This window comes from Polyodon spathula, chromosome 3, assembly GCF_017654505.1.
Source record: "Polyodon spathula isolate WHYD16114869_AA chromosome 3, ASM1765450v1, whole genome shotgun sequence".
Lineage (NCBI taxonomy): Eukaryota > Metazoa > Chordata > Actinopteri > Acipenseriformes > Polyodontidae > Polyodon > Polyodon spathula.
This window is the reverse complement of record NC_054536.1, coordinates 3,140,185-3,401,981: the sequence shown is the minus strand read 5'-3', so window position 1 is coordinate 3,401,981 and position 261,797 is coordinate 3,140,185. Positions and strand designations below refer to the sequence as shown.

At 37.9% G+C, this 261,797-nt stretch overlaps 3 protein-coding genes across 5 annotated transcripts; 1 reads left to right on the top strand and 2 right to left on the bottom strand.

Annotated features, from left to right (window-relative positions):
* Positions 1–4,548: 4,548 nt before the first annotated feature.
* LOC121310357 (nucleolar MIF4G domain-containing protein 1-like) lies at positions 4,549–16,895 on the bottom strand. Its single transcript, XM_041243576.1, has 11 exons — positions 15,663–16,895; positions 14,655–14,779; positions 12,639–12,834; positions 11,494–11,817; positions 11,118–11,228; positions 9,788–9,946; positions 9,191–9,312; positions 8,915–9,047; positions 7,724–7,855; positions 5,684–5,793; positions 4,549–4,989 (listed from the first exon to the last, which is right to left on the bottom strand). Exons 1-11 carry the CDS (start codon positions 16,713–16,715, stop codon positions 4,812–4,814), a joined length of 2,643 nt encoding a protein of 880 aa, XP_041099510.1. The 5' UTR covers positions 16,716–16,895; the 3' UTR covers positions 4,549–4,811.
* Positions 16,896–18,467: 1,572 nt separating this feature from the next.
* On the top strand, positions 18,468–157,682 carry LOC121310307 (limb region 1 protein homolog). Of its 3 annotated transcripts, none has more exons than XM_041243569.1 (17): positions 18,468–18,719; positions 25,641–25,713; positions 34,471–34,510; positions 35,858–35,997; positions 37,844–37,947; positions 50,305–50,431; positions 50,632–50,700; positions 51,295–51,359; positions 52,265–52,337; positions 60,435–60,515; positions 62,178–62,254; positions 62,542–62,619; positions 65,434–65,507; positions 65,711–65,801; positions 69,016–69,082; positions 107,910–107,987; positions 156,720–157,682. In XM_041243569.1, exons 1-17 carry the CDS (start codon positions 18,651–18,653, stop codon positions 156,728–156,730), a joined length of 1,317 nt encoding a protein of 438 aa, XP_041099503.1. In that variant the 5' UTR covers positions 18,468–18,650; the 3' UTR covers positions 156,731–157,682. The 3 variants fall into 3 exon arrangements, with proteins under 3 accessions (XP_041099503.1, XP_041099502.1, XP_041099507.1); XM_041243568.1 differs by lacking the exons at positions 107,910–107,987; positions 156,720–157,682 and adding exons at positions 79,032–79,193; positions 80,063–80,672; XM_041243573.1 differs by lacking the exons at positions 35,858–35,997; positions 107,910–107,987; positions 156,720–157,682 and adding exons at positions 79,032–79,193; positions 80,063–80,672 and having other exon boundaries at positions 18,711–18,719.
* On the bottom strand, positions 80,772–93,746 carry LOC121310341 (RING finger protein 32-like). The gene is made up of 8 exons (XM_041243575.1): positions 93,509–93,746; positions 92,664–92,937; positions 91,191–91,333; positions 90,863–90,895; positions 89,040–89,164; positions 88,842–88,950; positions 86,124–86,291; positions 80,772–85,793 (listed from the first exon to the last, which is right to left on the bottom strand). Exons 1-8 carry the CDS (start codon positions 93,572–93,574, stop codon positions 85,551–85,553), a joined length of 1,161 nt encoding a protein of 386 aa, XP_041099509.1. The 5' UTR covers positions 93,575–93,746; the 3' UTR covers positions 80,772–85,550.
* Positions 157,683–261,797: the final 104,115 nt, after the last annotated feature.

Below are 261,797 nucleotides of genomic sequence, written 5' to 3'. Positions count from 1 at the left end.
CTATATATATGAATATATTGTATATCTATATGTGTGTGTGGGTGTAGGGATATCTATATGGGTGGAGGGTGTGTATAGATTATATATTACTATATAATAACATATATATATCTATGTATAACCGTAGATTGTGTGTGTGTATATAGTATATGTGGTATCTACGTATACATATAGCTATACACAGATGATTATCATAGTCGATATACTATTAGTATTATCTATAAACATATATATCTAGAGATATATTACACACACATCAGCACAGCTTTACAATATCTAGTATGATACATTAATACATACGTATATGCATATATATTATGAATCGTATAAACACATATATATATTATATATATACACACACACCACACATATATATATATCCCACACACATATATATATATATATATATACACTTATTCTATATTTATTGTGGTATATATGTATATTTATATATAATATTGTATATATATATTATTATGGGGTGTGTACATAGTATATATTGGTGTGTATCTATTGTACACATATTCACACACCCACACACATTATATATATATATACATATACATACATACATACACACATATAATATATGTGTGTGTTATATGATCTATATATGGTGTGTGTGGATACCCCAACCAGATATATATATATATACAACACTAATATCCCCATATTATACCCATCTACACAACACCTACACCAACACCACATATATATATCACACACAAACACACATATATATATATACATAGATGTGTGTGCTATATATATCACACATTTTTTATAACAGTATATGTATATTATGGTACATATATAATTATTATGTCCTATAATATATCATACACCTTACACATATAGTATATATAGGTATTGTGGTGTGATATATATCTCTATATATACTATATATATCGTACATGAAGATATATAATACACACACATTGTATATATATGTGCCACCTCTCAATCTATATATATATAATATAATATATCACACACACACACAAATATGCATATATATATATATATATTATAATACACACACACACAATATATCATACAACAACACCACCCTGATTTATATAGACTGTGTGTGTTTATACTGTGTGTATATATGTGGTCAACACATATACTGCTATATGTGTGTATATGTGTGGGTCATGTATATTATATGTGTCATGTATCTGTTACTATGTGTGGTGTGTGTATATATATATGCTGTGGTGTATATATCTATATTACTGATTATATCGTGTGTGTAATATCCCACCTGGCCTATATATATACCCCACATGATATATATTAATAGATATATACACACAAACATAAATTATATATATATATTAGTGTCTATAATATCCCACACATAGATATATCATGTATGGATATGTATACTCGCAGACTGATATCGATATATACAAACTATCTATAGATATTATATAGATATATATATATATATATTATATATATATATACCACATTACACACATACACACACATGAGTAAGGTTCGTTACATCTTCTGAAGTTAACCACAGTTACATTCATTGCGAATGTACACAAATGTAATATTGTTCCCAGTGAGGCAGGTCACAGTTATTTTGGTGTGTATTAATGACCTGTGCCCTTTTAGCTGTCAAACTTCTGAACCCAACTGGCGTTCTCAGAAGAATTTGGTGACCGTCTGTATTCGACGACTAAAAAAAAAAAAAAAAAAAAGGTCCCTGCTTTGATATGTAACTCCAGATGAACGTTACCGATGGACTAGCAGATGTTGTGGTGACTTGTAAAGACACAGGGTGTTGCGTGCCATACAAGTGTTATATTGTCACCAGTCTCTCCATGCTTGACCCATCACATATAAAGAACTGGGCACATTCAATTCTTTGTATCTGGCGTTGGAGCAATATCTTATATCTGTATATTACTGTACTTCACCTTCTAACATCAAGTCAGCGTCTGTCCTGTGGTCCCAGGTACGCTATCTGGCATAAGCTACTTATACTTGCAATGTCTCCAGGACAATCTCAAAAGCAAAATGATTTATTCTGGATTTGTGATGCTAGTAAGAGTTTGCATGAATAGAAAAGTACACTGTGCCCCCCACCCCCACCCCCCCGACTTTAAAGAATAAATACAATGTTAAACAGCTGCCTACAATCAATCAGTGAGATTATGTGAGGAAAATGCCCCAGATATACTGGCAGAAGGTCACAGTCTTGACAAGGTCTTTCATTGAAACCTCAGGATTTTTCATTATCCTTAATTGACAGCCCTTCACCCTCATAAAGAGGCTCCTGGATGTGGGTAAGACAGATAGCGCTCTGCTCATTGTCTCTCAGGCGACACACCTACTGACATCTATCTTCAGAAATCACGTGTGTAACACGTCTGAACAAGGACGAGCCTGGGCTCCTAAGAGGGTTGGAAGCAGAAGTTGCTGCTCCAGTATTTCTATCACAAGCAGACCATCAGCTTGAGCCAGTCCTATCTCCGCCAGTTTATTTTTTTATGTGTTTGTCCATCCCGTGTAAAATATATTCTAGTTCACATGCTATTTAAGCAGTAATATCCAACACAGAGATAACTACTTTTAGCAGTAAGGGCCAAAGCCCTCTATGAATTCTAGCAATGATGCAGATGGTATTACTGTGACTATGAGCTATTCCACATTTAATTGAATTATTTTGTGGGAACAAGAAATCCCCTAAAAAGTTACTGTCCTTTTTGTATAAGGGTATTACTTCTAGATTGCAGATGTTCCAGCTATTTACATTTATACTGCTAAAGCTAAAACAAAAGGAGATGTGTTTGCATTATTGTTCTGAAAAGTAGGACTGATGGAGGTACGACAAACCCGAAGTCTCCTAGAAATAAACAGTGCCTGGCCAGTCTCTTGGGCAGAATACTTTTTCTTCCAAACAGATAAGAACAGGCACTACATCACAACAGTCAACTGTGGTGCGTAGAGTTAAAAACAAAATCAAATAAAGGAAACACCGCAACTCGCATGTCAAAAAAACAAAAAAGTTACTGGTTAAAACAACATGTACGCCGATGAAGGCAATGCTAAGCTGAAACGCTTCGGTTTTTAATCAATAAACTTTTTGCAGACAAGCTTTTTTCCTACCCAGAGGGCACCAGAAACAGCAGAATCTACCAACAATGGGATCTTCTGATAATGAAGCAAGGCACACATTAAAAAAAAACAAAAAAAAACCAAAACACACTTTTATTGCTCCCCAGTCAGCAAGGAGAGAAGCTCTTAATCCACAGGTCAAAGGAATCTGTTAACGGTTTGTTTCCCTGACTTTGTACACTGAAATTGGTGCTTTGCGAACACAAACCTTGGAATTTACTGAAGACAATCTCCAGAAAGCGCTGCCCCAGCTGGAATCCGTGTTAGTGCAGGATTAAGGACTAAATCCCAAGGTCTGCTGAATGCAACAATGTCTTAAGGTTGTCTCTGCCTGGCGTGTTGCAGGAGCCCTTGGTGAAACATGCTACAGTACTGCAGCTTCATCAGTGGATGATGCAGGTCCCTACCATGCTTTTCAGGGAAATGTAATTCAGAGGAAAGCAGAGACTCATCACAGAACCAACTCACACCTGCAACGACGGAGATCTCTTTCAACTGCTGAACAAAACAAGTTCTCTTGTTATTCCAATTTGAGAAAAAACGGTTTTACTCAATTGTTCCATTTTAACAAACTTAGTTTTTCAAAATTTACAATTACAACCACATTTTTGGTCTCAATTTCTGTTTTATTACATTTTGTACTAGACTGTTTTTAATTTAGTGAAATAACTTGTAAAGTTCCATCAGATTCAGACAAGCACTTCATTAGCCCAGCCACAAGCCTGAGCTCTTACACAAGGAGGTCCCTATATTCGTGTACGATGTGCTAGGAGGGCTAGTGTGTGTGTGGAATGGACACCTTCAGCAGATTACTGTTGGGGGGGGGGGTACACAATCCTAACCATATTTTAAAATCAATTAAAACAAACATTATAAAGAGGAAACAGGTGTGTGTGTGTGTGTGTGTGTGTGTGTGTGTGTGGTGTGTGTATTATATATATTATATATATATATATATTTATACACACACACACATACACACACAGAGTACATTCAAAATGTGTTAGTACACCTAAAGAGTTGTCATTTATCCTTTATACCTACCTGCATGAAAACCTCAGGGTGTGAGAATTCCTTGAAAAAGTCAGTCGTTAACCCCTAGTAGCTTTGTTGTCCATAAGTGGACATAGTTTCACAATCTGAGGAAACTCGAAAATTAATCCGTAGATTTGAGCAAAGATTTTTCAGGGACGTCTTAAAACTGGTAAACACTGCGACACGAGGAAAGGACGAGTGCGGCTAAATTTACTTAAACGTATACAAGATAATTTTCTAGTTGGTCAAATTTAATCTGTAGGATTAAACAGAAAAACTGTTAAAAGGGTCTTCTGAAAGTTAAGGTCATCAAACCTAAAGTATATGTGTTGTTTATAACAACAACAAATCCAAAAAACGCTTGCCGCGGAGTGTTCTAATACATGTGCACACTACTGTACGTGTTTGAACATTACAGCACTAACCACATTTAATGAATCAAAAAGAACATGAGACAAGGGAATAAAAACCAAAACAAATGTACTATACTGTATTTACATTAAAGTCACCACCTGCTGGCTGGGCCAGATGTACCATTTAAAATAGGCAGTGCCTTACTTTACCAATGAAAGGAAGATTGTTGCTTAGTATTTTCCTGAATGTTGTCCACACATTCTTGGTGTGTTTAAGACTCCTCCTCCTTACAGTTTCAGCTTTGCATCCTTCACTTGCATGCCCAGCTCTGCCACGCCAGCCTTCTCTTTCAGCAGGCTTGCTTGCTCAGCTGTTCCCAGGCTCAAAGCATTCTTCAGTAAAAAGTGAGTGATGAAAAGCTTCAATCCTTCCCGCAGCATTCCGAGCTTTGGAATTCCTGAAATCCTGCACAGAGTGGAAAACGTGCTTCTCAGTTCTTGGGGAAGTCAATAATAACACCCCCTTTGTAGTCTTAACCCCCCTCCTCCCCATACAAACTAAAATTAGTGATTACAACAATGATTAATCAAACCCATCCGTGGAACTGTGAAATGCAGTCTTTACAAGGAAGTAGAAGGAATCGTTGGAACTGTGAAATAGAGGGTTTACCAGGATGTAGAAGGAATGTCCTGCCAAGAATGCAGCTGTTACTTGCTTTTAAAATGAGAAGTAAAAACTACTACAGGCAGTGTTTCTATTACAATTTCTACAGGTATGGTAGGATCACTAGGACAGAAGATTCAGAAAACGATCAGCCACCATCCCTGCACTGCTCATGGCTGAGTGCGCCATTAAAGAAAGCGCCAGTTTCTCAGGGCACCCTTTTAAAAGACTGGTTTCTCTTTTGAAAACAGGCAGGAACTCATCAGCTACAACTACATTAGCTTTGACGGGTAAAAAATTTAAGATACCAGGATCCATATACAGTTTATAAACTTAATGCAATCACATTAGTCTGTTTGCTTTATAAATAACATACAAAAGTGTTTCATTTTAATTTAAAAGGGTTAAATCGACAGTGATTAAAGGGTTAACCAACTGCTACAGTAGAAAAGATAAAGTCACATGTTACACTTAGGTGTAAAAAGATGCAGATTACCTCCCAAAAATGTCTTTCAGCTCCTCTGGTTCCGTTTCACACAGAAGTTTACTCAGCAGTTGGCGCAGGAACCGGACTTTAGGCTTATCCAGTTCACTGAACTCGATAATCTGGTTTAAATAAAAAAAAAATAACAAAAACACATGCTAAAATAAGATGTATTTATTTATTTAAATAGAACAATGTTAAATTAGCCTTACTGAAATGCAATTCTAAATGAAGTCTTATTCTTTTTTGTTTCTAAAAATGTTCTCCGGAATTTTAACTATCCAATAGTTCCCTACACAGCTCCTATCCCACGACCAAGCCAGCTACCAATTTCACACCCAGAAACTCCAGAGCGGATGCCAGGTGTTGGAGGCTGGTGATGTTGTGAAAAGGTCTCGTTTCAGCTTTGTAATGGGGCAGTCATTATTATCAATCCCTCACTTTCTTTCATTGAACATGGTTCAACTGGGCACTTTGTTTTATGTGAAGTGACAGCTGGCATTTAAAAAGAGAAACTGTAATCCCAAACACACCATCTTTAAGTGCCTGGCTTTTTTAAAATGTTATCTGCAACTGAATCCATTCTGTCCTGCTAAGAGCAGTTTTGCTGTTTTAGACACTTAATAAAATGTGCACTGATCAGTTTCCAACTGTATCGTACAACTGGTAGCAGCATCTGTAAACAACACATATCAGAGGCCCATCAGTAAATAAAGCAGCGTTCTCCCAGGAATTCTGTACAGCTGGGTGGCACAGCATTATAGCCAGCCCATTAGTTAATACAGCTGCGTTCTCCCAGGAATTCTGTACAGCCGGGTGGCAGAGCATTACAGCCAGCCCATCAGTTAATACAGCTGCGTTCTCCCAGGAATTCTGTGCAGCTGGGTGGCAGAGCATTACAGCCAGCCCATCAGTTAATACAGCTGCGTTCTCCCAGGAATTCTGTATAGCTGGGTGGCAGAGCATTATAGCCAGGCGCTCTTAACAGAAAAATAAAATGGTCTTACCATAAACATATAAAGAATAGAGAGAATCTGAACAATAAGAAATGGAATAATTAATAACAATCCACCCTAATTCATACCCAGGCTACACTGCTCCATTCACTCCCTGATCCTTTGCAATCTTTTTTGTGTTTCTGGCAGAGCTTGCACATCACATCACCCAATGCCTTGCTGTAAAAAAGCCATTTCCATTTTTTCCCCTCGTCGCATCATACCCACTATCACGATGTTTCTTTTTTTTACGCACTGGCTCCTCTTTCGGTTCTTCCAATTCGTTTTCTACACGCTGCTCCTTGTTTACTATATCGTGTTGCTCTAGCTCACTTTCTACATTTTCTTTTTCATCCTCCGTTTCGGTTTGGTAACTCCCACATTCACCGACACTGTTTTTGCTTTGAAAATAAAATCGGTTATTTTTTAGCAGTCATTTTACTGTTCTGTTTTAAGCATTTTGAGAGGCTGGGAAACTCACTCCTTCTGCTCTTTGATTGGTTAAATGTAGTGTCAACAGCAGTCCTGCGGTTCCAAGATTTTCTTTTCACCCAGCAACGCGCACAAGTGATTTAGTCTGCTAGCAGAGCAATCAATCCTTATCGTAAAAGGATGGTTCTACTGTACAGTGTTGCATAGGAGACCTAAAACTGTACTTACAGGGCATTATTATTTTTTATTTAGCAGATACCTTTATCCAAGGACAGGGTGTGTGAACTATGCATCAGCTGCAGAGTCACTTACAACAACGTGTCACCAGAAAGACAGAGCATAAGGAGGTTAAGTGACTTGCACAGGGTCACACACAGTGAGTCCGTGAGTGAGCGGGGATTTGAACCGGGGACCTGGTTACAAGCCCCTTTCTTTAACCACTGGACCACACAGCCTCCTATAGTCATTCCCCCAACACCAATTAATAAGGTTGAGGTAAATTCTTAGCAGATCTATATTTATACAAAGACCGTGAAATCAAGTCTGCCGTCTGAACTCACTGCATGTATTTCAGTGTACATTTGAAAACGCCAGCCCATTCAGAAGCTGATAGGAGATGACAGACCTTTAAGACGGAGAGTGAAAGAGACTTCTTCTTGAGCAGATGCACTAGGAGATGAACAAGGTTGCTGAAGGAGGTGCTGGATAGGTTTGCCAGATCACGGAATTTGTCCCACATGCTGAACTGAAAAGTCATCTAATAATTAAAGAAACAATTGAAATGAGGAGAGTCAGCTTACGTGAGAAATAATATTTGTGTGTAAATTTTATATATATATATATATATATATATATATATATATATAGTATATCAGTATATATGTGGATTTCTTGGAAGAATTTATTAGGTCAAACTAAATAATCAGGACCCTTCGACAGTTTACCCATTTTCTAAAATAAATACACAAACACTGTTTGATTTTCAGAACTTTCTTATTCAAATGGCCCTATTTTGATTATTGATATCCACCAGTTTAGATCAACTACATGTCATTTAAGGACTGCAGCTAGCACACAGTACCACCTGGTGGCCAGATATTGTACTGTAAAGAATTTTCATATTTATATATATATATATTATATATATATATATATATATATATATATATATATATATATATAAAATATTTTCCATCTCTCTCCCTCCCTTTAAACCTTAATTAATAGTTATTAAGCCTTAACTGAATAAGATTGTTTAAATTAGCGACACACTACTAGAAACTAACACAGTGGAAATTAATAAGCTGAATTCTGCAGTTAGAGCCAGAACAAAATGAGGATTCAAATAGAATTAGGCGATATCAATGCATGTCGTTCGTTAACTCAATCAAGATAAAATGAAACAACTCCCTTTGGTAATTAATTTGTGTTTGATTAAGAAAGCGAATCAGCTCAAAATATGTTTAAAAAGGTACATCACATGATCAAAAATAAAACCTGAAAACTACAGGCCCTAAATATATAGTGGCAAAGTAACTGAAGGGAAGTATGTTAGCTTCAGGTTAGATCATTCATGTTATGTTCCTTCTTTGTAAAGTGTTTAACTATTGGTTCATTTACTTTGTTTGATGAGTGATTCTGTTTTCTTTTATATAATGCTGTACCTGTCTCATATTATTTTGTTAAATTTTTTGGCAAAATATACCATAAAAAAGAAAACTAGTTTTGCTTGACGGATTTCTTATGACTGAATATTCACTTGTATCTATATATTTGCATACATTACATGTGCCATTGCAGGGATATATAGGACTACCTGAAAACGCCTGTCATATTCACAAAACCTTTCTCCCAAGACAGCATAGAAGGGGTTAAAGCCCTTCTCTTGCAGACAGCAGTCCGTGAGCACATGCACAATCTCTCTTTCTTGCTGGTCCTTCAGACCAAGCCTGCAAAAATAAAGACAAAGAAAAAGGTTCAAATTCAGCCATGAAAAATGAACCAATAACCCAGTCCTTTCTCTCAGGAGGTGATAGAGCTCACAGGGAGGGGTTTGCTTTGGGAACTCCTGGTTTCTTCTTGCAAGGCATACCTGACCAGTTTCTCAAAGGCATCAAGGAAATCCTCGCTGGTCATCAGGACACAGAAAATGTTTCTTCTTATATCAGTATTCATTCTCTGTTTACGAGCAAGCTCCAAAATCTTAGCGCTTACCTTCAAAAGAAGAGGAAGATTTTTAGAAATCTACTGAGTACAGGCATCAAAACTTTGTTGTAATTCAGCATATTCAAACAGATTCAATCTGCAAAGGAACCACTGGATCCGCCATTTTACATGAGGAGACCTTTGAGGTCTTGAAAGCCTGTGATTAGTTATTGTTTAGTTAGTCCAATAAAAGGGATCACATCTCCTTCTCTTTGCCGATCATCTCTGGACTGATACAACTACCACTTAATCTATCAACCTTATTTAGCACTGTGTATGGTATCGCTGTGATAATGATTAATTCGACTTCCACTCGTGGAAACAAAAAACTAATTTCAGTCATCTTAATAATCTACGCAGTTTTGGCTTACACCAGGGTACACACAACTACGCTGTCGCCACACTCACTGAAAGACAGAGATTTCCCCTATACAGAGAAGCATGCTGCAGTAGAAGACAGATTCATTGTCAGTGAAACACTTACCTGGCCTGCAGGCTGCTTCTGTTGTGTGGTGCTGCCAATCATTGGCACTCCGCTCCATGAGGACCCGACGATCCACCAGCGCCCCACCTGGTCTGCAGCCAGCAGGTTCTCCAGAGAGACCCGCAGACAGACATCGCAGCCACTGGCACTGCTGTGGATCTGAAGAACAAGCACACCCTCAGCTCTTTTCACTTTACATTGAACCCTCGTGAAGTTTCAAGCCTACTCGATGGCAGCCACAAGAACCTGGATTAATTGTTAGGCAAAATGATTCAGATTGGATGTCAGAGATCCCACTGGGGAGTAAAAGGCTTGAACAAGAGCCCTCTTACGGAGTGCAAGCTGTTTTAATTGGATCTTCCTTCTCAAAACTTTAACAAAATCCTTCAAGGACATTATTCCGAGGACCCAAAACAAATGTGATCTATCTGGTGGGAACTGTTGTGGTGCAATGCCCCCTGCTGGTATTATTCTTTAAAATCTGTTCAACTCAACAAATGACTGGATGCTGATTTATCTTTACAGTGGATTGCAAAGTTGTGTTTTTAATGCTGTAAAACAATGCTAATGTAAAACAAACAAAGTTCCAATAGGAGATGGAGCTTTATTTAACCTAGCCTTTCTTTTACTAGTACAATAGCTACATTTAAGTTTCCTGTCTGGTGACTGTTCATATAAACCTACATTTTTCTCCCAAATTTAGAGTGTTTAATTATGTCACGTCACCACAGCAATTCCCCACAGCAGCTCAGGAGAACTGAAGGTTCAGTGGGTGTCCTCTGATCCCACAAGCGAGCCAGATTCCTCTTCTACACCCAGGAATTCGAGAGAGGATGTCCAGATTCCTCTTCTACACCCAGGAATTCGAGAGAGGATGTCCGCGAGCTACTGGCCTCTGGAGAACAAAGGCCAGCCCTGCAGGTGTCCACCTGAGCTTACTGGGTGCCTGGCCAGTAGGGTGCACTGTAGCACCATGAGGAGAAACAGTACTTGCCAGTTTTGCATCCCTAACCCACAGGAGTGCCAGAGCAAATGGAACGCTCCCCTTCGGAAACTCCAGTGAAGACCGCCGACTTTGCACAGCCAGGACATGAACCTGCGCTCCCCTGACTGTATGACTCACCCTGCACATTACACTGTTGTGCTTTTACCAAGGGGGGGGGGGGGAGAATACAGTACCCCCTCTATTGCACAGTGCATTCTGAAATAGGTTGTTGCTAATCTGCCAAATGATCAAACGTGCTGCCTATGGAGCACTCCGTTTCTAGGTGTAAATTAAAATGGGGGGGGGGGGGGGGGGGAGGGGGGGGGATTGACTGAGCGTGGTTACCAGTGTCCGCTGTAGTTTCCTCAGTCTATCCACTGGCTCCGGATCGTAGCCTGGGATTTTTCTCATGTCGTTGTTCTTGAGTGCAAGCATGGTCTCCAACATGAACCGCATCTGTAATGACTTCAAAGTTAGCACTGCAAGAATGATTTAATAAAAAGATACAACTACATGCTACCCATTAATATACTGTACAATTAATAATAATAAAAAAAGGTTTACTAACATCATACATACACTGTACATTTAAGTATACGCAAGACACAACTATATATTGTGTCTGACTAAAAGGTGTACATTTCAGTAGGATGGTATGTGTTTTTTTGAAATCTGCACGTAGGATCCAGCATGCAGACTTCATTCACAGGTGCGCTCGTACCCTTGTCTGATCCTGGAGTTTTGTTCCCATAGCGTTGGCCTTGCTTTGCACTTCACTGATCAGCTCCTTCAATGCCATTGCATCATCTTTTCTTAACAAAAATCCAATGTTTTTCAGTAAAAACAGGATCAGCTCGATGTCCTTCTCTGTAAAAGCCTTTGTGAGCTTCTTCAGAATATCAAAGATGAGCAGAGAGTGCACCACGTGGAAGTTGTACAGGTGTGCGATTATGGCAATGAGGTTGTCACACTCTTTACCTTCACTGCCAACCTGGTAATGTTCTTCAAACTTACGAACCACCTTTTCCAGAAAGTGGGCACCAACCTGTAAAATACAAGAGGCACAGTCAGAATGGAAAAAGAATACAAAAGAAACAGACATACCACACAGACAGAGGACGGTCTTTTCATTTGACCGGTCACATCCTTGCAGGTAAAAAACAAAACGCCCCATCAGTGGCTAGAGCACAGGAAATCCAAGACACTGACCTTAAGGCGATAGAGTCAAGCTGATCTCTACTTCGAAACAACTCAGATTGTGCTAGACTGAGATGATCTATTCTTTGTATTTCTCACATTCACAACAACTGCTAAAGTTTCTGTGAATGTGTTTAAGCCTCATCTTTAGAACAAACCAAGTGTATAAAATGTGCAAACCAGTCCTAGAGGAAAAGCACTGTATATTTCTGAAGAGGTAGCTAACATTGCTAAAACAGATTTAAGAAGTAAATAGAATTGTGACATGAATTATGTATTGAAGTCCCGTTGAAGGAATGCATCCGAAACAGGAGAGTTGCCTTTGGGAGTTTAGGTTTACTTTTTTAGCACACTTCCTGTTCACACTGAAAATGAGCATGCTAAACATTTGCCAGTAATTTTCTATAAAGCAGCTCCCAGAAGCCAATTCCACTAGCTTGCATTTGAGTTCCAATCACTGCTTTTCCTACTAAGGTTTACTGAAATTTAGTTATGTCTGTCACTGTGAAAGATACCTACGGATTGGATAACTTATTTCCATGTGATTTTGTTTTAAAATGTACAGTACGTGGTTTCATTCTTACTGAATCTGGGATCATGTGAACAGACTGACTAAACTGGAAATTGTTCAGACAGCAGTATCTTCTCCTGAAGACCAGATGTCATTACCTCCAGCCCCACTGTGTGATGGAGAATGCTGACCAACAGGACGTGCTCCAGCAGCAAGCGGTCTGGCATTAGGGCAGGAGTGACACAGCCCGCCAGCAGGATGTCTGTCACAGTGTCATTCATGTCCTTTCGACTGCGGCTCATATACAGCTCCTCCAACTGGCTGCTTATAGATGCCATGTTGTGCTCCGTTAGCCTGCAGACAGATGAACAAAATAAAATACTTTAAACAGCGTTTCCACTGCCTGGACCCTGATCTTGATCGTCCTTCTCTCTCACGCTCTCTCGGCAACTACAGCAGAATGGTTAGTAGAATAAAGCATTCTCAGTCCAGCTGAGTAAGTTCACACTGAATAAGAAGCAGCAGCTTACTGTACAGACCACATTCTGCTCTCCGCAAGCGCAGCTACTGTACTGTGCGTCACGCTTTACACAGAGATCTGTACAGAATTTCACGTTGAGGCAGTTATTTGTGCGAGTGTGGATTGAGGCAATGCTAAATATGGAAAACCTAAAACCAAGGTTTCTGTATATATTTATTGTCGATGCAACCATGCTGTAAAAGCAGACATGAAGGTTGGCAATAGCTTAAATGCTAATATCTAGAGGGAGCCAATAATTTCAGGATTTTTTTTGTTTTATCTCATTACATACATCACATTGAAATTAAAATGTGTGATGCTGTAAAAGACAGAACAGAGAAGCAGCTTGTGAAGCTGGTGTGTCTCCTGTGGTACAAGTGTGTAATGCTACAAACAAAAACTTCTCATGAAATCACTGTCTCATTCTGTAGACAGGCCATGCAGATTATTAGCAAAAACACGTGCAGAAGATGATGGTCACGTTTAGGGCTGTGCTCGAAGAGTTGAAGATTATGGCTATCCAGGAATTCAAAGGTAGGTGTAAACCTTCAAGGTTTATTTTTTTCTCTGTTAACAGAAACCGTTTGACAAGGTGCGTACTATAATTAAATCACACTGTAAATGTCACTCGCATGCAACAGTTGATCTTTTGATTTGTATAATACATATTACTTTAACAAAAGCTGATTTGTTACCAAATCATTATACATAGCAAATCCATATGGCGCTGCTGCCGTGTATGGAGCAGGGTACATTATGCCTTCTAAAAGAAGTGCTATTATTATTTGTTTATTCAGCAGACACCTTTTTCCAAGGCGATTTACAGAGACTAGGGTGTGTGAACAATGCATCAGCTGCAGAGTCACTACAACAAAGTCTTGGAGCACAAGGAGATTAAGTGTCTTGCTCAGGGTCACTCAGTGAGTGAACTGGGTTTTGAACTGGGGACCTCCTGGTTATAATGGTATGGTAGAATATCTTCATTGGCCATCTCGACAGCAAAGCATTGTATAGCATAAGCTGTAGAAAGAAATGTCTCAAAACCTCTCTGCTGTTTGGGATTTTTTTGTTAAATGCCCAGACCGAAAAAAAAGTTGAATGCAAACTGTGCAAGCGACTGTTGATGAATCAGAGGCACAACTAATCTCTGGGATCACTTGGCAAGCGTTAGTTCATATTAATATTAGTAGTGGTAGTAGTAAAACGTGACTGATAACCTGCTTTCAACGGTGACTTAAATAAAGCCTTGTTTTGCCCAAGTCCGTTGCAGTCATTTTCATTGGTTGAAATAAGCTGCTGCTGCAATGCAAGCTCACTGTATATAGAGCAAGCAGCATCAATTACATGTACATAAACAACGTGCATTTTTATATAAATGATAAAAACATGATCACTGTTCTATATCACATTTTTTTAAACTACATGTGAATGTTTTATTCCACTTATATTGTAAAATAGGATTTTCAATCAAATATAAACAAGTAGCTACAGTGATGTCACCAGTAAATTATGCAACTTAGTACCACCAAAGGTTCGAACCTTCCTTCGGTAATGTGTTCCGATCCTTCGAAGGTCAAAATGTACCCTTCGTTACAGCCCTAGTCACATTTCATCACAACCGGACGAGTAAACACAAGAAACCCGTGAGCATTACCTGTTTAGGAGTCCTTTCACATTCCTTTCCAGTCTCTCCAGCGCCTGTCTCCTCTTGGCATCGTCAGTCTCTGCAGACTCCCGCTGGTGAGGTGGGATGTATTTAGCGTTGCCTTCTTCCGAGCCCTTCACAGAACACACAAGAGCACAACTAATAAGTTACACTTCAGTTTGTGCAAGTGCTGCACAGTACACTGCCTACTGGGTATCAAAATGTGTGTTTCTACCACTAGGTGGAGCAACTAGTCAATCCTCTTTAGCTGTAACAACTTGAGGGTGCTTGGACTTCAGGCGCCTCCCACCCCACACACACTTACAGCATGGGATAAGATACAGTGTAATAAAATGTTAATGTGTCCAAGAAGGGGTGAATACTTTTGAGAGCCACTGTACATCTTTCGACTGCTACAGTACTGCACTAAAAAGAAACGAGATAGAATTGGAACAATCTTTTAAGCATGTTCATACTTTCATTCTGTTGCACAAGGTGCTGCTTGTTAGTGTTTCACTGTTTAACTCGTCTAAGAGCAACGTATTGTAAACGGGCAGGTGGATCATGGAGATGGTACCCTATGCCATACCCACTTTGTTTATGTACCGGGAACTCAAGAGTGCTTTACAAAAACAAAACAAACTAAAAAGAGCTCCGAACGGATTGCTATAAAAGGCTAAAAAAAAAAAATCAGATTTTAAAACTTACTCAAATATGATGAGCAACAAGATTCAATGAATATTGACCATGGGCCATATACACTGACCTGTAGCAGATGTCTAATTAATATGCGTACTGTATCTAAGGAAAAGTTTGCACCAGCAATATCAAATGTGAAACACCACAACAGACACACCTTTTTGGAGGATGAATGGATTCCTCTATTTGGGTTAGGGTGATTTTATTCCACAGCTGCAGAACAGTTTAAAAGTAGCATATTGACTTTCTAATGCCCCTGTATTCAGCGTGCACTTGCAATGCATTGACTCACTCCAGAATCTGCGCACACAGCCATACCTTTTCGTTTGCACTGCCTCCATGCTCCTCTACTGTATTCTCTGCCTCTCCTCCCTCAATAACTGTATCCTCCTCATTTCCATCACCCTGGTCCAGTTCTTCATCACACTCCTCCTCCTCCTCCTCAGTGGCCTCCATCTCTTCAAAATATTTCCCGCTGTCTTGTTCATCCTCGTCTGACGATCCCTCCTGTTGAGAATCTTCAGACAGGTCAGATTCACTCCCGCCGAGCTGTTCCAGCCTCTCCTTGGTCACGTCCATGTCTTCCTCTTCGCTCTCGTACAAGCCCGACGCGGAGGCTCCAGGTTCAAGAATGCCCAAAATATAATCCAGTCCATCGGCAGTGAAAGATTGGGGCAGGGTGGTTTTATTCTTACGTTTGTTCATGCCGAGGTATTTCTCTAGCCTTTTGATTTCTTTCTCTTCTTCGACATTGGCTTCCAGCAGCGCCCGTTTCCTCACTTGCTGCTGCTTGCTTGTTTTCTTGAACGCTGCTTGCTGTGCAGTGCTGCTGCTGCTGCTGCTGCTGCTAGGTATTTTCACCGAGCCCTGCCTCGAATCGCCGGCAGTACTGCTGCTTATTCTCTTTGATCCTTGTTGAGAATTTAGAGTTCGCTTGTTTCCCCCCTTTGCATGCTGTGCTTTTTCTTTGTTGTTGTGTTTTGGATCAGCAGTGTTTTCTTGCTGCTCAGAAGATTCGGCGGCTTGTTTTGCAGTCTTGTCCCTTCCTTTTTCACTCGCATTCGGTTTCGCTGGCTTTTCGTTATTTTGTAACATTGTGACAGTACCGACGGGGCTTACTTTTAAAAGCTTCCCCTCATAATAATCTTTCATTTTAGCCTTCTTGTTTTTTCTTTTTTCTTTCCTTAATTCCTTCCTACTTTTCCTCTTAACACCGAACAGCATGCTCCCATGGCAACCATCCTCACCTCCCGCGGCCTCCGTGGATTTGTCTTCCTTTTGTAAAAACTGCTCAACGGATAACTTACACTTTTGCAGTTTGCTGAAATCTCTTTTTATTACTTTGCGCTTGCCATGAGGCTTCTTCTTCATTTTAACCTCCAGACAAGTGCGATGTAAAACAAACTCAAATATAGTATTCCGACTGCAAGCACATCCAGACAGCCCTTCGCAGAGCGACTGTCACTGTAAACACAAAGCTTACTGTACTTTAACTGGGCATAAAACCATGCTTCTCATGGGAGCCGCCATCGTGGAAACATTTACCGGAACAGCTGCTCAGCATGCCTACTTCCGCCAGTTCTTCGTGCTGATAGGATCCCTCACACGACCCGTTCTTCCGCTATTTTATTGGTTCATTCTTTTATATATTTACAAGGTGTATGGTGTATTCATGGGTGGCGGGTCTACTACGAAGTTCATTTTCGGTTTTATGTTAAAACACGGTTCCCGGGAGTGGCTAAGTAGTGTGTATTGTCAGAGTTGACCCTTCAGTAAACGCACCTTTATCAGAAACCCTAGGTACATCCAGGTAAGCCATTACACCTGCCAGGCACACCACTCTATAGCAAAGCCGTGCGAGACAACAAGGTGTGCCAATGTGTACACGGTCGCTGCTGGGTTTGTAATTTTCAATTCACTCCCTGTAAATCTCTAATTTATTCAAAAATAAATCAAATACAACCCATACCAATAAGTAACTAGTGTTCATTAATATATATATATATATATATATATATATATATATATATATATATATATATATATATATATATATACACCCATCGCATTAAGTATGACATATGAACATAATAAAAATCTGTAGGCTTCATCATTTTAACGATGGATTTTTATTAATTATTATTTTCTTACGTAATCGATATTTTTTGCAAGACTGACGTGTGCTTTGTTCTATGCCACACGCACCATGTCTGAATAGCTGCTCATATCCTGGGCTAATGAGCGGAACGGTTTAGGACTATGTTTTTGCCGTCAGGTAGAGTCTGAAGTCTCACGATGATGACTTGTCTGGAAAGGCAGCGCTGTTGTGAGTAGATAAGGCGCTGTGAGGCTCTGGCTGCGTTCACGGTACTCGTTCGCCGGCTGCAGCCAGTCTGCGGCTGACGTCACGGTCTGTGCAGACGGAGCGCGGGCAGTTGTGGTGCGGTTCTGCAGAGAGCAGATTGAGCGTGAAATGGGGTGCTGTTAGAATTGCATATCAGCCAGTTCTGCTCATTGTATGCAGTAAGACAAAGATACATGGGTCAGTCATCTTTAGTAAAATACACATATACACGTGATATTGTGTTCAAAAATAGTCATATCTAGTCTAAAATCACAAGCATTAAACTTCACTGAAATTGACTGTTTCATAATTTTCTGCTGTACTAATTGTCCTTGTGCATATGTCTATGCTGGCAGACCAAACAAGGGTCGATGAAAACATCCACATACAATGTTTTATTATGAAACTGAGAATTTAAACATGTATGTAGCTTTTTGTTATTTGTAATAACAAGTTAATACAAAACACCTTTCAGTCGTTTGCAATGATCCGTAGAACTGTAATATCAATGGCATTTGTATAGGCAGTGTTTGTAGCGGTGTGTGTCATTCCTGAACACGAAACAATGACTCGACTGGAAGGCGATCAGTGTTATTCACACCCGCTGGCTAGGTGGCAGCAGCAGGCTGGGTGACACTCTTATGTAGCTGTCGATGCCCTTCTCTGTCACCCAGCGCTCCTCTGCTGTTTTGAAGCCGTGGCTGCTCCAGCGCTGACGCTTCGGGAAGATCTGGGTGACGTCTGATGTCATATCCTGCTGAGGTCAAGCAGACGGAGAACTTGAACGGTTTCCGCACAAAATCTGCGCAGAATGACGAATGGATGCTCGTCCTGAGCGCACCCTCTGTGTTTCTGTTGTTTATTTTGAGGGAGTGGGGCTGTTTTGCGAAAGAGAATTTTGTATTCGTGAAAGTTGCTATGCAGCCTAAGTAAGTAATTTATACTTCATTGCAATATGAAGAATGGAAGAAGACGATGTGACCATCACCGTCAGGGAGCAGAATTTCCACAGCCAAGTCCGAGAATACATTGTGAGTACAGTAATGAACAAGTCTGAGAATACATTGCGAGTGCACTAATGAACAAGTCCGAGAATACATTGCGAGTGCACTAATGAACAAGTCTGAGAATACACTGTGAGTACAGTAATGAACAAGTCCGAGAATACATTGCGAGTACAGTAATGAACAAGTCCGAGAATACATTGCGAGTGCACTAATGAACAAGTCCGAGAATACATTGCGAGTGCACTAATGAACAAGTCCGAGAATACACTGCGAGTGCAGTAATGAACAAGTCCGAGAATACACTGTGAGTACAGTAATGAACAAGTCCGAGAATACACTGTGAGTACAGTAATGAACAAGTCCGAGAATACACTGTGAGTACAGTAATGAACAAGTCCGAGAATACATTGCGAGTGCACTAATGAACAAGTCCGAGAATACATTGCGAGTGCAGTAATGAACAAGTCCGAGAATACATTGCGAGTGCACTAATGAACAAGTCCGAGAATACACTGCGAGTGCAGTAATGAACAAGTCCGAGAATACATTGCGAGTGCAGTAATGAACAAGTCGGAGAATACACTGCGAGTACAGTAATGAACAAGTCCGAGAATACACTGTGAGTACAGTAATGAACAAGTCCGAGAATACACTGTGAGTACAGTAATGAACAAGTCCGAGAATACATTGCGAGTGCAGTAATGAACAAGTCCGAGAATACATTGCGAGTGCAGTAATGAACAAGTCCGAGAATACATTGCGAGTGCAGTAATGAACAAGTCCGAGAATACATTGCGAGTGCACTAATGAACAAGTCCGAGAATACACTGTGAGTACAGTAATGAACAAGTCCGAGAATACACTGTGAGTACAGTAATGAACAAGTCCGAGAATACATTGCGAGTACAGTAATGAACAAGTCCGAGAATACACTGCGAGTACAGTAATGAACAAGTCAGAGAATACACTGTGAGTACAGTAATGAACAAGTCCGAGAATACACTGCGAGTGCAGTAATGAACAAGTCCGAGAATACACTGCGAGTACAGTAATGAACAAGTCCGAGAATACACTGTGAGTACAGTAATGAACAAGTCTGAGAATACACTGTGAGTACAGTAATGAACAAGTCCGAGAATACACTGTGAGTACAGTAATGAACAAGTCCGAGAATACACTGCGAGTACAGTAATGAACAAGTCCGAGAATACATTGCGAGTACAGTAATGAACAAGTCTGAGAATACACTGTGAGTACAGTAATGAACAAGTCCGAGAATACACTGTGAGTGCAGTAATGAACAAGTCCGAGAATACACTGTGAGTACAGTAATGAACAAGTCCGAGAATACATTGCGAGTGCAGTAATGAACAAGTCCGAGAATACACTGCGAGTACAGTAATGAACAAGTCCGAGAATACACTGCGAGTACAGTAATGAACAAGTCCGAGAATACACTGAGTACAGTAATGAACAAGTCAGAGAATACACTGCGAGTACAGTAACGAACAAGTCCGAGAATACATTGCGAGTGCAGTAATGAACAAGTCCGAGAATACACTGTGAGTACAGTAATGAACAAGTCTGAGAATACACTGTGAGTGCAGTAATGAACAAGTCAGAGAATACACTGTGAGTACAGTAATGAACAAGTCAGAGAATACACTGTGAGTACAGTAATGAACAAGTCCGAGAATACACTGAGTACAGTAATGAACAAGTCCGAGAATACATTGCGAGTACAGTAATGAACAAGTCCGAGAATACACTGCGAGTACAGTAATGAACAAGTCGGAGAATACACTGTGAGTACAGTAATAAACAAGTCGGAGAATACACTGTGAGTACAGTAACGAACAAGTCCGAGAATACATTGAGTACAGTAACGAACAAGTCCGAAAATACATTGCGAGTGCAGTAATGAACAAGTCTGAGAATACACTGTGAGTACAGTAATGAACAAGTCTGAGAATACACTGTGAGTACAGTAATGAACAAGTCCGAGAATACACTGTGAGTACAGTAATGAACAAGTCCGAGAATACATTGTGAGTGCAGTAACGAACAAGTCCTAGAATACATTGCGAGTGCAGTAACGAACAAATCAGAGAATACACTGTGAGTGCAGTAATGAACAAGTCCGAGAATACACTGTGAGTACAGTAATGAACAAGTCCGAGAATACATTACGAGTGCAGTAACGAACAAGTCAGAGAATACACTGTGAGTGCAGTAATGAACAAGTCAGAGAATACATTGCGAGTACAGTAATGAACAAGTCCGAGAATACATTGTCAGTACAGTATTTGTTATTAATACATTAAACTTTAGCGCGTTTCCATTTTCATTTTGTAGTAAAAATAAAGTGTAGTGACAAAATGTTCAGAATTCTACATATATAATAATAGTAAGCCGTATTCAGAGCCTAGAGATATGCTGTATTTTGAAAAGCAAAAAAAAAAAGAGATTAAAACAGAAAACAGAATCTTAAACGCTTGCGGCTTGTAAGTGTATTTGGAACTCGCTTTAGTATGAAATGTGCCAGAAGAACAGCATTGTGAGAGAAAGAGAAAGCAGTCGTGTCACACTGGCCACATCTTCATTGTCATTAACAGCGTGTCACTCGTCAGTAAGCAGGCACAGTCAGTTTTTGAATACACAGATATTTACAGTCGGGGTGGTGGTCATTTCCCCCCCAAGGTCTGTTTTTATTTAGCTATTTTATGTTTATGCCATGGTAACCACACGCATGCATTTCTATTTAAATCTATTAATGTTTTGTGATATAATTGACTGCATAGGTAATGATCTACTCTGTTCTTTTGTATTTAAACATGCATAACCTATAAGTACGTAATGTTTGTTTTCAAACACATATTCCCTTGACAAAGTTATGTTTAACACGCCAAAACGTTAGGATGCCGGTTCTTTTGAGAAAACACACACACACAATATATAGGAGGGTATGCCAGGCTTATGTCTTCGTCTGTGATTACTTCACCTACCAGCCTTGCTGCTGCCTTTCCATGGGGGGTACGTATATATATAATATATATAATATATATATATATATATATATATATATATATATATATATATATATATATATATATATGTGTGTGATATATGTATATGTGTGTGTATATATATATATAATCTACTGTATATAAAGTCATGGCTGTTCTCTTACAGCGGGTTAAAGTTGCGTTTGAATGGTAGGAGGTTACCCTGTATAAAATTAGGCTCTAATCATTCCTCGCCTCCCCTCAGGAACATTTATAAGACTCTTCTCTGGCAGCCTTTCAGCTTTTCTTTGCAGAGTTGATAGGGGGTACCATACTACAGTAAATTAGTTCAATGCAGATTGGAACTTTGTCAGACAGCCAACCCAGTGCAGAAAAGTACAGTGTGCCCCAGTTATACTACAGCTTGCAGTGCATTTCAGAAAAAAAAAAACAGTGTGTCTTATTAGGGATTTAAATTTATACAACACTGTTTAGATCAGTTGAATAGACCCAATAATCTCCTGAGCGTTAATGTAATTGCTTTGTACTTACAGCAAGTACAACAAACAAAATCTGCTTTGGTGACACAAAAAAGAGCAAGGAAAAACCATTTTCTGTTCTGGTACAGGGATGACAATAAGACTCCCATTGCATAGCAGTTTGATCCATTTCTGCTTTGATTTCGAGTTTAAGACACTGAGCTTTTTACAGTACCATACACTGGGGCTTATCAAACAGATCCCTGAAATTCCCTTGCAGTATGTAATCAGCTGGTCATGGGACATGCCATGTGATCCATTAGACCTGTATAAACTGTGTGAAAGTTGTGTGCACCTGTACACTGTGGCTAATCAAGCTCACTTTGATATTATATTTGTTTTGGCGCTTTTGTAGTTCCCCTTTATAGTTGGCAAATTTTTCCCATCAGGAAACTGCGTAGTACCAGGGATTATGAGTCAGTCTTCATAATAGGCTGGGTAGTGATCAATTCCTGTTTTTCATGTCAAATTCCTTTTCAAAATCAATTCCCAATTCTAATTCCAATTCCTCTGAAGGAATTGGAATTGATATTTGAGACATAATTATTATTGTTCAACTGCTTTCATTTGAAGCCCATTTAATTGACTAACAGTGACTTCAATGTAAGCAATTTGTTGCCACTTGAGAAGGTTGTTTTAACAGAATGGAGTTAATTCTGATCAATGATGTTGGGGGGTGGGGTGATGGGGGTGATTTAAGAAGAATAAAGTTTAGTGTTCTTTGGTGCAAGTGACACCAACTGGAATGTGCTAGGTTCCGTGCTGTTTCCATTTTATCACATAGTAAAGAACTAAGAAATTATAGAACAAGAAATGACCATTCAGCCCACCTATGCTGAATACAGAATCAGCTCTTTCAGTTTATCTTCAGTCTATGACATATCCTTCAATCCTGGAATGAACCATGTTGCTCTCCTCTGTACTGTCTCCAATGCCTCAATGTCTTTCTTATGATGTGGGGACCAGAACTTGACACAATGTTCTAGGTGTGGTTGTACCAGTGCGGTTCATAATTTTAATATAACGTCTCTAGATTTGAATTCAACTGTCATGGCTACATAATTTAACATTCTATCTGCCTTTATTTAATAGCTTCTCCACACTGTCTAGTTGGCTTAAGATTTTCTTCCACTACTACCCCCCGATTCCTTTTCATACACAGCCTCCTCTATTTCGTTTCTGTTCATGCTGTACTTGCCTGTAATGTTCTTTGCACACAGACTTTGCATTTATTTACATTAAATGTAGTGTGCCATGTGTCAGCCCAAGCTTGAATCTTGTCTAATTCTCTTATTAAAGTTGCTGATTGGGAGTTGGCTACCCATCCTAGTTTTGTCGTCTGCAATTTTGCATAGTTTACTGGTTATGTCTTGGTCCAAGTCATTTACCCACTTGTTAAGTTACTCCGGTTTGATGCCTGGCCTCTAATTTTAACTCTCTGCTTTTTATCTTGTAACCAGTTATGAATCCATGTTGCAACTTTATCATTTATTCCTACTGATTTAATCTTTAGATATAGTATTTCGTGCAATACTTTGTCAAATGCTTTTTGAAAATCTAATTAGATTATGTCATACGCACTATCCTTGTCCACTCTAGTAGTCAACTGAAATAAATCTAGTAAATTAGTTAAAAAAGATCTACCCTTCCTAAGGCCTTGTTGTTACGATATAAATATTCCTTCATTTTGGTCCTTATTATATGGTCATTCCACGCCCTTCCCTGAGAACAGGCTGTTCTATGAATGAAAGAACATTGTGAAGAAAATCTCACTCCCCATTTTAATTCACGCCTGAAATCATTTTAAATTGGATGATTACTGATCTTTGTGTTGTGTGGTTTCTATAGCAGTTGTTAACCAACTTGTAAAATGTTTAAGATCCTTTCCTTTTTGTGTATATACTTGTTATAAGAACTGAGATTTTTAGTTCGATTCCAGTAGGAGTAGACATGAAATTCTAGTGACACCAGAAATTGTGAACCCCTCAAGTTCCTTGGGGTTACCATGGTAATCAATTTTTTGTGTGTTCTATCAACAAATTGAGGTTTTGATAGTTTTAGTTTTGTCACTGTAAGAAAGAAATCTATGTTCCACACACAAGTTCATAACCAAGCTAGTGCCACTGGAAGCACACCATAATAAAAAGCCACAAGGGTATGAAACCTCGCAGTGTTCTAGTTATCCATCATGGGACAAGATGTTTGATGAGGAGAAATAGCTCTAAAATATTCTACACTGTTTAAAAAAAGAAAAAAAAAAAGTATATGATAGAAATAAGCAAAAGAAAAAACATATTTTGTCTTTGCAGAATTTGATGGAACCTACTACAAATAGTGTGTCCATTTTGGTAGAAAAACTTTACAAAATGCAGAGAAACCTGACAAGTTATACCCAAGCCCTTTAAAAATCAGGGGTTCAGCAGTTAAACTGAAAGAACGTCAAGAAGAATCAGAATCGCACAAATCAGCGGCAATAGTTGGCTGTTATTTTGTGTGTGTGATGCAACAAACTAAAGCACCTGTACATCAGGAGCTGGATTTAGCTTATAGAGAAGGAGTATTTGAATGACTCCCACATATTGCTTATTATAGTAGTGCTCATAGTGTGTTACTTAAATTTACTAGCAAATGTGTTCCAAACTGCACTGAAAGGAACATTTCCTTAAAGTATACATTTGTTGAGATGAGGTGGGGTCACATTTCGTGAACCTGTCAAGCTACAAGGCTGGATCCACCCCTGTAATCACTAATTGATTGATTGTGTTCACTGTTAAATAAAACGAAGGTCCTACAAGTAGATTTTTTAAAAAGGACAAGTAGATTTTTCTAACATTTTGTCCCTTGGACAAGAAGTGTTTTTTCAGAGATTGAACACCCCTGCAGCTGCTGAACAGCATATAAAATGTCTAAACGTCCACTCAACAAGCGGTCTCTTTAAAGAAAATTTGTGCTTATCAAAAAAGCTGAATGTTTACCAAAAAACAATGAAAAATTCAAAATCGCAGGGTAAGCCTTTTCAGACATCTGAAAAGAAAATGCGGCTGCTTACAAGACACCAGATTAGAGGTTTTACTCTAATTCAAGTTCCTTTGTTTTGTTGAGCAAATTGTTTTGAAATTCATGCATCCAATTTAATTGGACTTATAATTGAGCTAAACACAGAAATGTTACGTACTGCAGAGGCAACTGATAAAATGGCTAATTGCATCCTATTCAAGATGAGGACTATCAACTGACTGGTATTTCTCCTAAATTTCAGTAATGTAGTAAAAATCTTAATTGAGGTTTTTTAGTTCTTTTGTTATCCCCAAAATGTTTTACTAATTGTGTAATTTATTAAAGTATTGATCTGCCCTTTTTTATCAGCAGCTTTTAAAATGAACCCCCTCTTTTCTTTTCAGATTTGTTTCCTACTTTTTGCAGTCCTCTACTTCGTTTCATACTTCATTATCACCAGATACAAGAGGAGATCTGGTAAGTGTTGGCTGTATTTTTATAAAGAACACTTCAGAATATATATTACGCACACTGATATGGGCACTGAAAATCAGTTGCTGCTGTGTTCTTTTCCTGAAAATGTTAATCTGTGTGTCCTTTGAAGCATTGCGCATGTGAAAAGCAATGTAACTGGTTTACAAAACACCATGAAAAAGCTTATCTCGTATGCTGTCTCTTATATACGGGATCATAAAACTAATGACAAAACACATTGAAACATCAGTGTAATGTCTGTATTGGTGGTATTATCACCTGTACAAACAAAAGTATTTAGCTGTAGTTGATACTGATTGTGCAGTATGTGGTAATTGTTACAACATGCTTCAGTTAAGAGGCAGGATCGGTAGGATCACATAGATTTGTGTGTCACTTTTAATGCTTATTATATAAATAGTGTTACGTTGACAGTGTAGATTTCACAGTTGGAATAGATGTTGACGCTGTAGGCTGTGGTTGCCGGAGCAGTTCCAGCTTCATTAGTTGTACAGCTTATTTGAAGTGTGCTGAGGTCTCAGGGTTCAGATCTGGAGTGGCAGTGAGAAAAATATGAAGGGCCTTTCTTTAAAAAAATATTTCTGGCACTCATTTGCTTATGTCTGGATAGGCTATAAACAGGACAAGGCAAATTCTTTACATGTGTAACGCCCACCGTACACAAGGAAACGTTTTCAATGCTAGATGGATGTCTTCATGTTTCCAGATGAAACTTGTATCCACAGAGTTCACCTGGTGTCTACTTTGGGAAACGTTGAACGAGAACCGTATTGCTTTGTAGCCAATCAGGAGAGATTCTTTGAGCATGTGACTCTTTATTATGTGCCTATGCAAGATGATGCAATTTGGACAGCTGCTACAACTTGGTAATTTGAATGCTATTTATGCAGCAGACCATGTCTGTATCACAGCTGGATCACTCAATGTAATATTAATGCTTTCCTCCATTGTTAGACTCTGCATTAGGAATGATCTCGCTCTGTTTGAAGATGAATTTGAGATGCAGTCTTTCCTACTTATCTACAGGGCTGAAAAAAAAGAAGTCTGTTTTAATTGTTTCTAAAACCTAAAATTGCAGCCAGTGTTTATCACTTGAAATGCTGAATCTGTCCTGTGGTTCAGACTGAAAGAAATCCATGGCTGAAGCGTGAGTCCTGTTATAGCAGTCCTTGGTTCCAGGTCCCTGGACTGTTCAGGTACTATGCTGTAGTGGTCACCACCTAATTGAGATAGTACACACAGACAAGTATTCTGTTTCTTACTGTGAAGCCTTATTACTCTATAAACTTCACAAGTATACAGCACAACTGATATTGCTGTTTGTACTGTATTTGTGCGGAGACAAATTATTATTTGTTTATTTAGCAGACACCTTTATCCAAGGCGACTTACAGAGACTGGGGTGTGTGAACTATGCATCAGCTGCAGAGTCACTTACAACAACATCTCACCCGAAACACAGAGCACAAGGAGGTTAACTGACTTGCTGAGGGTCAGTGAGTGAATTGGGTTTGAACCGGGGACCTTCTGGTTACAAGCCCTTTTCTTTAACCACTGGACCACAGAGCCTCCAGAAAAATATCGGAATATTCAAATTCATATTTTTTGACATGTTTTCAGATACAGAGATCAGATGTTCATGTTCACTAGCAAGGACAAAAATACCTTGCAATTATTTACCACCTCACCAGAGTTGCGCGATTTGAAAAAACGAAAATGAAAAAAAGCTATGTGTGATTACACTATACAAAAATATGTGTGATATATATATTTACAACACACACATATATATATATGTATGTATATTATATATATCTATATACAATATACAAACATATATATATATCTAATATATATATATATATATATATATATATATATATATATATATATATATATATATATATATATAAATATAAAAAAAAACACAGGATCAACACAGCAGCTCTTGAGCCTCTATTTAAAAGTTTTAGACAGCAAAAAGTAAACAAACCACATGATCTCTATGGAAAGCCATGTTGGTCAAAAACGTTTTATGCTGCTTTAGAATCTCATGGAACAGAAAAAAGGCAAGCATGTAATTCTGAAATGCCTTGCTTAAACAGTGCCCAACTTGCTAGAAATGTTGTGTAGTGATTGTTAATATAGATTTCATATATGTTTTTGGTTGCAACTTTCTGTTATGTGGAATGTAATGAACGAGAACCAAAACGGTGAGTTTGTTACGCGATTTGCAACGCCATTTCCACATTTGTTTTATTTGAAGTGTTTAAAGTAAATTTTCAGTTTTTGTTTGCTTGTTCAGCTACACAAAAGGCACAAGTAAACCTCATGTTATTACTTTATGAAAACATGTCGATGGCCACTGTTTACTGTGAAGAAATGGTAAGGAATGAAAAAAAGTACAAAATAAATAAAATGCTGTGTCAACTTTATGTACTATTTATTTTGGGAATAAACAAAACAACGTTTAACTTGAGCTGCTATTTGGCATCCTTTGCTTTGTAGTTAATTCACTGGGTAAAGCAAGGTCTGCACAATGTATTCTTTACTCTTTACTCCTGGGATATTTTCCTACTGTAACATGTTACATATTGTAACATCTTGCTGGAAAATAAAGGCACACACACAGGGGCCACGCCCTATATGCTGTCTCTGCCTGTGTACAGAGCAATGTAATGGCATTTATTACTTTTTGAAAACGAACAAATATTAAAATTATGAGCAAATATCCCAACATGGAAATCCAGTGTCTCAGCGTTAGTAACAAAGTGGTTTTGAAAGTATAAAAGATTGCCTCAGTGGAATTAAGCAGCGTGATGAAACACTTCCTTGCGTTCTTTCTTTTGTCCCTTTGAGCAAGAAAATAAATAATGCATGACTGGGAGTAAAATTAGAAAATTCAGGGATGGAAATAAGACTCCCGCTGCATAGCAGTGTGAGCTATTCCAAATTTCACTGACTTTACTAAGACACACCTGACCTTGTTACAGTACCTCAACATGCAGATCCCTGCAATTCCCTAGCAATGTATGCTACTGTCATGGGACATGTCATGTGTCAGATTAAAATGTAGTTTTGTACAATATCACCAGTGCAAACTCTCTTGCTGTGTTGTCTGTGTGTTAGTCAATGGCTTCATATAGAAGAATGTTTTATTCTAGTTACATTTCAGTTTATTTTCTCATCTAATCACACCATATGCCAGTGTTTAGCAGACAGCCACAATGTGTTGTGTTTGTGATGAACGCAAGACTAGTCACCCTTCCCACCCCCTTTACTGCTCAGCAGGATCCTTTGATATAACAGATGCCAGTGTTATTTGAACTTATTTGTAAGCCTATATTACACAAATGTACCCAACTGTGGTGGAATATTATGCGTTCATTTAGTTTGTAACCTGATATGCAATATTTATTTCTTAACATTAAGCCTTTTTATCGTTCCTTATCACAAAAGACAGACAGGCCAACCGAGAGGGAGGGGAGGATGGGGAAATTTCCCTGCAGCCCAACGACCCAAAATGAGCCCTGGTGAAGGGACAAAACAATAATATGTATACGTGTACGCGGCAGCAGTGCAGCGCTGTCAAAATACTGTGGACTAGGGATGAACACTGGCATAAAAAAAAAAATACAGTAGTACCCTTAGTATCACATTATAGCGTACAGTACATCATGCTATAAAGTGAAGGCTTACAGAAAAATGGAGCAATACTACAATTCACAATGTATCACACACTTCCTTTCACACAATTATTAGATTTTTTGCATTTCGTATTTTACTGCACCAAAAAGGCAGAGCAATTTTATAAGAATTTTTTAATTTTAAAATTTTAAAGGAACCCTCAAGCTGCACAATGTGATACACCACTACAGTATGAGTTATACTATTAAGATGTATAGTTTGCTCAAAACAGTGTGGTGCTGCAGTTTGTTAGAAGAATTATATCATATCAAATAAAGACTTTATTCAGCTGATGGTAAACACAATTACAGAATGATTGGTTACATTGCTTACAATACAAATATATTTACTAATACAGGTTATTATTTCAGAGCAGAGACAAGTGGTTTATTTTTGGCACAGGATAAATAAAATAGGTATATAGCAATACCATTTAAATATATTTTTATACTAAAAAGTATGTTATTTGTTAAGTAAGCTTCCAGTGTTGTTACTAATGACAATTACACATCTAGAGTTTGTACCAAAAAAAAGAGATTTATTCACTTACCTAAAAAAATTCTGCAAATAACTATCTACTCTGAGAAAAAGTAAACTATCCTGCTGCAGATTTTAATTGAGATATTGCAACTTCTATGTTGACAGTTTCCTTCAAAACCATTTTCAAAGTACTATGTTCAAAAGATCTTCCTCAGACACTTTACTGAGATTGCAAGTATCATCGCTTGGTTTAGAAGCAGGTTTGCAGTAGAAAGATGAAAGGCAAACCAGCCGTGATGATGGGCTGGTGATTGACAGCGAGGCTGAAGTGGATGGAATGTACAAGTGGAAGGTGAGAAAGCTGAGCTGCCCTAAGCTTTGTTTTGTACAGGACATTGAATATTAAAAGGTGTTCATATGAAAATGATGTCGTTCATAGGAACACACAGATAGCATTAACTGTAATTCCGGTAAGTGCAGTGCAGCGTAAGGGGAACGGTATCAATACTGTAATGTATGTAACTGTGGTAAACTGCAATGCCACAGTCCCGACTGATAGGCCCCTATTTCAATGACCTGTCCATCAGCGTGCTTTCTCAGAGTTATACATGCTTGAAAATATTCTTAAATCACATTTTTTTAATCATGATTGTGTGTGGGTAGTGTACAGCAACGTATGTGTGTGTGCCTATTATGAGTAAAGACGGGAATAAAGTTCATTACAAAGTAACGGTTAGATAACTTTCACAGAACAGTTTTTTACTGAAATCTTTGTTTACAATTTGCGAGAAGCTACCTGTGCATTTTTTAATGTATGTTTTGTTGACCTCAGCTGGGGCAACGGAACTGGCAAAAAACATACAGATTAGTTTAACGGTTAGAACTGAGTTTGTATACATGTATAAAACTTTGACTTGTTTACAATAGTGTATGTCTTGCACAAGGAGTGGTTGTTTGTATAAAAAAACATTCATGAACGGTTAAATGAATCTGATACTACCATTGCAGCACTTTTCTGCTTTTAAAAATGTTAGGTTACGTAAAATATAATAATTAAACAAAGATCAACAAAGAAAACAGAAACAAACCACTGTCTACTGTCTGTGACTGCAAATTAAAATGTATACAAAGCAAAAGGAAGCTACAGCATTCTAAACACAAGTTCTGCAGGACGCATGTAGTTCTGAAAACATATAAATATTGCAATCTTTCGTGCTTTGAGTGTATAATTCCATCTATTGTCTTTATCACTGAAACTGCCATTACGTTTGATCATCAAGCGATCGCAAAATACAGAGGGGGGCACATGCCTGCCCTTCCCCAGGGCCCACAACGGCTCTGTTCATCTTTGTGGGCAGGGAAGAGAACACAATTTTTTTTTTTTTTAAATCCTCAGAAAACTGCACAGTTTAAAAAGACTTTTTACAGACAGTTTGGTGGCTATGAATCTGGTTCAGCAGCTCGAAAGGAAAAATTAGAATACATGCGCAAATAGTTTCAAGCAAAAACAAAAACAAATAAGGTGTGAGAAAAGATGTGTATTAAAATGACAATGTAAAAATGGGCTGTCTCTTAGGACATGTAAGCCTTTAAAAGTTTGTAAACCAATAGTGTCCTAATTCAGCTCCAAATTCTGAATGCATTAATACTTAGGTGTATGACAGAAACACACAAACACCTCAAAACTTTGATATAAATGTATTTTTTTGTATTTGTTTGTAAAAAAAGCATTATGTGCAGCATCAGATAATAAATAGTTGAAGAGTAAAAAGTAGAAGAGAAATACTAAATTTGAATCCAAACCCCTAACTGCCTCATTATTGAACTCCCCTGGTAGTAAAATATGCTGCTGCTGCCTTAAATGAAACATGTCAAATATCCATGAGTGCAGAAATAGTGACGAGTGATGATTAAGAAAATGCATCGAGGAATAATAAACCGATTTAAAACAGGCAAACTCTGGCCGGCAGTTTGTAACATAGGCTGAGCCACATTGTCTTCATATTATTCAGAGCTACAGTAGCACCCTCTAGTGCAAGCAAAACAATAGAGAACTTCATCCAGAGTGCTTCTATAAAGACACTGACCTAGCCTACACTACATTACAGTTTGAAGATTGAAATGTTTTTCAAGTGTTGGAAACATTTAGAATTTTTGGTAAGAAACTATATCTGTGCAATAACTGTAGAGAAAGCATTCCTTATTGGAAGCCTCACTGGCTTTCTTACCAAAAATACACACGTCATATGTGGGTTTGGTGTACCATGCACGCTAAATGTATTTACCTGTATAGTCCGTATATACACAAATGTGTACTCATTAATGGTGTTGTACAGTGCCGAGAAAAAGTTTGTGAACCCCTTAGGATTTTCACATATTTCACATAATTTCAAACGTAAAATGTTGTTAGATCTTAATCTAGGTCCTAATAATAGATAAAGATAACCTGATTAAACAAATTGCACAAAAGCGTGATACTTTTTCAACATTTATTTATCCACAAATGATTCAACATTCAATATCCGTGTGTGAAAAAGTACACGAACCTTTAGATTCAGTAACTGGTGGCACCCCTTTAAGCAGCAATGACTTCAACTAAGCATTTCCTGTAACTGTTGGTCAGTCTTTCGCATCGGTTTTGAGGAATTTTGGCCCATTCCTCCTTACAGAACTGCTTCAGCTCTGACGTTTGAGGGCTTCCTCCTTGCACGGACAGCTCAATTCAGGTCCTGCCACAACATTTCGATGGGGTTTATGTCCGGACTTTGACTAGGCCATTCTAAAACGCGGTATTTCTTCTTCTAAAGCCATTCTTTTGTAGATCTGCTTGTATGTTTAGGATCATTGTCTTGCTGCATGACCCACTTTCGGTTCAGCTTCAGCTTATGGACGAATGGCTTGACATTATCCTCTAGAATCTTCTGATCCAATGCAGAATTCATGGTTGTGTCAATGATGGCAAGCTGTCCAGGTTCTGAGGCAGCAAAGCAGCCCTAAACCATCACACTCCCACCACCATGCTTGACGGTTGGGATGAGGTTCTTCTGTTCGAACACAGTGTTTGGTTTTTGCCAAGCACAACTTTTCTCATTGAGGCCAAAAAGTTCTACCTTTGACTCGTCTGTCCAGAGAACATTGTTCCAGAAGTCTTGTGGATCATCTGTGTGCTCTTTGGCAAATTTCAGATGATCAGCAATGTTCTTTTTAGAGAGCATTGGTTTCCTCCTGGCTATCCTTCCATGAACACCATTCTTGTTCAGTCTTTTTCTGATAGATGAGTCATAAACACTCACATTAGCCAAGGCGAGAGTGACCTACAGATCCTTGGATGTTACTCTGGGGTTCTTTGTGACTTCCTTGACGATTTAGCAGTTTGTTCTTTGAGAGATTTTGGTAGGACAACTGTTCCAGGGTAGCGTGACTGTGGTCTTGAACTTTCTCCATTTGTAGACTATCTGTCTGACAGTGGATTGGTGTAGCCCCAAATCCTTAGAAATTGTTTTGTAACCCTTTCTAGACTGATGAGCCAAGATTTCTTTTGATCATTGCATGATATTTTTCCACACACCTGTATGGTTAAGCTCACAAAGTTTATGATCTTTATATAGTGGGGCCTCTCAAACTCACCCCTGAAGATCTACCTAATTATTTAAACACCTGATTCTAATTATCCCCTTAATTGAGCTGATAAAACCAGGGGTACACTTACTTTTTCACATACCCTGAATCTTAATTACTCATTGTTTGTCTAATTTATACATCATTATGTTTCAAAAGACATGGAATTGGTTAATATAAACCCTATTGGATATTTAAGAAAAGACTGGTTTTGGTTCAAGAAGGATATCATGGTAAAACTATGGAATTTCCATAATTATCATTGGGGTTCACAAACTTTTTCTCGGCACTGTATATCATGTTATACACCATCACAATCTTTAACAAATCCTATTAGAAGACCCCATCATACGATAATAGTTTATCTCAACAAATACATTTTGTCTGTGTTTCTACTGCTTCATGGACTTTATTCTGTATTGCTTTAAACTCCTGTGGTCTTAAGTTGATTAACTACAGTAAGTGGGCCAAGCTTCTCTGCTTGACCTCCAGTCACTGTGACTCTTTTTAGACTAGTGCTGCTCAAAGGCTTGGTGCTCCAGTGGATTTCAAGCAGTGTGTCACATTGGATTAGCTGAAAACACTTGGCCATGTCAACTCCAGTCATCATGTGGTACTGGTGTGGAAAGAGTATTCCAGGTTGCCTTCTCCTTCTGCGGATGCATGCATTGGCATAAAACATGCCGTGTAAATCTACGTGTTGACATTCATTGACACTGTGAATATCAGAAAGGGGACAGTTTATTGAACAGTCCTTTTTGCACCAGCAGGTGCAATAATGAATAAATCCCTTTTGGCAGTGTAAAACTACGAAGAAACATCTTGAACAAAAATGTACTGCTCATACTGCTAGTTTTATAACTTTACAGTTATTCTGAGATCAGGGTTGTTAAATGTTTACCAGTGTCTAAATCTGTCATTCCTAACAGCGAGGTCTTTGTTTCTGGTTTTCAGATGATCATGAAGATGAAGATGCCATTGTCAACCGAATATCGTAAGCTTACTTCTGTCCTTTTGCCTTTTTATTTAAAGCTGGTAGAAAGTGTATGGGAATGCTTAGGGTTACTTGCAAGCAAACACTGTTAATACAAAGGAGGACACATTTATTTTTAGTAATATATATATATATATATATAATTGCATGCTGTGTATAAATATACTTTTATATATACTTACTAATTGGTAGAGAGGCCAATAGATACCTTATCATCAACTACTGTAAGACTAACAGATATCAATTGTCAGAAGCTTTTTGTTCCAGCAGTGACAATGTGTTCCATTAACTAAAGTAGCACTGGTACTGGCATTTTCAATAAGCCATCACCTACATCACAACCTCTTACAAGGATCTAATGATAAATGGTAAAGGATTTAATGACAAACAGCTGTGAAAAAAGGCTTGAAGTTACACCGGAACCATCCTTTGATAGTGTGCTGTATCTTCTTCTGCATGAGCTCAAGTACCCAAAATGCCCAGCAGAGGGAGTCCTGTTATCACAGACTTTGTATTCTTTCACTGACAACTAATATCCAGCTGGTGGCAGTTAAACAGAATTAATGTACTTGGGAGATGTCAGCTTAGAATCCAAACTGTGTAGCAAATTGATTTATTTTTCTTATGTAATTTAAAGTCAAATATTAATAGTGTATGTGTCGGTTGTACTACAGTGATAAAACTGTATTTGATATTCATGCAGCCCTGTTTTAAAAGCCTGCCCAGACACATATTACACTGAGGATTTCTACAGGCAGCACAGGGCAGCTTAAAGCATACCTTTATGACTTCAGCACACTCAAATCAAAGTTGTGTTTAAAGTTTTTAATTGTTATTGATTTATTAACAGCAAGTACAATTTATTATTCTACAGCAGTGTGCAAATATATTAGAACACCCCATTGCTTCTGTTTTGAATTGCTGTGCATATGAAATCAAACCACTGGAACTGAGATTTCTGAGAAAAAGGCAAATTGCTGATCATTTAATTGATGACTTTAATAGGCCACACATGCAGTTCATTTAAATTGAGAAAAGGAACACATAACCACAAATGGTAAAAGGCATGATACTTTTTAGAAGTTGTTTAAAATGCCTAATTAAAGCACAAAGTGGTCTAACATTGTCACAAAAGGGCCTATTGTTTCTATATCATGATTACTGAGTAAAAATTGAAATTCTCCGTTCCTGAGGTTTTCATGCAAGGAGGTACAGTATATAATGGATATGAATGACAAATCTTGGTGTTGTGATACATGTGCACACTGCTGTACATCCTTTACACTACATTGAACTGGGTGACTAATAGACACTTCTGTTCTTTTATTATTGTTTATAATTTCACAGGCTTTACTTGTGCACCTTCACTCTGGCTGTTTCAGCTGGGGCAGTGCTGCTTCTGCCATTTTCAATCGTCAGCAATGAGATCCTGCTCTCCTTCCCTAAAAACTACTATATCCAGTGGCTTAATGGCTCACTGATCCATGGTTAGTACTGTACCTCCTTTTATTGCATTACTGTGTTAAATATACACATTGCATGTTTGCATTGTGTACCTACTGTTAACTGAATAACTCATTTCATTGATTTGCATGTGCAGGTATAAGAATTTCCATTAAACTTGTCATGGTGCTGCATAAATAATCTAATCAAATGCAGTTTTACTGACCTCAGTGTTTGAGAATGTCTCAGTGTTTGAGAATGTCTCAGTGTTTTACATGCTTGCCGTCCTATTTTTTTGTATTAAACTCTCAGTTCAATGTGGAATTTCAGTTTCATGTGGAGTTGTTCATATTTTGGTTTTGATCTGTGGAATGTCTGCATCTATAAAAGCTAAATGTATATTCAGATTCAATTCTCACTGCCGCTTACATACTGAACATGTAATTGGATGTACAGGCTCCTCCCTGTATCCCCAGACTCTGACACTAAACAATATTCTTACCAAGCGTCCTCACAGGGGTAGGCAGATCTCTCTATATACACAATTAACGTGCTGTACATTTACAACAACTTCAATCGAATGAGACACTGTCGTCTTCATGACTTAACATACAACTTTCTCTAAAATGCCCTGCCTGTATGTAAAGTGGCCCAGGTATTAGTATTGTGGTGTTTGTCTGCTGTCAGACTTGTATAAACTACGGCACTTGGAACCTAAGGAAATGTTACAACACACCTTGTTGTTAGTTCTGTAGGATTTTCAATGCCTTCCAAGCTGCTCCTCATACAGTAACGAGCCAGCTAGAGAACTGCTTGTTAGTGTTACCCAGCTTGTATATTTCAGGGCATGTTCTGCAGCCAAGTCTTTGACTGCTGTGATCTTTCCCACTAGGGTGTGACCTGAGGTCAGTAAACTAATTTAACATGAGGCCTGAGTTGCACAGTCCACCGAGGTATAAAAAATTTATAGTGGTGCTCTAAATCAAACCACAGTCCCACTGCAGCTCGTTGAACAATAACCTCTAGCGAGTTCATTTCGTAATTATGACTCCTGCTCTAGTTACATCTTCTGGGCATTCTGTAGATGTATCCTTCTCTTGAGCAGAAACATTTACTGATGTGCAAAGTTCGTAACATTGCTTGTCAAATCGAACGTGTCTGGACTGTAGTAACCCTCTGTAAAGTTTAATTTTGCAACACGGATTACCCCATGGGCTCTTTTAGTGACCGCCAGGAACTGTATGCAAACAAAAAAACAACATGATTGAGAAATTTCTTGGATTTTCCCTTTAGTCCTGACATAATACACAAATACATATTCTATGAAATTGAAAAGATTCTGTGGTAAGAGAAAAAGGTCCTATCAAGCTAGAACCCAAATGAAATCCGCCCGGGTATCCCTAGACTTGCTATGTTGTATAATTTCTTTTGGGAAATGGTTTGGGGGTCTAACTTTCAAGGGTGTATTAATATTAAAAATAGGAGTGTGCATGTAAGTAAATACATTGATTCCCAGCCTGGCGCTATTGCTTTGTATGGGCCTCCAGTTTGTGGCACATTCTCTGTGTTTTAAGTTGTTCTGAAGGGATATCTGGCAAAACTAGCTCTTGAGAAAACTAACCTGCTCATTCTTTTAAATATGTTCTGTAGTGTGTCTCAAAGTGGCATATAACGTCTCCAGGTCTTCATTATTATTGCTTGTCAATTAGTTTTCCTGGCATGCTTTATAATAGATTCATGAGCATGTGAAGAAGTTATCAGTGAATTAGTGTACCACGGCTGACATTTTGAAAATTCCAATACTGAATTGGATGAATAAATGCTGCTTTGCTTGTGAATTCAGTTTGAAGTGTTTGTGGATTGCTGACTAAGCTCTTGAACTTGTTTCAGGCCTGTGGAATCTGGTGTCCCTGTTCTCTAACCTCTGCCTGTTCATGCTCATGCCCTTTGCCTATTTCTTTCTGGAGTCGGAAGGGTTTGCTGGATCAAAAAAGGTACAGCAAGTTATTTTTATACCATTCTCATGACTACGTTTCTGTGAGCTTGTATTTCTATGTTAGCTCATGCATGTTACTTATATGGGGAGACAAATACGTGATAAAGTGTAGTTGGATGCCATAATGCTTCATGGTCTAAGAAAGCACAGTCTTGAAATGTTCTCACCAAGTATAGCTATAAATACGAAGGATAAGTCTGTTTTCGTCTGTATTTGTTTTTGATAAACTGTTACTGGACAAGTGTTCAAAACATATAATAGGCCTATGTTTGAATTACTTGCCTTTTCAACAAGCAAATGTCTGACTTATTTGCGAAGGGATAACTGAATGGAATTCGCATCTTAAAAATTTGACCAGTTCTTTAAAAAAAAACAAAAAAAAAAAAACATTGTTTTTATGGTTAAGCGTTTGTAACAGAAACAGGTGTCTTTTCCTTGTGCCATTTTATTGCCACACGTCTGTGTGCATAAACTTGTTAAAATAAAACATAAAGCTACTCATCAGCGACAGCCACATCCTGAACTATTATTTAAATTATCCAGATGCTGCAAAATGTTCAGCATCCATGGGATTGAAGAGTTCTAAAAAGAGAAAACTTCAAAAGGAAAGTCTAATAATAAAGCAGAATGGCAAAATATTCAAGGTAACTTCCTAGTTCAATTAATTAGCCCACGAGGCCAGCACTGGTGCTCAAAAGATCCATAAAGCTAAACAACATGACAGCACAATAGACGAGGAACAAAGATTTCTTTTTAATACACTTCTATCCTGTGTCACAGTTTGAAGTGGTCCTGGTTTACGTCCCTTTTGGCAAACTGACATAAAAATGACCCTGTACTGTATTTTATGACCAGGTGACTTTTTTTCCTGTTGCTAATTTGTAATGATATGTGTGAGTGTGTATGTGTGTGTGTGTGTGTGTGTGTGGGGGGGGTCCATATTAAAGGAATGGCCAAAATCAGTAGGGCGTAAAGAGCTTCTGTCACTTTTTTTTTTCATCCTGCTCTTTCATTTTGTTGCAACTGTTTTCTGCTACTGGTCATCCATAAATGTGCGGGAAGGAAGTGCTGCTTAATGTTAGTTACACGCTCAGGTATTTGTGGGTGCAGAGGAAATCGGGTAATGGCACAGAGACAAGGGAAACCTTTGCTGAAGCATTCAAGGAAATTAAAATGCCGTAAACACTGGATTTATTTGCTAATAATAAGACATTAGTCCTGTGCCAGTGACAGTGTTATGCTTCAGTCTTTCAGTGCCTAAGATAATTGCACTTGAGGCTTATCCATCCATACTGTGACTTACTACACATTATAAGAAATCTGATAAAAAGAAATAAATATGATGTGTTTTTGATTTCACGTTTTTAGTTGTTTCAAATGTAGAGACGGCACAGGGCTGTATTGCTGCTATTGTGTGGTATAGGACCTGACGGACTTGCATTAGTGCGATTATTGCTCAAGTCATTAATGTATTTTTATACTGAGAATAATCGGTATGATTTTTTTTTTTTCTTATCAAGACATGTGATGCTAAACTTAGTACAGAAATATAGTTTGACTTATTAGAAGTCACATCCCCATTGGCTCCTATTCCATGCAACTACACTTAAGACCACTGAGCTTGTAGATCTCGCACAGAAGGTCATCGGCCGAGCATTCTGAATGTTTAAACCGCAGCAGGTTCTGTAAAAACAGATTAAGTGCGTTAGCATCAGCTTTTCATCTGTTTTTAATTTAAATTCACTATGTTATGTTTTAGAAGTGTTAGGTGGCTGCCTCTAATCAAGTTGAGTGGACTTGGTCTTGCAGTTTTTGTATGACAGACCCAACACAGCAAAGAGTGCAAGACAATGAAATACACTCTCGATTAGAGGTCGCTACCAAATACTTAGAAACATGTTATAATGACGATGACTGTAGACATCTGGGACATAAGATTCTCTAGACAAACTCGAAGCAGGTTAAAGCCAGGTATGTGTAGCTGGGATCTAAATGAGCAACACAATGGCCTTCAGGCACCAAGGCCACTGATGTCAAGGCCAAAGTAGTATGCTGTGTAATTTTGCTTATGATTCATACAGAAAGCACATTTTTGGCCACAGAAAGAAACAACACAGTTTAACTTAATAACTATTTAATTATTCAGAAAATGCAGTTTTTGTTTTATTGTCAACCAGAAGCCTACAGCTGTGGCCGAAAATTTGCATTACCGACAATTTTAGGATTGAGACAATAAAAAAAAAAATTAAAATAAAAAAAAAAAACACACACACACGAAACAGCAATATGAACATAATTTAGATATCGTATTTAACATCCTGTAATCAAAGAAACCGCAAAATGATATTGCAAAAGTCTGACCGAAGCCATAATAGTAGTACAGTCTAGGTGGCTGTGTGGTCCAGTAGTTAAATTAACGGGCTTGTAACCAGCAGGTACCAGGCCCAAATATCAGCTACTGACTCATTGTGTGACCCTGAGCAGGTCACTGAACCTCGTTGTGCTCCCTCTTTGGGGTGAGACGTTGTTGTAAGTGACTCTGCAGCTTATGCGTAGTTCACACACCCTATTCTCGTATCTTGTAAAGCCCTTTGTGATGGTGGTCCACTATGAAAGGTGCTATATAAAAATAGAGATTATTATTATTACAGTATTCATGTTGGATTTAACAGTCACATTTTATAATTTTTGTGGAAAACAACAAATTGGAATATATTATTCAATATGTTACCGTAATATTTGAGTTTATGAAGCAAAATGAGTTCATTCTATAGGGTGATGCAAAACCTTTGGCCAGAGCTGTAGACTGGAGCCTGAAATGACATAGACCCTGTGCTGAAGCCAGGCATTGGCTTTTATAATTAATCCATGGGACCGCTTTTGTTCAATTTTAATAGCATTATTCTACTCAGTTCAACACAGACTAAACTCAGAAATCTTGTTCCCGCGTGTAAAATACAAAATGTCGAGGTGCTGTGTTGCACCTGTTATACATCTAATAAAAGTGTAGAATATGTTCTAGCTTTTTGCAGAATACTTATTTCAGTAAACATAAATGAATCATACATACTAGCTGTATCCAGATCACTGGAAATGGACTCCCAGATGCTCTCCCTCATCGCTGGGTCTTTATATTTTTGGTGTCCTTTGTTATACAGCTTCGGGTATTTTGATGCTGCAAGAATTCACTTTTCTTTTGCCATTGTTTCCTGAAGAAAGACACATAAGGGAGACTGCTTCTCTTTGGTTCTCTAGTTGGCGCATGACAAAATTGGGGAGGAAACAGCCTTGTGGCCTTTCTAATCACACTGCCTGCAGCCAGACTACTGTATCGTTTGATGAACAGATTTACTGGATTTTGGTAAAATGCTGTAAAATGTATTATACAGATAAGGCTTTTTTGAATGACATTTTACAGTTCAACATTATGGCAGTTGGTCTGGCTACACAAAGCCATTTCTTGTACAGCTCACATGAATTATCGCCTTGTGCTTAATAGGCTGAGATAAAATTCATTCTTTGCTCCTAATTTGCATGATTTTTAAACAGCTGCACGCTCTCTTTTAAGGTTTGCTCATACAGAATAGTTATCATTTTGTTTTCTGTATTCAAAAACAACTGGGTCTTTGCACATGGCCACATAATATCTGACAGTATCCTGCTTCACGTGACACATTGAGTATTTTATTGTACCCTGTAGACTAAAGCCAGGTGGAATGCAACCAGGTGGAATAGGGTTCTGCAGTCTAAGACACTCAGTACTTTACTACCCATTTCTTTGCTGTGAAGAGAAAGTAAATACTGTTTATAGATCAGGTTCTGTATATATGAAAAATGACAATATGTGAGATATGAACATTTTGTACTTTATACTGTACAACATTTCATTACTAAGGAATGATGCACTGTGCTTGTGGTTGAAACTGCTGCTGATCCTTGTTTGAAGGGATGTACTGTACTGTTATCATTTAGTTACTGGAGATGGAAAGGTCCACTCATCATTACTATTTATTTTTCACACACATTAAACAAATAAATAAAGTAAAGAAACCAAGTGTTGTCTGAAGGTGAAAGCGGCACAGTCTGTGTTGCAAGCTTGTAGAAATACCTGTGGATAGAAGAAGCACTTTGTGTGATGTAATCGGGCTTCTGCCCTTCGTTCTGGTACAGTACCTTTCAGCTTCCTATGAGGTGTTTTGTAATGTTTCATGGTACATTTAGCTGGGACCATCCTATAAGGCTGGTCTTCTTATTTTAATACTGTTGGTGTCTTTGAGGTCAGGACATGACCCTCCTCAAGTGCCAACTAAATACAGCCCATATGGTGCAGCAGAGAGTAGTAGTTTTAAACTCTTCCATTGATCAGCCCACGATGACAGACAGTATGCTTATAGCAGTCTAAATGTCTTACTGAGCAAACCTTATCTTAATGTTACTAAGATACCCTCTTTGTTGGAGAAACACAATAGGCTTGATATTTATTTAACATGTGCTGCACATGCAAACATTTTTTCCCAGGCTTTCTCAGGGGGTGCGGGGAACTAGTAATGTTTACATACCTTGCTAAAGGTCAGGATGTCTCGGTAATGATGTGTTTGAACTCTGATTGCCATAGAAACATATTAGTTTATTGTTAAGAATTTTTTTTTTCAGCTTGCTTGGATCCCCCTTTCTTTCATATCAAATGTACTGCAGTAGGTTTAAATTCATTGCATAGCTTTGAGAAGCACTATGAGCATGTACTGAATTGGATTTAATAAATAATTGATCAATTAGGTGTTCATGTTGGCTAACACACTAGCTGTGTTAAAATTAGAAAGTAAACTGCAGCCATGTTTGAGACACTGCTGGTATGGAAAAATACCCTGCTGTAGATTAATTCCCTGTGTGGCAGGTACTAGGATCCCTCCTGAAGTCAACAAGTTTCAGGTGGGATCCTAGTAGTTGTTGCACAGGTAATTCATCTGCAGTGTGGTGGCAGGTGAAAATACACAAGTTGTTTTGTGAGTATTTTAAAGTCTTGGTTAGTACCTCCTTTAAGAGGTTTGGCTTAAGTACCAGAAATATATTACCAATGGATTCTCCTTGGTTTGTGGAAGCTTCTTTTTAGGAATAGCTGGTTCTAATATATTTCTGGAGCTTTCAGATGTGAGGGATGTGGTGCTTTTGAATGGCACTGTAGTTCATTCTGAACACCTCGGCACAGAGCCTCAGTTGGTGTGATAGGCTATTTGCCCTTGTGGTATTAATCTTGATGGGGCTCCACATATGAGTACAAGCTACACTTGAGCCAAGATGCACAGAGCCAGATATGTTTGTGACTCCTGGAACCTGAATACTCAGGGTGCATTCACACTTGGTTGTGGTTCGGTTGGTTTTGGAAGCATATGCAAATGCTCCAAAAGAAACACTCTTTTTAAAAAAGAGTTTGTTTTAATCTTCTGAGGAGGTGATCTCAGTCTGTTTGGGCAAAAGGACTGTGTTTGGTTTGTTTGTTTCAGTGCAATGTGGAAGCACAGTCAGTTCAGAAACATGTTGGAGGGAACCAGCAAACAGAACAGAGTCCTTTTGAAGTGAACCAGCAAATAGACCTTTTGAAGCAAATTGAGTTATTTTCCATGTATGTAAAATATCTGAAGACAAAAGGAACTGAATTGTTTCCAAATGAACTCAGTTTGGTTAATTTAGAAACAAACCGTACAGTATGTGAAAATACCCTTATTCTTGGAGTCGCTTTGGGTTTCACAGGCTGCCAGTGCAATTATATTTTTTTCACGTCTGTAATTTATATTTTAGAAGACTTACTATGAAATGTTAGAATTAGCTGCCATGTACCTCTCTTAAAGAAGCTTATCAGAAACTGACAGTAATAGAAAACAGGTGTATTAACTATAGAACAAAAATACAAGAACCTTTTTTTATATTTATGCGACATAAATCTTTTCTTTTAAACATTTTAGCATCATACATACCAGGATATATTTTATGTGACGAGCTTTGAGCCTTTGAAAATATATATTTTTATTTATATATTGTTATTTATTTATTTAAAAAAACAAACAAAGCGTAACAGATTTTTTATTGTATTGTTTTTCAGCCAAAGTGCCACAAGCCTTAAATTATGTAAAGCAATATTTCGCATCTGCCATCTATGTACATTTACTCTGCTGTTTTATTATGAGTCGTAGCCTTCTGCTTTATGTCCATGACACTGCACTGCTTCAGCTGAAGGATGTACTAATAAGTTGGCCTGACATCTGGTGCGTCTTTAACTAAAGTAAATGCACACGCTGAACTGATAGCAGGGCCTCTCTTGGGACCTTCCCGCTCCTGTTCCAGCTCCTGCTCCTGGCTGTTAATGGAAGGAGGAGCAGTCGGGCGCTTGGCAGTCTGTGTGCTGACCTGCCTGCCGCTGATTTTAATGGTGGTAAAAGCTCCTCTCACAGCATCTGAACCAGAGGCAGAGATGCCCTGGAGAGGTGCAGGGAATAAGACACTCTGCCTTAATAACACAGGGCTCGGGGCGATTCTATCAGCAATTGTTGTATTATGACATTTATCAGAGATTTTCTTTCAGCTCACTTTTTTCTTCTCTGCTTTTTAACTCTTAAACCTTTCTGTGGCTGCAGCCTACAAAGCATTTTTTTTTTTTAGAATCTCTTTCCACTAAAGAAATACTGCACCCCAGGCCATCAACGAGTTTGGATACATCAGCAATTCATTTTGATAGTATTTATATTCTTAGAAAAAAAAAAAGATAATGTGATCATTGCAAACGGATTAGTATGTAGGCCTATGTAGAATGAATGAGACATTGCTACACTAGGTACTAGCAGTAATGTATAGCTCTCCAGAGTAATCTGTTCCTTAACAACATTTTGCTTGCTGGCTGACTCTGCTGTCTCATGTTTACACTTACCAGTTAGTTTTGCCTGTTAAACAGCCAGTTATACTGTACCACAGTGCCAGGTTGCCATTATTATCTACTTTTAAAGTAAACAGACTGACATTTCAGGGATTTCCTTTGAGGTTGCTTTCTAACTAAAGTCTGTGATCCCCTTTGGGATCTACATTCCAAATGGTGGTATAATTTCCCAAAGAATGAGCACTTGTGTTTGGCACAGACACTGACATTTCTTGGAAGCAGAGTGCTTGGTAACGAAAGATCTGGCTGGCATTCTGCTGAGCAGCATGCAGGAAATTAAAAAGCTCTGAATTGAGAAGCTCTTAAATATTTTATACTGCTATATTTAGAGCAGGTATAGACATTTTAGAGGAGGAAAAATAGAAATGTATTTGACATGCATATTGTTTTGTACTTTTGACTGTGTGAGTTATGAGCTTGAATGCACTGCTTTTTACAGCAGTAACGTACCTTGGGGTTAAAGGATGTATTTATATCCTACAGACCTCATTCATCTAACTGAACAATTTCCATCATCAGCATATCTGATGTGTTGTGGCTTTATAACAAAGATGGGTGATTTTAACACTTAAGCAATGTAAAAATGGAGGATTGCATTTCAGTGCACTTGTTAAGCGTTTCATTTTTCAGTTAGGCAGCCCTATGGCTATAACTGAGTGTGGTGTTTTATTTCCTAGGAAATGGTTGAAAATCAGTTTTGTGTTATTAGTATATATTTATTTATATATTTATTTAGTTTTGTAGATATCGTCCTAGACAGATCCAGTGTCTTGTTTACTCTGAAGCCTCAACCCTGTTTACAGTGATAAGGGTCCTCAATACTGTTCGAGAACCGAAGAGAACCTGAATGTATTGGGATTTATGAACGCCCTCTGTCTTCTTTGAAAGTGTGCCAAGACCTTTGTGTACCGGCTCGTCCAGATGATAGCATCTCCTACACCACAGTGCCCTGGATGGAAGGGCGATCTCCAGTGACAACCCTACTTTGTGCCACACCTGATTTTCCATTGAAGAGACCCATCAGAATACTGACCTGAAGATGCAACCTTGCTTCTAGCTTTCGAGAGCTGATGGGATCAGACTTCATTGTGGATTTTTTTGTTGTTGTTTTCAGGCATTCACCATCAGGCTGCTTTATCCTTCTCGTGAGTTGATTACATTCATGCGAGCCCAGTTTAGAACAGTATTGAAATTGAATTATCCATTATGAACACAAAAGATAATTACTAAAGTCAGTAGGTTTGATGAATAAAAACAAAAAGAAAACTGAAAAAAAAAAAAAAAATTTTGTTGATTGAAAAGCGTTGCACTTCTCTTTTATAATCCAGCACCCTTGTTCTGAGTGTCTGATACACGAAGGGTACAGTTGTGGCAGACTAAGTGATTGAATTCTGATGCACATTCTGGTGCGTTTGGCATATTCTGTTAGATAATGAAATGCTGCAGAGGCAGTCCAGCATTCTGTTGGGTTCGTAGTGAATTGTTCTCCAATGTCAATCCTGGAATCTTGCTTGGATACAATTACAGACTGGTTTGTAGCACATCTCGAGTGTTGACACCCACGGATAACAGTAGGATTTGATTACAGCAGCTTTGCAATTAAAGGGTTATAAAAGGGCCCTTAATATCACAGCTCAGCTTTTAAATTGTTGTTGTTATTATATTTGTACTAGATCTATATGCTCAGAGCACCACCATTGTTAGACACAGTTATAAGAAAGCGAAGAAAGCAAGCTGAGCCAGTAGGAGGAGCTGAAGAGACACAGATCAGACTGTCTGGATGTGCTCCAGTAGAAGCCATACTCTTAGTTAGGTAGTTAGGCAAAGCAGACCCTTCATCTGAGAAAACCTGTGTGTCTATTCTGTGATAATAAGCCTCTACATATAATGATATATGGCACTGATTTCCACTTGATAAGGTTTGCTTCCATTGGTCTGCTGAAGATGGTGCATTGGGTTACTACACGTTCCTTTCACTTTTCTGCTTGATGATTGCTCAAAAGAATTATCAGTTATCTTATGTGAAGCGGACAACAATGTTAAAGTTGCACAAAAACAGATTGCTATTAAATGTAATTTAAGGTCACCTGTAGTTTTTGTTGAAAGTCCCAAGGGTGGCCAAGCTGCAAAGACACTGAGGGAACATCCGTTTAACTGTAGCACATTGAATTCTGAATGTTCTTCATGGGTCACAATAGAATACACATAGCCGTTCAAACTGAGCTTGTGATCCTTATAGCTTTAATGCCTTATTGAGATGAATTGGGATTAATAATGAACCTGGAATGGCTTGAACTTCTCTGCAATGGAAGTCTTATTTGCATCCATGCACTCATTGGTTTGTCATGTAGCAAGATTAGCAGTTTGTCAGGCATCCACAGGATGGCTCTGTAGACTTGTTGTATGTTGATTGCAGTATGCTAGAATTTCCTCTATTAAAGGATGACTAACCCTTTGTAGTAAATTGAGACAGAATGATAAATCTGTATCTTTTCAGACAGTGTTTATACTTCGCTCCATTGCAACCTGTCTTTTACCACTCTAAATGAAATGTAATCTATGTTTTTATATATATATATATATATATATATATATATATATATATATATATATATATATATATATATATTTTTTATATATATATATATATATATATATATATATATATTTTTTTTTTTTTTTTTTTGGAAATACACTCACCGATTAAAGAAATAGGAGCGCGCTGAGAAAGGCATGTGCAGTAATGTTCTGTATTCACGGGGTGCTTAAGGGTCAAATAATGAAATAATCAAATGCCAAATACACTCACTGGCCAAAAAATAGGCACAAACGATAGCTCCTGGTGCATTGTTAGAGTGGAATCAGTTTCCGTGATTTCTGGGCCTCAGTAGCATCTCAGTACACGGTTGATCCGCCATGACCTGCTTGTGATGGGAGGTGTTCTTTCTGGTACAGTTGGGTTCCGGGAGCTCCAGAGAGAATGTCTTGATGGGCACTTTTGGTACCTTAAATTTGCTCTTACCTTTAATGATAATGATAATAATAATAATAATAATAATAATAATAATAATAATAATAATAATAATAATAATAATAAAAAGCTTATATTTCTTAAGCCCGGTGCTTCACATGACACCCCACATGATCACATACATTTGCATACATTGCAAACTGCAAACTTTACTTGCATTCAAATCATTTGCTGTGGTTTCTGTTGATTGTTTGATGTTTTTTGCCATGATCACCGACTCCACGCCTGGAGCCCTCTCTAATCTGCTATTGCTTACCACAATACCGCTACTTTTTTTTCTTTTTTGTGTGGTCATAGATGTCTTTTCGGGCTGTCAGAATACAGAATTGCACAGGATAAGTTCTGTTTGCTGGACCCAGCAAACACATTATTTGTAAAAATGTACTGGCTTGGCTTCTGTGCATGGCTCTCTGCATTTGTTCAATTTAGACAACTCTCCAAATCATTACACTCGTCATTGTCTGCATATCAGAACAGAACACGCACTGTCAACTAATCCCTATCCCCCCCAGTAGTACAACTCCCAGGGGAATGCACATACCTGTCCAGTGTTTGGGCAGCCACCTGAACACACCAGTCTTGCCTGCCTTAAAGCAGCCATAGTGCTTGTTCTGGTTGAATCTATGCAGGGGTATCTGTTGGCTTCCATAGGTTTGTATTAGAAAATCTGCTTTTGTAGTGTTCTAGTTTATCATGAAGAAAAATGTACTATTAAATGACTTCAGACAGTTAAACCCAGTCAGTTCCAACAGTGACTGCAAGCCAAATCAAGGTTAAATGTGCTCTTGTCCTTCCTAGCCTGCTGTGGAACTTCCCTTTGCCTGATTGTTTGTCTCTTTGCTGTCCACCCACCCGAAGTCTAATAGTTGTACAGTATTTCATGTTAGATTTCAAAGTGTCACGTTTTTCAGTTTGTCAGTTTATGGGAAAACTACAAAGTGGTATGCAGTTCAATATGTTAATGTAATGCTGAAAATCCTAGAAAGGGACAGCCTGGTTTCTCTTTGCCCTGACGACAGTGGAGTGTTCTGAACCGTTTCCCTACACAGCATTGGAGGTGTGGATATCTCTTCCAGAAATGGAATATCAAGGACTTGGCAAACTGTGAATGTGGTGAGGTGCAGGCACAACGCTGAGGATTGCCCAGTACACACAGAACAAGGGGACTCCCCTCTGCTACCCCGGGTGCCGTGGAATGGCATACAAAAAAAAAATTAGAACTGTAGTCTGTTGCTTTTCAAATGCCATACGGGAGAAGATGATTCGGCAGTTTTTTTGACTTTATGAAGCAAACTTTATTAATTTATAACTTTATAGTGTGATGCAAAATGTTTGGCCATAGCTGTACTGTAAGTATGTATTGCTACTGAATCTGTTACTGTAAAGTGATACAGAATAAAGTGTTTCTTCATACTGTTTTAGAATTGCAGCTGGAAAATGTAAGTAATATCCTGAAAACCTCTTTCTTTTTATTTGTACTGTGGTCTAAATTGTGAAATAATGTAATGGCTGTTTAATGGCATTTGTTTGTCAACTAAGCTTGTTAATTTTAGTAATAGTAACTGTGCCCTTCTCCTACAAAACATTTAACTGTATAAAAAAATAAAATACAAACTCCTGTCACAGATATATTTCTTGTAATTGCTTGCAGTTCATGCCCCATATTTGAAACAAGGAGCTTGGCAGTACAACACAGGGAGGGTCCAGTCTTAAAGCCAGTTGAGAGGGCTGGCAGCTCACTACAGACTTCCCCCAGCTTGTGGCACCCTGTTTATGTGTGGGAAGACATGCCCACCTCATGCAGGGCATACAAACCCTGCCAGCAAGGCACAGGCATGGCAGGCACAGCCACTGCAGTCCGGTGCTAAGGTCACAGATGCACTTACGAGTTGCACCCAGTCAGAGGGCTGAATTGAACTTTTAAGAGGAGGGAACACAAAGCCACTTTTACAGGAGCAGTGACTTGAAGCCTGGTTCCAGGAGACCGGGGGACCTAGTTTTGGCTATATCAAACCTCAAATCTTCCCTGGTGTGCCGTGCAGCGGTCTGAAACCAAGTTCCAAACCACAGTGGCTTTGTGTTGCCTCAGGTTTAAATGTACGAGGTGTCAGCAGAAGTTAATTTTGAACCTTGCATACGTAGGCTAAGCGTGGTGCTGCTGCCAACTTGAGGTATCAGAGTATTCAGGTTAGAAAACCAAAGACTGCATGTGTGAACTTCAAATAACTGAGACCAACATTTTATCCACGTAAAAACTAAATGGGGTCCTGCATCTTTTATGTTGCAAATACATTCCGAAGTAAGTTCCTCTCACAACATGTTTGTGGACATGTATAATATTAATCGTGTATTCAGAAGGTGCCAATGACAGATGCAATGTTTCTCTTTTTGTTTTTCAGGGCATTAAAGCTCGAGTCCTGGAAACATTTGTGATGCTTATACTGCTGGGGTTGCTTATTCTGGGAATAGTTTGGGTAGCGTCGGCTCTTATAGACAACGATGCAGCTAGTATGGAATCCTTGTATGGTAAGAGTTTATTTTAAATCTCCTTATGCAGATAGTCTCTGCGTATTCCCATCATCATAGAAACATGTACGTTTACAAGAAAACAAGTTATTTCATCAAGATCAAAATGTATTGTGAATAACGAAGCTGGAGTGTGGTCTGGCAAGGACCTTAAGTCTTGTTCTAAGGTGTTTTTGTGTGTGTGTGTTCTTCATTTCCAGATCTTTGGGAGTTCTACTTACCTTATTTGTATTCCTGTATTTCTTTAATGGGGGGTTTGCTGCTTCTTTGTAAGTATTCCTTTATAATTGTTTAGAATATGGTCCTTTTGGTTTGCTCTTATAGTGAAATGCATACTTTTAAATAGAGGAATTTTTCATAGTCAAAGCAAAGGTGGGTTCTGTGGCTTTGAGAAAAGCAGTGTGATGATATTTGTATACAGCAGTCTATCACAATGCATTCCGTTTACCTAGGCACAGTCCCCTGTTTTATCTTCTTCTGGCATTAGTGGATATTGTGTGCATTATATGTATGTATGTGTTTTGATGAAGAATCTTGCCAACATCCCCAGAAAACAATTTGAAATAATTCATTTAATTTACTTTCTATTGTAACAGAATGCCAGATTGATTATTAGAAGCTCGGTTCCATGAAACAGCGTATTCAGTGTTGTAATGTGTTTTGGTCTCATAGTCTATATATGTACAGTATGTATGAAGGTTTGCTTTGTTCTACGAACCTACATAAATCTTAATTTCAGCCTATAACTTGAATCTACCTTTTTAATAAGGTAGTGCCCTGTGATTTAATGGTTGCATGAAAGTTGGTTTTGAAAACCTAAATATTGCCTGTTCTTTTCTGTTCTCATCTTTTGATGTGTTCAGTATGCACACCTGTGGGCCTTTCCAGGATGTTTACAGTCATGGGACAGCTGCTGGTAAAGCCATCAGTAAGTAGCCAGACCATGCACAGCTCTGTTCTTGCTGGTTAATAATATTGCTTGTGCTCTGCATCAGAGCTTTCTTGTAACCTTTGCTATATATGGTTTGATATTCTTGAAATGGTTCTATGGTGCTGTTTGCTTCTTTATTTCTCCCACCCCCATTATTACCATCATTTTGACAGAACTCCAGTAGCCAAGCTTATGAAGCTGTAGTTGAATATGGCTGAAAAATATTAGATGACCAACAAGAATCTGTACTCCTTTATCTAACAGATTCATTGAGTTCTTCAGAAAATATGAGTGTCTACATCAGCAACGCTATTGTGACTTTGTAGACAAGAAACCAAAACAATGTGTGTGCCTTTTGAAAACAGTACATTCTAATATGGAAACAACATTGTACTGATATGGAAGCTGTGCAGTGATGACTACACACCCAACCCTTTAATCAGAGTATCACAGCATATTGCTAGAGAATATGGTACTGTAGGTGATGCTTTAGATAAGCTGCACCCAGTTCCTTTGCTTTTCCTCTTAAGGACTAGATTTAAATCCAGCTGAAAACCAGAATGACAGCGAGTGACCGTGTCCTGAAGGGCGTAACAGTTCTGCAGTCTGTTCAGACTGCATGAGCAAGCTGTTTCCTGCATATCAGAAACCATGACGCACTCATGCTAAATCAGCCATCAAGGCCTGGGGATCTGGAGCATGAGAGATATATCAGTGTCTAATTGGCACCGCGGCAGCATCTGCCCACCTGGCTGGGGTCAAGGGGGGTGATACTTCTGACCTTGGGTGTTGCATTCTCTTTTGTCAAGGGCTGCAACTCCTTGGCTGCACATAGCAGTTCATACAACCTGACAAGCACAGGGATGCAGCTACTGCCATTTCTGTCTCATTTCAACTTTCAGATTCTGGAAGACCTGGATGAGCAGATTTACTGCATCCATTTACAAGAGGAAGCACTTCAAAGGAGATTAAACGGTACGTCACCGCAAATATGCCAACACATTCCTGGAAAGCGAATAGCTCATTGGGTGTGAGGGAACACTGAGAAAGTCAATTAATTGACATTGATGAGTGACATCATTTTAATAAGGCATTAAAGACTCTTGACTGTTTTATTCCCCAACTTTGTAATATAAAGTTTTTAAAAACAAAATTGCTATTACTTGTAAGAAGAAAATTCAGTATTGTAGTAGTATACCTTTTTATACTATTTTACTGAACAACCAGATGTGTGCCACGTTGCATTATATACAAAGTGAACAATAGTAAACAATGTAATATAAATGACATTGTGACCAAGCCCTAGCCCTGGTTAGATTTCTCTTTTAAGATAAAGTGTTTATTTTTTTATTTTGCTGTATTCATTCTTTTGGTATTAATCCAACTTGCTCTCTTTAAAAAAAGCACTGCTGCTGTTCAATCTGCGTTTGAGTTACGTCTTCCCACGGTTACTTTACCCATTTTTATTTCATAAAACACGAAACAATATAAAATAATACAATTTCTCTTGGTTGATGCATCGATGTATCAGCTGTTTTGATGGTAAAAAAGGAGGCATCGTTCCAGTCTTAATAATATAGCTCTTTAATAATTTCACCTCCAATGCATTTCCAGTAACATACACACATGTGCTTCACAGTTTTACAGTACATGGTTCATTTTGAACCTTTCAGAATTTCAGACTTCAATTTGCAGGTACATTTATAAATGTTCTGTTCAAGAATACATTTCACATGGATTCAAACAGAAATGTTATAGAGCGATTTGGAGAGGTTTTACGTACCTGGGAATATTCCAAGTCATAAGCAAAATGAACTGAAAGTGAGATATAGTAAATGCGTCTTTACTACTCTACTTGTAGTATTAAAATAGGACACGTGTGAAATGCCTATTAGTAAAGTTTATTTGGAATAAAAAGTGTTCTAGGCTCCGCTTAACTCTATTATATTTGCCATATGGGAGGGGCGGGGGGGAGGGGGGGGGGGGGGGCTTCAACTCCCTAATTTACTATGGTATTACTGGGCAGCACAGTTGAGAGCTGCTATGTGCTGGTTGTCACTCAGTGAACCTCTGCCCTGGGTATCAGTTGAAATGCTTTCTGTTTCAGACACGCCTCTATATATGTACCTTTACTCAGCCAATGTTAGGAAACTGAAAAAACAAACCTCGAACCCCTCTGTCAGGACCACAGTCGGTGTTTGGCATGAGGTACAGAAATATCTGGGTGAAGAGTCACGAGTGTCATGTTTCTCTCAAATTTGGAGGAGTGATGATTTTACACCTGGAAAATCTGACTCAGGATTTAAACTTTGGGCCAATAGGGGGATTGAAAAAATTGCTGACTTGTTTAAGAATGATACTCTAATGTCCTTTGAAGAGCTAATAGATACATTTGAAATCCCACGCTATAGTAAGCAAACTTGTTAAATTTGCAGACGACACAAAAATAGGAGGCGTGGCAAACACTGTTGCAGCAGCAAAGGCCATTCAGAATGATCTAGACAAGATTCAGAACTGAGCAGACACATGGCAAATGACATTTAATAGAGAAAAGTGTAAGGTACTGCACGCAGGAAATAAAAATGTACATTATAAATATCATATGGGCGATACTGAAATTGGAGAAGGAATCTATGAAAAAGACCTAGGAGTTTTTGTTGACTCAGAAATGTCTTCATCTAGACAATGTGGGGAAGCTATAAAAAAAGGCTAACAAGATGCTCGGATACATTGTGAAAAGTGTTGAAGGGTACAGAAGAATGCATTGTGAAAAGGGAAGTAATGTTAAAACTGTACAATGCACTAGTAAGACCTCATCTTGAATATTGTGTTCAGTTCTGGTCACCTCGCTATAAAAAAGATATTGCTGCTCTAGAAAGAGTGCAAAGAAGAGCGACCAGAATTATTCCGGGCTTAAAAGGCATGTCATATGCAGACAGGCTAAAAGAATTGAATCTGTTCAGTCTTGAACAAAGAAGACTACACGGCGACCTAATTCAAGCATTCAAAATTCTAAAAGGTATTGACAATGTCGACCCAAGGGACTTTTTCGACCTGAAAAAAGAAACAAGGACCAGGGGTCACAAATGGAGATTAGATAAAGGGGCATTCAGAACAGAAAATAGGAGGCACTTTTTTACACAGAGAATCGTGAGGGTCTGGAATCAACTCCCCAGTAATGTTGTTGAAGCTGACACCCTGGTATCCTTCAAGAAGCTGCTTGATGAGATTCTGGGATCAATTAGCTACTAACAACCAAACGAGCAAGATGGGCCGAATGGCCTCCTCTCGTTTGTAAACTTTCTTATGTTCTTATTTCTTTAAATCGGAGGAGTCCTCAGAGTCCAGACGATTCGCCTGGAGTGAAGACTTATCTGTACATATTTCCATAATAGAGTGGAGTGAGATCTGTTCTAAAGCCCAATCCCAAGCGATTAATACTCAGTATAAATTGCTGCAATACAATTGGATCATGCAGACATATATTACCCCTTCAAAACTCTATCGATTTAATTCAGATATTCCTGATAGCTGTGTGAAATGCGGGCTGGAGAGGGGAACTTTAGTCTTTTGTTTGTGGGCTTGTCCTGAGGTGTTGGTGTGAGGTTATTGATTATTTATCTCAATAACCTCACATTGCCTTGCATTGGAGGGATACGAATAGACCAAGAGAGGGCCCATGGTTAATGGAACTGTCCTTATGTCTTGCAATGGAAAAAATAACATACATAATAAAGGGGAAATCAGGATGCTTTAAGGATATCTGGGAACCTTTCATACAATTTTTGAGTTGCAGAAATTATGCTGATCCTATGCGTGAGTAAAGACACATATTGTTAGCTGTTTATAGAGATCCTGATGTCTGCGTGTTATATTATCCATGTATCGCATTACATAAGTACTATCTAGAAGCCCGCTAATGACTTGACAGGACCTGTATGATCGCACATAAGAGTTGATTTGGAAAAGAAAGTATACCAAGGAGAGTACTGGGAATTGTTCTTCAGTCTAAACAGTATAAATAATTTACGAGTCACTCTATAAGAAGTTTTATTTTCCTTGTAACCCCAATTTTCTATTTATTTATTTATTTATTTATTTGGGGGGTGGGGTGGTTATAGGTGTGTGTGTGTGTGTGTGTGTGTGTGTATATATATATATATATATATATATATATATATATATATATATATATATATATATATATAATTTCTCTTTTATTGAGATGACACTATTGTTATTCTGATATTTAAGTACTATAATTTATAATCCTGTGTATCTCAATACTAATGTTATATATATTTTGTTCTGTTTGAATTGTTTAAAAGCAAAAATTTAATGAACACAAGTTTTAAAATAAATAAATAAAAATAGGACACATGTGCTCCCCCGGTGTTTTTCTGGCAGTGTTGCGGCTAGGTTTATTAATTGAGTGCCTAGAATACTCCTCTCTGTTTAGATTGTTTGTGGTTTTTACATACCTTTATCCAGCATTGACCATTTTGTAACTAGATTGCGGTAGACTAGGTTTTATAGCATTTATTTGTCATGTTTGATGTGCTGTCACCCAGTACCGGAAACAGTTCTGGCCTGTATGTATGTTCTGCTTTACAAACCCAGCTGCCGTTTGAAAGGGACTCAGTCCCATGCTACAATTTGAGAAACTGGCACATACGCAGTTTGTGTCGGGACATTCAGAAAAATCTGACATTTCCGATATAACTGCATTAACAAAACAAGCAACACAAAAAACTGCCACAATAACCTGGTGTTTATAGTACATGTTCACAGGCATGTCTGCAACACAGCTTTTGATCTGCTGGTTTGATAGGCTAGCAGCCTTTGTATGCACTTACGATGTTCTCTGTATGATGATCCGATAAACTTAGTGCTGCTCTGCAAATGATCACTTCCAGTTACTTAGAATGATGTGAAGCTCACTCTTTGTACTTGTGTGAAATACTTAATTCCAAACTGATTCATTTTTTTAAAGGCACGTATCCAGGTTGTTCAACATGCGCAGGCATTTGGAAAAATAGGACATTCAAATAATAACTGCATCAACACAATCAGAACGCTTAACAATAAATGACTTCTAGTGAGTATAAAGGGTATTTTTATTGCTAGTCATACAAGTCTATATTTTGACAGTATATAAGCTGCCATGGGAGGATGTTTACTATAATGGAAATAATGAATGCATATTGTATTCTCAAAAAGCCAATGAAAAAACATGCGCAGTAAGAAGTATTCTACATTAAAAAGGAAGTCATTTCCTCTTGACTTGCTAGCCCTGTCAGACTGTGCTCACCACATTCTGTAGATTGCCCAGCACTACCCAAACCGTGGCAGAGTCCAGCCTTTGCACTGTTCAGAATCACAATATGGGGAATACGGCAGGATGCACTGTTCGAGAGGAGGGAGGGAGGGAGAGAGAGAGAGAGAGAGAGAGAGAGAGAGAGAGAGAGAGAGAGACTAGTGTTTGATATCCCGGCATCTTCCTTGCATCTAAAAAAACATAGCATATGAAGTATTGGGACACTAGCCAAACACACTTTTTAATATCAAGTCAAGCGAGCAACCAAGTGTGCAGATGTAAGTAAATAAAGAGACGAGTTTGTATTTAAAACGCGGAGGTAAGCAAGATTTCCCAGTTGATAAGAAAAGGAGATTGCTTTACTATTTGTAGGCTACACTTATTCTCTATAGGAGTTCTGTTTGGTAGATTTGCGTTTAATACCAAACAACAGAAGATTGGCTTGCTGCAATGCTTTGAAGGCCTGATGCAGTAATTGTAATCTCTTCTTTATCTGGCCTTGTTTGATCTTTCTTTGCCACTGTGAGTTTTCTTTTCCCTGCATTTGAAAACATCACGATATGCTGTACAGTGTGCTCAGCGTGCTTTGGCCTCTATTGGCATCTCTGCTAGATTGTTATGTTGATGGGTGATGTTGTTGTCTGCTTCTCTATTAACTGGACTGACATGAGTAGTGATATAACACTGCTGGAATAGTGGAGTGTTGAGTGTTCAAAACACATACTGGCCTAGTCCCCGTTCGAATCATGTGGATGTCAATCTGATGCTGATGGAAACATACGGGACAGATTTCAAATCGCTTTCATCTCAATCCCAGTTGCACAATAGAAACCAGGCATATGGTACATTTGAACACGATGCAGCCTGAAGAGAATAGCCTCAGGGTCAATATTTTGGCAAATGAAAGTGATAGAAATGTTTTGTAGGCATACAATATATAAGTAACATGTCAGGCTTTTACATGTGTTTAACATTTCTGCAGTGCATACTGTAGCTAGAATAGAGTATGGTGAAGCTGCACTACCCCAGATCCATGCCTTTGTGTACAGTGCACACCTGCCTCTCATGCTAAAACAACAGCAACAACATTACTGGCTTAATATCCTCCAAGCTTCCAAGATCAGAACAGGCTTTAACTTTGATCAGTAGACACTTCTTTCAGCACATTGTCCCTCTGTGCAGCTGCCCCATTGCCAGAGTGTAAATCGAGATTACACTTCTGATCAAGTTCCCGCTACTCCAGGGACCATGCTTCATGCTGCTGGTGAAGGTGCACACTTGCATTGATTGAGACTACTCAGTAATACAGTGAGGCAAGGTTTTAATAAAACATGTGCACAATTCAGACCCAGGTCCTTTAGCGTATTTCTTTTGAGGGGTAATTGAAAGATTATGCAAGGTTACATGTATTATATAAAGACCATGCGTGAATCCATGGTTTATACTGTATAAAAAAGTAAAGTGGAATTTGACAGCCCTGTTCTAAATGTCTTTTTTCAGCTACCAGATTGCATTGTTTATTATGCAATCATTCTATTAATGATAGAAAAGCTTAGAACATGGTTCTGTCTGCTGTAGTAACTGGTTTATTACACATCAGTGTCAGATTATGTGCTTCAGAGCATTCACTCATCCATTTTTGCATTGCATACATGATGGACCGTGGCTAATGATATGTCAAACAACAGTGGATGTTTATTACTTTTATTATGTCCTGTTCATGGCTGTTCACACAGTTTTGCCTATACAGAACTGCAAAGGAGAAGTGAAAAAATCATGTATTTGTAACTAGGTCTTACATGCGCATAGTATTGAAGGCTTTTTTGGACTGCTGTTGTTTTTTTTATTTTAGCACATACTGATAATATTGAATCGCTCGACTCTGGTGAAAGTATAAGCAGTTATTGGTTGGCATAATAATTATTACGTGAGCTTTTGCAAAAACCACATCAATTAAAACCGATTAGGAAAAGTATTCTGGAATATTACATGATGTAACCCCTTAAAGGGTGGAATTTAAAAGGAGAAATTGATGTCATAGACATCCATTGAGATCGCATAACATGAAACCAACCAAAACCCCAACAAATTTTACAAATTACCTCACGTTTCTATGCCACTGTTCATTGTCCCCTATCTGAGTAAACTGCAATTGGGTTTTCTTTTTGACAGTTTTTTATTTTTTGTAATACTGTATCAAGAGCTGGGAATTATTGCTCGGAGAATGTCTGTGAATTTTCAATACCTCCTTCCGTCTGTGCATCTGTACTTTTTAATACGACCGAGAATGCATATCAGTAAATCAATTGATCATAGATATGACAAGTGCAATCCAGGTTCTTACATCAAGTCACTAAACAAACAATGACTGCATTTCACTTCCTAATAGGTGCTTTGATTTCTATTTTTTAATGAGACCGCGCAATAGGGCGATACAATAGCTGCAAAGTTTGGCAGACCAATGCTTGGGGGTAACAATATGACTTATTCCTTCAAACACAAACGGAACAAAACAATAGCATATCCTGTCCTACATTTTCACTGTTTTATGATATAGGTCTTACCAGTCCTAATTTGCGTTAGTGGTTGCAAAATTTAGCCAATATACTAATAAGACAAAGTGCTGGTAGTTACTTGACATTTTTTGTATTTCTTCCCCCTGAATCCAAGGAGACGGGGTGTGGTAGGATGAAAAAAGACTTTTGATCGAAGTTATTGGCTCTTCACCTCTGTAACAAAGAAGGCGTTATTTTTATTGCACGCTAGTAACAGCGCAACACTGAACTAATTGGTGTTGCTCTGCCAATCCCCCGGAGGGGATGCAAATAGATACTCTTCCACTTTACTTTGAGGACTCAAACCATACTTCAGGGCTGGAAGAAAAACAGAGTATAACACATACATTAACCTTAAATGAGCTGCTTTGTGGTTTTCCTGGAGAATCCCTTTCTATTTTTTCCTGACGAGTCGAAGCATGTAGTGTCTACCACAAGAGCTGTTCGCTAGACAGCTCTGACACGACTCGTTTTGTATCCATGTTTGAAATCATAGTATAATCCATTAAAGGGGGATTATCAATCTGTCGGGGCCCCTAGAACAGGATCTGAGTTTTTAATAGGTGTGTACAAAATCCCACAAGAAAGTACGGGTTTGTTTTGTACTTAAAAAAAAAAAAAAAAAAAAAAAAAAAAAAAGACAAGTGGAAACCCAGACCATGTCTTTTTTAAAAACAGGACTAAGAGGGATGGTGTTGAAAAGACTAAACCATACTATAATAAATGAAGTTATTTATGCAATTATATTCAAACAGAACCTTGTACGTGCAATACAGTAGTTCATCTAGTATATGTCTGTCTGTTTTTCTATCTGTAATCTAATTAAATGTGTCCACACAGTGTTTTGCTCACTGTATGAAAAGTTAGCACACTGTTTTGCTCACTGTATGAGAAGTTAGCACACTGTTTTGCTCTCTGTATGAGAAGTTAGCACACTGTTTTGCTCACTGTATGAGAAGTTAGCACACTGTTTTGCTCACTGTATGAGAAGTTAGCACACTGTTTTGCTCATTGTGTTAGGAGTTAGCACACTGTTTTGCTCACTGTATTAGAAGTTAGTTCATATTGGCATGTCTTTAAGGTAGACTGTGTTTATATCTACCCTCCTAATATCATTTACTTGCCAGGGTTTGTGTGTTTTTTGGGGTTTTTGGTATGTATAGTATGTTAACATTGTGTTGATGGATTTTTTTTTTTTAGGGGTGACCTCACATTTCCAATACAACCCAGTAGATCTGCAACAGGAGCTGGACAGCGTAAGAAGCATGAAAAATAAACTGGGTGAGCCGTTTCTTACTGTCCACGAAGCATAGCCACGATGGGTATTAAATAAACTGGGTGAGCCGATTCTTATTATCCACGAAGCATAGCCAAGATAGGTATTAAATAAACTGGGTGAGATGTTTCTTACTATCCACGAAGCATAGCCAAGATGGGTATTAAATAAACTGGGTGAGCCGATTCTTACTATCCATGAAGCATAGCCAAGATGGGTATTAAATAAACTGGGTGAGCTTACGAAGCATTCTTACTATCCATGAAGCATAGCCAAGATGGGTATTAAATAAACTGGGTGAGCCGATTCTTACTATCCACGAAGCATAGCCAAGATGGGTATTAAATAAACTGGGTGAGCCGATTCTTACTATCCACGAAGCGTAGTCAAGTTGGGTATTAAAGCAGCCATGTCTCTTTGAATATTATTGTTTATGAAGGGAGTTGTTTTCTTCGGTCAGAGGCGGAATTCATTTGTTCTTTTTTTTTTTTCTAGAATCCTTTTAGCTATATTTTTAATTAAGGAAACTGTACATCTGAGCCTTGGGTGGAAGTGGCGCATTGTGGTGGTCGGGGGGGTTGTTGGGCCCCGGGGCCCGAGCTCTTGTGGGGGGGGATTACCTACATAGCGTAGTGGCCGAGAGTTGTGGCACCTTTAAGAGACGTTTTAGACCCAAAACTTTGGCAGTGTTGATTGTTCTGATCCACGGGATCCATGGAGTTTTTTTTTTTGTGGCACTTAAGAGATTAGACAAAACTTTTCAGTGATGTTTATTAAGTACATGGTGCAAACAAAATAATTCCAGTAAATATTACCTAATATATATTGCTATAGTTGTGTTGGTGTCCGGATTCTCCAATATGATAAATGGACACATTATGGTAAAGTTGAATTTTTGTTTTATTTAGTAATTTATTGTACGATATTGTAGAAAAATATTTATCAGATGCTTCTTGCAGATACAGCAATGCTGTACTTCCAGGTCAACTTCCTAAAGTGACATGAAGGAATGAAGTCCCCATTGAAAACCCGTCGGTCATAAGAAAAGCAGGGATTGGTACTCACGTTGTACTTTCTTTTTACTGATATTGGTACCAGTGATGCTGCTCTCTTTGGTTTGGTTTTGTTAAAATGTATCAAATTCCAGGGACGAACTGGCCCTGGTCGACCCCATCTAGTGTTGCACTCTTGGAAGGCGGGTTTCCAAAATGCCCATTGTAATTCCACCTGGCCATTTGGCCATTGGTCAAGTATCATTTCATGCACCGTCACTGATGATGGTAGCTCTGATTCCTATTTACAGCATTATCGGGTTATGTATGTTATGCATGTTACTGTCACAATGATAATATATTTGTTTTGGGAGGCAGAAGGGACTTGAAGCTTTTGAATTACTGTACAGTCAAAGTGTCTTGTACATTCCAGTTTGAAGCTCTTCGATTCTACTACTTCAATCCTGAACTCTAGGTGTTTGAGGCTGACATCATTGCCCATTTGTACTGTGAAATATTCAATTACTTTGGACATTAGAACCTGGTCTGGTAAGATCACCGAATATTAGGTCTGACATCTGATACATAAATTCACAAAGTTCTCAATGTGTAAACCTCTTTGTTACTGCATACCTCCCGCGAGAAAGTCTGAAATATGTTCCTCTTCTCCTACAGAAAGGCGGAAGAAAGCTTCCGCATGGGAGAAGAATTTGGTGTATCCTGTTGTCATGTTAATACTCTTGGCTGGAACAGTAAGCAATTTATTGTTATTTTTTTCTTACTCTTTTTTGAATGGCAAGATATCCTATGTAAGTAGAGGTGTCCTATTGATAGGGTACACTTTGTAATTTAAGGCTGCGTGGCGGAAAAGGTCGCTATAGTCGGATGGTTTGGGGGGGGGGTTTCTTTATTTTTCTTTATTTTCATGCATTTGTAGTTTAATGTTCAAGGGTTAGTGACTTTGCTGGAACCATTAAGTCATTTTAGTTTAAATGTGTTCTGTTAATATGACCAACTCTTTTAAATTTTTCTATTACAGACCATTTCAGTCCTTCTGGTTGTGTTCAACATCCTCTATTTGTTAGTTGATGAAACTGCAATGCCAAGGGGATCAAAGGTAAATAACACAAAGGCACACAGCGTGTGCTGTTCTCTCTGTTAAACACAATGCTGACCAGTTCATTATGGTGTGACTCTGCTTGTTTTGAAACTTTGTTTAAATACCGGGTATGCTTAAATGCATTGAAGTTAAAAAGCCAGAAGTTGTATATTATCTGATTTAAGATTTTTCTTTTCTTATCAGATATTTCATCAGCGTCAGAAGGTTGTTTTTTGTTTTTTACCATTAAGAATCATTTCACAGTACCTTGCAGATCAAACACTAGACATGTTATTGATTTGCAAAATGTACACAAAGCGTAATGTGTTCAGTCAAATATATACTTGGCATTAGTTAGGAATCTGTAAGCGCAAAATGTGTTGTGTGTTTAAAATTGTACAGCGTGTTCCACATTCCGTATTTGTATTAAGAAGCTTTACATATTCATTTAATGGTTAATTTTTTTTATTGCATGCGTTGTAAAAACATCTCGCTGGAGTGTGATTCTACGATAATTCAGATGTTAATGAAAAAATAAATAAAACGGAAACGATTTTTTATTTGTATTAAGTGTATCTTATTCAGGGCCATTGCATTCAGATTTCACGGTGCCATAGATCTAGTCATTTTGGTTTGTTGCAAATCCAGATGGTAAGTGGAGCTCCTTTGAGTTCCTTCCTTACAGTAAACGCATCTGTTTCAGGCTGCATCTAGAACTCAGGGGTCCATGGGAACCTTTTGTAATTGAAACAGAATAGGTCTTATTTCTGTCTCTCTGCAGTGCCTGTACCGAACATTCCATTTTTTTAGTTTATTTAACTATATTTTTTTTGGCATGACCCATGTGAGAAAATCCCCTAAATTACACATGTCATAAGTGATGTCAGCTTCTTGACAGCGCTGTTTGCTAAATGGTTATATGTTTGAAGAGCTGGATGCATTCCATTGCTCTGATCTACTGTCATGTGTCTGAGGTGTCCTCTTTAAAGCTAATCAATAGAGCTCTCCGTTTGATAACCATCTTAACCCGACATGTTGCTGTGTTTTCTTAGTTGTTCATGCACTGCCTAGAGTTCGTGAAAGGTAATCGGATTGGAGGTGAACATTTTTGTGTTTTTGCTGTTTTGAGAAATAAAAAAAGAGAGACTGGTAATCCATATACCTGTGTGTGTGTGTGTGTGTGTGTGTGTTTGTGTGCGCGCACATTATATTATATTATATAAAGAAAAGAAAACTAATTATTTGTCATGTCTGTATTTGAATGTTATATTTTTTAAATTGATAAAAATACATACATTTACACAGTCTGCTTAGAGTACTGAGGTCCTTTGGTTTGTATTGTATGTCATTCAGTCTGTTGCTGTTGCCAGTGTAATAACACAATAGTCAATAACAAAAGCGTTTCACTGCTTGTAACTAAGAGCAGTGACTGATCATGCAAGTTCTATTGGAGGCTGTATTTTAGGAATGACTAACTCATTTGATACCATATATTGAATATATAACAAATGTCATCAAGATTACCGCTTGAATGGATGCGTAATGTAATTTTTGTATTTTATTTATTTATTTTTTAAATACATTTTTGCCCACTTTTTTGAGTGCAGAATATGTCCAACTCGCTCATTTAAAACCTTTCTAAAATGACCATCTTTATGTAATGTCTCCTGCAGGTAGATTTTGTACCTTTTAAAGAGTGTGATTAATTAGTTCCTGTTTGTGTCATCACCACACGATTTTGTTTAACGTCATTTATTGGAAAGTAAATCCCTTCATTGTTGTGTTCCTAGCAGAGTGCCTTTTCAAGATGGTTGTAAAGCTCACTGTAGACATTTCACTTGTGCATGCAACTCGATTACCCAACTTCCAGGGCAATTACTTCTGAATATGTTGAGCTTAATATGAGAAAATCAAGTTTGTTTGCCCTTTATTGCCAGACATCTTTGAGAGCTTAAAGTATATTCAGATTCTTTGTTGGCAAGAGGTGTCTGATCTTTTGTGCTGTCTCAAAAACAGCAACCTGCGTTTCATATCTGAGTAATAAGATGATAGTTGCAGGAAGACGTGAAAGAACATGTTCAAATTCAATAAATATACAGCTACAACAAAGAACTTAAAAAAAAAAAAAACACAAAATTAATTTTTAGCTTCATGCCGATGCATCAAAAGAAGCTGCTCCCCTTTTGGTTCTTGTGGGTTTGAGCACCATGGACACTTCTGAATGTGCAGGTTTGCGTGATAATCCCAGAAATAAAGAGCCAAGTTGTGTAATGTAAACGGCAGACAGTGCCAAGGAGTCTGTCTTAGGAAACGATCTTGGGTAACCATTTTAAGCATCCCTGTGAGAGGAGCTTATATGTTTTGTAAGCTGCTATTTTAACTGCTAATATTTCACAGCCATGTTAGATGCCGACTTGGTATTTTCAGTGTTCTGGAAACTAACTGTACCCTGGACTTTTGCCTCAGCACTGCTGCCATATAGGGGTTCTACAGTCCTATGACCTATTCTAGTTTTCTAGAATAAGGACAGGACACGTTCAGATATTGTGGTGCAGAGCTGTGTTCTCTGTAAAAATGTATACCAGTCATTTGACATTCTATATGATTTGTGACTTGAGACATACTGCACAGAGCACACATGTTGCTTTTATATTGTTTTATTTTGTCAAAACAGCTGTGTGAGTTACCATTATATTAACTGATCATTTCAACTGGACAGGGGCTGGGTTTGTGCTTTTGCTGAAAAAAAAAAAAAAAAAAAAGTAAAAAGAACCATGGCTTTGTTCCCTCTTTTACTGTTGTTGGTTTTCACGGATTCTCTCTTTTTTTCAGGAGCGGGGGATAGGAAGTGCTTCCTTGTCCACGTTTGGATTTGTGGGAGCAGCACTTGAAATCGTCCTGATTTTGTATCCTTTCTGTTGTGTTCTGTGCTCTTGCCTCTCTAGGGTCTGGTGACAGGACTGTGTTACTAATCAAGGGTGGGACAAGGCTGTGGATTACTGGCTCTAACACTTGTTTTGTTTTGAAGAAGATAAATAGAACTTTAAATAGATCTGTTGCATTAGTATGTTGCCCCAGTCTTGTTTTTATTTGTCCTTGATTTTCACAGCTATCTAATGGTGTCTTCTGTAGTGGGCTTCTATAGCCTGCGCGTCTTTGAGGAGCTCACGCCCAGGAAAGATGACACAACCATGACAACGGTAAGGTAGGCTCCAGGTGCTCATGTATTTGGGCCTTGTGCTTTGTTTTTTTTGCCCATCCAGACTAGCTGTCCTTCAGTAATTGCTCTGAATAACTCATTTGCGTGGGTCAATATTTGTTTGCGAGCTGCGTAAACACCAAGTGGAAGGTTTTCATGAAGCTGAATGAGTGGGAAAAGTTTGGTTTGCATGGTGCCCATTCATTTGTAAATAGCTTGGGATGGTGAGGCTTCTTAACTAGCCACAGCATTTCAGTGAAATGACTTCTACAAAGGAAAGAACCTGGTAATGAGCAACTTCAGAAGTACTAATTGCACAATCAGTGGAATCCGTTTAACTAGAACATAAGAACATAAGACTTGCTCGTTTAGTTGTTAGTAGCTTATTGATCCCAGAATTTCATTAAGGATCCCAGGGTGTCAGCCTCAACAACATTACAGGGGAGTTGGTTCCAGACCCTCACAATTCTCTGTGTAAAAAAGTGCCTCCTATTTTTTGTTCTGAATGCCCCTTTATCTAATCTCCATTTGTGACCCCTGGTCCTTGTTTCTTTTTTCAGGTCGAAAAAGTCCGTTGGGTCGACATTGTCAATACGTTTTAGAATTTTGAATGCTTGAATCAGATTGCTGCGTAGTCTTCTTTGTTCAAGACTGAATAGATTCAGTTCTTTAAGCCTGTCTGTATATTACATGCCTTTTAAACCAGGAATAATTCTGGTTGTTTTTCTTTGCACTCTTTCTAGAGCAGCAATATAGTTTTTGTAGTGAGGTAACCAGAACTGAACACAATATTATAGATGAGGTCTTACTAAAGGGAAGTAATGTTTAAACTGTACAATGCACTAGTAAGACCTCATCTTGAATATTGTGTTCAGTTCTGGTCACCTCGCTATAAAAAAGATATTGCTGCTCTAGAAAGAGTGCGAAGAAGAGCGACCAGAATTATTCTGGGCTTAAAAGGCATGTCATATGCAGACAGGCTAAAAGAATTGAATCTGTTCAGTCTTGAACAAAGAAGACTACGCGGCGACCTAATTCAAGCATTCAAAATTCTAAAAGGTATTGACAATGCCGACCCAGGGGACTTTTTTGACCTGAAAAAAAAAACAAGGACCAGGGGTCACAAATGGAGATTAGACAAAGGGGCATTCAGAACAGAAAATAGGAGGCACTTTTTTAAACAGAGAACTGTGAGGGTCTGGAATCAACTCCCCAGTAATGTTGTTGAAGCTGACACCCTGGTATCCTTCAAGAAGCTGCTTGATGAGATTCTGGGATCAATAAGCTACTAACAACCAACGAGCAAGATGGGGCGAATGGCTTACTCTCGTTTTGTAAACGTTCTTATGTTCTTATGTTCTTAATGCGTTGTAAAGTTTTAACTTTACTTCCCATGATTTAAATTCATCACTTTTCACAATACATCCGAGCATCTTGTTGGCCTTTTTTATAGCTTCCGCACATTGTCTAGATGAAGACATTTCTGAGTCAACATAATCTTCTTGGTCTTTTTCATAGATTCTGTCTTCAATTTCAGTATCTCCCATATGATATGTATAATGCACATTTTTATTGCCTGTGTGATACCTTACACTTTTCTCTCTTAAATGTCATTTACCATGTGTCTGCCCAGTTCTGAATGCTGTCTAGATCATTTTCAATGTTGCTGCAACGGTGTTTGCCACTCCTCATATTTTTGTGTTGTCTGCAAATTTAACAAGTTTGATTACCATACCAGAGTCTAAGTCATTAATGTAGACTAAACATATCAGAGGACCTAATGCTGATCTCTATGGAACTCCACTGGTTACCTTGCTCCATTTTGAGGTTTCTCCTCTAATCGGTACTTTCTGTTTTCTCCATGTTAATCACTCCCTAATCCATGGAAGAAATAGTTCTAAATGTATATATTAGTAATTAAGAAATCTCACAGTCGTCATCATCATATATTGTTACACAATGAAAACAAACCTGGTCTAAACGATGAATCCACCAGACTGCTTCCCCCTGGAATGATGTAGTAGTACTGAGCAAGATAAGAGTGTCTGTAACAGAAACTGCTGGATTATATTCTGTGCTACGCTTACATTGTCTCAGGCATTAGAAAGGTAATCATTTTGGGTATAAAGCAACTGACAGCTGATGTGAATGAGTGTTATTTGGTTTGATTTATTTACACTTGTTGTCAAATGTTAACCTTATTTTGCTCTTGGTTCATTGTATCATTTTGCCAAAGAGCGTAAAAAATATTTTTTATTAATATTACAGATATCTTTCGGTTTTGATTTATATCTTATATTGATCAAGAGACAGCTTCTTCTAGCCTGTTTTTTTTATTTCCTCTTGGAGAATCTGTATGAAATGGTATTTGCAGTTTTATTCAAATTTGGATTTAAGTGCAAATGAAAAAGCTAAAATGCTAAAATCGTTGTCTGCTTCAAGTGTAATTTGTAATCTCCATGTAGATAGGTACATTATGTAAATCATTCCAGAGGGATTGGTTGGAGATCTAGGCTCTCCTTCGGTGCCACAAACTGTTTCGGATTCAAATGACCTGGTGACAGTTTTTAATTTCTCAAGTCAAGGTGCTGTTTTGCATTATAAAGTCCCCCCCAAAAAGGTTCTGCCAAAATCATCTGCCATCAGGGGTTTAGTGTGAATCAAACTATATCAAACATTAGTGGATTGATTTCCATTTTGTAGATGATCTACTGAACAAAGCTTAGGCCACGAAAAATAAGTTTAATTTCTCATCAACTACCACATGTATCATTTTATTGCTTCATTGTTTTATTATTATTTATTAAGTTGTGGGTGTGTTGTATAACCAGCCGTGAGCTTGTATTTATTTCAGTATACTTTTGCATTGTGTGTGATTTCATGTCCTCCCAACACAAATGCAGGGCAATAGTAACCAGTCATAGGCACTAGTGCGTTATACAGCAGAATGTTGAAAACTCTAAAACAATGTTCAGTCTGAAACTTTAATAGAGTACCGGTGATATTGATATGCCATGCAAGTAAAGCTTAAGCCCTGCAGCGTTTCAAGTTCTGTACATTATAAGGTGTTTGGTCTGCTAATTGTGCTCTTAAAATTAACCTGAACAATCCTGACATATCCCCCCAATAGCAACTGTTCTATATTAACATGCATGGTCTGTACTTATAAGTGATATTGCAAATTGTAGCTAAAGTGGTTTTTCTTTTCTAAACAGATCATTGGCTGCTGTGTGTCTATCCTTGTGCTGAGTTCTGCATTGCCAGTTATGTCAAGAACCTTGGGTAAGTGCTTGCATAAGCCCATTAAAATAGCGTTGATTATTGGTGGAAAACTGTCTCCTGCCTGTAATTTACAATAAGAGTCATGACAATGAGACCTGCTTACTGCTGCTAGAGAACTGTAGTGCCTGCAGTGATCTGACTCACTTTGCAGACAGGAGGCAAGACTACCACAGAGTTTACATTGTAGACTTGTGCCACAGTGGAGTTAACTCCAGCGAAAGCAAGCACCCACGAACTCCCAGTCCCTAGTCTCTCTCTCTCTCTCTCTCTCTCTCTCTCTCTCTCTCTCTCTGTATATATATATATATACACACACACACACACACACACACAGTTGTAGTCAAAAGTTTACATACCCCAATAGAAATTTATAATTTTTACAAATTTCTCAAAAACAAATAAATTATAGGAAATATTTTTCAGCATTTTTTTTTTTTGCAAGATTCCACATATGATCATTCAAAAGTATTCATACCCTTTGATGCTATGATAGTATTGTCTACAGGGTACTAGAAATTTCAATTTGATAATGCAGAACTCAATTCTAGAAAAGTATTGAAAATACTGGATTGTAGGTGAACATTCTTAAAAGGGTTAGGTGTAAGGTGATTGCTGTCATTACCAATAAGTGAGTATGGGACAAAGTAAAGAGCTATTGAAGACCTTAGGCACAAAATTATTTATTGTCATAAAGCTGGAGAATGATACAAGAAGATTTCCAAGCATTTGAGTATCCAGCTATTGTTTCTATTATCAAGATGTACAAGACTCATGGTACTATTACAACGCTCCCTTGGTCTGGAAGAAAGAATGTTCTTTCACGAAGAACAAGTAGAAGAATTGTGAGGAAGGTTAATAACAGTCTGAGATTGACTGCCAAAGATATTCAAAGTGAACTGGCTGCAAGTGAGACTGGGGTTTCCATTTCAATAATAGGTTGAGTATTGCAAGGTGAAGATCTCAATGGTTACAGGCCAATGAAAAAGACACTCTGAAAAACATCACAAGAACAATCGCTTAAAGTTTGCAGAACAGTATTTGAATAATGGATATGAGTTCTGGTCAAAGTTTTTGTGGAACAAATATCAAGCCATTTCGTCATGCTGATATTCATTACGTTTGGAGAAAGTCTGGTGAGGTGTACAAAGAAAATAACACCATTTTACTATCAAGCATGGTGGTGGTAATATCCTTCTGAATGATTAAAAAATAATAAAACCAAGGTTCTGGAATGGCCAGTCAAAATCCTGGTCTATTTCAATTGTTTTACTAATGAATATACCTAATGTAAAATATCTACAGCAATGCTGGTATTTTTGTACAGACACAGATGCATATTTGAGTGCACAGTATGTGTTGGAAATTACTTTTTATACAATTTTATGGGAGGAGCGCATCGTATTAGTGTACTTTCTATAACAAAAGCAGACAAAATTGGTGGCAAAGGCACACCACTGTTTTACATCAACAAACTAAATTCTTCAATAGTTTACCATAGAGATTGAATGAGGGAAAAAAGAAAAAAGATGGAACAATTAAAATGAAGCTAACAGATGCACGGACACAGCTGTCAAAACAGGATTAATGGTGGATATTAGAGTACAGAGTGTCATGTGGTGCTCTACAAAATATCAACATGCATTGCTTTACAGGCTTTTCCAAGTGGCATTCAATGGATGAAAATAAATATATGCGTTAAACAGATTCATTGAGTCTGTGTGATGGGAAAGGTAAACTGGTCAAAGCTACTGTTATTCTCATTTGCACATGGAATGAAGCAGTGGTGCACAGATTTCATAATGGGAAATAATCCAGCCGACAAACCAGCAACAACAAAGCTTTAGTGTCTGCAAATGCATCAGTTTGAATTGTAGGAGACTTCATTACTGTACCCTGTGACACTGACATTGCAGTAGTAGTCTTTGTTGTTGTTAGATAACCTGGAGAGACTACAGTGAAGCTGATAACCACAGTGGATCAGGATTGCTCACAAGTACAATATGAGAGACTACAGTGAAACTGATAACCAGAGTGGATCAGGAGTGCTCACAGGTACAATATGAGAGACTACAGTGAAGCTGATAACCACAGTGGTTCAGCAATGTTCACATGTACAATATGAGAGACTACAGTGAAGCTGATAACCACAGTGGATCAGGAGTGCTCACAGGTACAATATGAGAGACTACAGTGAAGCTGATAAACACAGTGGACACAGAGAATTTTAGAGGTAGAAAAAGTTTCCGTACACAGGTGACCTATGTGGTAACAGGGTCCTGGGAGACAGTCAACATGGTTTTAGGAAAGGGAGATCTTGTCTAACTAACTTGCTTGATTTTTTTGAGGATGCAACATCAATAATGGACAATTGCAAAGCATATGACATGGTTTATTTAGATTTCCAGAAAGCTTTTGAAAAAGTCCCGCACAAAAGATTAATTCTCAAACTGAACGCAGTAGGGATTAAAGGAAACACATGTACATGGATTAGGGAGTGGTTAACATGTAGAAAACAGAAAGTACTGATTAGAGGAGAAACCTCAGAATGGAGTGAGTTAACTAGTGCAGTACCACAGGGATCAGTATTAGGTCCTCTGCTATTCCTAATCTACATTAATGATTTAGATTCTGGTATAGTAAGCAAACTTGTTAAATTTGCAGACGACACAAAAATAGGAGGAGTGGCAAACACTGTTGCAGCAGCAAAGGTCATTCAAAATGATCTAGACAAGATTCAGAACTGGGCAGACACATGGCAAATGACATTTAATTGAGAAAAAAGTAAGGTACTGCACACAGGAAATAAAAATGTACATTATAAATATCATATGGGAGATACTGAAATTGGAGAAGGAATCTATGAAAAAGACCTAGGAATTTTTGTTGACTCAGAAATGTCTTCATCTAGACAATATGGGGAAGCTATTAAAAAAGGCAGACAAGATGCTCGGATACATTGTGAAATGTGTTGAATTTAAATCAAGGGAAGTAATGTTAAAACTGTACAATGCATTAGTAAGACCTCATCTTGAATATTGTGTTCAGTTCTGGTCACCTCGCTATAAAAAAGATATTGCTGCTCTAGAAAGAGTGCAAAGAAGAGCAACCAGAATTATTCTGGGTTTAAAAGGCATGTCATATGCAGGCAGGCTAAAAGAATTTAATCTGTTCAGTCTTGAACAAAGAAGATTACACAGCGACCTAATTCAAGCATTCAAAATTCTAAAAGATATTGACAATGTCGACCCAGGGGACTTTTTTGACCTGATAAAAGAAACAAGGACCAGGGGTCACAAATGGAGATTAGACAAAGGGGCATTCAGAACAGAAAATAGGAGGCACTTTTTTACACAGAGAATCGTGAGGGTCTGGAATCAACTCCCCAGTAATGTTGTTGAAGCTGACTCCCTGGTATCCTTCAAGAAGCTGCTTGATGAGATTCTGGGATCAATAAGCTACTAACAACCAAACGAGCAAGATGGGCCGAATGGCCTCCTCTCATTTGTAAACTTTCTTATGTTCTTATGTTCTTAAGGGAAAAGATCATCTCCTCTTTCTTGCTTTCTGAGTGCAAGCTGCAGCTCTACACAGAGATATAACTTTTGCTTGTATGTTTAAAAGCAATGTGTTACTTGCAGTGATTTGTGGATTGTGGGATTGCTGGTGCAAAGCAAGGGGAATTCTAAAACAGTCTCCTATAGATGTTTCAGATTGCATGTGGCTTAATCCGATATACTTTCCATTTTCATACGTGTATTTCAGACCTTTCAGGTAATGTGACATTATTAGGTGATTGTGAGGACCCTCATGCATTTGTTACCTTTAAGTGCAGATGAGCTAAACCACATGGGGTGAGAGACTATGCTGTCCAGAGCAGGGAAAGATTAAGATAATGTTGCAATTCAAAAATAATCTGAGGGGAGCATCAAATCAGCCCACCGTGTGAAAGTTTAAAAATGTAAAAAATATTCTACATAGTGGTTTGGTATTGCAGGGATTGTATGATCATAACTTTATAGGACAGTAAGTTTGAGGTTATGCTTGTGGACGCCAGGCTTCGGGTTTGGCCAAATTCATGTCAATTGTAAAGTATGATGATTTTCCTTCTACTCCTGTAGGGTACATTAAACATCTCGTCCACGACCACATGTTTGGGCACATCTTTCATCAGAGTCTGACCTGCGTGTTCCAATCTATGTATTGCATTTAAAAAAAAACAAAAAAAACAGGGATTTCTTCAGGAACTTAAAATGCCTTTTTATTTAATATTCATCTCTTTTCTTTTTTCTTTTTCATCTTAAATCTATCAGTTAATCTACAATACAGATGCCAACACCTGGTGGATTTAGTTAAATCTTTTGAACAAAAAGTAGCATCAATTATCATATCAATGCCAACACCTGGTCAACTTCTATAAATCAACAGCAGTCATTGTGTTAATGCCAAGACCCTTTCAGACTGGTTTGGAATGCAGACAAACTCAGGGAGCCTTTCAAGTTGCATCATCACTGCAGCGGCAGAACAACAATGTACACAACACTCCACTTCCTTCTACAGTTATTTGTTGTTTTATACTGCCACAAAGCTTATTTTTTGCAAACATTTCTTTTGAATGAAATCCTGAACAGTATGGGGATGAATTACCTAACAAGCTGATGCAGTGTGTAGGTCCTGGCTTTGCTTTTTTATTGTATTTTATTATTGTTTTTGTTGGAATAGTGCACTCTAGGGGCTTGGCAGTCAGATGTTCAGCTTCTCATCTTTTTTTTCTGTAGTTTGAAGTTTGACACCCATCTGCATGTTGTTTGTAAATGCACACGATTTGGAGAGACCTGTGCCAGGCTGCAATCTATGGTTGATGGAGTCCCAATTCAAATGGGGCCGTTTCCAGGGCTGCTGCCAGCAGATATGAACAGTTTCAATTTGAGCTTGATGCCACTTGGTTTGGATTCAAAGCCCTTCTAATTCATTACAGTACCACAGGCTCATTACTGTAGATGTGGAGATGAGCATATTGTTTTGGTTAAAATGTTTGGCCATTTAAGTCACTACACAAAGTGGAAGGGATTTAAACCAGTATCTGATAGCACTTGACAGCATGTACTAAATGAATATAAGTAGTCCTCTTGTACAAGGGCTCTTATTACCAAACCCATCTCTTAATTGGTTCTAGTTGTCACCAAAAAACTAGGCTGTCTCTCAAGATAATGTAATAGTTTAAACGTTTAATTGTTAAACTATAACTTTTTCTTAAACATTTAATACAGTATATATTTAATTCGTTTAAACTAGAGTAAAAAACAAGTACATAAATATGTCTCACATATATCCATGAAATGTGATGTAAATGCTATTTTGCATGCTGTGTAGTGACAGGGAAGAGAACTCTGGTTGATTGCATCAGCATGAGTGAGAAGGAGAATCAGCTGCTAGCTAACATGGAGCGTTCCAAACGGAGCTACGTGTGGAGTCATTTAGAAAAAGTTAAACGTGTGTTAAATGTAAATTATGTAATGCAGAGATTACTTGTTCAGACATAACTGGAACAATGCTAAATCATTTGAAACTTAAGCACCGATGTGTTTCGACGGGAAATAAAGATGACAGTAAGCATACAATCCTGACAACATTTGTTTTTGAAAATTATGTAGATGAGAAATTAACTGAGCTTTTGTGCACTATGATAACTGAAGACATGCTGCCAATAGGTTTTGTTGAAGGTACAGGATTTCTCAAATGAATGGCTTTTGTGGAGCCGAAATCCTGTGTGCCTTTTGAGGCAAATTATAAGTGCGTGGTCCACAGTGCCCTCAGAACGTGGTTTTTCCGCTGCTGGACTTGCAGTCAGTTGCAGTGGACTCACCCGGATCATTTTTTTTAAACAACACAACTGAAAGCATGAAACTGAAGTAGATAATGCAGTTAAACTAACATTAACATTGAACTTCACTGTTTTTTTGTTTTTATTTATTTTCGTTTTTTAAATAAGGATTTCTGAATGAAGCTGAACTTTGTTGACAACTGTTTAGAATATTCCAGGGTTTGTATTCTGGAGCTTTCGTTAAACTAAAACAACTGAAGTTGCATGCCAATTAAAACTGTTGAAGGAAAACACAGCTACTGTAAACTGAGATTCAAATTGAACTGGTGTTTCCTTTTTTTCAACTTGAAATGAGAATATTTTGAATAGTCCTGGATTTGTGGTCTTCAGATTGCTTTTTGTTCTGGAGCTTTGATTGCACTGCAGTTGTTTACTGTTCTCAGTGTCTTCCGCACTGGATAAATGGTTCTTGGTAAGTACAATAACAACCAACATATTGATTGTGCACGGAATAGAGGTATATGCCAGTGTCACTTTATTATCGTTTAAACGTTAAACTACCTCAGTAAAAAGAGTATAATCTAATACCTAATTAAACAATATTTATATCTCTAATGTAGGCAGATACTAAACACATTTAAACGCAAAGGGATTAGATGGGGTTGTTGCTAATACAGAAAACCACTTTAAAATGACGTGTTTAATCACCTTTACTACCTGTAATATTTCTGTTTAATTAGAACAGCTTAGCTGGAAAGCGCTTCGTTCTTAGTAGTTAATTATTCTCATCCTACAGATGAGGTGAGGTTTATAATTGCATGTGTTGCATATACCTCAAGTATATAAGTGGAAGGCATTGCTGTAATAAGTAAAAGCATGTACAGCCATACAGTAGCACAACACTAAAAATTGATGCCAGACTAGACTCTAGAATAACCCGGCATAAATAAGTACAGCACAACAGGGTGTTGATAGCTCAGCAGACAGCGTATTATCCTCCAAGACAGATGGTTCTAAATTGAGGGTCTACTCAGTCTAGCAAAACCCCAGCATGAAGTTTGGAAGTTGCAGTATTAAAAGAGCTCTCCTTCTGATAAAATACAAAAGAGATATCCTCTTTTCATCCGTGGGTTTCAATGATCCTGTTGTTTTTTTTGGGTGTATGGAACCCTTGCTCTGGGATCTGTTTGGTATGAAAATGATATCACGCTCGAAGGACTGCCGCATGCCTCACATTATAAACCTAACAGGTCATTATCTACCAGTGAACACCCACTAGTGTGAACAAAAAGCCTCATTACTATTAAACAAGCAGTGCTAAATCAATCCATTTTGAAAATATTTTGGGCAACAAGCCCTCCAAATGGAATTGTATCCGAGAAAAGAAAACTGAATGAAACTTGAAGAGTGGTAAAACAAATTATATATATAATATATATATATATATATATATATATATATATATATATATATATATATATATATATATATATATATAAAATTGAAACAAAAGAACTGCTGTAAATACAGGGGGGTTATATACTATGTAAGAAATCTTAAATACTGCACTGTTACAGACCTAGAAAATACATGTTTGTGATTGCCTAGATTGCTTAAAGCCCCTGTCTGTTTTTACTTCAAACCCAAAACATCCCTCCACACCTGCGATTGACGTTTCAACTTCTGCCTTATAAAATATGCCTGTAAGGGAAATATCCTTGGGAAGATGATGGGCAAAATAAGTATGGAAGTGGGATTTACAAATCCTTCAATTAGTGCGACTGCAGTACACATCATCTCCAGTGCTGAGCTAGAAAATCGCCAGGTCATGGCTGTATGAGAGCATTGCTCCCTGGAGGTAACAATAGTCTTCCCAAGCGGCATTTCATTTTCTACAGTGCACAGTTAATATATGAATCGGTCAAGAAAATAAGTCAGGCAAGGTTGGATAGTAAATACGACTTTATATATTGTGTTTAATTATAGCCAATACAGTATATATACATAAATATTGACATATTTTGATTAAATGTAGCTGATGCAGCATAAGTAAATAAATAAATAACAGAAAATGTTTTTGAAGTTCATACTTTATAGTTAAGTTTTTCTCCGTCTCCGTCTGGTTTGCCGACTGCTGCATAATCCGTTTTTTGTGTGAAACTTTCCCAAACTATTGCAGTAATATGGTTTATAATAGGTTTAATGACCTCTGTGTCGGTCTCTAACTGGCAGATAATGACCTAAGGGGTGTTGAGAGCCCAACCATACCCTTAGGTCATTATCTGCCAGTTAGAGACCTCCTAGTCAGTCATTAAAGCTTAAATAATGCCCAACAGGGTATCTTTACACCAGAGCTGGGAAGCTACAGTAGACTATACCAGCCCGTCTACCATCAATATGTTTAGCTATAATGCATTTCATTTCTCCCTGGTGTGTCCAGTACAGAGATTGTTGATTGAAACCATGTTGAAACGATTTCACCAGCAAACCTCCCTGATCATTAAAAGCTTTAAAAAAGATTCTGGTTCCGAGTTCAGTCCGTGATAAGGGCTACTGCATTAACCCTTTCTGTCATAAATTATTTTTACAGAGCTGAAGAATAAACATGAGAGCAGGAAATGTTTGTATTTTTTTTACCAATGGTATATGTTAACACACGGCGCTAAGATTAGGTGGGACCTTGAGGTCCCGCCAGTATTGAAAGGGTTAATGGTGATGAGTTTCTGCGTATTACAAAGTCATAAAAAGGAGGCAGTGAGAGAATCCCATTGTGAGCAACAAGATTGTGCTTGCTTATTGTTTGAGTTTTAAATATGTAAATGGAAGTTGACCCAGTTGTATTTAAAGGAGGCTTGTGGTGTGTTAGGTGTGGTTAGTAAATGTTCCCAGTTTGCACAAGTGCTCTTCTATGATATCTGGTTTCTCTGTTTTATGAGACTGCACGATTAAGTGAATAGAAGTACAGGCATGCACAATGAAGACCCCAGCTGAAGTCTGGCTATGTTGTGGTATTATTCCAGTGACCTTTGTAAGTAATGAGTTATTAAACGGTAGTCAACACTTTTTTTTTTATCATGAATAAAGGTCAGGGTTAATTTGTTCTTCCCACACATTTGGAGAAGGTAGGCAACTCCCATGTGTTTTTTTTTCCCTTCATTTTTTGTACATTTGTCAAGTTGCTCTTTTCTTTTTGTTTAAAAGACCACAGCATTTTTTTGTCATTCTTTTCTTGTAAATTCATCAAAGGTAGTTGCTTTGCTTAGTGTTTTTGTTTTTTTTTATGTCTGTCCACACTGGTGAATGAAATGACAAGCCCAATGGGGGCATTTTATCTTCTTTTCTTTCTAAAGAGGATATAGGCAGAAGCTGTTCCTTAATTGGCACATTCAACATGCCTGGGGATAACCATGTCAGTTCGCTCATAATCTGGTAAATATTTAGATGTAGCTTGCCCTTCTGCGCCCCTGCAATCGGAGCTATAGTGGTGGACATTAAAATACTGTATGCCACACATTGTTATAAAATGCTTTAGTACAAGTTATGTAAGGAGATGCCTGTTTGTGTGACTTGTACATCTGCCTCACTTGTTAACGATACTGACTTCTCTAATCTTGTATTCACAGCTGTGTTACTGACATACTTGTTACTTCAGGCCTTTCTTTCCATCTCTTTGTCCAGGTATCCAAGTAGGATGGTACAGCTTGCTGACGACTCTGCGTGCTCTTACTGTGCATGCTTTCTGTAACGAGCACCCAGCCACACACACACACACACACACACACACACACACACACGTGACACCCGCTCACCTATCTATATGTGTAGGTGGATGTGTAGCATATAGTGGATGTGTGCAGTCAATATGCCTGGCTCCTGTATGGTATAAGATGCTTTTTCTTGCAAATTATTTGAATTAATTGTGTTTGTGAATTGTGGTTTAGACAATTGTTTTAATGTCCGTCCTACACCTGTGAGTTATGAGAGGAATTTCGAATAAGATTTATAGATTTATGGCCTAATGAGAGTCGATGCTTCATCAAGGTTACTGATGCAGCTGTAACAAACACCTTGAAACTGTCGTGCTACACCCTGTTTGATACATGTGCTGTCTCGGCTTATGTTTTCCAGGTATAACAAGGTTTGATCTCCTGGGTGACTTTGGGAGATTCAATTGGTTGGGAAATTTCTACATCGTCTTGTCTTACAACATTCTGTTTGCTGTTGTGACGACACTGTGTCTGGTCAGAAAGTTTACCTCAGCTGTGCGGGAAGAGCTTCTGAAGGCATTAGGTAAAGCTCTGTGGTACAGCTTGCTCTATTTAATTACATTAACACAAAGATTTGGCTGGAGTCACAGAATAGTAAAATCCAGCTCCAACCGATTTTGCCTTTTGCTCATATTAATATAAAGCTGCTGAAATGCTATGGTAAAGTTATGCCAGCTAGAAAAGTTCAAAACAGATATATATTTTCAGGGATCCCGATATTTAGTGAGCAAGCACTCTGAAAAGCACAAAACCCCCCATCCCCAATTTTACTGCTTTCATAGAAAAAGGAGATCATTTCGGGGTACCATTTGACTTGTGAGATGTCTTGCTCATTTAGATATTTAGCGTCTTTTTAGAAGGGAGACGATGATCTATTCAGAGATACCAGGGTATGTTACTATACATATGTAACAACTCTTTCGCAAAATCAGTATGAGAAGTATAACACTCACTTAAATAAACTGAACAGACAAAAGCGTAGCTTTAACCAGGGTGTATATTCACTGTCTTGAACTCATGATTCGATCCAAGCTTTTTAAAACACACTTGACTAACTCTGAAAACTATTGTGGGATAAATCAATGTGCTCTCTCGAATCTGCTCTCTCGATTGCTGTGAAATCACACCAGGCAGAAAGGTGTAGAATGTTAATTCCTGTCAGACCTGAACTACGTGAACTGACTCAATTGTGTTTGAGGTAATAGTCTTCTGTCGTAGATGTGGCAGAAAAAAAAAAACTTTTAAAGCTTGTTCTAACAAGTCCTGGTAGTCGGATGCAAGGAGACCTATAAATTTAATTTACTATAAAGACCAAAGCGCTTTAACCCTACAAGGGTTAAAGTCATGTTTAATTCCATGGTGTGTTTGTTTGTTTTCTCTTTCTTTACCCAGGTCTAGATAAATTACACCTATCAAATAACACAAGGGAACCGGAAAAACATTCTGCAAACGGGCATCAGAAATCACTGTGAAAATTCGACCAGTAAATAACCAACAAGGCCTGAATGTGAGAAGGGAAAGCTTCCACCTCATGACATTACATAGACTTTTTTATTCCCCCCCACAAGTACAGTTGTGTCTGGGAAACCTGAGCCTGTTCACAAGTATATTGCCAGTAGTGATGAGCGAATTCCTCCCTGATTCCAGAGGGCCATTAATCCTGTAGAAAGTGGCTCAATTGACAGATCCACACCCACTGCAAGATATGAGTCTGTGCAGTCTGCAGGATCTGCACGAGCCCTGGGGACGGGGGCAATGGATTGCAACCCCAGCAGATAACCTTCATCTCTTTTTACCTATTAGATCACAGGCTTTTTTAACAAACAAGATGGGTAATCCTTCAGATAATCCTCTTGTAATTTGTTCATCAACAGATATTGGAGGTTGCCAAAGACAATCATTAATCAATTTTCAGTGGCAGCTTGACATGCTTTTTTGTTTTTAGGTCAGTTGCATTTGTTTTACACTGAGATGAAAATACATTTGAAGAAAAAGTATCTTGGGGTGGGGGGGGGAATACAAATATATATATATATATATATATATATATATATATATATATATATATATATATATATTTTTTTTTTTTTTTAAAAGAAAATCTGTTTAACACAGGTGTTTTTTTCTTGTTTTTTTGTTTGTATGTTTAAAACACAGCTGTACATTTCAAGCTCTGCAGAACTGTCTATATAAGTTGACAATGAGGTTGATGCTATGCTAATGCCAGTTTATTCTATAATCACATGCTGCGGATTGTAACCCTTCACTTATAAAGGAGAGCACACAGGAGCTGGGTGGCTCATCAGATCCATATTCAGGTTTAAAGCCTTTAGTTGAGTTCACCTAAGCTTGGTAGTGAATGAAGTCCACTACCATCTGATGACTGCTGGATATCTGTGAAGTACATTTTTGTGGTTTCAGCCTAGCTTTTAGTGGACAGCTGTCCACATCACAAACCCACTTTTGTATTGGCTCTGGAAAATGAAAAGGCTGTCCAGAGAAGCCAGTGATTGGATGACCAGAGCACCCTGTCCTCTCCAGAGCTGTCTCTTGAGGAAAGAGGTTGCAGCTTCCATCACCTTTCATGGGCACTATATTGATTATGGAAAATAAAATGAGTCTAGTCAGAAAATAATTAAAATGGTAATAATAAAAAAAAGGAATTTGGGAGAATTTGTCTCTTTTTTAAAATTTTATTTCTAACAGAATAACTTTTCCTTAGTAAAAATGCAGCTACATAATGCACGTAGAAATTAGGATTTTTTTACATTCTTGGGGTTCTGCAGAAGTTAATGCAATTCAACTCGCAATTAACCGATTCAGACCAATTTGATTAAAATAAATAGCTAAAACAGACACTATAGACTGAAGATGGGGGCAGGCAGTGTGGAGAATGCTGGTAAAACAGATTTAACTGAAAGGTGAACATACCTCACTACACCATCTTTTTAACAAAGCACTACTAACACTGCAGCTAGATATTTTTAAGCCATGCTTGGCCAGTTGAATGTTTTGTTTTTTTTCTGCTCAGGCAAGTAGAGTACAGAAAGTCTTGATCACAGTTCACAGCAGAGCTCTTGCTGTAGGCAACATTGCAGGCAGCACCTACTCTGTGGGATCGGATGAGACCAGGATTTAATAGAACATTGATGTCTTTGCTCCTGCACTGGCCTAGCCTGGGGCTGTGTGGAGCTATTCTGGGCAGAGCCTTGATCCACACAACCTGAGTGCTGATTGTGGTTGCAGAGTACAGTATAGGGACACTGCAATGCTGGATAAGTCAGGCAACTTGATAATTCACATGTTAGGTAAATGAAAATAAAAGAAAAAAAAAAAAGTATAAGGTCATGAAAGGTTGGTACTTTTTAATATTTTAGATGTGTTATGTTACAAAACAGCACTACTTAATGGTATTTTCTTCTTAACTTACTCTATCTCAAAAGCATCTCTGTGACTGACTAAGAGCTGTAATCAGTATGTTGTAAGTTTTTACACCAGTTTGTAATGTGCAGAAATTTAAGTCAGCACTTTATAATGAAAAAAGGGATCTACAAAACACTGGATAAAAAAGTCCAAATACACACTTTAGAGGGGGTATTAGCATTGTTGTATTGAATAGTTTATATGCACACCCTATAGATGTGACTGATTGCCCTAATACAGTACACAAGAATTACATTTTGAACAAACACAATTGTACTGTTGTATATCTCATCGCTGGTACATTTCTAATGTACTAGTTCCTGCTTTGAGCAATATTAATATTACATTAGAACTAAGCAGTATTATTTTTTTGGATTAACAGTTACATATATAGTTGGTGAATTGCTTTTTTATTGATCAGATTTTGAGTTGTAAAGGATGGGTTTATATTCTGTTGGTGCACTTTAGCTTGTTGTGGCATGATATAGTACAGTAAAGATCTTCTGCGGCCAGTGGGTTCAACAACGCTAGTGTGTGACAACTTGCGTTTGAAAATCCTGATTGCTAGTCGGGGTGAAACCAGGGGTTTGGTGTTTCACACATTCGATAGTTTAACATTTATTATACGATTTCATGAAGATTATTCATATCCTCATCAGAAATAGTTTGAACGGATTACAGATTAAGCTAGGGACCTCAGATTAAGCAAGAGACCTCTGGGATAACTGTCCAGGCAACATCATTTCATGTTTAAATGTGTAAATAACAGTATGCTGTGCTAGTGTTTTTTTCCTACCTTGATTATCTGTATTTTGTTATCAGTGTCTACCTGTTTGGTTGATTACATGTTTTTTTCACAGTTATGGCAGTAGATTGCTGTTCTTTTTGAGTTTCAAATCAGACACCTCAATATGTCTTATGAAGAGGCCTTCGCTAACATCTTAGTTTGTTGTAAGGTTTTTCCGTTGTGTGTGTTTAATGACAGATTCACTGAACGCTTCTAGTTACTATTCAACAGCAATTTACAGTAGTTGATAAATACCCTCATATGAAAAAAAAGATGTCTTAAAACAGATTCAGCTGGCTTTGCCTAAAAAGGGTGGGTTGGGGGAGGGGGGGGTCATGCGTTTTGCATACTATCTCACACTTCTTATTTCAGTGTTCATTTAAAAGTGGCATTTCGGTAGTCATTGTTTGACACAATTCAATAGTTGGAATTCAGGTAATTTAGCTTTACAGCACGATAAGGACAGACGCCATGTTGTTTTCATTTGAATGACAATACAAGGGACAAGCCCCTGCTCTCATACAAAGCCGGCTTTCCTTACAGAAGCTAGTAGAAATTAGAGTAGACATGCAGTCCTGTACATGACCAAGCTTTATATACACTTCAGACTGTGTGCGTCGAATTGGAATGTGAATTGTACGGTAAAATGAACTCTCTATGACTAGTTTCTTACTCAAATACTTTAATTCTTACAAGGAACACATTTTCTGAGAAACAGCTTTACCATTCTAAAATTGGGGAGGGAGGGTAGTAAACCCCAAATAATGAAGTACTTTAGAGCACACATTTAAACATGTATCATTCACTGGTCCTTATTTCAGGGATTCACAATACGTATAGCGTATTGTTGTACACCTGTACATGATGTATGTATAATATTTACTATTCTGCGTTTGAATATGTTCACCATTTAGTTTTTAGCAGTAGAAGAATGATTTAATGTCATGCTCAGTACACTTTTTATATTTGTAAAAAACATTTCCAGCAGTGCAGAATATGGATGCAAATAACTTTGACTTCTAAAAATGCCAAACAAACAACCTCATGGTTCATTTATGTGGCTGAACAATACTGTGACAAAGTAGCACTGACCAAAACAGATACATTCCATTGCCTACGCTAGTTACATAGAAGTGAAACCACACTTTGCTGAAGGAGGAGCCCAGGATCTCAATTGACCAGACACAAGGTTTATGGAATGCAGAGTTTACACCTTTTTGCCACCCAAACGTATTATTTTTTTTTTAATTTTATAGTTACTAGAAGTTATTCATTTTTTTGTACATCATGACTCAGTGTTGTCTAAACCATAATACATTGAATTTGCCTTTGTTGAAAATAACCATAGTGAACATTAAGTTATTACTTGTTGTGTGTCACTCTTGCAAAATGAGCACTTTAGTTACAACACTGGCTTTTTTATTTTTTTACAGCTTGAATAACTAATGACCTTAAACCCAAGGGAACATAAATTCACAGCGTATTACTTTTTATGTTTTTTGTCATTTTAAAGTAGCATGCTTTCTATTTTTTTTCACTTGAGAGTAGGCAAATAAGTTGAACATAAAATGTAATCTGTTTTCTATTCACGCTTGCAATGGAGGCACAGGGAGTGTTTTGAGCTCATGAAAAGTTTTGGTTGCCTTACAGTATTTTACAGTTTAATACCTGAGATCGAGGGAACAGCCTGTTAGTTATGCAGCTGTTGATGTTTCTGCATGTCACTTGTAAATGTGAATGTGTTTTTTTTATACTCTTGTTTGTAGAACAGTTGTGTAAAAATGTTGCAAAAATTGTATGAATTTACATTGTGTACTTTTTCAGTTTACAATACATTTGATGAATGGTGAATGTTGTGTTCTTTTGATTATGCAGAGTATGTTAAAATTTACCTAGAACACGGATACTAGATCTGTCAGATAATCCATTCATGGGGCATGTGGGTTGTTTACGGCCATCTTCATGAGGGAAATAAACACTATATAGATCACAGAACATAGAATACTAAAATCACACTTTTTTATTTGCCTTAAATCTTATATTTGAGCTTTCTTTAATTAGCAATGTGTCGATTTAAGTGCCCCTTACTCCTCCCAACACACACAAACACAAATGTATAAGATTTACAGATCAGTAAACACTGAATGAGTGTTTGCAGTGTAGCTGCGTATTCCTGCAATCCTGTGCATGGAGACAGCTGTGGTAACCTCAAGGGGCTGGCATCTCACAAAGTCACAGTGACTGAAAGGAAAAGCTGTTACCAATTACAAGAATGTGTCTGTTAGAATAATCTGTTAAGTGCCAGTGATCATATCAGTTGAGAGGAATATGCTAACAAAGCGGTCACCCCTATAGCCACAACCGCCTCGAGGCCTACTTTACAAAACAGAGTGAAAGTTATTGTTAGACTGGCTGTGTACTCTATGTGCAACTGGAGACATTGTCTGGGATTCCTTAATAACTAACCAGTGATCAAACCAAAGGAGTTTTATTTGTATAATCAATTTGAAGGTGTATTATATGATCTCCCTTAAAAAAAAAAAAAAAAAAAAAAAAAAAAAGATGCCTCTAACAATGCTAATGTAACTGTTGGGCAATTATTGCACACCCAGCTACATATTGTGTGTTTGCTTTAGGAATACCTTGTTTATAAAGCAGTAGTTCCTACTTTCAGAGAATTCTTTTCTGGTACGAAGACCTGCATAAAGGGCAGATATGCCTCTCGTCTACACAGAAGTCTTCAAAGGCCTTTAGACAGTTGTGGTGGAAAATGTGTGAGCAAGATAAAAGCACAGTCTGTCGCAAAGAAAGGTGTGTATCATTATCACCAGATGTAGTTGGGTGTAAGATGCTGCTGATGTGACACAGTGGGGTAATACAAATCGGGCAATCGCTGGTCTCCCGCAAGACAGCCTGGAACAAAAAAGAACATGCCATAAAAGTATTGTATTGTGCATTTAAAAATACACATCCTTAAAGCTTTGCATACAATATTGTCCATAGTGTTTTAACCATTTCAAAATAAACTCCTTTTACATGAGAACAGGACACTTTTTTTTTTTTCATACATATTTATACAGCACCTCAGATTGGGACCTAGGAGTCCCATGAGGTTCCAGTGTGATTTCCGGCTGCATATGTTAACACACGGCGCTAAGATAAGACAGGACTGAAAGGGTAAAAGCAAATCTGTTCACCCTTTTGTATAAATAATACAATTCCAAATTAAAAACAGTAACACACCTTTAGCTGTATTTCCTCCCATGTTTCCTCAGAGAGTTCCGACCCACACTCTTTCTCAAACTGGAGCAGAACACCTTTACTTGATGCCACAGAGTTGTCTATTTCAGAGAGGAACTCATCAATGTTGGTATCACATGACTTTAAAAAGCTATCGTTCATTTCTTGGAGCTGAAATGGTAAAACATAAAATAGCATACCACCGTAAGAAACAGTATATTAGACAGCATAATGTTATTGGCTTCCATTGTGTCTTATTCCTTTATCTTTTCTGTAAAAAAAAACATTTTAACAAAGAAATGCTAAACAACATGAACACCTGTGTAAAGAACACAAAGTAGTGAATGATCTATAAGTGTTTACTGCAAGCTGTTTGATTTTAAATGTACTGTTGCTCTTTTAAATGTTTTCTTTTGTTTATGCAATTGCTTGTGGCCAGATAGTGTGCCCAGTTTGAAATACACCCCAACTAAAGAAACAACATTAGCCATGTTAACAAACAGGAACCACCTATTGAGGAAAGAGCCGACACATCAGACAAGCATTTACAATCAACTCAGTTTTATCTCTAGTTACACAACTGACAATAATTAAAAAACAAATTAAAAAAGCAATACGATCACCTACGGTAAAGTTGTCCAAACAAAAGTTTCCAGGTGAACTTTGTCCAGCACGGTGAGGGAAGGGGAGAGTTTTTCAAGAGATCCATCTTAATGTCAGCAAATTGCCTACTAATGTGTTGACTTATAGTAAGGCCCTAAAATGAAAAGGCTGGAATTCACAGCATATCAGTGCATCGACTGATAAGCTTGTACTTGTTTAATATCCTCCAAAACCTGCTCTTTGGTGCCACTGCAAGTTAGCAACAGAATGTTTGCCATCTCTGTGTGATAAAGGAAGTCTGCCAACTAAGCAAACCTCAAGACCATTATTTTGTTTGCCGAGATCTAAATTAAAATTGCTGGAGAAGTCTTGTGAGAAAAGCCACAGTCAGCCGCATCATTCTTACAAATGACTCCAACTGCCTCCTCAAAGAACTGTCAATACAGCAAACGCAGCTGAGGATATTGTGATGTGTCTGAATAGATTTAATTGCTGCAATAAATGACTGAACTGAAGTTATGTGACATGCGCAAGCAAAGTTTATAGATAAAGATCAAAGACGTGTTCCACTGGGCTGTAGGTGACACTTTGGTTATATGTTATTAGCATAACGCTTCAAATGACATTGTGGACCCCTTTGATCTGAATTAAGAAACCCAAATAGATTACTGGGAAAGACTACTGTATCACCACCAATCCAGTAAAACATAGTCCGGCACCATCCAAACCATTTAACCTTTTCCCAATAAAGGATTTAGTTCAGTTAAAGAAAGGTCAGCAATTCCTCTGCGGTCTCGCTGTGCTGGTAATAAAGGACCTGTGAACATCAAATAAGTTCAAATATGTTGTGCTGATGCAGCGGCAGAACTCTTTCTAAGAACTCAAAGCAAAGCCCTAGCCCAGTGTACAGCAGGGGACTCAACAGAGGTCCTGTCCACGCCATGGATATTAACTCCAAGGCCATGGGACAGTTTAGACAAAGAGCAAGAGTACTTACTGGCTAATTTCAATACAACCCCCCATAAAAAAAAAAAAAAGAAACCTAAGTGGATGAATAATGTATAAATATCTTCAAATCAAGTTCTGACTACTGACACTCATTCTTTAAATCTTTAGGTGGTTATGATTGTGAACATGGTAAGAAAAAATGTCAGCGAGGGACAGTTACTTAATTCATAGCTGGGAGACTAAAATACATGTTTCAATGACAGCTGTCAGTAAGTCAGTGATGTGAAGTACTCAAGGTTGAAAGTGGCTTCTGGCTGCCAGACAAATTGCTCCAAACCAGGGTAACTGAGGGAAGGATTATTTCTTACAGTGCTATTTGAAACTGAGGTGTATTTAACAGTAATGGATCATTTGGTCTAAAATTGATGACAGATATTTAAAAATCAGTAAGTTACTTAAAGGGAATTTCACAGTGAATTTGTGCTAATGGTTGCTTTAGACGTAACATTATTCTCACATTAACCAAGCTGTTGTAAAGAGTAGCCAGCTGCAGCCATGTAAACAGCTTCACAAGAATCCTGTATTCGGTAGCAATCTCATATTCCATTTCAGACAAGCGTTAGCCTCACTCACTATGCATTATAAATTGGTATCTCTTTAAAATGATTATAAAATCCTAATCTACATATTGTAACTGTACTGAATTCTGAGTCTGAATTGATAACATCTCACCATAAAGGGCATTCCATCACTAACAGCAATTTGTGATCTCTGCATGAGGTTACTATCATACATTCTGAAGTGTTTATCTGATATGTGCCTCTAATAAAATGAAACTCGTGATAAATGCATGCAATGTAATTTGAAAGCTGCTTTCTCTTTAAGGTAATGGCAATGTTTTCTCCCATTTTTCAGAGAGATCCCTTTAGTTTAGCAGTGAAGCAGTGAAAAGCCCCACAGTGAAAGACCAATCTATATCCAACTGACATCAAAATGAAACACTACTTTTATGTTCTCTCAATACAGTTTTTAAGAGCCAATACTTCCTCTAGTTTTAGTAAGTCTTGTATTTATTTAATGATTCTGATAGCATGAATATTTGTTTTGATAATCATCGTACAGGAGATTACATGCCACAGTATTGAATTTTATGCATAAAATGTGTCTTACTTTTTGTTCAAAGAAGTTTCTTCTTAATTTTGTATCTTTTGGTGGTACTGTTTTTCTCAAGTGTGAATACCATTTACGTACAATATATGCACGCCAGCATGCTTGAATTCTAAGAAAACAAAGAAAATAGGTCAATACAAATAGACAGGCATTTCTTTTAAGATTGGCATTGTCACCGAGTGTAATGTAATGCCCTACCTAGTTGCACACTTGGTTTTGTACAGCCGCGCCCCATCATGTATGACTCTCATCTCATACCGCTCTTTCCGACACATAGGGCATGTCTTCTTCCCTGAAAACCTCTCAAATGCCTGTAAACAAACCTGACACACACACATTTCAACCTCCCTAGTTATTTTTCATTATGTTTGATTTTTGTTTCTTTTCTGCTAATTATTTGCATTTGCTCATTCGTACATGTCTTGTCACAATGATGTCTCCAGCACAGGATTAGTCTTTGGTATAAGTACCGATTTTTAGAATATAAAAACGTTTTCAAGCGAGAGGTGCCATTCAGGTTATCAATGCTCGTCTGATTCCTAGTAGCTGGTTGAAATCAAAACTTTGTCAAGTTGGGTCTTGAATGATCCCAGGATTTTGTATTTTTTGTATTTGTTAAGTTCATCAACAAGCATTCATGTTCATGGCAATAACATATCCAGACACCCAACCTACAATTTTACTGTGTGCTTCAAAGCCAGTCACCATTACGTTTGTTTGTACTTGTAAACCCTTCTAAAAGTTCACCACAATATTTTTGCAGTTTTACCATGCTTTTCATATGGTTATATTATGCATTTACCATAGCCTTCCCCGGATTGCCATGTTTATTACTATGCTTTGTCGTACCTTGCTATTTGCAATAATGACCTATGCTTTACCATGCTTTCACTGTGGTTTATTAGACTTTGATATGCTTTTACTATGGGAAACTTTTATAAGGGAAATTATTTGCTATGCAAAAAAGTAGCATAGCAGAGCACCTTGGAATTGGAGAAGTCCATCCTATTCAGTTATCTTTACTTCAATCCTTTCCCATTTACTAAGGGTGCAGTTGGCAAGCAGGTAAGGTACAAGGTGTGAACCGCAATAACATGGCCCATACCAGCCGGCTTGCACCATTGTACTGAAAATGTGTTGGTAATGTTAAACCAGCTTGGGGGAGCTGACTTTGGTAATGTTAAACCAGCTTGCTGGAGGTGACTTTGGTAGTGTTAAACCAGCTTGGGGGAGCTGACTTTGGTAATGTTAAACCAGCTTGCTGGAGGTGACTTTGGTAATGTTAAACCAGCTTGCTGGAGGTGACTTTGGTAATGTTAAACCAGCTTGCTGGAGCTGACTTTGGTAATGTTAAACCAGCTTGCTGGAGATGACTTTGGTAATGTTAACCAGCTTGCTGGAGCATAAGTAGTTGCTAAGGTAACTTAGCTTAGAATGATAAGGCATATGCATAAATGTATGGTAAACAATTAACCACAGTACCCTTGTAAAATAAGAGTCGGTAGTGGTTGGTTGTACTTGAATGGCATAACAGCTTAATAACTAATTTCTATTGACAATTAGTAAGATAGTCATGCATGTTCTGAGCTTACTATAGTATACTATACTGTAGTATAGTATGAATACCAGGCATAGAGGCAACAGACATAGAGAAGCTTTTAATACCTCCAGGATCATCTGGACCATCGCTGTATCAGTCTGAGGCTGTCCCTCCAGGGGCCTATCTCTCTTAATACTAGTGGCACGTATTGTATCTAAACAATGACGTTCAATGTAAAATGTTATTTTTTTTGGGGGGGGGGGGGGGGGGGGGTATTTGGAACTAATAAATAGTAAACATTATTAAAATTTGAAACATGGTCTGGTCTCACCTTTATAGCATAACATGTTTACCTTAATTCATAAACCTTATACCATGTTCTAGACTAAGGAGTTGATTGATACAGTAACAAGTAAAATACACACAAGGATGTCATGATAAAATTAAATTGTAAAAAAATAATTAAAATCTAAAAACTTACTCTGTGAAAAACATGTGAACAGGACAGCAATACCTACAGAAAACACAGCATTTTTAATTTGCAGTAATATCTTACATACATGACTAACTATGACCTTGTTCTACCTGTGAATATGTATTTTGCAAGCTGATGCTATTGTGCAGCTAGTGTCGAAACTATAAAAACTGCATTGATTTCTGATCCTCCACATACTGCATCATCTCAAGACACCCTGCCGTGCACAATCTGTATCTAGAAACTAGACAAATTATTATTCTGAAATGAATTTCTGTCTGATAAGTGCAGGATCCAAACTGTGATGTGAAAACTACACAAAGGTCATGAATACCTGCTGTTGAAGCCCAAATTCTTCTTTGCAAATCACACAAGGCTGTGATGACTCTCCTTGCTGCACAGACCTCTCCTTTACTTTAACCCAGTCGTCTGCAGTGAGAGGCATCGCAGGAGCTTCAACCAGACCCATTTTCTGAGCTGAAACACATGCAGAAAAGAAGACGTTTTACTTTTTGTGGTGCTGCAGCAAAGTGGTTTGCAGTGCGCAAGTGTAGAGGTGATGCAGTGCTCAGTAATAACAGACACAAGACAGATCACGGTGAAAAGCAGCTCTTTTATTTGGCTGGGCTGCGTGCTCGCAACTCTTTAATAATAACTGGCTCTACACACCAATGTGTATCACTCAGTTAAACCATGGAGTTCAGTCCCGAAATAATAAGACACTAAACAAGACACAATGCGGTCACAAGTGCAGAGTGAGCTATCTCGGTGACAGTGGTGATGTACAGGTTTACACGTGCACAATGGTGAAGTGTAGCCCAGGTTTAATTGCTGGCTGTTTAGCTACAGCTCCCGCAGTTTAGCCTTCTATAATGACAAATATAGCAGTTAAATAGACAGGCAAAGCAACACACATAAAACTCACAGTTTTTTTTTTTTGTTCGTACGTCCTTTCCAGGTCTTTCCGTAACCATAACAAAGGAACAGATTGCTTTGCCACACCCCCTTCGGTAGTGAGTGCAATCACGTATCCTCCACTCCATGACTGACACATCACCTACTGCATTAAGGCAATAACTTCTGGTATTGTGACTCCGCCCCCTTTCTGGATGGCCGACTTCCGACTGACCCTGGAATGAACTGCCAAACCATCCAGTCCGGGGCTCAGTGTTCCTGTTATACCGTGCCCTCACAGCTCGGAAGGGAGATTGTTGACTAGGATTCATTCGCTCTCTGTCACAGGTGCACATACAGCTATGGCCAAAAGTTTTGCATCACCTTATAGAATTAACAATTTGTGCTTCTGAAATTGAATAAAATGATACGTTAACATATTGAATTACATAACGCTTTACAATTACATATCAAAACTGACAAATAAAAAAAAATGGACATTTTGAAATCTAATATGAAATACTGTACTACTACTGTGTTCTGGCTTCCGGTAGACCTGTGCAACATCATTGTAGTTTCTTTGATTATATTTAAATTATGTCTCAATCCTACAATTCTAGGTGATGCTAAACTTTTGGCCATAGCTGTACATTTCATCTATCACCTAATTTTTTCAAAACTACCCTTTATTCCCAATCCAATTAGTTGACCTTGGAAATACATGCTTGTAATTGTTATTTGGAATCATAAACTGTTCTCTTATTTCTTTCTTCCATATGACAGAAAAGTAAGTCATGCTGTAACATAATTATGAAGTTCTCTTGGCTCAGGAACTATCAAATAACACAAAGTGTGAAGGATGTTCAGCACTGAAATCCAATGCAGTCATTGTAGAGTGTGGAATGCTGCTTACCTAATGTCATTGCTGGAGGACTAGGATCAAGCACATACTCCTTCTCCTCTCTTCCACTGCACCTCTTCTTCAGGAGCAATCTGTTTTTTAAGCCAGTGTCCACCAATGGGTGTATTGCACTTTTATCAACAGATTTACAGTTGTGCATTCGGTTCCTGTGTCCTTTCTTTAGAGGAGCAGAAAGTGAGAGATTCTGGATTTGTAGACTCCTTGAGATGTGATCTTGCAATGCAACAGCAGTAAGAGCTAAACTATTACATTTGGAGTGTGCTCCCTAAGAGAAAAAAAGAAATGTACAGTACAAGTAGGGTTGCCACCTGTAGTGTTTATGTCCGGTTTTATAGAACACGGAATATCAGACACGCATTATCCGTTAACACTCGGTGCTAACGTCACTGAAGGGCCACCACTGGCTTTGAGACAGTGGTGCAAATTTGTGACAGACTGCTGTGCTTTAATTAGCAATTGCTTTTGCTAAAACAACAAAGCAGCTCGACAGATTGACATCACACGATGAGCAGCTCAATTTCAGCTTTCCATAGATTCACAATGTAATATATGTTGCTATTCAATTGTAAAGACAGATGTTGCTAGGAGCCAAACAGAGAAGGAGGTAGTGCCTGCATTGTGATAGGGATGCCAACTGTCCAGTTTTGGACGAGACATCCAGTTTTAAGGGAATCTGTACACTATTTGGGGTGGGGGAGGTGGTTTTGAAAGAATGTAAAGTACAAGTTATTGGTTGCCAGTTTTCATATACAAGTACTACATGGTCTATTCTCAGTACAGATAGTTTTAGCAAATAGAAGCATACTATGTTGAAGTATGCTATAGATAGACAGTACCTTTTGCATTGCAGGTTTTGAATTTGGCGCCATCCTGGATTCTGAATGATTAGGGTTAAGATCCATTCTGGCAATATCTAATAGCAAAAGTGGTTCTTGTCCTAAAAACAAAAGTGCACATTATACTCAATTTTACTTTATTACAATGCTTTTTTGTAAATGACATTTGTAGTTAAAGTGAGAGTAGCTAACAAAAACAAATATGTGCCAGGCACATCCATTCACTGTGTAAAATGTGAAGATGTAAAAGAATCTTATGTCTCAGCCATCATATATTTTCACTCTAAAACATGTTATCTGGTATATGTTTGTTATTCGTCTGTGGTGTGTGTGTGTGTGTATGTGTATATATATATATATATATATATATATATATATATATATATATATATATATATATATATATATATATATATATATATATATAAGCTTTTAGTTCTGTTGCCTCGGTAGCAGCAGGGTGCAGCACTGAAAGTATGTTGTGCTATAAATGTAATATTTGTATTTCTCCCAGACGTCCTCTCCCATGAGCAAAAAACAAATGGTCTGCGTTTTTGGAAAACACTTTCTGAAAAACTGGTATGTGCCCCTAGCATTAAAAATGTTTTGTGAAGTGTTAGTAGGCTAACTTTATTTTTAACTTTAGGTATTCCTGAAGACATCATCTGGATTATAAGCAGTGAGGCACATTTAGTAAGAAAACAAGAGAACACCTTTTAAATGCAGAATTATAAAACACATATTTTGTGGCAAATACTGGCATCTATGACATCACTGGATATAAAATGAAGAACTGTATCACGACAAAAGGGATAATTTTACCCAGATAGTTTAAAAGAGAACTACCGACTCGTGCGAAACTGCATGTTTAGGAGCTACTTTGGAAATAGTGTGGAAAACCTCAATATAAGTAATACAAATACTGTGGTAAACTAAACCATTTTAAAAACTTGGTCAAGCAAAGACAGTGAGCACAGCAAACGCATTGAACTGTACAAAAAAAAAACTGTGATCTACCTCTCGCATTTATAGGGCAGCTAATACGACAGGTGTTTAGGTGTGGTTGGAAAATGACAGGCAATATGATAAAGTAGTGTGATCAACTGTATATAGAAACCCCCATACAGTGTATTGTGCACCTGCATTGTACCAGCCTGATACCACATTGTATTGGTTTATAGAAACAACCCCCTCTTCTGGAATTAGTCCCACTGGCTTTTGTTATTTCCTCTTTGGTATCACACTGAAGACTGATGACTGGCTCCTGCTGATGTTAAGACCTCTTGGAAAACTGAATTCCTTGGTTCTTGTAAGATCTTGACACCAGTTGAAGAGTCCTACTTCCTTTTTGCTTGCAAATGAGAAGATAACTTGAGCTTTTGTAAACGTGGAGGTATTACTGTAACGCAAGCTTAATTATAACAATGATAAAAAAAAATGTAATCAGATGTAGTCATTTCAATTTAATGGAGAGTAAAATGTTTGCACAGTACTGAATTTAGAACACTTCTTAAATACAGTATTACTTATAGGCCTATGTCTTACAATAATTAGGAAAAACTATCTAGAAACATGTTGCCAGACCACATAATATCTGTTAGATAGCATGTGGTTTATTTTTTTGTTTCCCAAATACCACATGTTGGTAATTCTTTTATTCAGTATAAAACAAGCTGTGCGGTTAATTCAAGGACATTAAAGGCTTGAAGGATTTCACAGTTTGGTGCTGTACTCCCAAAAGTCTCCAAAGAGGCTGTACTTCAGCTTGCTTATCTTTCAAATAGTATTTTGTTTTTTTAAATGGGCCACAGATTACCTATAAAGTCAATTCATGGGCAATCTGTGTCCCATTTTTAAAATATTTCCACAGAGGTAAATATACTGATGCACAATGAAAATGCAACAGTCTAAGTTTTACATCAATAGCTCAATGGGCACATACATAATGGTATTTACATTTTAAATAGTGAGCAGATAGATGTGTTGATTGTTTGAGTAGTATTATTTTGGGATAACAAAATACTGATCTCAAGTCATGTGATTTCATAAAAAAAAAAAATGCTAGGTGCTCAGTGTTTGGTATTTGATTTGAGTTAAAATTGCCCAAACGAGTTAATTAAGAATCTATATAAAAAGCCATTCGAAAAGACATGATTTTAATTAACGTAAGAACAGCAAAAGATACGACCATGCCCCACTTGAGTTATGAAGATTGTCTGGTTGCTATTTGCATGATTGAAGGCAGTCTGTCTGTGAGAGAAGCTGCCTGAAGAATGTGATGTTCTGTTTCAACAATCAGCAGACTAGTCCAGAGAAACCAGGAAACCGGCTCTGTGAGGGACAGGCCACGTCCTGGAAGGCAGAGGGTCACCACACCGGCCCAGGGCCATGTGGTGTGTTGTTCAAGCCAACCGGTGGGGTGGTGGAAGTGTGATGATGTGGGGAGGAATCTCCTTTAACACAAGAACACCTTTGGCACAGATTGAGGGCAACCTTACTGCTCACCGACACATTGAAGTCCTTGAGGCAACATTCTTTTCATTTTGACAGTGCTTCACATTTCATACTGAAAACTTATCATGATTCTTTGATCTGTACTTTTGTTCACATTTTCTGTGATTTTGTTTGATACCTATGTTTAAAATATTTGATTCAATCCATTAGACCTGAGTGTTGCGTTTATTTTGTGCATCAGTATAAATTACTCTGTTACCTATCTATGTGCCTTTATTTTATTTTAATTATTAAAATAACACTCTAAAGTGTTGATTGTCAGGATATGGGGGAGATGCAGTATTCAAACATAGTAAGATTTTTAAACACAATTACAAATCACGTATGAGAAATTAACCAATCACAGTTACATCTTATCTTGTGTATAAATGTAATTCTGGGATATCTTCAACAGGGGGCAATTTATATACACAAAAAAGGTTGAGCTTTACAGCCCTGTAACAGTGTACTGTAGAAACGGACACATTAAACAAGTTTGCCACTTTTACATCTCTATAGTTTTGCACTTTGCATGACAGAACCGCTCAACGTCGATTTGCAGTGCGCTTTCCGAAACAAAATACTCACCAGAAGACATACAGTAAAAACACCATAAGAGACACGGTCAGCTGTACATCTTAACTTATCACAAACATAAACTGTGATGCTTCTCCTAATATAATAACATCCCATAACAAGCAGGTTTCTTTGTAACACAGTTTAACATTTTTCTTTCTTTTATGTTCAGAATATAAATGGACAATGTCACTAAATATGTCATTAAATATTGTGAAAGAAATAACACAATTTTTGTTCCTGGGTAGTAAGTGTTATTTCCTAATTGCTTATGCATCAAAAGTATAGAAAATGGCTATTATTCCCCACTAACTTTGCTTTTGTGACCAGGGCAGTGATATTTCAAAATATCACTATTTCCAATGGGAAAACGGGCAAATGTGTGTCTTTTCGTTCACATAAAGTCATAAAAAAACAACATATGAATCCAAATTAACATGTATTTGTACTAAAGTAATACAAAATGACTACAAAAGATTTATAAGTGAGTAGTTTTTCGAGATTTACGATTATACTGTGTTAATTTGGATTCATATGTTGTTTTTTCTGACTTTATGTGAACGAAAAGACACACATTTGCCCGTTTTCCCATTGGAAATAGTGATATTTTGAAATATCACTGGTCACAAAAGCAAAGTTTGTGGCGAATAATAGCCATTTTCTATACTTTTGAGTCATAAGCAATTAGGAAATAACACTTACTACCCAGGATCAAAAAAAAAAAAAAAAAAAAATTGTTACACGGTGTGATTAAGGAAATAGCTAGTGCATATAATATATGATGAAGATCATGCATTGTATGTCTCGTCTAATTTAACATAACAACAAGGGTCTGCCACGTACATGTATAGCAAACACGACTTTGTATTTGTAAAATGAGGTTGATATGATAAACCACCATCATTTTCAACTAGACACTTACTTACGTTATTTCTGTGTGTTCACTATAAACTCCCCAAACAAGTCATTCTAAGCTAAATCATGATACTATAGCATGAAACTGAAAACTGAAGCAGCAAAGTCAATAAAAGAGAACTAACCTTCAACACTGCATCTTCGACCAGGAAGTGTTTACGGTTGCTAGGCAACAAATGTGTTGCAGGCAAAACTGCAGGCGACTCCAGAACCAGAGAGAGAGAGAGAGAGAGAGAGAGAGAGAGAGAGAGGCTGCTTTGCATCAACCTGTGCATAATGTACTCTATTCTACCTGTTAGTTTTATTTATATTATATAGGCGGTTTATATATATATATATTATTTTTTTTTTCTGAGGCGGTTTGAACTATATATATATATATATATATATATATATATATATATATATATATATATATATATATATATATATATATTTTTTTTTTTTTAAATTGGAGTGATATTAGGGGATAGGCTACTAATAAAATACATTGCAATTCCTGTTCTTTTAGGACTGATAAAAAGAATGACAGTCCACATTTAGAACTGCATGGGTATTGACATAATTATGGGAATTTAATATAATATGAAAGCCTTTTTTCTTCTCTTTTCAGTTGTATAGCTTTTCACCTAACCATTATTCAACAAATCATACTTCCTTGAAAAAGAATTAACAGAAACCTCCTACTTTGCAGCTGTTGCTTTGTTTGCAAATGTAAAGATTTCTATTGTACAACTCGGCTGAGAGTCATTGTCCTCTGTACTATACCTCAAACATCCATCCATCCATCCATTATCATTAACCGCTTAACCCTATACCTCAAACATGAACATTTGAAATATAGCTGTATTGTAAAGGAATACTTCCTGTGCACTATGGGAACCCCATCACTCATTATAAAAAAATATAACACCAAGCTCAAAATTAAGCCAGCTGTTAATTTAGGCTACAAACAACTGAACTCTGAAACCACACTGAATACTGCCTGTGCTATATACTGTACTTGTCATCTATTGTGTGGTGGTCTCATTTGAAAGGAGAAACACCGTTTCATTAGTTTTGAATCTTTTTCTTTGTAGGGCTGCCAGATGTGGTAGCTATAGAATAAATACACTCTGAATGGATTCCTTAATACTACAGTATTAACATTAACATGTCTGTAATTGTAACACCATTTCATTGCTATCCAGTGACTGAACGATCAACAACATGCAAACACTTTGCTCTTTGCAGGAATTTTGGAACCATAATCTATTAAAACCGACGCACCACTGACCACATAATTATTCTAATTTTAGAACCATTCTTTCTTTTGAAATTGAATAATTGTGGATTTCATTTGTATGGCAATCCATTAATCACCCTTCATTTCAGTAAAAAAAAAAAAAAAAAAAAAAAAAAAAAAGAAGCAAAAAGGATTATAATGACTTCAATAAAACTTATATTATTGTTGGCAGGTAGGGTTGTTTTGATTAGCCTAGTACATGTTTGGGAGTTCAAATAATATATTGTAATAAAAATATTTAGTGTTTATTTTTAAAGAATATTTTGAAGCACTATTAGAACAGATATTTCAAACTTGTCAAGGATTTTTTTTAATGTATCCTAAGAGTAACAGGCAGTGTTGTGTGATGCACTGCCCTTTAGAGATTCTGCCCCTTCCTGTCAGTGAGATGAGATGATGTTAAAACACCAGGAATGCAGACGAGCCCGGCTCTTTTGCAATGTGGTTCAGACACTCTCTTGGAGTGTGCAGGGTTGCCGGTTCGCACCCAGCCTCCGCCCTGCTACCTGAGCTCACATGCAATATCCCTCAAATCCTGCTTAAATTGCATCAGTCTTACTTATAAGTGGTCTTAATGACTGGATTTGAATCATATATGTTATTTATTAGTTATAAAACTTCAATTTGGCCCTTTGTTTTTATTGAATTGAGACCTGCATAGATGATGCAGTGCCCAAAAGATTCATAGAATTATTTATTAGCTATGTTAATTTTATTAATTGCAATATGAGCTTCCTCTTTATTTTGACTGTATAAAAGCACTGTAACAGTGTGGAAATGACTGCAAGAGCGTGTGCAGGGTTCTAAGGTATTGAACTGTCTCTGAAGGACGGCACTGTGGAAGTAAACATTAAGGTAATTACATTTTAGTACTTTGGAATAAATGTGTGTGCAATTGCAAAGAGGCAGCATTATTGATTACATAATTGATGTGACAACATTTTCAGCGCAGTACAGTTGAAAAATGATAAGTGCTATAATGTATTTTTCACCCCAATTATTTTCAATGGCGATAACAAAAAAACAGCTGCAATTGGTTTTGAAAGAGCAGCTGTCTGTTTGATAGAACGTTATTGTTGTTTGAAAAAGGTCAAGGGAACTGGTGTGGAAGGGTGTGATAGGTGAATATATTTAAAAGGTAAAGAATCTGAAAAGGTTTGTTCTGGTTTCATTATGGAGTCATAAAAAAGCCAGAATGTCGGGACGCTTAGAGGGAGACATTCATTAAGGGTTACCAGGGATGTCACGTTACTTTTAATGCCCCGAATGTTTAAACTTTAAGATTTAACTCGTTTAAACATCTAAACTTTAACATACTGGGAAATGTTGTAACTAACCAACCAATCAATCAAAAAAGTCCCCAGGAAAAGCCCTACATTAGTGCTGTTACTTGTTCATGCTATACCATAACATGCATGTACACAGCATTTATATGTATAAAGAAAATACTTATTCTAAATATAACCTAGCACACATCATGATGTGTAAATACTACAGCAGCCCTCTGTATTTGACATGCATATCTCTGACAATTATTACACTTTAAAGAGAAATGCTAAACGTTTAAAAATCGGGAAACACTCGATTAACTCCCCTAGTATTTTATCCAAAGTGCAAAACTATTCAGTGAAAGGAAAATAAAAGCTAACAATTAAAGTTAAAGACTAAAAAGCATGCCACCTTGTTTGGCTATTCACTTAAACCTAATAATTCTACTTCAGGCATGCACACAGAAGCTCCAAACAACTGAATTGGAGATGGTGTATAAGGGTAGGCAGATCCCATCACAGTCAGTAATATTGTACTCTTCCATCCTCAGTCTGGTACGTTAGAAATATGTTAGTCAGAAGAAGCATGGCAATTCAATCTCTCTTAAGCTGAGGGAACACAAAGCCACTTTGTGGCTTGGGACTAGGTTTCAGGAGACTGCATAGCACTCCTGGAGAGTATTGGGGTTGGATACAGCAACGTTGCCTCAAACTAGGGCTTTACATACAGAGAGAGAAATGCTGTGATTCTGTGAATCTGAATGCTTGCAAAGCCATGGGATGCAGTGCGAGAAAAGGGCAAGACGGACACTTGATGGTGAAAATGAACCTCTAGATACTGGTTCATACTTTATATGAGCATTGCTGAGGGTGCTTACCAGCCTCTTTGGTCAGGGGACTGTCTGGCGCTCCTCTTCCAGTGATCACAAGACTGAAGCATTAACCAGCCTTGACAAGCAAAAGGGAAGTATTTACTTGCTACAGCTAACTGGAAAACAATTACACTTGCGTTCTTCTCAATATTTTGGTTGACAATAAAGCAAGGTCTTACACAACCAGGTTTCTTAATCTTTACGGTCTGTATGCAGCTTAGAAGGGTTCTGCTTGTGTCAGCTATACAATATTGAGAAGTAGGAGGGTACAATGAGAACGTTTTGTGGATAAAGGCACCTGCCAAATAAACTAATAATAATTATTTATCCAAAGACACTCAAGTTGCCATTTGCAGTAAGATATTTACCCTTTACAAACGGTGACTATTACCCAATATAGTTGTGTGTAGTTTTACAAAACTAACATTTGTTTTTATGTGCTCAAATACAATATGATAGTCTAGACTGTGCAATTAAGTTTAGTTTAACAGAAAACTGAGCAACATAAATCATTGACTTTGATCTTAATGATAGAAGATTGCAAGTTATGGGCACTTTTCCACCTCTTGACCTAAGGCAAAGTTAAACATTGAACAACTTGGGTAAATACAGGTAGGAAAGGAAAATGTTTGGACAAGTTTGTGGATAGTGCTAAATGTTTCAGTTTTGCAATAACAATATTATGATTAGGGTTTCATATTTTACATTTTAAATCAGTAAACACTGATAAAACAAAACAAAATAGTAATAAAAATGACTCCAGTGTTTGTTATAATACTACTATTTTGCATTCACTTACCCTTGTCCCTTGTTGATGGTGCAGTTTACCAAGGTACAGCACGATCTGTGATTCCTATGCAGCTGTTTTTTTAATTTTATTTAAGCAGTTCTAGGGATGTCTCTGTAATGGGCAGTGTTGTGTAACACATTGCCATTACGGATTCTGTCCTGTTATGTCAGTGAGATGAGGTTAAAAACTCTAAAACCACAGATGGAGTTGACCCTTCAGTTTTGCATAGTGGTTAAGACACTCGCTTGCGGTGCACAGGGTCTGTGATTCACTCACTTCTAATTTCATTCCCTTATATTACAATAATGAGGCTAATTTCCCAAAGCAATTCTAGGTAGCAGTCTGCTAAATCCAATTCACTTCTATTTAAACAAATAGAAAATAACATGTGCCTTTGAATCACACAGATTTGCTGAGAAGCTTTAACATGCTACCTTAACATATTGTGTTTTGAAACAGGTAAAAATAAGACAGCTTGCTAGCAGCCTGCTAAGTGCTAGCAGTGCTTTGTGAAACTGGCCCCCAGATTCTCTAATCATCATTAAGGTGTGCATCCTGAGCACACTTGGAGTTACAAGATGTTGGAAGATCGTTCATTTGCCAAAGCATCAAGCATAGTCTGCAAAGAATTAGGTAGGTTCAGCTTGGGTTGACAGTGTTTATCTCTTGGGGCCTTTGTACTGATATCAGGGTTACGTGGATGTTGGATTTGAATAACATGACATGCGCCGATCTCACTGCAGCACATGCTTCTTTTCATGTAAGATCATATAACTAACAGGAATGTAACAAGAGTAATTAAACATGTAACTCTCTGACATCCTGCACAGCACCTTTCTCTCTCTTTTAAAAGCAATATTTGAAATGTCACAGGTTCACATCCTGGAATCAGGTTACTGCAGGCACGGTCCGTGGGTTTCTGGGTTTAAGGCGTTATTACAAATGTAAGCATGCTTATTGTTCTTTTGAAATCACAATTAAAACTAAATGTAGAAGTGTAATCTGCGGCACACCTGCTCTCTAATGTTTCCCTATTATTTAACATGCACAGACTTACTGGCTTCCTAAAAAGCTTCAGTGCAATACATTTTAGTAGCTCTTAACACAAATATTGTTTTCCATCCAGAAGAAATGAAGAGCTGAAATGGTAGCGTTGCTGCAGAATTTGAATGTGGAGCCTCTTTCAGATACGTATTGCAATCAGTTCTGCTCATGAGTGATAGCTTACATACCTACATAGCTGACATGCATTATTATATGCTCAATTGCTTTCATAATTGCTTTCTGCTGATGCTGTCAGATGTTTAAAATGTTCTACACATATTTAGCTGTGATTAATAGTATATATATATATATATTTTTTTGTATTATGTACGTCATTGCTTTTCAAGCACATTAAACTGAATGCCCTCTTCGGTAATTCTGTTCTATTGGTGTTTGTGGTGACATGGAATGAGACAGGGAAATCACTCCCAGACTGTAAAATAAACTCTTTCAAAATGTATTTTAAGTATGAAAGCGATTCATTATAGCAAACTTAGAAGTGTGTTCCACTAATGTGACTGTCTGATATATTTTTTTTTCATGATAAATTATGCCTGCAATAAAAGTAAATTGTACATTAAAAAAAAAAAAAAAGTATTTAGCAATGGTCTGAATACTATAAAAATATTTTGGATTTAGAGGGAGTGCCAGTCTGAATGAAAGAATGTTTCTTTTTAATGCTATTTCTAGATGCCCCAGCTACAGAAACTGTGCCCTCCACTTCTGAACCCAAAGTTTCCTCCCCTGTCTGAGATACCGTGTCTCTGACGTCAAAGCCATTGCCCTGCTGTCTCGTGTTGTATTCTTCCACTGTGTTGAACGGGGTTCTTGTCTCTATTGAGGATATGCTAGGATTTATTTAAAGAAGCTTGTTGGCATTTTCATTTGAATTCCTTTTCATGCACACAGTATTTAACCCACCTCTAGATCAGTGGTTTGTGGCACTGTGTATTTACATATAAAAAGAGATCAGTGTTCTTTTGCATTATGTGGATTTCGAAACATTTTACAAGCTAGTGAATCTGGATGGCTTGGTACATTTTTCACAGTACAGAATAGATACATTGAGATGGACACATAAATAAATGTTTTTTTGAGGATTGGTGTTTCGGGTTTGACTGGGAAAGGCCTGATTTCTACACTCTGAATGGTGAGAAACAAGATTTCAGCAGAGAACAGTATCAAACAATGTCATTTTCAATCCCTTTGTTAATGTTGGAAGCTATTTTAAATCAAGGTTGTTTTTTTAACCAACACTCAGCATTGTTAAAGCTGTTCAGTAAAACATTGAAGGAATTGCTGACGCTCAGCGTTCTGGTCTAAGATATTAAATAGTATTCTAAATCAATGGAGGTCCTTCAGTTTCTTCTGCTAGTTACACGTGTTTCTTTTGTAACGTGTTTATTTTGTGTTATGTGTCTGATTTCACTAATTCCCCTTATCGAGTGAGTCATTCGCAGGAGAGAGGTTAATGGGATTAATTGGCTTATAATATTTGGAGCTCATGTAGTTACACTACTAAAGTGGTTAGAATAGGCTACAATAGGAAGAAATTAACTACTGTAGCTTTGTGTAATACAAGCCTTAGTGTAACAGACCCCATAGTTTAACAAGCACTGATTTACAACCAGTGTAGTTTCTGGGTTGGCCTACAGGGAAAACAATGAGTGTATATACAGCAAAACCTACAACAGATTTCCAGTTAAAGGCTTTGTTCTTTAAAAGGAGTTCATTTAAGCATTATTTTAACATATAAAAGTCAGACACATGGAATCATGTTTGTACACAAAACCCTAATTTAGATGTCCATCTTTTTGCTCAGGAATACAGTATATCGAATCTGAATTTACTCACATTGAAATTAACAACTAAAACCGGGTATGTTAGTCAGCATAGGTCAGTGGTCGAGGCATCAAAAGCCTGGTTTTATTAAAAAAAAAAACAAGAGTTGGAGTGACATTTGAAATACCATTGAATTGCACTGTGAATTCTTGTCTTTTTCCACATGAGGGAGCCTTGGTAGGTCTGCACTAGGAAATGGTTGGTAAGGCATCAGGAGCTAAATCTCAGATAACCGAATTTGAGACATTGTAACATCCACAGTAAGGGGTGCTGTGTAGGAATAATTTTTCTGTATGAATGCGTGGCAAATCTAAATGTCTGCCTACGTGACCTGCTACCTTGAAATCACTTACCACTGCTGCTCAGCACGTTCCAAGACATTGCACTTCTAGCTTTCAAGGGTAAAGAAATGAACAGACATGCTATGTCAATGTAGCTAATCAGTGAAATAATTGCTTGACACTATCAGATCTTCATCCAGCTTACCTGATTGATCATGTGATTTATTCCAGTACAGTCATTCTTATTAGATATGAACAGTTATGTCAGCGTTGTGGGGAAGTAACTGATGTAAAGATGTAAGATCAAAAGTAACGTGTGCATGACAGCTCCTTTATTCCAGTGAATACTGCATAGAAATCCTCAGCATTTATTCCTATGACAGGAATTCATGTAACATTTAGGATCTCTGCTGAAGGTACAACATGTATCCACCTGGTGGCACTGTGTGCTAATTTAAAATCTCAATAAAAAAACAGAGTTACAGCATTAACTTAATCTTTAAATAAACCCTAACTGTAACTTGAGCTATAACCCTGATCCTGTCCGTGTAAACCTACATTCTGATTGGACAGATCAACAGTACTAACCCTAACAGTTTACTAACTCTTACCACAACTTCACCCTGTTTTACCTGTCATGCAAATCCTAACTGTATCCCAGGAACTCTTCCATTCTGGATTGAAAGACCTAACCCCAACCTAAGTCCAGTGCCAATGCTGGGATTTACTGGGCCCTGGTGCAAGACTGTGAAGTAGATACCCCTAAAAAAAATGAAAAGCATGCAGCAGCTGCAGCACAACCTAAAGAAAACCTTCCAAAAATAAATACAGCAGCAGCAGAATCTGAATCGATCAAAAAATGTCCAATAAAACATATTCTATCATTATTTTAAGATGACATTTAAATAAACCAATTGTAACAAGATTAATCTGTTTAATTAACGTGATTTAGTCAAACTTGAAACATTTTAATAGCTTCAAATTAGTCACAAAGACGTATCACGGGCATGAATTGGGTTAATAAATCCATGTTGTCAATTACAACAGTTAGTATGAAAATGTTTCTATAAAAAAAAAAAACACGTCTGCTTTGCAAAACTTAGCCCATAGTACAAATGCACTCAATACAACTCTTAAGAGAAAATGAACACACTTAACAAATTTTTAGCTGCTGTATCACATCTGCCTGCAGAGCAATCACGTAACCTTAACAACACTGACCTATTGCCAGAGACAATCTGTTGGCTCTGATTTGAGGATTTGTGTTTTGATTGACAGCCCGCCAATACTCCCTTGCTACAGTTTATTTTTCTAATCCCAGTAGATCAGATGGTGCCTCTATATATTTTTACGTTTAGCCACTAAAGTGGGCTCAGAAAAAAAGACACTCGGGGCTGGGCCCGGGTGCAGTTGCGTCCCTTGCACCCCACCCCCCTGACGCCGGCCCTGCCTGTCTGACTCATACCCTGAAACAAACCCTGTAAAACTAAACCTAACCATCATACAAACCATGTCCAGTAACTGACCCATTCTACTAGAGGACCTGTCCCTGCCCTGTTTTAATTAATGAATACATACATTCTGCTGGGCTTGCTTAATAGCTTCTACATGTCTCAGAGAAATTTATGTCATCGTTTGAACTCTTTCTTCACTTGCACAAGAGTATCTGCTTTAATCAAATCTGAAGAAATATGTACCTACCCCCCCCCTCTTCTACAGATTTAATTAGTTCTTATATCCTAAGTGTTTCTTCCAAAATCTGTGTTAAAGCAAAACTTCAGTAGACTTGTCACCTGATGCTTGCTCAACAGTCAAAGAAGTGATGAACATTGAATATGTTGAGCAGTAAAGTTTATTCATGGTCACCCCGGCTGTCTTCATGTGTTCAGCCCTTGTATTTTTTTACAAATCTCTTCAAATAACTGGTGCCTTGGGGCTTTGTGGCATCGCTCTACACCCATTAACAAATTACTTTAAATTATTTGTAATGTTTTTTTCAGACAAATGATATTAATTATAATAGGACTGAAACATGTTGGCATGTCCATAAAGACTGTACAAGAATTATTCACAAGACTTTTTTTTTGGATACAATAATTGACTGTAAGTGTAATATTCATACTGGTGATGTAGACGGCTATTGCTGCAGTGAGTTTTTGCTAAATGTTGTAGATGAGTCGTATGTGGTAAAGGGGTTGTATTTATGCAGATACAGTTTGATTACAGATAGAGGGAGGGTATACAGTAGTAAATATTGATCAAAGATATACTTTTTTAAATTGTTATACTTGGGGGGATCATTTCATTCTTTGCTTGCTGGATTCACAGATGTGTCAATGAATAGATTGTTTTAGATGCCAGTTCCTGTCCTGTACTTTTTAGGGCACTACAGTGACTTACAGTGAAACAGCGTATTGAATTTAAAAGGTTCTCCTCGCTTCTAAAGCTATCCGTGGGTCTGGTCCTGCCTATTTGCGTGAATTACTTATCCCTTTCAAACCGATCTTTACCCTGAGATGTTATTAAGTGTCTTTTGGGAATTGTAAAACCTCCATCCCAGAACTATGGTGAGAGGGCATCTTGTTCTCAAGCTTCTTCACTTTGGAACTCACTTCCAGGTTCTATTCAGTCAATCTAAGCTTATTTTGATTAACGAGTTGTTTAGCTCTTTTTAGTTTGTTGTAGTTGTACAGTGTAGTTATAGTAGACCCTGATATTGATGTGATACTGCTAGCTGAAATGTCGTTGCGTCAGACAGTTTGTATCAAACAGAAAGTATGTCACAATAAAGTGAGCTCTGTACTGTTTCATTATAGCAGTGTAGTGTAGTGGAATAAATATCAGCACCCCTTACAGTATTCTCTATGTACAGCTTCCCAGGGTGTTTGTACAGGAACCATGTTATAGTTTTGCAATGGTTTGCAATGAAACCTAGGTAATACAATTGCCACTAGTCATTTGTTTAAATGAAGGGTAATTCTGTATAACAGAGTAATTGACTTTTATGAATAGATCATTTTGTTTATGTCTTTCAGGTTTGATTAGTAGCAGTCAATTTAATCACAAGGAGAATCTTGAGGGAAACCTAAAAAGAAGCATGTCACAAAAATCAGGTAAATTCTGTATGTAATAGTAAGTAAAAGTACATCAAAAAATGGTATCTCTTATATGGGCAGTTATCCAATTCACTACTTTTTTAGTGATCAATTGGATTTGTTTGACATATATAAAGTAAATATTGACTTTGACATTCTCATCTGTGTATGTGTAGAAAAGGTCAACCATGGGTTACAGAACCTACTAAATAAATCCTAATTACAGGTAGGAGATTATTCACAAGGGTGTCATTTGAAAAGAAGAGGACTGCAGAAATGTGTTGACATTTTTCATTTTATTTGGTCAATGCAAAGGTGCTCATTCCTTGCATGTGAGATAAAGCAGCTACTTTCCTGGGTTCGGAGAGAAACTACCTTTAAAAACACACAGGATCTTAACAAATTCCTTTCTTAGGCTGATGAAAGTAATTTCTTGTTTGCTGTGTCAAACAAGGCATGCTATTTGTCACATTGTGGTTTGTGTATCATTTTAAAAGCTTTCAACTTTGATCTGATTTAAAGGAAGGCTCAGTAGCCCAGATGGCAGAAGTAACAAACCAATGATGAACGTTGTCAGGCTTCTAAGTCAACAAATCCTCTTGACTCATAGGTACGAAGCCCTTGCACTTTTAAGAGGCTTGTGCGTTCTTGTGAGGAATCACAGACCTCTGCCTTCTTGCTTCAGACAAAGGTGCGGAACAATTTATTAGTTAAAGATTCAATTGAGTATACAATCAAACTGCTGCCTCTACATGGACTGACTGGCCCTTGCTTGTATATTTAAGTCAACAATTGCATTTACAAGACACTGCAAAGATGGGCTGAGCACTACATAAAAGCTGCTTTCTTCAAACTGTCATCAGAATGGATTTCAGTACGTGCTTTTATTTTCAACAGGGACAGCGTTTGTCTTTTTTTCTTTTATAAATACCATTTTAAAGAGCTTTTTATTTAACTTTCTTCACTGTGAACCGTTTTTACCTGATCTGTGGTATTTTGAAAAGAAACTTGCCTTGTCGTGCAAAGAGATGCTGACTTAAGAGTCTGTACAGCTACTTACATAGCTTAAAAAAGAACCCTTTAATGAACAACTTTACTTAGTTTGTGAAACAAAGACATCTAGAACAGGAAGCACAGCTCTGCCAAACATTTTGCATCACCTGCAATTTTAGGATTGAGACATTATTAAATATATAGTCGCAGACAAAAGTATTTGGGCAGTTAAAAAAAAGAGAAAACCACAAAGAAAGTGATTTCTATAATTTCTGATTGTTTATTGAAAGATATTAATTAAAGCAGAGATTCAACTTTATAATAAAACAACAAATTATTTTATAACATGCATGAAATGAAAAATAACATGCAAAAACTAATTTCATACTTTGACAAAAGTATTTGGGCAATCAACGTTTTGTAAGAAACTAATTGTTGACAATTATCATGATTGAAAACCAACACCTGATGATAATTATAGAATAAATACATAATGAGAACGTGCTGAAAAAACATGTGAAATTTGTGATTAAAAAAGCAACAGAAATGGTTAAAACTAAAGCGTAGAGCAATGATCTCATAATGACAGTGACACCACTAAACTGAAAAAGAGAAACTACCAGAAAGCAAAGACTCACTTTACTGAAAAGCACTTTGTGGGCTTGTGACAGGGTACGCCTCACCCGTGTGTTTGTGTTATTTTATATTTGTTTATTACTGGTATTATTAAGATTTATGTATTTTATATATGATGGTGAAAAGCCCTGATTATTGTTTAAATGTAGGACGAGCGGAAATACCGTCCGCCATTATGTGTTACTGTTTAGTATGATTAAGTACCTCTCGTGAGAATGCGTAACTGTCGGCTGGCAATTATTGAATTAGCTGACAGTCACGCATACTTAGTAAACTCATGCAGACTATGGCAGACGGGTTAATAACATAATTAATAGCCAGTTAATCCCTCTGCCACAGTATAAAAGACCTGAAAGACCTGCAGCTTTGGCTGCACGGAGGAGTGTGTACAGGCGGAACAAAACATGAGTTGTGAAAACTATTCCTACAGGATACAGACTTGTAGTTGAGTCCTCAGACCTTGAGTCCAAGTCCCAAGTATCGAGTCAGAGTCATCAGTATCTGAGTCACTATCATTCGAGCCCAGTGCTGAGTCCGTGTCCCGAGTCCCGAGTGTCGAGTCCGAGTCATCAGGGTCTGAGTCATCAGGGTCTGAGTCCCAGTCCGAGTCATCAGGGTCTGAGTCCGAGGCTCGAGTCCCAGTCCGAGTCATCAGGATCTAAGTCCTAGTCCGAGTCAGAACCATCAGGGCCTCAGTCCTAGTCTCGAGTCTGAGTCATCAGGGTCCGTCTCGAGTCCTAGTCACAGGGTCTGAGTCCCAGTCCGAGTCATCGGGGTCTGAGTCCGAGTCCGGAGTGTCGAGTCCGAGTCATCAGGGTCTGAGTTCCAAGTGTCGAGCCCGAGTCCATCCGAGTCATCAGTGTTTGAGTCTTGAGGGACGAGCCTGAGTCATCAGCGTCCGAGTGTCGAGTCTGAGTCAGAGTCATCAGGGTCTGAGTCCGAGGTCCGAGTCATCAGGGTCCGAGGTCGAGTGTTGAGAAGAAGTCCACAGCAAAGTTGCACAAGTAAAAAAACAGTACAGTACAAGACCCAATGCATATGATAAATATCCCCTCATACTATTTTCTTAATGGTGGAAAAAATATGATAAATTACATTAAAAACAACATAAGACTGGAAAATATGATACATTTTATTAAAATAACATGTAAAAGACTGAAAACAGCACAACGTACCAGATTTGAATGGGCACTTTCTTAACGGAAGTTGTTTAGTAATGCATGAGCAAGCGCAATGCAATGAGTACCACTTTTTAACGCGTACCTGAACGTAATACTATTATTAATAATACTTATTTTTTTGTGGCAACAAATGTTTGCTCTTTTGGCCTGTTAGATTACATGAATTAAAATCATGATCTTAGTGTTTAAAATATAATATATATATATATATATTATCTATACTATATATCATATAGACACATATATATATATATATATATATATATATATATATATATATATATATATATATATATAATATATATTATGCATATGATCAAAATCAAGTAAAAGTACCCTGACGATTTTGGCTTGTGTTGAAGGTCATACTCAACACAGTATTATTACTAGTATGTTTGGTGGAATATAAAAGAAACCTCAGTAACTTCTTCATTGGCAGATGCTACTGCTCTTGCTTCTGATGCCTTTTCTTCTGAGTCAGGAGTTCCTGGGATGTTTTAAAACTTTACCCAGCAGAGAAACATGATTACAAGTAATTTAATGCAACCAAGTAATACAGTACTGCATTCAAAAACAATGACCGGTTCTGTTCTACCCAGTAATCTTTGAGGCCAGCACCATGGCAACTGAGAGCGTGCACGTGACCAGAAATAATGTACTGTAGAACTGCTGTTGCAATTACCCATCAGGTGTGTACTCTGTGGCTGGGATTGATATCACAATGTCTACCGGAAGCCATAATAGTAGTACAGCAATTCATGTTAGATTTCAAAATTTCTTCTTTTTCAATCTGTGTCCATTTTTAGTTCAGTATATGGACAATATTGGAGAAGGAATCTATGAAAAAGACCTAGGAGTTTTTGTTGACTCAGAAATGTCTTCATCTAGACAATGTGGGGAAGCTATAAAAAAAGGCTAACAAGATGCTCGGATACATTGTGAAAAGTGTTGAATTTAAATCAAGGCAAGTAATGTTAAAACTGTACAATGCACTAGTAAGACCTCATCTTGAATATTGTGTTCAGTTCTGGTCACCTCGCTATAAAAAAGATATTGCTGCTCTAGAAAGAGTGCAAAGAAGAGCGACCAGAATTATTCCGGGCTTAAAAGGCATGTCATATGCAAACAGGCTAAAAGAATTGAATCTGTTCAGTCTTGAACAAAGAAGAATACGTGGCGACCTAATTCAAGCATTCAAAATTCTAAAAGGTATTGACAGTGTCGACCCAAGGGACTTTTTCAGCCTGAAAAAAGAAACAAGGACCAGGGGTCACAAATGGAGTTTAGAAAAAGGGGCATTCAGAACAGAAAATAGGAGACACTTTTTTACACAGAGAATTGTGAGGGTCTGGAATCAACTCCCCAGTAATGTTGTTGAAGCTGACACCCTGGGATCCTTCAAGAAGCTGCTTGATGAGATTTTGGGATCAATAAGCTACTAACAACCAAACGAGCAAGATGGGCCGAATGGCCTCCTCTCGTTTGTAAACTTTCTTATGTTCTTATGTTCTTATGACAACTACAAAGCGGTATGTAATTCAATATATTAACGTAACATTCCATTTGACTTTATGAAGCAAAATTAGTTAATTCTATAGGGTGATGCAAAACTTTTGGCCATAGCTGTATATTGTAATGACCCAGCAATTTGCATTGTCGCAGGTCTTATTGACTGTCCTGTTTGTTTTGCTGAGCCACACTATGGGGTGGGAGGAGTGTTGTTTACCAGTCTGCTCGGGCTCACCAATCCTGGACATGCATTTGCTCCCCCAGAATGCTGAGAGATTGGTGAAGGCAGATGGAGGGCACAGATTAATGTGATGAGATAAACAGGCGTTCATGAAAAAGTCAGAAACCAGCTGATAGGAAAGAGCATTATGGCAGCAGTCATAACGTGTTTCTTACGATGGAGAATGCAGGCTCCTAACCTTCCTGAACAACCCGGGAACAGAGGGAGAGTGCAGGCTCCTAACCTTCCTGAACAACCCAGGAACAGAGGGAGAGTGCAGGCTCCTAACCTTCCTGAACAACCCAGCAGAACAGAGGGAGAGTGCAGGCTCCTAACCTTCCTGAACAACCCGGGAACAGAGGGAGAGTGCAGGCTCCTAACCTTCCTGAACAACCCAGGAACAGAGGGAGAGTGCAGGCTCCTAACCTTCCTGAACAACCCAGGAACAGAGGGAGAGTGCAGGCTCCTAACCTTCCTGAACAACCCAGGAACAGAGGGAGAGTGCAGGCTCCTAACCTTCCTGAACAACCCAGGAACAGAGGGAGAGTGCAGGCTCCTAACCTTCCTGAACAACCCGGGAACAGAGGGAGAGTGCAGGCTCCTAACCTTCCTGAACAACCCAGGAACAGAGGGAGAGTGCAGGCTCCTAACCTTCCTGAACAACCCAGGAACAGAGGGAGAGTGCAGGCTCCTAACCTTCCTGAACAACCCAGGAACAGAGGGAGAGTGCAGACTCCTAACCTTCCTGAACAACCCGGGAACAGAGGGAGAGTGCAGACTCCTAACCTTCCTGAACAACCCAGGAACAGAGGGAGAGTGCAGGCTCCTAACCTTCCTGAACAACCCGGGAACAGAGGGAGAGTGCAGACTCCTACCTTCCTCAACAACCCAGGAACAGAGGGAGAGTGCAGGCTCCTAACCTCCCTGAACAACCCAGGAACAGAGGGAGAGCACTGAGGATGAAACTATAGCTCAATACCGGCGATTTCATTATGTACAGTTGTTTTGTATTCATCATCTAATAAACTTGGTTCATTAAGTTATCCTTTTCATTATGCATATTTGGTTTTATCTGTCGTATAATAATGATAATAATAGTAATATAAAGTGAAGACACTTGGTCAACATGGTCACTTCTGCCTCTCCAAATGACCTACCTGTTGTTCAATTGAGGTAGCCTATTTGGAGGGGAGGCACTATTTTCCAAATTAGTCTGTTAATCTGTGCTACTGGTAGCTCATTTTGAGGGGGAGTGTGGCAAAGTGGTAATTAGTGCACAGGTGCAGAGTAGGTGCACTGCTGTAATCCAATGATACAGACAGACAACAAAGTACGGGTGAAATGTTCTCTTTTATTTATAATCCAATGGTGTGATGACCAAGCAATAAATAATAGCTGTCCGGCAATACAAGCAAGGTGTGTTGCTCAGTAATAATAAGAGTGGCAGTCCCGCAAATAATAAACACAGTTAGACACACACACGATCACCGGTCCAGAGTGAGTGCTGCAGTGCTTGTAGTAAAGTACAATTTATTCTGTATGCAGTGATGTCCGGGTTTTGTACTGGCCCTAAGCAACAGCTCAGGATCGTGTTAGCCATCTAGTCCAGTGAAAAATGAACAAATAATAGTTTTAGACAGACAAAACAAACAAAACGCTCACGGTTCACTATAATAATACACAGGTCCTTCCGGTTTCAGCGTACCCATAATAAGGAACAGATTACCTCACTACGTCCACTTATATACCGTCAACCATGACCCCTTGGTTAATGAGTTCACCCGCTCCTCCAATCCGCAGATGCCATGTTTCCCTTCCGGGTCAATAATTTATGTACCGTAGTTCTGCCCCCTTATTTGATGGCCGACTTCTGCTGAAACCTGGGAATGAATAGTCAGGCCATCCAGTCCAGGGTACTCTGTTCCCTTTACGCAGCGCCCTCACAGGTTGGGAGGAAGATCTAACACCATAAATCATTCTGTCTCTGTCACAAGGAGGCACATATTTTCAGAACACCAGCGAAGCGCATTTACGCATTTATATGTGACAGCTTACCCCGTGCCTTATTAATTTTGGGCTATTTAACACATTTGGGATAGGGAAAAATTTGTGCCGCTACTTTACACTCCACCAATTTAGCGCAGCGTCGGTCATTCTTGATACACGCCCCTCTCTGTGGTAGTTACAGTAGTATTAGCTTGCAGTGTTATCAGCTCTTCCTTCTCATCAGAGGAGGGTGCTGTGCAGGTAATCTGTCAGCATAGCGGCTCGTTGAGAAACAATTGTTTATATTGGCTGTAAAAAAAGAAAATCCAGAAGAGGACTGACCAGTTCACAAAGAGTACTCAAATTCAATTTATTTAAACTTCTCTATAAAACTAGCATATTCATTTGTATTAAGTTTTGAGTTGTCAGCTTCCCTGCTTTCAACCTGTATAAAGTAATCCTTACAGGTTGGTCTGAAGATTTTGACAGATTTTCACAGGGGGGTGAACAGTAAAATGAGCAACTTGTCAAAGGGGTGTCTAGGCAAATGGTTTTATAATTGTGTTGCCTTTGTCCACTGTGAAGAATAAATCCAGACAGGACTGTGTCTAATTTTCACAGAATTACCTTCTCAGAAGTGATTTGCAAGCTATTTAGAGAGCAAGGAAAGATAAGACCTTTGTAGCTTTGGGGAGGAATATCTCTGTGGGAATTATGGTATTGCACTGCCTTCACAATAGTGTAATTCCTAAGACTTCAGGTACAGTATTAACGCATCTGATGCTTACAGATCTTCAATGCAAACCTTGACCACATACGAAGGTGGAAACACAGCTAACCCTGCAATAAGGTACTTACTGATTCTACATCTCCATGTTAGGGAGTTGTAATAAGCTTTTGATATAAATCTAGTACTCAAAATAAGAATGCAACATAACATGTGGCTCTTCCTGAATGTTAATCTTAATATGTTTAAAAATCACACCCAATAAACAGAAGATTATATGACTTGCCTGAGTATAATACTATCAAGCATTAGTTTCAAAATGAAGGTTAATTACCAGAAGGGACACAAGACTGTTGCTCCGTCCTCTCTAAATCCTAATTCCAGCCCCTAGTCTTTCTTTCTGGAATGTGCTGTGGTACATTTTGTAACCTTACTTCCAAACTAACAATAACCCATTCAAACAGCATGGTAAAGATATTCACATCTTTGCACAGGTTGAAAGTTAATGACATTATTGCAGCTCGGAAAGTTAAGACGAGTTCAGTATGCTCATGCATGCTAATTATATCTCCCAGTCATAAACAGTATTTACCTACGCAAAAAAAACCAACAACAACAATGCATCGGTTATCCACAACAACACAAGAAGGCCTGCATAGAGGTTAAAGGATACTCCTAAATGTGTCCTAATGAGTTTGTATGCATTCCTTGCATTGCTGCTCTGGCATCAAAGGCAAAGAAAAGCGTTTTCCTCTCTTGTTTCAGTAAAATCATGACACATTTTCATCAGGTTTTCAGGAATGAAAGCTGGGGTCCGCAGTGTTGTCAAAATAATAAAAAGAAAGCTGCGCAGATATGATGGCCGAAAGGTGTCAAGTGCGGAAGCAGTAGTGCATGAAAGCTTTTGATTTGCTGAAACAATGTCCACTAAGTTGTATTTCTTTTGTACAGTGTCACGACATATATATATATTATATATATATATCTATATATATATATATCTATATATATATATATATATATAATATATATTACAGCTTGGAAAGATAACAGCCTCTGATTGGTCAAACAGCATCACACTGAATAAATCACAACACACCACTGCATTCTGAATTCCATGACAAACTGCTATTTTATTTGTTATTAGTTACAAACCAACTGCAAAAAATGAGTAACATTCCACCTATTTCCTTTAATATATTTGGGGATGAAACTCCAGGTAACTGGTACACCAGCTTTTTGAGTGAAGACAGCAGTCCACCTGAAAAAAAATACAAATAAAATAAGTGCACCAGCAACTGTCAAGAGTCTACACATAACAGTAGACGAGGAACAGCTAAATGAAATAGAAGAAAACAAACATTGAAAAAGCACTAAATAAAACTAAAGCATGAGCTGTTAGTGTACTTAAAGACTGGTTTAAAGAAAAAATATGGGCATTCATTTTAAAGAAATGAGTAAAAAAATAAATCAACAACATTAGGGAATTTTATGCCACTGCAAGAAGTTCAACTGGGGACCAGTATTCAGTCTCCAGTTTTATAACGCTGAACTGGACTAAATAGATATTTTAACAGTAGAAGTTTTTCCATCTCTCCTGACAGCGAGTTTAAAACCAACAAGAATGTATTCCTGCCAGTTAGGAAAACAAGGCCAGACACGACCCCCTGAAGGCACTGTCCCCTGACACCGCAATCAGATTGGTGCGTAAAGTCAAACTTCTGCTTCTACTTAATCTGGCACAACTTGGACGCAAGGGTGTCCAACAACTAACAAAAACACCTGAGATCCGAAAGGATGAAAATGGACTTGAATATGTGTGCCTCACATATAACGAGGACACAAACTCACCTGAAGATACAGCTTCAGCATCCATGGCAGCTTTTCCCCTTACTTCCTCGAGACATTTGAAACTCCGCCCATCATCAGCATGTGTTCAGCCCTCTAGTAGTTTCTAGTGAGATGCCACATTCGATGCAGAAATCATTTGATGCTGATGCCTCGGGCCTCATCACCACCCCAGGCATGGTAAATATTATAGGAACCGCATGGCCCGTCATGGTTTATACCTTACATATTGATCAGGTTTTCATTGTTATCAAAGCTGAAGCAGGTGAAGCCAGCTGTTGCACTGTGATGCAGTATAAAGGTTCTTGCACTGTGATGCAGTATAAAGGCTCTTGCACTGTGGTGCAGTATAAAGGCTGTTGCACTGTGATGAAGTATAAAGGTTGTTGCACTGTGATGCAGTATACAGGCTCTTGCACTGTGATGCAGTATGAAGGCTCTTGCACTGTGATGCAGTATAAAGACTCTTGCAATGTGATGCAGTATAAAGGCTCCTGCACTGTGATGCAGTATAAAGGCTCTTGCAATGTGATGCAGTATAAAGGCTCTTGCACTGTGATGCAGTATGAAGGCTCTTGCACTGTGATGCAGTATAAAGACTCTTGCAATGTGATGCAGTATAAAGACTCTTGCAATGTGATGCAGTATAAAGACTCTTGCAATGTGATGCAGTATAAAGGCTCTTGCACTGTGATGCAGTATGAAGGCTCTTGCACTGTGATGCAGTATAAAGACTCTTGCAATGTGATGCAGTATAAAGGCTCTTGCACTGTGATGCAGTATAAAGGTTCTTGCACTGTGATGCAGTATAAAGGCTCTTGCACTGTGGTGCAGTATAAAGGCTGTTGCACTGTGATGAAGTATAAAGGCTCATGCACTGTGGTGCAGTATAAAGGCTGTTGCACTGTGATGCAGTATAAAGGCTCCTGCACTGTGATGCAGTATAAAGGCTCATGCACTGTGGTGCAGTATAAAGGTTGTTGCAATGTGATGCAGTATACAGGCTCTTGCACTGTGATGCAGTATACAGGCTCTTGCACTGTGGTGCAGTATAAAGACTCTTGCAATGTGATGCAGTATAAAGGCTCTTGCACTGTGATGCAGTATAAAGGCTCTTGCACTGTGATGCAGCATAAAGAACCAGGAGATAAGAAAATAAAGGTAATGAGCTTAATGTGTCTTCGAGGCCTTTTTTTCAGCACTTGAGTATAAGTTGATTTTAAATTATAAATGTCTAAACAAATGACAGATTTCAGTTCAGATCCCATGTCACAATGACAGTCCCTTTTATCCATGGAGTTTCTCTCAAGAAGTACCAAGAGAATCAACACTGGCTTAATCTTCCCTTGCCTTCAGAGCATTTCAGACAATAATGGTTTTTGACAGAGATTGAATGACGCTTGGTGTTAGACCTTCCCGACCTGTGAGGGCACTAGAAAGAAGGAACAGAGTAACCTTAAGCAAATGGCAAGACAATTCATTCCGTAGGGTAGGTGGAAGTCGGCCATTTAGGAAAAGGGCAGAGCTACGGCACCCAAGCTCACTGACCTGGACGGTAGACGGCGTGGCATCTGAGGATTGGAGGAGCAGATGCCCTTGTTAACCTAGGGGTCATGGGCGAGGGTATAGACAGGGGGGGGGTAGCTTCAGTGATCTCTTCCTTTGCATATGGTTAAGCCAAATAACCTAGAAGGAGCCCGTCTTGTGTGTACTGAAAACTGTGAGTGTTTTGCTTGTCTGTGTATTAACACTGTTTGTTTTGTTTGTCGTTTCTGACCAAGAATACTGAGCACGATCTGGAGCTGCAGCCGCAGGCTAGCTGAAAAACCCCACTCACTTTTCCACTACAGGAACTGTCTTTTTGCACCACTATCACTAAAATCACGCACACATGTCTGTGTTTTGTGTTTTGTGTGGGTGAAAGAACCGGACTTTGGGTTACGGGTCAAACCCGTGGGATTATAATCAGAAGTGATACACGTCGCTGTACCACTTCCAACACTATTATTGTTTGCAGGTTCGCTATAAGGCTCTGGACATTACAATCATTAATAAACACCCTTGCACCTGTAAATCATTTGTCTGTGTCATTAATCCGCTCTGCACTGCACTCACCTGCACGTATTCACCACTTTGCCACAGGGTTATATGAAGACAAGAAGTGACAGTCCTGGTTATCTGGTAACTGCTCATACAGGTATGATTATGGACAGACTGAATTCCTACTGTCTGTTCATGTCATCTCAGGGGGTTTATCCTCTATACATATTTGAATAATAGTAATAATACACCTTTAAAATTATTTCCTACCCTCTATTTATGTATTTGTCTGTACAATTATGACGTTAACAGGAGGCATATTTTTTTTCCAGCACGGCTTTCCATGTCTTGCAACATTTGCTGTGCCCCATATTGTTGGAATCTGTAGGTGGACACTAATCAATCATCAATGTGTTCTTGACTTGCCCTCAGCTCCTGATGGCTCAGTGTTGACACTGCATACCAGTGACTGCTTCACGCCACTCTTCAACCAGTTATTAGTTTGCTTTATCTGGTGCAGATTATTGGCTTTGTCATATCTGAGAGAGCTGTTCTGTTCTCCAGAACTGCAGCCAGCATTTGCAGACTCAGTCAAGTTGCCTGCGGTACTTGTCCTGCACAATAGCCTGGATACAGTCCACCTTAACGTGGTCCAAGTACCCAACAATCCTTTTCTTAAATGAATTAATTAATGCTTGCACACAGAAATCCAACTATTACCGCCCCAAGTTAAATGGTGTATTTCGCAGTAGCTCAGAATCAGCTTTATGCTGGCAGTCTCATGCAGACAAGCTTATAAAAATTAAACAATTAAACCAAATAAGTCCCTGCCACTTACTATTTTATTTACAGTAAATATTTTGCGGCTGTATCATATGACAAACACAGCAACAATGTATCCATTAATCGTCTGTGATTAGATCACAAACGTAACTTACAGGGAGATTGTGTGATTATGGTTATTAATGGCATAAGCAGACGTTAACAGCATAGCTGATCGAGGCTCGTCCCTTGTTAGCACAATGTATGATGTCCAACACCCAGGCCAGTTGTATTCATCTGCTAAAAAATCTGGTGAATTGTGATGCAAGATCTATTGGAGTCTGCCTATCCCAAACAATCTCATATGGATGCTAGCGTTGCTCGCCAGAGAAGTGTTTTTATAAATGCATATAATAAGGGCAAATAGAAACACATACTGCAAACACAATGATATTTGAAGACTTACATAAAAAAAGAATCTGTCCTTTTTTGTAAGATAAAAAACTAATCTAAACACACATTTAGAGAAATGAACCTTCTCTGTACATTTGCTACTTATTAGCATGATAAGAGCTATTCATTTGCTAGAAATGCTTGAAAGGTAGTGGATTTAAGAATAAAAAGCTGCCATTCAAACCAAAACAAAATAAAAGAAGTGTGAGATCCAAAGCAGAAACAAAATTGTTGACTCCTAGAACAAGCTGTTAAAACTCCCATTGTCAACCTGCTGCAAAGTAAATGAATGATGAGGGCGTAAAGACTAATCACAATTACACTTACTGATGCATCCCATTAAAACTGAGCAGGAACTGTATGTAGCTGAGTGCATTCTGTTTTTACAACCAAGAAATACATTGATATCAAGTTGCACCAAAGCCTATCTTTGGGATTTGGAAGGTTCCTTGTGGTCTCAGAGGCTCTGACAGAGCAAAAGAATGCGTGAGGGTGTTTTTACTAAACAGATTAGACTGTCTGTAAACCCGCCCCCCTTACATGAAGTGGGGGGGCAGGACAAAGGGGCAGCCTTGTTATTGTTTGTTGGATTTGTCTTTAGTCAAATGGACAAACAAGCTACACAGCAGCAGATCCTTAAATCCTTAATGAGTGAGTGGACCGAATTCAAGGAGGTCTGTGCAATGTGAACAAAACCAAGCCAATAATAATAATAATAATAATAATAATAATAATAATAATAATAATAATAATAATTCATTACTTTGATTCTTGCTTCCTCCAATTCCTCCCAAAAGTCTCCTTTTTCAGTTTCCTGACAGTGTTTTTGAGCTGCATAATCCTAGTAACAAATTTGCGACAGGAATTTCTATTCTCCACAGTGTTGTCACTTGTGATAAATAGGTCCTTGCTTGGTAAGTGGTGACACATCTTTGTGACAGTTTCTGTGTCTCGAAGGAGAAATGATTAATCTTGCTGTCAAGGCCCATAAACAAAAAAAACAGACAAACATACAAAATATTCATATTATGAAGCTGCTTTGTCACTCACTGGTCATCTCTATCGCAGATATGTCCTCCCGAGTCATGCACTTGAAAGGGATTAGCTGCATTTAGTCATGAATATAGAAATATAGCACCTTGGAGTAACTCCACTGTGATTTAGAAGCTTTCTTTCTGTCTCAGTCATTAAATTAAATAATTCCCATTATGCCAGCAAATTAGCAGATCAGTGCCGCCTTTATGCTAACTAGACAATGGAAACATAAAAACTAAAAATCCAGCCTTTGTGTTAGGATAATATATTACAAGAGGTCTTAGCATGTGGTAAACAGTCGTCCTTTTTTTCATCACTATCCCAGTTGTAATCCCAACTATTTAATCACACAGACAACAAAGATAAAATATACTAAGGATTTATTATATTGTCATATTATAAAATGGGAAAAATAGAGGGAGCAATCTCATTGGCTAATAAGTGTTCCAACCTCCGCAGATGACACCATCCCAGCACAGCTTGAGACTTTCAGAACCACTCTGACTGATTCACATGACAACCCATTCACTTTGGGAGAGATGGGGTAGAGTGGGGGTGCCATTTTATAAGCCCAGTAACTCACTCCCGTGTTTTCAAATATGATCCAAACTATACAAGACTAGACTGTTTAATGAGGCTGTTTGCCTCATGTCGAAACAAAATCCCAGTCTATTCAATGTGTGTTTTTAAGCAGTTTAAACTAGGCATTTCAAAGCGCTGTATTTCTTTTAAATGTTACTTTGACAGTAACAACATAATGGCCATATTAAAAGTCAAAGTTGGCCTAAAGAAATATTGTACAATACAATGTTCATCACATTAAGGACGGCAAACTAAACAAAAGAAAACCAACACATTGCAGAACAGCTACGCCTACATCTCACAGGGCTTTATTTACTTCTGCATGTTTTTGTACTGAGTCCCACAGACTATATTTAATTCTATGTGTTTTTGTACTGTACCGACATGTCTTATTGATAGGGTCCTGCGTTTTAAGCGACTTGTTTTTTTCAGTTGTAATTCAACTGCTATCCTCTAGATGTCCCTGCTGCCACTCCAGTAATAGTAATCGAATTCACAATTAAGAAATCAACACATTACGCTTTGACTAATTAGAAAAATAAAAGCTAATTATGATGAATGACAATTATAAATTGATATATTAAAAGCAAAATCGAGAGACTTAAACATGGAATGAGACATCGCAATCAAAAAGCATTTCATTTAGTGAACGCACGCAACAATATCCATCTGGTGTTCTATACACAGATGGGTATCATTTATTTTGCACAACTTGCAATTTATGTTTGGACCACACTCGAAAAGAAAAGCACAGAAAACGAAAGGCTGTGATTGACAGCTATGAGACGGCGTCCTCCAGTAAAAAATGAAAGGGGAACGAAAATTATGAACGTTGGCGAGGTGTTATTTCGATTTGACAGAGGCATTTGTTTGTGCTAATATCCCCCCTTGATAATCACAAACTATGTGCATTTCTGAACAAACATGTAATAAATGCAGGAGCAATTCCAACAACAGGTCAAGTGAAAAGGGAATATCTGCCCCAGATTGCTGAGCTGCACAAGATGAAAATTGCACAACGGATAAAGATGTCTGACAGTGCATCTGTCGTTACTGACAAGGCTACAAATGCATGACTAAATAAATGTCCGGAGCTGCTGCGGCTGCCTATTCAACGCACCAATGCGTGTCAATAGAATGACTAATTGAGATTATTAATCAATAAGTGGTTTTATTAAGCAGACTGCATGGCCACCTTGTGGTAGGAGGAATGAAGTGCAGCCTAAGAAAGCAGGTAAACGCAGGGCCCTGCTTATTGATACTACTGCTGTATGGTTTTTATCTATACATGTGTGAATAGGCAGCGAGTAAAGACTAGTTTTTGTTTTGCTGTTCACAGGCCTAGTCTTAATTGTAATTTAATAAAAACTACTGGTAGCTTCATGGAATTTTTCCAGCTTTTCAGTTCCTGTTGTGGTTAGTTTCACTAGAAGCAAGATAAATATGCCAGTATTTACATTTTATACATATTCCTTTAGGTTGAGTGTCGCAGTCCTACAGGTTGTGAGCAGTTTATGAACTCACTGCAGCTGTTTTTCTTTATTATTATTATTATTATTATTATTATTATTATTATTATTATTAGAAGTGCAGCTCCTTGGTTGTCACACTGGGGCCGACCCTCACAAGAATTACCACTGAGAAAGTAGTTTTCTTCATTTTAGAAATGCTTGGGCATTACAAGGGTAATACAAAATTCAATAAATACAGGGTTAATACAAAATTCAGTAAAATAATAATGTGTTTTTTAAGTAGGTTTAATTTGACAAAAACAGCGAGGGATCAGCACAGGGATCATATCGCAGTGATATTCTGTAATCTAAAATAAACAGCAAAAGGGAGCATTGCATTTTAATCAAGTAATCCACAGTGTATAAACTATTGATTTATTACTTTCAAGTAGCAGACTACCACTTTAAAAATTTATAAAATTCCTCCATTTGATTGACAACTGTAATAATATTCAGCAATCAGGACTTATAGGTTCTGTAATAGTCTATATAAACTGTTTGATCTGTTATAATGATTAAGAGCAGGACACAACTACACAAATTACCCATTCGGCAAGATGGGCAATTGTAAGATGTGTGTTTCCATGCTATTAAGAGTGCAATTATAATAATAAAAAGATATTACTTTGTCTTAAATCCTGACCATTATCCCTTTGTATAGGAATAAATGGGAAGGCAGTCTGCTGTGTTTCTTGGCAGAGTGTTATTTTGTCAGACTAAAGTAATGTTTACCGTTAAGCTTGTAAAGTGTAGGTGCTAAGATTCCCTGGTGAAAGGTTTTGCCCTTGATGTGCCCCAAACAAATACAACAAACAACAGAGATTAAAAGATGTTTAGAGGCGGTGCTAGAAGCTCCTGCACATTTTCACAGTCAAAGGGCAGCTGTTCTGAATGTGAATTTAACAAACTAAACAAAATGCAAAACAGCGCTTTGAAACATTGAACAGAGGACATGATGTTGGGATGGGTTAATAACACTAAATACAGCTGTAAACAGGGCAGGTACAAAATAAAACAAAGCTGTCTGGCATAACAACTAACATAAAGTCCTTTGTACTGTAAGTGCATGACTGTTAATAGAACCACAAAATGACAAAAGTCTTATAGAGTAAGTAGCGGGTTTCCGAAAAATATAGTGTTCCATGTCCCCACGTGTTGCTACAGTTTCAGTGATGTACCTGCGGAATGTTTCTTCTCATTGTTAACATCCTGACAGCAGTTTACACTTGTAACTTTAAAGTGTCTTTCAAAGTTCTTTTCAAAATGGCCGCTCTAGAGCAATGTGCCCACATTGTCAAACAGGCAACGAACTATGATGTGGTACAGAACTGAAAAGCTAAACAAACTGACAGCAGTTTAGAAAGGACTGTCAGTTTTACACTTGTAACTTTAAAGTGTCTTTCAAAGTTCTTTTCAAAATGGCCGCTCTAGAGCAATGTGCCCACATTGTCAAACAGGCAACGAACTATGATGTGGTACAGAACTGAAAAGCCGGGGCACTTGTTGTCGTTGTTTTTTTTTTTTCTTTTTTTAATCGCTCTTCCTGCAGTGATTTAGGATGTGGAACGCTATATTTAAACAGTTGTAACAGAGCGTGGGGATGTGGAACGCTATATTTAAACAGTTGTAACAGTGCGCTGGGATGTGGAACGCTATATTTAAACGGTTGTAGCAGCAAGTGGGGATGTGGAACGCTATATTTAAACAGTTGTAACAGCGCGTGGGGATGTGGAACGCTATATTTAAACAGTTGTAACAGAGCGTGGGGATGTGGAACGCTATATTTAAACAGTTGTAACAGAGCGTGGGGATGTGGAACGCTATATTTAAACAGTTGTAACAGAGCGCGGGGATGTGGAACGCTATATTTAAACAGTTGTAACAGAGCGTGGGGATGTGGAACGCTATATTTAAACAGTTGTAACAGAGCGTGGGGATGTGGAACGCTATATTTAAACAGTTGTAACAGTGCGCTGGGATGTGGAACGCTATATTTAAACGGTTGTAACAGCGCGTGGGGATGTGGAACGCTATATTTAAACAGTTGTAACAGAGCGTGGGGATGTGGAACGCTATATTTAAACAGTTGTAACAGAGCGTGGGGATGTGGAACGCTATATTTAAACAGTTGTAACAGAGCGTGGGGATGTGGAACGCTATATTTAAACAGTTGTAACAGTGCGCTGGGATGTGGAACGCTATATTTAAACAGTTGTAACAGAGCGTGGGGATGTGGAACGCTATATTTAAACAGTTGTAACAGAGCGTGGGGATGTGGAACGCTATATTTAAACAGTTGTAACAGCGCGTGGGGATGTGGAACGCTATATTTAAACAGTTGTAACAGAGCGTGGGGATGTGGAACGCTATATTTAAACAGTTGTAACAGAGCGTGGGGATGTGGAACGCTATATTTAAACAGTTGTAACAGAGCGTGGGGATGTGGAACGCTATATTTAAACAGTTGTAACAGCGCGTGGGGATGTGGAACGCTATATTTAAACAGTTGTAACAGAGCGTGGGGATGTGGAACGCTATATTTAAACAGTTGTAACAGAGCGTGGGGATGTGGAACGCTTTATTTAAACGGTTGTAACAGAGCGTGGGGATGTGGAACGCTATATTTAAACAGTTGTAACAGCGCGTGGGGATGTGGAACGCTATATTTAAACAGTTGTAACAGAGCGTGGGGATGTGGAACGCTATATTTAAACAGTTGTAACAGAGCGTGGGGATGTGGAACGCTATATTTAAACAGTTGTAACAGAGCGCGGGGATGTGGAACGCTATATTTAAACAGTTGTAACAGCGCGTGGGGATGTGGAACGCTATATTTAAACAGTTGTAACAGAGCGTGGGGATGTGGAACGCTATATTTAAACAGTTGTAACAGTGCGAGGGGATGTGGAACGCTATATTTAAACGGTTGTAACAGAGTGTGGGGATGTGGAACGCTATATTTAAACAGTTGTAACAGAGCGTGGGGATGTGGAACGCTATATTTAAACGGTTGTAACAGAGCGTGGGGATGTGGAATGCTACATTTAAACAGTTGTAACAGCGCGTGGGGATGTGGAACGCTATATTTAAACAGTTGTAACAGAGTGTGGGGATGTGGAACGCTATATTTAAACAGTTGTAACAGATGTTACAGTTGTAACGATGTGCATGTATACAGTAAGTTATGCATACTAATCAAAAACAGGAATAGCTAATTTATTGAAAGAGAACATGCTTCATAAAGATGAAATTAAAACTATGTAAGCATGTCTTGCTGTAAACACTTTAAATCGCATGTACTGGTAACATGTGGCTGAATTCCTTGTGTGCTCTTAGAAAAGTTTGTTTTTCTATAACAGACCAATGGTTTTCTCTGAAAATACTTCTCCTGGTAATGGTGACCTACTTTTGCACAAGTTATGATTGTCTGGGCTGTTGGAGGCTATTCAGTATGTTGGGAGCTACTTGCACAAATTTCATGAAAGTGTTCATAGACATTTGTTTCAACAAACGCGTGCAGTATTGTTTAATAAACAACAGTACTTTATCACTGTACTGGAACCCGATTGGCTGAACCTAAAGAGTAAGTGTGTGTGTTTGCAAAGATATATATGTTAGGATCCCAGGCCGAAATACGACCACATCGGTTTGGGGTTAATTGACATTTTTTGAACCCCCAAATCTTTTTGTGTTTGGTTTGGGGTTGTCTTGCAGCTGACCCCGTCATGATGCAGAAAATTCACTTTACCTGAAGCCAATCTGAGGAAGAAGATCCGGTACCAGAGGATCTGACCCTCCCTTCATGTCAAAGTGAGACTACTTTGAATTACCCCGAGATGTGTGCAACTAGGCTCTTTGTTTTCCTGTAACTCACTGAAGAATCCCATCTATTGTTTTTTATAATACATGGATACCCTTGTGATGCTAATCTTAAAGATGAGGTTCAGCAGTACAGTTCTGTTTTTTTAAGCGTAGTGTTTCAGTGCAGTACAGATGTCCTGTGGTGTTGTCCATTTCATCAGTTTCTCTGAGATAGAGTGTACAAGCTTTACATCATTTTTTTTTTTTTTTTTACATATTCTCATTTTGTTGATCATTAATGAACATTTCTGTACTGTGGGTGTTGTCGAGTGATTGAAAACGAGACATTTTGTGTTTGAATTGAAGGTGATGGTCTTGAGGAGTTGAATGGGTCAAAGTTCAAGTATATTTTCCTCTAGAGGAATTATCACTTCTTGACATCATCACTGTGGTATTATGCCTTTTTTTAATGGCTCAGGATGCAACTATAGCCTTCATCCATGTATTATATATAATACATTTTAAAGTGATGATATATGTTGTAGCGAAGGATAGTACAACTGTTACATATTGATTTATTACATAATAAAATATAGCATTGTTTTAAAAATTAATTATTGGCTAGGACTGGACAGGGAGTTCTGGGACAAAAAAGGTCAAGCCCTGCCACTTAATTGACCATTAAGTCGTTCACATATATGACCTGGTAACCAATCACTTTGATAAACAGTGAAGTTGACAGAAATCAAATAACCAAACACTGTACAAAAAAAATCCTTAACATGCTCTTAGAGCCTCAAAGCATAAGAAAAGTTTCCAGCTGTTAAAGATGTAAAATTGCAAACGGTACCAGAGTAACCTGAGCTTCTGCTGAATCATAAGACTTCTATCTATTGCTGAGATTTAGTCTGCATGACGTATTTTATCCATTTAATAGAGACGTTCAAACAAATTAATGTAGTTCTTGTAAATGAAATACAAATCATAAATTTGAATTGAAGACTGCTTTTACTTCATTTACTAAGTGCTACATTACCTCATGCTCTGGTCTTAACAATGGATTTTCAATAACTCTTTGTGTGGTTTAAATGACAAACTGCCCTACATATTATGAAGCGTGGCAGTGCTTATTAGCACTTGAGAAGTTATTGATCGACCGTCTTGATTAATCTTTCATAGGCCTCTGTAGTATTCAAGTCTTCAGAGGCTCTGCAATATTATTGCTCATTTGTACTTTCATTTTCAATTACCTGGAATTCTGCTGACTGCTATAGTAAAAGTGCTTGCAGTGAATGCAATAGAGAAAAAGATCACATTCCTTCTGAAAAGTCAATGCATTGAAGTGTTATACTAGCAGCATTTTTATAAACTTAGAATGTTTTTAGAGTGCTTCAAATACCTGAAACATTAAGAAAAAAAAAAAAAAAAAGCTTAGGTTTGTCTTCCCACTGATGCAACTAAAATCATGTGAAATATAACGCATGTGCAAGAACAACGCTAATTCTGACATGTGCATTTAACAGTAAACGACTATGCCATTCTGACAGGCAGATTACATGGTAACATCGCTTATTGAGGCTGGAAAGCTGTAAGAACAACAGTTATTTCCTATCAACGGTATTGTTAAATACCTGGAAAATGTCACAATTCACTTTCTTTATTTCAAAGGACATTAAGGGTCGTAGTAACTGGAGAATGACATTTACAGTCCAGCAGCTTTTACTGGCGCAGGATGCCTTCTGCTGGTCTGAATGTGTTGAATTAATTTCACTCATGCTGCTGTAACCTGCAATTCGAACAATGCTGATGTCATTTTAGCCTTTTTCTGTCATCGTAATGGACAATAATTGGGTAAAATCCATCATCTAAATTATACCTCGATATAGAACATCTTTCAGGCCGTGAAATAGTGCTTTGAGCAGGGTTCTCAAGCAGGAAAGTGACCAGGAGCTGCAGATCAGGGACATCCAGCAGGTTTTTATAGTTCCTCAAAAGAATGACTTCAACCACTGTGTTATTTTTAATACCTATCAATTGGTGTCTCATCTGTGCTTTATATTTAAGATGAAGGGACATTTTAAAAATGCTGTCTGTCTTTTAGAATTACCTTAAAAATACAAGTGGACAATTTACATTTTCATTAAATTGCAGATATACAGTGGTTATAGTATTGTTTAAATTGCAGGTATACAGTGGTTATAGTATTGTTTAAATTGCAGATATACAGTGGTTACAGTATTGTTTAAATTGCAGGTATACAGTGGTTATAGTATTGTTTAAATTGCAGGTATACAGTGGTTATAGTATTGTTTAAATTGCAGATATACAGTGGTTACAGTATTGTTTAAATTGCAGATATACAGTGGTTATAGTATTGTTTAAATTGCAGGTATACAGTGGTTACAGTATTGTTTAAATTGCAGATATACAGTGGTTATAGTATTGTTTAAATTGCAGGTATACAGTGGTTATAGTATTGTTTAAATTGCAGATATACAATGGTTATAGTATTGTTTAAATTGCAGATATACAGTGGTTACAGTATTGTTTAAATTGCAGGTATACAGTGGTTATAGTATTGTTTAAATTGCAGGTATACAGTGTTTATAGTATTGTTTAAATTGCAGGTATACAGTGGTTATAGTATTGTTTAAATTGCAGATATACAGTGGTTATAGTATTGTTTAAATTGCAGATATACAGTGGTTACAGCATTGTTTAAATTGCAGCTATACAGTGGTTATAGTATTGTTTTTTATTGCTTCAGTACTAAAAGCAGTGGTATTAAAACATGATTTTTTTTTATTACTTTGAAGCTTTCCAGGCATACATCTCCTTAGTATTAAATGGGAGTGCCTCTAGTTTCTTTAGCGTGCTCTGTGTACTTTTCTATCATTTATATCATGAATGATGTTTATATTACTTATGCCTCTTGAGGCGGGGGACATTTGCATGTTAATGAGAGATTATTGCCTGTTTTCCCAGTTGTACAGCCTGAGAGTCAACCTATATATTGTATAGAGTTGTCCTTGTTTCAGTAATACACATTTGTCAAGCCCAGGGTATGCACTGTAACCTATGCTGTTGTCTCTGGGAATGGGGGATTAAGTGGCCTTTCAAAAAAGATCAAGATTCAAACCTACACTTGGTAATGTATGTGTTTTGACCAGTGAGACTCTTTCCATAGCAGAGTTTCCTTCAATCAGAAACAGTTCTCAAAAACAAACATATTCTTATTTATTGAATAACTGCAGATGCAAGACTATTGCCATTTTATAATTTTGTTTCCTACTCTCTTGTCTAATTGACCAAACAGCTCATACATTTATTTTCTGTAAGTGCTCAGGATGAATAAAGAAAACTCTGGTCATACCTTTCAATATTATTGTCAAAAGCACTCCACAAACCTCCACTGTAGAATACAAAGACAGGGATGTAAGAAAGATAATTTATGAAATGTTTCAGACATTTATAAGGGTTATACTTCCAGTCATCTATGTGTTCAGCAGCAGATTATTAAAGATGATTCACAGGTATGTGAGAAGGAATTCAGAAGGTGTTTGTGTTTTGGATGGATAGCTTGTGGCTTGGCTGGTAAAGGCACTGTGATTTAATGAGCTGTATTGTCTGAGATGTAGCACAACAGGTGTTTAATAACTGATGTTGCTCTGTGTTTTTGTCACGGTGCAGAGATCTCGCCTGTGTGATGATGCACTCAGCGCTGTAATCACACACCTATATCTCAAACACCATGTATCCTTATGTGCAGTACGAGAAATTAGGTTCACCTTCAACTGAAAACTGTCTGATTAAGAAATGTATGCCAGAAAGATCCTGGCCTGTGTCTAAATTCTCCCATGGATCACAGCGTGAATACTGCCCTCATCTCACGAAACTAAAGCTGAAGTACTGTTTAAAAAAGCAAGATCAAAGATGCTTGAATCAAAGAAACTAACATATTGATCATACCAGTCCCTGGACTCCCAAGGCAGTTCTGACTTGAGAAGCAGCAGCTATCCAGATTAATACAGTCACTGATAGGCACAAGACGGCACTATTGTTTATATTGCTGGGAAACAAATTCTGTATATTATGTACTCCTAATATTATGTACAGTGTGACAGTCGTAACAGTAAGGCTTATTGAGAACATTATACAGTAAAATTGATACATTGTACTTATTTTAGACATGTGTTTTTCCAGGTAATAAAAAATTCTCTAAAACAAAATTACTTCTTACTTCTTACTTCTTATTAGCATAATATAGAGGTAACACGCTATGACAGGAGCTCTATTATTCCTGATTAAAACATGTTATTTTGACTAGGATTTGAAACAAACTTCTAAGTGGAGCTCTGCTAATATTTCAGATGTCACACATTGTAAGAACTGTGTGATTAATTAAACACTGCATTGCATTAAAAGGGGTGTTTACAACAACTTTGTAAGATTGTAGAAAGATATTACAGATGTGTTCTAATGTTACTTATCTAATTGTGGCCATCCGGGTATTCAACAGATGTGACTCTACTTGTCATCCTTGCTTTAAGAAAAAAAGAAAATTGGTTAAATGTAATTATTTGTTAAATGTTTCACTTACTATCCCCTTGTAACAAAATATGCCCATATGTTACCTCTCCTACTAATGCCACTGTTTATTTGTTGAACTCAGTGCACTTAATGTGTGTTATGAACTGACTCGTCTTCACTCAGCAATGCAACCAATGCATTGATTGAACTGCGTGGAGTCTGGCTTGCTGCTGAGATTTCAGTGGCTTTATCAGCAAATGTCTTGTGGTGTGTATATTTATTTATCTATTTATTTATTACATTTTCTGTATATAGCACTTTCCATACAAACATACCACAAAGCACTGTACAGTATATTACAAAAAGCATTTACATTTAAACAACACAATACCTTTGTATAAAGGTCCCCAGGCATGTCACACACACACACTGCTACATATTAAATACTATATTTAAAAAACAGTATATCTGTGTAACAGCCCCAGCTTCCCTGATGAAAGAAGGAACTGCATTTGATAATATAGGAGCTTGGTATGAAAAAGACCTCCCTCCTGTGTTCATTTTGTTGACCCAAGGATTAACCAGCAGCCCTGCATCCTGTGGTTTGGATGATACAGGGTTAGTAGCTCCTGCGAATGACTATGTGCTAATCCATTAGGGCTTTATAGGTTAACAGCAACAGCTTAAGATCTATTTGATAGTGCACAGAGAGCTAGTGTAAGGAGTTCTAATATGTTCTCTTTTCCTGGTTTTAGTTTGCATTCTAGTGGCAGTATTCTGAACACGCTGTAAGCGAGACACCACATTTTTTGTGATACCAGAGAGAAATGCATTACAGTAATCAATTCTAGATGAAAATGCGTGCATTAGTCTCTCTGCATCAGACTTCATATTGTATTTGTAATTGATATTTAGGCCTATAAAACATGTACAGTCTAAACAGATCGACCCGTTCTGAAATTATTCAGAGAAATCTGCTGTGAAATTCCTGAGCCTGTAGTTTTTACAGTCGTGGGGAAGCACTGTTGCAGCTCTGTGCCCTTTCCATGGTTGGTATTTAAAACTGTTTCACTGGCCCTACATTATTTGTTCTGAAGTTGTGCAATATGCATTTCTTAACACAAGATGCAACAGGATTACAGGGGATAAATAAGTGTATTTCTGTCTCAATAAAATGCTGATTGTTCAACAAATTGGAAGTACGACAATATTTAAGTCTACCTCTGCCACGTCAAGCAACATGACTATATTAAGACAGATATACTGTTGATAATGGGGGCAAAAATCTTTAGCACTTGCGCTGCCTAAAACCCATGCAACACGCAACACCGGACAATTTTCAGACAAAGTTTTCAAGCAACTTGTTTTAGGGGACATTTTCAAGCTCAAAGTCAAGATTGTTTCAAATTTGTGGCTTGAATTTTGTTTATAAATGTTCCCATCAACAAGTTCATAAGTTGCCAGGTATTTCCTGAGTTTAAATGACTGCTGTTTGTATTGGTCATTGTCTCCGGCCTCCAACACCTTGTACGACTGTTGTGTGATGCATGGCTTTCCACAGCAACAGCAGCAGCAGTGAAACATGGCCGCTGACTTTATTACCACTTCTTTTTGAAGCAGATGTTTTTTGTTCACATATGTGTGTGTGCATGTGTGTGTGTGTGTGTGGGTGTGTGTGGATTTAGAAGAGCATAGGTGGTAAATTTTGTTAATGCCAAGTTCTTTGTGGAACATGTACATAAAAAACAATTACTTTTAATTCCAATTAATATTAGGATAATTGGGGAATTTCCATGTGAATAAAGGAGGTTTTTTTTTTTTTTTTACAAACCTACATTTATGTTTGGGCCCGTGTGTGGTTTTTAATGGTTGGCAAGTGTTAAAAGAAAAATATGATGTGCCAATTGAAACAACAAGTAAGCATACTTAAAAAAGGAAGAAATAACCTGATAACCACATAACAGGACATGACATTTGTGGTAATGATACAACACTGTTTTTTTTGGAGGATGATTCAACTGTAAATGACACGTTATAGTTCCAATTAATTTGTAGAACTTATTTTTTTATTTTTTTATTTACTGGCACATTTAATTAAGTCGATGCCAAATATTAAGGTATATATTTGTGATTTACTAATATCTGTGTCTATTGTCAAGGCTTTTCACACACAGATATATATATATATATATATATATATATATATATATATATATATATATATATATATATATATATATATATATATATATATATATGTTATTATTTGAGTAATGTTATTTAGTGAGTAATATGCCTATTATACTCTTCCTCCCTTTAAGCCCAGTGATGGGCTTCAGCCAGTCTATTCGATCTGGTTCATGATACCAATGTAACAGGGTAGAGGCTGGCCATGAACTGGAGATCCCTACATACTCTAATTCATGGTTATAGAGCTTTTAACACAACAACCCCCAAGTCACAGCACAATGTAACAGGCTGGGTGCAGAGCCCAGATCTTGTGCAGAGCCCAGATCTTGTGCATAGCGGTTAAACAGCTCACTTGCTGCGTGCAGGGTCACCATTTTATTATTTTATAACATAAAAAAGACTGGATTAAACATTTCTAAAATATGTCCCTTGTTCTCAGCTTTTTCAATTAAAGAAGGAAAGAGCTTTTTTTTTTTTTTTTTTTTTTTTTTTTTTTAACCTTTGTAATTTTACTTCAAAGAACCAGTCACAGCTAAGCAAGAGATACATAAGAAATTCTTATTGTCAGTTCTAGTTGACAAGAAAACATTGACAAATGAAATTCTGTTGATAAAGTGCCACATGCACACCAGAACACTGACAGTTATTTTAAGCAGTTTTAAGATGGCGCCTGTTTGCCGTAAACATGTTTCAGCAGCTGATATAGTAATTGGAATCATTTTGAAAAGAAGTCGTCGTAGAAACACTTGAGTGTGGAGCAGCAGAGGTAAAAGACAAACCAAAGAACCTGTGAACTCAGTAGTTTGTATTTTACCTCCGCTAGAGATTTCCTGAAAATATTTGCTAATTTCTTATATTAGTCTTCTTTTTTATTGCGGTCTTTATATTCCGCACATCAAACATCCCATAAAGATTTTCTTTTGTGAAAAAAAATCGATCAATTGCAAAGTGTCCTTTTGCTGGTCTGTAGCCATACTTCCTATTTAGCAAAATTGAGAGTGAAATCAGGTGATTAGAAAATGCAATATCATTGGCTGATCACACACAGCACATGGAAACACAGTAAAACTCGAGTTGTCAATTAGTGACGGATGATCAATTTTGATTTTCAATTTGAGTTGCCAAGAAAAAATAGCTTAATAAATTGCTTGTGCATCTCTGGCATAAGGCAACTAAGTACAATAGATGGTATAGAAAGGGCATTTTCTGTACTGCAGCCAAGTGTTCTATCATTCCATTCATAAAATTAGATATCAAGATTACATTTAATTTTTTAATAAGAATATGCCTTGATTACACCATGGGATAGTAGTGTGAGAATTTGAAATTTGCCAATAATTCAAATAGTACAATTTTGAAAGTAATAGTAATTAAGAATCGAAATGATAAAACAAAAAAGCAATCAATATTCTTATAATGAATGACATGGCTAGCATTCACATGTGTATAGGCTGCGGGATTTGTTTTAGTATTGCTCAGTGTTTCCCACAAGGTGAGCTGATCTTAATATGTAGGAAATCCTAGTCAATAGCAGTCCTTTGCTGAAAGAATGGCCATCTCTTGCAAACATCCACCTGCTCTGATAGGCTTTTTGCAAAGCCAGTTCAGTCTACCTCGAGTTATCATTCATTTGCTTAATTGCAGGTGATGATACAGGAAAGTCCTTCACCTGCTCACAGGTGCTTTCTTCTTCAGCCAGGAGCAGCATGCTGGGACTTGATCTGCTCGTATAGTGGCACACGCAGGGCCTTTAGCATTAAATGGGTTTGACACACCTCAAGCTGCTCTCTGACACACAGCTGATGAAAGTACAATACAACATGAAAGATGGGTTGTTCTTTACCTGTGGCTGCTGTTTTATTTTATTTTTTTACAGCAGTGATGGTTTAAAATAACTTGCTTTCTTGATGTATTTTACAGAATGGGAGTAAAGACTAGGAATAAGCATAGGTTTTGTTATTCAAATGCATTTTTCTATGTTGTTTGTACAAATGATGAAACAACACAATTATAATAATGCAGAAATACCAACAATAGACATATTTGGGACACTGCAACTAAGTGAAGATGGATATTAGCTACATAAATATTTCAACTCTATTCCTCCTCCTACCCCACATAAAAAAAAAAAAAGAAAAAAAGCTTTTCATGTAGCCCAGGTTAATTAAAATGATAAAGAAATCCCAAAATGCATGAGCCATACAGCTCAGTTTATTTGATGATTATTCCTTCTGGAAAAAAATAGAACAGTCCTCTAGGGCAAGGTATCAGTTTCAATTCAGAAGCTTTTCTTTCCTGACCCTGAGACATTTAAGTTATATAACGCTACATTTAACAGCCCCAGCCGCTGTTTTTGCAAAGCAAAACATTTTTCCCTCCTGCAGCACATGCGTTAGCAACACTGTGCTCTAAGGTGGTGCGTATGACGACTGTTAAATTATGACCTGAAAGCCTTTTCTGAGATTCCTCTTAACACATGCCTATGCATGGGAAGCCTATTGCAGTGTGACCTCTTTGTGGACCTGCTTCTAAAATAAGGACTAGTTGGGCTCGAAGGCTTTCATTCACTTACTGGTACGTACTTCATGCCTTGATGCATGCGTTATTCCCACATTATTTTGAACTTGTATAATATTATTTACAGCATGTTTTTAATTCTTTGTGAGTAACTGTATTATGCTGGGGCATGTCATGTTTAGAACATGTTACTTTCCTGTGTGATCTTAACCTGTAGGCCTTAAAATATAAGCATTTACACAGGACCCTGAAGTAAGATTAAAGTTCATTTACAAACCAATCAATTGGTTATTCTCAAGACTTTAACAGCACTTTTAAAGTTCCATTAAAAACTACAGCATGAAAAAAGACATGTGGTACTTAACTGTTAAGGAAACATCTCATTCACCAACAGCTTTGTTACATCAAAGCCAGCTGAGGGAATTGCCAAATGGAAACTGGAAAGTCTTTTGGACTGCTTGTTGTAATCTCAGATGGTGTTGACAGCTTAACTAGAACCACATATTTACTTGTTTTTCAGTGTGCCGTGGGTACTAAGAGAAACAGTATTGCATTTCCGGTAGCTGTCTGAACTAACCCTGCTCTTGCACTGGATGACTAATATTGATAGACAGTTTATTAGCAGTATTGGATTAATACAAACTCACCACCCAAAGTAAATTCTGGATTGGTGTTTCTCACTAAAAGCCCTACTATTGTAGTAGCAAAAAAAAAATAAAAAGCCTGCATTTTCCTTAGTGAAGTACTTGTTGCACCATGTTGTACATAGCAGGAACAGGAATGAAACTATCATGCCTTTCAGTTTTGATAAGGCCACTCACCTTTTAGCAGTGTGGCATATCTTGTGGCCATTTGCCCTGCTGAATTGCAATAGCCCACATTATCTGCTTTTCTAGATACACGTTTAGTGCTATATTGTAGTTAACAATATAAAAAAATTCAGCCATAGAACAAACAAACAAAAAATGTGCACCTCCCATTTTGCCTGTCCACAATAATAGTAAACATGTAATGCTCTACAGATGCGTATACAATTATAAAATCATACTATCCTGTTCCCTTGAAATAAAATAAAAAAAGCTTTCTAAATGTACACATTGGCCACAGCTGACAGGGCTCAGGTAATTGTATTTTTTGTTTAATCTCCATTTATGTATGTTTAGGGCTTTTTGTATGTTATCTGTTCTGAAAATGAGCAGCTTTACTGTAATTTGTAATGGTTAACTTCAAAATAAATAATAACATTAATAACATTATACTGTTATACTAGCTATTGATTCATTTTGTCTGGTAAGAAAGTTATCTTAACGTCAGCATACTAAAAAAACGTCACGTACTAAAAAGAAACTGAAAATGATAATTTTGTACCTCTGCAAATCTTAAGATTGCCATTACAATAAGTCTTCTTTGTATAAATGACAGCATTCATAGCAGTTTCACCTGCCCTTGACTATGACATAGAACAATAGGGGAGATTGGGATTAATAAAATCAGCACTATTTAAACTGATACATTAAGGGTTGTGAAAATATAGCTATTGTTTAAATAATTAAAATTGAGCTCAGGATCTTTGTAGAGGGCAGTGGGTAATTTGAGATGCTTTGAGGATAGTTGAATTATTTCCAGTTTTCCATCCTATGTATAATAATAGTATATTTTCTTGTTGTACCTACAGTATGCTACGAAAGCAAATGTACACCTACAGTACTCAAACATTCTTATATGATCTTTTTACAATGGTGAAATCTATAACAAATTAGCCCAGCCTTCAAACATTCATCACAGGTACCAGAACTCTTGGGAGTCATTCGTCCATCGTGTGTTATGCTTGTCAAAATTATTATTTGTTTTAGAGAATAATTAATATCTTTCAAACAAAAACATCTTAAACATAAACAAATCATTTCAAATTTTAAAACCTGTTCCTACTGAAGTTAGCTTATCAGTGAGAAATACTCCAAATTCCTTTTTTGTTAATTCTAAATCTGGGGGCAGCATGAGTTCTATCTGACCTGCTGTAGCCCTCCCTGGGTTTTGACTGCTCCTGCAGAACATTACACATTAGACTCCTAGCTATTGCAGTTAACAGCACCCATCTCTCTGACGTGTTCAGATAGAACCTGTTCAGATTAGGAGTGAAAGGACCCCCATGTTACACAGATACACTTAATCCATGTCAGCTGCCGTGAATAATAATGCCCTTCCAACTGAAAACAGCTCGACAAACACCCAGCTTTGTCAGCAATTTAAAATAAAGAAATACCCTAAATGAGCATTCCAGATCTGTCAGACAAACATCACCATCACACCGTATGAAGGGTCTCATTTTAGCTCAGTAAACTCATGAATCATGTTTTTCTGTATTAATCTGGAGGAAAGGTTTTCAGACACTGATCTTGTGTTAAACTGGGATGACAGAGTAGAGCTGTAACACATTAAAGTGCTGACCGTGGCAGTAGAATATTCTCATTTGAAGCCTTGTCATTAGCGAGCAGTACTTGTTATTGGGTCCCGGGGGTTTGAATTGCCTCCAAAACCATTTGGATCCCTGTTCTGATAGCATTGCACTAGGCAGTGTGTTGAGTCTCTTATTTCTGACAGCCTCAAGCAGTTCAGCACAGTCCCTCGGTTGCAATCTAGTCTGAAGTCAATGACTTTATTCCAGCACCCAGGACAGAGCTCAAATGGGGACGGTACAATCCCTTTTTTTTTTTAATGGAAAGGTTTTTATTTAGCTTGCAAAATAAATTATTGCATAATGACATGTCTGCTTGTTTTACATAATAGGCCAAAGCTGTTGCTTATTCTGTAACTAGGCAGAGCATAAACTCAATGTGTACTGTGTTTTGTTTATAAAAAATTAAAATATCAGCTCTTCTTCTGTTATAAAGTGTGACTGTTTCCTCAAAGCTATTTTGCATGCAAATTAAATATTAAAATGTAAAATGGTAAACAAAAATTGGACTAAACCCCAGAGCAATAAAAACTACTTGCTCTCTAAATATCCTGGTATCCCTTGATGGATTTCGTCTCCTCTTTTAAAAATATGCTCATGATTATAATGAGCGATCCATCTCACAAGTTCAGTGGTACCCTAATATATATTTACACAGTCAGCATTCATACTCAAAAGCTATGTTCATTAGATGTAGGGCCTAATTTCAAGCAAACATGAGTAGCAAAATTTGAATAAAAACAAAAGGATAGTCAACACAAAAATGAAAAAGACCAATGTTAATTCTAATGTAAATGGATAGGTTTTTTTTTTTTTTTTTTTGGTATTGCTCAAAAATAAACATAAATTATACAGACACATTTAAACATCACAAACATCTTTAGAGGATGGTGATGAGGTTAAAAACAAGACAAAAACAAAACAAACAACAACAAAAAAACCCCGGTGTAGTCAGGCTCGGGTTTAGGTAATTACTATAATAACTTCACCAAGCTCAATGTACTTTGAAATTACTTCTACATGTAAATGATTGTTCTTTTGAATCAGAGCACCACTTCCATGTATAAACATGTTCACACCCGAAGGAGTCTTCAAGGAAATGTTCTCATGCCCCTGGATATGCTCTTTGTGATTGAAGTTAGGGAATAAAATCTGTCTTTCTTTTTTAGTTTTTATAGTAGCAAGGTAAACTGTCAGGCTATTCGTTGAGGGTGCTGGTCTGATGAAGGATGATTGAATATCGAAGTGCTGAATGCAGATCGTCACATTTATATGCCTGTAAAATGTTCAGCAGAAAAAAAATTGCACTTGCTGAAGTGAATCACTGTAATTATTGTGCTTTCATTATAAACGTGGTTGGGCTTATTCGATAAACGACGTACACAGACAGAAACTTGCAGAGCTTCAGTGCTGTTGTGAAAAATAACTGTTTAATGAATCAGACATGGAAAACTCCATCTGCATCATGGGCATAAAGGAAACGTGTACAAAAGTATTCATTTGCTGATTCCCATTGGAAAGATTGTTTGTGATGGACAAAAACCAAAGTAAAGTAAAATCATGAAGAAAACTGATTCATCTGTCTAGTTTTTCCATAGTTTACCATTCATATTAAGTAAAAGGACAATTTATTCAAACCAACTTGAGACACCAAAAACAGCGCCAGTCCGGTAAGTTTCACATGGATTGGAACACTGTAGAGTTTACTGGAGTCTAATTTCTTATATTTTCCTCATGAGAACGGTTAAAATGCCAAGTACAATACCACATGTAGACAATCCATGCACTGCTTTCTACAGCAAGGGTTCTCAACTTTCTTTACTGAAATTTAGCACATATCCATCCCTTCAGCTTTACTGTTAACAATATAAAGAAATATAAAAGACTTTCTCACTTTCTTACATTTGCATTAAAAAGCATCATTATGTATCTTGCATTCATGCTTTGTTTAATGCGTTTCTCTATTTATTGCAGTTCTGATCTTGACAGGCACAACTAACACAGATCACTCATTCTAATTTGGGTGTTGTTGTGACTTTTGACTGTCACTTAATAATTGCATCTTGCATTGCAGTTTTAATACCCAGTGATGATATATACTTCAGAAATGTGATAACCCTCTGAAAGGCACTAAAGCCCTTAAAAAGCTGGGATAGTTGGTCATGCTCTGATGCTGACTGTTAGTGATATAAAAACAACAATCCTGGCTGGTAGGGATTTAATCTGAGCTTATTCCAATTAAAAAGACGGCAAGCATTTTAAGTGGATGGAGGATGATGGGAACGTTAGGACAGCCCTGTCATCTGATCAGTGGGTGACCCCAACCTGTGCTGACAGCTAGGTTTTAAGGAAGAACGAACCTCACTGAGGAATGTTGGCTTTGCTAAAACATCCAGCTGTTTGCTTAAATAATACCCATATTGCACTGATACAGGAGTCTATATCATCCTTCTAAATAAAGCAAGTGGCATCCTTTCAAGCTTATGTTATTGAATTTAATGTCACAAAGAACAATTATATAGAACTGCTACTATATATATATATATCTATACACACACACACACACACACACACACACACACTCACACACACGCACCAGCATGCTGATTATGGAAGAGCGACACTACTGTCATGTTAGTTGTCAATGAAACTGAAATATTCCCATTACCTTGCAGTCCTTCAGATCTGAATACTCGCTCTTCCTATTACCTTGCAAACTTTCAAATATGAATGCTCGCTCTTCCTATTACCTTGCAGACCTTCAAATCCGAACGCTCGCTCTTCCTATTACCTTGCAGACCTTCAAATCCGAACGCTCGCTCTTCCTATTACCTTGCAGACCTTCAAATCCGAGTGCTCGCTCTTCCTATTACCTTGCAGACCTTCAAATCTGAGCGCTCGCTCTTCCTATTACCTTGCAGACCTTCAAATCCGAGTGCTCGCTCTTCCTATTACCTTGCAGACCTTCAAATCCGAGTGCTCGCTCTTCCTATTACCTTGCAGACCTTCAAATCCGTACGCTCGCTCTTCCTATTACCTTGCAGACCTTCAAATCCGAGTGCTCGCTCTTCCTATTACTTTGCAGACCTTCAGATCTGAGCACTCGCTCTTCCTATTCCTTTGCAGGCTTTCAAATCCAAGCACTACTAAAAATGTGATCAAGCAATTAGTGCTCAATAAAAATCATCAATAAAGAAAAACACGTGGAAAAAATATTACAACAATTAAGTGAGTTGTGAAAAAAAACATTAAAAAAATAACAAAAAAGAAAACGAAAATTATATATAGTGAAAAGAAAAAAGACTGAAGCAGTGATTTGTCAGCTGCTGACATTTACAGTTTCAAAACATTACTTGCAGTGAAAATATTTCAACACACATTACATTCCAGAGCCTAAAGGCAATTTTATACCGCAGGCTTATTTTTTCTTCAAATTTTGTCAAAACTATTGAAACTCATCTGGTTGATTAGGGTGCAGACTGAGTGCTTTAAAATAACCTTGTGACTATTAACATTAACATCATTAAAGATGAATTGAAAACAGCCCCGACAATTGCACACAAAATACAAAAATGTAAGCAAAGATAAATGCTCCCTCTTATGCATAAAGGAGTCCATTTGAATTATCTTAACAGCGGCAGGATCTTAAAATCTCGACTCTTTAATAATCCTAAACCGATTTACTATCTTTACTACATGAAATAAAAACACAGTGAGATGAGGCATGTGAAAAATCATGTGTAGAAATTTTAGGTTGGACCCCCATGTGTGTGAAGATGATAACACTGAATCTGATGTGAATGTCAGAGCAAAACAAAAACATATCTCAAATGCAAAACAGGTTCTCATGCACAGGATCATATTATTGGATTGCTGAAAAGAAAAAAAAAATCATTTGGATACAAATCAAAGTGTTTGATTTCTGTCTGCAACTGTTTTATAAGAGTCAAATAAAAGGAATTGTATCCTTTTGATAATATACATTTTACAGAATGCTTTTATTTAAACCATTGTAACATTTTGTGAAAGCTATATGGGAACATAAACTCCTTGTTTGAAAACAAACTTTATCAGCAGTTGCCTGTAATGCTGATACTCTTGATATATTATATGTTTTGTGCAGGTTGACTTGACAGGTAGCCAAGAAATACTTAACTAGTTTACCATCATCCATGTATCATCAAGCGATCTGGCTTCCACACAGCTTAAAAATAAAACTCTGGAAGACAGCAATGTGCTGTAATGCAAGCGACTTAAGAAACACTGAGATCGTTTTCCACGAATTTAAACCTCGGCACTTCAAACATTTTCTCATACATTTCCATGCACTGTAGCAACACCCAGAATTCAGCACGATCCTCTGAAGATGACAGAACACAAATCTATAAATCATTGACAAACTTCAGATCTCAGCTCTGAAAGTCCTTTTACAGAACCAAAGCAAACCAAAAAGGAAACATAGTTGCAGGAAGTGATGTCACCTGCATAAACCTTTTGATGAAACACATTACAAATCATCCCTATATGGATATTGACTTCAATTGTAGGAAGGCAGATCTTCATTCTGTTAACAGTACAGTCAGGCATGCTTCATAGCGCTCCTGTTCTGTCATCCTGCACTTATCATCACCACATTAAAATGTCCTGGCCAGAATATAATGGGATTTCCTTTGTCACGTTTTTTTAATTTTCATTTTGAGATATTTTAAAGAAGTTTGTGTGAGCTCTATGGAGTTTGAGAAGTTGCCCTGCTAAAACTGAAAAAGAAAAGAAAAAAAAAAACACATATGCATTATAATTATAAATAAATTTTATATATATACACACACACACACACACACACACACACACACACATACATATATATATATATATATATATATATATATATATATATATATATATATATATATATTATATGAAACTTAACATGGTACAGTTATACATGCAGTGACTGAATATCCCTTTGGTAATTATCACACTGCAGTTAATAATTTCCACCCTAAGTAATTTCCAGTACAGCATTCAAATGTTCAGTATGTCTACAGTTCATTTTGTTTTAAATATTCTTATTACAGTGTGCTATACAGTTGACTGTGTGTTAAAAAGTTTTCTTATTGACAAACACTGTAATCAGTGAAATACTGTGTACTCTATTTCAGGTTTCAAAGTGTAATGAATCTAGTAGAGGCTAATGAGTTAAAAATACTGACATCTTACCTCTCAACTACTCTTTGCTACAATGGTAAGACTTTTGTGTTTGAACCTTATGGTTTGTGGCTCATATCCAGTCCTTGCCTTCCTATTCAATTCAATGGACTGAGAAGCTATAACAGTATGACACATGCACATGTTGTATCAATGCTACAACACTATGTTTTCACACTCATTTTGCCAGGTTTTTGTATTACAAAGTATTACTTATTTCATGATTTTTACATTATACTCATAAGAGCTATCGGAGTTGCATTCTGAACACTGCTGCCTGATACCTAGAGGAGCAGGGCTGCTCATTTCATCTTCCACTGTAAATGGAAGACTTTAAATCTCACCAGATCCCCATCCTAGGAATTGATGTGTGGTTTCAATGATTTACAAGGCAACAGTACTGCAAGTAAGTGTTGCTGCCCCTTATGTTTGTAATGAGATCAGTTGGAATCGAATCACTTTCTTGGTATGGGTTCAATTGATTTACAATACTACTTAATTCAAGACAACTGAAAGCTTTTAGGTGTTAATTAAATATTTTCTTAAGAACAAGCTGTATTTAACAACATGCTGAACATTTCTGATAACATAATATCTTGGACACCCTCCGGCGTATATATTTGGTTAAAATATAATAGCACAACATCTATACTTTTGCTATATAATATTACAGTCAAAGATAAATGAAAACTGCATTGATGTATATACTACATTGATTTATATATACAACTTAAAGTGCATGCAAGTGTTGAAGAATTACCTTGACAGACGCTCGGACAGGAATCCGAACATTTAAACAGGAGGTACAAATGTCACAGCACAGCGAGAGGAAATATTGTGTTCCAAGTTTAGTTGCATTGTGATCTTTAAATGTTTAAAGAAGGAAAAGGCTATTCCTTCCTTTAGGGTCAGACACAGAGTTAAAAAAACAATCTGCTTACCAAGGATGCCCCAACTGCAATACAGAATCTCTTTTACATGGGGTCTCGCTTGTATATGTTCCCACAGCTGGATGCCACTAATGTGATTTACCTGCCCATACAGTAGGCCACCGTGTAAGTCAATGGCTGCAGTGGGTTTTGAACCAGCTGCCTCCACTTTGTGTTAGGATTATCTTGGTCTGCCGCTGTGTGGCACAGAGAATGTTTTCCTGACAGGTTTATCCCGTGGTGTCGTTTGCTGTCTGTAGATGTGTCTTCAGGTCTGCTAGACTGGAAATAGATCACCAGGGATAGACGGGAACAGTGATAGAAGATTGATAGACAACTCTCTGTCACAGCTGTTGCTGGACACTATGCAGGCAAAAGCAGATATTAAAGCCAGTAAATAGTTGACATGTAATATTGCTGTGGCTTTTCACCTGAGCTTCCCAAAGTTATTTTCCCATCATACAGAAGCCCTGCTCCAGTGCAGATTTCATTTTTTATCATGCAGAAGCCCTGCTCCAGTAAAGACATGCAAGTCGTGTTGTGCATTTTAAAGTTAAAAGGTTCATGAGGGATACATGCTTAGCTCATTTGCAGATGTTTGGTAGTAAATTGGTTCTGTATTTTACTAAAGTTTCAGTAGTGATATAAATTTTGTGTACAGTTTGTACACCTGCAAAGTTAGAGATTTGTATTCTCATTTATTTAAAGAACAGCAACCACAACATAGCTCACTCAACAAAGTGTTTTACAATATCATGCAAATGTGTAGCCAAAAGCCTGCATGCACTTACATGTACAGCAGACTAATTATTATCTATTTTAAAAGGCCTTTAATTGTGTTATTTGTATTTTGTATTCATTTTTATTCATTCCCGTCAATAGCAATTACAATGTAAATACATGTCAAGCTTGGATAATACACACACACACTACCTTAACTTTTATTTATATTGATTATATAATATAATAAAGACATTGGACTCAATTTTTCACTTACATAGACAATTTTACATTTCTGTGTCGGTAAGTTGATGGTGTCACCATACCTTCATGTTATTAATTTCCTATGGCATTTTTCACTCTTTCTTAAATTTGAAGTGACTTGTGATAATATCGGTTTACGTATCTAAAAAACCCATTCAAAATGTCCAGCCTAGACATGCCTATGTCATGCTTTGCCTGTGAGATGTTTTCCTAAATCTTGCATCATCTCCCAATCTTGTCCTGTTCCAGTGGATCAAAAGTCCTGAGTGTAGCACTGGTGATGTCATTCCCCATATTTCCCCGCTGAAAAAATTTAGAGAAAACATTATTGTTCCCTTTACTTGAAAAATTGAACTTCACAAATCTACAGGATTAAAACCATCTAAACCACACCCAAAACGGCCACAGAAAATAATAGCAGAAAACAATAATGACAATAATGTTTTTTAATATATCTGCCACATAACAGTGATAGGCTTGTTTCTACATGCGTTACATCCAGTCAAGGTGAAATTGAATCCGCTCAATCACATTGCAAAACATACGTTTTAATAACCAGATTAAAAGTTGTGTCAAACCTTTTTTTAATTATGGTATTCAAGTTTTGCCCCTTCAACAAACTACTAAAGATATCAACCCTTGGATTATATTCACATTGTGTACCACATCAAAGTATATGTGTTACCTTGTTCTTTCTTGTGTTTGTTAGAAGTGCATTTGGCTTCAGTACTATACATGTTGACTCTGCAAAGGTTAGTCTAATTACTGTACTGTTTGAGAGAGAGGCACGTTTGCAATCCCAACACTGCCCTAACAAAGCCTTTTAACTTAACTCAATGATAATTATTCTTCTTGCAATTAAGACCCACCAATTCTACCTGCTTGTCATTACAGATGATAAATACTTTGCAACACATACACCATAAGTCATTCAGGATAAGGCTAGTTTTAGTTAAATCATATCTGAACAAACTATACCCAAATCCTTCAAATAAATCTTGAGGTGACAGGGAACTGGCTGTTTGCCTGATCTCTCTTTATTGATTTAAATGCCAAGGTACACAGGTGTGCAGTCTGTCTGTTCACACTTCCAAGGCCCTGGTGTTTGACACAATCATAAAAGTATATTACCAAGCACTTGTATCACAGCACTGTGCTTCATTAATATATATATATATATATATATATATATATATATATATATATATATATATATATATATTTGATAAAATGTACAATCTATAGCTTCAATCCCTTTAAAAAAAAGAAACCTGTTTACTTACCTTACCATAATATTTTTGCAAATTCAAAACTGCAAAAATGTGATCAACCATAAAACAACAGGGGAAAGTTAGCCTCATTTTCTTTATAACTATTTGTAGACATCACATAACCGTATGCCTGGTGTCTGTCCACTTAACCTGGGGCTAGATTAAATAGAAAAGGAGGGTGGAAGTGTGAAAATTGTGCTGCTTTCCAGTTTGTCATTTCTCTTCTGCAGCGTTAAATCAAACAATCCTTAAAAAAGTTTTTCAAAAAGTTTATCTTTGCCCTTTAAAAGTGACGGGAATGATAATTGTAACTTTAGTTACAGAAGTATCCAGATTTAAAAAAGCAAGTCTAAGCCTAAGAGTTGCAAAATATAAACCTGCCCGGGACTGGACTTGAACCAGGAGGACTTGACTTTAAACTTCATACTTGGGTTGTCCTCTGCAATATCATGTTACTATAAAGTAATGGTCCCATTCACAAAGCCACTTCCCTATCAGTGAAATAAGATATCAGGCATGGTAACTAATGTGACATTGTGTTTACTTTCTTTGGGATGTCCTACTTGACATATTACACTTGACACTGTGATTTTGAATTACTGGAAAAGTGTATCCACTTAAGGTATTGTGCCCTGAATGGTTAATATTTATATTAATGATTCAGTACAAATGAACCCCATGTGTGTGTATATATATATATATATATCTATATATATATATATATATATATATATATATATATATATATATATATATATATATATATATATATATATATATATTTAAATTTGGTTGTGGAAAAAAAAAATATACTAATGTTCTTATTCATAGTTGTCACATCCTTGAATATGTTGTTACAAAACACTTTTGTCATTCAATTCATGGAACAGGAAAGCATTTTTTGTATTGTACATATTATGTACATAAACTTATTTTTTTGCTGTTTAGGGCTCATCCGTGCAGTGTAACTGTACTCCGATGTTACTTATTTACTTACTCTCCTGAGCTTTTCAGAGTATGCAGTTGGTTAACTTTTGGTGACTTTCATGCAATTTGATTGGCTTTTGTAATGCTGAAGTTTGCATATCCTGATTACCCATAATTCTATAATTATCAACCACCTTAAATTGTGTGTGTATATATATATATATATATATATATATATATATATATATATATATATATATATATATATATATATATATAGATATATATATGAGTCATAGTCGGGATTTGGTTGATGACCGACAAAAATAACCATTCCATGATTTGAGCATTGACAAATTATCATAGAACGAAATTAAAGTTTTTTTTTTTTTTGGTGTTTGAGAGAATTATTTTGCTCAAATTGCAAAATGGAAAATAACAAACAAGCAAACAGGCAAAGACTGTAACACAAGAAGAGAGCTTCTTCGTTCTTTGAGTAAAGTGATATAATCAAATTGCGAAATGGAAAATATCAACCAAGCAGAGAACAAGACACAAAAGAAGAGACAGCCATAATAGAGTTCCCCAACAGATTTTAAAGATGCTGCTCAATCTGCTGTTAGCAATTAACTGCAGGGTGTTAAAAATGGGCATCAAGTGAAATAAAAACGTTTTAATAAAATACGTTTTCATTGAATGAACATCAAATCAGTAAGTTATAGTTATGAGACACGTCATTGATTCATCATGTATGTATGCATTATGTATGCAGGAAGTTAACCTATGGGGCCTCATTTGCAAGGGGGGGGTTATGGTAAGCAATTTAGGATGACAATGACCCAAAACATTAAACTTCAAGCGAATTTGAAATAACATTCATGATGTTCTCGTCTTATTTAGAAAATACAGTTTTAGAGGAATAAGAGAACCCAATTAAAATGGATTGTTTTATTCATGTTATAAGACTATTTTATACACATTATTTAAACTGCAGGCACTGCAAATGTTACTCCATGTTTGTCTAATCACTGTTTTTTAAGCAAAAGAAAGAAAGAAAGAAAGAAAGAAAGAAAGAAAGAAAGAAAGAAAGAAAGAATGCTTATTGAGAGTTTAATATTCTCATAAATCACAGGAAGGGATGAACTTTTACTTTTTAGAAAACAAGCTTTGCCTTTCCGATCAGCGCCAGACAGCACCACGTCTGTGGAATAAAGATGGAGTCAAAAAAAAAAAAAAAACTTCTTAAATGTTTTTATTTTAGATGATGAAAACTTTGGTAAATTAACATTTTCAAAATGCCCCATACTGAGAGCTCCACTGGGCTACTCAGCCTCATTTTAAAACACTGTTTTGATTTTTTAGATAATAACAGAGGTACAATTAGTTCAATCAAATTAGATACATATAAAGAAAACATAATGAGAGCTCATTAAAAAAAAAAGACAATTTAGATTTAGCAACATACAAATCATTGTATTTGTCTCTGCAAGGCTTGCTGCTGTGGCATGTAGAATTGCACTGAATGCCCTTATAGAGACTTATAAACACTTCTTTGTTTGATAAAACTTGTTGCACTTGCAAGAAATGAAGCTGTACATAGCCCCAGAATCAACTCCTGCTGCTGTCAACTATTGCTTCTTGGGTACCTAGTCCAAAATTAGGAATGAACTATCGGATAATTGAAATTTATTCCGATTATATCGCTTTACTCAAAGACAGAAGAAGCTGTATCTTCTTTTGTGTTTCCATTCTTTGCCTGTTTGCTTGTTTGATATCTTTCATTTTGAAATTTGAGCAACATAATTTGCTCAAACACTGAAATAACCTTTCATTTCATTCTTTGATAACTTGTCAATGCTCAAATCACAAAATCTGTCATTGTCTGTCATTGACCGAATCCAGACTTTGAGTGTAACATATATATTGGTGCTAAATAGCATATAGTTTGGGGGAATACAGCTTTGTTCCTTATCCCATCTGCTCTTCAATGAGCATGCTGTTTAAATCCCCAGTCAGTACCCTTTTTTATTTGCAAGAGGCAGGTGAAGTTCTCCCCACCTTTGAGTCTTGGCCATGCTGGTCCTTACCTCTCTCAATGAGGCAGAGGAGGACCAAATCAATACAACCCACTCCAGCTCCTGTCAGTGAACAGATCATACAAAACCAGCTCCTGTCCAGTGAACAGATCGTACAAAACCAGCTCCTGTCAGTGAACAGATCGTACAAAACCAGCTCCTGTCAGTGAACAGATCGTACAAAACCAGCTCCTGTCAGTGAACAGATCGTACAAAACCAGCTCCTGTCAGTGAACAGATCGTACAAAACCAGCTCCTGTCAGTGAACAGATCGTACAAAACCAGCTCCTGTCAGTGAACAGATCGTACAAAACCAGCTCCTGTCAGTGAACAGATCGTACAAAACCAGCTCCTGTCAGTGAACAGATCGTACAAAACCAGCTCCTGTCAGTGAACAGATCGTACAAAACCAGCTCCTGTCAGTGAACAGATCGTACAAAACCAGCTCCTGTCAGTGAACAGATCGTACAAAACCAGCTCCTGTCAGTGAACAGATCATACAAAACCAGCTCCTGTCAGTGAACAGATCGTACAAAACCAGCTCCTGTCAGTGAACAGATCGTACAAAACCAGCTCCTGTCAGTGAACAGATCGTACAAAACCAGCTCCTGTCAGTGAACAGATCGTACAAAACCAGCTCCTGTCAGTGAACAGATCGTACAAAACCAGCTCCTGTCAGTGAACAGATCGTACAAAACCAGCTCCTGTCAGTGAACAGATCGTACAAAACCAGCTCCTGTCAGTGAACAGATCGTACAAAACCAGCTCCTGTCAGTGAACAGATCGTACAAAACCAGCTCCTGTCAGTGAACAGATCGTACAAAACCAGCTCCTGTCAGTGAACAGATCGTACAAAACCAGCTCCTGTCAGTGAACAGATCGTACAAAACCAGCTCCTGTCAGTGAACAGATCGTACAAAACCAGCTCCTGTCAGTGAACAGATCGTACAAAACCAGCTCCTGTCAGTGAACAGATCGTACAAAACCAGCTCCTGTCAGTGAACAGATCGTACAAAACCAGCTCCTGTCAGTGAACAGATCGTACAAAACCAGCTCCTGTCAGTGAACAGATCGTACAAAACCAGCTCCTGTCAGTGAACAGATCGTACAAAACCAGCTCCTGTCAGTGAACAGATCGTACAAAACCAGCTCCTGTCAGTGAACAGATCGTACAAAACCAGCTCCTGTCAGTGAACAGATCGTACAAAACCAGCTCCTGTCAGTGAACAGATCATACAAAACCAGCTCCTGTCAGTGAACAGATCGTAACAAAACCAGCTCCTGTCAGTGAACAGATCGTACAAAACCAGCTCCTGTCAGTGAACAGATCGTACAAAACCAGCTCCTGTCAGTGAACAGATCATACAAAACCAGCTCCTGTCAGTGAACAGATCATACAAAACCAGCTCCTGTCCAGTGAACAGATCATACAAAACCAGCTCCTGTCAGTGAACAGATCGTACAAAACCAGCTCCTGTCAGTGAACAGATCGTACAAAACCAGCTCCTGTCAGTGAACAGATCGTACAAAACCAGCTCCTGTCAGTAAACAGATCGTACAAAACCAGCTCCTGTCAGTGAAGAGATCGTACAAAACCAGCTCCTGTCAGTGAACAGATCGTACAAAACCAGCTCCTGTCAGTGAACAGATCGTACAAAACCAGCTCCTGTCCAGTGAACAGATCATACAAAACCAGCTCCTGTCAGTGAACAGATCGTACAAAACCAGCTCCTGTCAGTGAACAGGTCATACAAAACCAGCTCCTGTCAGTGAACCGGTCGACCAGAAAATCAGAATTACTCAATATGTCAATCAAACTTTAAAAGACTTCTTTCAAATGTGCGCCGGGTAGGACCGCATTCATAACATGTTTATCTGTTTCTAACAGAAGACCTGGCTAAGAGTTCCACACATGCAATCTTGTATAACATGTGCCTAGTATTCCATGTGGGTCATTTTAACTAATAGATGTTTCATGTTAAAAGAGAAATGATTGTACTCTGATACTGCTTAATAGTACAATATACTAAACAATCAAGAACAGAAAACATTGCTTTTATTAATTCTTGTCTTGATGTAAAGGGATGATGCATGCGTCTTTAATGTATGTTTAAGCTCTAATAATATTGCTGAGCTTGACATGATGTGAAATGCTATATTTAAAAGAAACAATTATAGGACAACAGGCTTGGTTTGAAACATAAATGTTAATACCACAGGTTGTCTTAACTTCAAAAAAGAGCCAAAAACATAACACTCATCTACATAGAAAGGGTGCCTTTTAAAATGTAATTATAACTCTGAGCTGAAAAGATGAGAGATTTACCATAGAAAACAGTGATTAATAAACAATAAATGAGCATCCTAGAGAGAGTAAAACAAGTCAGTGCTCATCCCTGATACTGAGGGTAGTGTACATATCAAAGCACACAGACAATTCAATCATCTACCACAAGTGAGGCTTCACCTTTAGCGCTTGTGCCCACTTTCCTGTTTTTCCACCTGTTTAATTGAAAGAATATGAGAGCATTCTGATGTGTGCCGCCTGTAAGTAATGCAAAGCACAGAGTCGGTGCTCAAAGCTTTCATCTTTCATCTGCTTTTGGGTGCCAGCCTTACACCGTCTAGTGTCTAGTTTTTTGTAAACTTTACAGACACACCTTTACTTAACTCTTTCAACACTGCAGACCACACCTGTAAATACATCTTGGAAAGATATCTCCACTCAAAACAACAGACCTATAAGATAATCTGATAGGCACTACCCAAAACACAATTAACAACAAGAATGAAATGTGAGTACTTCAAGGCAGCACTCTTTGCACATTGACACTGCATTTATGTGCGTAACAGCAGGGACATGCATCAGAGCACAGGACCCATGGAAATCAAAGTGCCTACAGGCTTGGTCTCTGGAGATACTATACATTTTTCATTAAAGTCCAAGTCCCTATCAATGCCTTTGTATGGCATATGGGCTCTTCTGGCGTTGATGCTATCTCTACATGGGTGGGGCATGGTTCTGATCAGATGTGATCTTCCTGTGCGATCCTGCTCCTTCAGTCTGTGCGAAGACCAAGCTCTCTGGTGTCACATGGAGGGTTACAGCACTGACAAGCATAATGTCTCAGAAGGTCTCAAAGGAGCTTTTTGGATTAAGAACTGGTTTACTTGCTGGCCAGTCCATAATCTCTGTAGTATCCTACACAAAATAATCCATGACAATCCAAGCATTAAGACAGCGGGCATTATCATGCATCAAAACAACACAGCCAACTGCACTAGTAGATGGTCTTAGTAGGTAAAAGAAAGTTCTCAATTTGTATGTCCTGCTTTCAGTTACTCTGTTACGCTTGCACTTCCTTGACAGCTGGGTTGTTAATGACATGAAAAAAGACAGTGAAGGGATGGTGATGTACTTTCTTCATGTGCAATGACCTTGGAAATACAAAACTATGTTAAAGGCATGCAAACATTGCTCAGAGACTTGTTATAGCATGTGTTTCTTTCACAACTGCACGTGAGACCTAGCAAATGAGGAGCTTGCAACACAAATAAGATGAATTGAATTAGTTAATGAACTATTATTCCTTTAATGGATAGATTCACAGGGAGTCACTAACCTCACAGGCTTCATATCATGTAATCAATTACCAAACAAAGGGTATTCCTCATTTGATCAATGATTCCAAAGATAATGATTGCTAATATAATGGTGCCCTATTTAAAATACCTCCAGTCAACCCTTGGTAAAAACAAAAGAATCTGAGATGGTGTGGTGGGAGCCATTTGTCCAAAACCTTTGGTATGTCATGTCTTTCAAAATAATAACATTGTAACAAAGCCTTAATTCGGGATGATTATAAATAATAAGGAGCTTTAAACTAAACATCTACACTGGTGTTCAAATATATTTTGTTCAGTGGCTACAATAAAAAATAATTGTTTGCAAAACATTCAAATATTATGTAAAACCAAAAAAAATTTCTGTTACATAATCATCAAAGATTTGCTTCAAATCATGCAAAAATACTAGTGTACATTTATATTTCAATCCATTTTCTCCTCAATTTGAAATGCCCAATTTGTGGGCCTGGCTCATGGCTGCAGTCGGGAGAGATGCAGATGAACGCATGCATCCTCTCAAACGTGTGCTGTCATTGGTCTGCTTCTTTTCACTCTGCAGTCATGCCATGCAGCCACGTCAGAGCTACAGCATCGGAGGACCACACAGCTCTGGGCTGCTTGCAGGCAAGCCCACAGGTGCCTGGCCAGTCTACAGGGGTCGCTGGTGTGTGGTGAGCCGAGGACACCCTGGCCGACCTAAGCCCTCCCCATCCTGGGTGCCGCCTGTTGGGAGCTCCCATCCATGGCCAGCAGTGGAATAGCCTGGACTTGAACTGGCGACCTCCAGGCTGTAAGGTGCATCCTGCACTCCACACAGATTGCCTTGACCGGATGTGCCACTCGGGAGCCCCACTGGTGCTATTTTTTAAGCTATGATGGTAGTTACTCGACATGGCTTTGCTATCCATTTATTTAATAGAAGCCTGTTTAAAAGTTTAAATAGAGCATAGTTTACTATAGCAGTGTCAACACTAAGATAGGTCCTTTGTGTTTCAATTACTGTCAATTGATACGACTGACAAACATGATCCTTTCTGGATTCCTGAACAGTATGTCAGTTAGAAAGCCTTCAAACGGGACAATTAAAAAGCGTATTAAACATGCTCCCTGTAGTAAGATTCATACTAGATTATGCTACAATAACAAGGACACTGTGGTATTTGTTTGAAAATGGAGGGATTATATGGTCTTTGTGCAATGAGGAATTTAGTTTTGGGGAGGGGTACAGTGGTGGTGATTTATTTTGTTTATTTTTCTTCAGCTCCTTTGATATGTCAACTTCTGTCACTAGGCATTAGGCCACATGTAATTCCTTAAATCAGCTTAAGATAATGTATGTCAAAAACAAAGCACTACAAGAAAACGTGTGTGTTGCTTAATATATGATTATAATGACAACTATACAATGCTGAAAACTATGTAATTATCTAATGACTGAATATACATTTTTTAACAGTGCATTGTCTAGACAGTAACCTGTTTACAAGCTTGTCCTGTCAAAATGATAAACAGCATGCCGCTCAGTATTACTTTTCATATAAATCATTCACGACTGTAGGCAAGCCTGGATATTGGGGCGCAGTGTTCAGTTTTGAGCGCAACATTGTGCAGCTTAGAATTCTAAATGCCATCCCATCAGTGTCGACAGCACAGGAGAGAAAAGAAACGGGGGGGGGGGTCCCCCATATCTGAGCATAAAGCAGCAAAGTAACTCAGAAATCTAAACATGTAGAACATCTCAAGCATTATTGAAGTAAAGACGTGTAACATGGCTACCAGTGGGGCCTAGTTAACTCAGTGCCCCTGAGATTCGAACCAGCAATCTCTTGATTGCATTCCCTGTACAGTAGTATTGTTTTTAGTAGATGAGTCACTGGGGACCCTAGTGATAGCTATTTAACTAAAGCAAGAGGTCAATGTTCTTTATCTATTAGTCAAGACGTCCATGTTATTTAATACTAGTTATCAGTTGTCCCTAATTTGCGGGAAGTAAGAGTTTATTTTATTTATTTTTTTATCTCAAAGGTAAGATATCACAGTGACCTCAGGGTCAGACTTCCCTTTATTCATGTGTGTTTGTTTTTCCTTCCTTATTTATTCACAGACTCACTGACAACCTTAGCCCTGACTTTTCCACAATGGCTATTGAAATTGATACTTAATGTTAAACTACAGTCGTTTAACTAAAGTAAATCATCTACAGGAAAACAATTCGAAAACATCTAGAGAATGTGCTAAACCTCATCCTCCACATTCCGAAAGAATGTCTAATTGCAAGCCAGGATTAGATTAAAGACTTAAACACAAAAGCTTGGCTTCTAAAAGACATAATAAGTAATACAATCAAACCAAAAATACATGCTATCCATATAGTTTATTCCACTTCATTATATTGCACTGTGACAGAGAGAGAAAGGATCCGAACTTTAAATCTCCCTCCCGATCAGAAAGGGCATTCTGTAAGGTTGGTGGTATGCTTCCTCCTAGATGGACCGCTTTGACGGTAAGCGGAAACCTGGAAGGTGACCATATTATGGGGAGCGTGTAGTTGCATGTACCTGAAAGGACTCTATTGCAAGCAGCTGTGTGGCGGCCCTGCAGTGGAGAAACAATGGCGACGGGCTGCTTGCAGAGAGGAGTTTCTGGGTACAAAGGGAAAGCCGCTACATCAGTACTGCCCCTTGCGCTGAATTGAGAGCCGGAGTGAATGAACATGTATTATTGTTTGTCTCGTATTTTTGTGTCTTTTCTAGAGGAGGAGTGAGAGTTGGGTACTGCAGCCACAGAGCCAGCATAAACCCCTGAGCACATCCCTCACAGCACAGCACAGCACCGAACATGCACCACGATCAGTGGACGAAGGGCGCACAGCTTCGTGCACAGAGGATTGTGGTTAAGAAGTTCTTTATTATTTTATCAGGACTGAAACTTGTCGTGTTTCTCCCCGATACCATAGTTGGTAGAGGGGTGGACTGTTTATTATTTTTGTGGTTTTTGTAAAATAAACACAGATATTTTTGGGAGAATCCTGTCTGGGCATTGGATTCATTACCGCACCACTCTCATCCTTGTTCACAAGCACACATATCTGATAATGGAATATTCTGGCAAAATGGCCTCTGCAGTGACATATACTGTATTGTTAAAACACACAGTGTGTTATTATAGATACTGTACATACCATAATGTGCCCAACAAACTGTAATAACAAAGTTCATTTATAGATGTATTAGATCAGTACTTATGACAAAGATCAGTTATTAAAACTGCTTACAGGACTATGTTGTTGTTATTATTATTGTTATTTTTGGCTTTTCTAAATTTTGTTTTTATTTCTGTTATTTTTCTTGTCACCAAATCAGTATAGGCAGCCTTACAAAATATACTGCAGCTATATTTACACTGTGGCCCATGCAAAAAAAAAAAAAAAAAAAAAAATTGCTGGCAATCAAGATGATCTCAAGGAAACGTTTGTCTCACATACTCAACCCCCAACTGACACAGATGCTCGAAAAACTTTTATCAGTCAACAAGAAAGTGCAACACGTCCAAGAAAACCACATTTGACTTGGCTGTGGTAAAATCTTATCTAACAGAGCTTGGAAAGCACACGAATCCAGAAGGAATACCCATGTCCGGCCTTGACACACACCTGACAAATATAGTTTTCTGTGTAATGAAAAAAAGACGGAACTGAGTATGAAACTGGCACTGGGTGTAGTGTGGGCTGAACTCTCTCAACCTGCTGTTGTGGAAGCCAACTCTCTCTGTGTGCATTGTTGTTTCCTTTTTGCAATATTGCCATGCAGGGGCAGGGGCTTCCTCAGAGCCTCTGGTCAGACTGTAGGGCTGGATTTTGCTGCCTGATAAAGAGCACATTGTCCTTGAGCTACGTGCCTTGGCTTTTCTTTATAGACTCGGTAGGTGGCATCTTTTTAAACTATTCTGAATTTAACACTTGCTGTCGTTTACGAAAAGAGATGGCAGGAAGTATGAACCCAGAAAGGTACGTTCATTCTGAGTTAGTATTGATAGATATATTGAACAACAACATATCTGATCATATTTTCAATATCCATGTAATATAAAAAATAACATATGTGCCCTGTCAGTGTATGATGTCACATAACCCCTCATAATGCACTGCAGCCCATATAATAAACTACATATACTAAACACCCATGTTGGGGAAAACCTCTTTCCAATTGAAAGTATGTAAAAATTAAATTACTGTACTGCACTGTTTTGCTTACTGTAGCTAAGAATACCACACTTCTAATGGAAACTCCTTCTTTCCCCTTGGATTGGCTCTCTTGTTACGAATATTAGTTTGTACTCATTACTCGGCACATTAGTTGGGCTTCACAACCAGACAATGAGCTATCTCTATCTTGTACCATACAGGAGAGAAGATTCAAAACCACTTTGCTGAGCTGTGCCATTTAGCTACTAATTCTTTGCTTTGTAATTTTGTACCTTAAATTAAGAGAAGCTGCCTGTATATTGTCTACCATGTTGAAATTTGTGCATTATGCATTTCAGGATTCAACTCAATAAAGCCTTTTATTCCACCCTAATGGATTTTATTTTTAAAATTAGAGTTATTCCCTATTTCACACAACAATGGTAAAAAACAAGTAAAGGTATTTCATTTTTTCTCATAAATTTGGTCTCTCTCGAGTTATGCCAACCAGCTGGGAATGTTGCAACATATCCTTCTGATTCAGGACTGCAGAGAGAACTTTTAGAAGATACTGAGAGTATCCTTTTGTAATTAATAAAGTTTCACCCAATTTGTAGATGCAAGTACACTAGTAATCAATCTAACTCTCTAATTTAATATGATAACATATGAAGATGAGGTATATCAACAGATTGTGCTCTAATTAATAACAAGGTTTGAACATATGAAGCCCATCCAATACTTTTTTTCTAGCTTAGGTCTTGTTGTGATATGAGGTAATGACTCTTCCATTGGTAATAGATTAAAAAGGAGCTGTTTTAGTGTTAGTCACGTCATTTATGACATATATATTTTGTATGTCATTGTTAATCATGTATGTTTGTATTAAGATAACGAATATTCTTTTGATAATCGTATTTGTCTGTTAATAATATGGTATCATTAATATTTCAGTAAATAGTTTAATTTAACCATTTAAATTGGAAAACAATTGAAGTAATTAAATGTGATTCAAAGTTACCAATGAAGAGTTGCATAAATAGGGTTTGTTGCAATTAATAATATTTACCACCTGATGAAAACTAAAAGTTGAAATGCTTCGTGGACGTGGATCAGAAATGTTTTTAAACTGAAAAAATAAAACCCCAAAATCCAAACCCCCAATTATGCAGAACACTGAATTCTGCATGGAGAATGCAAACAGACCTGTATATGTACTGGCCTTTAAGACACCATTCAGTGAGTGTACTGGCTGGCCCTATCTCAAGTGCTCAGTCAACACTGTTAAAAAAAAGCTGTTGTGTGTTTCAGTCTGAATCCTGCTTGTCCTTTCTGTTGTGAGCAGTGGATCCAGTCTGAATATTTCTTGTCCTGTCTGTTGTCTGAGCAGTGGAGCCAGTCTGAATCCTGCTTGTCCTGTCTGTTGTCTGAGCACTAGCTCCAGTCCTTCATCTGCTGAGGAAGGCTCTTCATCAGACTCCTCACCCAGTTTATTGTGTTGTCAAGGTGATAGGGGACCCTCCTAGCCCATCCTTAATGAATCTATGGAGACCATCATCTCAAACACAAAGGATTCCAGCTTCAGGTCCAGGGAATGCCTCTCTGTAGTTAAATCTCCTCAGTGCTGTTGTGTTTCCTGGATGGATTATCCTTGAGGCACCCTTAGCAGATGAAGAACTTCTTTTGGTGTCACGTAGAAGAGATGGAACTCATTGTTTGGCTCTCTGTCTCACGAAGCTTTTTTTTTTTGTTTCCTCTTTTTCTTAATGAGGTGCAGGTTTTGTCATTAGACTCCCACTGCAGGTTGAGTGTGAACACTAGCTGTGATTCACAATCCTTTCCTATTCCATGACCTGAATGACAAAAGTGAAACATTTATGAGTACAAAAATGATTCTATTTTTTTACAACCCAAAACAGCAAAACGCTAAAAACCTCAGATTAGCCAGCCCTCCACTGGTATCCTTCAAGCGTGAGGGTTATGTTAAAGCGTGGCAGGCAAAGGTGGGCATGCAGCTACCGACACCAACAATAAGACATGAAACCCACAAGCAGAAGAGAACTTGAAGCATACATGGAAGCTTACACTAAGCCATGGGCCAGCTTACACTAGCTTGTACTCATTACTATCTGAGGCAACACAAAAACAAAACCCTAAATACTTGGATATACATTTGTAAGCCTTTATTATGCACACAAATACATATTCTTGTTGTTACTGCATCTTGTAAAGCGCTTGGTGATGGTGGTCCACTATGAAAAGCGCTATGTAAAACAGAGTGACTGATTGATGTTTAGTAAAGCGTGAGTCCTAAGCAGTGAGAAGATGTGTGTAACACTGAATGGTGGAATGGTAGAGGAGACTTCATGTTTTACATGACTAGTGGTCTTTAAAGCTGAGTTAATAGAACATTCATCATGCTGAGTAGACAGACAGACCCTATTTCAGAAATAGTGACCAACGTAAAGGAAAGAGGAATGAGCAGGCTGTCTCTTTCCCACCAAGTCTTTATTTATTACATTGAAACTACCTTAGGAGTTTAGTGAAGTAATTGATGATGTGGCTGGAGCAAGGTCTTGGATTGGAATGGGTTAAAGGTCACAAGGGTGTGATTGCTGTACAGCGGGGTAAGGATCCTACGCACTTGTTGTCCAGGTCTTGGTTTCAATTATATTCTAAATTGAACCAATGAAACATTTGGACAGGTCATCAGCCAATTAATTATACCTATTAAACTCACATATAGCACACCATAATTATACTTAAAATGAATTAAATATCTTTGATAATGGTTGAGATTAACAAGCCTTCACTTTGGGTCGATTATACTACTTGTATATGTCTAATATGCAGTATACACATAATCTCTTCATTGTATCCAATGACAGGTTATTCTGCCCACCGTTCAGACTTAGGCATTGCCTATGACTGTAATTTTGAGGTCAGGTTTAGCATCTAAAGTAAACAAATAAAAAATGTGATTCAACATGTCTTCCTCAACAACAGCAGCAACAGCAACAACAAAATCAATAAAAGTTAAACTGGAAAAAGCATTGTGACTGCTTCAATGGATTGGCAAAGATCCAGTATCCTAAAATTTGTGAAAAAAAAAAAGTAATTTGTAAGAGAGTGCAGTGTGAAGACCAGGAATGCACAGTCGCACAGTGATGTGGCTGTACACACAGTGACGTGGCTGTACGCACAGTGATGTGGCTGTACACACAGTGACGTGGCTGTACGCACAGTGATGTGGCTGTATACAGTGTCGTGGCTGTATGCACAGTGATGTGGCTGTATGCACAGTGACGTGGCTGTACGCACAGTGACGTGGCTGTACGCACAGTGATGTGGCTGTATACAGTGTCGTGGCTGTACACACAGTGTCGTGGCTGTATGCACAGTGATGTGGCTGTACGCACAGTGACGTGGCTGTACGCACAGTGACGTGGCTGTACAGTGTCACAGTGTCGTGGCTGTATGCACAGTGATGTGGCTGTACGCACAGTGACGTGGCTGTACGCACAGTGATGTGGCTGTACACAGTGACGTGGCTGTACGCACAGTGACGTGGCTGTACACACAGTGATGTGGCTGTACACAGTGACGTGGCTGTACACACAGTGACATGGCTGTACACACAGTGATGTGGCTGTATACAGTGTCGTGGCTGTACACACAGTGATGTGGCTGTACACAGTGACGTGGCTGTACGCACAGTGACGTGGCTGTACACACAGTGTCGTGGCTATACGCACAGTGATGTGGCTGTACACAGTGACGTGGTTGTACGCACAGTGACGTGGCTGTACACACAGTGACGTGGCTGTACGCACAGTGACGTGGCTGTATGCAGTGACGTGGCTGTACGCACAGTGACGTGGCTGTACACACAGTGTCGTGGCTGTACACACAGTGATGTGGCTGTACATACAGTTTCGTCAGATAAATTGTCATTCTATGTGATTTGTAGACTAAACTTCTATAATAAGCTGAGGAAAATAGGCATTTCTGACTTAAATGAGATCTAGGCCAAATTTCTTATTTAAACAGATACTGTATAAGACATTCAGATGTTCCTAAGTCCCAGCCTTCTATAATGAAACTGTTGCTGTAGGCAGAGCCATGCAAATATCATACTGGTGTGTTTTCAAGGTAGTGGGTTTAAAGTGGTTGTAGCTAACATAATCATTTCATAAATCTTATCTGTCATACACTTTGGTTCGCTATATAGGTCTCAAATGCAGTTGGGATAGAAACATGTACTGCATTTTCATCTTAAAATAATATCAGTTACTTCATTTGCTTAAAGAATCCTGTTTGTAGAGCTTACGTCTGTTCACTTCCTTGGTCATTTCTGTGCTTTGACTGCAGTCAATTAAGGAAAGCGGTGGTGCTGGCAGGGAACTCACTTTAAGCTTAATGAAATCATGAAACAAGCATGTTTTAGGTGAAACTCAAATTATATGTAATGATGTCTCTTATAATTAGAGACATCCTCCACCCAACATATTACCTTTTTAATAATCACAAAAAGAAAGCACTGCAGCATGTGCTCTTTGCAAGGAATAGCATCTACTGAAATGTTAACAAATTCCTAACTCTGCTCGATTCCTTTAAAAGCCCAGCTACTTTACTTGCAGTTTTTCCTTTCTTTCTACGTAATCCGGAGGCAATACTGTCTATTTATGCATTAGTATTCAATCTAAGGTGGTTCAATTAAGAGAGCTGGGATAGCAGCAGGCTATACGGCATCAAAGAAAGGACACTCCCTCTAGCATTGCCATATATTTTATTGAGGCTGCAGTATTTTAATTTTCATTTTGTTCACTTTGCCAATGCCATCAATTTAATTTCCTCTTTGTGAAGTTTTGCCTTTTTGCAAATTACATTTATTAACTTCCAGAAACCTTTGCACCACTGTGTGCCCACTGACGTTGAGATTCAGCAGTTTCCCAAGTGACTGTGAGTCACTGCCTGTGCAGAGCTGCAGATCAATAGAATATATCAGATTGGCAGGAAGATGAGAGGCCCGCTGCAGTCCTGTCTCTCAACCCAGACAGAAACCATTCCTTAAAACTGTCTTGTGCACAAGCAATATGCAGTAAAGCACATTCAAGACAAACGCATAGGAAATGAAATACCCTTTTTTTTTTTTTTTTACTAAATACTACTCAATTTATTTAAATGCCTGTGACAGGTTGCTGAATGGGTAGAGGTGCAGAGGTGATGCAGTGCAGGAATAAACCAGACAGAAACTCTAATCTGGTTTGGAAAAGGGCTTTTATTTATTTTTAATCCAGGTCTGGTGACCAAACAATAAACCCCAGCAGTACACACTAATGTGTAATGCACGGAGGTAATAATAACGGGTTGCAGCCCAAATAATAAGCACACTGTATCTGCCCCACAATAATACCTAACCTGGTCACCAGTCCTGGGTGCGTGCAGTAGTGCTCGTGGTGGGTGATAACAGGTTATTTTGTGACTGTGGTGTAGTGCCGTTCTGGATTTGTGCTGGCCCAAGGCGACAGCTCTCGATACGTGTTAGCTGTCTGGTGGTTCACAAACTAGAAAATTACTAACAACATGAAAGCAAACAAAACACTCACAAATACAATTGCAGTTTTCACTGAGGTCTCTCACAGTTCTTCTAGTCTCTAATCAAAACCAAGCGAAGGAACAGATTGCAATTCTCTGTCCCCTTTTTATGCTGTCACGCATGACCCCTTGGTAAACAAGTGCAGCTGTCTGTACAATCTGCAGCTGCTACGTCGTTTCCCTTCCGGGTCAATACGTTCTTGCAACGGAGTCTCGCCTTCTTCCAGACTGACCGACTTCCCAACCCTGGGAAAGAACTGTCAGGCCAGCCCGTCCAAAGAACTGCTTAGCACCCTCACAGGTTGGGAGGGAGATTTACAATCAAGATTCATTGTATTTCTGGCACAATGCCACTCACATTTTAATGTATCCATGTAGCACAATGAAGGAACAGTTGCTCCAGTAAGTCCAGCTGATTATTAGATAGATACACCGAAAATATTACTTTCTGTATGTTGTGTTGCTGTAGCACCAGCATCCCCTGCGCCCAAGTTATAGTTTGTCAAAAAGAAATATCTCGTTGCTTCATATACTACAGCAAGTGGCTCATTTGAATGCAATTAACAATTACATTGTTTTTTTTGGGGGGGAAATACCTTTTCTTCCACTGGTCATATTTTGAAAAAAACTGTTTTAATAGATTACTCCAAAAGCTGCATAGATACCCAATTCCAAAGCGATTGATCCATAAAACAAAAACTTATATAATATGTGTGGATTCCAAATGGAGGGCTATTTAAAGTAAACATGCAGACAATCTGTATAAAATAACCCTTACTAAGTGGCAACCATTTTATTTCATATAGAATACAATGATAAATGCCATTACTAGTTATACATCTGTCATCTGTATGGTGTACAACATCTAGCATCTATCAGGGAAGATGCACAGGTGGTGTGTTAAATCATTTGGCGCAATAAATGTTAGCCTTGAGGTTGAATTCTCGGGGGGCGAGCTAGGGCTCTGCCTACCTTTCTTTCCTATCAATTAACACTTATTTCTTATTTAAAGCACTGTTTCCTCCTTCCTCGCTGTCTGGTGTTCTCAGTTTTCTTTGACTGTAAGCACACATACAACCCTTTACCTAGGGCTGAACTTTCTTCATCATCCCACTCCAACTCCAACTTCTTCATCATCCGACTCCAACTCCTACCTGTCTGGATTGCAGGCCGTTCTGCTCATCGGGATCCAGTTCCAGCAGCATGCCCTTCGATACCACGTCGATCTTCAGGTATACATTCCAACGACCCATCCTTGTTCCACGATTATCCTTCTATGTTCTTTGAAAACTGATCAGCTCCATCAAGGACAGTTCATGTAAATATAAAAAATCAATTCTCCAATATGTCCCTATTCCTCAATGCTCAAGTGCATTTCCTGCAAGAGCTCTTTTCTTCCGGCAGACCCTCTATTCGTTGATTCTTCCCAAACAATCAGAACAAAACACTGGTTCACTACTCAATACTCATCTAGCCTGTATCTGATATTGGGTCGAGTCATCATTTACTCTGATCACAGCCTTAACAACTAATGATTAAAGACACACACACATATACAGTATGCATGTCAGCGACATGATCATTGGACATATATATTTTGTAGACCAGAGGTAGACAACTCTGGTCCAGGAAAGGCCATTCCACGCCAGGTTCAATAGCTAGAATTAATTGATTGAGTGCTTTAAAACCCAGTCAGAGGTTTAATTGATTGGATTTAATAAGGAAGGACATGGTTGGAACAAAGACCTTAACTGGAAGGGTCAAGGCTGTCTCCCCCTGTTTTAGATTGCCTACAGGTATTATGAGGCTTACACAACTGATTGTGAGGTTTTACCTTTGTGCGTCTGAGTATATGCGCAGTTATTGTTGTTATGCTGCAATTCTTGGCCTCGCGGTTTACATGCTTATTATTAATATTTAATTATAGTGTTCAGTCTGTTGTGAAAGAAAAGCGCTAATATAAGGGTAAACAGTCAAAATAAATAATACATTTCCCCAAATACTCCTTAATCCTTAAATCCTCTTGAATCCAATTTACATATTCCAATATTTTTTTTATATACCATATAGATAGATAGATAGATAGATAGATAGATAGATAGATAGATAGATAGATAGATAGATAGATAGATAGATCAGAGAGTCAATTATCCGAACTAATTGGGACTGATACTAGTTTGCATAATTGATTTGTATGGATAATCAAACAGTTATTAATAACAATTACTGTACCTTTAATAATGTATAGAATAAAGTTAACATACACAAGTACTTAGTACACAAGTACAGTAGCTACTGATGACGGGCTACATGGCAAAGTACAAGATTTTCAAACAAGACACGTGTAACAATTTTTTTTTTTTTGTTCTAAAGTGTGGGGAATAATAGCCATTTTCTATACTTTTGAGGCATAAGCAATTAGGAAATAACATTTACTACCCAGGAACAAAAATTGTGTTACATAATGTGATCAATAGCTAGCAACCTATTATATCACATTAAGCATAGAAAATGACATACTTTACTAATCATTAAATTAATTAATGATATACTGTTGCTTAACTGCAACAATTTAAAGCACACAATGCTCCAGCTAAGGGTTTGGTGTACATTGAATTTGCCTCTGCAGAAAGGTGAGTAATAAACTGACTCCATTGTGACTTAGCAGTTAGTTGAAACAATTTAACAACAAACAGGATTGTAAATAAATATAAAACCATAAAGAGGGACCAACAAATAGGATCCAGAATCCAGAAAGAGGAGAACAGGGTATTTATGCTGGGTTGTTTTTGTAATAATAATAATAATAATAATAATAATAATAATAATAATAATAATAGCATCAGTAGTAAAACAAACTTAAATGAGATGGATAGAGCAATTGTATTCATTAATGCGATTAAAACCAAGATTAACTGATATATATATTTGTTTTATCTCAAGATAAATTGTGATCAATGTTTTTCCTCGCTTGATAGCTTGGGAATAATTGAGAACCTCTGCTCTCTCTCTCTCTCTCTCTCTCTCTCTCTCTCTCTCTCTCTCTCTCTCTCTCTCTCTCTCTCCTCTCTCCGCTCAGAGGAGTAGAGAGAGATAGAGAGAGAGTATCTCTCTAGAGATAGAGATATAACGTATATATGTGTGGGTGTATATATCATATATAAGTGTGTGTGTGTATTATATATATATATATATATATATATATATAAAAACTCAATCTTAGTGTCAGACATATAGATATATCGCGAGAGAGAGGAGATCTAGAGGATGCCGATATAGTGATCTCTTCTCGCACTCGCTCTTCAATTCTCAGGTGTCGCCACGGCTAACTCAAGGTGTGCACTCACATGTACATGCAGAGGCTGCCAGGTATAAACACCAAGGTCACACGCTAAGTAAACAAAGTAAGACTGTAAATTTGTGTTAAATAAACTATTCAATGCAAATCATGTCATAATTTATTTAAGCAAGTCTGTAATAAAAAATAAACGGCTGTTAAGGTTCAAATTGCAACTGAATTTAATGAATAATAATAATAATGTAAATTCGGTCAATATTAAAGAATCTTAAATATAATTTTATTTTTGATACTTCAGGAATGGTGAATTAAGCTGGGTAAATAATGAACTGCAACAAATAATGTATCTTTAAGAAAAAGGTGTTTCAATGAGGTATGCTTTCTTTTTTTTTCTTAGTCGCTGTCAGAGTAGAAATTTGTCTTGCTCGCTTGTTTGGTGCTCCCATTGGTGGAGGATGATTGTAAATCTTGACAGACAGACTTGTGCCTAAAAACCACGGATTGTGGGTATTGTCGAGTAATTGAAAATGAGGCATTTGAAAGTGGTCGTGGGGTGCACAGGAATCCTATATGGGTCAAAGGTCAAGTATGAATATAGGAATATGTCATTTTGACGTCATACTGTGGTATTATGCCCTTTTTAGGATGGCTGAGGATGCAAATACAGCCTTTGTCCATGCAGGTTTATGGGTTTTAGACACCTGTAATACTAAAGTTGTGCCTCTTTCGAGTTCAATAAAATATACTCAGGTATCCCATTGCTGACCCATTCATTGTTGGAGGGAAGGACAGTCTTTCATTATTAAGAGCATCATAGATTGTTATGTGTTCAGAAAGTCTTTTAAATGTCAAACAATAGTCATTTTAGTTGCATAAAAATATCATCAACTAATTAATTTGCTTTTTTTTTCAAGCAAAATGTACTAAATAGTTACAAGTCTGGACCTGCACAGCACTAGCTTCTGTCTGTAAAAAGTAATGCAATTGTCCAGTGCAGGACTATCCTGTTCAGAGTTTTATTACTTGAAATGTTCTCATTTGACATACAAGCTCCTCATTGTAAATTATATATATATATATATATATCTTCATAATATTAACCATATTGTTTGGTAGGTAACTCCTGACACATCAAAAGTTGTTTGTTTGTTGTTTTTGTATTTGTTTACAGATTTTGTAATTCAATATATTTTTTGTTGTTTTTGTATTTGTTTACAGATTTTGTAATTCAATATATTTCTATATATTTTTTAACAATAGAATCAGGAATCTCGAAATCTAATAGAAATACAACCCACTATATTGTCTGTGTTTAATTAATAAGTGACAAAGTTGCAGGACCAACAAGTCCCTTACAGTTCAAACGCAAATACAAATGTATAGATACTGTTGACAAGCAATATGCAAACTGTAGAACAAGTCTAAAATTAAAGTTAACCATGTATAATAATAATAATAATAATAATAATAATAAATAATAATAATAATAATAATAACAATGGGTACACTCATAAACTATTTTTTCATTTACTGTGCAGCAGTGCTTAAATATTGCTTTTGATAGATCCTAAATACTGCTGTAACTAGAATTTTCTTGGAATTTCTTCTTGTATTATGCAAAGCCAAGCAAAGCTGTTCTGTAATCCTCAATAATTCATTATGGACAACATACAGGTTGTGCTTTATGTCTGATTAAAGGAAAACACACTTTGTTTTCAATTAAACAAAACCAGCATTGTCCTAAACACAAGCTGTGCTGGCCTGACGTTTAACACAAGCTGTGCTAATGCTTACACGTCTGTTTGGGATATTCACACTTCTGTTTGGTACCCAGATTGGAACTTTAGGGAGATGAAACAAATTATAATATTCTTTCTGTGATCAGAAATAAACTTTTGATTTTGTGTAATCTTGTTGGAAGCCTTGTTTTGAGAAATACCCATCACACAGCTCAGAAACAACAAATGCATAGCTACTATAAATGACTTTCATTGAATTAGCAAGCCTTCAATTTAAGTTATGTATGTATTAATTTATGTATGTATTTATTTGGTTATTTACCTACAGTAGTGTGGAAATGTATTAGAACACCTCAAGATGTGTCATGTATATCCTTTATATACCCACCCGCATGAAAACCTCTGGGTGCGAGGATTTCCATTTTCACTCATTAATCTAGAAACAATAGGCACCCATGTGTGAAAATGCTTAAGCAACTTTAAAAAATCTCACTCATTCTACCATTTGTGGCTATCTGTTCCTTTTTTACATGAATTGCATGCATGGCTTATTAAATTCAATACAATGGGGTGTTCTGATAAATGTAACACTACTGTATATTTTATGTATTTATTTACATTCGTGTGGGTATAACCTCTATTATTGTAAACAATATATATGAAAAGTTTGCATTGCTTTGCATTTTTTTCGGTAGTACAAATTATTTCGAACTGCCATTAATCAGCTTTGCTTTTCACACTTAAAATCCAACAGCATGAAAATAGCATTGTAAGGCATTTTAGTAATTATGTTGTTTCTCAAGTAACAACTCACTTTAAATGTCAGAACCAAATGTATCATTTTATTAAATTTCTATTTATAGAGAAAGAAATACCACCACCTGAGAGCTTAACCTCTTATTACACTCAGCAAACATCATACAAGCACACTTTAAAGCTGCTGACAAAAACAGGAAAAACATTTCTAATAAAACATGAAATGATTGTTTGTGTTGATTGTGTGTGCAGTTTGTGCTCTTTGAAGTCCACTGACATTAAAGAAATGTTTTATGTGGCTGGTTGGTATACTCGTATCACGTTCCTATTTATATTCAGGCTTGGTTAAATACATAGTGAAGACTATCATTTTTTACAAGTGCAGGCACACTTTGCTTTAAATACAGTATCACAAGTTACAAAACTATTTTTTTACCATTTAATTTGAAATATCACTGTTTCATGTGCAGTATAATTTGCATTCTGAAATGCAGTGTATTATTAAATGTATAATCATAGATTTCGAAAATAAAACATCACATGTAAGAATTAGAAAGAATAATTTGGGTTATGTATTTATTGTAAGCTTTTGGCCCCTGGAGATATATAACATATAAGAAGCAGTATCCCAGTGATAGTAATATATGAAAAATCAATTGCTGCAACGCTTGATGAAGACACACTGTATGTCGAAACGAGCTGTGTTGTGTTTGTTTCATGTTTTGTTTTAATAAATAATAAAATGTTTTTAAACAAAATGCAAGAGGAAAATGACCAATATAATTATTAGTGGTCAAGTCTAAAAGAATAGAGATTTTTGAGTGTGCGACCAGCCTTGTCTCTACAAGTGTCATCAAACAAATTATACATGGCTTATATGACATTGCTGTCAGCCTTTTTCAATCCACTGCTGGATGAAGGCCTCCCCAAGATTCTTCCCAAAAGCCTGTCTGCCGCGTCCCTCATCCACGCTGCTCCTGTGGGTTTCCTAATTTCATCTTGCTGGAGGTCTTCTTCTTGGTTGATCTCTTGGGATCCAGTCTAGTATCTCCTTGGTCCAGCGAAGGTCTACTCTTCCTGCTACATATCCAGCCCTCACTGCCATTTCAGTTTTTAAAATCTTATAATAACTATATATACACATATATATATAAAGATCGGCACGGGTAGAAAATCTACAACTGGGTACCCATCGTGAAAAATGGGTACCTGTATCTTTTCCAGCTAATGAAAAAAATTCACATTCATGTTTTAAGTGCATGTAGTCCTTTCAGATCTGTAAACTTGAGTAACCTTTTCAGTACTGGAAACATTCAGTTCAGTTTTAAAACTAACATTTAATGGGACACGTGCGTCTGTTTTGTTGTAACAATAAAGTGCCATTCCTGAGCACTAAATTCTGTCTTGTGAATACATAACAGTGGCATCCAAGCAAAGCACTGGGTGGAATTTCTTTTCCAAGCAGGGGAAAACGGAATTTGCAAACTCTGCCAATAAAGTATTTCATTCAAAGGAGGAAGCACACTTACTTAATGTGCTCCACATTCTTTTATTTTAATTCTATTTATTTTTAAATAAAAGCTACTTATTTTATCTTTTTGTTAAGAAACTATGTCTGTGCCGTAACTGTAGATAAAGCCTTGATAAAGTCGTACTGGAAGCCACACAGTTATTGTTAATGGATCACAGAGTTATCATTGGCATAAAGGATGTTGTTGTGTTATTTTGTTTCCGATTGAGTTCCTGAGAAGAAGATCAGTCACCGCAGTACCGCAGTACTTGCCGCTCGCTGTGTGTGATTGTTTTTTGTAACACTGATATCCTGTCAGTAAAGAACAGGCTTGCTTTTGCATTGTCTTTATTACTCCGGTCAGGGACCCTTGCTTACAGCTGTATTGTCAGATTTTCTACATTTTCTTTAAATTCTCAAATTAATAAGTTGATACCTGGGTAATAAAAAGAGACCCTGGTAGGATTGGGTAATTTAAAAACAAGGACAGGTACCCGGGTTTATATATAGATCCATGCTGTCAGAGTGTGTGTGTATGCATCCGTTAGATTGTGTGTGTGTTTGTGTTGTTGTACGACTGTGAGGGACAGTGAGGGAGGCTGACAGTGAGGGCCTGAGCTGTGAAACAGTGCAAAGAACCCCAAAGTGTGTTGTGGAGTGAAGGAGAAAGAACGTGAGTGACTGGGAGAAAAGAAGAGAGTTAGGGAAAGAGAAAGGACAATTGGGAGAGAAAGGGGATAGAAGTTTTATCATTTTGGCATGAACTCGGCCCAAACTGGGATTCATTGTTACCAGACAGTTAATAAAAATTAAACTGGTTAGTTTGAAATCCCACTTGGTCTCCCTGAGCCTAGCTTAACAACAATGTGAAGATGTGAAGATCGTATATAGAGTATATCTAGTCGTATACACTTTAGCATATATATATATGCGGTACAACTTATATATTGTGGTGTAAAACTGCATACAACTGCAAATACAGCTTTGCTCCTTCCTCTAGTCAGCCCCCTTACTTTTTTATTTGCAAGGGGCAGGTGAAGCGCTCCTCTTTTGGATAACATAATTTGTAATATAACATAAATCTGCTAAGAATATAACTGCCAACTGCCTTAAAGAGCTGTTTCAAGGTGAAGATGTAGCAGGACCCTGTGAAAAGGACTGGTTTGGATTGTGGGCTAAGCAGGCTCACCAAAGGGATTCCCTGGCTTTTAAATTAGCTGTTACATTTGAAAGACTGGACGGCAGCTCTCACAGTCATCATGAATTGTGGTCGTAGCTCTAAAACCTTTCTTCCTAGATACACACAACACCCGTGTTTATGTTTGCCATGACTATTTGAGATAAATTTTCCCGTAGCCCTTGTTTGCTTATGCAAGGCTTAAGGCTGATGTAAAAATTGACACCTTAGTATGAGATAGTTTTCCAGACGGTAATGTCTTGAGGTTTCTTTTCAGATGGGTCATCTTTTTACAACTTCACTTGGTTGCTGCTCATTCAGAGCTACTCAATGACTGTTTAATAGTTTTCCAGATAAAAAAATAAAATGACTATAATCTAGTTCTGAACAACAAGTCGTCTTTAACTGAAAGCACGTTTAGGGAATGCACAATTGAACAGTGCCTTTTAGTGTTAATGTTGTGTGTGTGTTGGATGCTTGTAATATATTTTATTAGCCATTGTGGATCTGGATTCCTGTTTCTGGAAAAATGTAGAAATAAGGTTAGTCACCACTGGTTAGCCGAGTGTAGACCATGACGACGTGTTTTTCTTTCTGTTATTAAGTGGCTCAGTGTTATGAGAATAGAACCGCTCTTGAGGTCTTGTCTTTCTTCCTTGAGATAGTGCACAAACAGATCTGGCTCCCAGATGGGCCTCAGCAAACTCACCCTGTTGACCTTTTAACCTACTGCCCAACTGTCTTCAACACCGACAAAGAGACCAGGGATTTCTCTTGTATTAATTTGAAGCATCTCATGTGCCTCTGCATTGCAATTAGTGAGAGGTTTGTATGTGTCTGTGTGTGTATGTAAAGCCACCTTTAGAACTTCTTTCAGTTTATTCATTTTACTTGGTCCATCCAATTTCCTGTTTACTTAGAGTTTACACTCCTGTTTAAATAGACTTAATTCTTTGTAAAAAAAAAAAAAAAAGAAAAAAAAAAAAACCTCCACCAAATATTTTGAATTGACGTTTTTAAGGCCTCTGTTGTTTTTTAGGTTTTAGTTTTTTATATTTTATAACAGTATGAAAATATGTTGTGAATAATATGTTAAAATAGTTAATAAAAAAACAAACACACACAACTCCCTCCTTCTATCTTTGCTCTGTGACTTAGGGTTTTTTTTTGGGGGTGGTGGGGCTGTGTCCAGTATACATTTACCCCACTTGCAGCTAGTGTGGCCCATGCCATGCCATCATTTGAGGTGTGTTCAAGGTAATTTACTATCCTGATTGTGCCTGTCTCTCTATGCATTTAAGCTTTTTGACTCTCTGAATAGGGTTGCCAATTCCGAAATTTCCAAAACCGGACGAATCCAGCTGTGAAATATGAAATACTCAATAGCACTTTATGTAATACACTAAAAGAAACTTAATAAATTCAATGACAAATTATGCACTGTGGAATTTTTGCTGTTGTATAATTTTAATAAAGAATCGCCTGAAAGCTGTACTATATATATTTTAAAAGACACATTGTACATGCCACTGGGGGCTGTTCCAATTGTAAATGGTTACTTTGGTCTTTGCCCTTATTCCAATGTATGGTATTAGGTATAGCTAGGGCTCTTTGTATTCAGTGTTTATTTTTGAGGTGTGCACCTTAGAGGAGCATTTGTTTTTAGCAGGGATCTTCAGTGAAACACCATGAAACCTGTATATTGTGCAACATGCATACAATGTATACAAAGTTTGTTTAGGGTTACCTTGTTTATTTTCCTAGGTATTGAATTTGATACTGGAGTGAATGGCTCACCTGTTAAAAGTGCAGCTGTGTGGTGTGCAGGGTGAGTCATACAGGGCAGGTTTGCTTCCTGGCTGGGTGAAGTCACTGGTCTTCAATGGGGATTCCAAAAGGAAGCTCCCATGGGTTAGGGAGGCAGGAACTGTTTCTACTCCTCGCGCTACAGTCTTTTGTCCTTCTGAGGTCGGTAGCTCGCTGACCTCTGGTCTCAAGTTCCTGGGTGTAAAAGAGGAAACTGGCTCAGTCGTGGGATTTGAGGACACCCACGGACCCTTCAGATCTCCTGAGCAGTGTGGGAAACTGCAGCCATGAGGGGAAAAAAAATATTGCACATTCCAAATTGGACAGAAAATCAGGGGTAAAATAATTGGACACACTCAATTTAAAAAAAAAAAAAAATGACCACAGGTAATGAAAATGCATCTGCGATAATAAATAATAACAAAAAATTATAACAAATGTGTTTCAGATGAGATTGAGAGAAATTACATTACATTAACTTAGGAAGCAGCTAGCCTAAGTTTGTGGATTTTATTTCCAGCTTCTAAACTGAAAATGCATGAAGGCATTTCTCAGGCCACACTGCAGGAGGCAGTCTGTCAGACATGGAAAAGAAAGAGAAACACCAAAACATCACTATACTATTGAGTCTTTAATTTGGCATTGACACGCCTTCCGGTGGTTGGATTAGTTCATTATGGTAACCCACTCCCTAATTAAAAGGAGAAACAGTATTTAGCAATATATTACTTTCTTTATAAAACATACAAACTGCAGATACAGTATTATAGTACAGCAACCTCCAGATAACATCTGTGCCCTTCTCCAGCAGACATGCAGTGCAGATGGCACTTGCACAGCGGTTGTACTGTACAGTAATTGCTGAAGGACTTTACCTATAAGGGACTGTGGGTGCAGAGAAATAATGTGAAAGTGTATCAGCAGAAGGAAGGAATCTCATGCAGGCAGCACCTCAAGGAGATTGTTTAAAGGGTTTGCATTCCATGGTAGGCTACCTGCACACACAGATTCTGGTAGCTTTTCAGAAAGCATATCAGAATGTTATTATTGGGTTAGCTGTTCAAAAAGTAATTGAAACAGAAGGAAGCTTTGTTTTCATACAGTAAAACTATGATTTGAAACTGTACAGTACACCCAGTGATTGACAATGGTCTTCTTATGTGTTTACAGGTTTAGTGGTACGTCAACATATAAGTAGGGAGGGGTACTGTTAGAGTGCTTGATTATAGTGCATGAAACTGTCTTATTCATAAAGGTACAAGACAGATACAAGTTGTAGGATGGAAATACAGATTTCCAGTGTTAAGAAATTATTAGAACAAAATAAATGTGTCAAGTATGTTGAAGTTACAGTCAGACAGTGCCAGCGCTAGGATTTACTGGGCCCTGGTGCAAGACTATGAAGTAGACCCCCCTTCACCACCACCCCCACCCCCACCTCCCAAAAAGAAAAAGAAAAATGCTCCAGCACAACCAAAAAAAAATGTTTGAAAATAAAAATTTTAGCAAACTTTTGTCAAATTTTTGTCAAAAACGTGTTTATTTTATTTTCCAACAAAACCTATTCTAATGTTATTTTAAGATGACTGTGAACAAGACAGTAATCAATCAAGTAATAGTATATCCAAACATTTTAATAGATCAATTATGCGACAATATTAATCAATGATTAATAACTTGAGTTACTTATTATTTAAACATATTAATATATTCAAATTAGTCACAAAAATATATTAATCATATCAATTGGATTTCTAAATTAATGTTATCAAGTACAAAATTTAGAATGAAAAACATGTCCGCATAAAAACTTCGCCCACGTACAAATGCATTCAATACAACTCAAAAGCAAAAAAAAAAAACAACATTATATGAACACACAACAAATTGCTATCCAAAATGCATGCAATTTTTACCATCCATTGATTTCATCTGCCAGCAGAGCAATCACATGACCTCAGAAACAGTAACTTCTTGCCAGAGCGCTCGCTCTGCATCCCGTCTCCAGATAGACAATCTGTTGGCTCGGATTTGTGGATTTGTGTTTTGATTGACAGTCTGCCAATAGTATCTTGCTACAGTTTATTTTTCAAATCCCAGTAGATTAGATGGCGCCTCTCTCTCTCTATATATATAAAAGAAATTGAGTCAAGGCTGGGCCTCCCCAAAAGCTGGGCTCGGGTGCCTCCCCCTGACGCCGATCCTGCAATCAGATAATAATCAGATCAACATAGATAGTTTGCAAATTTCTTTTGTCTAAAGCAGAGGGAACACAAAACCACTTTTTCAGATGCTTGAAACCTAGTTCCAGGAGACCGGGAGACCTGGTTTGAGGAGCTTTGCTGTATCAAACCTCAAGTCCCCCTTGGTGTGTATGCGATTACTTGAAGCCTAACCTCCTGAAGCCAAGTTTCAAGCCATTAACCCTTTGCCATCCTATGTTGGACCAGGTCCGACATAACAATTTTCTCATTTCCGATCCTATGTCGGACCCTGTCTGACAATCATGAAAAGAACATCAAGTACAGTTCTCCAGTCGTTTTTTTTTCTCCGGAAAAAATCAGCGATAATCTTTCAATGGCCGAGTGAGACCAATAAGAAGCCGAGAGAATCGGAAAAAAAAGGGGGGCGGATCTGAGCAATACACATAGCCCCTGCACCACAGAGATAACAGGAACATAAACAAACAAGATAGCTGCTTCCGCATCCAGCGCTCAAAGAATATCACAAACATTTGCACAGCTTTTTGAGATGTTGTAGTAATAAAATAATGATCAGGACAGCTCGAACACGTACACAAGTTCTGTGGTCATGGAAACGTGGTAAAAGCGGCTCTTTGTGCCCTCAGCTGGTGACTTTAAGTTGTACCTTATTTGGTTCCTATTCCTGCTCCTCTCTAACCCCAGGAATACATTGAAGTGATGGGGATGCCGTCCTTTTAGCAGCTTTGAAAGCACTAAATAACAATACAAATACAACAAAGTGATGGCTCTGGGCATGTCAGGCAGTATTAGAATGTAATAACAGCACACGGTTATCTTAGCTCTTGTTACTTTTTGAAATTCCCTTTAAAGATGCAGAAGCTGGTTAGCAGATGCAAACCCCTTGATAAGGCAGGCACTGGTTCTGTAGGGTCATTGTCTTTTCTTGTGCATTTGCCACACCCCGCTGCAATTAGTTCTATTTTTACTTGTTATTTCACAACTCCTGGCTTCCTGGTTCCAAAGTTGAGCAGTTTGCATGTGCAAGACCTGTTTAAAGCCCCTCTTTGACCATTAACCAGCTATTTGGCAAGGCGCGCTGAAGAAAAGTGTTGCATTTGGGCCTCCTCTTGGCTCTGTTGTTTAATCGCTCTTGCCAGATTTACTCTAACACGTATAATGTTTCCTGTCACAAAAAAAATAAAAAAAATAAAGGCATCCAGTTTTTTGTGTGACTGCTGCTGATACAGTAGTGCATATACACGGCAATCTTCTATCATAATACTGCCTGTGGGCTGACGACCATGTTTAAAAGATTTGTACTGCATATAATGTAACAACATTGCCATGTCAGGTGTACTACAATAAAACCTACAATAATCATAGAATGTTAAAGTAGGAACAAAACATAGGTCTTTCTTTTTTTAACTATTTCTGTGATTACTCGTGGCTGATCTGGGGTTGCCTAGCAACGCTTTTATCGACATTAGCGTATCCAGGTCAAATGTAGCCTTTCGTGGTGTACTGGTATTTATACCGAGGTTTAGAAAACTCACACTGGGTAATTCCCAGTGATACACTACACTAGTGTGCAGATTTATTACAACACCCCATCGCTGGTGTTATTGTGGGTTGCTGTGCATATGAAATCAAACCACTGTAGCTGAAAATCTTGGAAAATTGACAAAATAGTCAAATTAGTGATTGTCTAATTTAATGGATGACTTTAATAGGCCACACATGCAATTCATTTAAAATAGTATGAGAAAATAAACACACAGTCACAAATGATGAAATGCCTGAGGCTTTTTAGAAGTTGTTTAAGATGCCTAATTAAAGCATAAAGTGGTCTAACCTTTTCACACATGAACGCTGATTGTGTCTATATCACTGATTCCTGACTGGAAATGGAAATCCTCACACCTGGCTTTCATGCAGGTAGGTTTATAATGGATGACACACCTTGAGGTGCTCTAATTAATGTGCGCATGACTGTATCTGTATCTTTGTACAGGACCCCATGACTTTATATAAGTAACAGTAATGTTGCTGATATTTGAACAGTTTGATGTATAGCACATGCCGTTAAAATGATTGTGAAGCATGGTATGCTATATTGCTCATTGTTTGAGATATTCCTGGTACAGCCATGCATGTTTCTGCTTTGCACATGCTGTTGGTGGTAGTATAATTATTATTTTTTTGTGTAAAGCACCCTCTATGTTTCTTCAATTCTTAATAATAGATCTAGTTTTTCTAATGATTGCTTACACTTTTCATACCTATCACATGCCACTTTATTCTCTCAAGGTATTTTGTCTTTGATTGACCAATACACTGCATTGGCATTATAATCACTGCACAGAATTACATAGGTACAGTTTGAGAAAGTGTAATTGCAGGAGTAATTCAAACAAGAAAACATACACTAAGTATTCTGGAATTCATTGATTCTAATAAATCACTGCAGTCAATGACAGTCACAACACCATTAATCAATTGCAATGTATTATCATTCTGAGAAATACTGTGCTTGTTGCTTGACAGGACTGTTAATCTGGTGGTAGGTTACTTAATTAGACTGTTAGTATGCAATTTGTGTTTCAGGGTTGAATAAACGATCATTGGAAGAGCTGACCTAATTAGTCATTGAACCCTTGAATGTTAATAGAGACGATGCTTTCTTGTTAATAGGTTAAGTTATTTCAGTTCTGAGACGTTAAATCTTTAACGTATAAAATCCTCAATAAGCTATTAAAGTGAGTTGCCTCATCTGTTAACAGGGCTAGGATGCAAGTTTAATGTGCTAAATACGTTCTACAATTGCAACTTTTAAAGCATGCTTTCAGTGTGCATAAGGAGGAAATCTTCAATACTTGCTTTGAGGTGTTGCAGTTCTGCCTTGGAGTTATGACTGAGAATTTTGAAGCCATGAATGGAAGGATACAAAGGATATCAGTTCTATAAACATATAAACTAAAATAGAGAAACAAATCCAAATTAATTTATAACTAATACAGAAAAATGCTTATTAGTAGGATACAATAACTGCATCTTGTTGTTTGTAAAATATGTGCTAACACTTTACATTAAGTGTCTCTAATTACTGTGCATTTACATAGTAGTTACTTGGTATGTATTGCACATAATTACAATGTTATTATGCATAGTTAAAGTGTACTTAATGTGTAAATCTTTTTGCACAATATAATCTTAAACCTATCCATAACCCTACCTCTAAACCTAACCCTTAACTTAACTCGAACCATTTTCTGATACAATTGTTTCCTTACATATATCTTCTAAAAGATTTACACATTAAGTACACTGTAACTGTGCATAATAATATTGTATACACATGTATTTACTAAGTTACTACTTTGTAAAAACACAGTAATTAGAGACACAGGAGCGGCTTCTTCAATAATTGATTGTGTACCTGTGATACTAATGTTGTTGCTGCATGCTCCTGGTTGGCTGCTTGTTACTAATACTGCTTTATATGTTCTTATTGAAGCAGCCACTTCAGGCCAAACTTGTGTGCAAGTGGCTGTGTATAAAGTTAGATAAAGAACAGCTCATAATGATCATTTTGAAAGGACCCTGAAACTGTCTTTGAACTGTTTCTTATGAAGGAGTCTATCAGGGGATAAAGATTTAGATTGAACAAATTCGGGATCGTTGATCACGCTTGCGTCCTTTAAAAGGTTTTAGAAGGGATAGTGGACAATTGGTTATTGTTTTTACACCACAATGCAATTTGCACCATATTTTGGGAAAGTAAAACAAAACAAGTAAGAAACAACCCAGAAGCTTCATTTATGGACTCAAAGGTGTGCATGATTTATTTGTAGTTATGTGACATGAACAGTTTAATTTGATCTCACCCAAACAATGGGTAGAATTCATTTTGGTGCAAAGACCTTAATAAAATTGGGTTTGGTGTGTCTTTATTTATTGTTAATTCACAGCATTTCCAAGAAATTCAGATTGCCAAACTTCAGAGTGGAATTTGTTATCTCTATACGGGATAATACAGGGGCTGTGAAAGTCATATAATAGTACTAAAAGCATACTGTGGAATGCAATTCAAAAATGTGAAGTACAATCCCAAGACCAATACAGATCAAATGTGTGAAGGAGATGGAAAATGTGAAGCGGGCAGATTTGGAGCGTGCACTGTCATACTTAGCATTCTGGTGGTTTCAGTGACTGTGTAGCTCATAAATAAGAGCCTTTTGCTAAATTCTAAAACACGAGAAAGACAGTCTGAGCTTCGCCAAAACTCACACATACGAGCCAGAACATTGAATAATGTTCTATGGAATGATGAGAGTAAAATGAAACTCAGTGACTGTGATGGTAAAATCTACCTTGTGTTCTTGGCAACCATGGGAGGGCTCGGTGCCTGTCGTCCTGCTGTCTGGACTGCATGAACTCGAGTGTAACAACGGGTTCATTAAAAAGGGACTTCTTTATGTAAGATGCTGTCAGGTGCAAAGAAGCAAATTGTTACCTTATAAGTCCATGTAAAAAAAAGGTAACATTTTACACAGTGTATCTAATTAATGTGTATTTACATAGTAGTTAAATCGTAAATACATGTGTACTTACACGTAATTACCATGCTATTATGAATCAGTTTTTTATTAAGTATGTTAAAAACTACAATGTGGTATGCAATTCAGTATGTTAACATAACATTATTCGGCAGGCTTCATTCATTCGACTTTATGCAACAAAATGTTTTAGTGCTACAGGGTGGTCCAAAACTTTGTCCATAGCTGTAGATGGGAAACTTAACATGGTACCATTATACATGCTGTGACTCAAGGGGATATATAAAAGATACAAATAGCATTTTGGTGTAAGCATATTCATTTTCTTCAGCCCTACACTCATTCTCGTAGCTTGCACTTTGGAACAGGGATAGATAAACTGCCCTTCTTTTGGTACCATATTAGCCCTATAAAATGTCAGATAAGGCCCCGCAGGTCTTCCTCAGGTGACAGGGGTTTTGGAGAGCCAGATTTTTTTTTAAACTGAGCTGAAGCATATTTCATATGGAGTGAATCAACGCAGGACTGCAGTGGGATCGAATGTGATCTGTGTGTGGTTTTGCCCTGGTTTTCCATCTGGTGACATCAGTGAGGTTATCTAAGCAATGCAGGTTAGAAGTACACACAAGTGCAGGTTACAAGTTACCATGGAGATGAGGAAGTATTTCTGTCAGTAAATATGACATTTATAAATATTTACCAAGTGCATAGTGCAGTTTGCATGATCGCACACACCCCACTTGTGGATTACAGATATCAAACGAGTTCAGTAAAAACAGTAAAGCTGTTAGTATAGTATCGAACTCTTAAGCTGATCCATCCAGGAACATCAAGCCCAGTTCCTAGCTATTCAAATTGAAATGTAAGTCCTGACTAGTTCAATGCTACATGTAAAGCTACTTGTTATCTGAAATATTCTTCTCCACTGTGCAGTGTTTCTCAGTGCTGCACAGTGAGGGATTATGAAATATTCTTCTCCACTGTGCAGTGTTTCTCAGTGCTGTACAGTGAAGGATTATGAAATATTTTCGTTCATGCAGGTCCAGGACGAGTTGTTCACTTCAAATGTTCTTGGTTTCTGGGTAATCAATCTAGCTTCAGTGTTGTTAGTACTGTGGACTGGTTACTAATACAGTACATGTTTGCATAGGGAGGTTGCCTGGTCACATTTGACACACGGCACGTAATGATCATCCACTCATGGAATTCCTTCTTTGTTTCACCAATATATTTGTCATTACATCATGGAACTTAAGCAAGCACAGTTATCAATGAGCTGTAAACCTTTGTAGGGTTCACTGCTGCCTGCTGCCTGCTGCCAGCTAGGATATAAAAGCACCCAGCACAGTGCAGTGCAGCGGTATGCATTAGAGAGATGAAGAATATTTGTGTGGTTAAGTGATTGTGTTGTTGCTCATGGTTCCATAATGTTCTGTCATTTTCTGCAGCTCCATTACTGTGCTATCCAAAGTGTAAGTAGAGAAGGCGTGGGGTTTTCTGAGACACCACACGCCTCCTGTGAGTTCAACCAGCGAGAAGTGGGTTGCCTCAGCACAGCCACACACCTGCAAGTGTGTTATTGTGCCCAAAACCCATCTTTTATTTGGTTTATTTCTGGTCATTCATAAAGGCTGAACGGGATGTTTGAAGAGCTGTAGTGGGATGCTGTTGTTAGAATGAGCTGCATACCTCACTGGCAGTTTCAATGGCCTGACATATGTAAAGGCTTACGCAATTATGGGCCATTGTTTGATTCTTTGGTCTGTCGTGACTTTCCTTTTTGTTATTAATCAGAACGCCTTCAGTTCATCTGATAGATTTATACCGTTTGGCTGGTATTGTTAAACATTCTGTTTTCTTGACTTTTTATTTATTTGTATTTTTATATACTTTTTATATACTTTTTATTTTTATTTTATTTATGTACCAATATTGTTCACTGTGAACTTGAATCATGTTGGAGTTATTTTTTTAGGGATCTGCTGTTTATAAAATGCATCACGTGTAAAAAAAACAATAGAAAAAAAAAAGTGCATTCTCCAAATTTTGGACAGTCAGAAAAGGCATTTAAATACATAAACATATTTTTAAAATTTGACAGGCCCCTTTTACCATGGAGATGAGTCGTTGTGTAATCTGCTTTATTCTGTTCCATGCCTCATTTACTCCTATAGATAGCCTTGTGTTTTATCTATAACATATTTTTTGGTATCAGGTTCTGACATTTGCCTTAACCAAGCAATTCAGTTCTATTCAAATTATTAAACAAACTGATTCCCCTCAGACGTGTTAAATCCAATGCCCATATCTGTCACTACACTGACTACATTATTCAACACTCACTAGCACAGGATGCCAAACAAGTACTCTGGGAAAGTTAATCTCACAAAAGCTCTGTCCAGAGTCCTGAAATTCAGTTCACCCTCAAATATTGCTGAATTCAATTGCTCTGTTTTTAACCCTAATTACTTTAGTGTTGTAGGAAATGAATAACAGTGCTTTAGAGATTATTCCAGTCCCTCTTTAAAAGTCCTGGGCACTGCTTTTTCAAATTTGAGTTTAACAAGAAAAAAAAAGCATAACCTGAGTGCTCTTTGATTATGCTTTTTTCTAAATGAGTTCAATTAAATAATATGAAACCACACTGGCTTAAGTGTTGCTGAAGAGTGTCATTATTACAATGCCTAATGTTTGCCTATGGGAAATTTTGATTTAAAATAAAATAGGGAAAGTGCTTTTTTTTTTTTTTTACATGAAGTAAAAGGGGGATAAAATCCTTAGAAATAAAACCAGAAATCTGTCTCTAATCATGTCTGACAAAAACATTAATACATGGTCGCTATAATAATAATAATAATAATAATAAAAACTAGAAGTTGCAAGCAACTTTATAGCTTCCTACAGCTTATTGTGAAATTTAAGCATATCAGTTTTTGTTCAATGGCCAAGTTTTGCTTCGATCAGATTAGTGGTTTTGAAGAAGACATTTGTGTGTTTATTAGGTTATACAACATGGCACCACACTACTGAACCAATCAGCTTCATTTCGAGCACCGTGCATCTTGTACAATCCCTAACCATACCACTGAACCAATCAGCTTCATTTCAAGCACCTTGCATCTTGGACAATCCCTAACCATGAATACCAAGTTTCAGAACTCTGTGATAAGATGGTTCAGACAATATGTTTGTCATAAAGTCCAATATGGCTGTCAAACCATGTGACTAATCGTTTTCATTCAGCTGTGGACATTAGTTCCCACTGGCGTCTACAACTAGGCTAAATTTTTCATGCAACGCTTTTCATTGTATGCAACTTTCAAGGTTTTTGTGGCGGAAAAGAAAAATAATAATAATAATTTTAACAACAACAATAGGCTTCCCAGCCATGGTCTTGGAAGCATAATAATAATAATAATAATAATAATAATAATAATAATGCAAGAAGGGATGCAGTGAAGTTAATTTACCCAAGTACAGTATGTAAAAGATCTTATAGAAATCTTTTTTTTTTTTTGTCTTTAAGCTCCCTGATGTTACTTTATTTCCGAATTCACCTCAAGTGCTGCAGCATTATACCTACCAGCTCCCTGGTTATTTTATACATTAACCTCAGAGCTGGTAAATTGACACATTTACCAGTTAATCTATAGATATACTGATTTAACCATGAACCGCAACATTTATATTGTGTAGATTAGTTCAGTATATCCAATTATGCCTGATTTATTTATTTATATATGTATGTATTTAATATTCTGTAAAGTTAAAGACCTATGCAATGTTTTTTTAATATCAGAATTGCAGCATGAATAAGGCTTTAATCAAGATCAGATTTCAGTTTTTCATTTAGGTGTTTCCAACTAATATACAATTGTATTCTGTTCAGTTCTTTCTGTTCTGAGTTTCAATACGTGATTTATGATTTCCAATTTCTTGTTTTTAAATGTGTTCTTAGCATTTTTATCAGGTTACTGATATCTTAAAATCTCTACAAGCTATTGATTGTAAGAAGCCTGCAGGTCCTGATGGTCTAGACCCATTTTTATTAAAAACAGCTGCTGTAGTCACTGCAGAATATATTACTTACTTCTGTAACCTTTCAATTTGAATCTTTCAGGGTGAAGCACTGCTATGTTTTATACAAGACTGTTCTATGTAAGCTACCTCCATATATAAATGAATACTTTACAGTCACTTAGATCACACTCATGTTTTGTATTTTACGGTTCCTAAAGGCTGCTAAAAGATCATTTGCTTATTTTGCTCCATGCTCTTGGAATGACTTACAGTCTAAACTTAAGTTGCAGTCCCAAATAACTGTAGTACAATTCCAGAGTAAGGTGCATGATTATCTAACTGAGAGTTGAGCTTGTTTTAAGTAGGTGATTACACCTGCCATGAATTGATTGTCACTAACTGGTTGTTTATTGTATTAAGTATGACTTGTCTGTGTTTTAAAAGTATTTATTTATGTATTGTAATATGTTGTATTGTACTGCTGCTACCTTTCTTGGCTAGGTCTCACTTGAAAAAGAGGTTTAATAATAATTTTGCTTCCTGGGTGCTTGTGCGATAGGGACATTTTCCTTTGCCTAACATACAAAATGAACTTAAATTGTAGCTTCACAAAAATTTACTTTGCAAAAGGGTTAGAATAAGGCTTTCAATAATAGGATCAAACAATATTAAAACACTGCTGACCAACGACTTGTAGCTATAGTTTAAATATGGTTATTTGAAAATGTTTACACTGTCATCTACAAACAATTTGTATGCCACTGTGCTGACACACCTTGAATCAATAAATGTTACAGGTGAGAGGCTGGATGCAAACCAGCGACCCAAGCACACTACAATAGAGTACCTTAACCACAGTGCAAAAGAGCCGGGCTCGTCTGCATTCATAGTGTTAGAGCTTTAAACCACATGTCACTGACAGGGGACAGAATCTGTAACATTAGTGAATCCCTGCCCACCCTGGTTAGAGGCACACAACACAATCATTTCAGAGTATCATGATACATTTTGGACACCAAGGAGCATCTATTTGGATTAAAAAAAAAGCTCTAAAAATATTCCAACAATGGTTACTGACATTTTGTATCCCCTTAACCTCTATTAGGATACATTACAGATGAATGATCACATGCATTAGGCTACATGACTTAAAGGAGACAAGTGTATCTCTGACCAGGGTAGAAAGACACTTAAATTATCACAAAGAGATGAAGCTAAAGGGTTTAAGGTTACAGTTACAGAGCAGCCTGGCAGCGGTGTGAAATATCCAGGTTATCTGAAGCATGCAGCTTGTCTTGTTTTCAAATCAACATGTAATCAATACATTTATTGAATACCTGCTGATAAATACTTTTTAAAGACAGTAACAAGTGTGAGTTATGACTATTCTGCCCCCCCTCATTTCAGATATAATATTATGCCTCCAAATCACCCTAGCCTATTGTTTTAGACAATATAAATGTATCCAATAAAAATAACAAACAATATCAGGCCTTTCATTTGTGGCTTGTGTGTAGATGGTTTTTTTTTTTGTTTGTTTTTGTTTATTGATTTTAGAATTGGAAATGGTGTTTTTTTCTTTCAGACAACAAATACACTAATGAAGATTCAGAGTAAATAGCTTTGAGAATGTAACCTAATATGTTTCCTTAGAGAAGGTATACAGGGTACAATTTTGGTTGGAAAGGTTGATTCGACATTGAGTTGTGGTAAATTGCCCTTCCTTTTTAATTACATTTGTTTCTAAAGATATTTAAAATACAAACTCACAACACTGTCTTACAATTAAAAATACTTAGATTGAGTCATTCCCAATTAATAACATACTTAAAACAAGATTAATTATGGATGTCCAACAAAGTAAAATCCAAATACAGCAAAGAACAAAATGTTCAGCAGGAATTCAATTATTAAATGCCTCCTGAAATGTCTTGATAGGCCATTGGTTTTAAAAAGTTGAAGTATTTTGGGAAAATCATTTTTTGCTTTTTAAATTTCCCAAAATAGAAAGACAGCAGAGAGCACTCAGATAAAAAGGCTTGCTTCATTTTATCCAGTTCACTTGTATTCTGTTTTTAAAGTTCTCACTGGTGACTGTAGCCCTCTTACCTCTGTAAACATTACACCTGCAATACATATTTATTGTGGAAAACATATAGAAATCTGAAGAGAAAGTCATGCATTTGTTCAACTGTTTTTTTTTAATTTTTATTTGTAATATTGTCATAGCTTTTTATAATCAGAAAACTTTAAAAGTAGTAGACAGTACTAATCTTGCACAAATAAATGAGGTACATTAGGTATCAGAAAAACAAAACAGTAATGGCAAGGTACTTAATTGCTGTAAACAGTGACGAATATAAAAATAAAAGGTTTAGTAACTTTCCTGTTAAACACTGCCCTGTACAATCACTCCCTATAGTGTTTGGGGCTACTTTGGGCTTTTTTGTTGTTGTCAATAATGTACTCTCATGCAAGTAATTGCTCTTTAATAAAGTACCTGTGGAATCTCTCTTCCAGTCACTTTAATGAAGCAGAACAGTGTGGTTATCCGGCTCAGACACCACTGCTCGGAGGCTCTAGGTAAAGACTTTTGAATGTTTAATGTGAATATGAACCCAAACCCACTGGGTCCTTATCATGAACAAACAAATAAGACAACGTGCTGGAATGTTTGATTCCTCAGTTTGTATTGCAGTATGTGCCTCAATATTAAATTCACATGTAACACTGCTCTTTATTAGTAATAGTTGATCTTGTTTTGAAATTACTCGTTATTTAATAAATCATGACTTGCATTTTTTATTTTATTATTTAGAAGACACAGCTATTATTTATTCACGTTTGCTTTGTGCACTTGTTGTTGTTTTGATTTGTATAATTCACACATTTGTTAAATTCAAGCAGTTGCACTGGCTATGACGACCACCCGTCCCTAACGAGCATATCTTTTAATTAACGATGTTCAACTTCCTCCTGCTCCCTAACAAGCATATCTGTTAATTAACAAGATTCACCTTCCTCCCTAATGAGCATAGCTGTTAATTAACAAGATTCACCTTTCTCCCTAACGAGCATATCTGTTAATTAATGAAAATCACTGTCCCCCCTCTCTAACGAGCATATCTGTTAATTAACGAGATTCACCTTCCTCCCTAACGAGCATATCTGTTAATTAACAAGATTCACCTTCCTCTCTAAAGAGCATATCTGTTAATTAACAAGATTCACCTTCCTCCCTAACGAGCATATCTGTTAATTAACGAGATTCACCATCCTCCCTAACGAGCATATCTGTTAATTAACAAGATTCACCTTCCTCCCTAACGAGCATATCTGTTAATTAACAAGATTCACCTTCCTCCCTAACAAGCATATATGTTAATTAACAAGATTCACCATCCTCCCTAACGAGCATATCCGTTAATTAACGAGATTCACCAGCCTCCATAATGAGCATATCTGTTAATTAACGAGATTCACTGTCCTCCCTAACAAGCATATCTGTCAATTAACGAGATTCACCTGTTGATCGATCTTAGGGCAGGTTTAAAAGTAAGACATGTAGGTGCAGCTAGCAGTGCTGCACAGATGCTGCTGCCGCCGCCGCCACCACCGCTGTCAGTCCTATTTAAATCCTCTGATCTTGCCAAAACAGCTTGAATCTGCAATCTGGACTATCTTCAACCTTGTTGCTTTGGCGTAATCTTATTTCTGCTAGAAAGATTGTATGATCCTGTTTAAACAAGACAAGGTGATTGGATTCAATGTTACCTGGTAGTGTGATTATCCTTCTAACAGCTTTACGGTGTGTTTGAGTATTAGACCGAGGGGGTTTTATATTGTGTATTCCTGTGTTGCCGTTTCATTTAGTTTTTGTAGAATTCTTTTATATTGTGTATTCCTGTGTTGATGTTTCATTTAGTTTTTGTAGAATTAATTTATATTGTGTATTCCTGTGTTGACGTTTCATTTAGTTTTTGTAGAATTCTTTTATATTGTGTATTCCTGTGTTGATGTTTCATTTAGTTTTTGTAGAATTCTTTTATATTGTGTATTCCTGTGTTGATGTTTCATTTAGTTTTTGTAGAATTCTTTTATATTGTGTATTCCTGTGTTGATTTTCATTTAGTTTTTGTAGAATTCCCTGTGTTGACGTTTCATTTAGTTTTTGTAGAATTCTTTTATATTGTGTATTCCTGTGTTGACGTTTCATTTAGTTTTTGTAGAATTCTTTTATATTGTGTATTCCTGTGTTGCCGTTTCATTTAGTTTTTGTAGAATTCTTTTATATTGTGTATTCCTGTGTTGATGTTTCATTTAGTTTTTGTAGAATTCTTTTATATTGTGTATTCCTGTGTCGACGTTTCATTTAGTTTTTGTAGAATTAATTTATATTGTGTATTCCTGTGTTGACGTTTCATTTAGTTTTTGTAGAATTCTTTTATATTGTGTATTCCTGTGTTGATGTTTCATTTAGTTTTTGTAGAATTCTTTTATATTGTATATTCCTGTGTCGACGTTTCATTTAGTTTTTGTAGAATTAATTTATATTGTGTATTCCTGTGTTGCCGTTTCATTTAGTTTTTGTAGAATTCTAGTATTAGTCCGGCCTTTTTTTTTTTTTTTAATACTTATTGAGCTGTGTACCTTGTATTGTTATTTTTGTTTTTAGTTTTATTTTTCATTTTAATATACAAAGCTTCTGTTTATTTTATACTATCAACTTACAGATTTATTGATAGTGCTCTGTTTATTTAATTTTGGTTTTAAACATTGTCATATTTATTGTATTTTCTTTTAATATGCAAAGCTTCCGTTTTTATACTATCTGATTGTATTAAGTAATTGTATGATAGTGCTTTGTATATTTAGAGTCGTTGTCAGCCTGTAATAAATTATTCCGATCGGCCCATTTAGTTGTCCTGTTTCCCTTGCATGGCTGTTGTTACTGAACCCATTCTAGTGCCAAAGAAAGGAACCTGTGGCAGGTGGGTAACCACCCCTGTATTTATTGAGTGGCGTTTCCACTCTGGCATAGGCAGACTATTGTATTATCTTTTTATCTTGTAAAACTTGCTACAATATGGTACCACTTCTAGTATAATAGGGTTAGGCAAGGGAATTCAGCAAACCCCTGCGGTGTCTTCTATTCAACAGTGTTTACAGGTTTTTTTTCTAAATGCATTGTCTTGTAAGTATTTAGCAGGAAACATGATGTTCTTTCCAGCTGCTTCATTGTAAAATCTGAAACACAGCCTACATTTCCTATTATCTGGAGAGCAATGCTGCAATTATCCAAAGATGTCAGCAGTGTGCCCCTAATGCAATTATCCCAACATGTCATCTCACTGCGGGGAAACCTGCAGCTATTTTCTGTAGTTCTGGTTAACAGTATTTATTCCAAGGCAACTTGCATTTTCCCTCCATGACTTCAACACGTTCAATAGGATATAAGTCTTGGAAAAGTAGGCAAACGTTTTGGCTAGTGTCTTCCTCAGTGTAATGATTGAATCTGTAGGTGGGGGGATTAATATATTAAAATATCGGCAAGGAAGAGGTGGCTTCTTCCTAGGATCGCTAAGCGTAAACAGCAGCCACCGTTGTGATTCCTGTTAATGGTGGGTGATGAGGAAACGGGAGAGCTTTTCTTGTTTGTTTTTTGTGTATGATTGTCAGTTTTCCTGGTAGAACAGAGAACAGAAAGGAGTGATCAGGTTGAGAAGAATGATGTCTGGAGGCAAAGTTATCACAATCACACCTATGCACAGGAAATCTGGAGGAAATAGATTTTCCTCTTTCTTCAAAGTATAGCTAATGATACACATACACATACACACACACAGAGTTTGTAGTGTGTTAGTCAAACTGATCAGAGAGTATTTTTCTCATATGATTCTGCTTTGAATTGCTGTAGTGCTGGAGATCTGGGAGCAGGTTAAGCCATGTACTGTATGGAATATCCCAGCCTTAATCTCTTGCTTGTCTTTGTTCTACATACCCCCACTATTGGTGTAATTAGAACAGGACTTCTACAGTGCATGTGAACCTGACACGGATTTCTGTTTGTAAAAAATGCAAAACACCAAATGACAGTGCTATCCAGATTGTCTATGTTTATCTGTTTAATAGACTCCTACTTGTCTATGCTTTTAAAACAAAAAATAACTGAAGTACTTAATGGTACCTACAGCTACTTTTCCAGAATTCTCTAAATTGCATTTGTAAAGTAAATGATAATTTTAGAGCTCATGTAAAAAGTATTTATTTCTGTTTCATTTACACTTACTGTTTGTATTGAAACGTTCCACATGTTCCACATCAGTCAGAGGCTTCATGCAGATTAAGCTGCTTGGTAGCTTCAGCCTCTTTGGTAAATACAACGTGTCTGGTCCTGTCAGTTTTCGGACAATGAAGGAAGCCTCACAGAAATGTGTAGTGAAAGGTATGGCAAGCTACCCAGTGGACAACAAGGCCCATAAGCAGCTCAGGGATTTTTCAATTTTTATTCTACCATAATTTTCCTGAGAAATCTAGAGTTGTCTGTTTATAAGGGTTTATTCATGAGGTATGCAGCATTCTACTGTGGAGTAACGTGTGACCATAGCTCTCCCAAACAAACAAGTCAGTAGGGTGCATGGAATTTTTTTTTTTTAATGTACATTAATTATGACAAAAGGAACACACAGCCGCAAATGGTAAAAGGCAAGATACGTTTTAGATGTTGTTTAAGATGTCTAATTAAAGCACAAAGTGGTCTAACATGTTCACATGTGTGTCTATTGTTTCTCTATCACCGATTACTGAGTGGAAATGTAAATTCTCACACCCTGAGGTTTTCATGCTGGTAATGTGATGTGGGTATATAAAGGATATATATGACAAATCTTGAGGTGTTCTAATACATTTGTACACTGCTGTACATATAACGACACATTGTACACGGAGAGGCACATTTAATGAACAAATATTTTTCATCTCCAGAACACAAAGGAAAGTAATTTTTCCAGTATAGTTATTTATCTTGACTAGCTTTCTTTATATCTTCCATCCCCTTTCTTTCCTCACTTCGCCGTCCTTTAGATTCTATAATATCCTGATTATGGAATCAGGGAAATATGCACTAAAGAGCTATTGATTTCTATACAGACCTTAAACTGTGATTAAGTTTGGCATTTCTATATATTATAAAAGATATAAAGATGTACAAATATTCCTACAAGTATTCAGTAATATGAAATGGAGACTTTATGTATACTGCATACGGTGTAGCTGAATAACCATACAAATAAAACGTTGTTGTTGTTGTTATTATTGTTATTGTATCCATAATATTGCTAGTATATATTGTTTATTCCTTCATCTTAATTACTTTGGTCCATTCTGTTTATTCAGATTTGTTGGTCTGAAATGTGTGAATAGAACGTCACTGTTGAGCCTTCCTGAGGTGTCGTGGGCTCCAGTAACGAAACACTGAAGACGAGAGGTGCCCCCCTGGTGATCCCAGCAAAGTGCTCCACCCAGTCCATTCTAGACAACTGCCATGCTGAGGTGCTAGGGAGGCCGCACGTTGGTTGATCCCTGGAGCCAGGGTGGCTGTAAATATGCTGATTCCTGGAGCCAGCATTACCCTTCAGCCATCAACACAGGGCCAATAGGAAATCCACGTTGTCTGGCAGGGGAAGGCTCATATAGTACAGTGAAGCTATGTGTTCCCACCACTACTATCTCATTTGATCTTGGAGAAAGCCAGGTTCAATATTAACATGAAGTAAATAACAGCTACTCTCATGTAATAGAAATCAGACTTTAAAAGTAATGCTGCCATCCAGCTATACATGTATATTTTAGTATAGTAGACACTGGGAAAGGCTGCAGTAGCCATTAGCTTCCTCAGTCCAGTAGCTGAATGCTATGTACAAAATTCAGGTTAATGATACTATCTTTGGTGAAATATTAAAGTGTCTGCTTTTAGTGAGTAAAGTCAGTTATCAAAGCCACCTCGAATGACACCTCTAATTTTCTATCATGGAATGTTCCTAGGCTTCTGTTCTGTATGTGCATGTGTGTGTGTTAACATATCCACAGATCTTTACAAGAATGTTCAATGTTTGCAAACGGATTGCCCCGCCCTTGCCACATACACTATTAACAAAGGCAAGACACTCACGCCTCAGGTAATTGCAAGTCCATGCAAAAGGAGACACGCATGTGTCCTGACAAAGTTCCCCTGGCATGCGCATTACAGGAGTAAACAAACCCTTCCTCGAGCCTTTTTCAGCAAAACTGTTTGTCTGATATGTGAACCTCTGCTTTTATTTGGGTGTTTAAACAAGAAAGGTAGAGTCAAATTGGTTGCTTTGTGGCTGTTATTCAGAGTTAAATATTTGTGGGCAGTTGTTCACAATAATCTCTGTAGATTGTTAGGCTTTCGTGGTGGTGGGGGGGGGGGGCATGGTGAGACCGATGGTGATCCTGGGTAATTTGCTGCTGTGTCAGTATTATGTCTGTTAGTGTTTCTGAATGTGTGCTCAATGGCTGCTGTTTCCTTTGTTAGAGTTGTTTCCAGGTAACATTTTCAGGTATCTTGTCCTTCAATTCCTCTTGTTTTTTTTTTTTACTATTCAGCGTGGCACCACTGGTATATTAAGTCTGTATTTAACTGCAGCTGTTCAAACAATGCGTGCAGCTGCAGTGCTGAAGAATGACTACCTAGCAGTTTTTGATGATCACTCTCATAGTCAGATTTACAGTGTGTAGAGTCCACATACACTAAACAATTAGTCAGTAGACAGCTATGGCCAAAGGTTTTGCATCACCTAGAATTTTAGGATCGGGATAACTAAATAAACATACTTTAAATCTTTTATTTAACATCACATAATCAAAGAAACTACAAAATGATATTGTCACTGGAACCCATAACAGTAGTACAGTATTTCATGTTAGTTTTCAAAATGTCAATTTTCTCATTAAGTATATGGAAAACTACAAAGCGGTATGTAATTCAATATATTAACATAACATTATTCAGCAGGTTTCTTTCGACTTTATGAAGGAAAATGTATTAATTATTTTGCCTGATGCAAAACTTTTGGCCATAGCTGTTTATATATAATTTTATAGTTTATATTACCAATAATAATATAATTCACAGTTTTGTCCACACAACAGTAAGAAAAGAAACACACAAAAGCAAAAATGGTTCTTTTCTACACAATATGGTACCATCAATTACCATGTTTCTTCATATGTCACTACACATCTGAAAAAATAGGGTCAGCACTAAACTAAACTAAACACTAAATATGGTAGCCAACACGTGATCTCTGTGCACATACTAAAATACTTGATATATTCTTGTATTGATTTGGTTATATATATATATATATATATATATATATATATATATATATATATATATATATATATATATATATATATTATTTCAGACTTTGTATTAGAGTACAGAGTAGTAACAAAACTGCAAGAGGGTTAGCACAATTAATATGATTTAATAAATGGGAATTAATTTCGTTCATTTATTTATTGTTATCCTGACAAAAATTGTTCCTCCATCAGCATTATTTACTATGAACTATGAATACTATAATACTTCTAAATCTATTTAGAAGTATCAATAAATGTATTGGTGAGTTTAATTAATGAGTTCATTTTAAAACAGAACATCTTCCCTTTGTGTTCTCCAGTGTATATCTCTTTGTTGCACAATTGTTTTATTTTGTATGGCTCTATTCAGCCCTATCCTATGCTGAGACGTTCAATGTTTTTATCTTGATTTATGCACTTTGTTCTAGACAGCTAGATTCAGAACAAAGAAAATGGACGTACAAGCACACAGACATGTTCTTAATATACTGCCAGTGTCTGGGGAGTGGAAAAATGAGCTTTTAGCTTGCAGTTAGGCACACAACATAGATTATAACTCATAAAGATAATAGTATGAAATAGTTACTCATAACACATAAGACAGCACGATGTCGGCGGGAGTAGTAAGAACATTTTGAAAAAAAAGACTTACAGAGTTTCTGGATTTGAGAAAACTGCTTTGTTTCTGTCATCAGTATCCTGTTGTTTAAGAAGTTTATGTTATCTACAACAGAATCTGTGTATTTTACATGTGTATAATTTCTCTAGATAACAATCCATGACTTGAATCACTTGTTGAGTTTACAATAGATAGTCTATTGCATGTTAACTGATTCCCACACTATAGGCCCATATGTTTTTTTTAATTCTCTTTAAATAGTCTTGATTCCTTGGATGACCATTTTTAAATTGAGGACTTGGCTGCTGTCCAAAGATATACCTACAGATCTCAAGACAAATTCTGTTGCTGTTTCTTTTCTCTCTTAGTTGGGGGAATGTTGGGCTGGGGCCACAAAGGTTTCCTCTCGCTAAGGGGGTTTTCCTTTCCCTCACGCTCGCAGGTCTTTTCACATGCTGGCAGCAGGAGCCGCTCTCTGCTCTCCTGTTTGTTGGCGTCCTGTCATTTAAAAGTACCAAAATCCAATATATGTAGCAACGGGGAATTACAGTACGAGTGCTGTCAGTTTGACAATGTATTATCTGCGTTTCTCAAAAGCTTGCAAATAATTAGACTAAATATTTGGATGTAATTCCTTAACAAATATGCAGTGGTGTGTATTAATGTAATATATCGTTGTGTACTTCCGTTAGTTCATTTAATACTGAAGGAGTTTTACCAAATGAAGGCTGGCCCGACCATTAATACAGGTGAAGCGTCACAATATTATGTTCTGATGGCACTAATGAGATTGTCTTTGTCTCAAGAAGCTCTCATGAAACAGCGATTCCACCATTTCACTGAGCATTTGTTCTCCTTTAGAAGCGGTTCTGCTGGGGAGGTAGACAGCATTTCCAGAGTTCATATCTATAGACTGAAGGGGTTCATGAAGAACCTTATCTCTTTAGATGCTGAAGAGTTTTTCCGATCTCCCTCCATATTCATATCTTCAGTGATCAAGCCAACAACCCCCCTGCTCAGTTTCCACGCTGTTGCTGTAGATCATCAAGACGTACATCTGGAATCATTATCCTCAAACATACTGCCACTGCATACTCACTTATTAATACTTACGTTGCCACTGTCGACTTTTGAAATGCTGTTGTTGTCTTTTGTTGATAAGAAAAATAATGATTTCACAGTTTAAAACATGCACAAAACAGCATGGCAAGTGAGAAACAACTGGATGAAAAATATTTCCACACCATTTAATGATGTAAGTGGACATGTATTTATACTAGGTTTCAATGTTAGAGAGAGGCACAAAGATAAGCATCAGTGGAGAAGAGGAGAGGATTACCTTTAAGCTGCCCCAGACAGAATCTGACCGCAAATTCTACAGACAAGCATATGTGCGCTTCTTTGTTCAAAAAGAGTTGCAATCTATAAAGCAACAATGCTATTTTTTTACATTTTTTTTAATAGAAAAACAGAAAATGCTGTCTTTACTTCTTTCTTGGTAATGGGGTTTTAAAAGTTTACTGAATCATATTACAAGTTTCCATCAGAATGTAGTAGAATCTCACAAAAATCAAAATCGCTGCAATACAATCAACTAAGCAGCTATACCCTAAAAGCACTTGGATGCTGTGTAGCACTGTAAGCCATTACTTTGTGTGCACGTATTTCATGCCAAACAGTTTTTGTTTGTTTTTTTTCATCTATTGAGTAACACAAATAATGGTCTGGATTTTAAGAATTCACTCTTTGTTGCTAATGGCAAATAAATAAATGCTATGACCAATGTTGACACCATTTTAAATAATGAAATTAAGTGGATCTATATATTAAAGAAAGCAAAGCTGCCATGTTTCCATGACCACTGGCATTTTAATAAAATAATGAGGAACTGTTTCTCTCGATTTACAGATCTGCTAACGTTTTATGAGTACGATCCCAAATAATTCTAGTCTCTATGGGCAAAATCAATCTCCTTACTGAATGCACTGCACAACAAATATTTAAAAACATATACTTTTATTACTTTATAAGCACTGAATGCATTTGTTTTCGTACATATAAAAAGCAGTCATTTGAAGTAAAACTACCTTTTCTTTAATTGGGCTGCAAAGTTTAGACCTTAAAGTAATTAGAGGCTCAAAAAGAACACGCTTGCCCTTGTTAGCATTCACTTCGAAAGAAAAGTCCTCCCCAATGCAACAGCTATGCTTTGACAGGAGATGAAGCCCTTTCAGGTTTTCCCATGTTGCCATTCCTTCATTGAATTAAGCTTAAAAAAAAAAAAAAATCAGTACCAATTATCTCTCGGTGTGAAGAGAAATTAGTTGGGACTACTTCAGCCTTTTCTTCACTTGATGCCTTGTTTCCACTGTTCCCCCTCAATGAGTGATTACTGTGTTTCAGGTATAAAGGGCGAATCTTCGGAAACATGTGAAGTGTCTAGAGGGGTTTTTGCTGGACCTGTGAAAAGGCCTCTTGAGGAAGCTTAGGGGACAATGGAATATGGGTACAGACGGCGGTTAATTTTGTCCACATGATTCATTTCACACGCACCCGGGCAACTGCTGAATGGAGGATTAACATTAGCTTTGGTTTTAGGAAAGCAAATAGATGAAACTCTTTATTTGGTGTACCATCTAAACTACAATGCAAAAATGCTGCAATGGAACAGAAACAGAAATATACTTTATTATTCAGGAAAACAGCAAACTAGTCAGTGTGTATATATATATATATATATATATATATATATATATATATATATATATATATATATATATATATATATATATAGAGAGAGAGAGAGAGAGAGAGAGAGAGAGAGAGAGAGAGAGAGAGAGAGAGAGATATCACTTTTTTTTCTGACAGGTCAGATCTATCAGATATAATACATATATATTAGTATTATTACTAATAATTAATAATATTAAGATAATAATTATTATAATACTAATATAGATAAGATGAAATCTAGTCTACTTTGTCAAAGAGACAGCTATACGCTATTCAAATGTGGCCCCGTATATATTCTTAAAATAATTATATAATAAGTATTATACTTAAGCTGGAATAATAATAATAATAAAATAAAACATTTATAAAAAGAAACATTGAAATGATGCACTGTTTCATTTCTTGCAGCCTCAATATACTGAAAGATACATTTAGGGACATTTTTCGACGATTTTATTAAGAATGAAACAGCATTTTTTTATTTTGTGATTTGTATTATTAAGGCCGTGTTTGATTACCTGTCTGTGTGACTAGTGTACGTGTAGACTAGACAGTATCTTATTATACCTATAACCTGAGCAGCAGATATCTGTAAAGGGGGGACTTGAGTGAGAATAATGAACAGGTGCATCCACTGACTTTTATGGGATGCTCTGTGCTGCTACCTGACCGGAAAGAATGAAGACGCTAATTCTGGGACTACAGCCAAAGATGTAAGCAATGCCACACGCATTGATCAGAGTTACCAGAAGCAGCTCATAACTCACAAAAAAAGTACTAAAGGTTATGTGAGGCGATCCGGGAAGACAGAAAACAGCACAGAAAGGTCTAATACATCATATAGGCATTGTTATGACTATAGAGACGTGATACTGCATCTATAGTCCTATACTATAGGCGCTTTTCAAGATGAAGATGTTTCCTCAGCTAATTGACCACTGGCCTGTTTGAAGCTTTTTACGGGCCACAGCAGAAGTCCATCCCAGAGACGCTTTTTATTTATTTGTTCTGGGTTGATCACAAATAAAGAAAAAAAAAAGTTTTTTTTCTGTAAAATTGTGTTGAGGTATTTTTTCAATGATCTAAATAATGATGAAAAAACCATTTGAAAACCAGATATATAACATTTTATTGTATTTAAAGAAATTAATAAGAGCTGTCAATAAATTATCTCCTGAAACAAATATACTAGTTATTACAGAGTGAAAGTGCAGCAGTATTTAGTGTATATTATTTAAATAGACCCCAGTATCACTTTAAGACTTACACTTCTGACTGGATCAGGGACCAGGTCTGAGCCTGTGATATCTGCTTTACCAAATCAAATTTCAACTGACTACCTGAGATTTATCTTACAACATTACTGATAGTGAAGGTACAGTCCCACTGTATCCGCACACCTGCATGGATTAATACTAGAGCAAGGCATTACTGATAGTGAAGGTACAGTCCCACTGTGTCTGCACACCTGCATGGATTAATACTAGAGCAAGGCATTACTGATAGTGAAGGTACAGTCCCACTGTATCTGCACACCTGCATGGATTAATACTAGAGCAAGGCATTACTGATAGTGAAGGTACAGTCCCACTGTGTCTGCACACCTGCATGGATTAATACTAGAGCAAGGCATTACTGATAGTGAAGGTACAGTCCCACTGTGTCTGCACACCTGCATGGATGTATACTAGAGCAAGGCATTACTGATAGTGAAGGTACAGTCCCACTGTATCTGCACACCTGCATGGATGTATGCTAGAGCAAGGCATTACTGATAGTGAAGGTACAGTCCCACTGTATCTGCACACCTGCATGGATGTATACTAGAGCAAGGCATTACTGATAGTGAAGGTACAGTCCCACTGTATCTGCACACCTGCATGGATGTATACTAGAGCAAGGCATTACTGATAGTGAAGGTACAGTACAGATACTAGAGCAAAGCTGGTGGAATGAGGCTGACAGTCTGGTGTGTAACATGATACATATTGCAGCTAAAACAGCAAACAAATTCGATATTTTATCAACAACAGGATTTGTACTACTTTTATTGTTTTTAGCAATTGCTAAAGCACCGTAAAGCTGAAGGAACACAAAGCCACTTTGTGGCTTGGAACTTGATTTCATGAGACAAGTTTCAGGCCAGTGCATGGCACACCAGGGGAGACTTGAAGTTTGACTCAGCAAAGTTGCCTGAAACTAGATGTCTCCTAGAACCAGGTTTCAAGCCATTGTTCCTGAAAAAAGGGTATTCTTGTGCCCTCAGCTTAAAATAATTATCAATAGGCTACATTTAAAACAAACACCAAAACCTTATTCAAATTAAAATGCATTCTCACCTTGCAAAACATATACTCACATCCGTACATCAAACACAAAGTTATGTTGCCTTTAACTCTTCAACCAAAATAAAATACAGCTGTCTTTAAAAAAAAAAAAATCAGTCAAAGCAAAAACACACATGATGAAACGTGCAAACACGATCTGCTCAGCTTGAAACATTGTGACCTTCATTAGAATGATTGTTCAGTCAAGAAGCTCATGTGACAGATTATTCATTAAAACAGACTAGACAACTTTACTACACTGGACATATTGCACACTGCTTTCTTTGGCCTTGCCTTTCAAGGTACCCTTACCCATAAATTAGCTTACAGATAAGTGAGATGCTGACCATAGGGACACATGGGCAGGGGGGCAGGGTAGGTGCCCCCCCCCCACAATTAGACAAAGCAAAAAAGCAGGTGGAGGCTGGGGAAGAAGATGTGAACTCCGGTACACAGCAGGGATATAATGGATTGAGGGAAGACAAACATTCTTTCCTTGCCGATCATTGGACGTATTGTTTATGGAAGGGCAAATAAAACACTAGATTTCGACTGACAATTTTATCTGGTATTAGAAGTGCCTAAACATGCTAAGGTTAAAGAGAGTCCCCTGCCTCCCCTGCATTTCTGTTTTTTTCCACAGTGGCATTTCAGCCTCCACATCTTTTTGAAACCAACCTCATCAATGAATAGGAATTAAACAGGCTGAACATTTAACACAAACCCCAAAACAGTTCATACATGCAATTGCTAAATTGAGTATGTATTTCAAACTTTAAACACTGTTTGTTAATTGACACTAATTTAAAAGTATTCATTTGTATTATGGTTTTAAAATGATGTAAAGTTAAACAATGCATAATGAATTATGATATGCAGCATGATATGCAACTACCTCCACACCTGTAGTGGGTCCTATAAGATGACCAAATGCAACATCGATAATGGATAATTGCAAAGCATATGACATGGTTTATTTAGATTTCCAGAAAGCTTTTGACAAATTCCCGCATAAAAGATTAATTCTCAAACTGAATGCAGTAGGGATTCAAGGAAACACATGTACATGGATTAGGGAGTGGTTAACATGTAGAAAACAGAAAGTACTGATTAGAGGAGAAACCTCAGAATGGAATGTGGTAACCAGTGGAGTACCACAGGGATCAGTATTAGGTCCTCTGCTATTCAACTCTACATTAATGATTTAGATTCTGGTATAGTAAGCAAACTTGTTAAATTTGCAAACGACACAAAAATAGGAGGAGTGGCAATCACTGTTGCAGCAGCAAAGGTCATTCAAAATGACCTGGACAAGATTCAGAACTGGGCAGACACATGGCAAATGACATTTAATAGAGAAAAGTGTAAGGTAAATAAATAAATAATAATTATCATATGGGAGATATTGAAATTAGAGAAGGAATCTATGAAAAAGACCTAGGAGTTTTTGTTGACTAATCAAGGGAAGTAAAGTTTATACTGTACAATGCATTAGTAAGACCTCATCTTGAATATTGTGTTCAGTTCTGGTCACCTCCCTACAAAAAGGATATTGCTGCTCTAGAAAGAGTGCAAAGAAGAGCGACCAGAATTATTCCAGGTTTAAAAGACATGTCATACGCAGACATGCTAAAAGAATTGAATCTATTCAGTCTTGAACAAAGAAGACTATGCGGCGACCTAATTCAAGCATTCAAAATTCTAAAAGGTATTTACAATGTCGACCCAAGGGACTTTTCGACCTGAAAAAAGAAACAAGAACCAGGGGTCACAAATGGAGATTAGACAAAGGGGCATTCAAAACAGAAAATAGGAGGCACTTTTTTACACAGAGAATTGTGAGGGCCTGGAATCAACTCCCTAGTAATGTGGTTGAAGCTGACACCCTGGGATCCTTAAAGAAGTTGCTTGATGAGATTCTGGGATCAATAAGCTACTAACAACCAAACGAGCAAGATGGGCCGAATGGCCTCCTCTCGTTTGTAAACTTTCTTATATTCTTATGTTCTTGAATGTATGGACACTCCACCTTCTCTGTGCTCCTTGTCTCTTTACTGAGCTGGAAAAGCTGATCTTTCAGAGTGATAAGGCATCCTAGTAGCTGCTCTGTATTATATAGGCTCATCACTGGACAGTAGGCAGTGATCCTTTACCTACAGTAGTGACATTCCCTCAACATTCAAATAGATATATGCTGATTGTTGGCAATATACAACAGTATAGTAATTTTGAAGAGGAATCAATCACACAGGACCCGTGTTAGCAATGGAATCAGAATGCAGCACTATGTGTGCTAATAAGTGAATGGGACTACTTGGATGAAATTAGTATTAGGAAATGTAAAGAGCTAGCTGAAATATTGTAGTGTCGGGTCTTGCAGTATTGCCGAGTGGGACTTATTGTGCTGCATTGAACTTGCGGGCAGACCGGGGCTATTACTTCACTTATAGTGTATTTCTGTGTGTTGCTGTACAGGTGTGTGTGTGTGTGTGTGCTGTCCTATTTTCCCTGTTGTTTGTGTGTATCACCCTGCATGAGTCTGTGAGTGGAAGCATGTTTCGTGTCTAGGCAGTGCTTGCATGCTGTATGAGAGAGGGGGCCGTGTTTGTTGCATTCTGATTTGTGTTTGGTCCGCCAGTCAGTTGCTTGCATGGGACCGAGGGTCTGAAAGATTGGTCAGTGTGTATGTAAATGAGCCCTTGTGTGTGTGAACCAATAGGACTCTGGGAGGCTCTGTTTAGAAGCTGCCTGCGAGTAGCTCAGGGTTGTGTTGTGGGTGTGTTGTCGGTGTTGCCTCACTGAGCTTTATCCTTCTGCTGTTCCAGTTCAATAAAAATACTGGCTTTTACTGCTTTGAACTACTACCTGTTTCTCTTAATTTATTCTCATTGTGGACCAGATACGCCTCCCCCGCTACAATGCAATGCAGGTTGCACAGCTGCACCAAAAGCACTGTTTAATTAATACATGTCGTTGTGTTTCAAAATGCAGCTGGATATTGTGCTTTAAGATTAAAAATGAGTTGATATAGTGGAGTTGTACCTGTATCTGGATTATCCCTTAACTTATTGTTTTGTTTTTTTGTGTCTCTTTTACATGGGTTTGTTCATTTACCTCGTGGAGTTCTTATTATACTATACCTGTGCTCAGGCAGAAGCTGTGGTTGCTATAGCAATAGCCCATCTGAGAAAACATCAACCTAAATCATGATTGAGGAAAATGGGACCTTGTACAAAATACTCTCTTTAACAGCTGCAGCTTTCGAATTGTCTTTTAAAGTCTCTTACCCAGCATTCCAGCCTTTGACTTGGGGAAGAAAAAAAAACAAACAGTAGCCAAGGGAATATGAAGTGAATGTGTAGATTATCCAAGAAAAAGTTGGAAGTTACACCACAACATGTTAACAAATACTGTGTAACATGTTTAGATGGCTAGAATACAACATATATATATATATATGTCTATGTCTGTTCTTTTTTGTGTTGTCATATAAATTAACCACATGCCTGTGGGGCTGGATAAGGGCACCTTACAAAATACTTGCTCTTGACTGAAAAGAGTTCATCCCATAAACAAGTGTCCTGAAAGCAAAACCCTGCTCTTCTCCTCTCAGCTGCTGGCACATACACTACTGAAGCCATTGCACATTCTTTTCCCCTTTGTTTTAAGTCTTTTTTGTTAAACATTAGCACAATAGTTTGGTCATTTTGTGTCTGGATCATATAGCTAATATTGCACACAGACTATTTTATAGGCATCCATTTCCCAATATATACCAACACTGATCACAATGCCAGAACGTAGAGATGCATGACACTAGGGCATAGATCACATTTCCACTCTTTATTATTTATTATTTAAAAGAACAAGGTTGTCCCCATCTCCTTGGTCATTAATCACACTGCACTGTTCACCACTGTTCTTCACAGACCACCGATATTCTGCACTCTGTATGTCATTGTACCACACACCACTGGTTAAGGCAGCTTTAATTCAAGACGATCTTGATGGCACTTAGTTCCTGACGAAGAAATGTGCAGACTGATGAATCTGTCAGAGAGGATATCCCACACTCTCTTTTTAATTGCGGACCCAGCCAAAGCAAGACGTTCAATGAACATTCTGGAAGCTCTAGAACTGCGTGGCTCTGAAGTGCTGATATGCAATTTGAAATGGCTTGTGATCCCAATGCATTCCATTTTACTAAAACAAATATTATATGAAATGCATGTATTATATCAACATATAATCTGTTTGCAATCAAATATAATAACAGACCCCAAACCTTCAATTTTTTTTTTAAAGAACTCTGCATTATTATTAAAGGGTATTAAGTTATCAATTCGGGTGCTCCTTCCTGTTTCAGAGTGCTTTCCTACAGTAACAATTCAGACAGAAGGTCCTAAAGCATGCATTACATGGTCTACCAAAGATGTGTTATTATACATAGACAATGGTATTAAGAAGATACCACCATGAAGAGCCTGTCCAAAAAGGGAACAAAGTTGGATGTAGGTCTCTTGCAAGAGCAATGGGGACATTAATGAGTTAATTTTGAGCAAGGCCTTTTCACTGCATTTGAAAAACTGTTAAAAACAATAGCCACAGAAATGTCAATATAGTCTCTCTTGTGTATACAGCGATTTAGCAGGACAGGCTCATTAACAGTATAACCCTTTGTACTTTCATCACGTGTCGAACTGGGGCATGGTTCCCTTTTAACATTCCTGCTTCAGGTAAGCAGCTTTGTTTAGTGTGGTTGCCTCTGTAGCATGTTTATAAAGTGCTAGCAGTATTAGCCCTAGACTGTTGTGTGTGTGTGTGTGTGTGTGTGTGTGTGTGTGTGTGTGTGTGTGTGTGTGTGTGTGTGTGTGTGTGTGTGTGTGTGTGTGTGTGTGTGTGTGTATATATATATATATATATATATATATATATATATATATATAGTCTGTCGTGTAATTTATATTTTTAAAGGGCTAAAAGTGAATGACTCAGAGTATAGTGAACATGCATTTTCTACAGCACTACTAATGATCTCCAGAGAAATAAATTACTGTATTTGTACTCTTTCTTTCTTTCTTTCTTTCATTCTTTCTTTCTTTCTTTCTTTCTTTCTTTCTTTCTTTCTTTCTTTTTTTCTTTCTTTCTTTCTTTCTTTTCACCCTTTGTTGAAAAGGGTCTTGCATTTGCCAGGTGTAATATATTTCCTCACCATACTGCTTTGTCCGAGTGTGACTGTATCTTAAAGAATCACAAAGAAATGTGTGTGTGTCTGAACAAGCGCTGCAGATCTTTTTCCTAGTTTTATTTATCAATTGCATTCAAAAATAGCATCTACTATGTGAGTGTAGGCTATTGAGGGGTTAAATAAAGCTAAATGAATAAATTATTAGCTCTTTTTTAGAGCACTTTGCAGAGAAGCTGTATAGCAGAAAACATCACTGAGCTGTCAGATGAAATTAAACGTGTGTGTTTTGACTGATCTTGAGGGAAAAAATTACAAAATGTGCTTTTTTTTTTCTAAAGGCAGCCTCTCCATGAGGCACGGTGAATGCTGAAGATGTGCATCATCATCGCACCATCCATGACAAAGCCATTAAACCTGAATAGTAAAGCTTACAATGATTCTACTATAGAACGTGACAAACTGGAAAGCAAGAAACATGATTTATAATTAAATGTAAGTAATTCAGAGAACCTAGCTAAATAAAACAAAAACTACACACTATGGGTGCACGATGCTTCTTAAAACATCCCAGAGCTTATAATACTGTACAGGCTGCTTTAAAAGGTAAGTAATTAAGCCATGTTTGTTGTAAGCTATTTAATGTTTCACGAAGTCTTGCTTCTTCGAACATGCTTAGCTCATTAAACTGCATTTTCAAGATAAACGTGCAAATTAGCAGAATATCTAGATTTCTCAAACAATCCTAATTTTGACAGATGAAACATAATTATATGTCACAGTATACGGATGTTAGCTAAAGTAAGACAGCTGTAAAGTGCATGCAAATGCTTAACAATAAACTGATGTGATTTATAATTTAAGTGAAGGCTCTCAGAGATGCAAAAGAAAGACAGGTAGAAGAAGGAAACAGCATGGTGGATTTGATATGTAAGAACACAATAAAAAGTACAATCAAACGTTGTCCTTTGATACTGACCATTGGTGTCTATATCCATTTCTTCAGTTAAATGTTATAAGTTATATTGAAAGTATGGATAAATAATGCTGAAACTGAATGAAAAAAAATCCAGGAAACAGAAAATCTTTAGCTAGTTTAACACTGCATGACTTTACAGGCCTGCTGCAAAGCTAGCATAACTACAGTAAACAATCATCGGCTTCAATAGTAAATACATGAATGTATAATAAAACATCTAATCAGTGTTTTACTAAACATGCTAAACATACCAAATCAATAACAGTGACTAAAGAAGGCACAGAAGTATATTTTAGAGATTTATGTAAGTAAATACAAACATTCATTTATTAAAACTCAACCAACAAAATAGATTGTCTTTACCTGGGTGGGATAGTAGTACCAGGGTAACCCTATAGCTTGCTGGCTGTCTGAAACCCTGATAGTTTGTGCCTTGTTAAACATGGAGTAACATGTCTAGTGCTGGGATGATAAGAGGTAGTCTGGTCTTGTCCCAGAATTCTTTGCTACAGTAAATAGAATCCATTGAGAAGCAATTTGAAGGATATTCCATTCTGCCAACTGAAGTTTTCAACTGGAGTGGTAGATTGCTCTGGTATTGATTTCAGTAAAAAGTCCACAGACCTACATACCTACATATTCTGTAGTATGTTTTTCCAGGATAGATTTCTACATCAGATTTACAACTTAAATAATGCTATACTGTCAGACATGTGCTTTATTAATATTGGTATTTGTTATATTTTGTGAATTTTATGAAAAGTGTATGAAAAGTTGTTAAACCAGGCAGTGACAATAGGAGCTCAGTCACCATGCCCCACCAAAGTGTCTCCATCCTGCCCTTACCTTCTCAGAGTGTGTGATAGCAGTTCAGTCTCCATCCTGCCCTTACCTTCTCTGGGATGTGATAGCAGTTCAGTCTCCATCCTGCCCTTACCTTCTCAGAGCATTTGATAGCAGTTCAGTCTCCATCCTGCCCTTACCTTCTCTGGTGATGTGATAGCAGTTCAGTCTCCATCCTGCCCTTACCTTCTCTGGGATGTGATAGCAGTTCAGTCTCCATCCTGCCCTTACGAGTCAACAGACACAATATCCAAATTACTTTTAAACATACCCAGCCTTGGCTGAATTTGAACCAGTGACCCAGTGTTGAAAGGCTTCATAGTCTTTTATCAATCCACTGAGTACACCAGCCCCACTCATGTATGTATTTAATGTTGTGCATCTCTTTAGTGTTCCTTCTAATGTGTGTCATCATACAATGTCACTGGTATTACCATGGAGTCTTTTCATTACAGTCTCCATGGATTTACCTCCCTCAGTTTAATAAAGTAAACCTCTGGGGCAACTTTAATCTTTTTTTTGAGTCATTTGATATATATATATATATATATATATATATATATATATATATATATATATATATATATAGTGTCCAGTAATCTCAGAATATCTCAGAATTGTTAGATTTGCAATTAGTCTGGTGTCTGGAATCCAGAATGCATGCTTGTCCCTTTATTCACTGGTGCCTGGAATCCAGAACGCATGCTTGTCCCTTTATTCACTGGTGCCTGGAATCCAGAACGCATGCTTGTCCCTTTATTCCTTGGTGCCTGGAATCCAGAACGCATGCTTGTCCCTTTATTCCCTGGTGCCTGGAATCGAGAATGCGTGCATGTCCTTTTATTCCCTGGTGTCTGGAATCAGAACGCATACTTGTTCCTTTATTCCGACATGTGCTGTAGGAGGAAACCTTGACCAGCATGTCATTCCAACAGACACATCCGTTGAGATGTGTTTTATATATACCACTTTCACCAGGTTACTGTTTTCAAATTCCAGTTTATGCTTTTCTGTTTGTTGCAAAAGCTTTGTCATTCTTTAGTCTTGTAACATATTAATTTTATTATACATTTCCAAACATTTTTTTTTTTTTTTTTTTTTTTTTTTTTTTTTTTTTTTTTAAATTTTTTATCAGGATTCTTAATAAGTATTTTCTTTTACCATATCCAACAAATCAATATGGCTGGACATCTAGTCTCTGACACACCTCGTTAAAACCCAAATAACTCTAAATGTCTTCATTTAAGTAACGTCAGTTATAATAACATCATGATTCCAGTTTATGGTCGATTTGCCAGAGAGAATCCAAAGGATTTTGTGAAGAATGGATTTTGCAGGATGATAAGCTAGTGGGTGAAGTAGAAACCCCTCCCTGAAACCCTGGAGATCTGAAAGGCATGACGAGTCTTCATCTGTCTCCTTACCTCCGCCTTCTGTTTATCCCAACTTGGTATTTCTCAGCAGAAGGGGACCCAATGAATTATCCAAGTTCAAGGTAAAGAAAATACTAAGAAAAACATTTTCTAATAGCAATATTACCCTCTCGATGAAGGCTCTACCATGTGACAGTTGACCACTACTTGAGTTATTCGTCTCGAGTCTTCATTAAATTATCATTTGATCTTATTAACCCTTTGCAGTCCTATGTCGGACCAGGTCTGACATCATCAAAAAGACGTAAAGCACAGGTCAGAGAAAACCTTTCAATGGCTGAGTGAGACCGAAAGGTGCCGAATGAAGCTGAAAAAAGGGCGTATCTGATAGCCCCATGCACCACAGAGAAACAAAGGAGGATCTATAATTAATACCCTCATGGTTATTAATTATGAAGACTATTACCTACCCTCACAGTTATTCACTATGAAGACTATTACCTCCTCCCACCCTCACAGTTATTAACCTTGAAGACTATTACCTTGTCCTACCATCACTGCTTTTAGCATTTCAACAGTTGAGTATTCTCTTCAGTTTTCATTCTGCTTTTAACCTGATTTTATCTTTTCTACTAAAATGAAGTGGACAGAGGGTAGGACAAAGGTTATTTACACAGTGAGTGATGAGGGTATGGGTTGCCTAGCCATGTTGTTGATGCTGAGATCCTTTAAGACCCAACTTGTTTTGAGATCAACCAGCTACTAAGAACCGGACGAGCACTTGTGGCATGAAAGTGTTGAAATTAAGTGAACCTCTACCAAAACCACAACTAAAGTTACAAACAAGGGGAGGCCATCCAGTCCTCTGCTGATATTCTGTAACACTTTAATGAGGGAATCTACATAAAGAGTGACTGACAGGCAGGGTAACAATAACTCATATTAATTCTTGTCTCCAAGTTTTACAGGCACCAAAACAGCTTAATCATTAACATGAAGGCATTCATTTGAGAAAATATTCTTCGGAATTTTGCTGGCATGCCAAAATAAAGGACTATGCACGCCTATTCATCAATCATTTTAAGAATACATAAACAGTTCTTAACATGGGTGAGTCTAAAAGGTTTGTCAGACTGTCTGCAAGCTTCACAGGGGTAATCATTTGGTAAAGTACCTTTCACAGATAGATTCCAAGATGGGGATAGCCTTAAAAAAAAGTCTTACCTTGTATTGTGCTCTATGTTTAATGAGGCTGTTATTATGCTGCTGAGAGCCACCATGTTTAGAAATGTATAGAACACATTCATTCAAATAGAATTACATTATTATGTGACTAATATAAATATACTTTCAAACTGAGCCATATATTCTATTCATAGGATAGGTACCAGTGGATAAGATGTACAGCTATGTAAAGTTTTGTCATCCTATAGAATAAATAACTTTGCTTCATAAAGTCTAATGAAACCTGTTCAATAATGCTACATTAACATATTGCATTACATACTGTTTTGTAGCGTCCCCTATACTTAACAAAAAACTGACGACAATTAAAAAATGTGACATTTCAAAATCTAACATGAAATACTGTACTACTATTGTGGCTTCCGATAGACTTTTGCGATATCCTTTAGTTGTTTCTTTGATTACATGATGTTAACTAAAATATCTAAATTATGTTCATATAGTTTTTTTTTGTTTGTTTTTTTTAAATGCTGTCTTAATCCTACATTTCTCGTTGATTCAAAACTGTAGTCCATGTGATTACTCCTAAGTGAATTGAAATGAAGAGGGGTGTCTCTCACTGTTGGGTTCCTGTACTGTCTGTCTTACTGTGGTTTCTTTAGTCTATAGTTGTCACTTCTTCTACAGTAATTGTGCTAATTTTGACTGCAGTATTTGCTCACAGGTGATTTTCAGTTAATTCATTTACAAATCGGCAGGAGTTATTTTTAAAGTTAGTAAATGGGTTTACATTGAGTAAGTTGGAAGCCTTTTTTTTCACATGAAAATACTATTTGTATACCACCTCAATAGATGATATAAAGTTATGCAGATTGTACAAAAGCCCATGCAAGCACCCCTTCCTTTGACTGTGTTCCAAATCTGAAAGGAAGTTCTCAATTCAATTCTAAAATACCATTAGCGTCTACAGCAGCTTAGATACTTAGAAGAAGAAGAAGAAGAAGAAGAAGAAGAAGAAGAAGAAGAAGAAGAAGAAGAAGAAGAAGAAGAAGAAGAAGAAGTCAATCTATGTAATGTTCTAGCATATACTCTATACTCTAGAAATCCCGGTGATCACAGACTGAAAATAAATGCCTCTGAGGGTGGAAAGTGAGCTGCATTGCCCTCAAAAGGAGACTGTTGCAGAGGTGAAGCAACATAGTAGAGGAGAAAGGGAGGGAAGAGAAAGACAGAGAATAAAAGTGTGAATTGGTGGGACAGAACAGTGGGGAGGAGCCCTAGCTCCTGCCCCCTGAACCACACTTCAAGGTTAAAATGATGGCACCTATGTAAACAATTTCACCAACTTTTGAGAATATCCCCATAACTGTTCAGGTGGCAGTGTGACACAATTGTATTGGTTCTGAACAAAACCTATGGGCTAAATATAACACTGACTCCACCATACAGTAAACACACTCAAAGCAGGCTTAATACAGCTCATCACTATTCAAATAAATACAGTCCTATGCACATTTTATAAAGGCAACAAAAGAAAAGAAAAATAAAATAAAGAAATTATAAGATCTGCTTTAATCTATTCCACAGTTCTGCTAGAGGAATGGTTTCTATTAGCAATATACTCAGGTTTCTCTCAGGGCACAGACAGGGCTACATGGTTGACCGATCTCAACTTTACCCAAGTGGTTCTTTTATGCAAATTGGATGCAAAGCAGCGCTTGGTAATTTTAGTGAAGATGTCTTTAGAATGTTGAGTAGAACATTTTCTCTTTTGTCATTTTTTTATGTGACTCCTAAGCCTGCATCTAAATATGATTACCATTGCATTGAATATTCAATTTCACTAAAGAGCGATCAACTCCAAAGTGTTTGGGGGGGGGGGGGGGGGGGGGGGGGGGGGGGGGGGGTGCAGAATACCAGTCTTATGTACATTACTAAATTTTTATAATGGTTTAATTCAAAAAAGTGCATATATAGTGCTTGTAAAGATCAACGACATAAGTGTCCAGTTGTTATTCTAAAAAGTCTATCATCAACCAGATTAAAAAAGTCTCTCATCAACCACAGCATCACTATAATCACTGTCTAGGGCAGGGGTCTCCAACCCTGGTCCTGGAGAGTTACAGGATCTTCTGGTTTTCGTTTCAATGAGCGCTCAGTTGCTTAATTGAACCAGTTATTGGCTTAATCAGTCAAGATTAACATGTGTTCCAGATTTTTAGCCATTGATGATGTAGAGACACCTATAAAATGTGCAGGATTGGGGATCTCCAGGACCAGGGTTGGAGATTCGTGGTCTAGCGGTTCATTCACATAGACGCTGCATGAGGTGAAGCAAAGTTTGGTCATGTCACTAGAAGAGCTTGTAACGGTTCCTTATTTGTATATTCTAGCTCTATTCCATTAAGGTTTGGGCTTTTTGGAGACTGACAATGTTATTATGCATAGCTACAATGTATTTAATGTGTAAATCTTTTCCGCATTTTATGTAAGTACTCAATTCTATCGGAAAAGGGTTAGGGCTAGGTTTAGAGTTAGGGTCATGGATAGGTTAAGGTTAGTGTTATGGACAGGTTTGGGGTTAGGGTTAGGGTTAGCTTTATGGATAGGGCTAGGGTTAGGGTTGAGGTTAGGGTTAGTGCTAGGGTTATGGATAGGGTTAAGGTTAGGCATAGGGTTATGGATAGGGTTATAGTTAAGGTTTCTTGTTGATATTTCCAAATATATGATTAAACTGTTCTCCTCTCTATTTACATTCAATAATTCATAAATTCAGGTTCCTCTATGGGAGGATTACAATTGTACGATATTATATAAGTATTCTGCATAACATGTTCCCCTCAAAACTACAAACTGCAAGTGCTGCTATTGATCAGTTGCACAAAACCAATCAGAGCCACTTAGAGCAACAAAAAACAAAACGCTTGTGCACGTCGCTATAACTGCTTTTATACTTGCTGTTTCAAAATAGCACTTTCCTTTCGAAAATTCAGCAGAGCGGTATTTGAGGCAGGGAACTCACTTTGTACCAAGGTTAAAATCGTAAACATCAAGCAAATTAGGTGCCTCCATTAATAGAATATTCATCAGTCAAATGGCTAGTATCTCATTCATCATTCGACAAGCAACACAACCAATGATCAGCTAGAAGGGGCTTTAGATCTTATCTAGATCTTACGTATACAGTGCCTATAGTAAGTATTCCCCCCCTTGGACGTTTTCAGATTTGTGAAGTACATCTTGTTGACACATGGACAGTTTCTCCCATCTCAGCCATGGAATGCTGTAGGTCTTTCAGAGTTGTCATTGGCCTCTTGGTGGCTTCTCTGACCAATGCCCTTCTTACCCGGCTGCTCAGTTTGGGAGGACAGCCTGCTCTAAGCAGATGCTGGGTGGTGCTGTATACCTTCTACTTCTTAATGATCGACTTGTGCTCCAAGGGATATTCAATGCCTTTGAAATCTTTTTATACCCCTCCCCTGATCTGTGCCTTTCCACAACTTTATCCCATAGTTGTTTTGAAAGCTCCTTGGTCTTCATGGTAGTATCTTTGCTTTGAATGCACTACCCAACTGTAGGACCTTACAGAGACAGGTGTATTTAATCTGAAATCATGTGAACCACTTTTATTGCACACAGATGGACTCCATTTAACTTGAATTCTGAAAGCAATTGGTTGCACCTGAACTTGTTTAGGAGTGCCATAGCAAAGGGGGTGAATACTTATCTAATGAAGACTTTTCAGGTTTTTATTTTTTATTTTGAAAGTGTTCAGTAGGTTGTGTAAATCACAGAAAAAAAATCCCATTTAAATGCATAAAGATTTCAGGTTGTAACACAACAAACAGTGAAAATGTCCAAGGGGGGTGAATACTTCCTATAGGCACTGTATATTACCTCAATCCATTCATCCCTGTTGTGTGTCAGAATTTGTCTCCTCCTCCTCAGCTTCCACCTGTTTTCCCGTTTCATCTAACAGAAAAGGGCAGGTATCCTGCCCCTCTGCCCATGGCTTCCCTACAGTCAGCCTCTCCACTATCAGCAAACTAAATTATTAAAGGGCGAGGCCAAAGGCCAAGGATGTAATGAAAATATGTATAATATAGTATTTGTTGTCTAGGCTTTAATAAATATTGTTCTTTCTATCTCATGAGTTTTCCTGAGTGAGTAACAGTTGTTTAAGCTTGCATAACATCAAAGAGCCTTTACATGTTTCTTTTAGAGATGTGAAACTTCTGCTTGATTAATAGATTGTCTAGAACCTTGAAGTTCATAAATGTGTTGTTGCAATGGAGGTGAGGGTTCTAGGTCAACATGTGGAGGAATACAGCATGGAATGGGTGTCCAGTCACAGTCCTGGAGGGACATTCCACTCCACTTCCAGGTTTAACAGGTAGAATGAGATAATGAACTGCTTCAGTCTGGATGCAGGTGGAATTGAGTCAGTTGAACAATTTAGAACAAGGTTGAAACAAAGACCAGGATTGGAAGGACCCATTTTGGCCACCCCTGCTGTAAGGTGACAATCGCACTGAACTGAAGAGTAATGGAAAGTAATAGTGAATATGTTTGCATGAGATGATATTGGTGAAGGTGACAGAAGACTACTATTCTGGATTACTTATCATATAATAAGAAATGGGTTAAACAGATCCTTTTTTTTTAGCTCATTGAGTTGCAGTTATAGTTAAACCTGAACCAAACTGTAACGGTTCCCCAAAGTAGAATTGAAAGTACAGCAGCTCTGCCAAAATCTTAAAATTAATACCTGTTTTTTTCTGACAGAATTTAATAAAATTCTAGAAGTGTATTTGTATTCCGGTCATGCTACTTCATGAAATCTCTCAGTTGGAAGCCTTCATTGAGGATTTTGTAAATACTGTTGATATTTTAATTCGGTACCTACAGTACATGGAATTTTCAGTGCAGAAGTTGTGTTAGAAGTGCACAGTCAGTAAAAAACTAATGGTGCCTTTCTACCATATTTCACAGGAAGTCCCATCCATGAATCAACAAGGGGCTGTTCAGTCTAGACATCTTTTTACAATGATGCACCTTTGGCATCAGACTTTTAAATAATAATGTAGTGATGTTATGACTGTGATCAAATAATAATAATAATAATAATAATAATAATAATAATAATATAATAATAATAATAATATATAATAATACAATACTCGAGCAGTATAATTATGTGACTAACCCAATTAAATAATAAGGATTAAAATCCTTTATGAAAAAAGAAATTGTACGTATGAATCAGAAGGTAAACTGATAATTTAAAGTTTTTACTCGATCTGCTAACTGAAGGGAATTTTTTTCAACACAAATATTTTGTGTCTGAATCAGATAAAAAAATATGTCATTTCCAGTTTAAATACAGTTGCAACTGATTATCTGTATTTCACAGCTGGGTCACAGACCTGGCAGGAATCCAGCTGGAATATGTTTCATCATGCATGTTGTAGTATTGTCTCATTGACACCAAAGCTCAGTGTAGAGCAGGATGCATGTTTTAAGAAATAATGTTTTCTCATGAAGGCTGCACTTTTCCATATTTCCAGAAACATGGAAATAAGACCTGTCCTCTATTTTGAGAGTTTATTTGATAATCTGATGGTCAACATCTGTATTACATATCACTACAGCAGCGCCCAGCATCACATTGCTGTCTGCCATTATCGGACAGTAGAGCAAGAATAATCACATATAGCTTTTTCTAGTGTTTATGGAAAAGAAAAATGAGGAAAAATATTTAGTTATATATGCTGAAATGAAGGGCCTTATTTATAAAGGTTTTTACACCAAATTGCAATTTACACCATTTTATTGTGAACACAGAATACAGCTGTTAATGTGAACACAGAATACAGCTGTTAATGTGAACACAGAATACAGCTGTTAATGTGAACACAGACTACAGCTGTTAATGTGAACACAGAATACAGCTGTTAATGTGAACACAGAATACAGCTGTTAATGCGAACACAGAATACAGCTGTTAATGTGAACACAGAATACAGCTGTTAATGTGAACACAGACTACAGCTGTTAATGTGAACACAGAATACAGCTGTTAATGTGAACACAGACTACAACTGTTAATGTGAACACAGAATACAGCTGTTAATGTGAACACAGAATACAGCTGTTAATGTGAACACAGAATACAGCTGTTAATGTGAACACAGAATACAGCTGTTAATGTGAACACAGACTACAACTGTTAATGTGAACACAGAATACAGCTGTTAATGTGAACACAGAATACAGCTGTTAATGCGAGCACAGAATACAGCTGTTAATGCGAACACAGAATACAGCTGTTAATGTGAACACAGACTACAACTGTTAATGTGAACACAGAATACAGCTGTTAATGCGAGCACAGACTACAACTGTTAATGTGAACACAGAATACAGCTGTTAATGTGAACACAGAATACAGCTGTTAATGTGAACACAGAATACAGCTGTTAATGTGAACACAGAATACAACTGTTAATGTGAACACAGAATACAGCTGTTAATGTGAACACAGACTACAACTGTTAATGTGAACACAGAATACAGCTGTTAATGTGAACACAGAATACAGCTGTTAATGTGAACACAGAATACATCTGTTAATGTAACAGAACTTGTGATTTACAGCCAGAAAAGCATTTCAACAATAGCGGCACATGTTTGAGGTTCAGAGAAATACCTGCAGTGTAATTTATTTCCTGAAACATGTCGTCTCCTTCGAGGAGCTGAGAAGTCATCTCACTTTGAGGAGTAGACACATTTTATTCCTGTAACTGCAGTGGAGCAGTAGGATCACGTGTTTGTAAAGTCACAGGTTTTATTCATACCTGTGGTCCAAGTGTGGTGGGTTTTGGATTGGATCCCCTTTGCTTGAACCTACCAATTAGGTTTTGCATTTCATTTAATTTGTAAGGTAGCACTTCCACTGCTATTTAGATTTTAAACTGCTGGTTTTTCTGGTTTTGTAATATAATTTTCTTTAAAAGCCCTAATTAAAAAAAAAAAAAAAATCCTATCATGGATCTCAAGGTGCATTTACCAGGCAATTCCAGTCCCCATTCCTTTCTATTGCACTGTACCACGGCATGGTGTCTCATATTAATCCCCTGTCTGTTTTCACCACAGGGGAACAGCAGCACACAAAGCTTTCACTGTTCCCTGCCAACCATTCCAGTTCCTGCTCAATTCTGTTCGCTCTTTCAGTGTTATGTTTGTCCATTGTATTATGCTGTTGACCCAACATTTTTTTGACGGCCCTTCTGCCTATGACTTAACACTGTTCTTAAGGAATTGTTGAAGGGAGTCTGTTTGCTCTGTAGGTATGTCCAATCCAACAAAGCCTTCTACATCTGATTACCGTCATGGTGTTTATTTATTTTTTTCAGTTTACCTACCCAGTTTTTAACAGTTGCTACTAAACTGTTGGTTTTTCTTGTCATGTACAGGATTTTCAGTGATTATGGAAGGCATATCTGAATATCTGTGTGGATTGATTAGATAACAAATTCAAGTATTTTTTAGGGCCAAATTCAAGCATTCACTTGTTTACCTTTTCCTGGTCACAAATGGATGAACATTGCCAAGAAAGAGCAAGACTGACTTACAAGAAATACATGGGATGATTGGTCTGAGAGCAATCAGTGTAGTACAGTATTGGAGTTACATTATATTAAACAAGTAGCTAAGTGCCATCACTGTTATGACAAAGTAAATCCATGTTAAGATGCCAGTATAATATGAGGAACAGGAGGGAGGATATAAAATTGCAGCCTGGGAACTTGCTTAGCTTTATTTTTATTTTATTTTTTGCAGGTTGCGCAGTATCAGGTGTACCATCTGTGTTCAAAATGATAATACACCTGAAACCATTAGAAAGAGAACGGTGTCTGCCAATTCTAGCAATTACCATTGATGCTATGAAGAACTTAAAGGTGTGCACTGTTTGGGTAGTTATTTTCTGTAGTATTAAAGTATAAAAAAAAATAAAATAAATGGGACCCAATAAACTTTTTGGCATATAATCAACAAACAATGATTTATTTCAATTAGACCATAATATCTTGATTTCATAAAGATGCTTTTCTAATTTTATTTTGAATGCTTATATAAAATAGTACTTCTCTACTTCTCTGGGATGCTGTATACTGCATTCGGAAGTGTTACTAAGTTTATTAAAATAAAAAAATAAAAAAACACTTAGAGCAATAATTACAAAATCTGTTTCATTTTCCCATGATCCACATTGGTACCTTTCACTTGGAAAACCCCAGTGTGTCATAAATAATTACACAGTGCAGTGGAATCTGAGTTAATCTACTTGTGGATTACAGGACAGCACTTATTAACTTGCTTGTGACAGATAAGAAGCAGTGGATCGACAGAAGATACTTTTTATACTGAGACTGAGAAAATGGGAGATCTTTTTTTTTTCACTCTGGCCCAGCAGTAAGCTTCATTCATGTCCTGGAATGAACTCCTAACAAGTAGGGAATGAATGGGATACTTAGTATTTACTGTATGTTGTTTCAGAGGAAGACCTATTTTGGGGACAATCTGCCATTTGTTGAAAGCAGCGAGTGTCGTTACAGTGGAACAGGGCCTTATGTGATGGGTTCATGCCCATTACAGATCAGGCCAAGCCTACTTGAAGCTACTTCTGTGGCGTGATCTAGACCTGAACAAGCCTCTGAAGTCAAAATAAAACGAAAGAGAGGAAATAACCTGCTGCACTCCTAGCACCTCAGCTGAAGCCGGTAATTAATTCAGAGACATACAACTGCATGCTGGACGATCCTCAATGCATCAGTTCTGTCTTGGTGACAGTCTGATTCTGTGCTCGGCATCATTACTTTATTGTTTTTGTGGTGTGTTGTGATTTCCTTAGTAAAAATGAATGAGCCATGTCAAAGCCAGAGGAAAGCCATTGCTGTTTCACAGTTGGAGAAATCACTACAGATAACTTTTTCACAAACGCGTTTAATGACGAGTGGGAAAGGTTGGTTAGTTTTTTCTGCCTGAGGATTCTCAAAAGGAGTTTTATTTAGCAGGGATTCCGTGACATCACCAGAGACCACAATGAAAGCCACAAAACTCTTTATAGCCTTGAAGAAATGAACACACTGTGCCTATAGTATGTATATATGATGAGGCGCATTTAGATGACTTGTTTAAGGAAAAATACCACTGCTAGTGTCTAACTTCTTTTCCAACGGCATTTACATTTGAGCAACTTGCATGAACTTAAAAGGAAAAAAGACACTTTGTATAATTTATAATATCAGGGTATTATATAAATTATAACCCATATTGAAGGAGGAATGCTGTTTTAAGGAAGTCCCAATTATGTATTATTCCAAGTGCAATATTATTGAAATCTCTTGAAAGGAAAAGCAAGGATTCCTGTGTTCATTTTGGTTTCTGGCCACCTAATTTTTTTTTTTTTTAAATGTAATTGAAAATGCATTTACTATTTATAGACATTTATTCATTAATACAATTGAATTACGTTTACTTTACTACAATTGACAAGATTAGGTAATTTTTAAAACTTACAAGAAACCTTTTGGGGAAACCTCTTAACTGCAGTCGTGTGCAAGTTTAACAGATCTGTCATGTATATCCTTTATATACCTGACTGCACAAAACCTCTGCGTGTGAGAATTTCAATTTCCCGTCAGATATTCAGTAATTTAGAACAAATAGACACTTTGTTCTTTAATTAGGCATCTTAAACACCTTCTAAAAAGTCTCATGCATACTACAGTTTGTGGTTAGGTGTTCTTTTTCTCTCTTACTATTTTAAATGTATTGCATGTCATCAAGTAAATTAGGCAATCACAAATTTGTCTATTTTGACATTTTCAGGTAAAGTGAATTGATTTCAAATGCACGGCAAATCAAAACAACAGAAGCAGTGGGATGTTTTAATGAATGTGTACACTACTCTACTTCAATAGAGGGCAATGCAATTTTAATAGGCAGGGAAGATTTCTGCAAACCTAACTTCTATGCAAGTCTATGAACTCAACTTCCAGATGACATCCAAAAAGTATACAGGAATGGGCTTGGTGCATCATTTGAGTTGGTAACTTCTTCCTGGAAGTCATTCAATTAAAAGTGGCTTTACTACCCTGAACTACCCTCTTTAGAAGAGTCGCTGGATATAATAATGTTAACAAGCCTCTTTGAAAGCTAGTTTAATACAGAATCCATAACATTAAAATTGAGTTTGGTGTCTACCACCCTTAAATACTTCTCATTTAATGTTATTTTTTTTTTTACCTGAGTTCAGTGTTACAGGATAGGATTATATGTCTATTCTGTAAATATTTGTATCATTGTTGATGTGTGTGATTGCTTCTTATTCATGTAAGTGAATACAATGTTAAGTGCTTGCATTCCATCTGAAAGAAAATCTGCAGCTGACTCAGGTTAGCCAAGTGGCATGGACAGGGTTAGGGAGGTGGAAAAACATGCACAGTAATGCTTTACCCCACTCTCAAACCCTGTATAAATGGCATAATTGCACTTTCTTGAATAAACTAATGCTTCCTATCATCTATGAGGTTGACTACCAGGCAGCTAGTGTTGGAAAGTCAATAGCGGGATGTTTCTGTACTCCCTGCAGGGAAGCGATTCTGATGGACTTACCCCCAAAGTCAAATCAAGAAAAGTGATGGCTTGTGCTATCCCATCAACTGCAAAAAGCATCTACACTTCCATTCCAACATTTTTAGAATTCATTTTAAATAAATTGGTTGTTTTAAATATAAAAAAAACTGTTAAAATTCACAATATATTATGAGCAACAGTAATTCTTAGCTCTTGTTATACATGGTTAGCATCAGTTGTTTTCCTAATCAACCATTCTCACCCTCTGCCTCTCTTTCTCCCTCTCCCTCTCCCTCCCTCGCTCCCTCCTTCTCCTTCTCCCTCCCTCGCTCCCTCCCCACTCCCCACTCCTACTCCCAACCCCTCATCGCCCCTCTACCTCAGTGCCTCCCTCCCCCAAATCCCTCCCCCTCCCCTGCTCCCTCCATCTCCCTCCCCGTCCCACCAACCCGCGGCTCCTCCCCGACTCCCTCTCCCTCCTCTCCTTCCCGCCCTCATCGTCCCTCCCACCTCCCTCTCCCTCGTTCGCTCCTCTCACCCCCAGACACCCCCCCCCCACCCCCCACACCGCCCCCCCACCCGCCCTCCAGCTCGTCTCCCTCCCTCCCCCACCCCGCCCTCCCTCTCACCCCCCCCCCCCCGTCCCCCTCCCCCCCTCCCCGCCTCCCCCTGTCCCCGCTTCGTCCCTCGCCCCCCCCCGCCCGCCCCCACCCCCCCCCCCAACACCCCCCCGCCCGCTCTCCCACCCCTCTCGATCCCTCTCCTCTTCCCTCCATCTCTCTCCCTCTCCCCCCCCCCCCCCCCCCCTCCCCCTCCCTCGCCACCCTCCCTCCCCCTCACCCCCCCCCTTGCCTCCCCCCGCCCGCCCCGCCCACTCCCGACCCCCCCACCCCCAGTGCGCCCTCCCCCCCCCTCCCTCTCCCTCCCTCCGCGCCGAGCCCCCTCACCCCATCCCGTGTCTCTGCTCTGCCCCGTCTACATCCCCCCTCCCCAACCCTACTCTACACCGGTCCCCCCCCCCCCCCGTCCCTCACCCCCCCCCCCCCCCCCCCTCCCCTCCCTTCTCCCTCCCTCCCTCCCTCTCCCTCTCCCTCTCTACTCGCTCCCTCCATCTCCACTCCTCACTCCCCCCACTCCCAAGCACCACTCTGCCTCTCCTCCCTGCGCTCTGTCCTCACGTGGCCCATCCCTGGGCGAGCTCCGTCTCCCCCCTACCCTGCGCTCCCCCGCCGCCCTCTCCCTCTGTCCCTCTCCCTCCCCGCTCCCTCCCCACCTCTCCCTCCTCCCCACCTCCCTCCTCCCTCTCCTCTCCCTCCCACGTAGAACTCCGACCGTAGGGCGGGAGCCCTTATCAGCTCTCCCTTCTCTGCCTCGGGAGGAACTCTTAGCTCCTCTCCACTCGAGGAAACCACGCGAGGCCACGAGTCAGAGAAAGGCCAGAGGACGAGGAAAGAACCTCTCTCCACCCACGCACAGAGAGCCTCCCTCCCTGCTCCACCTCCCTCTCCCCTTGTGTCCCTTAGCCCAGGTGGCTTTTAGAAAGTGAATATACCATCCCTCTCCCGGAGAGGGAGAGAGAGCAGAGGGAGCAGAGGGACTCTCCGTCCCTCTCCCTCCCTACTCCCTGTCCCTCCCGGGCTCCATCCCTCTCCCTCTCCCTCTCATCGCTCCAACCTCCTCTCCCTCGTTCCGCTCCCTCCAACTTTCTCTCCAGCCCCGCTGCTCCCTCCCCTCGTCCGATCTCCCTTCCCGCCGACGCTCCCCCTTACCAATCTCCTACGCCATTAACGCCCTCCCCCAACCCGGGGGGGTGGGGCATTCCTCCCCCTCGCCATCTCAAAACTCGCCGTACAGAACACCAGCGCCCACCCGAGCAAGCGACGGTCCGTGAGTGAAGGCGGGACCGCCCGAGGGCGGGGGTGGGAGGAAAGGAACCGTGTCGAGTGCCAAGGGGGCGAACGAGGCACCGCTCCGGCATGCTGAACACAGAGCATCACAAGCACAGAAGGAGAAAGCACGTGGGGAAACTCTCCCTCTCCTTGCTCCCTCCCTTGCTCCCTCCTCCTCCCTCTCCCCTCTCCCCCTCCCTCCGGAGAAGAGGAGAAGGACATCGACGAGAGGGAGCTACCAATCGTCAAGCACACGAGCCCGGAGGGAGGGGAAATGAGAGGAGAGAACGAACGAGGGAGACAAAAGCGAAGGAGGGAGAGAGGGGGCAGAGAGAGGAAGAGGGAGGCATCGCCCCAAGAAAAAACACTCGCGAGACCCTCTGGCGTCTCACGCCGATCCGCAAAGATCCGTTCACTCCCCTCTTCTCTCCTTCTCTACCTCCCACTACCTGTCATACTTCCTCGCCTCCCTCTAACTCCTCTTTATCCCTCTTCTCCCCTCCATCGCTCCTCCTTGCATACTATCCCTCCATCTCCTCCCCCAACACTCTCTGACCCCTCCCCATCCCTCCCTTGCTCCATCCCCCCTCCCTCTCCTTAGCTCCTCCCCTTCCCTCTCCTCCTCTCTCTCCCTTGCCCTCCCTCCCTCCCTCTCCCTCTCCCTCCCTCTCCCTCCCTTCCCTCCCTCTTCCAGGGCCCTCCACTCTCCCTCCTGGGCTCCAATCCCTCCCTCTCCATAGGACTCTCTCTCTCCCTCTCTCCCCTCCCTCCTCCCTCTCTCTCTCCTTCCCCCCCTCCCCTCCCTCTCTCTCTCTCTCTCCCTCTCCCTCTCCCTCTCTCTCCCTCTCTCTCCCTCTTCCTCCCTCTCCTTCCCTCTCTCTCCTCTCCCTCTCCCTCCCTCTCCCTCTGCCTCTCCCACTCCCTCTCCTCTCCTACTCCCTTTCCCTCTACCTCTCCCTCTCTCTCATGCTGAACTTTCCTTTCCAACAAAGTAAAGCAGTCTTGTGTAGGTAAGTTGATTGAAATTAAGTATTTAAGGTATGAATACGTTTTCATACTCTACAAAGATAAAATGAGAGATGGACTTGAACATTAAGGACTGTATCCATGAATCTTTATTGTAACCTATGTGCAATCACTCAGCTTGGTGCCTTTGCGGTCATGAACTCTGTCTGGAGGTCAGGAGGGGGTATTTCACAGCAAAGCTATGACAATAAGATCCCAACATTCAAATAGACATTGGAAGTGGTATCTTTCTCCTCTCTGCTTGAGTTCTCCCATAAGACATTGCATGCCAACACTGCCTAAGCTGATTGCTGATTCCTCTGAGTCCCCCATGTAAATTACACCTATGCAATCACTACAATTTATTCATAACTTCAAGTACTCGTCATAAATGAAATCATGTCAAACTGCTGAGGAAGACATTTGGTGAAACATTTATCTACATGACTTTTGAGCTTAATAATGGTGAATCTTACTTTAAACATTTTAAAGAATGACTCTGTAATATTTTTTTTTGTTACGTGACTAGCATCTCTCATTAATTTGCATTGCACGTTACTTTGTATGAAATACATGTACATACACAATGGGCTTCTTACAAAGACAGAGCCATGTAATGTGAAATATATAGTTCTAGTCTGATAAAGGCTCACTGCAGTTCATCAAAGCGCTGAAGCAATGGAAAATGCAAACTGTTTCATTTTACCCTTTTCTTATTTCTACTTTATATGGGTGCAGTGAAGCAGTCTCAACAAAATAACACAGTATACTAATTAAAAAGTTCTCACAAACGGACAATAAAGGATTTAAAGGGACGTAAAGTAATTCCGCTATCTTTTGTAGGAAATCCTATGAGAGCTTCTCTGCTCTTGATTTCATTATCAATTGGATTTACACTAATCCTCACAAGTAGGGTTGCCCCTTGACAGTTTTCTGTCACTCGGTGGTGAAACATTAATGCAAAAAAGGCCCTTGATTGCTGGGGGAATGCATTTATGATCACTCGTTGCTCAAGACTGTTTTGAGTTCTCATTTTATGTAAAATGCCACAGTAATCCCTTCAGAATTTCCCTCAAGAGCCCTTTAGCTTCCATAAGCCTCATATTCAACAGCGAAAAAACCCACTTTGTTCTGTAGAGGTTGTCTGCAATAATGTGAAATTGAAGATTTAATCTGTTGTTGTAACTCACCCCTCGCATGGAAAACTAATTTCTAATAACTTTCAAGGAATCAGAAACCTTTGAGTGGCACAAGCTTGCATAATTATATTCATTGTTACGGTTAAATTGAAGTTCATTTTATGGAAGACAAGACATCTTTATTTAAGGTTGTTATACAAAAAAAATGCATTTCTTCCCATAGCTTGTTACACTTACTGTTGGTGAGATTATTTTACTAACAATGTGCCAATATGGTAGCGTACCTATGTACCCCTAATGTACCAGTTTTAAATGGGTATTAGAGGCACCCTCATGGTTCCATTATTACCATAATACCATAACACATACTTTTAGTGCAATTCATCCTAACGTGGAACTGCAAGTAATACAGACATGTGATGAAAAAAGAAGACAAAAACATTTATTTATTTGCTTCTAACACCAGATTAAATCGTCACTTGAATAGCTGAGAACGACTATCAATATTGCTGTACTGCATTCAATGTCTGAGGCTTGTTGTAAAATGCACATTGATAACTGGAGAACTTCACATTATGATAAAACACCTTGTGTTTAAGAAACAAAGCCATAATGTTCATGCTAAAAAATGTCTTCTGTGGGCATATTTGCCAGGTTGCAAACATAAAATCCAGTGCATGCTGGGATGATGTCATATCAAGTCCCACAGTCCTTGCACTGCTAGGAACTGTAACCAGGTTATTCTAATAGTGTTTGTAAGCATTAAGCCCAACTAAACATGAAACGGTACTATAGTGTGGTGCTTTGAGCTGGATTCATTCAAATGTTTTTGACATTGGTTATGTAGTGTGGACAGGGCTTGATATATGAATTTAAGCAGTTTATGTTTGTGCTCATTAAAATTGGGCATTCAAACTGGTATGTGGAGCAGTTGCATTCAAATGTTCTGACGTGTGCTTATTTGAAGACTCAAGTTTGGAGAAAGCATAACTGTGGCCTATTTGTATTTATCATACCCTTGTTTTCATGAAAAAATAGCATTAGTCTATAAAAATATTTTATTTTATTTTAATGCTTGACTAATCATAATGAAAATTTAATAAAGAAAACAACCAAACAGACCTAGCTAGGTCTATTGCATAATGAAAGTATCTCACAGGGCTCAAAAGAGCCTTTTTGCATTGACTGATCTTTGAAAAGCAAGCCCCTAACTATTAACCCTATAGGTGCAGACCTTGTCAGGATTCCTTTCTATATTTTTTCAAGGTTTTCTTTTAATTATTGTTCTTTCGACACACTCAGGGGTATATTTTTTCATAATTTTCTGCATACAATATCCCAATGCCTTCTTTAATTGAATGGGACCCACACATGTGTTACCATGGAAATATTCACAAACCTTTGCACCGGCAGTCCCACTGCTACTCAGGTTCAAGCTTGAGAGAGGCAGCTTTGTAAGTGATCAATCACACACAAAGCTGTAAGGATGTATTTGCAATAGCTAACTATAACAAAAAGGCACTTCATTAGAAAAAAAGAGTGGCATTAAATATCTTTTGAGGTTTCGGGTTTACATGGCTTGCTTTTGGCATGTCTTTAATTCAAAGAAGTTCTGTTTTGATATATCTGGCAGGGAGTGTTATAAACATGTTCAAAGCATTTGTTATACTGTGCCTGGCTTCACTACAGCAAGGTCCTGTAATGTGCTTCTTGTTACTGTGGGCAGGATTTTCAAAAGGGAGTAAATGATAACGCCAGTGTTAATCAGGAAATCGGTATGTAGCATTGATTTTGCATTGTCAAGCTGTTCTTATGCCTAATTCGGTTTAAATAATTGTCCTAATGTGATTTCCGAAATCATACTGATTTATGAAATAATGTTAATGTCTTAACGAACAATGCTTCTTGTGACTATTTCTTTTGTTTGCGTGAGAGTTTAAAAGCAAATCCGTGTTGCTTGTCATAATTGTTCAGGAGGTAATTTGCACCTTGGAAAGGAGGGTTTTAACATCTCACCTTGAAACAGACATTTAGCAGACACAGTTGACAATACAGAAGGAGAGTATACAGGACTAGAGTTAATTTGTTACAGACAACCCATTCAATATTTGCAGTTATGAAAAGCCTTTTCTATACTTGTGGTTAGAGAGATTTATTACCTTGTTTTAATCATTTGTAACCTTATGGAACATTTGTTGTATTGCTAAAATGATATACCATTATTTGCATTACATTATTTGTAATGTTACTACCAAGAAATGATCAATGTAACTGTAGCCTATTGTGTACACTTTCACCTTCACATGTTTGTATGCATATAAAATGATCTTATAATACTGTAAGTGGTCGGTGGCTACTTTTAATCCTGTTGAGTTTATTTATCACGGAGTCAAGCAAAGAGTACCACAGAAAATGCATGATTAGAAGATTCACCAAGAAATTAATTATCAACAAATTATGTATTGGGTTAGGGAGTTATATTGTAATTTAAAAGCTTAATAAACATATAATGAAGTGTTACACACGGTATGTAGGTATAATAACTAACAACTACAAACACAAACGGCACTTCAAAGGTATTTATTTACAGCCTACAATCGTATATACTAAAATACAGACACAAGTAGATGTCAACATAAGAAAATAAATTCCAACCAATATACATAGATGGCTTACGATATTTTTTTTTCTTTTTAACCAAAAGAAAGATTGCAAAATGCACATTGAAAGAGTTGTATATGGTAAGCTGTGGTACAATATCCCGCTGAATGAGGGGAAATGGCTAGTGGGGTTTCTTTTTTAATTATTATTATTATTTTTTTTTTTTAATCTGTGCCATCCAATTTTTTCCCACACACCAGATAATCATAAATCAGCATGTATATGTGAAGTGTTCTAAATAAATGTACATTCAGTATGACAAAAAGCATACTTTTAAATGAAGTTTACAAATTTTACACAACACAGATATTCCCATTATTTTTTATTTCCATTTGGCTGCTGCTTGCAGGTGGGAGAGCCGTCTCCCTGTACGCTAGTAGTTTCCATAACAGTGAACTATGCTTCCATTCATTTTTCTTGATCTCGCTAACATGCATTTTGATTAATAAGTTCCCCTTATCTAGTCATTCAGACAGGCAGTGATGTCGGTGACCTGCAACAATTATGCTTTTTAACGAGAAATACGTTCATTAACAGCCTCATTGATTCAATTTAAAAGCATTAACTGATTGATTTAATTAACACATTTCATTTGACAATCACTTGCTACTAAAGCTCTCATTACTGCACCACAAGTTCAATACAATAACACTGGTGTTTGAGAATCACTTGCTGCTAAAGCTTTCGTTACTGCACCACGAGTTCAATGCAATAACACTGGTGTTTGAGAATCACTTGCTGCTAAAGCTCTCGTTACTGCACCACGAGTTCAATACAATAACACTGGTGTTTGAGAATCACTTGCTGCTAAAGCTGTCGTTACTGCACCACAAGTTCAATACAATAACACTGGTGTTTGAGAATCACTTGCTGCTAAAGCTCTCGTTACTGTATCACGAGTTCAATACAATAACACTGGTGTTTGAGAATCACTTGCTGCTAAAGCTCTCGTTACTGCACCACGAGTTCAATACAATAACACTGGTGTTTGAGAATCACTTGCTGCTAAAGCTCTCGTTACTGCACCACGAGTTCAATACAATAACACTGGTGTTTGAGAATCACTTGCTGCTAAAGCTCTCGTTACTGCACCACGAGTTCAATACAATAACACTGGTGTTTGAGAATCACTTGCTGCTAAAGCTCTCGTTACTGCACCACGAGTTCAATACAATAACACTGGTGTTTGAGAATCACTTGCTGCTAAAGCTCTCGTTACTGCACCACGAGTTCAATACAATAACACTGGTGTTTGAGAATCGCTTGCTGCTAAAGCTCTCGTTACTGCACCACGAGTTCAATACAATAACACTGGTGTTTGAGAATCACTTGCTGCTAAAGCTCTCGTTACTGCACCACGAGTTCAATACAATAACACTGGTGTTTGAGAATCACTTGCTGCTAAAGCTCTCGTTACTGCACCACGAGTTCAATACAATAACACTGGTGTTTGAGAATCACTTGCTGCTAAAGCTCTCGTTACTGCACGCACGAGTTCAATACAATAACACTGGTGTTTGAGAATCACTTGCTGCTAAAGCTCTCGTTACTGCACCACGAGTTCAATACAATAACACTGGTGTTTGAGAATCCTGCCCTGTGTGTTTACATACTAGTTATGTAGTAAATGCATGTGCACTTGTACATAATTGCAATGTTATTAGGCATAGTTACAATGCACTTAACGTGTACATTTTTTTTGCACGATATATGTAAGTACATAATTGTACTTTAAGAGTATTATGGATATGGATAGGTTTAGAGTTAGGGTTAGGGTTAGGGTTAGGGTTAGGGTTAGGATTAGGGTGAGTGTTAGGTGTATTGTGATGGGGTATGCCCGGGCAAGACTACTACTAAATTTTGTTGGATTTTATGTATTATTATTATTATTATTATTATTATTATTATTATTATTATTGAGAATTGTTTTTTATTATGATTTAAATGTACTGTTTTGTGTTTATTTCAAACAAAAGTATGCTTGTTGCTGTTGTTTTGCAGCATGGATGGAGTTAAAATTCTCCATCCAGCTAAACGTGTGCGTAAGGTGGCCATGTCCCAAATTAATTAAGTAATTACCAATCTGGAGATGGCCATGTATATAAAAGCACCCCAGCTGCTCATAGGAGGGTGAGGAGGAACGAGAACATGAGAGTGAGATTGAACACAAAGTGAAAAGACAATTGCTACGCGTGCTGGTTTTAAACCAGCACCATACTTGTTTTGTATGTGTCTGTTTGTTTTGGCCATCGTGCCTTATTTGTTTTTTAAAAGTGTTTTGTTTTATTAATTTAATAAATATGCCACCAGTGCTTGACCCACAGAACTGTGCCTCTGTGTCTCCTTCCTGGTCTGACGTCACACCACGCAGCCATCCATGACAGTGATATTGTGAAAAAAGATTTACACATTAATTACATTGTAATTTTGCATGATAAGGTTGTAATGATGTATAAGTACGCATGTATTTTCTAAGTAACTACTATATAAATACACAGTAATTAGAGACACTTCATGTAAAGTGTTACTGGTGCTTGTACTGTGAGAAGCTTTAAAAAGGATGCCCTGGCCTGCCAATAAAAGGGCATTCTCAAAGAAGCACCACTTAGAGGACAGGGGCACAAAAGTATTTTTTATCTTTATAAAATGTTTTTCAAACCTGACCCACCCCAGCCACAGGCTGCAATTGAGCATCAGTCAGATATTTGCCGGTCATTGCTTCATGAAATGATGCCTGTTCTTTTAGGTTTCACCTTTCTGCTGTGTAAGAGAGAATATTATTGCTCACTGGTTCTTTACTAAAGGCTCCACTACAAATACAGTACAGACCCCCACCCACTCTATAACTGGGCTTTTACAATGACCTCCATTGATTTGATCTCTACGCTGGCTATATAGTCAATAGAGTTCAAATCAAAGGAGGTTATGATGAGGTAGTATAATGCACTAGAGAGACCAAAAAGATATGAGTTATGAAGGTTGAGAGAACTGAATCTATTTAGCCTATGTTAACCCTAGTCACTATTTCAAACGCAGCACATAGACTAGGACACAAGGACACAGCTGGCAACTGAGTGGTGACAGAGTGAAGAGTACATAGAATGGATTACAAAGCTATGTGTTGCTCTGAGTTTTTGGGGTGCTAAGAGATGAATAGACAAAGTTTTGGGATCAACTTGGCTACTAGGGTAAAGACTAAGCCATAGTGGGTCAAACAGTCTTTTCTCATTTGTAAATTTTCTTTGGTTCTAATGTTCTTCCGAATGCATTTGATGTTAAACTCTGTTGCATTTGTATTCTCTTATATCTGAACTTTACTGTATTTTTGCTGTGCTTTGATATTCATAAAAACCTTGAGATGCATGAGATATGGACAGCTGAGCTGTCTTTCCATCTTACTCAGGTCTCAGGTACAATGAGTTAAATTGTCCCCATCTTACTCAGGTCTCAGTTATGAGTTTAATGGTTCCAACGACTCAGGTCTCAGGTGTAATGAGTTTAATGGTCTCATCTTAGCCCCACATACACACCGCAAAACTATCACACATTTTGGCATGGTTGGCAGTATCTCTTGGAGAGATTGTGAGTGGTATGGCAGAGGTAACAGGTTAGTATTGGGATGGGCTTACACAGGAGTCAGTGGAAATGCTCATGGTGACTTCTGGCATTGCACCTGACTGCAATCAGTGCCACTGTCCTTCATGTTTCTCCAGGACTGTATTCACAAGAATCAACACTTCAAGCACATTTTACACCACTGCTGCATTTCACAAATTGTTCATATTGGAATAAGGAAGAATGTCTAGTTTTGAGAGCATTGTGAATAAATAACAAGTGAAACATACAACAGATCTTTTAAAAACAAACCAGCAGGGTTTATTGGAATGTCTTTCATTCATTGGGGTTTACAGCAACATGTATGCTTTGAAGACTGACTGGTGAGTTATTAGGAAACCCTAAATGTAAGTCTGCTACAAGGATTATTTTTACAAGGCAATGGAGGACATAGGCATAGTTAAGAGCAACTGAACTTATAAAATCTGGGAAGTGTTATTGACTCAGACTATGACGCAAAGGTTGGAGAAACATCTTTTATGTGCTCTAATCTGTGCTGGTAAAATGGCAGTGGCCAATCTCTCCAATATCAACAGGTCAGCTTTTGTAGGCTCGTGAAGCTGGAAACATAAATCTTTTTTTTGTTTTACTGATTGAATCTCACAGTAGAAATGAATTGGTAGCCTTGATGGTTCTTGTTCTTTACAAGGGAATCCCACAATGACTTCTTTAAATATTAGAAGTAACCCGACTTTTAGCATCAGACCAAAATAACAAAAAGTGTGTTTTGAAGTGTAGCAGTCTGATAAATAAAACAGCAACCTGCACTTGTCCAGTTTTGAAAGTTTCTGTGATTTGGGTATCTGAAGAACATTTGAATGTAGCTACACAATTCTGTGGGCTTGATCCTTCATGACCCGTTTGTGTAATTTAACAAGGCAAATAGATTGACAAATATATTGGCATAAGAGCATAAAAAAATTTGGAAATGAAATAGGGCCATTTAGCCCATCGAGGCAAGGAACTCACTTTTAACTTTGGATCAAATCATGAAAACATCAAGAGTAATTAAGATGCTTCCAATACCGAGAACAAATCATTCAGTCGAATAGCTAGTATCTTTTTTGTCTTACGATAAGGAATACGTCCAATGATCTGCAAGGAAGGGATTTATATCTTACCTCAATCCATTACACCCCTGCTGTGTGTCATAGTTCACCTCCTCCTCCCCAGTCTATATCTACTTTTTGGCTTCATCTAATGGGGGAGGGCAGCTATCCTGCCCCCTTGCCCTTGGCTCCCTTGCGGTCAGCCTCTCCACTTACATGCAAGATAATTTATGGGCAGGAGTACCTTAAAAGGCGAGGCTAAGGCCAACGAATGTAGCATGGAAATATATACTAAGATATACTAAGGTAGTAATGTTTTCTGGTCTAAGCTTTAATAAATAATCTATCACATGAGTTTCCTGACTGAATTATAATTCTTATAAAAAGTGTTTCACTTGTAAGTGCAGAATTAATCTGCATATTGAAATTGCAGGGGTGCTCAGGTGTAAACTGAGGATCTCTAAGGAAATCATTTCTGGAGATCAGATATGGTCTGCTGGCTAATACAATACCTGCCCATGTACATCGCTGAAGGGTGGTACCTTGATGTGGAGGAGAAGCCTTTATCTAGGAATGGAGTTTCATTCCTTTGAAATAGCGACCTTCTTCTTAGAATGTAAAGATGAAGAATAATTTGTAGCACAAAGAGCACGCACTCCATTTATTTCAACTCAGATGAGCCATTAGAGTGCAAATTAATGTGTCAATTTTGCCCTTAGCAAATCATAGTGAGTAAGCGAAGAGAACGTGGGAGCTGTATCTTTTTAAAATGTTCAGGTGGCTGTTTCCTTTCTGTAAACGTTATCCTTTGTGACACCAAGATTGCATCAAAGAACGTGTAAAGGAGTTTGAATGTAGATTACTAGCCTATGTCATTTAGTGTTAAGATTACTACATCCCTCACTTTAAAATATATATTTAAGATATGGCAAGGAGCGCAATAATAGCATCTGCCCAAACAACAACAAAAAAGAGGTCGGAATTAATTATATTATTTTATTTAGTAAGCAACCAACATTGCACTTACCTGATATGACATTCTATTGGTATATAGAAAGGAACTAGCCCTGGATTCATGTTGTGCCACGGAGCTGCTGTATATGAGGGTTAAGATTTGCTGCTCTTGAGCTCATTAAAATAGAACCCATATTACATCAGGGCTCCTGTGAATGATAGAGGCACTTGCGTAAAGCCTCTTTGATGATTGGTTATTCCAGGTTCTTAAGAATGTATTACGTTATACTATAAAATAACAGACCATGGACAATGGTCCTAAACTATCGTACATTTGAGCTGGAGAGAGAACTGATCTTCAATCACTGACGTTCTCAACCTCCACATCTTCACTGCTTGTGATGTGGCATCGCTGTTAAGACACGGCTTTGATCTTCTTGACGGGTAGCCACAACAAACTAACACACGCTCATCTCCTCGTCAGTGACACTGACCGCATTGCCATGATACAGTTCATAGGTGAGGGCAGACATTTTAAACGTTTTATTCACTAGAGAAGAGGGCCTGACTGATCACAAACCTCAGCTGGAAACCAATCAACAGGGATTGTCTTTCATTCTCCAGTTACTACTATAATAAATATAATAAGAGGGATCTCAACAAGCTGCTCTGGAAAGCTTTGGATACTGTCTAGAGGTAATTATGATCCCACAATTTGATTGGGTTAATGTTCGATTGTAATATCCTTTACAGAAATAAGTTGCTTCTGATATATGAGATAGGCTTTATTAAAAGCAACCCTACCCTTCAAATGGTTATATAATTATTTAATATGAGATCACACAATTTTGCATTTTGTTTTCCTAATCTACACTTACGTTTTCATAAATGCAATAACAATAAATGCAGAGCTAGAGTTTTTTTATTTTTATTTTTTTGCAAAATGGAATAAAAGGAGCAAATACCAACACATTTTGGAGAGCAATTCATAAAATCTTAAAATTTGTATATTTGAAACATGAAAAACATGCTATTTACAACACCAGATTAAATTTAAACTTGTTAGTCAATTCTTAAAATGGGGGGAAGCAGGGGTTAATCTGTAAACACAAAGGCACTGGATCTGATCATTAATGGAGGGGGGTGGTATGTCTGATTCTTAATCTAAAGTAGAGCTATGGTCTAAAGTTATGCATCACCCGAAAGAATTCTATCTCATTTTGCTACATAAAGTCAAATGAAACCTGTTGACTGATGTCCCATTAGCATATTGAATTACATACCGCTTTGTAGTTTAGAAAAGCTGACAAATATTGAAGCATGTGACATTTTGAAATCTAGCATGAAATATTGCACTTATGGCTTCCGGGAGACTTTTATGATGTCATTTTGTAGTTTCTTTGATTACATGATGATAAATAAAAGACCAAAATTATATTCATATAGTTTTTTTTTTTTGTTTTGTTTTGTTTTTTCCAATTATGTCTCAATCTTAAATTCTAGGTGATGCAAAGCTTTTGGCATTGGCTGCAGCTCCCATGTGTGCGTCAAGTTCTCATTTGCTTGTGGATCGATGTCTTGTGGCTTATTGTTTGAAAAGTACCAGTGTTAACTAATCTGAGGAACAGGAGTGACAACAGTTATTGTTAAGAGTGCTAGGTTTTCTTGCTGTTTTGCAAGAAATATTTTGTTACAGTAAACTTTTGTCATTCATAAAACAGGAAAGTATTTTTTTATTGTACATGTTATGTATACAAAGTTCTTTTTTGCAACAACAAAACAGTTTGCTTAACTCCCGGGAGGAGGGAATGTTTAAACAAGTAGAGATATCAACGCCATCATTCCCCTCTAATTAGAAAAACACTGGCAAAACAGTTTGCTTTTGTTTGTTTGTTGTGTTTGCTATGATCCCTGTAATCGTATTTTGAAGCACAGCCTGTCAGAGCCTTTGAAAGCTGTACTGAATCCAAATGTATTCAATTTAGAGCTATTATTTTCAATAATAATGGAGGATTTTTTGTAATTCTTTCTTTTATCTTTTAGTTATATTTTATATGTAATTTGTTATTATCTTTTAGTCATATTTTTCCTAGAGACTAACTAACATCTTAATACAAATGTAGTTAAGGGATGCATTATAAGTAGTTTTATTTGTGAATCATGTAGTAATAATAATAATAATAATAATAATAATAATAATAATAATAATAATAATAATAATAATAATAATAATAATAATAATTTTTTACACTTTAATAAGCTTTTTTTTTTTAAAAATACATTTCTCTCAATAAACATCTGCTATCTTTGTCCAGATAAGTTTCACTCTAGCCTTGCCCAGACCTTTTTCAATAAATTGTTTGTGTAGAAGACAGAAAAAGGAAAGGTAAAAAATGAAAAAGGGATTTCAGTTATCAACATGATACAGCCTCCTATAGACATTTGGTCCATGTGAAAAGCAAAGTCAGAAGCAGTAAGAAGAAGGCGATGCCCACTGCTGCCATGACAACCAATTTGACTTCTTCCAAGCTTACTGTTTGCCTCAGAAGAAATCAGTACTTTTTGCATCTGTGTACTTTAACAGATAAATATATGGAATTGTTCATTTTTCAAATCAGATTATTTTTAGATACCAAAAGTAGGGTGTGAAGTTTTCATATTAAACAAGAAGCATGGTGCTCTCTCTCCTTTGCCTTGATTACCCTGTCTCTGCCATCCACCATTTGATTTGAGCTCTCTGAAGCCTTTCAAGAAGTACAATGCAGTACAGTAGTTAGCTACAGTTATAATGCCCTCAACCTTATGAGCCGTGCAGGCATGTTCCCGAGGTTAAAGAGCTTTGAGGAGCACTGAAGTGGGGGCTGCACTAGGAAGGCTGAGCCTGTTGGCCTGTGATGAGAACCCTTGGGATATTATAGCAATGAGCAATTACCCACTGATACAAACTTTATTTTAAACAATATATCCATGGAAATGGCATTGAAAAGGTTAAAGGGATCTCAATGACAAAACAACTCCTTGCTACCCACACCAGAAGCTGCTTTAGGAGATAACTAGATCAGTGGACAATTGTTATCCATTGTAGTGGTAACACTTTAAAATAATAGCAAATTAATAATGAATTCTGGCTGAATCCCACAGGAATAACACCTGAATATCTTGTGCACTTCCTCTGAGTTCTGAAGTCATTCATTTTGAATGTAGTCCCGTTAATTCATGGGGGTTTAATTAACCATATTCATTCCATATTTCTTTTAGTTTTAAGTAGCTTCAGTGAAGTGGAAGCAAAGTGTTAAAAAATAATGCTGAATCCTTTTACCTATCTAACACCATTGGGTTTTTACTGGTTCTCACTCTTGATGACAGCTTATTGTGCGCAAATGTTTGTCCAGGTGTCAGGCCTATAAATTGACAAAGTAATGGGTGCGTCCAGGTATTTAACCTTCATGTCTGTAAATTTCAGCTTTGCTGTTTGTATGGCTAATATTATAAAGAAGAGAACAAACAAAAAGCTAACCGCAGGTCTGAAAACACCAGTTCACTGCATTGTGAGCATCACGCATTCTGCAAGACTTGGAACTTGTTTTTTTTGGCATTTACTTTTTTGTGTTCTTATCTAAGCTTTTCAAACAAAACAATGTTCACCAAGTAGAGCTACACTAAAATAAATATTAAAACATAATATCTATTCAGACGCCACCGCCAAGCATCCTCACTGTTCCCCCTACAAAGAATTCATAGCTGCAATCCCATCCTGTTTATTCTATTGCCCCGTTTTAATATTCTCTATGCAAGACTAAACTGCTTTCTCATACTCAAGTCTCTCACAACTTACAGTCAAGGGTTTTCGATAAAGATTGCACATAGGGTTAATTGGAATGGCTTTGAATGCAGGTCTAGCTGTACAGTTTATGCATATCACCTGGGGGCTTTTGGCAATATTCAATATTTTAAATGCTACAGCATAAATAGTAGATAAGCTGAAGTATTAAATCAATTCATATATTGTAATCAGTGCATTCATGAAATTTGTTTTAATTGTTAGATAATTAAACAAATGAATCTTGCTCTCTCAGCCAAGGCCGTGGTCACATGATTAGCTCCTGTCAGTCAGGCCGTTTGTTTTGTCTGGGTTTGTGAAGGGGTGGGCGGAGCCAGCATAGTGCAGCTGGCAGGTAAAGTCTGGCTAAATCTACAAATCACTGCATAGAACAGAGCCGCCTAAAGGCAAAGTCACTCCTCAGCCTCTTCAGTTCAGGGATTTGATTCTTTTTACACATCAGGCTTTTAAAGGGGAACTGTTTATTGAGTGTTGTAAAATACAAAATTATTAAGGTGGATATACTCTTTAATTTCTATCTGTACTGTTTTATTTTTTTCTTGCTATGTGGATGAAAAACTTTTGTGCTCCAGGTGCCATGAAAAGCACTTGTGAGTGAAACTCTTAACTGAGTATTACAGATGAGTTAACTTGTTTAATAATAATAATAATAATAATAATAATAATAATAATAATAATAATAATAAATAAATAATAATTATTATTATTATTATTATTATTATTATTATTATTATTATTATTATTATTATTATTATTATTATTATATTGAGTAAGAGTCAATTATTATAGCCCAGCTTTATATATTACGTTGCCCGTATAACTATAATATATCTGATCGCCTTTCTCTTTTTTCATAATAAAAGTTTTTCAAACAGTTTGTGTACACCCTAATTCATGTACGTTGTATCAAAAGATATTAAAAATGTATATTAACATTACAGTGTATACCTCTGTGTGTGTGTGTGTGTGTGTGTGTGTGTGTGTGTGTGTGTGTGTGTGTGTGTGTTTTATAAGTCTGTAAGTGTATAATGGTAGTTTTGAGTTCTCAAGATAATTATTTAGTTATTTATTAAAACATTTTTACCTGATAATCTCTTGAGATGTGGACAGGTGTTGGGACACAAACTAACCTCAGGTGCAGTCCGTTTACAAAAAAAGATTATTCCTGCAATTAGAAGCTCTTGCTACCTAATTTAGCCACGTCCAGTCCTCTTAAGTTTTGTTTTCCTAAGCTCCCAACATAACAAAACTCTGCTATGCCGTCAGCACCTCAAGCAAGTAAAAGCAATTCTTTTATGAAGTCCCCATGAGATATTTGCTTTGCGAGGCTCCTGGAAAGAAAAGAGGGCAGTGAATAACTTTTAAACCAGTTTGTTCCAATGAAAAGCATTGAACATGAAAGAGATAGAGAAATGAATTGAATGTTGTTTTTTCCTGATGAAAAAGCCGATCAGATCTCAGCTTCTTTCTTGCCTAAGCACAGGTGATTCATCATTGGTCCTGTCAAAAGCATTTTCCACAACATGACCTGAACAATGCAGCAGTGATTGCAAAGAGCGGCTCTGATTGAAAGATAGCCACAAGATCTATCAAAAGACGTTTACAGCGCTGCCTCCGGAAAAAAAAAAAAAAAAAAAAAAAAAACGAAAAAATCTAATTTCTTAACCTCTGTGTGAAAGTTAAGAGAGGTATTTGGAAATGCTGGGTAACAAAAGTTTCGTGATGTAAATTAACCAAAACAAAGTAACACCTCCTTAAGCACGAACAGAAAAGCTGGCAATCAAACTGATTAGAAAGTTATCACAAATTGACATCAAAATATTCAACTTCAGGGTTGAAGGTTTCATACTTAACTTTGAAGTGGAGCTTCACAGGCTTTGGAAAAGTGCTACATCTTTTGATCATACAGTGGCTAATACAATGATCGGTCTGAAACCCAGTTTACAGTTCAAGACAGAGCTACTATAGAGCACTTTCTTTTTTGGATAGCAGGTGATTTAAACCTGTAGAAAGGATAAAGAAGGTGATCCTTGAGTAAAAGCACGGTCAGACGGTGGCGCGATGACTCGTACAGAGGGGAGTGCAGGTTCTCAACATAGCTGTGCAAAGTTTTTGAACTGTGCTGGGGATTCTGTAGATTAGGGAGACACAATAAGTAGGGACACTCTAAATTAAAAAAAAAAAAGCTCAAGACCTATATTTAAATTAAGCAAAGCTATGATTCTGGAAGGGAACTCACTTTGACCTTAGATCAAATCACGTAAACATCAAGTATATTTTAGGCGCTTCCAATACCAGATCAAATCATCATTCGAATAGCTAGCTTCTTTTTTGTCCTTTGATAAATAATATATCCAAGAACCGTTAAGAAGGGATTGATATCTTACCTCAATCCATTACATCCCCACTGTACGTGAGAGAGTTCACCTCCTCTTCTCCAGCCTCCGTTTGCTTTTTTGCTTCATCTAAAGGGAGAGGGCAACTTCTCCACTTATCTTCCAACTTATTTATGGGGAGGGGTACCTGAAAATGCCAAAGGCCAAATATGGGGCGTGTCTCCGGGGATCTTCGGTGCTCCCTGAACCGTACCCGGTGAGTCTTTTCTGTAATGTTGAGGCGACGGACCAGATCGTAGCTGGCAGCGCTGAGGTCGCTTATAGCCTGATAGGCTGCCTGAGGCTCCCAGATCAGGGTCCCAACTGGCTCGTCAGAACTCTTGAGACCATGACGCGGTGGCTGTCATCCACTCAAACATAACCAGAATGCCTCTGGGTCATCCTCTGCTGACATCTTCATCGCCTTCAGTGTCGATATCGCTGGTGTTCCTGTAGGGGCAGGTGCTGTGGAAAACGACAGCCCTATCTGTTCAATGAGCGCAGTGTGGCGCTCCTTCCTCTTTCTCTCCTCTGTCTCCGGTCTGGTGTCCAGTGCTTCCAGCAGCTCAGCCAGTGCGTTCCGGTCCATGATCCTGTGTTCTGACACCATGTGTGACAAAGTGGCTGAGTGAGAACAGGTGCAGGAGTGATGCAGTGTGGTAATTAAATAGACAGTTAGAAAAAAGTTATATTTATTTATATTCCAGGTCTGGTAACCAAAACAATAATCCCCCGGCAATACACAACAATGTGTACTGCACAGGGTAAATAATAACAGGATTGCAGTCCCAACAAATAAACACAATACCTGACCCACAATAATACATGCATAGTCACCAGTCCTGGGTGCATGCAGCAGTGCTCGTGGTGGGTGATACAGGTTATTTAGTGACTCTTTGTGAAGTGCCGTTCTGGCTTGGTGCTGGCCCTAGGCGACAGCTCTGGAACTGTGCTAGCTGTCTCGTAATGTGAAAGACAAGACAAGACAATTTCAAGACACAACAAACAAAACACTCATGGTACTTTTACAATTATGAAACGGGGTCTCTCACACTCCTTCTTAGTTTATTTACACATACCAATGCGAAGGAAGATATTACGATTCTCCGTCCCCTTTTATGCTGTCACACATGACCCCTTGGTAAACGAGTGCAACCGTCTCTCCAAGCTGCGGCTGCCAAGTTGTTTCTCTTCCGGGTCAATGCTTTATTCCACCGGAGTCTCGACCCCTTCTGGGCTGGCCTACTTCCCTTGAACCCTGGGAAAGAACTGTCAGGCCAGCCCATCCACGGAACTCTGTTCTCACTTCTTAGCACCCTCACAGGTTGGGAGGGTGTTTTAAAACCAAGAATAACTATATTTCTGTCACACCCCTTCACACGTTAAAAAATGCAGCAGCAATACACAAGACATGTATATTATTTAACAGAATGGTAAAGCAACTCACCAGAACGGGAAACATCAAATTGCTCTGTGACTTGTGTCTGATTCAGGTTTTTTCAATTCGCTTGTGTTTATGTATATATTTATGTATTTACTTATTAATGAGAGTCGCATAGGGAAGTATGTTGCACCCCCCCCCCCCCCCCCCCCCCCCCCCCCCCCCCCCCCCCAATATTTTGACATTGGATAAGTAGGTATGTTATAATTTAATACCAATTAAAAACAAAATATTATTGACAAGATCAGAATGTCATTATTAATCAACTGAACAACTGAACTCGATGCATTCAGCCTATTATAGAGCCTATCTGTTCATGTTGCAAATGTAAGCAAGCCAAATACAGAAAGCTTAGACGTATCTTTTAAACTTGTCTTTAAATAGAAATCCTCTGCTGTTCAAAGCAAGTAATCCAATGTTTATTCAGTTGAGTTTCCATTTGTCTGATTTAATAGTACAACAAATCAGTTGCGAGTGTTGTGCTCTGTGTGCTTCAGTGCACCCAGAAGGATGTTATGAAGCAGAGAAATATTTACACGACAACTTGCAAAGCTTTTTGCTCCAGTGCAAAATGTGCTCCACTTTTCCTAAGTGCAACTAAACTTCACCTTATTTTCCAAAACTGCTTAATTAAAAAAAATCATTTAATTTCTCTTTTCCATACCTACGTTGTCTCTTGCTAGATGTGCAGCTTTAAACATTTATAATTTCAGAAAATCACATAAGCAAAAACCTTTGAAAATCACCCTGTTACTATATTAGCTAAATTAATTTAACGATGTACAAGTTGATCAACACTTTAATCAGAGTTAGATTAATAGCAATCAATTACAACTTAAAGGGGAATATTTCCACTTAGAGCCCCCAATTAGCTAGCACTGCCACTGGGTCTATCCAGGCTCAACCCTGCAGATCTGGAGCCTATCGACTGGCTCAAGACTTTTTAACTACTTGTATTATCTTGTGCCTGTAGCCTTATCTTCTTGGTCCTACTCACAGAGATGCAATCACTATATATAGAACCCCTGTGATTTTTGCTGTCACCATCCATCCCTCAAGATGTGTTTAGTTGTGAATCATTAATGCCCAATGCCTTGCTACCAGTCTGTAAATGTCTTAACCCTTCTGTAAAACTTGAGTCATTCGTCAAAAAAGAAATTAATATAAAGAGGATGTTCTCATATGAATGGAAGCTGATTTCAGTCGAGTGATCCAAAATATAAAGTCAAGCACATTTTTCTGAAAGGGATGGTGGTGGCGTCTGACTAAAATCAGATAGAAGTGTTGTCTGACCAGGTGCCTGTTACTATAGTATATAATTTTCTGTAATAATGCATGATCAGCCCACTATAGATTCATAGCAAGGCAGTTATACTTCATCACTGAAAGCTTTTTTAGATTCTCAACATGACGCCAATACAACTTGTGAAAGAGATTTTCAAGATGTTGGGTTATTGAAAAAAAAAAGCAAGTGAAAAGCATTCAGCCAAGGAATAAAAAATGATAACAAGCCATTGAGATCCAAGTGCATAATCTGTCACTTAGTGACAGAATACATACAGACTGACAAAGCTGAGGCAGGCTCTTTAGAGCAAGAGCTGTGCCTTTGAGTCACTTTTATTCCGGTTTTGTTCCAGGTATCCAACCTGTTTGACTCACAGGAGTCGAGGCTGGTCTGTATATCCAATGCAAAGAAGACATCAGCTATTAAGCAAAGCAGTGTTTCAATCAAATCATGTAAACATCAAGCAAGGTTATGCCCTTTCAATACCAGATTGAATCGACAGTATCTGATTTGTCTTGCAATAAACAATACATCCAACGATCGGCAAGGAAGGGATTTATATCTTATCTCAATCCATTGCATCCCTGCTGTGCACCTGCTTTTTGGCTTTGTCTAATGGGGGAGGGCAGCTATCCTGCCCCCCCTCCCCCCCCCCGCCCATGACTTCCCTACAGTCAGCCAGAGAATTTAGTGTAAAATGTAGTAGTGTAGCATTAATAGTCTAAGCATTAATAAATAATCTAACACAGAAATTTCCTGACTGAAGAAACTCATGTGTTATGCCAGCTAAGCAGCTTGCATATACATGTACAAGAAATGCATGTCTTTAATTTACTGGCCTTTCATCTCAAAGCCTATCATACAATCCCTTTTACATCAAAGTCAATAATGCCATTCTGCTCTGGCAACTACTAGTTGGTGTGCAAATCTTATGGGATAAGCTGGGGAGTTTTCAGTGATGCATAATAACAGTTACATAAAAGTATTGGGTTTAGGACATGGCTGACTAACATTCAGTGAAAGAGCAACCATCCAATTCCTCCTCCAACCCTCACTGTAGACCAGGTAAGAAGCATGCCCCTCTGAGGAATCCTATATTAAAACTGTACCGATTCATGCTATCAAAAACCAGAGGGCTTTAGTCCTCTATCCTTTAATTCTCACCTTCCAGAAGCACTAATCTTCCTTTAAAATAATAAAACGGTATTAAAATGCTGAAACAAACAATGCTTAGAAATAATTACAGGTAATTACTGAGGTGGTTAGTTTCAGACAAAAGATGCACAAAAGCCTTTAAAAGCATGTGAATTCAAGCTACACAGAACTGTTGTAGAATTGTATAACTTGTTGTTTACAAGGATTTAATCTGGAACTGTTTGGTTGTGGCTGATTTTAAACCTTATATTGCAGCCAGCACATACTGTACATACATTCCATCACTTTTCTTAGTGTCTGCTGATCCATTTATATTGTAACGCTTACAAAAAATGTTGTTAGGATTTACCTGAAAGAGACGGCCAACACCGGAATTAATTCAAACTCTTTATTTAAACAGATGAACCACCAGCTAGCCGAGTAGTTACCCACACTCTCCACTCACAGACAGACAGACCAGGAGCGATACACTGGCTCCCAGGGTGATATCCCCCCACTACACAATAGCAATAGAACAACATTATTAACCACTTGAACTAAACACTGTGACGAACAGAACAATCAAATAAATCAACAAATAACAATTTAGAACGGGAATGCAGTGATCATTCACACTTTCTCAAAACCCTGTAGTCCCAGCATCCTTTGTACCAATTTACTCTGGCAATGGTGCCGAGGGGGGAACACGTTCCAATGTCCCGGGACGGCCTCCTCTGGTCCTGGGAAATCTGTCCAGTTAAGGACAGTAGGGGGCCAGGTCGTCCTAGTGGAGGTCAACCACCCAGCCCCTCGTCCGGAGCCTCCCAATGCATGGGCCCTCTCAGTGGCCAGTCAGTTTCGGGTAGAGCCCCTTCTTCTGCCGGGGGCCTTACACCAAGACCCACGGTCTAGACCAGTAGTCTGCAATTCATTTGATGGTGGGCCAAATGACCCTCAGGCAGCAGAGTGGGCCACGATGGCATGTATAACCCGTTAGGTGGTACAGCCACTCCCAGATCGGGCCCCATGTGATAGATTAGTTCTTAAACTTAGACAACACTACTACATTTAACATATTTTACACTACATTCTTTGACCTTTTGAGGTATCCCTGCCCATAAATTAGCTTGCAGATAAGTGGAGAGGCTGACTGTAGGAAATAGCTGCCCTGTTCATTAAACGACACATGAAAAAGCAGTCAGTGTCTAGGGAGGATGAGGTGAACTCTGGCGCACAGCAGGGACGTCATGGATTGAGATATAAATCCTTTCCTTGCCAATCACTGGATGCATAGTTTATCAAAGGACAAATAAGATATTAGCTATTCAACTGAGGATTTGATCTGGCATTGGAAGTGCCTAATATATGCTTGATGTTTGTGTGATTTGGTCTAAGGTTAAATTGGGTTCCCTTCTAGAACGCCAACTTTGCTTAAGTTACAAATTCCATGAATCAGACCCACTTTATAACAAAAAGAAGCAGCTAGAACTGCACAGACTCCTATGTTAAGAGCAGGAAAATAATAAAATATTGTATTCATTGAAGTGTCTTGCCCACATATTTATGTACAGTATATTCTGTGTATGTGTTGTCTTATTGTTTGAATCTTTAAAGTGTGCTAGTTAAGAACAACTTCAAAACTGTCATTAAAAAAGACCTGTCTTTTCTACATCACTTGAATGCATGTGTTTTTATACCACTTTGAATGAGGTGATAGCTGTCACCATCTCTGGAGGTGTGGACTATGCTCATTAGGACATGGAATGAGATCACAAGACCTTATTTCATTTATATTGCAAACGGCTGCTAATGACTTCTCCCAAAAGAAATGTAGCAGGCCCTAACAGCATTTATTACATCTTGAATCTATTTTTTGCCAGTTGCTGACAAATAGTTCTATGTCCTTCTCTGTTTTTCTGTCAGAAGTTGGCAAGGGGTTTTTGGAATGCAAATACTTAAAATACACTTACGGTCTGACAAGGTGAGACCTGCGGTTTATCTGAAAATATATAAACCACGGCTCATTTTGTTAATACTAGATTGGAAGATACTAGGAATCTCCTTAAGAAGAACACATCAAAAGCCAGTTTTAATGGCTTGTTTTGACATGTCCGAGCTGTGGTTTTACTCTTCTCTGGAAAAAAAAAGATGAAGAAGTGTATGTGGTTTCTTGCACCTTTTCAGTTTATATTAACACTTAACCAACTGAGTATAAATATCAATAGAGAAGGAATTCTGTGGCGTTACAGTTCTAAGTTTTCTGGAAAGGGCTGTTTTTGGAAAACAAAATTGAAATGTACTGTATGTCTGCTTAATTACCAACAAAATAAAAGTACCTTCCATTATGAAATAGTGCCGAGAATTTTAAATATAACTAAATAAATAAGAATAGTAAAAAGCAGCAGAAAAAAACACAACAAAAAGTAATCATTTAAGATATTAGCCTTTAAGACAGAAAACAACTAAAAATGACCACCAATCATTTTGGCTTTGGGGATCATATCATCAAGATACTGCCTGGACAAACATTAAAATATTTAGTTGTCAGGTAGATTTCATGGCCCAAATTTCCCACTGAATTCTATTTAGGAACAAACACTTCAGTAGTTATTTCTGTAATGATTCTCAAAAGCTATCTGCTCAATATCATTAATGTATTCAGACTCTTAGAAAATTAACAAACCAGAAACAAAAGACTTTTCATTGAGGTGTTTGTAAGTGAGGTTTGTAAGTCTTAAGTTGTTTTTTTGTTTTAAGATGTAATTATTTTGTTCTTTTCTTTTCACCAAAAAATAAAATAAAATACACTAATGCTGATTTGGGCAGTCCGTGTACCTTGGGATTGTATTATTGCAACTACTGAGTTCGAAAACGTTTCCTTCCCATCCGTGTTAGAGATCCCAGGAGAGAACATGCACTGCCCCTGGTTATTTATAACAATCAATACAGTTTTTAGCAGCAGTTCTGGAGATATTGGGCTGGACCCATCTAAAAACAATGGGGCAGGCTTACTAAGATGTCACAGCGCAAACATATCTCAGTTAGCATTTCTGTTGTTACACTAAACAAAGTAAACATTTTGTTGTATGTTTTATGAGAAAATATGTTAATGAAGACAGCCGCAATATACTAATTTAAATATTTATTGTGTCTAAGTGAGATCTCTAGCATTATACATTGTGAAAGTTGTGCAACATTGTTCAAATAATTATGGTTTGCTGCAGCAGACGGATAACATCTATACATGCAAGGGTGCAGGAATCAAAATAACATTGTTATATATAAACAACATCTGTACAGTGCATTCTGTTTTGTCTTCATTTTACCAATGATAATACTGTTTTATCTCTCTCTCTCTCTCTCTATATATATATATATATATATATTGTAGCAATCTCAGTTCTCACTGGCAGACTCATCACACAGGGCAAGGCAGTCCACACACAGGGGAAGGACGGGTGTGAACCCAGGACCTCTCGTATTAAAGCATAGCGCTGATACTGCTGTACAATAGAGACAGCTCCTTTGCAAGGAGCGTATATCGGGCTTATATCCCTATACATTAGCCCCTTGCTTAATCCGGCATTAAGAGGTGTTGCATAGCTGTCAACTCCCGTATTTCATGGGAGACTCTTGTAATTTGATCCATTCTCCCGGACAGTTCCCGTAATATAATTTCTCCTGTATTCCACCAGTATTTCAAATACATGATATTCGCAGCAACATGTAAAAAACTCAGCCAATACCGTAGAGTGGGTCGGATTTTAGGACCCAGGGGGAAGGCAGACACGAGTGAAAGTACAAGTTAAAGTTCAAAATGAACGTAATGAACATATCGTTTTTTGGATTGTTTACACGCTCATTGGTTCTTAATTTTTGTGCGTGGTTTTCAAGATTCTAGTCACACTCTCACAGCAATAATGGCATCTCGAAGCACTAAAAAGGTGAAATTCTCATGCAGGTACCTACCAACGTGGAGTGAAACCTTTTCCTTTCTTGTCCTAAGTTTGATCGGGATAGGGAACGCATTCTGCCAGGTGTGCAGAACTGATTTGAATGTATAGCACGGTGGCCGGGGCAATGCAGTCCAACATTACAAATCCCAGAAGCACAAAAAGGCAATTTAGGCGCCGAAAACAAGTGAACCATCACAACTTGTATTGCCAGTGGGAGAATGGAGGTGGAGAAGGTAACTGAAGCTGAGACAAAAATTGCTGTATTAGTCTCCAAACAAAACATCCCGTTTGCTTTCTGTGAGGAATTTAATAAATGTGTGGGAGATATCTTTCTAGACCGCTATTGCCAGAAAATTTACTGTCGGGAAGACAAAAGGCACACAGGTAGTGAAAGGTAAGCAAGCCTGGTTTGAATAAATTTACAGTAATTGACAGTCTTGAAGTGTGTTTTAAAAAGTACCCGGTCACATAGTATTATCATACCGTGGTTTTGTGTTTTCTGGAATTTGAATTCAACAATTGTGACTGGTTCAAACGTGCCTTCAAAAGTTCTTTAAAAATTGATGCAATTGTAAGTGTCATAATGGTCTGCAACTTTCGTGTTATATTTCAGAACCCTGATTAGCACTATCTCCATCCTCTATTTGCGAATTTATATTTGGGAATATTGAGACAACTCTTTAGTAACCCTACTAGGGGTAGGAGGAGTTCACTAAATGTAACATATGATACATTTGAAAAATATCAAAGAATGGCAGGGGTAAGGATTGACTTTACTGCACAAGCAACAACAGTTGGATATTTAAGCTAGTACATTCTTTGGGCCTCAATCAAAATTCTCGGTATTGTCAAAGCCCAGCCGTGGTTCTGATGAAAGCTTCTATCACTCAACGCTGGGACTTGGCTTATTAACAGCTGTACCTGATCTCGAAACTCTCACCTGTACACTTCGATGGGTTGGATCAACCACTCCTTCTCCTCTCAAGTACAAGGAAGGCTGTCATCAAAGGAGATAGATAAAAAAGAAACAATCATAACTCCTGTGACATAGTTGACAGAGGAAGCTGTTAGCCAAGGAGCCTTAAACTGTTTCTTTACTGCATGTATCAAGTGACAACCTGGCACAGGTACAAGAAGGTATCATTTAAGAGAATAGCACATCAGGTGTATCATTGCTGCCTTGAGCTGGGCTGGATATTCAGCAGAAGTGCATAATAAAGAGGCAGTCGGTAGTGATAGCAGGGCAGTCCTAGAGGGTTTACTAAATGTCAAAGAGAACAACAGTGAAGACTCTCTTATCTGTAGGAGGTCCTTTTTGGCATAATGCAAAACCTGGTGCAACCAGACTAGCCAAATAAAGCTGGACAATAACAGTCCAACATCACCACTCTCCTTTATTTATATATAGGCAAAACGTCATCTAGAATAGTGAATTATAACCCAAAGGTGCATAGCAACAGAGGTGATTTACTTTGGATTTAAAGGAGACCCAAGACTGAACATACACACAACACACAGTGACAGCCATTGATTGATCCCTTTTTTGTTTTACTAATTGAGCAAAACAAAGGGCAGGAGAAGCATATTCAGGATCCTACGGAATTAACAGAATATTGTAATCAGAATTTGCTGATAGCACAGCATTTTAGATTCTGGTCTTTTTAAAATTAATTTTAGACATTAGAGTTAATATAATGGCTACAGTTTTTTTTTGTTTTTTTAAGGAATCCATGTTATCCATATGATATTCCATTGAAATGTATTATTTATAATCTGAAATACATATTCGGGGGTTAATAAATACACAAATGCAGTATCTATATAAAAAAAGTACAATGATTATGTTTTTTATTTTGTATTTATTTATGTACCACTGGAGCTACATACATTTCATATTGCATTAATTTGTGCAAAACGTAAACATTACTGAGGTTTATGAGTCTTATCACTGATGTTACCACCTGCTAGTGCTTTAATACAAGTCTGATCATGAAACTCAAACAACCTCCCAAAATGGCATAAAAAATAGAGCAAAACCTGAAAACGTTCTTCATGCGAACTGATATTTCATGCAATTTTACACCAACCCAGGAAGGTATAATTAAAACTTTATTGCAGCACAGATGCCTTTCAAGAGCAGATGTATGCTTGCTGACCTAAGTTTAAAAACCACATGTGAAGCACATAGAAGCAAGCAGCATGTTTACTCCTGGTACATATATGGGATTTTTTTCTGAACCTAGCAATTAACTATCACAAGACTAACAGAGCCCTTTGTGCGAAAACTTCATAGGACAAAAAAACGAGGTAAAATTTGGTGATAGTAATAACAGTGATGTGTCTCCCCGTTCATCTGATCAAGTGCCTGTCACCTTTGGCTTTAATTATTCTGAGGCACGCCAGCGGATAAATTAAGCAGCAAGGTGCAGATGGGCTGTTGAAGAAGGTATTTCCTGTTGACTGAAATGGTTCCTTTGCATCCTGAATTCTATGGCAGCTCATGTCTGCCAGCAACAGCTTAACTGGTCCATTGATCTGTCTGTCTGCAGGCTTTCTGCCCTCTGAAAGAGATGTCTAAAGCACTCCCAGTCCAGCAGAGAAAAAGTTTATTTTCATAACCCTGTCTGACACGGTGGCAATTTGAGCTCCACAAACAACATGCTGCTTCTTGCATTGCGTTTTCAGCTTCACTTATTGATTGTTTCACAATTATTAGTTACAAGTAATGCCTGTGTATCCTTTCAACAGCTGAAAAAACAGTACTAAATACACCCCTACTTTTCAGTATGTGTGGAAAACGGGTAATTGTAAGGATAATCCCGCAAACATATTCCTATTTGGTGTAGGAGTAATAGGGCAGGTGCTGGCTGGGAAAGAGCGACCACGCACACAGCCAACAAGCATCTTAACCACTATGGAAAACAGCCAGGCTTATCTGCAGGTGTGGTTATAGAAGCTTTTAACATCAACAGTGCATCACACAACACTGCACATTACATTCTTAATGTTGTTAAGAACGCACAAGTAAATTCATAATTGTACTGTACAACTACTACACAATAATAAACAGAACTACATCTGGTAATTATAAATTTATAGTATCTGGTAGTCTAAGCATACCTATTTATTGTATTGCTAGTTTGACCTCTTACGATAGTACAGGGTGTGATTTCAGTAGTAAAACGATAACCAGATAAGCATAAATAAAAGGGAGACATGTTTTTTTTTTGTATGTTTAAGTGCAGTAGTATTATTCTAGTGGAATTGTTTATTACCTGATTGTGAAAGGTGCAGACTGCTTCTAGTATACAGGCAGCTGTGAAGTGCTAGAAGAATACAGGATCTATTTAACATTTGTTTGTTCCCAACCACTCACTGTATCACTGATGAAGGATAAGACTCTAATAAATGCTTTCAGATAGATATTTGAAACTTTTTTTTTTTTTAACTTGCTAATAAAAAATGATAAATACAGTGTGTAGGCTTGACAAGTGTTTAAAACACAGTGATGTACATATTGTTTTGTTTTTTTTTATCTTGGAAATAGAAATAAAGGAACTAGTTGAATTGAAAGATTCCAATAAACATTTTACATAGAAAAAAAAGGTCTCTAAAAATCCTTAATTTGAGAAAATAAGTGTGAACTATTAAAATGTATAGTTTCTTTATGTTCCAGTCTTGAATGCTGTAGCACTTCTAAATGTATTACAGCATAGGATTATTTAAAAAAAAAAAAAATAGCTTAACATTTTTCCATAATGCTAATAGGGTTTAGCATCATTGTGGAATTCTTCCCTGATCCAGTGCTGCTGTAATCGGAGGAAATCAGGATTATATGGGTCAAAATAAAAGGCGACCACAGCCATATCAAAACTGATCCAATCATATCCTGCTAAACTGACATGGGAGCCGTGCTGCCTTGTGGGATATCATTATCCATAACAAAGATTCAGGATCACCTGTCCAGTCACTCGTTGTGTATCCAAAAGCAGCTGGCAGGACAAGTAATTTAGGAGAAATAAAACCCAAGTATTAGTCCCCTGTTTAATTTAAACGCATACAAACATATACGTCTGGGCTCAGAGTCTGATCAGCACTAATGTTGTACTATTTTATATTCAAAAAATAATATTAGGCAGTCCAAGATTAGTGCTAATCTAGGTGTGTGAACCCAAAGAACAAACCATAGTTTGAAAGATTTTGTAAAACTATGACACAGTCATCAAATCACTGATGCACTGTAAGGCTGGGTACTCATACAATCCTTTTACAGTAGGTATCTACCAATAATATTCAAGCTAGGTGAATGCAAACCTATCTCTCCATGCTGTCTGTTCCCTGCTTTGACTTTACCTCCTTTCTATATCTCAGCATTCTCTATCAAATGCAAAAGGCAAAGCCAAATTGCAGACAAGTAAGATGCTGTTTGTCATGAAGGTGTCAAATGTCTCATCATCTGTACAGTGTATTTTTTAATGCATTGTCCGGACTGAACTTACACGTACTAAAAATGGGGAGATATTGAGAGAAGTGACTGTATGAAGGGTCTGCCGTGGCAAGTATGTTACAGGTGCAATCTTCTGTTAACAGTAAAGTAACCAAATTATGAACTTGTGAAATAAAGAAGGGGCAATGAGATCAGTATTCCTACAAGGAATCTCCATTTCAGAAATGTTATCATATATGAAACCAAACTATACATGGTGCTGTACTAAGTATATTTTCTTCACCATAGTACTCTTGTCTTGCCTGCACTGCACATACTTTTTGCAGTATTTTCTTGTTTGAAATGCACTGAACAGTGGAAGCTAACAAATAAATGTAAGTCTGTGAGAAAGGGAGTTTTAATACGCAGAGGGAATTTTAATCTTTACTTTTAATAAGATGTTGACCTTCTTGTGTCTGCGTGCAAACTATAATTAGAAAGTCTTGCTCAGTAGCTTGTCAGAATATGATGTCCCGCAGGAGCCAAGCTCTCCAGCCGCTCTCCAGCCTTCTAAATCATGCAGGTTACACGAGGAAGCAGCATTAATCTAACAAATTGCTTTCTCAATTCTCTGTCCAATTCCGTCAATCCCAGATATTTAATACACTAAATATTAAGGTTACGTCACCAACTAATCATCTTAAAAGTGCCTGCACACTAAATGCTGTCACGCTGACATTTAGCATTCTTAATATTTGGAGGTGATTTCCAAAGGGACAGGTCAGACATGACTTTGAAGTAAAACAAAATAAATACATTTATTATCTTTATTAAAATACAGAAACACAAATAGGCGTCTGGAATTTTAAGTCTGAGGGTTCCTGGAATTCCCATTCTTCACAGATGTATTGTGCTCTTCTTCAGCAGCCCGTTCACTGAATCTTGCTGTCCTTTACTTCTTGCACTGTTGCTTTATTTAACGAAGTCTGCACTGTGCTTTTAAACCATATTAATTGCCTTTAAACTGGCTTCCAAGTGCTAAATATGGTTAGCATCTACACTACGCAGCGTTTAATACCGTACTCAGGCACCGGATTCAAGACCACCTCAGGGGGTAGCCTAGAGTCCGGTTCTAAATTAGATTGCATCCGGTAGTTGCGGTTTGTCAGAAGTGTGGACACTGTAATACCAAACTACATTTGTTCTGTGTGCTCCAATATCCCAAAATGCTTTCTGATATCTTTTGGCACGTGGATATTACAAATACAGTACACAGGACAGGCGCCTGAAGGAGTTGAGAACTACTGTCAAGACTGTTGTACCATATACAATTTCCGAGGCTTGTTGTAAAATGGTGGATCATGGAGCGATGTGATCAATTGGTGAGGTCAAGGCACATTAGGAGTGACAGTCAAGGAGAACTTCAAACGAAATGCACACATAAGAAACAAAGCCATAACGTTAAGAAGCGCTATGTCTTCCGTCGGCAGGGGCTCCATATTTGCCGGGTTGTAAATATAAAATACAGTGCATGGTGCTAGCAACTGTAACCGCACTATTTTAATGGTATTTGTATGCATTAAGCCTGACTAAATATGAAACAATACTTCATTGTGGACTTCTTGATCTGAATTAATTAAAACATTTTTGAGTATGGTTCTCAAGATCAGTTATGTAGTGTGGACAGGGCCTTAGACTGAACTTCCACTGAGATGCAGCTCTGCACAGACCCTCTGGCGCTCATTCACTATTAAACACTGTTGGGTGACTATATGACTCCATGTTCTCTTAGTCAGTTTGGGACAGTTCAGGCTTTTCAACGCACACCCCAGGGCATTCTAGTAGAAGAAAAGAGACAATTGAAAGGCACCTGAGACAGATCAAAGGTACCAGAATTGATTTCAATGTGGGTTGAAAAGCCTGATGTCTCAAACTGTCCCGGTGAAAATGGAACTATATGGGCTCCCTAAGTAGAGTTAGAGTTAAATAAATCTCTAGAAGGCATGAACTTAAATATACTAATTGTATAAAACATTACTTTACAATGTAACCATGTTTGCCTAGCAGAGTTTAACTCTTCCATTGCATCTGCAAGTCTCAAATATATTTTTACAAGAAATATGTGTTATAGCAAACAAGTATTTTTATTTTAAAACCAGATATCTGTTACTATTTAAATGAAAAGGAAGTTTCCATTTTCTTTGCCCTTTTTCACAAGAAATATGTTATGCTTGGGTTAAGTCCCCATAGCAGTGTCTTCTGGGACTTGTTACTGCAATCACTTTAAAGGAGTGTTTTGCTGGCACTGTCCTTTGATAGATTTGTCACTGCAATCACTTTAAAGGGGTGTTCTGCTGGCACTGTCCTCTGATAGATTTGTCACTGCAATCATTTTATAGGGGTGTTCTGCTGGCACTGTCCTAAGATAGATTTGTCACTGCCCGATAGTCGATAGTCTATTGTAGACAAAGGCCTTAAGAGTGAATTCTGGTGTAGATTCACACCATCACAAGAGTAACTCAAATAAGTATCTAGTAGAAGAGTGTGCAATGAAACAGACATCTTATTTCTTCATCCATGCATGGATATTATTTCAAGAAACAGGAAGACGCTGAATCCTTGGCTGATAGCGAAGAATCATGGAGGTCCAATAAAGGCATTCAGCAGAGGAAGTGAAATAATGTCACTTTAGTTCTGGGTCAGTCAGGAAAGACTTGAAAGACATTCACGACTAGTAACTGAGTGACGTGTCACATGTTCACAAAGAATGGATGTCCGCCGGCATGCCTGCAGGTTGCACAATTCATCCCCACCTCTCTGTTTTTTTTATCTAACAATTAGATTTGTTATCAATGATATCAGTGTGCATCCCAATGTCTAATACGTGTTTGAGTGCCACCAGATTCAGAGTGTCTCACTGACATTCTTAATACACCTTTTACTTCCTGCAGTGTGCTACCAGTGTTGAGAGACAAACGCCTGCTCTTCATGACCGTGAAATCCATCTGTCTATAGGTTTTTAATGACTCTTTCTGGGTGATGCACGCTGGCTCAGAAATGACTTCTTTCACTGCGTAATTAATCATCACCATCACAGCCTTTTGCAAAACCATGCTGATTTATTTTGACTTCGTATTAAGGCTGGTGCAATGGTCATAACGACCCTGTCTTGACTGTGTAATATTTTATGTGTGTTTAAATGTAATAGGTGCAATTTGATGTTGCAAGCCAGTATTTTCTTTTCATACACCACCGTTTTTTTGGAAGAGATATAGGAATAAATGTAGATCATCTGGGGGTGTGGCATCTGTTACCTGTATACCTCTTTTTACTAAATATATTGGTATCCCTGAATAGATCTGGTGAGACGGTCTCACAAGTGCAGCAGTAGCTCAGCATGTCTATTGACTGGGAGTAGGGCATTTACTGCCCACAGACACTCCACCTGAAAGGTCTGCTGTGTAAACCCCTTTACTGCTTATTCTACTACACTGCCTCGCATGGTTATGCTCTTAGGGCTGCAATAGCTTTAGTGTTTGGAATAGACTGGAATTGGACTCAGAAAGGCTGATATCAATAACGTTAGGTACATGCTTTAAGTGTGTGTGTAAGAATTGAAGTTCTTCTATATTGCTTATGATGATCTGAAACCTATAGTTATGTCCACACATTTAGCATCACTTAGAATTTTAGGATGGAGGTATAATTGAAACAGAACGAAACAAAAACAATATGGACATGAGTTAGACCATTTATTTAACATCATGTAATCAAAGAAACTACAGAATGATATTGCACAAGTCTCGCAGGAGCCATAATAGTAGTAGCCTACAGTAGATTTTGAAATGTCACATTTTTCAATTTTTGGCAGTTTTTTGTTAAGCACAGTAGATGTCTGTTATTAGTAACTCTGATAAATACAACTTGCAGTTATTAACAACATTTTCCCAGGGAACCAATCCTGTCCCATAGACTTTAATGTTAAAGATATTAGCAACTGCAAGCCGCTTATTGACAGCTTTAGTTTACTAGTTGCCAGTGCTACAGGAAGCCATTTAGCCAGTCTTGCTCGTTTGGTTGTTAGTAGATTATTGATCCCAGAATCTCATCAAGCAGCTTCTTGAAGGATCCCAGGGTGTCAGCTTCAACAACACTACTGGGGAGTTGATTCCAGACCCCCACGATTCTTTATATAAAAAAGTGTTTCCTATTTTTTTTTCTGAATGCCCCTTTGTCTAATTTCCATTTGTGACCCCTGGTCTTTGTTTCTTTTTTCAGGTCGAAAAAGTCCCTTGGGTCGACATTGTCAAAAACTTTTAGAATTTTGAATGCTTGAATTAGGTCACCGCGTAGTCTTCTTTGTTCAAGATTGAATAGATTCAATTATTTTAGCCTGTCTGCATATGACATGCTTTTTAAACCTGGAATAATTCTGGTCGCTCTTCTTTGCACTCTTTCTAGAGCAGCAATATCCTTTTTGTGGTGACCAGAACTGAACACAATATTCAAGATGAGGTCTTACTAATGCATTTTACAGTTTTAACATTACTTCCCTTGATTTAAATTCAACACTTTTCATAATGTATCCGAGCTTCTTGTGGCCTTTTTTATAGCTTCCCCACACTGTCTAGATGAAGACATTTCTAAGTCAACAAAAACTCCTAGGTCTTTTTTGTAGGGTCCTTCTTTAATTTCAGTATCTCCAATATGGTATTTATAATGCACATTTTTATTGCCTGCAAGCAGCACCTTACACTTTCCTCTATTAAATGTAATTTGCCATGTGTCTGCCCAATTCTGAATCTTGTCTAGATCATTTTGAATGACCTTTGCTGCTGCAACAGTGTTTGCCACTCCTCCTATTTTTTGTGTCGTCTGCGAATTTAACAAGTTTGCTTACTATACGAGACTCTAAATCATTAATGTAGATTAGGAATATCAGAGGACCTAATATGATCCCTGTCCACTGGTTACCTCACTCCATTCTGAAGTTTAATCTAATCAGTACTTTCTGTTTTCTACTTGTTAACCACTCCCTAATCCATGTACATGTGTTTCCTTGAATCCCTACTGCGTTCAGTTTGAGAATTAATCTTTTATGTGGGACTTTGTCAAAAGCTTTCTGGAAATCTAAATAAACCATGTCATAGGCTTTGCAATTATCCATTATCAATGTTTGTGGCAAAGTGCCCGCCATGTGTGTATTTTGTGTTGCGTGTTAATGTTGGTGTATAGTCATTGGTACACGGGATATAAACGGTTCTGTGTAACATGAGTGTTTAAAATGTATATTTGTATTTAGGCACGAGGATTGCACAGCACTTCCTGTGCAGGTAAAAAGTAATATGTGAGCACGGGGAATTGCACTTTATTAATTTACGTGCAGTTGTACCGCAACTCCAATTGAATGATTGATTAGCAATCGAGTCTTGGTACAGCTGCATAAAAGCAGCATGTTTTCACTCACTCGAGGTTGTTTTGTGTTCGATGAGTGGAGAATGGGTGTGGAGAGGAGAGAATTAAAAATGAGAAAAGTAAACAAAGTAAAATATATATAATCATTGTTTCCACTCACTGTGTTTGTTTGTTAGTCTACTGTTTATTTAAGCGTTAGTCCATTTTGTTTGTCTGTTTATTTTGGCTACCAGTGCCGTGTCCTTTGTTTTTGTTTTTCTTACAATCGTTTATTTTCTGACTGTCTGTTCATTTATTAAATGCTGAGCAAGACCATTCGCTCAGTTCCACCAAACTACACCCGTCTGTTGTTTATTTCATGGTTCCTGTTTCTGGTCTGAAGTCTCCTACTATGGCCGTCTTTGTGAAAATGTTGCATCCTCAAAAAGATCAAGCAAGTTAGTTAGACACAATCTCCCTTTACTAAAACCATGTTGACTGTCTCCCAGGATACTGTTACCATATAGGTAATTTTCCATTTTGGCTCTTATAGTTTCCATAAGTTAGCATATAATAGAAGTCAGGCTTATTGGTCTGTAGTTACCTGGTTCAGTTTTGTTTCCCTTTTTGTGGATCGGTATTACGTTTGCAATTTTCCAGTCTGTCGGTACAACCCCTGTGTCAAGAGACTGCTGCATGATCTTGGTTAGTGGTTTGTAAATAACTTCTTTCATTTCTTTGAGTACTATTGGGAGGATCTCATCCAGCCCAGGGGGTTTGTTTATTTTAAGAGCTCCTAGTCCCTTTAACACTTCTGCCTTGGTTATGCTAAAGTTATTTAAAACTGGATAGGAACTGGTTGACATGTGGGGCATGTTGTCTGTATCATCCTTTTTAAAAACTTGTGAAAAGTAATTATTTAATATATTTGCTATTTTTTTTTTCTTCATCTATGATTTTCCCATTTGTATCTCTTAGACATTTAACCTCCTCTTTGAGTGTTCTCTTGCTGTTGTAATATTGGAAAAACATTTTGGAATTGGTTTTAGCCCCCTTAGCAATGTTCATTTCTATTTCTATCTTGGCCTTTCAAACTTCCTTTTTGACTTGCTTTTGCAGTTCCGTGTACTCTTTCTGTGTACTTTGTTTTTGGTCCCTTTTTAATGCTCTGTAAAGTGCCTTTTGTCACTGATTTTTTTTTTATATTGATCTATTAAACCATTTTGGCAATTTAGTTTTACATTTAGATTTGTCTACTTTAGGGATGTAATTGTTTTGCTCCTCTAGTACTACATTTTTGAAGAACAGACATTCTTTTTCTGTGGATGTTTTCTCTATTTTACTCCAATCTACTTCTGTTAGTCTCTGTTTCATACCTTCATAGTTTGCTTTGCTAAAATGGTAAACCTTAGCTTTAGTCATTACTTTTGGGGTTTTAAAAAGCACTTCAAATGAGACCATGTTGTGGTCTGAGTTTGCTAGTAGTTCTCTGACCTCTGTTTTAGTTATTCTGTCTTCTTTATTTGAAAAGACTAAATCAAGGCATGCATTTCCTCTAGTCGGTGCCTTGACAATTTGTGTTAGGAAGCAGTCATTTGTCATTTCCACCATTTCAATTTCGTCCGTCATGCTCCCCACTGGGTTTTCTGATTTTACATGGGGGAAGTTGAAACCCCCCATTAGTATGGCTTCTCCTTTGCTACACACATTTCTAATGTCATTGTATAACTGATTATTTTGCTCACCATCTGAATCTGGTGGTCTGTACCATGCTCCTATTATCATACCCTTTGAATTTTTGTCTGTTATTCTGACCCACATTGATTCGGCTTTATTTTTCTTTGTCCAATTCTCTTGAGCTGCACTGTGCATCAGGACTCATGCTGACAACAATAACCCAGCCCTAATATTGATGGGAACCTGAAAACAACAGTCATAACTGAATTATAGTAAACTAGTACTATTGACATTTTTGTCACTATTTATATTAAGCAGCCAACAATAATAATTAAAGAGTAATTAATAACATTATTACCTTTTTTTCTGTCTTATTACACAGTAATAACAGTTAGTTAAATTGGGATAATATATTGAAATGGTAACACTACACTCTGTCTCTAATTACTGAGTATTTACATAGTAGTTCCTTAGTAAATACATGTGTACTTGTACAGAGTTACAATGTTTTATGCATAGTTACAATGTAATTAATCTGACAATCGCCTTGCACGATATAACCCTAAGCCTAGTCATAACCCCAACCCTAACCCTAACCCTAACCCTAAGCCTAACCCTAGCTCTAACCCTAACTCTAACCCTAACCCTAACCCTAACCACTTTCTAATACAATTGTATACTTACATATGTCATGCAAAATGATTTATACACTAAGTACATTATAACTATGTACAATGACACTGTAATTATGTGTAAGTAGACATGTATTTACTAAATAACTACTATGTAAATACATAATACTTAGAGACACTTAATGTAAAGTGTTACCATTCAAATAATAATAAACAATATTGGTATTATCTTATAGCCATGGTATTTCGTTATTAAACGTTAGCTGATGTTCATACTAAATCTCTGCTAAATCTACCTTTCCCATTACTCCCCTCTCCTGGGAAAAATAATCCGCATTTTGGTAGTCTTCCGCTGCACGGTGTACCATATGGTACACGAAGGGCTGCACTGCCAGATACCACCAAGTTATCCGAGCATTGCTGTCCTTCATTGTGCTTAACCATGTGAGTGGGGCGTGGTCTGTGATCAGATCAAATGAGTGTCCCAGCAGGTAGTACCATGACCAAGCACTCTTTCCCGACTACGGAGTAGTTACGTTCCCGAGGTAACATCTTTTTTCTCAGGTACAATATTGGGTGCTCTACTCCAGCTACTTTTTGGGACAAGACTGCACCCAAACCTACATCCGATGCGTTGGTGTGGAGGATGAATCTCTTGGTGAAATCTGGAGTAATAAGAGTGGGGGCCTGGCAAAGTCTATGCTTAATAGTATCAAATGCCCCCTGACACTCAGCTGACCATTTAATTAAATTTGGAGCACTCTTTTTGGTGAGGTTGACTAATGGGTTAACCACTGTGGTGTACTCAGGGATGAAGCGGCGGTAATAACCGGCTAAGCCCAGTAGTGACCTCATTTATCTTGGTTTTGGGGATCGCTGCATCAACCAAAGCCTGGATTTTGATGACCACAGGTCTCACCCTTCCATTCCCCATTAAAAATCCCAAATATTGAGTCTCTGGTTTGGCTGCCCTTAGAGACTGAAGAATGGTTGTAATCCTAGTCAAATGCTCTCGCCAGGTGGAGCTGTAAATTACCACGTCATCGATATACACTGCTGCATATTCACGATGTGGGCATAAAACCTGGTCCATCAGTCTCTGAAAGGCAGCTGAAATGGCCCCTGCCATTTAGCACACAGTTTTGACTCTGATGAGGGAAGTAGCAGCATTACCTTGTCCCCTGGTCGAAAGGTTCAAATCCATGCATTTTTGTTGTAATGCTGTTGCTGTCGGTGCTGAGTCGATCTGAGGTTGTCTTGGGCCAAACGACCGACCAAATCCAGGCTATCTCGTAGTAGGAACACATACTTCACTACATTTTTAGACAAGCCTTTGTGCTCCTCCCACCCCTCTCTCAGCAGGTCGAGAATGCCGCGAGGCTGCCGGCTGTACAGGAGCTCAAAGGGGGAGAACCCCATTGAACTCTGTGGCACTTCTCTCACTGCAAAAAGGAGGTAGGGAAGAAGCGATGCCCAATGTTTCTGCTCCTGTGTTACGAATCACCTCACATCGACTTTAAGGTCTGATTAAAACATTCCACCAGAACGTCTGATTGTGGATGATAAACGGACTTCCTGATGGGACATATTTTCAATATTTTGTACACCTGCTGTAACGTATTGGACAAACAATTGGTTCCGTGATCGGTCAAAATCTCCTTGGGGATCCCTACTCTAGCCAAAATCTACGCTAACTCTGTGGCTATTGCAGCGGCACTAGTGGACCTGAATGGAACTGCCTCTGGGTATCGCGTTGCATAATCCACTAATATATAGTATCGCGTTGCATAATCCACTAGTATATGCGTATACCTAGAGTCAGAAGGTAGCAAAGGGCCCATTATGTCCATTGCAATGCGCTCGAAAGGAGTGGAAATAATCGGCAGTGGGACCAAAGGGGTGGGGCGCACTCGACCTAGTGCTACTCGCTGGCAGTCTGGGCATGTGGCTACATATCTTGACACATCAGTATGAAGACCGAGCCAACAGAATCAAGCCAATATCCGTTCCCTCATCTTCTCAGCTCCGAGGTGCCCCGCAAAGGGATATCATGCGCTAGCCTCGGTCCGACAAGACAGGGGAACCAACAATTGTGTTACAGGTTGTCCTGTGCCCGCGGCTAGGTTTACCCTATACAGTAATTGCCCCTTGATACTGAAATGTGGATATACTAGCGTCCCAGTGCCATCAACATCCTTACCTTAAATGGACCGGACCTGCCCCCAAGCGTGCACCAGTGACGGGTCGTTCTGTTGGTCCCACACTAGGTCCGTGCTTGAGTACCACAGGTCCGGTACATTGAGAGGGGCTGGAATAACCTCTGCCCTAGTCGGTCCAGTAACCTCACTCACTCGGTCACACTGCGTTCCCACTCCCTTCGACCGGCGTTTGTTACCATTGCAACACTGTCCCACCAGACCCCAGCCTTATCTCAAAGATGCTTCCTCCCATTTTGCGGTTCGTCTCTCCTTATTTGTTTTTCTAGGACAGAAACGAGGGGAAAACATTTCAGTATGAAAAGGAAACACATCACCAATCCGTTCCTGGTAAGGGGAACAGGTGTAGCGGTGATGCGGTGCAGGAGTGATGAACAGACAATGGTAATTTAGGGAATAACTGTTTATTGTGCCGATTCCAGGTCTGGTGACCGCCAAATAATAAATCCCCGGCAGTACACAACAATGTGTAAAGCGCGGGGAGGGTGAATAACAGGGTGCAGTCCTGAACAGAAAACAAAGGCACGGTCACCAGTCCTGGGTGAATGCAAACGTGCAGGTGCTCTGTGCCAAAGTGCTCCGGATAGAGCGTTCGTGGAGACAGCTCTGGAGGTGTACTTTAACTGTCTAGTAGTGCGACAAAGACAGACAATTACAGACAGACAGAAATAACACAAAACTTTTCTTTATTCTCTGAGAGCTCCTCTCTCAGTCCTTCTCTCCTAGCATTAACCCAAATGAAGGAAAAGATCAGCGTTTCCCTGGCCACTATATGTACTCCTGCATGACATCTAGGTAAATGATTGCAGCTGCCTTATTACTTGCAGCTGCCCCTCGTTTACCTTTCAGGTCAATACGGTCTTACAACAGAGTCTCGCTTCTTTCCAGGCTGACCGACTTCCTGGTCTGGGAAACGAACTGTCAGGCCAGCCCTTCCAGATACTTTTCCTCCCATTCTTTAATGCCCTCACAGGTCGGGAGGGAGATTTATCACCAGAACTCATTATATTTCTGTCACAT

Coding starts and splice junctions, on each gene's coding strand:
- LOC121310357 (XM_041243576.1), bottom strand. CDS start 16,715: ATGAAGAAGAAGCCTCATGGCAAGCGCAAAGTAATAAAAAGAGATTTC. Junction 12,835..14,654: donor GTGAAAGGACTCCTAAACAG/GTAATGCTCACG, acceptor ATCTGTCTGCAG/GCTAACGGAGCACAACATGG. Junction 7,856..8,914: donor AATATGACAGGCGTTTTCAG/GTAGTCCTATAT, acceptor TTTAATTATTAG/ATGACTTTTCAGTTCAGCAT.
- LOC121310307 (XM_041243568.1), top strand. CDS start 18,651: ATGGAAGAAGACGATGTGACCATCACCGTCAGGGAGCAGAATTTCCAC. Junction 25,714..34,470: donor CAGATACAAGAGGAGATCTG/GTAAGTGTTGGC, acceptor TCTGGTTTTCAG/ATGATCATGAAGATGAAGAT. Junction 69,083..79,031: donor AGTTATGTCAAGAACCTTGG/GTAAGTGCTTGC, acceptor TATGTTTTCCAG/GTATAACAAGGTTTGATCTC.
- LOC121310341 (XM_041243575.1), bottom strand. CDS start 93,574: ATGGATCTTAACCCTAATCATTCAGAATCCAGGATGGCGCCAAATTCA. Junction 90,896..91,190: donor AATTTGGGCTTCAACAGCAG/GTATTCATGACC, acceptor TGTTTTCTGTAG/GTATTGCTGTCCTGTTCACA. Junction 88,951..89,039: donor AAAACCAAGTGTGCAACTAG/GTAGGGCATTAC, acceptor TTGTTTTCTTAG/AATTCAAGCATGCTGGCGTG.